Raw genomic sequence first — 288358 nt, 5'->3', positions numbered from 1 at the left:
TTAAAAGAAAAAAATCTCATTAATTCAGAGAGATGCCTGCTTAGCATAACCTGCTTAATTTCATCTATTGAGAGAGCCCTTGAAGTGTGGTTGTCATACAGCATACGAACCAATCCCAGTTTAAATAAAGTCAGTGAAAATGCCACAATTCCATTTTGAAGAAAAATTCTGTACCTAATCATTGTGTGGAAATAAAAATTAAAAAAAAAAAAAATCATAGGACTGAAAGGTTTCAAGGGGTAACTTAGTCCATGCCCCTGAGAAAAGCTGATCAAAAATACACAGAATGTCCCTAACAAATTTCAGTCTAATCAGTCTTAAAATCTCCAAATGAGAATTCCTCAGTGCTGCTGCATATATATAAATATATATATTTGGTTGCATATTGCAATACATAACTGATATCATTAAGAACAGTTTTGCAGTAGCTAACCGTAATCTCCTTTGTTTTAAATCCAATCAGTTTCTTCTTGTCATATCCCCAGAAAATTTGAAAACAACTGTTACAGTTTTCTTCCCAGAAGCTTTTCAACATTAGGAGGGAGTTACTGTGCTTTCCTTCCCGTTCTCTTTCGAGGCTGAGGAAGTCCAGCTCCTCCAACCTTTTCTCCCAATCTGTCTTTTTCAAGTCTGTTATCATTCTTCCTTTTCTCCTGGATAACAGGTCCTAGACATGAGTCCTAAATAGCACTAAGTAAGGCAAATCAATGATCTCTGCTATGTTTTGGGTGTGTCAGTCCTGTTAATACTACAGGGCACTTGATGCTTTGGTGGGACCACTGTACTGTGGAGGAAGAAACAAAGTTATCGCTTACTGCAGCTCACACATCTTCTGCAGCAGATCTGCTAACATGCTTGGGTAGCACTTCAAAAAGGAGGGGGTTTGAACAGCCTGTGCCATGTTGAATATATCTGGGTATTTTCTTTTTAATACTTTCAAAACCATTTCAAAACCTGTTTTAAATCTGTATGCTTACTCTCTTTTCAAAACTAATGAACACACAGGAAAAGATGACATGATCTATGTCTCATTAAGCTTTTCAACAAGTTATCTAGTTTTATTTCTACTTTTATATGTGTCAATCAATATCTTTAGATGCTTAGAAAGTTTCTAATATAGCCATTTTGGTCTTCTATGAGGATTTCCATATTTTTTCCACAATGGAATGATTTAACATCATACATGTATCGTATTTGTATTTTCTTTTTATTTTCTTTCTTTTTTTCAATTTACAAATTTTCCTGATTTGTTGTCCCTTTGGGTTGTCTTTCCATCTCTTCCTGTTTCTTCAGTTGCTGAAGTCTCTTTTTTTTTTTTTTTGTTGATGGCCTACTATTTCAGTTTTCTATTCTGGCTTCTTCCCATATTTGACTTTTTTATAGAAAGCAACACCCTCTGCCCACCCTGGCTGCTTGCAAAATCTTGTCAATAATTATTGTGTCAAAAGACCAGGAACAACAAAACCAAGTTCTTATTTCTCAAAGAACAGTCCTAGACTAATACGCCCCTCCCACCTATAAATCTACGTGTGGTTTTGCCCCAGATAATTTCTGTCCTAAATTTTTATTTTCTTTTATTTTCCAAATTCTATGTGGTTACAACAGTGTCTGCTAACAATGTGCATGTATTGTGTAGATGCTTCCAGTCATTTCTGGGAGTTTTGATGACCAGGTTGGAATAGCTGGAATTGTTGTGCAGGCTGGCAATTTGACTTGGAAGGCAGTTGGGACTCAAGAGGGAAGCAAAGGGGAAGATGACATAAAAAATGAGCGAAACCTGTGCCAGCAATCCTTGAATACTACTCCTGCCATCTATTCCTCTCCCTGTATCTCTGGCTAGATCCAGTGGCAAGCAAGGACCTTATCTGATGTTTCAAACCCTAACCAGCAGGTAAGGTGATGCATGAAGAAGGTCGGAATTAACATCAGAAAAAGCTGGACAAGGTCACGTCATCCAGAGCCAGCCAGAGCCTTGAGGTGACTCTGCCTAAGCAATTAATTTAAACCAAGCATGTTAGCAGCACCAGATGGCCTTTGAACAACAGGAAAAGGCTTTTACTGGAACACACACTGGAACATGGAACATTTCAAACCAGGGAAAGCTCAGGCTGAATCAGAATATGAATAGGAGAGGGATGCACTGAAAATATGGCTGTGCCTTTGTGAGATGGATCCTCACCTCCATGTTGTTCCTGGGCTGGAGGCTGAATGGCTGCGATGCAGCTGCTGATTAGTGCAACAAATGCTGCAGAGCTCTTACTCTGGGTCCTAAGGACAAGCCTTTCTTCTAATATACGATATCTGCATAGTTACTGTCTCCCTGCTCTGACTAGGACCCTTCCAGTCCCTGCCTCTGCATCTTCTGCTTGCTCTCTCTGCCTGCCTCATCCCTGATAGACTCTGTGTGTGTGGGGGGGGTGGTCCTCCACCAAAGGGAGCTTGGTTTCTTCCGGGAAAAGAGGAATCTCTCCTGTCTGTCAAGCCAAAGGTTAGATTTCCTCCATACTGCTCATGCATGGCATTTTGACAGAATGGATTCTGAGCAAATGCACTCCTCAGCTTAACTGAGTGTAGGACATGGAGCAGACACTGTCTATCCTGTCCAGCTCATAGCAAGACAGATGTTGGTGCACAGCTACGTACCAAGTAACCGATCAGTTAAAGAACTGATGTGTCACACTAACAAGTATTCCATTAGTGGCTGAAGTGGCACAGGTGTCTTACACGTCACCTGTGCAATGTTCCCAATCTCTCCTGCCCTCTGGCCTGTGTAAGGCGTTCCTTGTTCTCTGGACAGTTTTGCAGCACATTGGCTGGCCAGGAAGCATTCATGTGCTGTTTGGCCAGCTGGCTGCTGCCATCCCTTCATCAGTGGGTGCTCTAATTTAGTAACTACTATTGATTTTATGATGCCATTTGTCAAATATGACTGAAAGTGGCTAGTGGGCTCAAAAACTACTGAGAAGAAGGGAGTGACAGACAGCTCAACAGATGAATGGGCAGATGGATAGTAAGTGTGATTGCTTAAGCCTCCCTTTCATAGGAAGTCAATTTAAATAATATAGAGCAAGAAAAATGATTCCTTTTTCCCCCATCCAGAGATATTAATCAAAACAAACACCTATGAAAACCTCACTCTATTTTTTTTTTGTATTTTTCTGAAAAGTAACAAGGGAAAGATATTTCAAGCCAGAGTAGTTCATTAGTTTACAATGAAGTTGATGAGTTGCCTTTGAGTTGCATAAATTATACCTTTGCACTTGTATGATCACAGTCCAAACTACTGAGAAAACTGCCTTTCTTACCACTGAAGCCCTTGCCACTCTGCTTCTGCCTGGAGGAATTTCAGTTTAGCCTTGGCAGTGAGGCAGGGAGTAGATGGAGAGGGATGGATGAATGATCAGAAGTATCTGGAGAGAGGGTATAGAAATATAATTTAAATGAAAAACTCCAGATTCCTTGAAGGTTAAATGAAAATGTCTGTGACCTAACACAATGAGTTTGGTAGTCCAGCATGTAGGCAGCCTGACTGTATTCCTGATTAAGGTATTTGTACAGTGCCTAAATGCCAAAAGCAATAATTAAAATTCACATAAAGATTCTGGTCTTATCTAGCAGAAATGATTCACCAGCAGCTGTGGGACCTGTCAGAGAAGATTGATGGAGAACTTTCAAAGACCTGATGTGCCCTGAGCATTGTACAAAGGATAGACTAAGACCTTTCATCTGAGGAAAAGGGAAACACATTACATTTTGCCATTGATTTCAATTGAATGCTAAGTCTGTTTTGAACTCCAGGATTAAAAATATCTGCATTTATCAAAGATAAAGGTTTATCAGATAGAAAAACTGCTGTCCATTCAGCCTATATGCTTAATTCCACATCGCTTTCTTCTTTCCTCAAGTGAGTTATATGTACTACAGGGAAGTCAGTAAAGACAGAAAACTCTTTTGTTTCAGTATATCCTTCAGCAGCATGAGGTTAGGAACCCGCTGCTCAGCATCAGCTCTCAGCTTGGCAAAACACAGAATGTTGGTAACACTGACTACTCGCAACATCAAATCTATGGTATAACAATAATCATACAGAGAAGAGGTTGTAGCACTTGGCTTTTCTTTCACAGGAGCCCACGTGAATGAGTATAGGCTACTTATACCTGGGATCAAAGACAAGTGAAAATAGATCACGGTAATGTTATTGATTAAAGCTATCTATACACAGATCTTTCAGTGGCATTTTCTGTGTAAACTCCAGACATCAAAGGCACATGGAAGTGAGCTGGTACAAGCTCTATTTATATAGCTCTCCTAGGAAAAAATATACAACCCTACAGAAATCTTTGTTGGTAGGTAACTAAAACATAAGAGGGGAAATGAAAAAAAGGGTTACTCTTTAGGCTCTTAAAAAAAAAAAATCTCTGCTACTGTATCCTATTGCCTAAGGGAGCACTGGCCCAAGGCCATGCATGGGTCAACATTACTTCAAGACAACATTACGTCCTTTAAAGCTGCTCATAATTCTTTAGGAAAGAGAAATTTCTGTGTGGTTTGTGCAGACAACTAATATCAGCAGTACTTATTGCTAACAGATTAGTTTCTTCTTTGATCTCCACCTCTCTTTTATCATATTTCTTTCCATCTCCTTTCTTTAATTTTCCTTTACCATCACCTCTTCTAATTTCTCCAGGTCACTTGATTTATGGCATTCCAATAAATCTTTGCTGAAAGGAATAAACTGACAGTGCCTCACAGATTCCTGCTGCAGGTTGAAGGGCCTTCATTTTGCAAGTACAAAAGGAATGTTGCAGAAATACCATGCTGATGATGAAACATCACATTTTTACTAGTGTGACCCAGTTTGATGTCCTGAACTTTCAGAATGGTTACAGAAAGTACATAAAATTACTGCTTGTTAGCAGTGCAAAGTTTAAAATCTTCCATGGATTGGTCCTTGCTCATCTTCCACATCTCTCTTTGCTAGACCATTCCCTGTCACACTCCAGACTTGCCATGCTGCAGTGAGGCTGCCTTCCCTTGTAGCTCAGGCTGCACAGAGTGATCTCACTTAGCATCTCACTTGCCGTGAGGTCCCCAGCTGGCACTTGTGCCTCACTATTATCAATTTCTGAACATCTATTTTTTAAACTTGGGAAATCAGTCTGTGCAAGTTTATATATCAGATAAAATCACACTGTATTTCCCAGGTATTAATATATTTTCCTATTAGTTTTAAGAGACAAATCTGTTTGAACAGTCTGATGAAATGTACTTAGAAGGAGGCTTGAATGCAAAATTGAAACTGTAGGATAGTATTTTAAAGGAAAGAGAAAGAAGGTAATCTGAATGCAGGAGGAAAGGGTTTTAAAAGTAAGAACTGCTTACGCCAGGTAATTTGATACTAATGGCAATAAACCACAAGAAACAAACTCTTATGTTGCATTATTTTAAATTATAATGATGGGAGATAAAGAAAATGTGTATGTTGTTTGGATGAAGGATGAACAGTTCTGAAGAGACAATAACAGAATTTTGCTACATCATCACTTAATTTATTAGCACTTCTAGTTTATTCTTAAAGCATAAAAATAAAACAGTTACTTCTTTCCAGAAACCCACTACACACCTGATCTGGTCCTGGAAATTTGTGTCTGAATCCTATTTCTCTTCTGAAACCTCAGTCTTCCTTTTTTTCACACGATATTTCTAAGGAGGATCTAGGTTGGGAAATTTTGTCAAGCCACTATTTTCAGCTGTAGTATGGAGAAACTAAACCTACTACATCTAGTCTTGGCAAGTTCCAACTTCCAGCTCCTCTCTGAATGATATTGTTTGTTTAAAGTCAGTAATTGGCATTTGGGAAAGGAGGACGCAAAATCTCTTCCTTTTGTTTTAACCTTTCCTTTTGCAGAGAAAAGGTTATTGTGTAGGTGAGGTATTAGAGCTAAGGTGCAAATGGAACAGCATATACCTTGGGGCCCTCAACTGGTTTTAACTTCCTTTGTTATCCATTACCTCCACTTTCAAGATAGACATGCAAACTTTAGGATAAAAATCCATCATACTCCTCAAATTATGGTGCACTTGAATCCCCTCCAATCTCATGAACTCCCATAGAGTTTTCCTGTTTCTCTTTTTTAGATTTTGACCACTTACTATATATGTGTGTTCAGTGATTACAGTGTTTTGCTAAGAGTTTGACTAGAGGATGTGTAGGGATTTTATAGGAAGAGTGAAGGAGCTTAAAATTTTGTAACTTTCTAGAAGATCTGATTTTGATTTTGTTTTCATGGATTTGCAGAAAACCTTTGTATAACATGCAAAAAGACTGTCAAAGTTCTGTAATGCGGAGAAAGGAAAAATGCACTTTAATTGTGAAATGGGAGACACCACTAAACCCAATTTTCCTGTTAATTTTTTGTAATGCAGAGTTATAACATGATGCTGAGAGACAAGTTGGTGCAGCTAAATTTTGGGCCTAACTGATGCGAGTTTTTACCTTCAGCACTACAAATTATCTTGGGAATTATATCTCGTTGATTTTCATGTTTCTATTTCATGCATCTTTACATCCTGCAGCATTTTTGCTCATAAATTAAACACCAGAGTGGTGTTTGTTTAGCAATGGAAACATGATCAAGAGTAAATGATTTTTTTTGGGTGGACAAGCATTCAGAGGAAAGAGAAAAGACAGCTTCAGGCATAGCTGTAATCAAAAACCTGATTGTCTAGAAATGAGATAATTTTAAATGAAGCTCAGTTATCTGTGTTCATTGTGAATTATGCTACCCAGATCCTACTACCTCATAAGGCAATAGTACTTCTTAATCAACAGCGTTGTGAAAGGCAAGATGAAAACTTTATTGGCTCATATTTCTTTCAAAATATTAGCTCCAGCTAAAGGGATTCGGTCATATAGGCAACAGGGAAAGCTTGTGGATCCCTGTTGTGTCCTGCCTTAAGAAGTCACCAGTGTCTGGGCAACCTATGTGGAAATTGCTGCTGGTCAAGCTAGTAGTGCTTTCCATCCAAGTTCAGAGAAATTGTAATTATCCACTCTGGCCTAGGTGGTATAAAATCAGCTATGGACAAGGCTTCAGGTAATGAAACTGCTCTGTGTTGCATAGAATAAAAAAGTTATTTTGTCTCAAAGAGAACCTGTGTTGCATAGGTAGAGAAGTGGATGCCTGTGTTCTGCTTCTGGAAAAGCTATAAAAATAAATAGGTGTTACTTTAGTATATTATACTAACAAATCTCTAGAAGTGTGCAGCTGTCATAATTTTTCAGCTGTCTCAAGTTGGCATGGGTTGCTCAACGTTTATGAAGGTACATTTTGTCCCAGCTTGATGTGGAGGGTACTGCAGCTTCCCTGTGCCAAACCAAAAGTATGGGAAGTTTAAGTGCAGCAGAGCTGTCTCTGTCAGCCTCGTGTGTTTTTCAATCCAGCAGTGACTCCATGGAGTTATAACAGCGCTGAGAAACAAGCACCACCATTTCCTTAGGGCTGTCTTGCACCCCAACAAACCCCCGTGAGTTTGGTTTCTTTGACAGCCTCGGAGTGCTGTGGTCTGCCTGGGCCTGGATACCTGGCCAGACTTTTGGGTTGGTTTATTACCTTTACCACACTATATATCTATATATCTCTATCTATCTATCTATCTATCTATCTATCTATCTATCTATCTATCTATCTATCTAGCTTTGCTGAATTGAATGATAGCTGTTACGGTGATCCTTGCTGAATAGCAGAAATGTTTTTCACTGCATCAAGCAGCTGTAGAAATATGTCACTAAAGTAAGAGAAAAAACTATGAGCATAAAAAGTATAAACTGATAGTGACGGCCTTTATTATCCCTTCAGACACTAATGGCAATTTTATTAAACAGCTTCTTCAGTTGGCTGATCACATGAAGTAGAGCAATTAGGAGCTAGGTGAGATTCACTGCGCAAACAAAAATCTCAAGGAAATAATTTGTTTACTGTTTTCAGCATCTTTACAAAACATAATAATATTCTCAGTAGAGCTGAAATATGTAGTATGAGAACCAGAGTTGGGAAGAAGACAACTTCACACTATCCTGAACATGCATGTTGTTGTAACAGAAAAGTAGTCAAGCTAATTTTTTATTCTTAGGCATCTGTTCAAGCCTTGTGGTTGTCAAGAAAAAAATTGTAATCCAGGTGCGTGCACGCCCAAAGAGCACTGACAAGGAGAATGTCAAGTAGATATGAAAACAAACCTCCTAACAACCAGCTTCAATTTGTAGTAAACAAAATGCAGAGAAACAAAACCAGGAAGAGGTCTGAACTGCAGATGTGCTGCTCTGAGTAATGAGAATGGTGTTTTTCAGCAGTGCTTTAAACTTCCCTGCACCAAATTGTCCTATGAGTACTCACATGTCAAGATGAAGGAACAGCATCCAGGAGGAACTGTAAACAGCAGCAGGAGGTGACATGTACTTGAACCTGACAGGTTCATCCAGGTGTGCTGCAGCAGGCAGTGCTCATTCCCCCTATTTGCTGGCATCAGAGAGGCCATGGGTTTTTTTCACCCACCCCATTTGCATCAAGTCTGTATCAGTTTTAAGTTGTCTGAGGACCAGCTTTTTTGGTGACCTCAGTGACAGATCAATGCCGGTCACATTGGCATTTGTTCTTCACCTGTGCCTAGACATGAGTGAAATAAACTCCAGTGATGCTAATATGGAGAATGGGTTTTGCAGTGATTTGCAGAGAGGCTCTAAAAGAAAATGGCTTTGAAAGGGAGCAGAGGGAAATCCAGAATGAGGGTTAGTTTGGCAACGGGGGAAAACAGGCTTCTGTAATTAGTTCTAATGAATTATAATAAACATAGAACAATATCTCCCTAGCTTTACAAATTGAAGGAGTAATGAAATCTGGAATAAGCCACAGATGAAATTCTGTCTTAAATGCAATGGATTACTTATTTTGTGAAGGTTGAGCTATGTCAGACTGTGAAGCTGTCTTACTGACCAAGGAAATGGTCACTGAATGAGATAATACTAGCAAAAAGGGCAAGGAAATAATATTTCCTTTCAAAATATACTAGAAATAATATTTTGGTGAGTCCTATGTTAGTATCAAGTAAATAAGGAGAAATGATAATTATGAATAAAAAAACTAAAGAGCATGATATCCCGGAGGATATCAGCAGGATTTCCTTGGTAGAACTTTGTGCCTGGTTGACCTCTTTTAATTCTTTAGACAACTTGGCAAAATAATGAAAAATGGAGAATTAAGCTTTCAAAAATCCTTGGGCAAAGGCCTTCAGAAGAGGTTATTCAAGATACTAATGATGCATAAGGTGAGATGTGAATTTTTCCTGCTGGATTAAATACCTCTACTGAACTGTTGAAATATAAGGAAACATTAGGGGAATAACTTAGGCAATGGTTATGCAGTCAACACTAACCACAGGAGAAGCAACTTGTATCAGCTAAAGGAGATTTCTCCCTTCTTCTGCCATGATTGCATTGCATCCCTTTTACGCTGGGGAAACTGATTATTCCTATTGTGTAATTACTTGTGATACTTGCAATTATCATGCTTCCAATTTATCAAACTATAAGTACAGCTGTTTTTGTCTTAGGTAAAATTTGCCTGTCTAATCTGAGTTTCTTCATGCTGGTTATGTACCTGAGGCAACAGCATACTGGAAACTTGTTTTTTCTTCTGAGAGAAGATGAAAAAGATCTCCTTTCTCTCTTTTAATTTTTAACATCTTTTCTGTAAAGTTTTAGAGCCATATGGTTTGTCACCAGTAATTGCAACTTGGCTTGGTAGGGAGTTCTTTTTGGACCAGCATTGCTCAATTTTGGACAAATTATAGCCCTCTGAAGGTAAAGTTGTGAATACTAGTTGTTGCAGAGACTGGACTGTCTGGTGTTCTTATGATCTGACCCTTCTTCTCCCTTGGGCCATGTAGTGATGAGCTGCCTGTGCTGGAGCGAAAAAGTATATAGAGCTACTTTGACATGATTAACTTAAATAATCTTGTAAGACTGTAGTGCTACTGTGACAACTCTACTTTTATTTTTCTGGAGCACTGTAAATATATTAAATAAACCCAGTGTTTATACTGAATCTTAAGACACTCTCCTCTTATGATGAGTTGTCTATTTAATCTCACACTTTGTTTTCTGCCAGCTGGTCAAATTCTAAACAAATTCCAGCAAGTATTGATATTTCTCTTTTTTTGACATTCAGTTTTGGGTACTCTCCCACAAGAGAAACAAATTCCAAACTAAATCTCACTGAACCTCCACTTCAGAAAGTTTAATTGGGTTGCTTAGCTTGTAGCTTTAGGGTAGATACGTTTTAATTTTAAGGAAGCTTCTTTCACAAGTTTTTGGAAAAACTAATATAACTAATAAACCTTCTACACTGAATTTCTAGAAAATCATTAACCAGAAATTTGTTGCTGTTGATACTGAAGTATCAACATTCATAAGGTCCCCTCTCAGATGAGGTGAAGAAATACAAAAAAGCAAAGTGGTAGTAAGTCTTAAGGGTTGCTTCTACCCTAATATAAAGGCTATAACTCACACACATAAAATAATAGAAAAAAAATACATTAATGGCAAAGTAATCTGTAAGAAATGAATCAATCTTTTACAAGTCCAGAGGTTTTTGTTTGTTATTGTTGTGGGGAAATGCCCTCATGGATGCACTGTTACACAAATTAAAAGTAATTTTGATGACTTAAGAAGTTTGATTTTATTTTCTTACTTTTCTGTTCTACGTTTTTTTTTCTTCTAGCTTTTTTTCAAGCCATCAACAATACAAAAATGCAGAGTAATACACAAGAAAAGAAAAGACGTTGTGGAACCAATTTAGTTACACACGAATCGCAGGTGGCACCTGAGCTCTTCATCAAAGATCAACTCCTGGCATTGGTGGGACCTGTGCTGAGAGCAGCAATGGCCCAAGACACTTTTCACAGCATGGGGAAGGTGAGATGGAGAGAGTGGGGGTGGCATGTTCTCTTTGGGCAGGTTGGTGTGAGTGAGGGCTCTTTAATACCCCTCTAGAAAGCCATGATCCTAGAGGTGGGATCTGTGTTCACCCACCATGAGGGCGAAGCAAATCCAGGAGAGGCATTTTTCCCCTTTGGCAGCCTCTAATGAGGAGTGAGCCACCTGTGACTCAGCTAGGGGCCAGCTGCCTCCCTCGCAGCGGGGGCAGGTGGATTCCCTCTGAGAGTTGTGGCAGGTTTCTGTAAAAGTGTTTTTCATTTCCAGTGCTCACCTGAAGAGTTAATTAGGGACACAACCATTTTTCTTCTTTTGGTAGCACTTAATGATCCCCAAAATGCAAATAAAAGAGAGAGCTACAGCTGTTTAAAATATCCCTGCTTCTACGTTATTAAGTAAAAGGGGATGAACATAAGGGCATGAAGCCTCTGATTAAAAGCAGGTTTGTATGGTGTACATGACTCAAACTTCAACGCTGTTTGAGCTTGATGCTGGCTCAATTTTACCCTTGCCCACAAGGCTGAGTTTGTGTCTGAATGTTTCATACATCTGTGCTCTTTGAATCAAAGAGAGGATGCAAAATCTCTCTGATGTAAAGATTTTTAATGCTGGCATTTATCCTACTAACATAAAACTGTGTTAGTTGGGAAATATGGCACCACATGGTGCCATAGACTCAAGAAAGTGCGGATGAGTGAGGGATACTGTCTGGGACTGAGGACAAATGGAGCTAACTCGCTGCCTCATCTGTATTTGCTGCACATCATGTGAAACAAAGAATCAGACAAAGGAAAAAAAGGTATTTTTCTTTTTTGAACAGACCTTTTTCAAGTGTCTTTGTGGCTCCCACTCAATAATGACAGTAACATGGCTAGTGCCCTGGGCAGGAGGTGTAGTATTCCTGTTTAAAAAAGAGAAATGGAAACAGCAAGCTCAAGTGTTACAGGAGCTCGCCTTGGGCAACTGTGTTTTATAACTTGGTTTTGGATGCCTGTGTGCTATCAGACCAAAAACACTATAAATCTCATATTTTCCATCATTTTGGTATTTTTACTTACATAATATATATATATATAACTTTGTTAACAATAAAATAATATCCAATTCAGACAGGCAAGAAAGGTGAGAAAGGGAAATTTTGCCTTTAGCTAAACTATATATATATATACAGGCTGTGAGAAAAGGATGCCATGTTTTGTCTTCCTAAGGTTAATCTGACCAATAACATTAAAATTCCTTCTGGCATTCCAGGTTAACCTGGGAGAGTCAGGCCTTAAAAGACTTAGCTCCCAAAAAACAACTGCAAAAGGTGAATTTGGTTGAGAAATTAGGTGCTGGGAAACAATGGCTCCTCTCCAGGAGCTTCTTGGCCAGTCTGTCCTTTGGCTCCATTAGTATATATTTCCACTGCAAGAAGAGCACCTCCTGCTGCTGGGATTTATACAAACAGTTGTGGTACCCTTTCAAGGCTTTAATATGGTAACAAGAGTACAGTTCTTACTTGTTTTGGGTTTTTTTTGGTAGTGTATAGCAGTGAACCTTGTCTTGCCCGTGACCCTGAGCAACAGAGCTGGCGTGGGGAGTGTGTGCTGTGGTTGTCATCCATGTGTCTCACGTTGTTCTGGGTCACAGGCATGACAACGTGGTGGCTTGCAGCTGCTGTCCAGGAAAGTCTCAACTACCTGTCAGTATAGCTATATGTAATCTAGTTGACAGCTTTCTGTTGAAACTTGGATTTATGAAAAAAAGGCTGACAGGCACTTTTCTACACAGCTTTCTGTGTGGTTCCTGTGAACGCTCCAGAAGTGTTTGTTGGAATATGAAACGAGCGTGTTTTGACAGTGTCAAAGTCAATGTTAATGTTGTTGAAGCCTTTATTAAAAATAGAAGTTCCATGAGTCTGTACCTGCTGGTTAAGGCAGCTTCAAGAAAGGCAGTTCTTGGAGGGGTTTGTATGAGAGCTGGTTCCAGCAGCTGCTGGCATGGCTTGGCCAGGCAGTGACAGCTACTGTCCTGGTCAGTACTATCCTCATTCATCCAGGCAGCAGAGCCCCACGGCACAGTGCAGCACCCTATAGAAATGCTGGCTTGTACCTGAGCACATGGAGCAACTTTTGCATTGGCACATAGTGACGGGACAAGGGGGAACAATTTCAAAGTGGAGAGCTTTAGGTTTGATTTTAGGAAGACGTTCTTTACGGTAAGGATAGTGAGACACTGGAACAGGCTGCCCAGAGAAGTTGAGGATGCCTCATCCCTGCAAGTGTTCAAAGCCAGGTTGGATGATGTTTGAGCAACCTGGTCTAGGGAAGGTGTCTCTGCCCACATTAGGGGATTGGAACTAGATGATTTTTAAGGTCCCTTCCAACTCAAGCCTTTCTGTGATTCCAAGACATTGCAATCACGCTGATGGGGTTCTCCAAAGAGGGCTTCTGCCCAAGGCACTGCACTGCACGGCTGCAGCACAGTCACTTGGGCTGCTGTGGTCTTCCACCTTTTGACCTCAAGGGCTGCTGCATAGGGTGGACACATCTGTCTTAGCCCTCCTTTTAGAAGCATTTAGCTATGAATCACATTACAGTAGATAACTAAAGTCACTGTTGTTGAGCTGTGAATGACAAATTCTTAACAGCAAAATCTCTAAGTGAAAGTTTCAGCCAGTCATAGTAGGACCATTAAAAAGACGCTATTAGCTAGCATAAAAAGTCACTCTATAATATAAAGTAAATAATGAAATTATGGGTTCATAAAAACTCTGAAGAAACAAATACTTAAGCAGTCATTTGTTACAGTTTAACCACAGCCAGCAACCAAGCCTCGTGCAGCCTGTCTCTCACTCCACCACAAGTAGGACTGGGGAAAGAATCAAAGACAAAAGCTAGAAAATGTTTGGGTTGAGATAAAGACAGTTTCATAGGGAAAGCAAGTCATGCACAGAAGCAAAGCAAACCAAGGAATTAATGCACTGTTTCCCATGGGCATGCAGGCATTCAGACTGCATCATCAGGTCTCCATCATGGGTAACAGTTACTTTGGAAGACAAATGCCCTTTGGTCAGTTTGAGTCACCTGTCCTGATGGTGTCTCCTCTCAGCCTCCCAGCTTCCTTGCCAGCGTGACAGTATGAGGAGCAGAAAAGGCCTCAACCATGTGTAAGCAGTGCTCAGTAATAACAAAAACATCTCTGTATTATCAACACTGTGTTCAGCACAAATCCAAAACATAGTCCCATAGTAGTCACTGGGAAGAAAATTAATTCTACCCCAGCCAAAACAAGCACATTGTGTTATTCCCTGGAAGTTGTTTCCTTCTTATGCTGCTTCTATTCACAATACTATCATGTGCTCCTAAAAATTTTTTACTTGGTGGCGTAAATCTACAATTTTAGCACAAAGAAATAAAACAAAGAAAAATACATCCCTTGGTAGCCTGATATACAGAAAGGGATAAAAATCTGCTGTGGAGATTTGTTTCACTACTGGACTATTAATTCAAAGCCAGTCCATCCTGTACTTGTTCCTCTTAGTCTAGTTTCAAAACCCACTGAAATCCATGGCAAGGCAGGGAATGACCTCTGACAAGGCAAAGAGCACTTTGATGGTTCATTCAGAATTAATTTGATGGTCTTATTCATGATTTTGAATGACAAACATTAGGATTTCAGTGTGAGCTCTTATCTTGTGTTGTTTGACCAGAACCCACTGGACCATGACACGGGCAGGAGAGCTTTGTGGTGGGGAGCATGTGCTCTCTCTTCTGGGATTTCCTGATGACATGGGATTATTACCCCTTCACTAAACACTGTAGAAACCATAGAATTTCAGGGATATATATTGTTTTGTAGTGTGCCTGATCTCACACATCTGACAAGCATTAGCTCCAGTTCCTTGAAATGTTGTCAGTGCTCTTCCACCGTAGACCGACTGCTTACGGTGGCAGAGAGCTATGAGGACTGAAGGAGCTGCATGGAAGAAATTCCAACCTGTTTAGGAGTGACTCTGATGGGTGCAGAAGGTATAAGGCACAGGAGACTTCTCATGTCATTCAGGCCTTTTGCCATACCTGAAAACATCCCTATGTTTTATATGCTGTTTCAGTGAGGTCAGCAACTTTCATGACCTGGTTTGTTTGGTTTATGTTTGGAGACACTGTGGTCTTGCTTCTTGTCCATGCCTTTTCTCTGCTAGCTTAGCTCTGAGTTAAAACACACTATTGGGCTGCAGTGAATTTTTATAATTGCTTTGTGGGGATGAGGGTCATCCTTTCTGTCAAGAAGTATGATGTGGTGGGAAATCTGAATTTAGCTCACAAGGCATGACAGCCACTACCTCAGCACTGCTGATAAAGTGAGGCTGAGGCCAGGCAAAGAACTGATGGCTGCCTCAGCCTTGTCTGCAACATGTCCAAGAGGAAACACTGCTAAAAAAGCCTCTAGACAGGATGCAGCAGTAACAGCAGTCACCATAAAATATTATTGCATGAGCTGCTAAAACCCCTCTGATCTTGGCTGAACCTGAAATGCATGTCCTTGCTGCATCTGAGTCTTTGCTTGGTGTCAGATGTTCCTGCAGTCTGAGTTGATGAAGTTGCTTAGTCATATTAAGCGTACACTGAGCCTTACCTGCATGGCAGGATTTTGTGCAGCAGCAGACCTTTTCCTTTCTTACCCTCACTTAAGATGAACTATAACATAAGCAATTCAACTCACAAGAAATGCAGACTAAGAGTGCAAGGCAAAGTCCTATCTGACTGCACTCATATTTTTTAATACAGCAATTGAGAAAAAAAATCCTCACTGTAGTTATGTCCCAATCATCTTCTAACAATGGGTAGGATTGGGCTGCTCAAGACAGAGTGAAAGCAGCTAGTGGAGGACAAGAACCCTTACACAGTTAAGTTATCCCTTCCATCAAAATTCATCTCACGAGCATTAATGAATCAGGATATAACATTTTGCAGGCAAACAAAGACTTCAGCAGAGCTAAAAAAGGAAAATTTGAAGTTTCAGTCTTGGGGCATTTGGAGAGGCCAGTCTGGGCACTTATGTAAGAGAAGAAGATGATGAATATGTGAGCATAGAGAGCTTGCACTGAGTCCTTAAGCTTGTTCCAGGTTGTGACTTCAATGACCACTGCCTAAGTGGTATTTCTGGACATTTTCTACACATCAACCCTGCTGTAAGGGTTGGAGCTCAATGACTTTTCTCTCGTGGAGGAAGGAAATATGAACATGTCACAGCTGATATAGCAGCTACTCAAAAACTATTTTACCTCTGCTTTTGTAATTTTGGCACAGCCTTCTGCCAATTGATTCTTCCTTAAAGTTTAAAACACAGAAATTTCCTAAGAGGAGCGGATTGAAGAAACTGTGTAGCTTCACAGGCTGCATGAGCAGAAGGTGCATATGTGACCAAGGTTTCTGCTGAATCTGGTTGCCAGCAGGGAGACCATACCTGGTGACTCTCTTCAAGGCTTGCCATCATTTTTGACCCCACTGGGTCAGCTGTGACAGGCAGTCACACCAACAGCCCTCTGTGCTGGGTGTCAGGGACGAGGATCCTATGTGGGGAGTGTGAGAGTGATCATGCTGTCCAGCCCCTGTTCCTATGATGGGAGTTGTCATGGCTCTTCTCTGGCTTGCAGAGGTCTCACTTGGCTCAGAGTCTGAATGACACAAGAACATTTACTTCTTCTGTGGATCAGGAAGACCCTTGTTCAGGCATGGTCACTGTCACTGCCCGAGAAGCTGGTTTTACTCCTTACAACACATTGCTTGGTAGCTGGTTGGTTTGACTCTACTTTGCATGTGGATGCCCAGAGCTCCGTTTCCTGAGGGTGTCATACAGATACATGGTAGTCTCAGAAATCTTCCTCTGAATCAAAACCCCAAAGGCATTTCTTTAACAGATGGTCTCTGAGTCTCTAGGGGAATCTGTGTGGAAAGCAAGCTGAAGATCCTTTTAAGGAAAAATAAATCATGATCCCCCACTACACAGTATGGGCACAGTTAACTTATGTTTTGAGTACAATATCAGCACATCCTCACAACATGTGTCATGAATCCTGAGAATCTCTGCTGCAGATCCCAACATAATGATGCCAGCACCCTGCCCAAACCCCTCTGTAAGCATTGTGACACTCTGCAAGCACTTATATTGGCTGGGAAAACCTCACTGGTAGTGAGTAAAAGTCCACTGATACCCTACAACTTGTAGTTCACTGGATCATTGTGACATAATATTTCCCTTTCAGGAAAAAAATCTCTCAGGTAAAATAGTTTGCTCATCACTGGATTTATTCAGTTCAGCCACTTGAGCCTGAGGGTCTCATCACTGTCTTCATGTGAGGACCTCATTAGTGAGATCCTAAAGTTAACAAGCTTATTTGCTCCATTTCCACCCCTGCCCCAAGTTATTGTTTCTTATGTTTAGATTCACTTCTGAGTTCATGATCCTTTGTATCTGAAGTCACAGCATTGTATGAAAGTATCTCATTTTTTTAACAATCAAATTTCTTCTTTTTAGTTCAACAAATTGAATACCTTCATAAAAAACCCCCACAGCACCAAAAAATCCTCCCCAAGATGCCAGATCATGTTTTCATAATGATGGTGATTTAAACACACATTAGCATTCTGTGTTTTATTTTAATTACAGGTACGGCAGAAGAATAAAATATTTATACTTGTGTGCATTTCTTTCACTTCTGACAGCAGAGAGGATATAATGAGCTTTTCTGAGGCTGCAATAAGATTAATGTTTTTCAACATATGTTTATATACATATGGTGTGTATTTGACAAAATCTTGTTATTAAAGCGGTGGGAGATCCATTAAAGGATGACCCTGCTTGAGCAGGAATCCTGGACCAGATGGCTCATTGTGGTCCCTTTCAACCTTACACATTTTGTGACTCTGTGAAGAAAGTAGGAACAAGTATAGGTCTCAAGCATTTCTCAAGTTTGTGAATGGACACTCATGTCTGTGAAGGTGGACACTCATTGCCTAGCTCCAGAAAACCAAAATTTCTCAATCTTTTTCATTAAATCCAGTCATCTTGGACGACACTGCCATATAATTTCTCTTCTAAATGGAGAATATTTTATCCTCAAAATTCTGTCTAAATTCTTGTTTTCCTCTTCCTAACAGCCTCAGCATCTAGAGGCACAGCTAAATTTAATTGCCATTCAGTGCTGTGTCTCACTACTGCTGGTAAAGGAGAAAGATCCTTGAAATTTGAAGCTTCACCACATCATCTCCTTGATTACAAAGGAACTGATTCTCTTTGGCTCGAGTAGTACTAAGAATTACTAAAGAGTGACAACCATGCACCACAGAGTTGCCATTTAATCTGTGTACAGTTTCCTTATTCCATTTAGAATAAAGATCAAATTAGAGAGGAAGCTCTAAAAACTTTATATTAACTTGTTAAAACTACAATCTTGCACCAAATCCCCTGGAGTAAATACATATGGTTGCAATTATTTCATTTGAGCCCTGATGAATTACATTAAGTAGAGTTCATATTCTATTATTACAATGGCTATTATTTTTCATAAGACAATCAGACCCACTGAAATAACTTAAAACTGTATGGGCCTGACTGTGCTTTTACAACCACTGGTGCAATGGCTGTAACAGAAGTAATGGTGAAAGGGAGTGAAAATCAGTTTTGTGTGCTTACTGACAACCCTGCACATTTTCAAGAAAAAGCAAAAAGATTTTTCCATTTCAATAACTGATTACTTGCAGACTGATGACCTTTTTTCCATAGGGAAATCAAAGGCAGAATATAAAAAGGACAAAAATAATTCTGAACACTGAAAAAAGGCAAAGGCATAGTTTCTGAATTCTTCACCCGCTCAGATGAATTCCAACCTGATCTTCTGTTTCCTTTATCTTCTGCCTGTGTGGTTCTTTCTGAGTCCTGAACTGCCACTAGTGCTTAAATTAAAATTCCCATGTTGAAGGGAGTACAGGCTCTGAATCTTGATTAAAGCTGCTACCAGTCCATCTAAGGCTGTCTCCTGTAAAAAAATGATACAAATATTCACTGTGCCTTTGATGTGATCAGGTTAAAAACTACAATTCTGTCATTATTCAGATGAAGTGCCTTTCTAGTTCACTTGTGGCCCTTCTTCATTCACAAAAGTTATTTATTTTCTTCGCATGAATTATATTCTTCCATCCAATGACTGTAAAGTCTACCAGCTTTTTACAGACACAGAAGGTGGCAAGAGCCAAATGCACAAGGTTTTGCCCCAGACGCACTTTCTATTGCTAAATATACTTACTTAGGCCAATTTTATCTGTCCAGGGCCTTCCTTTCCAAGTTATGCTAATCCAAGGCTGCCAGACTTCTTGCTCTATTATTATTTTCTGAAATACAGAGTGCTTTCAGTTTCCTGGCTTCCTCAGCTCTGGAATTCATTGCCATCTGTCAAGTAGTCAAATGTGTATATTTTCAGCAGTAACATAAATAAATCAAAAAGCAAAGCAAAGGAAGAAAAAACCCAGAAATATGAAGCCCATTGTGGTGGGTAACTTCGGAGGCTCCTCAGAAGCAGTACATGGACCCCAGGAGTCCACCTACCACAAGCTGAAAACCACAAAGTAAGACAGAAATACCACTAACAAAGATGAATGAATTGACAAGAAAGACATAAAAAGGCAGATAACAGCAACATGGGAAACACCAGCCTTATTAGATTGAGTGGTCTTTAATTCAGTGGCTTTAATCCTACCTGTGCTGAGAGCTAAGATTTTCAGAAGACGCTATAAAATAAATCATAAGGGAATGTTGTTCAGGGGAGCTTTCCTGGAGCTCCTTATTTTATGCTCTGAAAATAAAAATGTTGCTCTCCATTATATTATTTGTTATTCTTTCACTGAAGCGTGTGTATACATCACCACGATGACCTGGGCCTTCTAAATCTTTTAGAAGGCTGCTGCGCTTGAGCTAACTAAAATCTTATGGTAAATGAGTTTGACAGTCCAGTCACGCATTTTAATGGGAGTGTTTCTTGGTGATATGTATACATTTATTACTTTTCACTTTAGGCAATGGTTTCATAATGTTATGTTGTGGGAAAAGAAAAAAATCTCAGTGGACGCCCAGTTTTGCTTTACATTGCATGTCAGGTTATGTATAAGAAATATTTTGAAATGCTATATTAAACACTTTCCATCTTTCACCTGCAGGTCGGGGATAGAGAAAACCTTGCTGAGAGAGATTTAGCCAGGATTCTGCTTTTTGGATTTAATTCAAGTTTTCCAATCAAAGCAGAATCTAGTATTTCTCATTATTTCCACGTTTTCCCAAATATCCCAGGAAAAATACAACAGATGTAGTAAAATAAACATCTCTTATATTCACCTTTGTATGACAATACTGAAATTTCAATGTTTATTGAAGTCATAAGACTTTCTCATCCTTAACACAAACTCTTGACTGTGATTACCACTGCACCAAATGCACTTGATTTGCTGAACAGGATAATAATTCATCCTTCACTTGCAATGTGGAAATTCAGGTGCCTGACTATTTAACAACTTCAGCTGAATAAAAAAACTTTCTGAAAGAGGAAACTAATTCATATTCAGTTTAATTTTTCTCAGTTATTGTCACTAAACATGCCATGAAGGGTTAAAAAAGAGATTAAAAGCATTAATTAAAATATGTTGCCATGTTTCAACACAATGAGTATTATAAAAGAAAAGATGTGTTTTCGTGCATTATCTCTGCCTTGAATAAGCATGTGCTTGGAAATAGCCAAATATGATTCACAGCTAGAGTAAAGTTCTAGTTAGTTTCTTTAACAGATCAAATTCTAGGCAAGAAGAATTTTGATACTTTTTATATTTTATCCATTCAAGTTCTATATCACACATAATCACACACAGTGTGATCTAACACAGTTTTAAATCAGAAAAGGGCCCACTGGCTTGAGTTCACACACGACTGATGTATATTTTGTTTGTTAAATGATAATTTCCGTGGCAATCAGTTAGAATAGGCATGAAAAACTCCTTTACTATTGGCATTACATGGTATTAAAACTGACCCTGAAAGCAGTAACAAAGAATGAGATGAGAGTTGGTCAGGATTTTTCCCTAGAAAGTGCTGATTCATCAAAAAAGGAGTGTTTAAAAAAGGCCACCTGTTTTGATAAACCTGCTGAGAACTGTGATCAGTTTAGTCCTGGGCCTGTCCAGGCTTCTCATTTCTGTGGCTCTGAAGTTACTTTGTGAGCATGACCATCTCAGGTCTGGCACCTCTGGAGTTTCCAGGGGTCTGGAGTGTCTCTGAAATCCAGATTCAGCTGCTCTTCAATGCTTGGCCCCTTACAGGGAACCTGGAGAATGCTGCATATCTAATTCTGCACTACTTTATAAGTAAAAGTTAGGAATGCACCTGCATCTGCTCTGGTAGGCTGCTAGAAAAAGTCTGTGAAAAAGTGACAGAGAAAAGAAGTCAGTAACTAGCAGACTGTAAAAGATTTATCCTGTCTCCAGGTAATAAGACCCTAGCTCAGCAGTGAACAGAATTTTGTCTTTGACTTCAGTCAGGGTTGAATACAATCCACACTGAACCAGAAGTCAAGTCAAGGTAGAGAAAACAGAGGTATGGTCTCAATCTTAAATCAGAATACACTTAGGTTTTTTGTCTCAGCAAGGCATCCTTCAAAGCAGATGGACATAACTGTGAAGGAATGGTGGTATGAGCTCCTCTGGTTTCCATGGGTTCTTTAAGCTTTGCTTGTCAGTGTTCTTCTGAGATACCTGAAAACTCACATAGAAAACTTTGCACTGGCAAAAATGTGAACATTTTCTTTAACAACTAGGGCTAGACACTGAAGAAAAAAAAAAAAAGAAGAAAAAAAAAGAGAAAAAAAATACCCAGAAAGAAAGAAGAAAATATCAAAAGCTGAGAAATCAAAACAAAATAACAGCTTGAGAGTGCTGCTGGTTTGTTATGCTGCCACAAAACAGATCAATCCATGCCTTGAAGTGAGCACCCATGCGTATATCCTTTTCAGCTGAGGTGTCTGCAAAACCTAAATAGATCTTCTTCTGCCACATTCTGTTATCATGAATCTCTAGCCTCTCTCTAGCAGTGTGTATCAGAAATATTTTTCAGGTCCTAGTCTTAATTGCCTGCAGTGCTAGCAGTCAGTTCACAAACACATGTTGTTCAACAGTTATGGAAGTCAGGCTGCACCACTAACTGGTAAAAACAGGTGTCAGGACTCCGAGAAGATGAAATATATCTACTGCTGAAAACACTTACAAAATATGCTCTGACAATAGAAGTCACAAGACTTATAACCTTCCAGTGCTTCTGTGGTCCTGCTATTATTATGTCATATGCACAGTGAACACCCAAGGGGAGAGAACATAATATTCACTGCGTGCTTGTTGAAGTGACAGGTGAAACACACACATCGTGGAACTGCTGGTGAATGTGATACCCAGTACGGTGCTATTCTGAAAACTAGCTTGATAGGAAGGGCTCAATCTTAACACTGCAAGTAGTACTACCATTTTGTTTATCTACAGAGGTGTGTCACCTGTGCTCTGAGCAGCAGAAATCTGCCAATTTCCTGATACCCAGTGGTCAGACCTCTGGTAACAATATGACACATCCAGCCTTGGGCATTTTACCTTGAAACTTCTGCTTTTGAACATGCCGTTTTTTGGTGAGTCTGGGACATAACCTAATCACTTTCTTCAAAAAATAAATGGAATGGGGTCTCAGACTTTTGTGTTACAGAGTGACGTATCTGTTCTTTGAATGCTCTCTGGGTTTTTTTTTCAGCATGCTCCTTAAAAGTGTGGAAACAAGTCAGTTTTCCAGTAAGAGCTGCAGGAATTACTATGCATTAGTTTGAGTTTCTATAATCTCTAGCTATCTTTTATACTTCATTGTTTATTGGATTCTCTCTTTTCACCAAAGAGTCTTCCTGGGAGCTTCTTGGGCCTAAGTATTGGCTTTATAATCCACAAGGATCCTCCAGAGTGGGCCTCCCAGCCTGTTTTACTTTGCATCTAGAGTTAAAGCAGGGCATCCTGATGTGACAGCATCCTGATGTGTTGATATGTGTAGAGCCCTGGGCCTTTCTGAGATCATTTGGTGTGTAAGGCAGGATTATAACTCCCTTGATTTTTATACTGCTTCAAGTACATAGTAATACCCATTGTAATCCTACTACTGGCTAAAAGGTAAACTTCTTAGGTAGGTATTTTTGAGACATGTCCCCTGAGTTCACTTTTTAAATCTCACTGTCATACTTCTGCAACAGCTAAAGCAGAGATCAGTTTTTTCTTGAATGCACTATAAAGACATGTTTCATAAACATTATGATGCTTATGCTAGGACAAAATACCGGAAAGAAGGTATTTCAAAGATCCCTGCTAAATATGACTGAAGCCCCACTGAAGAAGCCTTGCTGTATCAAAAAGCCTAGGTTCTCCTGCAGGTAACCACATTATTTGTCACGGTTAGTTAATATTGCCGAATATTGAATATTTTGCTTCTTGTTCTTAACAAAATTTCGATATTATAAATACAAAAGTCTAAAGGGACAGCAGTACCATTTTGATAATAGTACACGATTTTTTGAGATTTCTGACGATATTGATATTGGGAAAAGTGAAAGATTATTTTAGAGAAATTTTCCAGTTTTATTCTATTCAGAAGAGGAGAAAAGTGCTTGCCCTACAAGGCTGTCCATGTTATCCCCTAATCTTTGTCATTTTTCATGTTTTTAAAATGTATGTAGTTTTGATGAATCAATGCTATTGTTGGTATGCTCTCTTTACATTTTATGTAAAGCATAATCTCCTGCTTAAGATAAGATTCTGCTGCTACTTAGATCCACAGAAAGTTTTGATTTCTGTGACAGTTTTCCCTAGAACATTTTCTTATAATTTTGAAATAGCAAAATACTTTCAATGATGACATAAATGCTTATGTAGTGAGAAGAGTAAGTTACAGCTTTAAGTCTCAGGCTTTCTTTGTGTTTCTCTGCATACACACAGACATACACATGATTTAGATGGTGCAAATACGAAAAAGAAAGGCTAGTCCCTCTACTGGAATACAGAATGCCATTACAGAAGCTTAATGGCATTTTTTTTCCTTATACCAGTTTACTTCATGATCTGATGAATTCCTTTTTACTGCAAATGTTAGGTTGGAGTCCTCTTGAGCAAACGTTATTTCACAACATTTGAACCAGCACCTCGAGCAAGTAGAAATGGCATTTATACCAAGAAAACATAACTGAGAAAACTCTTTGAGAGTACAAACAAAGCTCTGAGGAATAATGACAGCTCCTCTCAGAAGTCTAAAAATGTCATGAGTTACAGCTGTTGTAAAATAAGGTACAGGCAAGGTGGGTTTGATCCTGGAACAAAGGTGAAAAGGAATTGATTGAAAGTGACACGAAAGAAATCCCTTAATGGGTTGGTTGGGATTTAATGTTATCCAAGAAATTTGTGACAATACTATTGAAAATCCATTAAGAGTCTGCTGTTATAATTTATGATCTATAAACAAGAAGGAGAGTTGAGAGACTTAATTAGAGCATAATAATGATAACATGGGTAACATCCTACAATTGATGTTGACATTGAAATTAATGCTTCAGACAAGGTATGCTATGCAAAAAGAAAATTTCCATCTTCTTAAATGTAGATGTACTAAAAAAAAAAATTAGGGAACTCTGTCCACAACTGATAACAAAACACTTTAAAACTCTGTACGGTGTTTGTTTGATAATGTTTTTATCTCCCATATATTTGTGTACCTTTAATCCTAGACTTGTTTCTTTGCTGACGGAATAGACATAAAGGCATTAAAGTCATAAAGAAAAAATGTATAAAAGTGTGACTAGAACTCTTGCTGAATGAGTCTTCTTATACATTTAAATTTATATACATGTTTAAATGCTTTGCTGGCTTCAAGCCACAAGGCAAGATAACATGGTAAGGAAACCAATCCATTCAAACTACTGGACTTGTTAATCATTCTTTTATGCAAAAATTTGTTGGCATCTAGTATAGGATTCACTCCACTCCTTTCAGGCTGCAGACACTGCTGAAGGAAACAATACACATCTTCAAACATTAGTTTGACATTGTAAAAGTTCACCTAGGCAAACTGGGAGCCAATTAGATACGTGGCAATAGACAGCAACATGAAGAGACAGACCGAACTGGGTGTTTCTGAAAAGAGCAAGCTTGATGCGTAGAATCTAAAAATGCCGTTTTTCATGACGGTGCTACAAGTGAGAAAAAACATATTCACAAAGCACATTTTTGTGCAAAAACAAATACATGAAAACTTGTCAAAGTCCAAGCTAAACTGGAAAAATCCTAATAAATGGAATGACCACTTATATTAAAACTGGTAACATATTGTAGCAGAATTCAAATCGTAACAGCAGATTCCTAACATTACAAAAATCAGTGTATGAGTCCAATCACAAAATGACTGCACAGCTTTGTGAGGTTCTGTTGCCTTGCAAATTTCCTCTGGACTGAGACTCTGTGCTTTGGGGGGTCAGCTACTCCCTCTCATTAAGAATGGCATTTTCTGAGATCTCCTTTCATTGTATACATCATTGTATGCACCATTAACAAACATAGTGAACAGCACTGGCCCCAGTTTTCATGTCTGAAGTATATTTCTACTCACCAGCCGCCGAACGTATGTTGCCCTTTTTGTACTTAATGATCTGGCCAAATTTGCAGCCCACCTAGCACTTTATGCAGCCCAAGATTATTTGGCTTCTTGCTCAGAAGGCTGTTGTTGGCATCAAAAGTGTTATGATATTTGAACCATATGACATGCACCACTTTCTCTGTGTCCACAGAGCCAGCCATTCCATTGTAGAAGGCAATGAGGCTGACCTACCATGATTTGCCTTGGGTAAACCCACCCTGACTATTTCTGATTACCTTTTTATCCTCTGTGTGTTTGTGGGGCTGCAGATAAGGGCTAATGAGTCTGCAGTTTTCTGGGTTCTCATTTTTCTTAAACATGTTATTGTTACCTTTTTTTCCAATCATCAGAGACCTCTCTCAATAGCCATTTTCTTCAGAGGTGGTAGACGGTGTACCAGTCACCTCTTTCAGAACCCTTGGTTGGATCCCACTTGGCTCCATGGATTTAAATACATTCAACTTCCTTACATGACCACTAGACGTTGCTGCCCACTATGGGCTGCCCCTCTGCTTCCTGACTGGACTGGTATATGAGACATTTGGGAGCAGGCTTTGGCTGTGAACATTTCTGCATCAGCCATCATGAGGTTGTTTATTTCCCATTTGTCAGTGGAACAATATCTCCTCCAACCTTTTGTTCTGAGCAGTCCCTTGAAATCTCTTCCTGCCACACAATAGATCCCTGCTTATTTTTATTTTAATCTGAGCACTGGCCTTTCTGATGTTGTCCTTTAGTGCTGGAGCAAGGCTTTTACATCCTCCTTTGTGCTTGTCCTCATTTCCACTTCTTGTGTGATTCTTTTTTGCATCTTGTTTCACAGAGGGGCTCTATACTCAGATAAATGGACCTGTCACTGAAATTCCCAGTAGTTCTGTCCAGGACAGTATTTGCCTGAGCTCTTAGTAAATGTCTTTATGAAATCATCCCAACTGGCCAAGGCACCTATCTCCTTCGCAGTTAATTTCCAGGAAATTCCATTTAGAATTTCTCTAACAAATTCAGTTTGCAAGTGCAGCCTCCTAATTCTGCAGATCTTATTTCCAGGCATTCTCTTGATCCTGATGTCAGTAATTTCATGGTCACTGCAACCCAAACTGTTGCCTACAGCCACGTCTACCATCTTTGTGAGTGAATAGCAGGTCAAATACAGCCTTAATACTGCTTGCTCTGATGGCACTTTTACTAAGAAATTCATAGAACAATAGGACTATCTAGGCTGGAAAAGACCTTTAAGCTTATCGAGTCCAACTGTAGATGCCCCTGATCTCAGATTGGATATTCCAGTGTTCAATAACAGGTTTAGACAAGCAAAAGTCAAGCCATTTGCAGAAAGACTAGTCTTTCAGAGTGGCTTTGGGTTCTGAGTCAGCAGGTGGTTACTGGGCACACCTGACAAGACTATCTACTCAGGTTTACTTAGTTTTTGTAACAAAAGATTCCTGTTTGCCATTGATGTAATTTCCCCATCAGCCCTCATGTCAGCAACCAAGTTATTGGACTCAGGGATACTTAATGTAATTAAATCAGAAGAGTATTTACTTTTCCCCTTGGGCAGTTGTGACTGCTATGAAGAGGAGGATGTGGAGAGGATTCTTGGTGTGGTATGTGCCTTTTGCTCCTTCTCTATCTGTTTGGCTGATGCCACATAATACAAAAGATAGACCTCTCTTTTAAATTTGTCTAAAAGACATGAAACTTGCAATTATGTGCCAGATAGGAAAGCTCTGCAACCTCTATGTCTGATCAAATGAAGCCACAGCTCAAACTTTGACTGGCCAACCACAGCTGAGTGATTAATGACAAAAGCAAAGAACCAAGTAACAGAGCTGAATTATTCTATTTAATGAACTTGGGATTTGCTCAAGTGTTACTGATGTCCTCTAGAAACTTCTTGGACAAAGAGTTTCAAATCTTTACTCTTTAAATTTAGTTGAAATTGGCCTTCCAGAGATATATCTTTCATGACACTTGTGATGTATTAGAGTGATAAGCATCTAAAGCAGCAAACCCTGATTGTAATTTTATTTCTTTTTTTAAGTTTGAAAAAGTCATTTTGGCATATCTGTGGGCAACAACACAATCCTGGGAGTCAGTGAGCCTGCTGATATTTCAAAATTCCTGCTGTCTTTGTTTACAGCCTTACTATTATATATTGTTAAGGTTGGGTGAGGTATTCAGACTGCATTCAATATGAGGAAAGATTTTGCATGACCAGGGGAGAATTAATCATAAAAACCCACACAGATAAAATAAGATGCCCTGGGAAAGCTTGAGGAAGGAAATAGTACAGAGGTTTCTGTAGCTTTATATTACTCTTTCTGTTTTCCAGTTTCTTAATCCTACTCTCAGAAGTGGCACAGAAAGAAAATATTAAAAATACTCAGGCATGGTTTGTGAGTTTTTGGAGGGATCTGAACAAAATGACTGTGCTGTGAAAATGAGCACAAGCTAGGTAACAGACAAAAAACTCAAACAAGGAAATGAAAAAAGGAAATTAATCAACTGGGGATATTAATACATCTGAGGTGAGAAATATCTTTACTGCAGGTTAATCAGGTGGGGGTTTGGGTGCCAAATTAAACAAGTGCCAGGAAACAGAGCATGCTGTGCAGGTCAAGTCTGCTGCTTTACCTGCTTTAATCAACCCTGTCTTCAAGCTAACCAATGCAGTCAGAGTACTCTCCCCTCATGGCCATAATTCTTAAGTGCTTCTGAAGCACCACGAGTTGTGCCTACCTACTGCTGTGCTGTACATTGCAAGATATCCTGTGGGAGGTTTGGGTTAGAAATGCTTTTCAAGGTGAAGGTTCCTGCTGGAGTATGTTTCAGGATACAGATCTATTTGGGAAGAACATACCAATTTTGACCGTTAGTGACAGAGAATTATCAAATCATTCTGGTAATTCACAGAATCACAAAATGGGTAGTTTGGAAGGGACCACATTGGGTCATCTGGTCCAACCTCCCTGCTCAAACAGGGTCATCCTAGAGCATATGGCAAGGATTGAATGCAGATGGTTCTTGATCATCTCCATTGAGGAAGACTCTGCAACCTCTGTGGACAATCTGTTTCAGTGTGTGGTCATCTGCACAGTAAAGAAGTTCTGTTTCATACCCAGGTGCATCAGTCAACTGTGCATCAGTGTCTGCCAGTTGCCTCTTGTCCTATTGCTTGGCGTCACCAAGAAGAGCCTGGCTCCATCCTCCTGACACCCTCCCTTCAGATACTTGCATACATTGATGAGGCTCCCTCTTGGTCATCTCTTCTTGAGGCTGAACAGGCCCCACTCTCTAGCCTTTCTTTGTAAGAGAGATGCTCAACTGCCTTAATCATCTTTGTAGCCCTCCACTGGACCCTCTCCAGGAGCTCCATGTCTTTCATACTGAGGGGCCCAGAACTGGACATAGCAGCCCAGATGTGGCCTCACTAGGGCTGAGCAGAGGGGCAGGATCATCTCCCTTGATGTCCTGGCAATGCTCTTCCTAATGCACCTCAGGATACCACTGGCCTTCTTGGCCACAAGTGCACACTGCTGGCTCATGGACAGCTTGTTGTTCACTAGGACCTGCAGATCTTTCTCTGCAGAGCTGGTTACCCCTCCAGCCTGTACTGGTGTCTGGTGCCATTCTTCCCCAGGTGCAGGACCCTTACCTTCACTGAATTTCAGAAGGTTCTTCTCTGCCCATCTCTCCAGCCTGCTGAGGTCCTTCTGAAGGGCTGCCCATCGCTCTGGGGTACTGGCCACTCCTCCCACCTTTCTACCACTGAGTAGGCACTCTATACCCTCATGGAAGTCATTGGTGAGTAAGTCAACCAAAACTGGGCCCAGTATTGAACCTTGAGGGACACCACTAGTGACAAGCCTCCAACTAGGCACTGTGCCATGGGTTATGACCCTCTGGGATCTGCCACTCGCCCAGTTCCCAGTCCACCCCACTGTCCACTCATCCAACCCAAACTTCTTGAGTTTGTCTACAAGAATGTTGTGAAACACAGTATCAAAAGCCTTGCTGAAGTCAAGGTAGACAATTTCCACTGGTCTCCCTTCATCCATCCAGGTATTGTAGAAGGCCATCAGGTTGGTCAAGCATTATTTGCTTTTAGTGAATCCGTGCTGACTACTCCCGATCACCTTCTTGTCATCCATTTTGATAGAGATGGTGTCCAGAATAAGGCACTCAATCACATTTCCAGGGATTGAGGTGAGGTTGACTGGCCAGTAATTCTCCTTCTTACCTTTTTTGAAGGGTGACATTTGCTTTCTTTCAGTCCTCAGACACCTCTCCTGATCTATGCAACATTTCAAAGATGATTGTGAGCGGCCTCTCTATGGTGTCTGCCAGTTCTCTCAGCACTAGTGGATGCATCAGTGTCAGTGTCAGAAAGTCTAAACTGGTAATGCCCAAAAATGTTGTTTTGCCTTTTTTCATTTGGACTTTGTTATGGCACAGTTTATGTCATGCTAACCATGCATCTCTGCGTGGTTTTTGTGAAATTCAGGACAATATCTAGAAACCTTGTCATCTAACTTGCTTTTGATGAGCTTGCACTGAACTATTTCAGAAACCAGGTTTCACAGTAGTGTTTGAATTGTCATTCTAAATTGACATGGAGAGGGACTTTTCAAGTATTGGGATCTCATGAAATGTCACTTCTTTTTTTCCATTAGGTCTCATTCTGACCTTCAGAAGGTGTGTAACTTTAGACTGAAAAAGTCCCAACTATTTTCTGTGAATCTTCTGAAATGAAGAAAGCCATTTTCTGTCAACTCTGCCCTTTCTCCAATGAACATAGCCCTCTAGATACTAGCATAAGCAGATGGCACAGGTAGAGTAAATTCTACAGAGTTCTTGTGTAAATGGTGTGCAGCTTGCAGGGATTGTCAGGTTTCTCTTTTTTTTTTTTTCACTTTTAAAGGTCATTTTTACCTGTCAAAAAATTTATGAAGGCATTGGAGAAGGTTCATCTGTGTGTACCTGCTTAGAAAGAAGATGGTGCATTATAATTATTATAATTACAATTATTGCAAAATAAATATTATATTGGTCTCCACTAGAGTTTAATTTAGAAACAGGACAAATGTGCCCATTGTTGTGAGCAAATTTTGTTATTGAAATTGTAATTTAGATTGGAAAGTTAGCACAGTGTCCACTCAAAGCAGTTCATCAGGGAGTTGCAGTTGCTTCCAGGTAACTTTTCTGTACCCTGTGAAGTGTACAGAGGTACACTTCAGAGAAGTGGTACAACCTTCAGGCAGGAAAACTCCAGTCAACTAACTTTAAAGCCTTTCTATCTGTAGAAATGATGGCAAAAGCTAGTCTTGCTCCACTATCTTGGTAATGTTTTGCTAGCTTATACCAGCTGAAGATTTATGTGTAACAAAGCACTTCAGTGCTGTCAAGCATTTCTCAGCAGTCACATTCCACATTAACCAATTCTCTGAATAAATGAAAATAGCCAAACCAAATAAATTTTATCTGTCAATGGAAGCATGAGAAAAGAGAAATACCTACGCACCTCAATGTTTGATATCTCCTCTTTTCTCAGGAAGCTAAAATAATTTATGATTTTCTTGCCTCATTTTATTCTCAGTCTTGAACCGTCTGACAGAGGAAGAACAGTGTAATATCAAACCAAATAAGAACAGCTAGAGGGTATTTATTTGTATAAAGGGACTAACAATCCCTTTTTTTTCTAAACAGAACAGGTTTAAGGTCAAGAATTGTAACAAGTCACTGCTACGCATCTGAATGAAAGTTCACATGGGGTTATTTTCAATCTCTTTTGTATTTTCTAACTTTTTTAAGGCACATGAAAGCCTAAGCAAAAAAAAAAAAACAAACAATCAACCAAACAAAAAAGGAGTGGAGGTGAGGAGGAAAGGATAGAAAAAAGGGCCTGTTCCTCTTTTTGACTTGAGCAAAACTATACTGATGTTATAGTTCACCAAAGAGGTCATGTTCTATAGCTGAAGCCAGGGAAGGATTGCTCAGAATGAAAATCACCAATAACAACTTCCTCCAAATCACAGCTAGCCATTATACCAAATGCCATCCTAGGAGGCACCAAAAACATGGAGAGCTCAACACATAACTAGCAATTACTTTCATCCTTCTCCCCTCATTTACTCTTGTAAGGGACTCATTAAGCTGAGGAATGACAACGTTTCTGTACTGAGCCTTTTGATTACTTTCCTTCCCAACCTGAATTTGTTTCTCATGACCTTTAGAGCTATCAATTTAGATTTTTCCGTTTAGTCATTTGGGCTTGTGCTTGATTGAAGCATCCTTCTAGGCGTGAATGTGCTAGTGCAGTGACCTGGTGTGGCCCCTACATTGGCAGATTCCATTTCAAAAATCTGACACTGTAGAAGTGTCTAATCCAAAACCCAGAACAGTCTTCTCATTCTGTGGGATATTTATTATCTTACTATGTGAAGTAGGAGGTTTAATAACTTTCTTCATGAAGAAAGTTTTCATCCTTCAAATGAATGTAACAGGGAGAAAGTATAAAAAGGTTCTTAGGCTTCAATATGAAAATATAAGTTTGTTGATTTGAAGGTAAAATGTCAGTGCCTTGTTAATTAAAACTCCCAGCAAAAATCTATCTTTTTTAATCTGGATATGTCTCTGAATGATTGAGCTCATGAATATTTTCTTTGCATCTCCTTCCCTTTCCCTCCCTTAAAGAAAATTAATATATTGCTATGTTACAGACCTCTTCCAGATTTCAAAAAAAGTAAATGGATTTCATTCATTTCCTTCCTGGACATTGACTTTAGCCTTTCTTTTATTTGGTTTGGATTATCTACTTCTGTCTTTATACAACATTGTATTCTTCAACATTCTTCAGCAAAAAATGAACCTGTGGCAAGACTAAAGTGTGATGATGAATTAGTGATGTCACTACTCTGTGATAATGTTAACCTAACAACTCATGATAATGTTGATCAATGACAGCCTCTTCCTATCACAGTATAAGCATTATTTTTGAAAGAAAGTGCACCCTTCCAAAATGTGGATGCTTGAAATCTATAGGTAATTTTTCTTTCATTGATAATTTTTCAGGATAATCTTTTGTCTACAAGAAGGTTACATTTATCACTTTTATATTTCATCAGCATGAAAAATATAGTCTTGCTTTTTTTTTCCTCAGAATTTGTTATTATGTTGATGTGGCCTTACCAAAAGGATTGAGATTTTTGAGCTGGTAAACATATTACAGTATTTTAAGAATGTTCTGAAAGTCTGAATTTGATAGTTTGTCTAATATTTAGAAATGCCATGGGACCTAATTCTATTTGAGATCTGAACAGTAGACAGATCAATAAATATATAGTCACATGTCTCTGATATTTCATTGTACTTGGTACCACAATAAATTGCAAAACACCATAAGAACAACTTTAAATATAACACACAAATTCAATGAAAGGCAGGTTGAATTTAAGCAAAACAAGACAGCTTACATTCTCAGGCAAAAGTTTAATGCAATATTCAGAAAGAAACAGTTTGAGCTGCTGCAGCCCACATGCACCTATAAACAGGTACAAATGCAAATACGGATGTGAATATTGCTTATTTATTATATATCTGAGAAAATGACAGAGAGTAGAGTCCCAGAAAATAATTTTGGAGTGGTAATTTAGCTCCAAGGAATGTGTTCCCTAATCTCCATACCCTCAGGCTGCTTGGGTTGCCTGTGGCTCCTGACTGCTAATTTCCAGCTGTAGTGTCAGGTTGTTTTTTTTTTAATTTTGTTTTTTCCCACACAAATTACCGGCCCTATCATTTTCTCTCAAGCTGAAATCACCAGCTAGCTCTACGTTGTTGTTTCATGCTCCATTTTGTTCCCTTTTAAAGCAGCTGATTGAATTCCATGCTTCAAAGTGCTCAGTGGGACATCTTAATTAAAGCAAGACAGTTTCAAGGAAGACCAATACCATTCAGTGGAACATCTTCCCCTCCCCTGTATTCTGAAACTTGTGCAGAAATCCAGATTCATTAAAGTCAAGAGCTTTTTCCTCTTTATTGGCCTGAGGTGAATTCAGAATTTTATCCGTAGTACTTAGTGCTGTCTACTGCTGCCAATTTCATCCCTTATTAACCAAGCACTGCTTATTCTGAAAAGAAGTCCTTTTGTAGCACAAATCACAGCTGAAATTGTAGAATATGATCAGCACCTATTCTCTTGGGTTGCTTTCTAGTCACATCCTAGTGACTGGCTGATAAACGAGATACTTTTTTCCTCCTGCCACATGGATGCTCCTCTGCAGCAAATGCTGCTCCCTGGAAAGAACAAATTCAGGTGCACACCTGAATCCAAACACAGCTTCAGGACACCAAGCAATTCTGCACTTGACAAAGAGACATCGCTGGTGCACTGATCCTTTTTCCCCATCACTCTTTATGCATTTTCATAGAATCATAGAATGTTTTGAGTTGGAAGAAACCTTAAAGGTCATCTAGTTCCAAACTCTGCCACAGGCAGTGAGGTCACTAGCCACTAGACCAAGCTGCTCAAAGTGCAATCCAACCTTGAAGACTTTCAGGGGTAAGGCATCCACAACTTCTCTGGGCAACTTGTTCCAGTGTTCTAGTACCCTCACATAAAAGCACTTCTTACTAAAATCTAATCTAAATCTGTCCTCTGTCAGGTTAATGTCATTTCTCCCTTGTCTTTCACTATCTGTCCTTGTAAACAGCCCCTCTCCAATTTCTTGTGCATACTTGTCATTCCAATTTTGTACTAATGATTCCTTGCACTAGATGGAGAAAAAGTCCTGGGAGCAAGTGTCTGAACCTACAGCAGTCTCCTTGGCTGCTCTCTACACTTAGGCCCCGAAATTCTGAAGGATGACCTAGCTTTTAAGAGAAAGTCTCTCCCAACCAGCGTAAACCAAGTTAGTAGGTATGATATACAAGGCACGCTCATGCAGATCTCATGCAAAAGCGTAAAGGAGGCAATACAGATGTGTCCAAACTAGTAGTAGCCAACTAAAGGACAGCAGTTTGATGAAAGCAAGTCTGTGCTTTTCATGAAAAAAAGCCTTCTTTAACAAACCTGCCACTGAAGTTATTTTTTGGTTGAAAATACAAGTTTAGTTCTCAAAATTAGTGTTCTTTCATAATAGATATCCTGCAAGGGATGTAGAATGATTCAAAATTAGTTTCAGAAGGAAAGGTAAGAATATGTATGAATATGTAACAATAGTAGTTAGGGCAATGATGCTTTTTTTACTCTACCTTTTTTTTTTTTTTTTTTATTTTAATAGAGAGTTATTTATTCTTTCCCTCACTTAGCAATATAACTATATGCTTATTCACAGACTACTTTGTCCTTTAGAAAAAAATTGTCTAATCTGGTAGTACTAACTCATTCAAAAGTATTCTAACATGGTGTGTGTATTTCTCACTGGGCCAGAAGGGCATGAGCAGTTAATCCAGTTTCAGACATAGTCATTGTTCATTCCTTAAAACACCTCACTAGTGATGCTTTTACTTTAGGTTTCTAACCTTGCTTTTTGCTTTGTTTTGGCTGGTGTTTTATTCACTGAAGCATCCCTCTTGTCAAACAGACAAGTATTCCTGATAAATGTGCTTCCAACGCAGTAAAGCTGAACACAGCTGTCTTGCACTACATATGCTATCGCTGTTTCTTGATGCGCGAGACCTGTAGGTGAAATATCTTTCATGCAACTCATCCATGCAAACACTGGCAGTCTGCTAACAAGGAAGACTTTCTCCTGATACATTTTAATACAGGCTATCAATGTCTTCCCACATCCCACTTCCCTTCTCCTAGATACAGCACTGCTTGCCAGGAAGTGTCCTTTGAAGATGAAGTGAATGTACTTATCAGAGCTCTCCCACTTTGTTTTCTTCCCTGTGTCAGAGAATGAACAAGCTGGAGGTTTTGGTCTGTTCTGCCTGGTGGCCTGTGCTGGGCTTGGATGTCGCAGCTTCACGAAAAATGAAAGGTCTGAGGAGCAGAGACCATAGGCTGAGGTTCCTGCAACACCAAAACAAGGCAAAATAGAGTCACAGAGATTAGAACTAAAAGAACTGTGTCTGAATGTCACCAAGAAGGCTGCGTATGGCATATAGGCAGAATTATCCAAGGTTCAAAACTTCCCCATAGAAGATCTGCTGAAGCTGAGACAGTAAGGAGATCACTGCTGGCTTTTTCACATAGTATGGCCTCAAAGGGTGCCCAAGGATTTTTGCTAAGCAATTGCCAACATCACTAGTCAAGCTGGTCAAAACCAGATGAGAATAAAATCCCCTAGCAATTAAAAAAAAAAAAAAAAGAAAAAAAAAAAGGCAGGATCCTGTTCATATCTAAAGTGATGAAGCTTTATATGGGGGATGAGGGTCTACTAAAAAAAATTTAAAGATTTAAAAATTCCTCTCAACCTAAAGGTTATCTCACAGCAGCTTCCAGTGTTAACTTAGGATGTGAATGTTGGATACCTTGATTGATGGCACTATCTGAGAAACAGAGAGCAAAGTTACGGCTGTTCAACCACACAGTCTAAAGTAAAGAATTACTGTCAGATGTAAGTATTACTAGAAGAGCACCTGGACATTGTTTAGCACCATAGTAATCTCAGCACATTATAAGCTTGGCCTTTTGATTTCCCTTCTGATTTCTCGCAGTAATTTGACTTCCTAGCACATAGAGTGAGGTGGGAGTCTAGAATGCCTGAAAGACTGATAGTGCTGTACAACTACACAGTACTTCGAATGGTATGAAATGAAGTAGCAAAATATCACTGCAAAAAGAAACTGGATGGTGATAATGCTCTCACAATAGCCAGGCTTAAGCACAGCATTTTTCATTAGCAACAGCTGTCTCACAGTGGCTGAGTTTAAAGATCATACTTTCATTTTGATTTTCTGAAAGACACTGCGCTCTTGTCACCTGTTGAAATGCTACTTGTAGGCGTTCATGACTGACAGAAATCCACAGAAACATGGTCTGGAAGAGTTGTGTATTTTTATTGTGTTTCCAAGCTGTTACCTTAACAGAGGTGGAGTGTATATTACAAACATCCTTCAGAACTGAAAACAAAATGCCAGTGCTGGGGTTTCAATTTCAACAGCTCTGTCAAATACAAGCACTTGTCAGTGGAAACCATGATGTCTACTCAAAAAGACCTAGCAGCTATCTGTATGTCTAGGCTGATATTAAAAAAGAGATTGAGAAGGCTAATAGCCCTCAGTTGCCTCTTTTTGCCGTGCCCTGCTGAAAGCCAGCACAGTAGGGAGCAGCAACTGCGTGAGAGGCCAGGACTAGCTGTTTTGGTGAACAAGCCTGTTTCAGCTCTGATGATACACTTGAAAGTCTCGTGCCATCTCGGACACTGTCAGGTGGCATGATCCCTCTATAGGGGACACACTGAGCTGGCATAGTTACATTATGAGAAATTGAATTTCCCACAATACAGAGGCCCTGAAACACTCTGCAAATTACTGCTGCGTACTCAACAGGTAGCCTCAACCCCAGTTAAATTTTCCATGGGGGCAGTTTGTATTGGGGAGCTATGGTCTTCATCACCCATCATCGTCGTCATCATCATAATCATATACATACATGAACATACATTCCCCTGCATTTGCAGCTGTGGAGAGAGGAGGAGTGCCAAAGCAACTTTCACAGACAGATGGGAAGAACATTATCAACCTTTCTTGTCAGACAGCTTGTAGTGTATAGCAGGTAAAGAGAGATTGACGTTCTTTCAGAAATTATGCAATGTGCAAAGTTGGTATTTTGATTGTCAAGATGTCTAAAGTCTGGGAAATTTCAATAACTACATGTTCATGTCAGCTTTGTACCTGTGAACTACCCTCAGGGTTTCATGAATCAAAGCAGAGAATTGTTTCTGCTTGTAGCTGCTTCTTTAAATCTCCAAGAAATGACATCCAGCAAACATTAGGAGCAGAAAAAATTTGTCTAGGGCAACCCTGACATTCCTTTTTCCTTAAAAGCACTGCCAGGGAATGGAGTTCAGAAGTGTTGTGTCAGCCTTGTGCTAGACCTCTGCAGAGGAGGTACTTTGTATTATTATTCTGTTTATGAGCCTCATTTTGTAGAGCAGCACAGTGTTGTGCTGTGTGCTGTTATAAGCACTTGACAAAAGCAAATTCCTGTCCCAAGAACTTAAATCTATAAACACAGTCCAAAACTCAGGCAAATCCAAAGCATCTCTTGTCTTACACTTTTTCCATAGGTTTGCTGAAAATAAATTAACTTGTACTGGTAGAGTCAGTATCTGTTTTAGTAAATGCCTTCCTTGACACCTGCTTTTAAACAGCCAGTATTTTGGCTGCAAAACTTAACAAAAATGATTGAATAATACTGTTATAATGAGAAAAAAAGTTGGTTGAATTCATGATTTCATATTGAGAATCATATTGAAATAATATATGACTTCATTATAATGAATCCATTATAAAAGTAGGAAAGGAGTGGGACTGTGAGGGACATTGGTGAAGAGAACTGGAATTTCTGTAGACTATAAACATCAGTTCTGGGTAAACTTCCTAAAAATGTTCTTCCTACTCCTGAAATACTCAATAAAAATAATGTTGCTGCAGACTGTGTTAACTTCAGTGCAATATTTTACTTTTACTGGTTTGATGAAGGAAGCAAAACAGTTGTATCAAAGTTTGTTACCACAGCAATGATTCTGAATGTATCTTTATTGTCCTTCAGTTCCTAAAAGAAAATCAAAGTGCTTTTCATTTACTGTACAGCACCAATGATAAACCTTTTGTTATCTTTTGCTACTTGTTATCTTTTGCTACTTGCCTTTCTGCAAGAACATATTTTATACACTTGGAGTCCTTGTTATAGAATTGTTCCTAAATAATCAACAGAAGGAGGTGTTTGAGGATCTGAGGAACTTTTACTGTGTGAATTTTACAAATGACAACACGTCCAGGGTATTTTTTGTCTAGCAGCATTAAACCCCAAAATGACAGCATTGTATCGCATAGTCATTAAATTATATGACCTCTTTAATTGAGCACTAATAGAAGCAGCATACTCTGCAACCTGGCAATGGGACATACCTCCAATTAGTCACTGGGTGTCAAGTGCAGTTACTACATAAAGAAAGGGAGGAGTACAGAATATCCTAGAAAATAGATTCATTGCAGGGGCATGTATTGTAAAGGGAATGTCCTACACGGTAAAATGAGCCACAGTCCCATGGCAATATGGTAGCTTGTTCCTTGACTTTTTTTAATCAGCCCACTATTTTCCTAGGAAATATGATCTCTCTTGAGAGCTATAAATATGAAGGATAAAAAAAGGATATTTTACAGAGCTGGATTGCCTTCAAGGTTTGCTTTTGATTAATGACATAATTGCATTCCTTCAAAGGATGTTATGTAAATAAGATTTGTTTTCTGACATGATGGAGTGGGGAAGGATTTAAATAATTTTAAAAGTCTTTGTCATTGTTGACTTTTTACTACTTTGACTTTGTGGAAAACGTCTGGTTGAAATCTTAGGAAGTACCTGGAGTAATCAATAGCAGTCAGGGACCTTGAAAAGTAATGAAGAAATCAACAAAATATCTAGCATTGAAATATGTAGAAAATGTTTGGATATACTCATGGGACTGGAGTCATTAAGAAGACATGGTGTCTTTCATAAGTCAGTCAGTCAATTATGTTCCTAGAGAAGTTTGACGCATTTTTTGCTCCAGTACATATGCAGTTAGAATACTTGAGGTTAGTTCTGCAACTTTCAAATTAAATTAACACTTGTTTAACATGCTGTAAATGGTGCTGAGTAAAAAACCACTCTTAATGCAACTGTTTTGTTAAAAGTTTGGGTATTCGTTTATGTGAATTTTTTATTATATGAAACAAACTTCTTATGCAAATTTTCAAAATAAATTCGTCCTCTTAGTGGAACTGTGAGGAAAAATATTTCATATATTGTCAACCTAATTTCCTAAGTTTTTTAATGTTTTGAATAAATGGAAGTGTGTTTGGTTTGAAAATTTTAATTCCACTCCAGTTAGAAATAAGTCCTTATTTTCAGCTTACTCCTTCTTTACCCCATTTTGCATCAATAGAAAAAAGAAAAGGAGAACCCACATTTTCTTTCTAATGTAAAAATTAAATTTGATTTTATGAGAAAAAACATTTTGTTCCATCATTTTGAATCATTCTATTGGTTGCTAGCACAGTTGGGTTTTATCCCCTGTTCAAGGCTTTTTATCAGTGACTTTAAGCGCATTTCTGCTTAATACATACAAGTTACCTTGTTGTCACGAGAAGAGTGGGAATAAGACACAAGACCAGCAGGGTTCTTGAACAGGGCTGCAAACCCTGCCCAAGCAACGCTCAAAGCTGATCTGCTTTATTCACAAAATGGAGGGATTTTATAGGGTAGGCTGGGGAAGGTGCTAGAAATTGGGAGGGATATGCAAAACCTGGATATGGGATAGGTGGAAGGCACATGAATAAACATTAGGGGATAGGGTAGTAACAATTACATAACAGGGGAGAACAAAGATTGGTTGTAACAGATTACATCGGTGTGAATTGTCCAATGAACATACTCCAGACAGTTCCAGGGAGCAAAGTCCACAGTGGTAACATGAGGCATCTCAAGATGGTGGCAGCAGCAACACAGTTCACACACAGAGGCATGCTCACTGTCTCTTTTGGCAAGAAAGTCCTTTCTCCATTGCAGCTATCTGCAACACCTTGTACTCCAAAAGATAAGGTTGTTGCACTGCCAATTTGCAATCATGTCCAGAATTTGCTTAAAATCTGGGGAAACGTGTTATTTACAGTAGCTGGATTGTTACTGACTTGGGACACTCCCTATAAACCTTCCCATTCCTTCATTGATGGCAAACAGTATTCCAGATGTAACAGAGAGGTTTGATGTTGATCTAGATGTTTCCATTTTTGGAAGTATTGTTGATGCCATAGACTTTCCAGTTGTTAGACCATAAAGATACACATTAAGAGGCTCAGTTGCCTCATGGTCTCACATGTAAATACAGAGTTCCACTTAATTCAATTTATCTCTAAACTGTAAGATTTAACTTGTATTTATGCTATGTATGTTACAAACACATTGCTAGATTTCTGGCATTATGCTTGATATTTTAACAGGGTAAAACATGTTTTTTTGTCTGTAACACAGGTATCACCTCATCTACTGTACCTCTAAAAGATCTCACCGAGAATGGCTTGATTCTCAATACTGTTGACCTGGTGTTGGATTAGTGTGAAATACTAGTTTTTCCTATAGTGTGAGACAAACTGAGAGACTAAAAGTGAACAATCTGTCTATTCTTCATAGTAGGTTAAGCACAGTATTGATTGTCGCCTTTTTCTTTATGTCACTGCCGTGCTTCCACATATATCTCTAAAATCCCAGGTGTGCAGGAGCAAACACGAATAATAAAAGCCAGGAATTAAACTCAGGGGGACTGGCCTCCCCCAGCATATATTGACAGAGCAAGACTTTTTGCTGCTCTATATGTCTGAGCGAACATTGATTTTGGTGCCTTACCTCCTGGAGGGCTCCTCTAGGCCACTGAGTAGAAGCCCTTGGTTTTACCAGCAGGGCTCTGTCCCTCAGTAACTTTGCTAATGAGCAATGACAGAAGAAGGAGCACAGCTTAGAGGAAGATGCTCTCGTTGGGACAAACCTCCTGGGTTTTATTTTTAAGGACAAATGTTGTCCTTTCGTGTTTGCTTATCTGCTTTCCAGAGCTCATATCAAAGGCTGAAAGGCAGGAGGTTTGATGTGGCTGTAGTGCAGCTAATCAAGTTAGGTTTGTGTTGGTCTCACTACAGCTCCTCGCTCCATCTCAGGGTGGACTGATAAGCTTGTAGAGAGTCTGCGTGGGAAACGAGGTGAGGCATCAGAAGTCAAGGTGATGATGTCAACATTTGGGTTTCCTGAATGTCCACACTCAGAGGAGCCAACCACACTAAAAAATAGAATACATATTTCCTAAGGTTGTGCCTCCTTTGTGACGGGTGGATGCAGGATTGTACACAGTTTTGCTTGCATATATGTTAAGTTCTCAATGACTTTTGAGACACCTCCCTGATAGATGTTTACTATTGGCTTTGTTTGGGAGGGATGCCACTGTGGGTGACAGGTTCTGTGTCATCGACAGATTGGAGACATCAGAGGGATATCAAAGAGAAGCACAGAGAGGGCAGGCCATGGAGCTGCAGGAATCCCACATTATTTTGTTGTGTGGGGGAAGGTCCCACGCTCATGGGTAGCAGACTAAACATACAACCTCCCACTCTGTGAAAAGGCAGAATTCCAGTTCCCAAAAGTGACTTTGCCAGCTGGCTTGAGGCAATGAGGAAAATGTGAAGGAATCTTGACTTTTCTTTGATGACTGAGGAAAATCCTAAAAGCAAATTACAATTTTGAACTAAGACCCCTCACTAGCAACAAACCAGAAATAACTTGCTTGTAAGAACAAAAAACACCCAACCACAATATCTAATTTGATCCATTTAGTTTGATAGTACTGAATTCAACAATCTATAGATACTGTAACTTATAGGAAAAGGAATCTACTAGACAGAAGCAAGCTATTAATCTATACTCTACATAGCAAGGTAATTGCAAAATAATTCAGTGAAGGATATTGAATGGGATAATGGAATATGAGCTGACAAAGGCAGAAATTAAAAGAAAAGCTTTCCTTTTCTCAAAAGAGAAAAGATAAGTTACAAAAGGTATTTTTATAAGCAATTAAAATCTTTCAGGTTCATGGGAGGGAAGAACAGGTGGCATAGGTCTGACAGTTCATGGTGTTTCAGAGTGCTGAATGAAAGTATTGACTGGCCAGGTGGTCTTTGCTAAATGTACATCTCAGTGTTTGAAGGCCCCACCAGCCACTGCTCTCAGGGCAATTTTTAACAGACCACTGATTGTACTGTTCAATTTTTCTGGAAGTTAGAGCATGATAAGGAATGTGATATACCCACTCAGTGCCATGTTCTTGGGCCCAGCAGTCTATGAGATTGTTTTAGAAATGAGTCCTATTGACTGACTCAGTTCTTTCTAGGAGGAGTTACTTTTCAAGGCCCAGGATACTGTTTCAGGTGGTGGCATGGGGCACAAGACATGTTTCCAGCCATGCAGTGGTTGCTTCTACCACTGTAAGTACATAGTGCTGGCCTTGGTGAGTTTGTGGGAGTGAGATGTAGTCAGTCAGGCAGTCTTCCTGATCCTTATATTTCAGCTGGTGTTCTCCCTTCCAAAAAGGCTTTGACCACTTGCCTTGCTAAGCTGCAGCACATATTTCACTTTCATGAAAAACCTGTGTGACAGTATCCATCTTCTCCGCTTGGGCAGCAATATCTTGCGCCATTGTGGCAGCCTAGATGGGTTTACTTCTATGCTGCCAGTTGCTGTTTCCATTGCTGCAACCAGCCCACAGGGCATTTGACATCCTTCATGAGTCAGTATAGAGACGGAGTATTGGCCATTTTTCTCATTCAGTAAAGACTAAAGCCATCTTGAGTACTTTCACCTCTGCAAACTGACTTGGTTCACGGTTCACCTTCTTCTTCAGCAGTTTCCATACAGCCAACTGCCATATCTGATGCTTTCCTACAACATGGCAGGACCTATTGGTAAACATGTGTCACCTCTTCCTCATGGCATTCTGAGTGATCACTTCCAGATCTCTGAATGACTAAGATTTCCTGTTCAAGCTGTGTAGAGCATGTGTTTTGCATTTTGCCCTGCCCAGAGTGGCCTGCACAAACTATCTCCTGTTTGATTTGTTCGTAGGCTTATCATTGCTCAAATTTATCAAAACCTCCTGTGTTTTGCATACATCACAGTACTAGAATTATAGAATCATAGAATCATAGGATTAACTGGGTTGGAAGAGACCTCTGAGATCATCAAGTCCAACCCTTGATCCAGCTCCACTGTGATTACTAGATCATGGCACTCAGTGCTACATCCAGCCTCATCTTAAAAACCTCCAGGGAGTCTGAATCCACCACCTCTCTGGGCAGGCCATTCCAATATTACTTGCAAATGCTTAATTCTGTGATGGAACATACAGCTATATATATATATATATATAAGTAGTAAATATGAAGGCAGTTATATTTGCTAGCAATGTTTTTTCTGTAACAGTCCAGAACCAGTATGTTTTTTTTCCTCTGGGGTAAACTACAACTGATGAATTTTTGTTAGGCATCTTAACTTTTCTCAAGAATATTTACATCAGTAATATCAGGTTCTGGTCTTGGTTCTTGCTTTATTTTATTGCCCATTATTTTATGGTGTGGTTTGTCTTTACAAGGAAATTTAAACACTGCTACCAAATTTTCATTGCTGGAATTTGTATTCTTACCTCCCCTGACACTCTTTCACCTTGCCCCTTGCTCTTTCTATAGTTTTCTTTTTTATTTTTGCTAACTGCTTCTATGACATGTTTTCCTTCCCTTGGTAGACACTCAGTTCCTTGTAACAACAACAAACTGTATAAGGTCAGATTTTGCTTGACCTCTGCCTTGCATTCACACATACCCAGCATAAATATTTTTCAGTGCCTCATTTAAAGTTTAGCTGATTGCATTCCAGCTTTTCTCTTTGAGCTTTTCTCATTCCAACTTTTCTCTTTCTCACCTTAACTTTGAGTATCACATTACCTGATGAGTATCAGTTATCTGATCCATTTCTAGCTGATGCTTAGTAAATGCCTCAGTGTTCATCCTCTGATCCCACTCCTTGGATCTAATTTGATTTTTTGTTTCCTTACAGGTGGGCTGCTAAAATTCTCTTCCTTGCTACTACTGGAATTGTAAAAAAACTTTCCTGTTTTACAGGTTTATTAACTTTTAATCTTTGTTTTCATAAAACCATTCTGTTTCCCAAAAATACATCTTTCCAGAAAATAAAGGCTTTATGCTGCTCATTTCTCAGTTTATTTCCAGGCCACATGCATGGGGCAAAGATATTCTGTTCACCTTCTGTACACTTTGCTTTAAAAGTACCTTTTGGTTCATGTTTTGTCTTTGTTTCACCACCTCTGTTTATTCATTTAAATCTTGCCCAGTTATGCTTTGCAGATTAGAAAATATTCATTGTTTTTAACATTAAAATTGGATTTTCCAAGTGTCCATAGGACTGGCAGGAAAGCAGGGTGCTTCTCTGTTATTATTTGACCTGCTCCCTCTTGTGTTAGCCTTGTGTTAGCCTTGTGCTTGTCTAATAAGACCATTAGGTTTTTGTGACATCTGCTGAGGAGAGTGTTGATTTAGGGCAGATGATTACTTTAGGAATAATTTTTCAGATAAATGGATTGGAACTGTAAATGATTAATGCTAGAGAACCTGTATTAAAAAAATTGCTTTAATTATTTGTAAGAGATATTCAGGATGCCCATTCAGCACCTGCTTTAATAGGTTCAGAAAGATTTTGCTAGGTTGATGGACAGCAAGGAACTATTTTACAGAACCATAAATCAGACATTCCTTGGGAATATATGCAAAATTAATATATTTTTATATTAATATATTTTTTCCAAACTTCTTGGATCAGATTGTTACACTAGAAGATTAAATGAAAATTTCCCTGAATGGAAAAACTAATTCATATCACACACTCTTTGTCCCTGTAGAGCATCTATCCTGGACAGAACAAACTGACACAAGTTTCTTTACCCAGAGGGTGTCTGGGTGCTGGAACAGGCTCCCCGGGAAAGGGTTCACAGCACCAACCCTGACTGAGTTCAGGGAGTGTTTGGATGATACTCTTGGGCACATGGTGTGAGTCTTGGGGATGGTCCCGTGCAGGGCTTAGGGTTGGACTTGATGATCTCTGTGGGTCCCTTCTAATTTGGCATGTTCTCTGATTCTATGAAAAAATCTTTACAGTAAGCTTTTCTGAACGAGGCTGGCCAGCAGGTTCAAAGTACTGTGTTATTTCAGAGCCTTTTGGGCTTGTGCCATTTTCTGTTTTTGGAATAGGCAAAGATTAGTTTTTGAGAATGTTGAAACCCATCACTGGGTTTCAACAACCTCCATCAGGTTATTTTTAATTTCTCTTCCTCACTCTAGCCTCAGTGGAATTATATAACCATATAATTATATATAACCAGGTTATATTGGTTGAAGATCGTGTCCTTGTAGTTTGACAGGATTTTGGTCATGAATCCTGGCTAACTGATGTTTTAAACTTAAGCTCCAAGTTAAAAGAAATGCCAAGACTGGGGACGGTATGATCATTACAGACAAATGAGCTCCATTTTCCTCTACTGGTGAATCAGCAGATGCTGAATGAGGCTGTGCTCTTCTTCTTAGATACTGGCATAAACCCTGCCACATGGTTCTACCTTGGAAATGTTACAGTTTCCCCCTTAAATCTGACTTCCTTTTTTCTATTCTTTGTTGCCTTTAAACTCATCTCTAACCTTTTCCCAAGGTGATTCCTGGCACTTGCATCTGCTTTTACCAGGGTGTACAGGCTGCTGTGAACACATGGGAGCACTGGTGCATGCTCTGACACCTGAAGAGCCTGCATGGGATGGGACACTTAGAGAAGCTCCCATTCACCCTGCATATGGTCTCTCCATCTGGGGAGCCATGGGTTGCTTCTCTCTGGCAGTAGCTAGGAGTGTTTGAGCACTGTGGCTGGTGCCAAGCTGTGGGTTCCAGAGTGCTGGAGATAGATAGTCAAAACTCAGCAGGACTACGCCATGAGCAACCTGGTCTGGATTTGCAGTTGGCTCTGGTCTCAGCAGGAGGATACTTTAGATGCCACCAGAAGTCCATTCCAGCTGCTTTCTTCCTTACTCTATCCCTTTCTCTCTCACTTTCTCTTGCTCCATAACTTATTTTCTGTTTCTTTCTTTCCAATAGAAACAAAACCTGCTATTTTTCCTTCAGGCACTGAAAAAATATTCAACTAATGGGCAAAATCATCACTTATTAAAGTCAACAGTCAAAGGTGTGCACTAACTCCAGCACCACTGGCCCCTGTTTACTGCTAATTCATTTGCAAAAGAGAACTGAGGTTTGAGTTGGTTTTTATTTTTTTTTTCATCCAAAGTCACACTTGTGACATTGCACTTCATGTTTATGAGAAAGCAGTGTTTTGGTACTAATGAGTAATTGGTAAAGGACAACTGGTATAATTAAACTATGAAAGGGACATAAAAATGCAGCCAAAGGACATTATTTATAGGTCACCCCTCATTTGTAAAAATGGTTGTTTTCAAGCAGAGATGTACAAAGACAAAATCCAATCATCCTACTAATAAATCTTTGCCATCTGACATTTGTGAATCTGCATTTCATCCTTTAGGTCTGAAATACGCTATTTTTCCAGTCAGCCTGTTAGCTTGACTTCTGAACAATTTACTTCATTCATTTAAATTATTTTTTCTGAGATGTTTTTGGTGCTATCTCTCAATGACTAGATTATTTTGTGTAGCAAAGCATTGGAATTTTTTTGGATTTCTGCAAACCTATTCAGTACACATCTAGACACCGCTCAGAATATTTCTCACACAAGTTATATACAGTTTTCCCCTAGAGAAAATGTAACAAGTGACTTTATTACATCAGTTCTTGATTTAATAACACCTAGACTCATTTTTTAAAAATAAGATTATTAATTTCTTGGGAAGTTTTATTGCCTCAAGTAAATTCATTAGATAGTCCTAGACAGGGTTTCATTTCTCAAAAGCCTCAAACTTTATTTTCTTTAATACTCTAATAAAAGGAAAAATATATTCCAAAGCAGCTTTGTAACAGACTAACAATTATTAAATACAATTTAACAGGAAAATGCACCCTGATTGGTCTGGTGACTATTTTTAAAGCATTATAGAAAATTTCATTTTAAGTAAATAACAGTGAAAGCTGATCACTGCATGTAGGTGTAGAAAGGTTATTACCTTTGACAAACAGATTAATGATGATAAAATCTGAGAGTGCCTCTCTCTTAAAGATAACAACTGTACATTTTGGATATGAAGTAATACATACATTTAATACACAATTCATGAAGATAAAGCCCCGCATCTGAGAAGAAATGCCATGAGAGAAGTCTTGCTGCTGTTGCTGGCCATAGGAGCACAAATAGATTCACCTTTTATTGGCAAGTGGTTGGAATCAAATTAACCTCTCCTGTCTTGGAGAGAAAACCTAAGCGCATCTGCCTGATCTGCCTGTCAGATGTTCCAAGGTGGCATTTCCTAGCAACTAGAAAATGCTAATCCATGATGTTGATTAAATTGTCTGTGCTAGGCTAGACCTCAAAACTGCCTTTTTATGCTTTGCATTTATTTCTCTATTAAGATGCAAAGGAAGGAGGTTATTGCTGCAGTTCACCATGGCATAAGTGTGTGGAGCACCATGAAAGTGGAATATAAGGAGGAAGAAGAGATTGCAAATGCGTTGAGAGCCAGATGAAAATCTAATATTGAAAGGAATGTTGGTGATAGAATCAGTTTCTTGAAGAATTTGTAGTTTTATAATCCAAGATGACTCACAATATTAATCTTCATTTCACTTATTTCTCTAGAAGTGTAGAGTAAGAAGCATCTTTCTAAACAAACTAATACTTAAAAAATACAATAAATACCGTGAAAACAGCCATCAGCAACTCAACATATAAATCAGTCAAAATCATCAAGCTGCACTAAAAATGTAAAAGTATTAAATGTTTTGCTCATTAGTTGTGACCATAATATGTGTTTCTTGAAAAGTACCCTCTAAAACATCCCTATGATTCCACTGTTGTTCCACAGTCTCATTCTTCCAAACTGAAATAACCCATTTCAGGTATTGGCATGTGTCATGGTTTGACCCCATCCAACAATGAAGCACCAGCTGGGGCAGTGCCACCTTCTCATCTCTGGGTCAAAGCCCAAGTCACTCTGTGAAAGGGTAGATGAGAAGGTCCAAGAGGGATGACAATGGCTGGGTAGGACTCAAAAGATTTAACAGTATGCTGGGGGTTGAAATGCTAACACGCATGGTCTTCCAAATGTGACCATATAAAGACCTGGTGAAGCTTACAAGTTGGACATTTCAAGACCCAATGAAGTCAACTTTTCAGTGAGGTTATCAACATTATACCAGGAGTTGAAAAACATCCATAAGAAAATATATTTTGTTTCTAAGGTTAGCATGCCTCCTGCTGCCTTTTCCTTCAGTGTGCTAATTTGACATTAGAATAACTTAGCTGTAGCTATGAGCTCTGACTGTAGCCATGAGTTGGAGGTCACAGAGAAAGGATTGTGTCATCTACTAGCAGTAGGAGCAGATAATCTCTCAAGAAACTACGATTCTGTTACATGAAAGTGTCTCTGATGATAACAGACTTAAAAAAAGGGGGAAGTATTTCTTCCTCTCAGCAATTATGACATTGGCAAGAGAAATATTTCCATGAGGCTTTGATAGGCTTTCATGGCTGTATTCTCTGGAGTGTGCAGCTGCTTTCATTTCATAAAGGAAATAACACAGCTGCTAGGGGGGAGGGAAGGAAGACTCTGTTCTTCAAGGAAAGGTAGAATTTGTCTCCTCCAGCCATCTTTTGAAATATTCTTAGATTAGAGACTGTTCGTTACACAAAAATAGATCAATCAATGTTTTCTTAAATAAAATCTTGGGTCAGTAACTTGGCAGAATTCAAGTATTGTTTTACTTCAGTGTGGGTGATGGATTCAGAAGTGTCCCCTTTTTATTTTAAGCACTTAGTGATTTCAGTCTCAAGATACAGGTAAATAATTTAAATTGTGTCATATATTTAGCAGAAATAATTATTCTGCTTCATCTTCATTTATATTCTAGCTGATCAGTCAATGGCTTAACTCCAGCAAATTCATACTAACATTGTCTTGGGCTCAGTTTTCTTTGGCTGTGTCACTCAGTTTTTGGAGTGGATCCTTTTTCTGGGAAATCCTGAGCGAGGTTAAGCAGTACAATGTGTAAAGCCTGTAAAAGGATTTCTTACACTGCTATGAGTATTTACATGTATATGTGGTTACTTGAGTCTGGTTGTTTATCAGTGCATGTCTATCAAGCCCTGGGATACACCACTAGTCACTAGCCTCCATCTATACTTCGTGCTGTTGTTTGCAAACCCCTGAGTTCAGCAGCTCAGCGAGTTTTTAGACCACCTCCCTCTCTACCCATCTGACCCATACTTCATCTAATTTCTATGTATATATTATGGGAGACAATGGCATGAGCCCTATCTCAAGATAAAAACATTTGCTTCTCTTCCCTAATCTACCAAGTCAATCACCTCTTCATGAAAGGATATGAGTTTGGTCAAGTGTGATTTCCCCTTTGTAAATCTGTGCTGCTTATTCCCAAGAACCTTCTTGTCCTTGGTATGTTTGGAAATGGCTTTCAGTATTATTTGGTTTACTGTTTTCCCAAATGCTGAGGTAAAGCAAACCGGCCTGTAGATCCTTGGATCTTTCTCTTTGCTCCTGAAAAAGGGATTGATGTTGTTTACTTCTAGTCCTCAAGAACTTGCCTAGATCACCATTCAAAGACAGTAGAGAATGGCCTCACAATGACATCAGTTAGCTCCCTCAGCACTCATGATGTGTCTCATCAGCTCCAATATGCTTGTGTACGTCCAGTTCACTTAAGTATTCCCTGAGATGATTCTCTTCCACTGAGGGTAAGTCTACCTTCTTTGGACTTTTCCACTAGTCTCAAGAGGCTGTGTTCCTGAAGGCTGGTCTTAATGAAGAGCAAGGTGAAAAGACATCGAGTACCTTGGCCTTGGTCCATTTTTTCCAGGGCCCTGTCCCATTCACCATCAAACTTACATTTTCTTTAATTTTCCTTTTGCTGGTGATAGACCTGTAGAAACCTTCCTTCTGCCCTTCATATTCCTTGCTGGATTTTACTCCAGAAGGAGTTTCCTTCTGAAGTTTAAATTGCCTTCAACTGTTCTTTGTTGTGAGTTTCAGCTTATCTTAGACTTTTCTTTTGCTTTAGCATTTTCATTTTTGTTGTCCTAATTAAAGATTTAAAAAGTAGTTACTTTAATTCACTTCACACTGCTGCTTGGCTTAAAGAAGTAAACTGCATGCGGTATTTCAAGATATGCTCTTACTGAACTCCTCTGAATGCCGAACTCATGACTATTTTATAACTGATAATGCTAGTATCTGAACCATGGGAAAACACCAGGGGCTTAACTGTGCTTGTGAGCACTCTGAACACTACTCTGTGTTCCTCATGATCTGAGCAGTATGCTTCTTTTATCACAGTAAAATGCCACCAGAACATTCCTTTCTATTTTGTTTGACCTTTCTATTTTTTTTTTTTCTTATAAGGTGATTTTATGTCACACATTCCATTTTTACTTTACATTAACCTTGCATCATTAACCTTGCATCCTCTGTGCATGTGAACATATTCATTCCACCGGGAACTGGATGCATGCATACAGTGATCCAGTGCATTGTCCAATGGAGGCAGCTGAGAATATTATCTCAAATTGCTTCTAAAAGAGAGGAGACATGCCCCTCTTCCACTGTTTTCTGCCTTAAAATGTGGGTTTTATGGTAAATTGTGAACTCCTACAACTGGAAGAGCCAAGTGGTGGTACAATGGAGGATGCAGAATGCAAACTATAGAACACTTGAATGTTCTGCCCACTGCCATGTGAGGCTGGGGAAAATTATAGACCTTACGGAAAAAAGATAAATGTGCTTTCAGGGCTCCTCGTGAAAGCAATACAGCTCAAAAAATACAAAGCCACAGGGCTGAAAGTACTTCACCCTTGGGTCTTCTGTGAAGGAGGTTTGCTGCTGAACTACAGAGAAGGAGCTGAAGTTTTCTTTATCCTGTTTCTCTCCCACATACCAGACTAAGTCCCAAAACCAAGCTCAGGGTGATGATTTTCCTTAAAGCATGGGCAATTATTATCATATTCACACACCATCAAGCTTTATAGCTCATTATATTCTGTGTTTAACTTTGTGTTCTTATTACAGATAAAGACTTGGTTCTTTGTAGTTCATGTGTTTCTGATGAACTTCTGAATACCTCTGTGATTTCTAAAATGCAGTGTAAGCTCCTACTGAAGTTCTGTGATACTGTGTAAGAGTGGAATTCAACCAAAGCACAAAGCACTGGAAACAGTGGAAGACAGTTTAATGAGACTCACTGGCACTGCCATCAAGATTAAAGTTTCATAACAATGATGGCTGATGTAATCAATCTTTAAATTCATTTTAACCCCAAAACCCTCCAACCTCGACATAAATCTTAACAAATAATTCTGTATTTTCAGAATAATTCTCAGAGGACCTAGAATCATCTACTTAAAATTCAATACAGCCACAAAATACGTATATTTATTAGTCCCATAACTAATCCAGTTTATATTAAATTCTCAAACAACAATTCACTCTCTGGATTTTTTTTTTTTTTAATATTGAACAAAACTAGGCTTGCATAAGCCAAACAAAATAGAAGTGATTTTTCTTCACATCTGAAACAAACATTAGTAAGCTATGAGATCCAGAGGAGTTTAAAGTTCTGTGAGCTTCACAAGCTCTTGGCATATTTGCAAGACACCTGGAGCCTCATGATAATTTTTATTTCATAAAGAAAATAGTAGGGACCAGATCTTCAAAAGTTAAATCAGTGGAGCTGTGTGGATGACTACTTGCTGCTATATTTTCAAGGAGCATCCAGTGAAATGGTCTTTTTCAATGTGTAAAGATTTAGTTCCACCAAGAGTTGAGAAACCCATATGAATTCTTTAGTCTGCTACAGTTTTTCTTCTCACAAAAAGAAAGCAACCCAAATGAGTGACCTGGTGTAAAAAAAATCTACTGGTAGTCTGAATGCACTGGATGTCACGATGGTGCCAGTGAAATACAATGATCTGCTTCAAGGTCGGCTCCTTTGACTTGGATTCAGGGAGATATTTGTTTCCTCTGAGTCTTGAAGCATAGTGTGCATTGTAAACACAGCTGTGGGCAGATGCCCATGCTTCAAGAGGCTGTGGTGGCTGGGAACTTCAGTGCCTCCCTGCCTCTACCTCCCTGCACTTCACACTGGCCCGAGGCTGTGCTGGTTTGAATTCTCCCTGCTGTCCTTCAGGCAGCCAGCTGGGCTGGCTTGCACAGCTGTGGAGATGGTCTCTGTCCTTTGCAGCATTTCCAACAAATGCTTGCTGATCTCTCCCCATCACGCATCTTGTCCAAGATCAACAGTTCCTCCCACATCTCTCCAGAGAAGCCGGACCTTCTGTTGCATATGCTTTTCCTTGCAAAGGGCCTTCAAACCACTCCAAGGGCCTGGAGAACATCTCACCCATACCCTCAGAGGGCTGCCTGTGGGATTCAGGGCCAGCTTAGTGGTCATGGCAGTGAGGGCAGCCCCTGGGTCCCACTGGTGATGTGGGAAGAAGCTCCCTGAGGTGCTGGGGGGGAACTACCACCAAGGCCTGCAGGAGTTGCTTCCACGTAAAGTAAGAGAGGGAGTGGACAGGCAGTGTCCCAAGTATGAGTTTGAGCTAACACTGCCATATATACATATCCCACATATTCCTGGTGATTTAGCTGTTTACAACGAGAGAAATGAATGTATAGCATGATGAGGACTGGAGCAAACAACCCTTTAAATACTCCACGGGACATTCAAGATGACACCTGTTTTGTTCTACAAAACAACCTCTCATAGAGAGAAGACGCAAGTCCCTAAGGAGTATGAGACAGAATCATCGAGACCATCCATGATCACACTGTTAAATTACTTTACTCATCTTACTCTCAGAGTGAAGCTAGTGAGAATACAAAGCAATACTAAAAAACAAGGTACAAAGCTGCCTTGTGAACTACCTTTGTAGAGTGTTCATCTCGTCTCTTTGTGCCAGCTAGAGATGGTCACCTAAAGGCTGTTCTAGGTTTCTCGAGGTGCTACTGAGAAGGGTTTTTCTGCCCCAAATTATTTCTCTTTTCTTTCATGGCATAGTGCCAGTGTCAAGGGTAAAAACTACAAAATAAGCCATGGAGGTGACCCTAAAGGAGGTTTCTGAAGTGAAGCAAGTCAAAGAGAATATCTGCAAGAAGCTGAGATTTCACTTACTTCGGCAGTGACATTCAGAACGTCAATACTTTCATGAAGATTCGCCTTGCATGGATAATTAATTCCTGGGAAGCTCCCTTCTACAAATGGCATATGTTCTGCCATCTTTGTCTGCAACCTTAATTACAGCAGCCCTAACTATTGGATGACTCTGGGCTGGGCTGAGCTTATGACATGGCTTTCCCAGTGAGCAGCTGTTCACTGAGTCATCAGTCTCCATGGGTCACTGCAAGCAAGAAAAGGAACACCACACAAACTTATAATCAGTTGCTGACACATATAAAGTGCATTGCTACTCCTGAATGAATACCTTTTATGCCACCAAGTTGGAAGTTAAAGGCAGAGGTGACTGTCAGGTTCATGAGAAAACACCCTTCCAAATATTTTGATCTGAAAGAGCAGGCTTTCCACACAGAAGTTATTTTAAACATGGGAAAGCATCTTTCCCTGCTATGTTTTTACTGTTTTCCAGCTTCTTGCAGTTAGGAAACACAATTTGTAGCACTGTAGAAAATCTCCCTTTTACTTACAAAATAAATATATGCCTCTCCCCCTCTTCATTTGTGGATTTATCATCTACAAATGAAACTAGTCCTTCATGAACACTCTTTGATTGCATAACTGGAAATTGTTCCATTGTCTGGATCTCATTCTATGTGGGAGATTGTTTGAATCTGTTTGGCAACTGGATCTTTTGCCACTGTTGGCTCTAACTACTATTGTGCACTAAACATACAAACAGAGGAAGAATGTTTAATCCCTGCTGACTCTGGCATTAAAAAGTTTCTTCAGGTCTTAGTTATTAGGATATTGTGTGAGTCCATACATAATTTAGAAAGTAGTCCTGCCAAAATATATTCCAAGAGTTTGGCTATTAGCTATATCCTCATTGCATGTGATTGTGTTTGAAAATCAGTGAAACAAATGAAGACAACCCAGAAAAAAGTGAAAACGAAATACTGAAGATAGAGTCAGCTTTTCTATTTCCACCTGTACTTCAGGAAAATGTGAGAGTAAGTCATCTGAACTGGAGAGAGTGCTTTGGTTGACATGCTGATTCACTTAAAAGGAGCATTTTGTATTCTCAAAACAATTACTTCAATATGCAACAAAGTCCTGTGGTGATGTTCTTCTAAAAAGTGTTTACAGTGAAATGGCTTTTTAATGTATTACAGTTAAAATTCTGCTGATGGACCAGACTTTTATCTTATTTTATTACTAACTGACACTTAGAAAATTCAATGGCAACTTTACAGCTTGATTCCTCTCTCCCTGACTGCTTGAAATGCAGCCATGTTTAAATGGGAAAGATTTTTTTTCACTCACTGAAATTGTCACAGAGTGGACCAAGTGATCAGGTGAAAGTGGGGTCTTGGGCAAAGCTGGGAACATTATGTTTAGGAAAGGGCAAGTAGTGGAGCTGGCACTAGGTTTAGCTTTTCCTTGGTGCGTATAGGATTCTATATCATATATATATATATCTCATAGGGCAAGTTGTGCCATGCATAATAAGAATGCAGAGTATGTTTCGATCATGAGCTGGATATCTACTTTTGATTCAAAAACTTCATTGCTTGTTGAAAGTAAGGTTCCTGTCATCCAAACTGACTGCAGTGAAAATGATACGGTTGTAGAAGCCTGAGTAATGGCTGCAGGGATTTTCTAATTTCCTGTCGGGGTATGACTTGGTAGTGGTGTTTTCACACATATTGCAATTTCTTTTTAAGTTTTGAAGGGTCAGAGAAGCAGCACACCATTTAGGAAGCTGTTGTCCAGGAAATCATCTCTGAAGCAATTTGTAACCATTTTTATGTATGTGTAATTAAATGATATTGATCATACTTACATTCTAAATACAAGCAGAAGAGAAAAAGTAGAAGTCTGGATTAGATGGGCTAAAGATACAAAGGTGTCAGAAAGTGTTCATACTGATGTGCAGTACTAAACACAACTGTCTCCAGGGTAAACCTTGCATGGCTCTTTACAGATTGACCGCAAAATCATCATTGCTGTGTTAAAAGATGTAGTGTAACATTGTCCTTAACCATAAAGTTTCCTGAAAGCACAGGACTCAAATCCTGCAGGGTGGGGGATAACTAGCTGCACCCTAAAAAGCTAGGGGGGATTCCCCCATGGTTTCCACACACTAAACTTTAAAATCCTGTTGTTAAATTTTTTTTTCTGCTTGGAATTTTCTGTGCAAGGTGCTCTATGACTGGTCTTGAATCAAATTTCATTAGGCTGACCTTTATTGTTGTGTTTTCAAGCAAGAGGAATAGCCAACATCCAAATAAAAACTTTAGCTGTAAACTGTGCCTGTAAGCACAGAAAGGGAATCTGGGAATGACATTTTGTTTGACAGAAACATCAGACTATGGTCTTCCCTTGCTGGCTCTCTGTTTTGAAATGGAGGCTGAGATGGCTGTAGAGGGTTTCCTAGACTGCTCGCCTGGTTTTGTGGTGCTGCTCAGAGTATGTCAAGTCCTCCTATCCTCCTAATGCGTTGCCACTCACCTGTGGCCTCAGCCAGACAGATGACCCAAGCTAGAAAAGCTTCCTGTGACTTTAATGGTGCAGCACATGAAAATCCTGTGTCTGAAGTGTTTTAACCCAGCTTCAGAAACAAAGCAGGAACAAAGGGCTGATGACAGGTAGCTGATAGTCATTGGCTTTGATTCATTTCTAGTGGAAGGACAGTTCAGTTGAATCACCTCTTGTATTTATCAGGAATTACTAAGAAAAACCTGTGTCTATAGATAGTGTTGTGTTTTGAATAATGATCTTCACTTTAAAAATTTGAATGAAAAACATGTTAATTTTTAATCAGATAAATTTAAATACTGTCTTAGAAGAGATAGACGAATGCCAGATCAATAACTTGATACCCAATTAAAAAATCCATGCTTTCCTAAAACACAAAATTTAGAGGAACAGAAAGAGATTTCTATTTTAGTGCACATAACGTAAGACAACATGAAAGGAAGATGAATGTGCCAAGTTCATGACAAGGTCTTTAATCATTAAGTAAATTTATGATAAAGAAAAGGAAACATAGATTAATTAAGAAAAGGATAAAGTCAGTGCAAATTTATAGGTATATGGGAAATGCAGAAGAATCCTGTACATCTGTGAATATCCAACTCACTAGTTTCCTTCCCACTGAATCTAGGGCATAAATACAGCTCAGAAAGCAGAGCTGTGAGCTCACTGTAACTGAAATCATTGTTATTTTATCAAAGACTGCAAGTTTTCAAGCCTCAAACTTTTCTCTCTTCTCGTTTTCTGTAGAGTGTTATTCAGAATAAACCAGCAAGTTCTTTAGTTTGTGATTAAAAAAATTCCATAGGCCATCTAGTGCTTTCTAGGGTGATATGTGTCAGATCTAATAATCACCTGGACCCTTTGTGATTTTTTTTTTAACTTTATTTTTTGAAATACCTTCTCTCCTCATAGTCTGTTTAAGGGCTTCTACCTCTAATTAATCTTTCTCTGTAAGCAATAGCAATTTATTACTTTTGAACCTGGTTATTTTTCCTTCCCTCTTCCAGAGTGGTGAGAGCTAGAACCCAAATTAAGTATTTTTACTCTGACAATAGGCATACACTTTTGAGGGCATCATGCATTTTGCTGAACTACAATTATGCTCAGTCTCAGCACATCCAGGTTCTTAAAAGGACCTGTCAATCTCAATCTTCTTTGAGATTTCTATTTCATTCAGCTGTGCATTCTTGTGGCCTTTTTTTCCTGCTTCTGTTAGGTTTTACTTTACCTTTCTCTATTAAAAAAACCACACCTTATATTGATAAGCTGAGATAGCTTCCTGTTGGGAATTTTCTAATGCTCCTGTTGCATGTTATTTGATTGTTAACATAACAGTTTTACCTTCATAATAAACCCTCTGTTTTTATTTTACAGATTCTTATTTTTTGAGAGCCAAAAAATTGCACAGGAAGACGAGTACATTATCAGTGTCTGCCAGTCATGATGACTTTCACTAATCTAATATGTTTTGGGAATTCTTTGAATTTCAAAGTCTTAATATTTTGAAATCAATCTTTCTTCTTAAATCAATTGACAGCGATGTAGAGGACCTCAGCATATCTGTAACATCTTTTCTTATTGTTTCTGAGTTTACTTGGTTGCAACTTTCCTTGACTTTATCTCCAAAACTTTATGAAAGTTAGCAAGCTAGATTGCTTATATATTCATCAACAGCTGCTGAGTTATGAAATTCGTATTTCAATGGCTGTTTAAAATGCTTAGGAAAAATAGAGAGTATCTGATTTGTAAACTCAATAACATGAGTGTTGTATCTGAAAACACAGAGGCAATTGATTAATGTGGTAAAGACAACAGAAGTTATTTTAATTTTTACAGCTTCTTCTTTTCGTCTGCATTGTGGTATTGGTTATTGTCTCTAAAAATAGAGTAATGATGTTAGGTATTCTTTCAGACTAATACATGAAGATTTAGGAGACTCTTTAACAATGTGGTAAAGTAAAATAGTAAAAATTAGATAAAATAATCTAAAATACCCTATTAAATACTCTGCAATCCACTGAGCATTTAACTTTTCTGTTGCATTACTGTGTATGCTTTAATCTTGGTTGCATTTTGGAAATGTAACAAGATAAAAAGAGCAAATAATCTGCATAACTATAGATTAAAGTCAAACTGTCTTTTATTCCCTATATTATTTTATAGATAATTCAGAAAAATATTTACTATGTTTATTATTTACTAAGAATAGGACCTAATGACTAATCACTGGGATTAACAATATGTATTATAAATCCATGATTACACAAAGCTTCATCTTTCTAGGCTCTAGTCCTGCATTATTAGAGCTCAACAGAAGCTTTTAGACTGTCTTTGTGACAACAAGATGAAACCTCGTGTGAACAGCCTACTTTCCAATATACAAAAACGGATTGCATTGCTCCTAACACTGAAAGACAGAAGTTGGACTATTCATTTAACAGTCTACTGGAAAACTGTAGCAATGACATTTCAATGTCATTTTAATTAAAAAAAGTTTTCGTTTCTATCCTAAGGTCCTTCTCACATGGTGTCTGAAGGAAAGAAATGTAATTTGTTGAACTATTGTTGAACAAACACCTAAAATAATGATGAAGAGTAACTTATGGCTCTTTTTGGAAAGAAACAGATCTTTGAGTTCCCTATATATACCTACTCCCTATGGCAGATATCTATAGGAACCCGCAGGTAAGTAAAATTGGGAACTTTAGCAATGGTAGCTTGGATGCAAAACCCTTAGCTTTTTCTTATTTTTTCTTATTGTCTTTCAAATATATGTTTTTTAAAGCATATATTCCTACGGGATCTTTATTTACAAATTATTTTGAAACCCCCGAAGTACTCTTAATTTCAAATACCAGTTACTGTGCTGTGCCTTTACTCTTATGAGGATAAAGATGATTAAAAGAACCTGCATGGCCTGTTGACTCTGACTTGATAAATGAGCCCTGTGTTATTTGACACTGATTTCTTAGTGGAACAAGGCTTCTAATTGCGTGATTTGTACCTGTGTCAAATAAAGGCAATGGGATTAAAAGAAACAAACATATCAAAGTCAGTTAGTTATTAATAGCTTCCACAACTCCAGATTGTTAATCAAAATCTCTTGAGAGTCTGTCTTATGGCTGCTTTAACTCCACTCTGGATGGAGTTTCTTCAGCCATTTTAGATACTCTGCCATTAGGCTGTCTCTCTAACAATTATTTCAACGTTTAACTCCGTGAGTTTCACAGCCATTCCTGTAATAATGACACTGTCACTAAAAATTATGTTAATCTAAATAAAGAGACTAGTCCCAGGCTTTGCAGTCAACACTTGATATGCAGAATTATCTTCTGTTTTCATTTGCTGTATATGCCTACATTTCATTACTTTGCAAATTGGGTTCTTATTTTAAACTATTCAAAAAAATGCTTTATCTGAGTTATTTTCAGCTTTTAAATGGTTCACTAAGGTCAGAGAGACATTATTACTTTGACTATTTGCTATTCCTCATTTGTTGCTTGTACTGAACAGTTGTTTACTTAAATGCTTTTCTGTTTTTTTTCTTCACCTGGCTGGATGACTCCAAGAATACAAATAATTTGTAAAATAGAAGTTAAACAATTTTAACAATAATAAAGATTTAGATAGGTTTCACAGTCAGTAATTCCCTTAACCCACTTATGAAAAACAGTTAAAAGGAGAAACAAATCACACGGGTGATGCCACCTTTTTTACTCATTCCTGATGTCCAGCCAGTATCTTATAGAAACTAGCTGGACTATAGTATTACTAGTACTGAGGCAAGCCTACATTTACAATTTAACACACAGTTTATAGCTTTTTCCAGTCAACATACCTTCCATCAGATTTAAGGAAAGCTATTCAAGGAAATATTTTAATATGTTATACAGTTAAGCTTATTCTTCTTTGTTTATTATAAACACATTTATCATATTGAAGGCATTTTATTAGCTCATGTAAACCATTGGATTCACAATCTTCAATAGAGCCATACAGGTGTGTATTTATATCAGCTGAATATCTTTTCAAAAATTTGCTCTTTTGAGTAAAAATCTGTTCTTTTCTTTTAAAGGGCATGTGGAAGAGCTTAGAAATCTTACAGGTCCTAAGAAAACCTCAAATCAAAATCAAACCAAGACCTCTCTGCATGATTGACTAATCCTACGAATGGCAGTGGAGAAGTTTTTGGGTCCTGGGAGCATCTGTGGCCAAATGTGATGCTGTAGACTTCTCTCACACCTTTGCTTACAGCAATGGGGCTCTTCAGTCATTCCAGTCTGACAGACCAAATATACTGAACATTTTTGTTTTATTATGGTTCTCTGGCTGTTCAACATTGCCTTCTATTTTGAGATTCTAGAAATAGGTATCTTAACATGGGTGATAGGAAAAATTCCTCCAAACAAGCCGTGTACCTTCTAAAAATAGATTTTTTTTTTTTAATTTGAGATAATCTTTGTGTAACTATGTCTAATTCTAGAATTATATTGCCTAATCTGGGGATTTTTTAAAAAAAATAAGAATCTCCATAGCACATAAAAGAACTTGTAAGGTAAATAGATAAATGTAGTTAAATTTATACTCTACCCGGCATGTCCTTTCAGTGCTCTGATTAATATAATAATTAGATTTGTTAAATACTCTCTAACTTAGGCTGTCTGCTTACTATACAAAGATAAGCCAAAGTATTTCTAATCTGAGCTGGAAAGATAGGATTATTGCCCTGGTTCTGCATGAAAGAAGAGGCAAATGAGTAATATTTGGGATTTTGAGCTCATTTCATGTGTAACTTTGTATGCTTGTTTATTAAAAGTAGGGGTTTTTAAGTGAGAAAGCAGATGTAGATATTCTGAACTACCTTATTTGTTGTGTCAAAACAGAAATAACTTCTGTTGATGCAAACAGATTTAGAGTGAAACATCTGTGTCTATATTGAAGGTGATTGGAGAAGTTTTATTTCATCTGTAGTGTTTTCACCTATACTGGTGTGGTTAAATATGTAGGATTTAACAATATGCTATAAAATATATAATGAGATGCTCTTGTCTGTGCAGAGGTATAGATAAGATCTGTGTCTATGCAAGGCCACGACTGCTATTTGGGATTTTCTACTCACATATAAAGCCCTTGAATGTTTCACATATTTAGAGTATTAGGAAATATACCTTTTTCTTCAAGTAAGGAGTTTTGACAACTCCTCAGTAAATAATCCAGCGTATTATGACTCACTATCATGGTCTTCACAATTCTTGAAAGCGTCAGATAAGCCTTTTTTTGTCCATTTTGCTGATCTCAATGACGATTTCAGCAAGTTAAAGGAAGGGAAGTAATAAAAACTGATACATAAATTCTTGGATGTTCTTCAGTTCTTGGGAAGTTTAGAGAAGCCTGTCCAGTGCTATCAGCTGTGGAAAAGGCTTATATAAACTTTTATTCTACTTTTACCTATTTGACAACATTGAAGGTGGATGTGACTCTTGCAATGACGATGCATCAGAAAATTCTGTTACAAAAGTAATAGCAATTACAGTAATATCAAATATCTAGTAATAGACTAGTGGCATTATAAAAATCCCAGGTTGTTCAGGAATGAGTGCTATGGCCACTGACTTTCTGCTCTGCTTTCCTTACCGCCTCATTATCCTCGAGATTCAGCTGTAGACTGGAAGCTTGCAGGCAGGAACACCTTGAAAATGACACTTTGGGAAGAATGCTAACTTGTACATGCACTCCTCCTCACCAGCTGTGTAATTCCTCACAAGGAATGGTTAAGATATTAATAGATTGCCGGTGATGCAGAAACAGACATCCCTGCCCAGACAGAGCAGGATGCAGAGCTGTGTGCATTGGTAAATGTTCCTGCCAAAGCCGCAGGGGATGCTGCTACCATCACAGGGGTAACCCTTTGCGGGCTTCAGGTCTGCATCCTCTGCAACCTCTGTCAGTAACCCTTGATGTAACAGCCTTGTCCTACCGCAAGGGCTTTATCTCCCTCATGACCAAGTGTCCAGGATCCAGCTGTGACATAGCACAAGTGTGTAACCTTCCCCTAGACTGCTGAGAAAGGGCATCCAGAAAGAGCTCTGACAAAGTTTGAACCCACGACAGTATAGATAGAAGATAAAAATTAGCATTTCAGGTAAAAATTAGGATTTCAGGTCAGGATTGTTAGCAATTCAAGGATTCAGAAGGGATGAAATGTGAAAAAGTATGAAATCTTAAAGAGTAAAAAAGAGGGAATCGTTAGGTAACTCAGTGTGCTGGCTTTTTGTTTGGATAGCTAATTTTCTTCATGGCAGCTAGTATAGGGCTATGGTTTGCATTTGTTCTGAAAACAGTGTTGATAATATGGAGATACTTTTGTTCCTCCTGAGCTGTGCTTGCACAGTGTCCAGACCTTTTCTGCTTCTCATAATGCCCTGCCAGTTAGCTGACTGGGGAACCACAAGAATTTGGGAGGGGACACAGCTGGGACAGCTGATCCCAATTGACCAAAGGAATATTCCATACCATACAGTGTCATGCTCAGCATATAAAGCTGTGGGAAGAGGAAGAAAGAGGGGGGACATTTGGAATTATGACATTTGTCTTCCCAAGTCACCATTACACATGATAGAGCCTGGCTTTCCTGGAGATGACTGAACACCTGACTGCCCATGGGAAGTGGTGAGTGAATTCCTTGTTTTGTTTTTCTTACGCACACAGCTTTTGCTTTCCCTGTTAAACTGTTTTTATCTCAACCCATGAGTTTTTTCAATTCTGATCTTTCAATTCTCTCCCTGGGGTAGGGGTGGGGGGTGTGGTGGTGGTGAGAGTGAATGGCTGTGTGTTGCTTAGTTGCTGGATGGGGTTAAACCACAGCAGTCAGCAATGCTGAGAATCTGTCCCCAAAAAGACCTCCAACAGTCTCCTTCATTAAATTAACCTCTTCTGCAACAGGGCTACCTAAGTCAGGAAACTGATTACGCCAGCTATCTCCTGCACTTTCAAACTGTCCCTGGGGCTTAGTGAATGCAGTGCCTGAAGTGGTGTTCAGCCTGTCCACCGGGGAATATGTCTGCACCAGAGTCAAAGGTAACGTGGTATTTCCAGCAGCATGGACCCTGCAGAGGGCTAGCAACCTGCAAACCTACTTGCTTTTCCAGGCAGGCTTCCTAGCCTTCACTTAGCTCCATGTAACACTACCCATACCAGGTCAGCTTGAAAATGAACAGCAGATATGGGGTAGCAGGGATGTTCACTGTGTGAACAAACCCAATGTGAACAAAGAGTTGGCTATAGTAAAGCATAATTTATTTAGAGCAAAAGTCTTCAAGAAGAAAAGGATTTAATAAATTGTCTGTAGCTGTGTGTAGGCTGTATAGCATATGTCTGTCTTCCATATGGTGATTCCACATGTTCTCAGTGGCCTAAAACACTTGTACAGCACCTGGGATGCAGGTAGCAGTCTCATACTCACCAGTAATTTCTGTCTTGTCTGGTATCAAGGAAAAGGTCTGTCTGCTGTATAGGACCCTTTTATAACCTTCCCTCCCCTCCAGGAGTGCGAGTCACTTCTGAGCTGCTGGGTGACACCAGCACTGCTCTCTGCAGTGACAAAACATCTGTGTCACAGCTTGGAAGCAGGCTGTTCTGATGCAAGTGCTCTTTTCCCTCCTGTTTATTTTGATGGCATTTATGTTATTGCCAAGGTGAAAGGAGTTATCCTCATTTATTTTTTTCTGGTTATCCCTTATTTAGCTAGTTAATATTTTTGCAGAATAGACTATTAACTTCTTATGCAGTAACGTCACTTCCCTGACTAGATTCCATCCGCTATTCATAAAATCATTGCACATCAATGTTATTAGATTATAAAACATCAGCTTCTTGTTCAACACCAGCACGTCCAGAGAAAGCTCTACCTGTCTACTGAGTATTGAGACAAATTCCTTCCTGTGAAATTTCACGTCTGTGGTTCATACTCCTAAACTGTCTGACATTTGCAAATCAAAAAGGGCAAAGAGGTCAAACCACGATCTGCAAAACACTCCAGATGCCTGTTCTATTTTCGGTAAGAGTCACAATTCAGCTGCCTGGTACGTTGCAGGAAAGCAAAAGACATACTCTTATATCACCTTGTTAGAAACCATCCTTTGGCTGGAATTCAGGAGTGAGCCTTTTGCATTGTTCTGTCCTATGAATTAAGAATGAAAGAGCAAATATAGGGGCTGCTACTGTAGTAAAACCTTTTTAGTCAGGACAGTACAGCAGTATACATGGAAAGCTGTTAAATTTGACTGCATGTGCCAAAATAGACTAAATCTAATGACATTATGGCTGGAACAAATTTAGGATCTTTGGAGATAAGGGAAGAAAGTGGGGAGTGAGAATGACTCTGAGTCATAGATGAGTCCTGATCTCGGAGGATGTGCACAGGCAGTACTTTCATTGATCTCAGCAGAGATCATCACTTGCATAACAACTTCCGAATCAGGCCCATTTTGAGTGCTGAGTCAGCCTAAGACTCTCAAACTGAGTTATTTTATCACACAGTTAGTTTGGAAAGAGTGGGAAGGTATTTTTGTTTGCTTGTAAACTTTGTGGCTTTTGATATTTCCCCCTATCTCCCCACCCTAACACTTAAAAGGTGATAATTAAAAAACAAATTGGCATAGAAATTAAGGTAGAAGAAGATGATTATTCTCTTAAGTCCATTTCTCAGTGTTTCTGGAGAATACAGAAGCCTCCTCACATTATAGGGGTGCTGATACTCCAAAGAGTGTTTCATGGTAAGAGTAATTTTCTAATGTTATCTGATCTTCTTTCCAATTTTTTTTTTCTTTCATCTTAAAATCTAAAAGGATGTGTATCTGTCTGAGAAAAGAAAATGATGTGGGCAAAAGTGCATATCCTTACAAAATCCTAACTCAGATCAACAAATACTTAAAGTTTCTCATAGCTTTATACATTTCCCATAGCACTTTGGCATGGTAGGAACCTGCATTATTTCCATATGTATATGTTGTCCTTGGTCCTTCATCCAGAAATCATCATGAGCTTCAGAGTTCACAGCTGTCAGAGCTTTATGTCTGTAGGTCCTTGTGTATGCTATGGCTTACACTCCACAAAGGTCTATACCTGAAAAGCTGATATCAAAAATAGGTATGATTAGCACAACTATGATGATGACTTGTGAGATTTATATATATATATATATAAAAGGAATGATGTTACTATTTTCTTTAAATGCTGCAGATTAAAATAAGAGTTTCATAATGTAGAGGTTTTTGTAATACTCTTCTGTAATAAGAAAATACACGTGATCCAGCAGTAAAATTCAGTTGGTTCTTTCACATCCATTAAAAAGGAGGGGGGTGTGTATTTTCCAAGCTTCCTTCATGAGTATTTAACAACAGATTGGATCATTAGGGTTTGCCACTTTCAAGCCATTGATCTGAATCAGATTTGTAACTGTGATACATTGTTAAATTTATAATGGACTGAAAGAGACACAGTTGTCCTAAAGGAAAAAAGCAGTGGGAAAAAAATGGCAAAGGCTGAATATTGATTAGGGGATTTGATATGCAATGCAAGAATAATTCTGATTTAAGAACAGTTTTTTAATGGAAGATCATTCCCATAAGCAAGAGATGGAACCGATGAATAAAGACATGCTTACTATGTGATGGAGCTCGTTAACCCTTAAAGGCAACCCACCTACGTCCTAAGGACCTCGCTGCCACCGTCCAAGCTCGCTTGGCCCCAGCAGATGAACCTTAGGATTAAAGGGTGGGCTCAGTTCCGCGCACACTGTGTCTCACCTAAAAAATCCAATGCGTAGGCTGGAAAGTGTAAAGACCTTCCCCGGATCTTCGCTCGCGAAGACTGGCCATTATATTACTATGTGAAATCAGCTGTCCAGTGTAGATAACATGCTTACAAAATCATTATGGTTGGATCCTGCTAATGCCTTAATTCCATGACAATTTCTATTACTGGCGAATTACTCTTATTTGTTTCTGATTTGTCACATTTTTCAAAATGGTTACAAGCTGGTTCCATGGAAAACACATAACAGCTGTTCCAACTCCTAGAGTGTAGAGATGGACAGGAACATAACATTTGCAGAGAAGTGGTTTTCTTTTTTTGAAAAATCTGACCCTTAAGACTGAAATATACTTGTAGTCATGTGATGTTGGCCACTAAGAAAGGATGAGAGGTCTTGCAATTTACTAAAATCGCCTGTCTCCTGAACTGCTTACATCTCAGCTAGGCTACGCATTTCTACCTGTAAGTCCGACCTAGGTTCACACATCCTTGCATGCATTCCTTTTTTGTCTGGATACGTATAATTTTGAGTGGATACCACTCAGAGCAGCCTGCTGCTCAAAGGTCAAAGCCTTCTACCACACATTTTGCATGGGTACAACTTTAATGTGGACACTGCAATATTTATGTTAAAAGTACTCTCTGGAAGTCAGCTGAAATAAATGATGAGTGAATTTAAACAATGGAAACATAACCATGACATGTTCTTGACAAGCCAGTAAGCACATTTTCTACAGGAATGAACCAAGAAAGTGTGAGTAGAAAGAGACCTCTACTGAAGTAGGTCACGCAACACTTGAATAAAATTCACAGAAAAATAAAATGAATTTTACAAGCAAGCAGTGAGTAATCATACAGAAAAAAATATTTTTTATTTCAAAAGTAAAATGAACAAATTTAGTATTTTGTCAGTTCTAAGCAAAGTCTTTCAGAAGAAAGAGGATTTTCTCCCTGAGATGCTTTTGCAGAAGTCTGTAATGATGACAAATTTTCCCATTTGTAGACCATAAGATTGACACTGGTATGAAGGGCCCTTCTGGTGCCAGACACAACCTTAATATACAACACTTGCTTGGCAACTCTAGAAGATACCAACTTATTTTGTTTCCCCTGATATAGGAAGGACATCTTTCCTTAACAGCTTCACTGCTTTTTTGGGGAAGGCAACCATATGTTGGCTCAGAGACAAATAGGATCCTCCCCATGGCATTTGTTTTCCTGAGCATCCAGGTCCTTAGAAATGTTATGTGAACTAAAATTACCCATTTCTATATGTAATTTAGCAGGTGTTGCTAAATGGTTTATTTTGATATTACCTGAATATCACTTCTCTTTTCCTCTCCTTTGGCACAGACACCATTAGAACAAATTTTACATAAATGCCCTCACCACCTCACCATGATGGGAGCTGATGAATTTCTCCGAGTGTCATCTGAAAGGCAAATCTGGCCTTATGAACCTATGCCTGGGTTATGATGAATCCTTAAATATATTAAGCGATTTAGGATGTTAATTTTTTTAAATCCTGCAAGTCTAATAATTCTTCCTTAGTAATTTTAGTGGTACCCTGAGCATTTGACAGGCATTTCCTTCATAACTGCTGATGAAGAGGACAAGTGGAAAAGGAAAAGTATGTGTTCAGATCTTTCCGTCTTCCCAAAGCTGAGAAACTCGCACGGGGAAGGAAGAAGTGCTTGAAAGAAGCAGAAGTACCAATGGCTGCATCAGAAAGAAAATCAGATAATTGTAATGCCAGAAAACAAGTAAATATGCTAGGTGTAGTTCAGGAGCAAATTGTCATACTAGGTGGATATTTCTAGGTTGTTCACCTGTTTCAGTGGCAAGATATTAATTTACAATGTTATAATACCTCTTTAGTAGAAAACAGTTGATAACGCTTGCAAACTCAGATTTTTGTTGTTCCTTATGACTACTCAGTTCCATTTCTACATTATGAAAAATCATCATTTATTATTTACTTTGTCTTGCAAAACAGGCATAGACCTCCAAAATCAAACTGCTTTTCTAAGATTCAAAAAGGGCGTTAGGAACTCATTTCAAGCTCATGGTGAAGCCAAGCACAGTTTACTCACAAGCTGACACAAAGCAGCTGAGTCTGACAATAGTGCAGTCACAGTGTGCTCTTAATGGCTTGCCTTAGTCATACAGCACCAACGTGTTTTTCTGTAATTATCACTAAGTCTGCTGTTACAAAACCAGTTCTATTCTGCTCTGTTCTAGCGCCTTGACTGCAATACATCTCTTCTTATATCACAAATATTCAAACGTAGAAAGTGACAACACAATTAATACTGGGTTACTGACACCCAGCCTGTTCATGCTGCACAATTTGAGTCTTCTAAATCTTCCAGCAATCATTCTGCAACTACTCAGATGGAAAATAAATCCCCCTTGATGCCATGTAAGAATTCACATGCATAGAAGCAAGTATCCTCATGGGTCACACTCACCATTGCAACTCACCCTTTTCTTAATCTTATAGTGCTACTTTTTACAAGTTCCACAGTTCTGAAGGTACAAGCAGTGTGCAGCCATCCTGAATTGCCAAGGAAGAGCATTGGTAAGAACATTATTGCTGTAGTTTCTTAAGAAGTACTGGTGCTCCTGCTTTTCCTTCCTACAGCAACAGACGACCCATATCCTCCGTCCAAGAGGAGGCAGCAGTACAGTCAAAGTGTTTGAGGACAGCTACAGTGGTCTACATCCATTCAGGAAGGCTAAGATACTTCCAACATATTCTGAGGGTTTTGGGGAGTGAGTGAGCTTAGACTTCCCTCTGAAAGCTTTCAGACAGCAGAGTTCAGTATTACCTTCACTTTTGCTGGTAACTGAAAGGGCAGGGATTGTTTCTTCCCCCTAAGGACAAATGGCAAGGAACAACATACATTTACAGGAATGAATCCTCTTCCCCACCTCCCTTGGTGTGATTTCACCCATACTGTTTTTTTTTGAACAGGCTCTGGATCTTGCCATATCCTGCAATGACAGGTTCAAATGTTTTACAGTCAAATACAAGGAAGCCTGGTTCATTCATACAAACACCAGCCTTCGGAGTCCATGAGAATCCCAGCAGAACAGCTGGGTTGGTGGGGTGGCAGAGATAATTTTGATATACCTTTGCAGACACAGTTGTGGCATAGATTTTGATGTGAGAATTGTTAAACTCCTCATGATTTTTCTTCAAGAGCTTGTGAAACTACAGGGTGGCACAGGAGCTTGGTCAATAAAGAAGGATGAAGAGAAAAGATAAAAAATATGTTGTCATCTTTGACTGCATTTCATGTGGACACAGGATCTGACTAGACAAAAAAAGAGTGAGCCTGCTCTTCTCAGGCAATCTTGTGAAAGACATTTGATCCAGAATTGCCAGCAAAATACCAAACCCTCACTCACAACAGGATAAAGCACACTGTAACAAGCTACAGCTTTGTAAAAGGCCTGGAAGGTCATAACTATGATGCATCACAGAAAGGTGGGACAATGTCTATCACAGCCAGTGTCACAGGTCCCTGCAACTGAAAATATTTATTTATGAAGTGGAAACCCCAGCTGACAAGAGCAAATGGATATTGCCTAGTGCCACTAGGAAAGACAAGAAAATGCCAGCTGTTTCTGTTATTTGGCTATTACTGCTTGCAAATCTGGCAATCAGTTCAGCCCTGACTATGTGGACCACCTTGGCACCTGGCAAAGGTTAATGTCATTAGAAACATGGGTTACATCTGTGGCTTACTATTTTGACTGTGGTTTTTCTCCACTGTCTCTAAGCAAAGTAAAGAAAAACAATAATCTAGAATTCTGATAAAATTAATGTAAAGTGCAAGAAGCAGCATAATTTAGCTCACCACTGTGGTGGGCTATCACATATGGTGTTTATGAGGACCCCAGAAGCATTGATAGAACTCCACTGGAAAATATTAACAGCAGATCACGCCATGGGTTTATTTTCCCTGTTCTGCTTCTTAGAGCAGTGATTTATCTTATCTGCAAGCAAACGATATAATGATGTGATGACAACTCTATAAATGTTTTCATTGGCTATTACTTAGCACCTGTGAAATTTCATATGTCTCTGACACCTCTAAGCTATTATTTTTTCAGAAATGAGTTAAAGGATGATTCCTAAAAGGGGAGAGATACCACTTATTTCTATGTAGACTTACTGTGCAGCTCCTGTATTCCAGATAAGGAATATTTGGAGATCCCTCTTGGCTCTCACAGTTTCACCTCAAAATCTCTGCAGGACTTGAAACCCAAGTCCATTCAACTTTGTTATGACACAGCAGCTCTCTTTAGTAGTCAGCTTTCATTTACCTCAGCAGGATTAAGTGAATCCATTATTTTCAGCTAACAGGCAGTGGCCCTCCTTGATCCTTTGTACATCTTCCCTTTTTTTTTCTTACAAAAAAAGAACTTGTACTTATCCATTTAAAATAAAAAGTCACGGAAAGGAGTTTGGGGTCACTGTTTGAAATAAACACATCAATATTTAGTTACAGGGAAATAAAAGTCAAACAGGAAAGCAGAAAAGTCCTATGTGTCACTGTTAAATGGTGAGATGGTGATTTCTGTCTGAAAGACTTGCTTGCCTTTCAACATGTAGGAGGCTTATAAATAAAGTTGCTCACCCGCGGTTTGCTCACTTTTGTTTGTTTCCATCCCTTGCAGATCACCCTGACTGTAAATCACGCTGCTCAGCCTCACTGCAGGATGCCTCCAAAGGGCAGCTCTGCCTCCCTGCCTTGCCCCCTGCTCCACTTGTTCCCCTATGACAGCACGAAGAATCCAGTGTCTGGGCAGCCAGCTAGGTTATATTGTTCATCTGGATGATAAAATAATGTTGGGGTCTTATAATTTTTTTTTTTTTTTTTTCAAATGTGGATTGAATTTTCATCTAGGCGAACTTTTGCAGAATGCCTAACACCAGAAGTGCACAGCCAGTTTTCTGGTTTGCTGTTCATTACCTCCACCTTGTCCAAAAACTTCAGCTGAGCTCAGATGTCTAAATGTTACATGCAAAGATCCCAGGGCCTTAGGCACATCTCCAAGCCTCCTTACACTCCCAGCTGTTAGAATCTTCCTCTCACAAAGATGATTACATTCATGCCTACGCTTTACTCCAGGACCTTAATGAAGATGAAATTCAGGCCCACAACCTCATGCGCTTTTACTGTAGGTATGACTATGCTGCACAGCATTGCCCCATGCAGAGACACCTGCAGAAGCCTTGAATAAACTAGCTCTGGTCTTGACACTAATGGTCAGCCTTGTGCTTCCCCCAGACTAATTAATCCTGCTACAAAGCAAGATTAATTGCCTCAGGCGCAGTGCCAGGCTGAAGCAGTTGTAATGCTTCTGTGTCCTGAGCTAACTCGCTGGTGTGACGCAGCGCTGTCTAGACATACCAGCCTGGACAAGGCTGGGTCTGGTACCTCTGCATGATGTAAACACTCAGTTCCCGTTAGCCAAAATACAGACCATTTCCGATGCAGTAAGCAGGTCACAAAATAAGATGAGACTGCTACATCAGCTACTTCCACACATGTGCATCCTCTCCCAGTGTAGATAGGATGACTGATGTTCCCTTGTGGCTATTTTTCCCTCAGGAGAAAAGATCAGGTTTCAGAATGAGCATTAAGAAACCTTTTTTTCTCTATTGCAGCTTAAGCTAAATGTCTGATTGTGGTTAGATTTTTGTTTCCATGCCAGAAAGACCACTGGAACCATTTGTCCACAGATGGAGTTAGGTGAGACTCTTTTTAAACACTGAATTTGTGCTGCTTGTGCCATTTATACTTTTCATTGCTGTTGTGCTTCTGTTGCAAAGGAGCTAGGTCCTAGGAAGACCTCTGGGAAAACTTCTACTTCAAACAGGGGCATGGGCACTCTGCTATGCTTTAGGAATAGAAAAGAAGAAAATTTAAGTTTTCCTCATAATGGTTCAAAGTGATTTAAGCCAAAATGGAGAACAGCAGGCCTCCAAACTGGTAGTGTTAATGAATATGTATTGCACTCAGATGAAGATTTGCGAGCATATGACATTTTTTGTAGAGGGTGCTGCCAAGCTCAAGTACCTAAAAAAGCACTGTTTTCATCAAGGGCTAGACTGGGGGCAAGTCAAGATCTTATTTCTTGTATAATTTACAAAGCCATCAAATCAAACCTACCACAGCTAAAAGACAGTAGGTAAATTTTGGAGTTTTTTGATTTTGTCATTGTTCTTCCAAATTTGACATGACAGCAAAAGCTGTATATCAGTTGTCTGACTGTTAGACAAAAAATGTACGTCTCATATCTAACTTCTCATCAGTGCTTTTATTATCCAAGGACAGCCAAAAGGACGTTTTGCATATAAAAATGTATGCATATGGGGGAGCCCTTCAGTGCCAGTTCATTCCTTCAGACACGTGGATGAAAAAGGACAACTACGTCTCTTTTGCTTCTCCTTGGTCAGCACTGTAGCTGTGATCTGTGGTCATGATCACAGAAATCTGACACGCCCTAGAGGGAAGAAGGTGTTTGAAGATACATTTCTAAGAGGATAGTTTAAAACATATCAGTGAGGCACTGGCTTCAAGGATATGCTGTGAAATTGCCCCAATCCTAGCTCAAAATTTAGATTTCATGGAGCCCACAAGTTGGAAGAGAAGACTCAGAGGTGACTGTGCCTTCAAAAGAATAGGTGTTGCTGCATTGCTAACATCAGTGTGCTGCCCTAGGGAGTTCTGAAAGAGGCTAGTTCTTCTTGTCTAGGACTTGAGAGTTTAGAGACTTAGATTTTCCTTCTCTGGGACATAAAAGACTAGCTCAAATGTTCTAGAAATAAGGAGTAATATAATGAGTTGAGCTTAGGAAGGGACAGAAAATCTCCAAGAATTTTCCTTCCTTCATCCGTTTGTTTCTTCATCGTTTCCTTCTGCCCTTCTAACATCCCACACACTCTTACATGTATACAGGTAATATCACCATGACAGGCCCAAACTAAGCATGAAAATTGACCTCTGTAATAAAGGTAAAAGAATATAAAAATAAATGTTTTTACCTTCAGCATGAATGAAATCTCCTAGGCTGTTTTATTTGCTTGTTGCTTGGATCAGCTGGCCCTGTACTAATAAGTATGTAGAAATAGTAATTTATCAGTAAAAATAATTTAACAGAGGTGTTGCTTGAGAGTGCTTTCTATGACTTGCTATGGAATCTGCTGATTATAAACGTTTTATGTATCTGAAGTGAGAGCTTTGTGTCATAAAATCCTCTTTGTCAATTTTTCTAATTGAGTTCTACAGATATAGGCTGTGAATAGAGAAAAAATTACCAAAAGCAGTGGGTCAAAGAGAGAGAGAGAGAAAATATGTGCTGGTGAGGCCACACCTTGAGTACTGTGTTCAGTTCTGGGCCCCTCAGTTCAGGAAGGATATTGAGGTGCTGGAGCAGGTCCAGAGAAGGGCAACCAGACTGGTGAAGGGACTTGAGCACAAGTCCTGTGAGGAGAGGCTGAAGGAGCTGGGGTTGTTTAGTCTGGAGAAGACCTCATCACTCTCTTCAACTACCTGAAAGGAGGCTGTAGCCAGGTGAGGGTCGGTCTCTTCTCCCAGGCAATCAGCAGTCGGACAAGAGGGCATGGGCTTAAGCTCTGCCAGGGGAGGTTTAGGTTGGATATTAGAAAGAAGTTCTTGACAGAGAGAGTGATCAGGCATTGCAATGGCCTGCCCAGAGAGGTGGTGGATTCACCGTCCCTGGAAGTTTTTAAGATGAGGCTGGATGTGGCACTGAATGCCATGATCTAGTAATCACAGTGGGGTTGGATCAAGGGTTGGACTTGATGATCTTGGAGGTCTCTTCCAATCCAGTTAATTCTATGATTCTATGATTCTATGATATATGCTGAGAGGTAATGTATCAAAGGCTACTAAGAGGTTGTGTGCTTTGCAGACTAGTTGTCTTGTTGGATTCATCAGAGCTGATAAACTCAGGAAACCACGAACAGTCCAGATCAGCACAAGGCCAGCACCACACACCACCATTAACAATGGCTTGTACAAATCCAGCTATATCCAAGAAGGATTTTACGTGCTCTACTTAGAGGGAAAATATGGGATTATACATATGCTGATGAAACAAGGGACCCCTTGAGGGATTTGCTGTCCCTTTGTTCTAAGTCCACAGCGGAGTTTGGCCCCTGTGCTGCTGCTCCAGCTGGGCAGCCGTGAGTGAGAGTGTGCCTGTGAACTACGCGAGGGAATAAGCACCATGGGAATAGCTTTCTGTTGTTAATGAAAACAGCAGCCGGATACTGTGTTGTTATTATTAACCTGATACAGCTTTATTATTTAAAGTTGTACTCATAAGTACTGATTGTGACGTTTGTTCCCCTTGGCCTGACCCCCTGTCAGAGAAAAGAGAACTTGCAAGACCTGTGCATTGGGACAAACCCTGTGAAACACCAGCTCAAGTACGGTAAGTAAAGAGAAAAGTCACAGAATGGTACATGTGCAACATCGAAAATACGTTTCTGCTCTTGAAGGACCTTTCTGCTCCTTTCTCTCAGGAAAATACCCTGAGCTCTTGAGCAATGTCATGACAGTCAATGTCAGGGACCTGAGCTGAAGAGATTACTTTCCTTCTTGGGGTTCAGGGTCTTCCCAGTTACCACAGCTCTACTCATACCGTTATGGATGAAAGAAGACAGAAGGTTTCCATATGCACAGACAATGCAGAAGATAATGCAGAAGAGTGAAAAATCTGAGCAAATGGGATGGTCATCAATGGTTCCCCCATTCTTTGTCCATGCACTTCAAACCCTGACATATACATGGATATATATGGTTCTGTGCAATAAGAAGGCTGTACTTTGGGCCAGTGTGACCAATGTGAGGTCAAACTGCTGTGTTCACAGGAAGGCTTGCAATGGCTGCAATGACTCTCAGACTCACCTTCTCTATCCTTTGGTGGCCAGCTCTGGCATTCAGCACTTACCCTTAGCTCCTGAAGGTACAACTCCTCAACAGCACTGTTCTCATCTTTCCCTTTATTCTGGTAAGACAGCAGCAGATCCCTATTTCCATTTCGTATTTATTACTTCTCACTTTAGGCAGCAGTGGTAACAACTGGACTATCTGAGAATGTTGGGGTGAGGGGGGAGGATAAACAAACCTCTTCCCAAACATGATTTTTTTGGGAGTGGTGGTAATTTAATTTTTTAAAAAATGTTGTATTAAAATGTACTCACTTTTTATTTTCCTATGGGTGATCACTTTCAATACATGGTGAACTTCTGTCAAGTAATCAAATAATTATGTACTTAGCAGACACCAGATTAATCTGTAACTTGTAAGATAGCATTTGAAAATGTGATAGTGGTTTGTGTCACTTATCTTGAACTATCCTCAGGTCCCAGGTGCCGGAATCATGACATTCAAAGGATGTTTTCCTGATGAAATGTGTTAATACTTTGCCATATGTAGCCACTAGTGATGAATTACTTTGGCATTCACTGTAAGAACATTAACTAAGATGAACCCATTTGGTGTTAATGTCAATGTAATATATAGCTCCCTGGGTAACCCCTTGGAGTTTAACATTCATTTAGAAAACACTTTTTCAAAAGAGTTTTGTGCTACACTTTTGTATTTTAGAATTAGCAGACAAGCCCTTTTGTGTTATATTTTTTGTTTCTGCCTAAATGCTGTGCTCATTGGCTAACCTGCTTTTCAGGACTGAAATCTCTGCACTTGAGGGAAAGCTTGGATGGCTGTCCTACAATATACTCAAAAATCACATGTATAGATGGGAATAATATCTCTGTTGAACTGCTACATACCTCACCTGGTTCATACATCCAAATATCTCTCTTCCATACTACTTATGCTTTTGCTTGTGTTACTGTCTTCTAAACTGGATTTTATACACCAAAACATATACAGATGTTTCTTTCTTTCTTGATTACGATCTAGTCCATGTTTTTTCATCTATGTCAGCCATTCTCTTTAGTCAAGTGAAAGAGTGTTATGTTATGTTTTATTTAATTTATGATTTGGAATGCATTTCTTGAAATGCTGGAAAAGCATCTCCCCATGCTCTCCTTTCCTGCCACCACTAGAAGTTTGGGTACAAACTGCCTGCAATAAATGGTCTTGCAGAGCTGTGCATGGTACATGGTATAGCTGATGCAGTAGTAACAAGTTGCTGTGTTTGTGTCACTGGAACACTGTGAGGGGATACTGCAGGGTTTTGTTTGTGCAAACCAAACACTCCCGGGCAGTTGAGGAACAAAGTTTCTATGCTGAAGTGTAAAACCTATTTAGATTATATGAATTCTTGTTGAACTCCAATAGCAACACAGCCATTCTTGTATAATTTTTTGTTTATGAAGATGTTTTGTTAGCCCAATTTTCTTAGCCTGATTTTAATCCATTCAGAGTGTTCTGTTTCCCATTAAATATCAGCTAGTGCTAAGTCAACTGCCCAATTTAATTTTAAAAAAAAGTTAATATGACAAGATTTATTTTCCATAAGCCATGTTGATTGATATTAATTATATCACCATCCATTAGTTCTCCTCAACTGATTGTTGCATTATTTAGGTAGTGATCAACATCAGAGTAGATCATCCTGTTTGTCCTTTTCAAAATGTTGTGATGTTTTCTTTCTTGCAGCTTTCTGGGACATCCACTGAGTTCCAGGACTCCTTGAAAGTTGACATTACTGGCCTAGAGAGCTTGAGCAGCATTTTAAAGAGAGGATTTCAAAGTAACTATGCCCACCTATTAATAAACTCTACAGAATATTGTAGTTTTACTACATATTTAACATTTTAATGTGTTACTATTGTAAAGGAATTTATTTCATCATCATGATCTGGGATGGTAAGTCATAACCTTTTCTCCCTACACATCCAAAAGAGAAATGTTTGCTGAACACTCCCATTTTTCTGCCTAATTATTGATTGCTTTTATAACTTTCTTCTACTAATGGACCTGTACTGTCTCCCAGGGGCAATGAGCTCAGCTGCCCCAAGTACTGCAATCTTAGATTTTTTTTTGTTTCTAAATATATTTGAAAGATCAAGAAAAAACAACTAGGAGCTGTCCCAAGTGTCCAAGATCTCTTCTAACTGGTCTTAATTATGAGAGTTAGCTAGGTCTTCATGTATTCATTGACTTCCCCAGTGAATTTTCTAGCTTCTAAATTACAGTATTATTAAAAACTTTTCCTTTAGTTCCACATTGTATATACATATATTTTCATGATTGCTTTCACTTTTTCTCTAAAGCAGGTTATTTCTTTTGCTTTCGCTTTCAACTGGTGTAACATGACCTCTAGATCCTGGACTTTAGACGATGAAAAGGACTTCTTTGAACATTAAATGAAACGTTCTTCAGATTTTTCCGACACGTTTAATTTTTGTTGTTGTTTACTTATTTTTACCAGCTGATTGGGCTTATAACTATTTTTATATTTCTAAACCCCATTGTTAAAGAACCAAGTCTATACTACTGCCTAACGTGTTATTCTCTTCATGATTTAATTGATGTCTCCACTGATTTAATCAGATCTCTTGTGAACTCTTTTTTCTCTGCCATAACAGGTCAACAAAATTGAATATAACTTCTCCTGAAGCTGAAGGTTTTCACCCAGAACCTTCAAGAAATCCAGGCAATATTTTCCTACCACCAGTGTGAGACCCTCTGTATATATCAAGTGGTAATTGTCTAAAACAACACAGGAATTTTCATTTTATGATGTACCAAGAAGTGCTCAAGTAATGTTTGACTAAGGGGATGAGCACAGGTCAGAGAGATGTGTCTATCACAGCGCTCTAAGGAAACAGCTACCCTAAAAACATACCTGTGGAGAAAGGTGAGGCAAAATGTGGAGGTGCCTGAAACTGTATGAGATGATGGGGCTGCTGTTTTGTATGAAGAGAAATGTTACTTCCCTTTACTATTTTAAAGTAAAGTTCCTTTGACAGACTCATTTTCATTTCATCTAAGACACATTTTTGCCAATTTCTCTTGAACAGTGATAGGGATTCCAAGTGTAGCATTAAGCACATGGTGTAAACACACTACAAAATATTTTCACAAATATTTTGTGTTCATTTTACTCCAAGCTTTGAGCAGGATTTTAATATCAAATGTTAAAATATTCAAAGGAAAAGATTCAGTTGGAAAATTTGTCATTCTGTTGGCTGGAGTACATAAAAATTACGACTGAATCAATGACTAGCAATTTATGAATAGCACAAATTCCAAACAAAACCTTGGAAAATAAATCCAAGACCACAAATTAGTTAAAAAGTAAACTCAATAATAATTTTTAGAGAGAGAGATGTGCATTAAGTTACTTCACTACTGAAGGACCAAATAAAGGAAATAATCCCACTAGTCCAAATAGAAAAAGAAGAACACTAAAAAGACCAATGTACATTATCTTTTCTTCTTTTCCACAGAATTCCCCAGCATAAGTTCATATATGAACATTATAAATGAACCCACAGAGGAAAAGATAGAGTCCAAAAGTAATATTCTTCCTCTACTTGGAGCAAGATAAAGTCTTCTTGTTGCATATAACATAACTTCATCTGGAAGATTAATTCACAAAGGTGTATTAATCCAAATTACTGTTGGTTAGATGTGCTGTCATTCGTAAATGTTATCTTTGATATAAAGACTATAGATATTATGAAGATCCCAACAGAGAAACAGGATGTCTACTTGGAATGACTATGAAGTATTTCCATTGAGATCTTGTTCTTTCAGTTTTCTTCACTTCAACTGTTCTCCAAAAACCATGACAGAGACTGGCAACAATCACTGGTCTTTGTCAGGACATCTGTACAGTAGGAAGAAGCTCAGACAAAGTCTGCTGAACTTGTTTCATGATGAACACAGCTGGCTATGAACTTGCACCTTCCTTGACATAGAAAAAGGACAGATTTTCAGTCAAAGACATTCTGCAGAAAAGCATGACCCAAGATTCTGCCCTGACAGAACTGGAGTGACAAGCTGGCAAGGCAATTTTACTTTTGTGTACAGGTGGCCAAACAGAATATGTATTTGCAAGACATTATTTATAGTTTGCATTTATTTTTATTCTATTCCTCTTTCTGGAGGTATAGATAATGGTGGTTAAGAGTGGCAAACTTTGCCATCAAAGAGATTGTCTGTGTCATTTTGCCCAAGATTTTGCTGAAGTGCTCTTTTGTATTTGGTAATTCTCAGAATTCATCTCAATCAATGTCTCTTTAATAAATACTAATTAGGATTATTTTGCTTGTTTTAGTCCTACAATGTCAATTTCACGGCTTTAGTTTTATTCTGACATCGTTTCAATCTAAGTCTCAGTCTTTGATCCAAATTCATAGAAGCTTTTAAAATGAAATTTCTTTCACTGAATGCTGGATCCACAGATACTTCAGGAGTTGTAGCAAAGTGCTGTCAACCATACAAAACAGGAATATTCTCAGAATTTAAGGTCCTTCCTGAGAATATTCAAATATGAAGATGACACTGTTCCTTCTTTGAAAACTGCTTTTTGCTTTATGAAAGCTGGAAATCACTTTCACCTTCTGCAATCTATGACATGACTGTTTTTCCATTTCTTGTTATAGCAGTAACTTTTTGCACAGCTCTTCACAGGAATGTGTTTGTAAGGCAGGATGGGATGGGGAGACTGATAAACTGGATGAATTTGTGGCTGGGGATTTGGAGACCATTTATGAAAAAGCACATGTAGGGTGCCTTCCAGAGTGAGAAAAGCCACAAACCCTGATATCATATTTAATATGAAAATACAGTCTGTCTTATCACACACTGTCAGAAATGCTGAGACAATCTATGGAGATGAGAGAGCTTGACAAAACCTGACTAGCTGTCAGAGAGGGTGTTTGTCAGCTGAGTTTCAAAGAGTTGTTTTACCTCAGAGTCTGGGTCACAGGTATTTTTCTGGGAAGCCTACACAGCAGCAGTGAGCAAATATGCCCTTTTCGTCTCTGCCTCCTGGGACCTATCATCAGATTTTTTATTTTTCTTTTTACCTCACTTCTCTACAATGCTGTAGTTCATTTCAGATCTCACTGAAAACTGCAGCGGCTTGTGTGAAGTGGCCATATGAAGGCATTTTTTTTACTGTTGTCTTCCAGGTTTCTCTGCTCCAGGTTCTTTTGAACTGGATTTCTCTGGGAAAAACTGGCTCCAGAACTGACTTTCTGCACATCCCTTTATGAGATAGAACCCTATTTAAAAAACCCCAACAAACCAAAACAAAAAAACCCCAAACTCTAACATTGTTAGTTGTTACTCCGTCAGCTGCTTTACTTCTTACTTTGCAAATTTCTGCGTTGCTGTTAGACATATATGTTTCAGGGTTACTGGTTGTATTTATTCAACAAATTCTTTAGTTCTACTCTATTCCCAAAATCTCTGTAATTTAAGCCCTGTCTGACATCTATTCAAACCAAAAGAGAGGGAAATCCTGAGGTGATTCAAATATCGACTTAGAGCAGTCACTGTTTTGCATGCAGTCAATACTGACCTTTTCTATTCAGAGAACTTAACAGGGAAAAGAATAGCTGTTTTTTCTATTACAGTTCTACTATTACAGTAATATACACAGAGTGTTCTTATGTACTTGGGCAGTTTTAGTGTGAAACAGGGGACCAGTGAGAGTTTTTCATCCTTACATCATCTAGAAATTATAAGATCTTAAGTTTCATGCCCAACTGTTTGATCCTTTTTGGGTAGATGGACCCTTGATGTTCAGAAATATTTTCTGTGGTGATTATAAATCATCCCACCCAAAAAACCTGTGTTAGATTGGATATTAACTTGCCTCACAACAGCAAGCTTGGCACTGGGTATGATGGCATCTGAAAATACATGTAATGGGAACCTTTTGCCTTCCAAGAGTTTTCCAAACTTAGGCTACTGAGTCACTAAATGATTTTCATGTTCCTTGTTTTCTTCCTCCCCCTTAGGCATGCTTAAACACCAAAGTTTAAGGACAGCTGTTGCAACCAAGAGTTATCACAACATAGAGAGATGCCAGCTAGTTAAAGAGCTTCCTCTTATCAAAAAGACTTTCTTGGCTACCTTTGGTCCATTCATGACATCTTTAAAGTTTCTGACATGTGATAAGTCATCCTATCAGGTAGAAAAAGCCATGCTGAAGTACTAAAAAGATTATAATACCTAAATGGCATGCTACTGTCCAAATTAACTATCCAAAATTCACTCTTCACAATCACTGGGAAAAAAAAATACTAAAACATATTTATGTTGTGATGGTCTAGATTTATCCCTGGTATGATTTTGCTGATATTAGGGAAAAAAGACTTATTTCCAGGTTAAATTCTTCTATGAAGTTACTTGAAGGATAAGTCTGGCTATAGACATCTACTGTTGTTTGTAATTAAATCATTATCAATGAAATGTCAATGAAGAAAAGACTGGACTGAGCTCTATAGAAGTAGGATATCAGTACTTGTGAAAGGAGAATGTTTGTATGAGAGAGCTCAAAATTTGCAGAAAGGTCAGTGTAAGTTTCTTCCTTGGAAGGAGAGGGCTCTACATCTCTGAGGTACAAAGCCTATGACAGTAGGTTGCCCCTGAAGATGTTGATGTACGTCCATCTTTTTGAAGAGGAGAAGACAACAAACACAACATAATCCTGTCAGGGACAAAATATTTTTGCTCATGATCCAGTCATACACTTAACTCTGAAAATAACTAGAGTAGCAGTTTAAAGGGGATCCAACGGGTGATGGATCTGACATGGAAATACCTAGCTTTTGCTTTCTACCTTGCATATTTTGGTAGACTTCAGAATCAAGGTAATGAATTGGACTACTCAGATGTATAAAATATTCATTTTTGCAGTTTTACATTTCCTTTTGAAAATGTTTTTGATTGTGCAGATTCTATTTGGAATTTTAAATCTTACATTTCAGAGACACTTTGGCTCATGCTGTCTCAATCTCAGCAGCTCTGTAAATAAAACTGCAGCCTACTGATGTTTAACACACTGAAGAAAGTATTCTAAAAACATTCTTGTATAACATCAAGTTAAAAATAAGCACCTACAAAATTACTTGTTGAAGCTACATCTATCATTTTCATTAAAAGTCTGCAGGCAGCATCATCTTGAATATATTTGCATAATTATAATGCAGTCAGTGGAATGTCAGGGTTTCAATACAGTTTATCTACTGGGCTACATCTAATGTAGAACAAATGCTTACTCTTTATTTGAGGTGCATCACAGAATGGAAACTGCAGGTTTTAATTCCCAGGGCGAGACAGTGAGGGAAGAGAAGGGTTGGAAAGGGAAGGGTTGGGAAGGTTGGGGAGGTTTGGAAAGGTTTGGGAAGGTTTGGGAAGGAAGGTTTGAGAAAGGAAGGTTTGGGCAAGGTAGGGAAGGGAAAGAAAAAAATAGCTTGCCAGTTCTAGGGTACTTTGAAAGTAGGGAGTGTGTTGCTGAGAGTGAAAATGACAAAGCTAAATGAGCATGTAGAGTACAGTTAAGAAGAAGCAATGCTGTCTGTTTCCAATGGTGGTATCTGAAAAACTACAGCTTTTGAAGACAGAAGTCAGACAGGTCTGGATTTGCTGTTAGATGGAATAATAGGACAGACAAACTAGCCGGCCTCTGGTCTGTAACATTTCAGTGCTCTCTTGTTGCTCAGGTGAAAACTACATCTCTGAGCTAGGGCAGAGACTTCTAAAGGAAGGACAAAGGCTAATTCACTCCTTTGCAGCAAAGGCATGGATTTACCCTGACATACCCTTTGTTAAAGGAACAGTGCATTTCTTGTGATGCTCAGACTCAATCCTCTCTGCAGGATACATGTATCTAACAAGCTCTCCCAAGAGATAAGGGCCAGTTCTGGGTTCTACTTGCAGAGTTTGGCTTTGTGAAAACACCCTATGCAAAAAATCTTTCACTATAAATTGCATTAAAAACACCCTGTTTTTCAAAACTGGTCCTCATGACTACTGCAAGAATAACAGGCCAGCAATACAATTTTCTATTTCTGTTTTTTCTCTAATACCTAATTTACTCTACTAGAACTGAACTAAGGTGCAGGACAGAGAAAGCGCAGACCACAGTACAGAGTGTTAACACAAGCCAGCTGCAGACCTGGGCAGCAGTTTCTTAATTGCTAATGATACAGGTATCACTGAAGAAATCAACATCTCTTAAAAAATAGAGGGTTTTGAGAACAGTATCTAAATCAAATGGTCAAGTAGAAACACCAGGTCATGGATATTACACCCTAATATTGAAGCAATCGAAGGAAGCTGCTTATGTGACAAAGGAGAACATTCAGTGTTAAGGTAGAACATTTCATTATTCTTCATCACCAGTGGAAAAATCCATTTCTTTCAAGACACAAAAGAACAATAATAGTACTATCAACGGTGTTAAGTCCTTCATCTTTTTTTCTTAGCTGTGTTTCAAAACAATATTTCTCTGTATAAGCTAAAAAATAAATTCAAAACTTGCCAAGAACTTTTAGCAAACAGAAGACATAGAAAAAAAAAGCAAGCTACACTCAACAATAATCCTCATTAAGAACACAGTTTACAAGAACAAAAGGGCACACAACTAAACTATTTTTAATTATTTGGTTATGTATCAGAGTAAGAATCCAGGTGATTAAAAAGAAGATTTAGAAATACAAACTGAGAAATGAGGAATAAAAGAGGAATTGTTGTTGACAGAAGCTTACTGGGAGGTTATGCAATGGGAATTAAAAATTTAATGTTTGTGGCTTGTTCCTAGAAGAGAATGGTAGAAATTTGGATGGATACTTTTTTCCTGTTTAAGAGATACCATTTTCTAGTTCAGAGTCCTGGAGGGTTTAGGACAGTAGATTCTAAAAAATTTTGGGTTGGCTTAAAGCAGTACATTTGTTACTGAGTTTTTGACCCTTCACTAGACATAAGTGATTGTGTGTAATGTGTAGGAAAAAAAAAATCTCTGTTTCATGGACTGCAACCCACAGGGCATCTGTTGATTACAACCACCCTTAAGCAGTAATTTTTGAATACAGCATGTTCTGTAGGCTGTATGAAATAACTAAATATTAGCTACAAGTTGGCAGATATTCTTTCTTGTAGGAAAAGAATTAATCACTCACCTAAAAATTAGCATTTGACTAAGTGCCAGAGATGATGATCATGTGGTTATATTTATTTTTTCCAAATAATTTGTGGTGCCCTCTACTTAAAAAGGAGTCAATAAAAAATATGCTAAATCACTGGCTGGAAAATTAAATGTGTTCCAAAGGTCCCATGGGAAGTGGCCAATGTCATTGTAAGGCTGCTTTGTATCACCTGTGAAAGGTCACAGCAACTGGGGAATCTCCCCATGAGGAAGGAAAATGTCATGCAACTCTTCAGGAAGAAAAGCTTGAAAGACTTGGGAATTACAGGCTGGTCAGCCTAATCTCAGTCTCTTGGAAGCATATAGAGCAAATCCCCCTGGAAATCATACCCACGCATATGAAGAAGAGGACTGGGAACAAGTGAGTGATTTGGAAAACCCAACATTGATTTACCTCGGGAAAAAAAATGCACAATCTTCCACTAGTGGTGGAATAACCCCATGCAACAGGACAGATATGGGGCAGAATGGCTAGAAAGCCTGGGAGTCCTAGTACTCAATAAGCTGGATACGAATCAGGAGCGTGGCTTTGCCATGACGAAGATAACCACATCTCAGTGTGAATTAGTGGGGATGCAGCTGACAGGTTGAAGCAAATGATCACTCCCCTCTGTTCAGCACCCACGATACCTCCCCGAAGTACTGCATCCATTGTTGGGTACCCTGGTAGGAAAGAACCTCATCTATTGAAGCAAGTACAATGGAGGAACATCTAGATGGTAAGGGGGCTGGAAAACAGGATGCATGAGGAAAGGTAGAGAGAAATGGGTTTATGCAATCCGAAGTGGATACATCTAAGGGTCTTGAACTACCCTTGTCTTCATCTACCTAATGTTGGAGTTTAAAGAAAATGGAGTAAAAGGACAAGAGGTAGCTGATACCGCTTGTGGGGTAGAAACTGCCAATTAGTTGTTAGAAAGAATGACACAATAAGCGTAGTCAAGCACTACAACTTGTAGCTCAGATAGGTTATGTAAAGTCTACCTTGAGTTATTTAAAGTTCAATTAGACAAGACTCTAGTCTGAAGCTGAATCTTACTTTAAAATTATCCCTGTTTTGAGTGGGGAGTTGAGCTGGGTGACCTCCAGAAGTCAGTTACAAAGTATGTGCTTGTATGATTATATCTCTTTGCATTTATTCAACTTGTGGCACAGTCAGTAACAGAATCAATTTTCAGTTTTAGTAGAAAAGGACTTTTTTCAGTCAGCACCTAAAATACTGACATTTCCTTTAAAAAAAAAAAAAATATTCAGTGCCCTGAGTAGATTTAAAAAACTAATAATCTAACTACTTCAAGGTCAAGAAACCCTTGGAGAGAGGAGCACGGAGAAGTGTGAGCATGAACCAACACCCAAGTAGGCTGGACTATGAAAGGGAGTATAAATCCCCAGATCCAGATTCTCCTCCAGATGGAGGATGGCAAATCTGAGGACTTTGAACCAGAAATTTGTCTCCAGCCTTGGGGAGTAGGACTGACATCCTGACAACTGACTGATTCAGAGACTGAGAACCCTCTTGGACTAATGTAAGCATGGGTTACTGTAACTGATTTTATTTCTGTGGAAAATTGTCTTTGAAACCATTGTAACTTTGTATGTAGAAGGTATGTGTGATTATAATTACAAGGAGCCCTTTAGGGAGATGTGGTTGTGGAGTGTTATGGTGTATGCTCCCCTGATGCATGTCCTTTCTGCAGCAGGAATTGTGCACTGTAAGGGTTCTTGATCCTTTTTCCAGCCGATGATCCCTTTCCAGATAATTTCATGCAGGCTGCACTTCCCTTCACGTCTTTTAATCCACACCATGGCTGCAGGGAAGTCTTGAGACCTCTTGCTCCTTATCTTTCTGGCCCTACTGAAGTTAGCTGTTCACAGCCAAAGAAGCAGCAAGATTTGCAAAGGAGCTTTTCCAAAGATTTCTTTTTCCAGTCCTTTTTACATTCATATCTGAGGTCAAAGTACTGAGTGGAGTCTACCAGTTCTGTGCATATCTTCAAAGAAATTAAACATCTGAAGAATTTGCTCTTCTAACCTTCATTTCAATTTTTAAACTTTTGATTGTCATTTTTCCTCAGTTTTTGGAACAAGTTTATGCAAGCTTACACCCTATCCTGGAGAAGTTCATATTTTTTTGCATTTTTTTTCTTAAAAATATGTCTGTTTTCCATCCTTTCTGAAGAGTCAGATAGGAACAGAGATCAAAACCAGAATGCTAGGGAAGACTATGAGAAAAAGAAGTAAATGTATAGTTATACCTTCCCAAGAAAAACTTCATACTGTGGTTTAGGGCTCCCTGAGGTGAAGATTATGTGTTTCTGTCTATTTCTACCTTACCCTGGTGTTAAACATCACTATCAAACAATAAGCCATTTCATTTCTACTGATGCAATATACCCTTAAAACCTGGGAATCTGATCATTCTAGCAGTGTCCACGAGCCCAAAATACAGTAAGATGCTTCTTTAAGCTGTGTAGGGCTATTTAAAACCTTGTGTACCAGGGTGATGTAGGGGAAAGATGTGCTTACTATTGCCTAACATAAACCAAAAGCATATGAGGCTGTACAAGATAGAGAGTAAAGTGCCTGACACGATTGTTTCTCCAGGAGATTTTCTTGAGAGCAACCAATCCAACAATGGCAACAAGATCTAATGAAAGGACAGGAAATAACTGTTAAGATTTTAAAAATAAAAAATATATATAATATCTGAAGTTGGAAGGAACCCATAAGGATCATCGAATCCAAAAATGTCTTTTGCCCTGACTTTCACAGTAGAAACTGAGCAATTTCATGATCCGGAGGTTCTCACCTCACACCTTGCAAGAAAAGTCCCCTTCAGTTTGATCTGTCAAATCCACTGCTTTCTGAGTCTCTTGAGTCGCTCACCACTACATCTCAGTTTAAAGGATCGTGCATCAAAAAAAAGAGACATTTGCATGGAAAATTGCACAAAGTAAAGCTTTAAGGATGCTTCAGAGCTTGCTGCATCTTTTAGAACTACTACTTAAACTTCAAAATAGGAATTAAAAACAAGCGCATTGAGCTTGTGTAGAATTTCTTTTTGCTGATATTAAGATTATACTGGCTGTGATGTGCTACCTGTGTAGGTTAACGTAGCAACATTTTTCACACTGAATCCAAGCTAGATAACTTGAACTGACTAGAAGAGACTTTCCATCACTGCTTCTTCCTTTGTGTTATTCTCAGTGACCGGTATTATCTTATTTCTTAAGTTGGAAGTTATAATGAACAGGATAATGTGTGGGGAAGTATTCTCATTTATTGAATGGTTTTTTTTAACTGAGGAGACCCCATTATAACTGACAAGAAGAGTGAAGATAAATCCCTGTAGATTGAAGAATATGCTGCTCTCGGTAGTTTTCAAGTATATCATGCAGTCATATAAGAGGTTTCTATTATCTCATAGAGTGCCAAACGGGGATTAAAGTCTGACACTGAAAACCCTCAGGGAAATGCTTCTACTGCAAAATAATGAATCTACTCATATCTGAATGTCTCCTGTCTCTACAGGAAAAAAAAGCATAGGACAAATCAATCCACCATTTAGAGTCAAATGATTGCTCCCTTCCCAACGTCAACCTGACCAATGTATCTAGTGTGATATAAAAGAGACCAAGTCAGTGATGTAATAAACCTTGCTATATCAGAAGATGCCAGGGAGTGTGCTTTAGGAACATGGGCCATGGATTTTCTGACATTCTTGTTTCACTGACATAAGCAGTGGAAGTCTTGAGTCCAGTCTTTTCAAGACGTTTTTTGCCTCCTGCACACACAAGTTGGCTCATTTCTGTTGCTGTCCCTGCAGAGCAGACATGAGAGAGCCCTGCAGGGTGCTGGGACTGCTGCACCCAGGGAGATGAGGTAATAGGATAGCTATTTTAATGACAGTTTGTAAAGGATTTACTGTACTGTTTACCATGTGCAGTGGTTCATACTGAATTTGTACATCCTTTACAGTCTTTAAATAACTGGTAATCCCACAATATGAATATGGTGTGTAATAAAATTCTCTAAATTCCCATTTTGAAAATAGAGTCAAGTTCATCAAAGGTTCAGTAGGAACCAGTTGTGCCCAAATGTAGAAATAGCTTTCCTCCTTTCCTTCTTTGCCCTCTAGACTACAGCAGGTAATTCAGGCCTGCAAGTGCAAACTAATAATGTGGCAGCAGCTAAAACATAGGAAACCTACCTCTGACTTTCAAACACAAGGAGACCTGGGACCATCAGGAGAGACTGGAGCAAGCATGATGAAAAGGTGCCATGGGACACACCCACCCTGCCAAGCTGCCCCTCTAATAACAATTATCCTGGTTGCTGGATACAGATCCAGTCATTTCTCTACCTATTTTCTGTTCCCAAATGTAGAACCAATGCTCATGTGTTGCTAGAGCCTTGAAACTACTGTGGCCTCTTGAACCAGAGCCCTTGCAAGAAAAGTGCTCTTGACCATGTTTCCAGAAGGAAAATGACAGGATGAGGAACTCTAAATCTAGTTGTGAGTTGGCATGTGACAGGTGTAGCTAAAGTATTGCCATATATTTTGAAGAATTATAGAATATCCAGAGTTAGAAGGGGCCCACAAGGATCATCAAAGTCCAGCTCCTGGCCCTGCACAGGAGAGCCCCAAGATTCACGTCATATGCCAGAAAGCATTGTCCTAACTCTTCTTGAACTCTGGCAGGTTTGATTCCGTGACCACTTCCCTGGGGAGCCTATTCCAGTGTCTGGCCACTCTCTGGGTGAAAAACCTTTTCCTAATATCCAATCTAAACCTCCCCTGACACAGCCTCATGCTGTCTGCTTGGGTCCTATCACTGGTTACCTCCTGTATGCTGCTATAATAGGTATAATAAAGACTTATATTACACCCCCCAAAAAAACAAACCTCGAGCAAGACCTAGGATGTGAAAGTTAGGAAATTTGGAATGAATATGTCCCTTGCCACCCAGACTTGGCCTTTTAGGTGAATGAATGAATACAGAGTTTATACAATAACATGTAATGATTCTTAGCCTCAAACCTCCTGAGTACCAACTTAACAAGCCTACCTGCAGTTCTTTTTTCTCACTGTTCATTTAGAGCACTGCAGGAAGCAAATGATTATGTAATTGAAGACTGTATCAGAATGCATATGCACAAGGTTGTAGATTAATGCAGACAGCATTAAATCTGACATTTCCTACCACTGGAATGCTTGACTTTGAAACCCTGCCTTTCCCTCACATTGATTAAGTCAGAGACTTTAATATAAAAATCTAAATGGAAAAAACCCAACTCTTAGCATTTGAAACTGATGATAATATCTAGGGTCAGGGCTTAGTTTTGTACTGGTTTGATACAACTAAGGAAGTAAATATGAGCAACAGAAATCAGAAGCCAGTGTCAGTTCATAAACGTCAGCACAGTAGTGCTTCCTGGAGGCTCACAGCTATCTGAATCGGGACTGTGCAAAGACTGGGGACAAGCTACTTGCCTTCCAACAGAAACTAAGATGTAAAATGGGAGAAAGTAATGTCCAGATCCCAGAGAAAACTAGAACTTGAAGGTAAAATATTAAATCATTCCCTTTACCTAACTTATTAAATATCTACTCAGTTTCTGCTCAGTGTGTCAGTCTCCAAGTTCAATATTATGCAGCCCATATTCAGAATTTTTTCCTCCAATTCCATCTCTTTAGAAAGGCCTAGGAACTCTAAAAAGGGTTTCTAGAACTCTATAAAGTGGGTTTGTGTTTTTTTATTATTTATTTTTTTTTTATTTGGGAAGTGTCTGAATCAGGATAAAATATTTTGTTTGCTGAAGGTATCTGAACTTAGATATCTGAGAAACAAAGCACACCACTCTGAATGACATCGCAGTTTGTTCTGCTTTGCCAAGGTGTGCTTTCTGATAAGAGTCATATTCATGACTAAATGATTTGTCATCCATTCTTTGTTGTAGTTTATCCATCAGTGAATGCTTTATGTCATTCATTTCACCCCATACAAAAGGAGTTGCTATTTTCAAACTCTGTCATGAATGACTTTTATTGTACTGTGAAATAAATACAGTAACTGAAAAGTAGTTGTCTTCATCATTCCCAGCCTTAAAGAGCTTAAACTTTTTATCTAGGTGTCTGTTCCTAAGATACAAAGGATCTGTTAACAGTTGAAAAATGGTCAAAAATTCCTTCTGGGTGAGCCTGAGCAGTATTATTGTATAGAGTATACCTCAGCGTTCCTGACTGTTTGAAGCTGAAAAAGTGAAACACCCCCTGTAATTCTAAAGAAAAGGATCAAACATTTTAGCCTTTAAAATAAAATGATAACTTTTAGCATGTATTGCTACATTGAAAAGAATATGAACTTGCTAACTAATAAAGCAAATATCTGTGTAGACGCTGCAGAGTTTTGCTCTGTTATAGTTACTGCTACCAGCAAGGAACAGTGATATGTTCTCAAAGGTTCAAACAATTTCACTGTAACTTACTTTTAAATATTCCTAAAGCAATCTCCTTGCTTTCTGGAAAATAATCAAGGACATGATAGATTATTCTGTCTTCAGCTGCACAGCAGCTAACAGTTGTGAGAAATATTTTCTTCTTTGTGTAGCTTGAAAAAATCCCCATTTCAAACAAGCCTTTAATTGTTTTCTCCGCTGAAAGAAGTTCTAGTACGCTTTCTGCAAACATAGGATTCTTTTATTCTATCAAGATGTACAATTTTAGCTACAGTGGAATGTTGGAAAACAATAGGATTTAATTTGCTCCTGTAAATGGTTTGTATAACACTATGGTACAATTTTGCTGTTTCAGAGGCAGCTAAGTCTAATTGTCTTCTGTATTTTCATAGTTCCATACCAGCAAAATGTTTTGAGCATTCTGCTTTTAGCAGCCAGAGTAGAGTTCTTTAATGAATTGTCCTGCTTTCATTCTGCTGTATATTTGACATTCAGCCATGAGTAAGTTTGAAAATGATACCAAGCTTCGAGCCATTATTGCTTTTTTTACTGATCCATGCTAATTGCATCCTGGAAAAAGCAAGAACCCTTTTTGTTTCAGGGTATGTCATACTTTATCAGAGCAATTTTAGCACACTTGCAGCCATTATTCTCATAGAACCCAAACTGCCAGCTAAAGTGCACAAATAATTGGCACACCTGAACTTAGATTATGAACAGACTCTCTCCTTTCTGCTTCCTGTAACTTGCAAAACCAATAAGTAATCTTAAGTATATGAAATTCATAGTTTTCTGATATCCAGAATATGAATATTTAGATTCCACCAGACGTGGACTTCTAGGTAACAGAAGCAGCCTGGTCAAAAGCATCAGCAGACATGTCTGAAAGATCTGATGATTATATTCTGCATTATAGCCAGACCTCCTGACTGAACTCTGTGTTTTGTACTGCATATTATTGCCTGAACGGATGAAAAGTTAGGATGTGTTAGGAGAGATACACCCTCAACAGACACTGGCCACAAACAGAGGTGCAAAGGAAAAAGGTTATGAAACTTAATTTCAAATTGTTTGAATTAAATTCAACAAAATCAAAATTCCAATGTTTAACAAAACAACAACAATATCAAGTGAACAAAAATTCACATAAATTGTTTCCCACCAGATAGTCAGGGAGCAGTAAAATCAGAACTTTCTGTGAATTTCTGTACTTTGTCTCAAAAAAATCATTTGACAGAAAAATCTGAATCAGCTCTTGTTAAAGGTTTGCAGGCACCAGAGTGCAGCATGTTAGAAACTGTCATTTCGTTAAAAAAAAAGATGAACCTGATAGATTTGCTCTACCTAAAATCCCCCAAATCTGCTTTATGGATCCTTTTGATCTGGTGGTGGCAGTGTGTGCCCGTGGCTGAAAGGAAGCGCCAAAGGAATATTCTGAATTACAGAGGGAGAACTGTACATTATTGGGAAGGATTCCTCTAAGCCACCAGGAAAAGGTTACTAAGAAACCCACTGGTCACTAACGTGATGGGAACGACTCTCGTACACTAAGCTAGAAAGAGACAAGAGGAAAAAGCCTCTCCTTTGGCAGAATATTCGCAGTCACACCTCACCTATTGCTTCTTGCCCTGCAAGGTGCCTTGCAGCAGCCTGTTTCTCTTAAATGATGAAAACCGGGATAATGAACTCCGCCTGAGGAAAACGCTGAAGGGGAGTTAATGAGGTTATCTGGCTTTACCCGGGATTATTAGGCACAGCCAGCCACGAGCACAGAGTTGGGAGTGCTGGGCTGCTGTGCAGCTTGGGGTGTGAGCAGAGACCCACTGGCTAAATTAGTTGGGAGGAATTTTCTGTCTGGGTGTTTCTGTGGAGTTTGTTTGTCTCTGAAGCCACTCGCCTGGGGTGACTCTGAGCCTGAGTGAGCAGCCCTAAAGGTCAGAGGGCTGGCAGAATCCACAAAAGGGGTTTTCTTCTCTTATTCTGAAAGGCAAGTATATCCTGTATCCTCAGGCTTTGAAAAATCAAACAGAAACAAACCCAAAACACAGGCACAAAAGACTGCTCTGTACATGAAGTAGGAGTGGCTCTAGCGGTTAGGGAGGAGGGATTGTGACCAAACTCATCCATTCTCTCTTATTACCCCGTCAGACCCTGCAATTCCTCCTCGGTGCTCAGCTCGTGCTGCCTGCAGGGTCCCACATGTGTGCCATGCAGGAATTGTCCCTGGGAGGGAGAGCAGCAGCCCTGGCCAAGGCTCAGGGAAGTTCGCAGTGCTTTTCCACCTACTCAGTGACTACATGTGTAGACGCCAGTTGCTTTCAGACCCCACGAGGTCAAGCTTACATTTAAAAAGGAAAGAAAAAACCCAAACTCTCAGAGTCATCAGTTCCTAGTTTTCGGAAGTCACGATTCAAGCCAGCAAAAGTGATGAGATTTGCCTGAGTCAGAAGTTGTTTTGAACTTGCCTCTTGTTCATTAGTTTAAAGTTTTGCTTCCATTGCTGCCACTACCCCTCCCTTTATTTTCTGGCTTCCAGGACTCTAAAACACATTTGATTCCACTGTACTTGCAAATTTATCATTACAAGAGAGGATCTAGGCTGCCACACATAGCTGGGTGTTGTTTTACTGTGTGGGGGTTTTTTTTCCTGAGATATAAATTGAAATTCTCTTATAGTCAGATATTTCGAGGAGCCTGTGCTTTAAGAAAAAAGACCAAATTGTGTGAGCTGCAAAAATAACACAAGATCTGGCAGCCACAGTATGTGCTAGGGGTTTTCTTTTTGATCTCTTAAAATAGGTGCCGTGGGAAAAACTTGCCTGGAAGGTTAGATGAACATCCCATAGGTTCTCACCAGTTTTGTATCCCTAGTTGGGCACTACTAGTGACTCAGCACTTGTATTACAGTCCTACCTGTGGCTCTGTAAAACTCCACAGATAGGCTTGTGGCATACAAGATTTCTGTGTGAAAACCAGTGTGTCTGAGCTGTTTTCAGTACTTGAAACAGCTTATGGCATGACTCAGAATTTGATCCAAATTCTAAAACCAGATTTTCCTTCTTATTTACTAAGTGGTATCATAGTGCTGGATCCTAAACAGTCACATAAAACTCTATCTCTGTTTGGTTAAGACTTATTCCTGACTAACAGGTAGATAGTGATATTCAATCTTGCCCTTAGGAAGCTTCCAAAATAATTTAGAAAAAAATATTTTAATTGATAATGTGAAATTTATATGCACAACAACTATATTCTTCCACATGGATTTTTGCAAGTTCAGATGTTCAGATTCTACAATATCTGAGAGGAAGAAATGCTGCATCCTTCTATGCCTATTCTTGTTTCTGTTCCATGTTAAAAAAATGCCTTTTTTTTTGTTTTCTCCCCAGTTATTTATTCACTTAATTGGATTCAAGAATTGGAGTCTTGCACAAGTTGTTAAGAATTGGAAGTGCTGATCTAAGGAAACACTCACTGTGTACTTTGAAAAGTTTTATCTCAATGTGAGCTCATGGTAATAAAACCATCTCCAAATAGAACAAGTTTTAATGAGCAAAACAAATCAGTTATCTTGGAACTTATGGAAAATTACTTATTACAAAGAAATAAATCAGTGAACATTTGAACATCCTGACTGCCAGGGAACATCTGCTCTTATAGGTGTCACCACAAAAATTGTTCAGTGCTGTTGAGGGGGCACTGAGAGTGTGTGTATATAAACAGGTAGAAAGTAAGCCCTGAAATGTGGGTGTAAAGATGAACTCAGAAACTGTTGATCTGAGCAACAGAGCACACCATGTACTGCTCCAGAGGATCTGCACTCATTTCCACCTTACCCATGTTCTCTGCAATCAGGGCAGCATTTACATACATTTACGTGGGTTTAGATGACACGTAAATGTATGCAAATCTGGAGGACCCCTGAAAAGATACAGTTAGTCTAAGTTAGTCGAAGCTGCATAACTCAAGTTGAAACCTGGTAAAACTGCCTCCTTACAAAAATATGTTAGTTTAACAAATAAGCATGCATTGGTCATTGGTACATTTCAGATGATATGAGGCTACATATTAGCTGTATTAGAAAAATTAGCAAATTTAAAAGTTTAAAATATCCTACAAAACTATTTTATAATGGGATACTAGGTACATTCTTTGCCACGCTCTACAAGCAAGAAAGTTAATCAGAGGTTTGACTTTCAAGTCATTATGTAACATGTAATTAAAGATCAAAATTGAAAAGGTAAGTAAACAAAAAGTAATTTTTCTTCTGTTTGATTTCCCTCTGATCTGTATCTCTGGAGTTATCTATGTATCCATAAGCCCATGTACAGACATTCTCAAAGGAAATACAGCAAGAGCAGCTATATTTTTCACCTCATAGTTTACCTTAATAGAAATTACCTTTTGCATGTAAGCAAATCTAAAGAAATACCAAACTAGAAATAGGTACCATTACTGCATTCATTGCCTTAGCCTTCAGCTCAAAAATCCATTTGGTCTGAATGAAAGGTAGCTCATTTCCATTATGATTTGTATACTGTTTCCTTACTTACTCTTTTTAATTATATGAAGTTAAATGCAAACCCTCAAAGATCCACCTGAAAACATAGATTGTCTCCAGGAAACAACAGCTAAACTTGTGGCTTACCATTTTATCAGCTCAGTATAGAGTTACTGCCTCCCTGGGGCAGGTACAGTGCTTGGTGGTACTTTGATATATATGTCAAGGTTTCTTCCAAGCTTGACATGTCCTGTTTTCCTTCTCAGAACAGCAGACCTTCAACCCTAGCACTCTTCTTGTTTTCTGCAGCAGTTTTCACCATCTGAACTGATCCTGGGGTGGTGGACTTGCACTGTTTCTCTTGAGGTGGTGAGAACAGTTTGTTGTTATGAGGTTTTGAGCAAGCATATTTACCCTCAATAACCAGACAAGAATATTCAAACCCAGCATGATTTCTTCCTCCTGAATGTCATAGTGGAACAATTTAGGTGTTGTACCATGAATCCTGAAGTGGAAGTCTGAGCCTGACTCTGAAGGTGAACCCAGCAGCACTCTAGGTAACACATCTGTGCGATTATATCAGGCAAGAGAATCAGAAGCATCTGAACTTTATAATGGTCATATGTTATATGTTATATATATGTTATGATGTTTGTATCATTAACTACCTAGCTTCAGAAAGAATTGGGGAAAAGAGAATATTTGGACGCTTTCCTAGGCTGTACAGGCTTCTTAAATGACTGAGAAATCTTGGTTGGCATGTCTGCTAAAACTTTGCTGGCTTCGAAACTGTCTGGGACAATGGAGGATTTGACTGTATGAGTTCAGGCTCACACAGAAAAAGTCCTTTCATTGTTGTAAGATTAAGATTTTATGCACTTTCTAGTATTTCACAATTGCTCATTTTCACCCATCAGTGAAGACATGTATGCAAAAAAATAAAATTTTTTTTACAGTCATACATAATTCATAGGCATGTAGTGACTCTGGCTCTTCTCTTATTTATAAATACCTTGACTATAGTGAAGTTACTCCAAGTTTGAAGTGGTATAAAAAGAGAAGAGGCCCAATATATATAAACTTATTTATTATTTATTAGCACATCATCAGGAGTTATTGATTTAGCTTGCTTCATGTCAATAACAATACTATTTTATAACTTGGAAAAGTAATAATCTTTTTGCTTTCATTTCCTTTGGCAGGAAAAGCAAAATTATTTCAGTGCCATTTCACATGACTAACACTTTCAGAAACACAAAGCAATGTAATAATAATTTGGGATGAGGGTATACCACAGAAAAGAAAACATACATTCTGCAGATAAATGTGATACATAGATTATATGCACAGAGAATAAAAAAAAAAAAAAGAAAGAAAGAAATTAAAAAAAGCTAATAATAATGTTTCTGCGTAATGCTCTCCCAAATTAAATTGCTCTGATCTGGTGTCTCTCATGAATCATTGTATCAGAAACCGCCACAGCTAAAACAAGAATCCTTTGCTATCCTCAATGTGAATTAAAAACAGCAACATGGCCTTTTATTCTTGAGGTTTACCATCAGCATCTGTTAAAGAAAAATAAGGATTTAAACATGAGAATACATCCCTGTGATTTTCAAATAGTATTTAAATTCTGCCTTGGACAAATTCAATATAGAATGTTGAAAATATATTCTACAAAGGCAGTGTTTCCGATCCATTTTGTTTGAGATAAAATCATTCACTTAATTTAGCATGATAAGAGTTAGAAATTGAAATGCTGACTGTTATCTAATTAAATTTTCAAAACTGGACTCTGAAATTCTTTTTTTCTGAGTCAGGCTGAAATATGTGTCTTGCACATATGTGCTCCTTAGAGGGTGGATATTGAGTTAAATGAAACATGTCCTGCATCCTACTATTTCTGGTGCTGTTTGGTCTCAGAGTTTCACTATGAGTGACATTTCGTGGCATTAAGACAGTTTAGATATGCAAAACTAAACTGTTGAAACTGGAGTAGATATATATTTCACCAGAGAATCCAGTGTTTTATCTTTGCAAAGCATAAAGACGTTGAAACATTTATAAATATTCTTGGCTCACCTACTTAATTTTATTACCAGAAATGAAACTTCTTGCTTTTTTTTTAAAGGCAAAACCACAGAGTTCAGTACTTTCCTTTGGCTTCAAATTGTGAAGCACATTACTAAAATTGCATGCTTTCTACAAATATCAAAACAAGCTTATTGAATTTATGCTGCCTTGCCTTAGTTTGTGTCTCTGGCCCTGGAGTGCATCTTGCAGTTTGCAGGTTTGATTCTCAGTGATCTGAAAGCGCTGGAAAGCCTCTGTTCGTTCTGAAGGTACTTGGGTTGGGCTCTGACTTCCTGATGGATCAGGATTTGGAAGCTTCCCTACTGTCTCAGGAATCATTCAGCAAAACTTTCATTTTTGGCTTTGGCCTGGAGTCAGAAAACTTTATCAAATAAGACTCCTGTATGGAATAAATCCTTGTTTCTTTTCAGGGATACGTGATAAGGCAGGCACGCAGCAGGCAGAGCTGGTTGCTGCACTGATAGACAAATATTCGTATCTCTTCAATTACACTATATATGTGTTAATTAAACAGCAAATATAAATTACTAGAAACATTTGTTGTATGGAGTTGACTGTAGAGACATATTGAATGACATGTTTTTCGGTTGCTATAAAATTAGGCTGCCAGTTTACAGCTGTGATTCTTCTCAAACAGATCTGATGAAAGGGACAGAAAACTGTTTCAACCCCCCTCACATCAGCACAGAAGGCACAGTCAGATTGATCCCACACAGTGAATATAATCAAAGAGGTAGAAAAGCCACAGTAATTTAAAATTATGGAATGTGAAAGTTTCTCACTGCCCTTCCAGTCAAGGCAACAGACTAAAGAGGTGACATGAGCCATCAGAAGGTTAAAATATTAGGGTTTTTTCTTACTAGGTGACAGCTGGCATAGAACACTGAGCAATCTAAGTGATATTCTGAAATCCTCTTGATTTTCTGATATGAGGGTACATGGAATTTGCTTTTTTTTTTTTTTTATGTTAACCTATTAATAAAAACAAATGTAACCTGGTGAATAAGAAAAGGCCAATACAGATAAAATCACTTATGTGACCACTCAGTTGCATTCTCAAAACAGATCCAGTCTAAAGATTTATTTTTTCATTGGAAACACACTAAAATTTTAATCAAAAGTTTCCACCATGCCCATCATCTGCAGAATTTATGCTCTGAGGACCACCAGGATTTTGGCTGATTCTGGCTCAGAGTTTTTGAGAGCTGGTCAGAAAGATGCTTATCTGAGCTCAACTCAGACAACTCAGCTCAAATTCCTTTAAACAGATGTGAAGCAACTGGCTCTAATGGGAGTTCAGGAGATCACCATACTGCAGTTTTCATCCAACTACCATACTGATCTATGTCTCAAAAGAACTGTGTAGTATCTTTGATAGTGTTACATCATTCTCCCTGATGGCATGAAAAAAAACTTTGAACTGACCAGCCACTATTTGATGAATGTTAATGTCTCTTAAAGTTTTGTCTTTTTTTTTTTTTTTTTCTCTGAGAGGAGAGGAACAACAATTCAGGTAGCTGATGCTGCCCTCAGTCCAAGGCCCTCTTTTCTGCTTGAGCTTGGCTTAGCTAAGCTGCTGCTGTTAAGTCTCTGTGGGTGAGAGGAGGAGTCTGCAGGCACAATTCCCTATGAACACAAAAAATTTGAAGGCAATTCAAAACTGACCTCTGTCCCCACTATCTGTGGAGCTCAGACTGCTTTGAATTGTGGTTTTTTCATAATGAAAGTATAATACATGATTCTCCAGAGAGTAAATGAAATGTTATATTAAAAATTGCCAAGTGACATCTGCAGGGTTTTTTTGGTTTTGTTTTTGTTTTTTTTTTTAAATAGAGGAAGAGGTTTTACCCTTAGTTTCCTTTGTTTCAACAAGATAGAAGAAAACCAAGTGAAATAATTTGTTGTGCTCTGTGATCCTTATCTACCGGAGGCACAAAGTTCTTCAATGAAACTTCTTCTGTGTTTGCAAAGCAGTGAATAAAAGGCAAAAAATTGCCATTCATAATTTATATTTTGCAGTTGGCAACAGATGGGATGAGAGCATTGAGATGACTGTGTTGTATTTAAAATTAACATTAGTCTCAAATAAGGTGCTTATTTTTGTGAGTCAATGTGTTTACATTCCTATCAAATATATAACCTGCTGTTGTCAATCAACACTCATTTTGATATACATTTATCTTATCTATGATGTGTGATATTCCAACAAATTTATTATTAACCTTAATATGTTCTTAATCACAACATTCAATTAGCAAATTCTATTACAGTCAAGACCTTTCCTTTTGAACCATTTGTTATTGTCATTTCCTAGTCGCATATTCACAGGAGCTGAAAATACCACATCCAGCACAGAGATGCATTAAAGATTTCAGGGCTGTCTAACCAGATTGGTTTTTTTTTGTTTGTTTGGTTGGTTTTTTGTTTGGTTTTTTGTTTGGTTTGGTTTTGGTTTTCGTTTGTTTTGGTTTTGGTTTTATTGTGTTTTGTTTTTAATAAATGCTTCTTAATAGACTCGTTTTACTTAAAATTTTGTGTGTCATGGATCACCTATTTGTGTCCAAGGCATCCTCTTCCAGAAATGCAATCCAGTCAAGCAACTTTTAATTTTTATGATTGCTAACAGCAGTTTCAAGATTACTTTGCAAAGAAGAAGATAAAACTTGTAATGAGTAATGAGAGATGTGAATGTCCTTTACGAGCTCAAAGCCTGGTTGCATTCATAAAGTGCCATTTGTCCTTCCATTGACCTCTGGAGCTTGGCAGGGCCATATCTCTCCGTGACTTGAAGGGATTTAGCTTTGATATTCAAAAGTTGTTCAACCTTTCTGATACCACCAGTAGTCTATGTATTCTGGTGACATAGCCAACCTCACCTCTGGATATTATTTACTGAATGAAAATTCATGCACACACAATCTGAAGATGGGAGACACTCCAATAAAAACTAGGATTTTTCAGTTTAAAACTCCCCTTTAGAATGTATCAACAGATTACTGAAAAAATTACTTAGCAGCAACAACAGCAAGATCCTCAGTGAAAATCTCTGCAGGGCTTTGTTTTTGTTTCATAGCGTCAATTTTTCTCTTTTATCCTCCCTGTTGCTGTGATCAACAGAGGGCAGTTGGGCTCCTTTCTATTTTCAGTTTCAATTAAAATTTCAAAACTGTGTTTGATTGAACTTTTGAACACACTGAAATGTGAAAGCGCCCCCGCTGTCGCTAAAATGGTCTGGAATGTGCTTCCTGGGCATGAACATTTCAAAGAGAAGATGCTGGTTACAAGCAGCTCCACCTCCGCTCTCTGTTCTGACATGCTTGTTAAAGTCTCAGGAGGGCCCATTTCTTTTATTTTTTTCCTCCTAGGTAAAGTCCAAATGGAGTGCTTTGATTTAAGATCATTGATAAGGAAAAAAAAAAAAAGTACATCCAAAGAACCAACAATTTAGGTAAGAGATATTGAACAAAGCAAAAAATAACAATCACAAAAGGTTGTGGGAGGACAGGGCTTCAGAGGGAAAAAGCTCAACATTCTAGCTAAAAGGAGGTGTGTTTTGAGGATACTATGGAATACCTGTAATGTAAATTTGAGCGTAGGTAGAGCCCTTCTCAAATCTTCTTTCTCAAAGCCTAGCCATAATGATGATGATGATGAAATTTGAGCATCTTCCTGAGAACTCTGTTTTGTGTTGGGGATGTGCAGGTAGAGTCCTATGGAATTCAACTTTTCTCCCAAGCTAAGCAGAGTTGTTTTTCTTACAGGGAAGATTTTGAACCCCTAATTTAGTGCAGTTTGGGATATTACATGTGACCTTCATCATTCTTAGTAAGGTCTTTCTTAAGTCTGTTCCTCATTAAGAGAGTGTATGGGCATATATATGTAATACTGTTTGTGAATACAAACATCTGGTATTGGTATTTTTCAAATCTATTTTCATTTGATCGGTATTTTTCAATTATATTTTCAATTTTATTGTGGAATTGTTTGTGTAGATCTATGTATACATTTCTTCATAAAATGCTATGGATGTAAAAAAGAAATAAAGGAGCAATGACCCAGAATTGTGACATGACCTCATGAGTGTTAGTCACAGCCTAGGAGGACCATCATGTTATGGTACCAAGAAGAAAAGTCATCTTTGGGTGATTCCTAAAACTCCTAAAATTCTGCTACATAATAACACTTCTTATCTTAACATATATGATTACAAATCAACAAATTGCTAAAATGTTTCTTGCTGACTTGGGGACTGTATGTGCATAAGAAATACTAGAACAAACTTTTGAATTGAGAGATTCAAAATAGTGGGGAAAGACAAATCAACATAACCAGTTAAAAAGCAGAATAGCCTTTATAAAAATGAGAATTGCTAAAATGGAGTGAACAGCATGTAACATATTTTCAAAAGTGCTCAGCTTCCTGAAGATGCCTAATACCTACAGTTCCTACTGGGATAAAAATATGATTTTATCACATCTGAAGGGTTCCAATAAATAACTAATTTATATAAAACTAAGATTGTCATAGTGATAGAAAATAATTGGGTAAACACTGGGGTAGTTGTTATAACTGATGACATAAACCCATGAAGAGCTCTGCTTAAAAGGCTGGCTGGTAATGACCACAACCAGTAGGCAACTGAAATCCTCCAACAGCAAGAAAGGACAGCATGTTCTTCACCCATCTATCCTCTTTAAGGAGCAGGAAACTGTCTTTAATCAGATTTTAAAAAAAAAATTAATTCAAATTTTTGCAATTCATTGCTTTTTTGGTGTTGCTTCCTCTGTGGTTACAATTACAACACGTTTTGTGTGGGCACGAGATGGATACCTCTATGCCTTTGCATTTACATACTGTGGACAATAGAAGTGCTTGAATGTTGTCTTATAGACAATATGCTAGCACTAAAATTGTATGTAAAGAAATGAAGGCAGGTGGCACCTGAAGAAAAGCAAAATCTAGCAAAAGCTCAGGTAGTCCAGAAATAAGTGTGGTGATACCTGACAAACTTAAACCAAGAGACTCCAAAAACTTCTCTTGATAGCAGGAATCTCAGAGTCATTCCTAAATTGTTGGGTCTGCCATGTTTCCAAAGGTAACCGAAGAGAAAGTACTTCAACAACAGAGAATTGGTGTGAGCGTTTCCCTTTTAGCAACCAGGGGTATCATGTTTGTTTTTTTTTTTATTTGGGGTTTTGTTTGTTCCCTACCCTCCAAGGGATCCAGCAGCTTCAGAACACCAGACATTCAAATATCACCTGAGTATATGTTGCTGGGAAACAACACGCTACTTCTCACTGCAGGCAGAGAGACCATTGGAGACAGATCCACAGAATGAAAAGTTGAACCTGCAGTGCCAGCAATAAAGTGCAATAATTCTTCACCCCGTCAAATGCATGGACTGGCACTTAAATGCAATTGCTGCAGGATAAAAAATATGTGCATCCTGCAAATCAGTTATCCAGGGAGCAACAAAACTGTGTTTTCACAGCACATTTAGCTGTACAACTCAAATGAGAATACTTACAGTGATTCTACAAGCAAGAAGAAAATAATGCTCAAGAGCTAGCAAAAAGATGACATAAATGAGGTGCAGATGACATTAATATAAATCTCAAACATTATTTTGGATTCAGTAAACTAATAATGCGTGCAGAGAGCTGTTAGCTGTTTTGTTAAAAAAGTTATACTTTATTGTCTGGTGATTCTCCTGACGACACCTTATTTAAATAGACATACCTGTTCTGAGTGGCTTTATTCAGGTTATCACTCTCATGGACTTAAAGGTGAAAGCCATTCTTTTATTATAATATTCTACTACACAGCTTGTTTTGTAAAACACGATTTTCTCACTTTTATAGCTCTAAAGGCCTCACTCAGTGTCCTTGGAGCACTAGCTGTTACTCACAGAGGCATTTTTCTTCTAGTATTTTCTTCAAGTATTTGAATCAGTAATTAAAAGATTTGTAAAAATAATATGTCAGCCCATTAGTGGGACTCTGAGGGAAGCCTGTGGCGGAGATAGTTGAATCTACCCCATGGTCTGCACAGGCTGTAATTTAGCGCAGCCCTATGCAAGCCCTCTGGTGGTCTAGTGGTAAAGGCGCCGCGCTATCACCGCGGAGACCCGGGTTCGATTCCCGGTCAGGGCCACTCCCGGGCAGGTGGGGCTCGTCAGCCCTTAAAGGCAACCCACCTACGTCCTAAGGACCTCGCTGCCACCGTCCAAGCTCGCTTGGCCCCGGCAGATGAACCTTAGGATTAAAGAGTGGGCTCAGTTCCGCGCACACTGTGTCTCACCTAAAAAATCCAATGCGCAGGCTGGAAGGTGTAAAAACCTTCCCCGGATCTTCGCTCGCGAAGACTGGCCATTATTATTATGCAAGCCCTCTTTTTGTTGAGTATAGGGGTGGAAAAATCTACCTGCAGTTTCCATGACATAAACACATCATCTAGAAGGGTCCATAAAACATTCAGCCAGCTCACCTTTGCACAGCAGAAGTTGCAAATATTTCCTAATGGGTCTAACCCATGTGCCTTTGTTTGCATGTATATATTGAATCACTCCTAACCTGAACGTTTCCTTTGATGTTTCAGTAAGTGTGTCAAGAGTTCAAGAATAATGTAAAGTAACACAAAAGAAGAAAAGTTTTTTATTGCATACAGAGCTACCTGGTTTCCCAGTAAAAAAAATTTAGAAAACTTCCTTCAGACTAAGGATGCAGCAATTCCTCAGAGAAGTTTCAAATCTACACATTTGATTTGTAGTCCCTGCATTATATTAGGAAAACTTGACACCCCTAATTCAAGAATTCTCTTTGAGAACAGACACTAATGAACAGAATTGCCAATCTTAACCCAGAAATATAAGCCCAAATTGTTAATTTAAATTTAAACAGTGTCAAAAGAAAAATATCCCAAGATCCAAATGTGGTTGAATTTCAATTTTTACCACAGCTCTTCCTTTGCTGTTGCAAAGATGCAATAAGTCTTATGATCACATCCAGTGCTGATGGCAGTCTGGACTAAGACCAGAGGCACCTGCCCTCTAATGGCTTCTGTTCAATGACAGAGCTGACATGATTGCACCAGAGCTTACATTGATATTCCACCATACTTTCTTTCAGGAAAAAGTAAATCCCAAAGCCTGTTCTGTTTCCTTTGGTTTGCCACTTATGACAACTTAGACTCCGACAACAGCTGCTACTGCTATTACATTTTATACTAGTTAATAATTTAAATACATTTTCAAATATTTTAATAAACATGCTAATTGGGCTGGTTTCTGATCTGCAGTGCCACATCTGGTTCAGCTTTCAATACAGTTCACAATTAGAGAGAAGATTTCTCTGCGTGCAAGGAGTGCTTTGGTCACATGTGGCTTTTTTTCCTAATGAGCTGTCAACAAGCTGTCAAACGCTGATACAAATTGGAGAGAGTAGACAGTGAAGGGTTGGTATAAAGCACAGGAATCAGGTCTGTAAAATGGACTCTTTCTCACAGCTCATACATGTGACTTTGTCTTCCTCAGGGGGCAGTTCTCATGCAGTCACCATTGTCAGTCCTCAATGTAGGACCTACTCCCATGATTAGAGTTTCCAGGGATTTGGCCTAGTATGAAGACAAAAATCTGTGGTGTTTCTGTGTGCCCATCTTCCATGTTTGTAGCATTTTTATATTTGTTTATATTTTTACCAAGAGTATTTGTGCTGATACAGAAGGGTTCGATGATAACATGGGGGTGGCTGCTCCCTAGCAGCATTACATGGTGCTCCATCAAGGCTCCTGCTTCGAAAGTCATTCTTCACAACAGATAAACTGGTGTAAGTAGCAACACTAATATTTACCAACAGAAGATTAGATCTGGTGTAAAAAACTATATCAGGTTTTTCTCGTGCCAACCGTCCAGGCTCCACTGTGCATGTCAAGCCCTTATTAGAGACTTGATTCTCCTAACTAGATAGACAGGCAGCAAGCAAATAAGGCAGCTTGGCCTGAATCCTCATGGACTACTGACTTAATACAGGAGAATATTAACTTCTGTGAATGCTAAAGACATTGACAGCTGTCACCTACCTTTCCTTCAGGGATACATCAACCCAGAGGCTAAGAAATCCAGTGTTTATAGGACATAACCCACTGTCAACATTACCACCTTTTTCTTGCTCTGCACTCCAGTCTCAGAGCAAATGGTTTTCTGCTTCTGGCACTGAGAGCAGAAAGTACATCTTCCCATCTGTTTGTACTGGCTCAAACAAGTAGTTTGAATGATTTTTCTTGGGGGGAAGGAAACCTAGCTAGCGTGTGGAACCCTACCTGAAGAATTTGGGTATTACTGGAAGGCCTGTTCAAAAGTATTTTGACAATATTCACTTGAGAATAGCATAAGGCTATAATACTGTACAACTGCCCTCCTTTTCCAGTACCATGTAGATGCATATTTATATATTTTCTCTTGCATAGGCTGTAATCCTAGAAGAATGAATGAACTGCATTGCTACATTTCATTTAGCTTTCTAATGAGCAGCTCTGACCTTTATCACAAACCCCCTCCCCACCACCAAACTCCATGTTAATAAAGAGCCGATGTGAATTTGAAAAAGGATCCAATTCCCCAAAGGTTGTTAAATAGCATGTTATAGCACTCACTGACTGATCTCCACAGGATAATTAATTCACAGATGAGAAATGTGTCTGCAGTTCATTTTTAGTGGACTGGGATTAAAAAAAAACGTACTACAACTAACCTTCAAGACAGTCGGTTTTGCGAAATGATTCACAGTGGAAAAAACTTTGTTCCAACTAACTAACAATATTCCCAGTGTGTGATCAGGCATTTTAATCACTGTCTGGTTTCAAATCACTTTGTCACACTCTACCGATGACTCATCACAGGTGTGCAGGACTGACCTGCTGGACTGAAACAATGTCAGTCCTTTGCAACTAGCAACAAACAAACATATGCTTAACAACTTTCTAAGGTACGGTTTGAAGAAAGATATGCTCATGTAGATGCAGTGGATTCAAGTACTGATATTGTGCTGACATGGTAGCAATTGCATATGGGAGTTTCATTTTATAGTAGCTTCTACTTCTAAAAGATGAGCTGTTGGTGAAACAAACATGGCACCAGAAGTTGCAGTTGGTGCTTTATTCATGAGTGACAGAAAAATAAGCTTTCCATACAGACTACGCCCAGTGAGAGTTTGAAAGCATCTCTCTCCATCTTACACACTATGGCAAAGGGAACACATCAGCATGGTTATGTTTATGACACATTTTATAAAAACCTGTATCATCTCCATATTCTGGAGGGCTATTTCATTGTATCTTCATGTGGTTTACAGTTGAGTTACTCTAGAAACTTCTTGCTTATAGCTATTTTAACCTCATCTCGGTACAATAGAAAATGATGAAGTAATTCAATGTATTTATTCTGCTATAGGATGAACATTTCTCATCGGTATGCACTCACTGCATACAGTAAATTCAAAAGAAATAGCTTATAAGCTTCCTGAAAGATGGCACAGTAACTGGAAGGAACTGAATTCCGGATAATGCAATATTGAAAAAAAAATTATCAAATTTGAAGCAGCATCACATGACCACAGAATAGTAACTATATCATTTTTATCTCAAACAAACCCCCTCAAAACCCAACAAAGATTTGAGACACTGAGTCTGCTACTCAGACTTTAGTATCATATAAAGCTTTTAAATACATTTTGAAATAAATAATTATGGAAGAAATGGAAGTAAAACAAAATAAAAAGGCTAAAAATAAGTCATAATTCTAAATTAATAAAAAATATTTAATTTGCTAAAAACTTGACTTGTAGTATATCTTAATTATCTGAACTTCAGTAAAACAGCTGATGTGGTATTGTGTGAAGAATTATTTGTGAAGACATAAGTTGTATAAGAAGGGTCGCAAAGCGAAGAGACAACAGGTAACATGGAGATATATTGTAACAGAGCTACAGGAACCCCTCTTATATCCATTACTGCTCTTCATAAAACCAGGCAAATTTCCTGATATATCATTTGTGAGGACCACACTTGAAAGTCACTAACAAAAGGAAAGAAAAACAGTATATCATATAAAAAGTCCTAAGTGGCTTTGAAGATTGAAATAAAGAAAATCCCACTGTAAAAAGAGCGAGACGAAGCACTGGAGATCTTATAAGAACTGCTAAGAGCTACACGTCCTCTATAGAAACAAAGTCGACTACAGAGGATGTCTTTGTGTTCCAGCTGCCCACAGCACAATAAGGAAATGGCTACAAGAAAGCAAAAAAAGCTTCTTACATGGAAGATTTCTAGCAAAGAAAGGCAGTGTCTTTGTCAGTCTTTAGGGCATCTACTAGAGATAGTCTGGAATACTCCTTGCATCCCTGCTTATCCCATTCAAGTCATGCCATAAATGGAGCAGACGAGAAAATGTGTCCAGGGGAACAGTGAGTGTATTTTATGAGAGATTTGAAAAACTGGGTTTCATTCTAGCCAGACGAAAGCTGAGAGACAATGTGATTGCATTCTATAAATTCACAGGGAGGGTAAACACTAGGGAAGAGCTGTTTAAACTAAAAGGCAATGTTGGCATAAGAACAAATGGGTATGATCTGACCATGAATAATTTTGATGGAAATTAAAGGAAGGTTTGTAACCACAAGAACACTGAAGTTCTCAAACAACATCCCAATCTCTCTGGGAGAAATCTTGTTTTAAGATGGTGTTTGACACATTTATGAAAAGAGCTATGTAATATGTAGGGGTAACCTGAGTTACTCAGTCCCTTTTGTCCCACATTTCCATATCCCTAGGGGTCTGTGTTTGAAAAAACGAGAGATATTTTTCTGACTCCTTGCCATGGCCTATAAAACACTGGTTTAAATAATGATAGGGTAAAAGTTACTGAGTTGCTTCTGCAACAGCTTCTGAGCAGTAAATTGAACGATGAATGCACTAAATAAACTCATTAAGTCGAAAAGATGAATGGAATTGCAGAGTACTATTTTCTGGAAAAATCTTCTTTGGTTGTTGCTGAGTCATTAGAACACACAGCAAGGAAACATAACTTGCTCAAAGTGTCAGTGCACATGTTATTTTAGATTTACCAGGAATATTTGCCTATGTGAAAATGCTTTTACACTGTAGACTTGGAAACAGAAGGAGCAGCCCTTGTAGCAACCTAATTCTTAGCTATCAGTTTGTGTACCTTTACTGCATGGAAAGCAATACAATAGTTTAATTAAATTTCTTAAGGTCAGTGAAATGTCATTGTTTTGACAATCAGCTGCGATCACATAAACCTCGGGGTCCAGATGGCTGGCTGTTTAATGGCAACACTGCATTGACAAATTCACCAATTAGATAGACATTAATATTACATCTTTTCAGATTCTGTGCACAGCTTGACCTCGCTGAAGTGGGCTGGTGTCTTGGTTAATCCCTTGTGCATGCTCACAGAATGTTATCGTGCTGTTATAGTGGGTTCATCCATCAAAACCGCCCCGGCTTCTCAGCATGCTGAACATTATTGAGTTTGTAAAAACAGATGTCATAACACAGTCCTGGCAGAATTGTGCTCTCTCGAGGGACAGCAAAAGAAACCACCCCCTCCACACATATGCACGCACAGACATATGCATGTACATGCTGGGGGCACTGGTGTGTTGTGCAAATTCTCCCCTTGCTACTTTGGGCCTGACAGGGAAGGGAAGACCCCTGATTTACGAGTATTCAGAGGCCTGCAGGTCTCAGTGCAGATAACTGCCCTTCTTGCCCATGGTGGTGTATTCCTTACACCAAATTTGCTTTTTTTCTTTAATGGCTCAGGATATACCATGTTGAGAATACAAAATCACAACCTGCATTAAACTGCAGTGGTGGTGTCTTGCATAGAGCAATTCCTCCGCATTTCAATGAGTTCCTGGGGATGGAACCCACTTTCCCCTTGACCAGCTCTATAGGCAGCTGTGCCTCCAGAAATGTCGGTATTCCAAGATCTGACAGTTTGACTGAAGCAGAGAAAGGGCCTATGAAACCTGCCGATCATCACTTGTTTAAAATTCCCCTCCCTCTCCTTATTTTTTTCATCCATGACTAAAAAGTCTGTTGTTGCAAACAGATTTCATTCACCGTCTTCCTCTGAGCAGTGGTGGCAACAATTTTAATACACCTACAGCAACACTTACAGCCTTTTCTTGACCAGAGCAACCTCAAGCAAGAGACAAGTTACCCCTAGTGTAGCTTTCCACCAGGCCATCTCTCACTTCTGTGCTTCTTCTATGAAACAACCCTTTTCAGTTTCCCACTTGGAATACATGTCCAGGGTACAAGAGTTATGGACAATAAGGAAGTTTTGAAGTGTGTGTAGATACTACAACCTCCTCAGTTATATGATGGTTAGTCTGTCCTATCTTCTGCATTAAAAATCATAGAATCATAGGATTAACTGGGTTGGAAGAGACCTCCGAGATCATCAAGTCCAACCCTTGATCCAACCCCACTGTGATTACTAGGTCATGGCACTCAGTGCCACATCCAGCCTCAGCTTAAAAACCTCCAGGGATGATGAATCCACCACCTCTTTGGGCAGGCCATTCCAATGCCTGATCACTCTCTCTATAAAGAGCTTCTTTCCAACCTAAACCTCCCCTGGTTCCAATCCAACCTAAACCTCCCCTGGCAGAGCTTAAGCCCATGCCCTCTTATCCTACTTATTGCTTGGGAAAAGAGACCGACACCCACCTGGCTACAACCTCCTCTCAGGGAGCTGTAGAGAGTGATGAGCTCACCCTTGAGCCTCCTCTTCTCCTGACTAAACAACCCCAGCTCCCTCAGCCTCTCCTCATAGGACTTGCGCTCAAGTCCCTTCACCAGCCTGGCTGCTCTTTTCTGGACCCGCTCCAGCACCTCAATATCCTTCCTGAACTGAGGGGCCCAGAACTGAACACAATACTCAAGGTGCAGCCTCACCAACACAGAGTACAGGGGAAGGATCACTTCCCTGCTCCTGCTGGCCACACTGTTCCTGATGCAGGCCAGGATGCCATTGGCCTTCTTGGCCACCTGGGCACACTGCTGGCTCATGTTCAGCCTCCTGTCAATCCAAACTCCCAGGTCCTTTTCCACCTCGCTGCTCTCCAGCCACTCTGTGCCCAGCCTGTTGCACTGCACTTGGCCTTGTTGAACTTCATTCCATTGGAGTCAGCCCAACTCTCCAGCCTATCCGGGTCCCTCTGCAGAGCCCTCCTGCCTTCCAGCAGGTCGACACTCCCTCCCAACTTGGTGTCATCTGCAAATTTGCTAGTGATGGACTCAATCCCCTCATCTAAATCATTGATAAAGATGTTAAACAGGACTGGGCCCAGCACTGATCCCTGGGGGACACCACTGGTGACCGGCCGCCAACTGGATGCAGCCCCGTTCACCAGCACTCTTTGGGCCCGGCCCTCCAGCCAGTTCTTAACCCAGCACAGAGTGCCCCTGTCCAAGCCGTGGGTTGCCAGCTTTTCCAGGAGTATGCTATGGGAGACAGGGTCAAAGACTTTGCTGAAGTCCAGATAGACACATCCACAGCCTTCCCCTCATCCACCAGGAGGGTCACATGATCATAAAAGGAGATCAGGCTGAGGGATACCACTGGATTTGGCAGCTTCTCAGAACTAAGTTTCTCAAGTTTCTCAGAACGTGATGTTAAGAGGCCCATAATTTGCATTTCTTTAAGTGATCTCCAATTGTCAAGGAGGCATCCTGTCAGGAATGCTAGGCTTCATGATGACCAAAAATACGTGCTCTATTAAATGACCAGAACATCAGGAGAAAGAATAATCCATTGATATTGTAAATACTGAAACTAACATCCCTCATTTGCGATGAAAGTGTGCACCTCAAGGTTATGCATACTATCAGAATAACTAATCTCCAAACAGCATTTAGCTATCAGATAAGTTTTCAGCCTTTTAGGCTCTTCTTATTCACCTAAGACTGTCCTTAACTGCTTTCTATCTCTGATGGTCAAAATTACTTTCTGGTAAATTGCCTGATATCACTGGCAGTGGGAAGAAAGACATTTTTCATTGAAAAAAATTAAAGGCATTTTCAGAAAAGACTACTCAACCATTATTTTGAAACAGTGAGTGACTTTTTATTCTATTGATAACCCAAGAGCAAACACAGATATTAAATATCACTTTCACAGTAGTGGAATTTTCCTTACAGAAGAGTAGAACTTCACTAATCTACATGTCAATTTAAATTTAGAGTAAATGTGAATTTAGATTAGTACTTACACATCTTTGGTAAATATACAGTTATGTATCTATACTTATTTATTTAGAAAAGGGAGACAGTAAAAAAAAAAACAAACATATAATAAGTTGTTTTGTTGATAAATACACAGTCCCATTAGCTGCACTAGTAATTGGCCACTTTCTTGCTAATCACAAAAATATTTGTAAATCTTGAAAAGCTTGTAATTATTTTTCTAATAATTTGTACTAGGACTGTGCTCTTCACTTAGCCTATTGTGATTTAAATGAACACTCAAAGGCTATGAAGAGTAAATGGGCTGAGTGAAGGATGTGAGAACAACTTCAATTTGCAGAAAGTATTCAGCAATGACTTTCACAAAGCACTGACTCATAGCTGGATTAAAAAGAAAAAAAAGGTGCTTAGTTCCTTTCAAAATTAATGAGATCCATGTGATTTTTTTTAGGAAGTCTTTTATAGTCTAGAAACTGATTTTTTTTCCTGATGTCACAGAAGATGACTGATACACTTAAACATGTTTTATGGTATAACTTTAATTTTAAAAAGCCTGAAAGGATCACAATGTCTTCACCAGGTAAGGCTGATTACATGCTTGTGCCTTCAAGTAGAAATATTGGAATGGGCTCTGTCTTTTTTACAGAAGAAAAGTATTATTTAACATCAAGGCATTGTTTAATGATAGATAACAATAAGTACTATAATGGTCTTGTATTTCAGGAAGAATTCAAAACCATAAAGTTAGTCCTGTGAATTTTTAATGTTTATAGAAAATGCCAAAGCAATTATGAGCAATCTATAACTTTAAAAGTTTTTGAGAGGATTACATAATTTTATTATGCTTCTTTTTATTTCTTGCACACAACAAGCTTAATTCTGGGTGGGGTCATAAAGTACATAAAAGAAAGACTTACAATAAAGGAGATACAATTTTAATTTTAAATTACCCATGAGTGCAGGCTTCCAGTGAGTTTACAGCCAAAACAGAATGCAAAAAACTTGCAGCATAGAAAACTGCAAATAGAAAGATCAAATCTTACTCTTTTAGATGGACATGTAAGCTCTGTAAAAAAACCCAAACAAACCACAAACAACAAACCAAAACAAGAACCAAAAAACAAACCTCAAAATACCAGAGTTAGCTGCTTCATTACAAACCCCACCATTCTACTGCCGCTGTAGCCTACAGGAAGGTATCTGAGTGTGTAGTTGAACCTCTCTTATAATGGTCAGTGGTGAAATTGGATGTAAGGGCAGTTTTCCACCATGTCATGGCAGCCTTATAAGGATTTAAACACTTGTTTACCTCCTAGGCAATGAATCACCATGTCTTCTAAAGCTGGTGTTTCTTGGGACCCTCTTCAGGCCAGGTTGTAAGGGGTTGGTCACAACTTTGTCCATCCTTTAATTGCGGTAGATTATTTTTGGCTGTGCCCTTTTTGGTTTGCAAGTATAGCTTCAAATGCCACTTTCCACTATGAGCATGGATTGCAGCAGTGCCATAACTAAACAGGCTTAAAAGGCTCACTCCAAGGCCATGAGGCTCTGAGATACAGTCTCCTTTCCAAACTATGAAGTCATGACTTATATTGCCATCAAGGAGGAAAATACCATAGATATTTCCTTTTGTGTTGTTAAGATGGAGAATGCAAATATCCCAGTTGTATATTCTCAAATCATATCTTGTCATGTTAGAAATACCTCTATTTATAAATAAGTGGTTAATGGAAACTTTTATACGAAAAAGGAGCATAAAAAGAGAATTATTGTCTCTGCGTAGGATAGCTCAGCACAAGAAAACAGTCAGACCTATCTCATTTCGGATTTGACTCTGTTCTTCTCTTCTACCAACCTCCTGGAGCTGCAGCTTCTCTGTAGGAAAGAGGAGGAAGGAAGAAAGAATGAGGTAGCAGGATCGGAACAAAGAGTTATTTACTTAGAGGGTAGTGAGGCACTTGAACCAAACCATTCTATGATTCAGTGAATCTAGGATATTTATTCAGTCACTGGACAGTGAAACCATGAAACTCATTGTTACAAGAGTGTTGTGCAGGCACTTTGAAAGCAATTAGTTAAATTAATGGAAGAAAAATTCATCAGTGGCAAAACCCACAAGTTCAAACCCTTGATCACTAAAACACAGATTAAGACAAAATTAAATAATACCTTGGGGAAAATGTCAGTATGCCCTTGTCTTCATCATATGTTCTTCATATGGCATGTGCTGCAGGTGGTGGGCAGAGGATAAAGGCTGGAAGGAGCTCTGACCTCACATGGTCACTTTCACATTGGCAAGAATGTGTAGGGTCTGTCACAGGGTTCATGAAGGAGATGAGGACTTTGGAAGTACATAAAAAAGGCACAGGACAAGAAGAAATAAGTTCACTGCTCTTACTCTGAGTAATTCACTCATTTCAGCTGTCTCATATCTCAAATTCTGTCCACACAGAAGCTCAGCTTCTGAATACATCCTCTCATGCTGTTTCTGGTTTTCTGTTTCGACCATGAAGTGAGTTACAGACTAGAAAAACTTTTTATCTGTTAAGGAGGCAAAACCTTGAAACAGGCTCCCTGCAAGAGGCCAAACCTCCTGCCCTGGGAATTTTTAAACCAGGTCAGAAAAATTTCTTTCAGGGAGGAACTGAGCACATTTTGTCCTGTAATGAAGCGACTGAGTAGCCTCCTACATTTCACTGTACTTGCTTTGCCCCAGAGCCCATGTTTCTTTTTAAGTCCACAATTTTTTAGGATAATGCTGCCCCTTCTCTTTTTTTCTAATCAGCCCTGTGTCTTCTCACTTGCTGGGAGAGGCTGAAGAAATTGATGTAATCCATAGCCTCTACACTGCACCATTTTATACACAGTTTAAAGGGAGTGCAGTTCCCTGTAAGTTATTCTTAGATTTCAACACATTATTGTCCTTTTGTTTGATATACAAGTTCATAAAAGAAAGGCAATTAATTTAGCTAGATCCAGTCATAACTCCTCGGAGTTTCAGAGATAATTTTGTCAAGGATAAGTAAAGATGCCTCACATCATGCTCTGCTGCATTCAGAGTGCAGCACTTTGAGTGCTACCTGCTTTTGTGAGGTTCCTTACCTCACAGGAACCCCATTGGAAGAGAGATGCAAATTCTGTGTTCCCCTCAGCAGTCATGCAAAGAAGCACTTAGGGCTTTCTCTGTCTGCTTACAACCAGGGAGGCTTGGTTCCCTTAAAGAATAGCTGCAAAAGCCAAATCCCTTTGTTACGAGAAGAGAAGCCTTTGCTGGAGTTTATGGCTGAAGCCAAACAGATGCTATGCATCCCTGATTTGGGGGCAAAGTTCTGCAAATAAGGGACCAGGCTTTCACTTACACAACCAAGAGCAAGTAAGTAAACAAATACAGCCCCATCACTGAACAGCCCCCATAAAGGTCAAGCTGTTCTTGGCTGTTTTGTTTTACTCTAGGAGGGCAGTCTATTGCTGTTTCAAGGTGTGATGATATTCTTCTCAGAAAACATCCTGTCTCCCTGGGAAACAAGTTCAAATGTAGTCCTTGGAACTGCTGATGCAAATACCTCACTGCTATCAAAGTTACTCTCTCAAAATATATTTTTGCCTGTGTATGAAGTTCTTTCACCCTACTAGGTCCTTAAAGAACAGAAGCCCTTTCAAGTATTTGTCTCATAGCCCCAAATTCACCCATTATAAACATAACTCTGACATTTTTTTTTCTACAAACAAACTTAAGTACTTGTTTAAACACTTATCAATGGATATGTCTCTCTCATTTCTTCTCACTTCTTATACAGGCAACACTTTCTGTGTATTTCACTAATGTTGCTAGAATATAGTTGAAAATAAACATCATAAAACCACCACATAATTTGTCCTATTTATGCAAATAGTTCTTCCCTATATTTCATATTCATAACCTTAACACATTATGGTATGCAGTCTTATTCTTTCAAAAAGCAAAATTTCTGTATTTGAAGAGAGATTATCTTCCCTATATCCATGTTTGTAGCTATTTCTGTACATTTTCCAGTTTGGATTCATCTTTTCTGAGCAGAATAATGACTTTTCCCTGGAAAATCAGATACTGGTCATGGCAGAGCTGGAACGTTTACTTAAATGAAAAACTTATTTGTTCCATGGTGAATATTATGATTTTCTGTGTCACTTGATATCTAGTGATTCAAAAAGAAAGTCATTATTAGAGTATTAAGCAAAATTAAAGAAGATTCTGTTAATCAAGCAAAATAACTGCCAGGAAAACAGTTGATTTTGTATACTCAGGTTACAACAGCCTGGGTTTTCATAGGTTTTAAAAATAAAATGTAACTGCTACAATTATATAGATGGTGGCCAAATGCAGACTAGACTAAGGCTTTCCCTTCTACTGCCTGTGAAGGAATTATTGGTCTGCCTTCCCTAGATAAGATATAATCTTGATTTACAGATCGAGTGCACCAGCTAATTTATTGTCTACTAGAATGCTCCTGGCTCAAATGTTCGTGGAAGACCATGGGTGAAAACCTGGGTATCCAGAGAGGATGTATATGCAGTTGTGCTGAGTTTAGAAGTAGAGCAGAAAGACACTGAGGGAGAAAAAATATTTCTCTTTTTCTCCCATAGTTACAGAAATCCTTCTGAAAGTGAGAAACATAAGTTACTCTCCTGCAACTAACCTCCCTGGGTGTGGGGAGGTGGAGCTCACCTACCTTTCTCTAGCAATGTTTTTAGATGCTGGAAGATCCTTGCCCAGAGTTTTCTTTCTTCTGGTCTAAGCGAACCCATACCTTGTAGCTTTTTCTTGTGGGCTATTTAGAACCAGTCACAGAATGCCCATTGCTCATCTCCAGTTTATGAAGCTCTCCATCTTGTGCAACAGGTTAGTTCCATAGCCCTCTTTTTCAGGCATTGATACTGCACAGGCAGGAGAGTTTATTTCAGTCTTTTTTGGTGGCTAGATTTTTTTTCTGTGACTTCACTTCACTGATTGTGGTTATTCTGAGACAATGGTATCTTGCCTGTCACAAGGAGGTGATCAAGCATGTCCATATGTGAAAACTGGTTCTTCCCTTGAAAAAGTTTTCAAACTGCGAGGTAACTGGAACAATAGTGGTGTTCCTTTCAAAAAGAGATGTGCAGATTAGCCCAAAGGACCTCCAAATAGCCTGGTCGTCCACTCCTCAGGAGGTTTGCTCAGTGTCAAGAAATAAGTTTGGTGGGCTTTCTGAAGCAGAAGTTATGCATTTCTCTTCAATAGATTTTTCTCCCATGAATTCGTCTAGATGCTGTTTGACTGTGGATGAATGCGGACATCCCACATGCCTGGTAGCGGTAAGTCCAACAGTGTGATAGCATGATACATTGATGAAGACCTTCTTTCATTTTGAAGCTGCTTTCTGAGCATATCCTTCAACCCTCTTTAGTTCTGCAGTTTTAAGGTGTTATGTGACACAGTGAACAACCATTCTGCCCCTCCTTCCACCATGTGTGATGTAATTACACAGGCTTTAATCATAGACATTATATCCTGACTGAAGAGTCACTGTTTAGTCCTTTCCTGAAACTTTTCAGCATTTTTACCATTCTTATGGCCTTTCTCTTTGTTGTTCTGGGTTGTTATGTACCTTTTTTTTTTGAGGCTAAACAGGAGGGATTATGCCTCTGATTTGGCACTCAGCCAGAAAAAGTAAAGCCTGCTGACAGTACTATTTCTGTACTTTACCTGCTGATTTTTTAATAGAAAATATGTCACTGGAGCTACCACATACCGAATTTTGCCTGGATCAGAACTGCATCTCTGTATTTCACATACGAGGTCCAGGGAAGAGATGGCTGGTATGCAAACTTAATAGAAGAAATTTTGCTTGTACCACAATAGGAAAGGTTTACTATGGAAAAATTAGATTTGCAGAACAACAACAAACCTTTACCTCCATTTGGGAATCTCACTAAGATCCATATTAACTAAAAAACTAAGCATGTCTGGTTTTGCCAGCTATCTCTTCCTCAAAAGTGCCATGATTTAGTAACTTGCAGAAAGTTCCAATGTCACAAATGTTCCATACAAATCTTTACAGAACAAGATTGGTTATATATCACTTTATATCACTTTTATATATATCACCATGGTATGGTCCATGAAGATTTTAGAAGTAAACTGAAAGAAAGCCTTTATAAGTCACTTATTTTGACTGTAGTAAAACTTCATCAGTATAGTTGAAGTAGATATGATGCAAATCTCCAAATAATTATTTTAATAATTTAATTTTAGAAATCATATAATTAGATGAAAATACTTTTAAGAGAATTGATACAAGAAAAATATTTCACATTAACTTTGTTAATGTTTGGGTTGCTGTTACCTGATATGTGTGTAACATCTCCTCTTTGACAGATGGGTTTTTAAGATATCAGTAAAACCAGCTTGTACTTACCATAAAATCTCACACCCCAGGAAAGGTAATAAGCAAGTCCCCAAATGGTTATAATCTCCTAGCAGATACCTGAGTGTGAATAGCATGGAATTAACACCAACAGACTTCCCTTTAAAGGCAACGTTTGAATATTTGGTCTATATACAGCAATTAATTAATTAAGAGAAACGGTGTATAACAGACATCAGTGCATTGCTCAGAACCAAGAAAAAATGAGGAAAAGCACGTGCCATCATGAAAACAGATAGTCCTACAAAGGACATAAGGTTGGTTAAGGCTGGTTCCCCATTTTGAAGACTGACAGGCTCTGAGTATAAGGCCAAAGGGTTACAGACACAGTAGTGAAGTGGCTAAACTGAGAGAAATATTTCACAACGTTCCCTAAAAAATAATTAGAGTCTCTTCACAGAAACAATGTGCAACAGAACAAAGTGGGACTTCATACATTGATTGTGGCATCAGTAGAGCAAAATGATCACAACACTGTGATGCAGTGGCAGAAATCAGCTCAGAAGGGTCAGCAAGCATGGAGTGAGGGCACAGTGGCTGTGAGGGAAGGAGGTTGGAGGGAGGATGAAGAGATGCCTAAGTTTGCTGGGGATGCAAAGACCGTGACCACAAAGTCAGGGCAGAGCCAGTACCACCAAGGCTTGGCTTCTGGCTTTACGAGATTCAGAATCCCTGGATGATGTGAGACAAATTGGATTGGCACAGTGGTCCATAGGTGACACTGTCACAACAGTGATGACCCTTGGTGCAGAGACATTTTCGTCCCCTTGATGTCCCAGGCAAAGCAAAACACAGATTATCTTTTTTTTTGGGTAGATTTATTAAAGAAATGAGTCAGAGCTAAGTACCATTGTACCACATGGCTTATTTGTCTTGTCTTTTGTAGAGAAAAGAATGTTTTCATGTTACCTTTTTGTTAATTAAGCTTTAGCGGTTTGAATTTTTCTCTGCATTTCAATCTGATGGGATTTCATGTCACTGTTTGCTGCAAGGCCTGCTTGCTTAGTGGGTTCTGGGGGAGAAAGGGAGCTGAAGATGACTGATATTTATACCAGGAATGGAATATTGCTTAGCTTAATTTTTAATGTACTCATTATTTTTCAGTGGGAAGCAGCTGCTGCTTTTCTTTTTATTTGATTGCATTTTTAAGTTCAGGAAAGGTACCTGAAGTTAGATTTGGCCTCATTTGGCTATAAATCTGAAAAAAAAATACAGTACAGAATGAAATATTAATTACAATGACCATTTCATTGATGATTCACAATTAAATAATCAATTGTTAGTTCTTTCATACAGACCTTAAACCAAATGATGTGAACAAGAGATATGGTCTATCTCTATTAATTACTACAGGAGCTGTGGTGGAAAAGGGTGGGACACAAGAATATATGTCCTATTCTTGGCACCTGTTAGCATGCCACTCCATCTCATAAAAGGGCTGAAAAATGTTGCCAGGAGTGGTCAGACTAAATCTTATTTAATTCTTACTGTTTCTGTATCTGTAAGAATAGCAGAAATAGAAATGAAGCTTCTGTAAAAAAGTAGACCTACCATACACCATCCAAATTTTAGAATTAATATTATTATTATTGTTGTTGTTTTGCTTGTTGTTATTGTATTTTGTCACAGACTTTAATTTTTAAAGTTTGATTTGGAGTTTTAGTGTCCATATGAATAGGATGTGAAGGAAATCTATAAAGATTTTGTAAAAGCAAAATGTTAATAATGCTTAATTAAAAATTAAAAAAAATAACTTAAAACTAATTAAAAAATTAAATGAGATCTTAACTTTGCCCTTGTCATCTAATACACACATTACTTACAGAACAGTAGACTTACTGAATTCAGGAGGATGCTATGAAATGACGATGTTCATAGAAAATAAACAAATCACAGCACTGGACCCTAATTCCATTTTCAAAGCTTTCTTTCCACCCCTCCCCCCCCTCCCCCAGTTACGAATATTTCAGATATTTTGAGATTTTATAAAATTGAGATTTAACCTGTAAGTTAAATATGCCCATCTGAATTATTACATACTGACTGTATGGCTTGCGCAGGAATGTTTGCATTTACAGACGCAAACTCTGGAACCCTCCCTCTCCCTACCAAGCCATTTCTGTCTTTCAGCTATACCTGTTTATACCCAGTTGCATATAGCTATATGCACATATATGTTTATGAATGTATATGTGCATACTGGTAGTTCAAGTATAAAGGAAAAAGCTTATGGCTAATGTAGGTTAAAAAAATAGTAAAGCAAAGTGAATATAAAAAGAAACAGGTAGAATGAGTGCTTGAGGAGAGAAAATATCTGAATGGTGGCAGGAGGAGTAAACTTATTAGGAAAATGCTGGAAGCTTGCTGTTTGGAACAGTCAAAGTGGGGGTTGTGGTGGCTAGAAGTTTACACAGTGAGTGGATTGTGACACATACCTCTGCAGTGTCAAAAGAGGGGAAGGGATGAGCAAAAAGCCTTTCACTCCAATAGCTATTCCCATATGCCTTTCTAAAGACACAGTCAGAAATGCTTTTTAAAACCTGGCTCATATTTTTAACATTTCTGTAGATTAGATGCCTAAGAATACATCCTGATTTATAAGACAATAACTGAGGAGAAAATTAAGTCAGGTAAAATAGGCTTAAAAGATTTTCTTTTCAGGCAATATAATCTGGCAATACAGAAAGGTGTTCCCAGCAGGTGCTAGCACATGAAGATAAACTTATGGAGCAATATACTTTTTCTTTTCTCCTTGGTGTGTTTAAGGACTGACTTCAACAGATGAGAGTTTCCAGGTAATAATTACAAAGCTAAAACTGAGTTAAGTGTATTCTTTCAGCTTACCTCATTTTTGTGCAGAATGGTGCTCATCCATGACTTCACATTTTAAGCTGGTGCTTGCTTGGTCATAAGCAAACACTCTGAAGGGCTTTGGGATGACAAAGCTGGTATCTTCTATTCCCTTCATCCCTCGCGTAACCACTTGCTTGATTTCCCCAAGTATGAAATGATGTTGATGCAAACGTGTTGAGCCTTATTTGTTATTATGTATTTCATGGTTATTATTCCAAAGACCATTTTCTTCATAGTGATCAGTGTCAGCAAAAGGGTGGCAGCCTGTCCCCCAGTAACGAGAGCATGTGTCTCTGGACAAAACCCTTTGTGCTGATTTTGAACAGAGTTGAGTTAATTTTCTTCCCAGTGGCTAGTATATACTTTGGATTTGTGCAGAACACAGGGTTGATAATATAAAGATGTTTTTGTTATTGCTGAGCAGGGCTGACAAAGAGCCAAGGCCTTTTCTGCTTTTTATACTGCCACACTGGCAAGGAGGCTGGGTATGCATGGGAGGCTGGGAGGAGACCCAGCTGGGACAGCAGACCCCAGTTGACCAAAGGGATATTCCAAAGGGATATGACATCATGCTCAGCATATAAAATGGAGGAAGAAGGAACAATGTTGAGGATGTTTGGAATGATGGCATTTTCTTCCCAAGTTACACATGATGGGGTCCTCCTCTCCTGGAGATGGCTGAACACCTGTCTGCCCATGGGAAGCAGTGAATTCATTCCTTGTTTTGCTTTGTTTGCACATGCAGCCTTTGATTTCCCTATTAAACTGTCTTTATTTCAACCCACAAGTTTTCCAGCTATTACCCTTCCAATTCTCTCCCTGATCCTCCTGGTGTGGGAGTAAGTGAGCAGCTGTGTGGAGCTTGGTTGCTGGCTGAGGTTGAAACACAACACCCTGACAGAACCATCAAAGCCAGCTGTTCATGGTCCCCAGGATGCTCTCCTGGGACAGCTTTTTTAAACATTGAAAATATATACATCTACTTCCTGTAATAATTATTATAATATTAATATTAATCATCATCATAATCAGTATTTTATAATAAGAGTAATTGCAAAATACTCCAACGAATTGGCTTCAAATAGGCTATTGAATATATAAAGTGAAATCATCCATAATGAGAGGACATCACCCATTACAGCACCAGCTCTAGGCACCAGCCTCTGAGATCACTTGCTTTGCTGTGTTTTGTTGAGGGTTGCTTACTGACCCTCAACCCTTTTACTGAAACAAACAAGTGTTTGAAACAAATCCTTGGCGGAGGTTTTTTTTCACAGACCAGTTTCTATACTAAAAAAGGTCTTTACAAAATAATGTTAATCACAAACCCACAGTTTTTAATGAACAGAAACAGGAAATAAAATGTCAATAATTATTTCAGGGATCCCTGGCTGCTAGATTTGATTTAAATATTCATATTTTTAATTAAAAAAATAATAATCTTCAAATCTTCTAGAGAGAAACAATAACTGTTTCCATATCTTAGCCTTCCTGTTTTCTTAACTGGATTACCAAGAGAGTGGCCATATTGGTGAAAACAGAAAACTGACTGTTAAGCCTATTGACCCTGATTGCTTCTTTTTGAAGCAAAAAGAAATCTTAGGCATTTATAGAATAAATTTTCTCCTTATCATAGCACGAATTCACTGTTTTCTTCCTAAGGAAAATGCTGGGATGCAACTGAATTATGAATTGCATGCTCAGATAGAGGGCTAGTTAATGTCATGTTTCAGAAGACCTACTGAAGACTTTATGTCATTTTCCCTTATTTGCACATTAGTGTCATAGTTTGTTTTATTGAAATAAGTTATACTAATTAATTGTTTCCCCAGATAGAAGTGACAAAGGCATTCAGCAAGATTATGAATTGCTGAACAACTTTTTCTGCACTAAAGCAAAGTAAATGTCACTTCCAAATGCCTTGATGCCCATTCATCAATTTAACTTGTTCTTTGCTAACTCTTCCTAACCCATTAAAAATTTTAGTTTTGAGACAATCACAAAACAGTTTCATTGAACATTTTACAGACCTGTGGGGGAAGGAGGATCTTAAATCAAACCCCTCAAATCCTACTGTTTTCTCTGAAGAACTTTGCAGTTGAGGGAATTCCAAAATCTAATTATACCAAAATCCAGATGATATATTACATAGGCAGACATATTCTACACATAGAAATCAAAAATTACAGATTATATATAAATTATAGATTAAGATAAAATATAGACACAGGATTCCCAAGCATCCTTCCTATGCTTATCCCCACCCAGGCATTTCTCTCCCTTATCTCTCAGGTGAATTTTTCCTGCCAAATGCACCAGATAGCAGGTGTGCTCAGGTCCGTTGCTCCAAAAAATCCTTTTGCTGAACATGTAGATGAGAGGAAAGCTGGCCTTGAGTACGGCATACTGAAAGATTTTTTGTGACAAAAGCCAACAAAAAGCTTTGATGAAAGCAGGAAGAAAACAGATGTGGGACAAAGTAGCTGGATCCTCCATTTCTCCAAGGAATTTATGCAGTGGGCCTCTGCATGAAGTGTTCAGTCTCAGTTTTCAGCTGTGGTGCCCTGACCATGCTGCTGAAACGTTTTCCTCTGTGTCTTCCTTCCACTATGCTCTCTACAACCTCTCTTCTCCATATTCATCCCTATTTCAGCAATCTCAGACCTACTTGCTTTTGGAAAGTAGGCCCTAGTGATAGATATGCATTAAGGCCTGTCATCTTCATGTTGTCCTATGAAGGAGGGTAGCAGATGTATTGAAGAAAACATACAGTTTATGTATGCAGTCATATAGGCAGACCCATGCATGCACTAGGGTTTCAGGAGTAGCATCTAGCTTGAGAATATTGATCCTTGAACTTTCTTCTGAATCCCAACCAAACCAGGGACAAGCACCATCCTCCCCACTCCCCGCAAACCCCACCACCTTCCCCTGAAACAAGGGTTAAATTACATTCTTCTATTTAGGATCTGTTGTCTTAGAGGGATTCCTGCTAAAACCCAGGCTTGTGAGTGCGCTCCTTTGGAGCACTGCAACACCATGTCGGACCATCCCCTGTATCTCACTATGCTGAGGAATTAGGTGCCACAGGGGGCTATGTTCACACCACATGTCAAGCTCAAGTCAATACCGCACCCCTTTTCCTCTGTTATTTCCTTCCATGGCTTAACACAGTGAGGAAACCTTTGTAAGCAGCCAGAGAGGGACTGAAGTGCCCTGCAATTCAATTATATGACTGGCATGGCATTTGTTGACAGGTTTGGCTATGCACAGTCACAAAGTAATTTTCAATGCATCTGCGCTCTAGGGACACTTTCCCTAAAACCATCAATGTATAGGAAAAACTTGTTTCTCTGCAGCAATGGATACAACACAGTAGGAGGAATCATGCTGTGAAGAGAACATCTCTGTCCATAACTGCCTGTGGCGTATGTTCTGTACGGAAATAGGAATAAAAAATACAGGGGAGGTGCTTTGTGTTTCGGTGTTGAAATGTAATGTAGTTTCTAAAAATTGCCACAGTCGTGGGGGAGATGCCTGCTATCTGTATATCTATCTATCTATCTATCTTTCTATCTATCTTTCTATCTATCTATCTATCTATCTATCTATAAGGAGGACAGAGAGAAAAAAACCAGCAAACTTTGTTTAGGAGGTTGACGGCTCATTTAACTGTAACCATGTTACTGGAACTCATAAAGCAAAATACAGTAGAAGCAAGCACTTGAAAAGACTCCACTGCACAAGTTGTATATGTTATGCATGTTTGTACATAGACTTTTTCGTGATTTACTGGAACAAATGTAGGACTATGTTTAATTCCTAAAATGTATCACAGGTGTTGTAAGTGTAGATGTTAACAAAGACATAAGTGCAGTATCTTATACTACTTTTAGGTGAGCTACCAGATATTTCAAATTTTAAATGCTACCCTTGGAAAAAACCATTTCCTTTATTGTAGCGTCAGGAAGGGTTAAATTACCACTGGATTATCCTACAATTCAGATCACTCTTTAGATTTTGCATTTATGTTTTGGCTTTATTGATTTTTCACATGGTTGCCACTAGAGCTTGCTACAATGCAATCAGATAGACTTGAATATATTCATTTCAAGTCACTGAGTAATGTAGATTTCAAATTTCCATCCCTGTACCTCGTAATCTCCAAATTAAAAGAAGGATTTTAATGTGTAGGAAAGGTAAATTTCAAAATGGCCATCAGATAATTATAAGGCTGTTGTTAGGTGTTTCTCAGTATTTACTTTGAGAATCCTATTAGTCTGGACTTATGAGACAAGCTGAGAGAGACTTAGACAGAATCATATTCCATCATATTATGTCACTCTGTTAAAATCCAATTATTTCATGAAATAAGGCATTTTTAGCTGGGCTTTGATTTTAAAAGATCAGGGACAAAGTTTCAATAATGTCAAAATAACTGATTTTGACATTTTAATGAAAGCTTTTCAGTTTTTCCTTGGTGAAAACTGTTTTCATTTTAAAATCCTGCTTTGTTTTATGGCAAGGTTACATTTTTAAGTAGAACAGTGAAATAAAATTGTTTCAATTACTAGAAAAGCATATTTTTTTCTGTCCCACCTCTCTTGGGATTTCTTTTCAGATGTAATTCTAGAAAGTTCAGTTTCCTTTCCAACTGGAACTCAACTATATTTCAAAATCTATGAATTATTAGCAAACTGAAGGATTCTGTCATTCACACAACTCTTCCTGGGATAAAATTTGTTAAGTCAGTAAACAAAAGTGGGAGAAAAATCAGATTATTTTCTCACCAAAACTGAGCATTTGCATTCCAAATCTCAATGAAACGGTGTCTTAAAGTTACATTTGTGAAATCAAAGATAGGAAAAAATTATTATAACAGTCTTCTGTGAATGCATAATATTTTGGGTACTCCATCTTCCATTCATTTGTTCACTCTTGTTTTCAGTGCTCTAACCTATGGATCATTCGGTCAGATGGTCATTTCAGGTCTTGATACAGCCTAATGACTAAAGCCAAGGTAATTCTTTCCTACTATCCTCCCTTGTGGGTATGAAATCACACCCCCAGCTCACATCTGTTCGAGTAGCTTTTGAAGGAATCTTAAGGCCAGGGGAAAGTTAAAACGGAACCTTGTTCCAAAGCAGAACATGGTGGAACTTGATGCTGGCTCCTGTTTTGAAGATAGCAGTATGAAAATGTGAAAAAAGGTGAAACAGATGAAAATGACAGTGAAACTGCAGAGTAATTTTTCTTCATTAAGTGAACTGCTACAACGTTAGAGGAACTGACCTAGTCGAAATCAGGGGAGAATAAATTTGCAAAAGCTCCACACACAAAGGAGGACTGTGTCCAGGGATGTTGGGGGGGAGCTGGAGGACTTAATTACACGGGAGTACTTTCCTCTGTTTTCTCTTGTATATGCTTTTCCTGGCTTTCATTGCACTATTCTATTCAGCATGGTACATAGACTTAATGTTTTCTTTAATTATTATTCATAGTGCAGAATAAACAAACAAATTCCTGGTTTGTTTGCCTGTGCTTTTGTGGTACTTTGCAGTCATGATGAGCTTCCCTTCAAGCAGAGGGTTGTGGCAGCAGGGCCTTCCCCAGGCAATACAGAATTATGCTGGTTTCCATTGCGTGTTCCTTCAAAAGTTCTTCCATGCTCTGCCGTTCCCAAGAACCTTTTTTTTTCTAATCTTAATATTTTCTACATATCTCCTTACCACTCAAAAGTTCTCTCAAAAGCAATTAAATCTTTTTTTTTTTTTTCTTTCTTAGATTCCACTAGATCTGGGGTGACTTTCTTTTGAAATAGGAGCTTCTAGTCTAGGAAAATTACCTGTTTTATCCTTTTTATACCATTAGTTCAATCTTTCTCCATGCTTTTTTCACTGCTTCTCTTGCCTTTCTGGTCATTGACCCTTATGTGGTATTGACTTGAGGTTCTACTCATGTACAGGGTTTCTTCTTCTTCTTCTTCTGATCCTTTGTTGAGATGATAATGTAAAATAGGCCAGATAGCCCATTTCTACTCTGCAGAAAACACAGTCAATTGCCTTTCAGTATTTTGGCTATTTTATGAATTTATTTGCAATATTTTACAGCACTATTTCAACAGAAATATAATTAACCTGAGAGTGTTAATAGGAAGAATGCATTATTTGATAGTAGCAGGAAGGAGAACATTTTCCTCCAAAATGTTGGCTCTCCCAATGCTTATGTTTGGATGTCCTGTCCTACTCTGGACATCACCTTCATGTATGTCTTAAAGCACTTTGAAAAGGGTGACATTAGATGCATGCATCAGCAACGAAGTACTTTTTTTATAGCCATCAGACCCAAAATGACACAATGTTACCTTTTTCTTTTTTTTAAGCATTTCCAAATCAGTTACTCTATGTGCTATTTGTGATCCAGCAAGGAAGTACAGAAAAAGAGATACCAACTAGAGTTGTCGATGAATGTATTTAGCATTACTTAAAAATAACTGTTTCCTTTGCATGTTCTTATTTTTGTGACTTACAGGCTTATAAAAGGAAATAGGGCTAGAAAAACATGATACGTGAGTGAAAGAATCTCTCTTCTGATTCAGGCAATGCAGAATGATCAAAATGCTGGACTATATTTACAAGACTTCTTCACTTAGATCATATAAAATAGTCCACAGTCCTCATGAATATGTCATCCTATCTCTGTACATGCAAGGCTGAATACAGGAAGAACTAAATGGATCACCTCATATGATTTTTTTTTTTACCATACTTACTGTGGAGGATAGATAGCATATGACAGTACGCTAGCAAGCGAGTTGGAGTTCAGGCAAATGCTCTTTACAAGGGAGAAACTCATTTTTAATTAGTCCTATGGAAATAAAAGACCACTTAGAGAGGGGGCCATTGGATTTTAGAGTACTGTGCATTAAATGAAAGACTCACAAAATGTTTTTTACTGAGACTGAAATGCATTAATCCATCGATTTTTACTTTGATCAGTAAAAATCAATGGCACCACTGCTCTGTTTTCTGTATACACATTCTGGCCACATCTGATTTCATCCATTTCATTAATGCAGAAGGTTTTTTATGTGATATTTCAGTATTTCTGAGATTCAGCTCATATTTTGGGGGAACTTATAATGAATTTTATGCTGTAGAATGTTGTCAATGGAAATGGACTGCAACACAATTGGGTCACAAAACAGGATCTTTCTTGCTCCCTCTGACGGTTTCCATTCTCTACTGAAAGAAGTCATCCTCAGAGAAGAGTTAACTCTATGCTCCCTGACCTTCCCAGAGGATCTTTCTCTCTTTGTATTTCAGTGTGCCATCTGTGGAACTAATTTTGGTTATGCAAGGGTGTTCCACTAAGATTATTCTGGACCTCTGCTTCATGGTATAGGATGCAATCTGATCTGTAAAAAAAACAGGACATGGCTGATTCATAAAATTTCATTTGCATGTGGAACCAAACTGTTTGGTGACAGATGAGAGCTATATTTAAATTGTGATATTTCAATGTCTTATCATGCTTGGGGAGTTTTTTTTGTGTTGTTTTTTTTTTTTTCTTTTAATGTCTAGGGTTTTTTTGTTTTAAAGTATTCTTGCATAGAAATATAGAGGCATTAAGAAATTATATTTTTTTTCATACTGTTATAATAAAAGTTAGGTTGATCCAGTGCAAATTTTGTCTTTGATTTTTTGTTCCTATTCAGTATGAATTCTTTTTAAAATTTCAAAATGATTCATTATGCTGAAAACTATTTTCTTACCAGTTCCAGCATCAAATTTATGCTATGCATATCAACTGTAATTCATGTATATTTTCTGGTTTTTCATAATTATTATTTGAAAATTCAGTAATAAGCCAACATGTGCTCTTTCCCCTCCCCCCATTATTTCCTCTTTCATTTAATGAAAAACAAGTTTGGTTTTTTTTCCCTAAAATTCTACCAGGTTGATGTCTTCTCTTTAGTCTATCCTATGGTTGTATCTACTATTTCAGTCTGTGGGCTCCATCACCTCCCTTTTTCCAGTATTAAGCCTGGTAATGAACTACCAAATTTATTCCCCTCCCCTAATAATGTAGAATAAATATAGACAGAATTCTGGTGTTTTGGGGCAACCTTCACTTCACTGGGTGTTCCCAGATTGCTTCCTTTACTTCTACTAACTGAGAAAACTGTGCAATTTTCCTTACAAATTTAAAGGAATATAACAAAAGTAGGATAAGTTTTCATCTTGGTATTCAGTATGAATAACATGAAACTGCTCTGTCCAGGAAGCAAGAGTGTGTCTTAATTCATCCCACATATTTTTCATCTGGAAAAGAGTAAGTCATTGCAGCCTTTTGACAATGTAGCTCAGTAGTCCTTATTGAAGGACTGACTGTTTCTTGTGCATGTTCTTTTTGTTGTTTTTTGTTTTCTCTTTTTTTTTTTTCCCCCCCTGAGGAAATAGGAAGTTCCTGAAAGAGAAGGACTAACAGCTTTAATTCATGAGAACTAAATAGAAGGATATCTGCAAACTTTCACAACACTGCTCCACTGTGCAGTCTTCTGTCCTTACAGAATTTCTGTTCTAATTGCATCTAATTTTGGCATAATATTTTGCAGTATTAGGACATAGCGTGACACACATGCATGCTCTGTTGGCTTATTGATGTCCATCTTCAGCATTTCCTAACATAATGTCTCTTGGCTACAGAACAGTCTCACAGATTCAGAATAAAAATAATCAACCTTGAGAAGCATGGGTGTAGCAGCGTGATTTTTTTATGACACTTCTTTCATTTTTGTATAATTTTATAATCTTTCCTGAGCAATATAATAAAATTCCAACACCTCGCCATGTAATATGGACTGAATAAACGATGAAGAATAGAAAATGTGAGGAAAACATCCCATACCGATGTAGACCATTGTGATGGTTTTGTCTGGGGTAGAGTTAATTTTTTTCTCAGTGACTAGTGTGGGACTATGTTTTAGATTTGTGCTGAACACAGATTTGTGCTGATAATATAGAGATGTTTTTGTTATTGCTGAGCAGACCTTACACAGAGCCAAGGCCTTTTCTGCTTTTCATACAGCCACAGTGGCAAGAAGTTGGGGATGCATGAAAAAGGAAAAAGAGGCATGGGTGGAGTGATGGTGTTTGTCTTCCCAAGTAACTATTCCACTTAAAAAGGGCCCTGCTCTCCTGGAGATGACTGAACACCTGCTGCCCATGGTAAGCAGTGAATTAATGCCTTTCTTTTGTTTGTGTATGTGTCTTTTGCTTTCCCTGTAAAACTGTAGTTGCCTCAATCCATGAGTTTTCTAGCTTTTATCCTTCTGATTCTTTCCCTGGTCCTGCGGGTGGAGAAGTGAGCAATTGACTGTGTGGACCTAGGCTGCTGGCTGGGGTTAAACCATGACAGCTATCCTCATTTCTTGCACAGCTTGTAGTCTTCTTTTTCCATTTTTACAGGGCATAAAGTATTAATGAATTCTGGGCTTGTGAAGCTGGATGAATTCCCACAAATTTTTTTAGAAAAAAAAAAATTGTTTAATGGATCTGGAGGTAGACAAAGGGAAAAATGGGAGCAGGGAAAGGGGATAAGCACCCATAAATCTAATGACTTTAAGGATGTTAGCAATATTGTTGCTGAAAAACACTTTCAAGTGTAGGTAAGATGTTGCTGATTTCTACATAAAACCCCAAAACCGTTCCTATATATTCTCCTATACTGTCCCAATTTACGTCTCAAAAGGGCTGTTGATGGATGCAACGCTGAGTATAAAGTTCCAAATTGTCTATTTTTGGATGGGTTTTCCTTTGTATTTAAAACTTTGCATTTTCCAGAAGAATGGCACAATATTTTACTTTTTGCTTTGATACAGTGGCAGTGGGGCAACTTCTCCATCTGCTGCAACTTCTTTACTGCCTTTCCAGAGCAGCAGCCCTGCATCTGGAAAGGCATCCTTCTTGGTGATGAAGCTGCTGAAGTTTGAAGGAGTTACCCTTTTCCTGCTGCCATCTCATGACCCTCTCCCTCCTTCTGCCACCTGAGGCCTGGTTGAGTGTTTGATACTGCTTACTAATTAGGCTTCACTGCACTTAGGTTCATTTCCCTTTGTTTCTCTGCCTTTTTTGTGCCTTTATTTATGTTCTCTAAGATTTGCACAGGAGGCATCCCCCTCACTGTGTATGTTACAATCAATCGTTCACTTCCCAAACAATTGCAGAATAACTTATTTCACTCAAAATTACAAATCTGATCTCTTTGGCTCTCTTCTGTCTCTGCCTCAGAAGATATAGCAGAGTATCATCTGCTCTTAGATTTGCATGTGCTTCCTAACGATTTGAATTGACCCTGATGATATTAGATTGTATGTTCACTAAAGCAGGGTTTTGGTTTTCCTGACTGAGTTTTGAATAGGGTGGTTGGAGATCACATGTAGTTGAAGTTGTGGACTTTTTGATCCTGAAGTTTCAGGTTGTTTCTTTCCTCCTAGGGTTTTTTGTAGAGGTCTGGGAAACAGAATCTCAAGATTGTCCTGGCAAACACATTTAGGATACAGTAATGTGAAAGTGCACTGCAAGCCCAGAATCCTAAATCAGGAAATGAGTACAACCTTCTGACTCTGAACAATTTGGATAGCTCAATATGACACAGGAGTTATATTTTAAATAAGATTTTGGTGGTAATATGCTCCCACAAAAGATATTTTTTTTTATCCCTACTGGAAAGAAGAAAAATTACAGCATTAGTCAGATTCTACAGACTTTTATATTCAAAGTTCATTATTCTTTGGGGAAGGCAAAGACTTGTGAATGATTTTTGATTAGTCTCATTTATAATTTTTGCATTTGATGTCACTGATGCTAAACCAGCAGCTTTGAATCTTTAGCATGACACACACATTTGCAAATAATAAAATAAAATAAAAACAGACAAAAGGAATGTACCACTGAAAGGGGGGAAAGCACTATTGCTAATGTCACATAGAGAAAGTGATTGAGAGACCACACATATTTTTCCATCACAGATCAGATCATGCTGCTTCTGCTCAATGGATGTTATACCCCTATGTGGAAAGGCAAATAATCTTAAAAGCCTTGTCTGACACGTCTGCCAGAGATCTGGAAATGAGATTGCTTTATATCTCATTTTAAAATCTAAATCTTTTAATGAGCATTTTATCTGAATTTTAACTAAAAGCATTCGAGTATACATTCAGGCAGGAAGATCTGGTTTTTGTTTGTTCTTCCACTAGTATTTTTCTCATATTTGCTGTCCAGTAGATCTTTAAGGATTGCTTGGGAGGTTAGCAGATAAGAATAAGAGTCTGCCTATTAGAGCCAGAAGGGCATCTGGAATGTCATGTAAACCAAAGTCTTAGAAATAACTTTTCCTGCCACTTGACAACTTCTTCAGGAGAAAAAAATTGTAATTACTTACTTCAAATTTGACTTTTATGTTGTAGATTTTTACACTATTAGAAGTACATTGTGGTAGCTTTACGAAAATTAGCCTATAATATGCAGGAAGAGGATAACTAAGATAACTTTGATTACTCTGGGGCCTTTTAAAAACAAATGGCATTTTATCAGCACAAAACATGAGTGCACCACAGAGAAAGTAGTATCTGGACAGTGTTTATTGAAAAGAATAGAAAAAGACCTGTGATTAAGATGCACTTGTACTATAAAATCTATTATGGACTTGACTGCTCAAATAAGGCTGCAGTCCATGACAATTGTCAGTTCTTTTAAAAAACTTTCTGGAGGCTATGCAGATCAGCCAAAGTTTTTCCCTGAAAGTGTGCTGGATAGTAGGTACTGATCCTACATATGAAGTCTTGAGCCTATTTCAAAGCCACTCTGATCAATACATTGGGTCTCTAAGTCTCTAAATCTTCAAAGACATGGATTGTGGTTCCTGACCACTTCCAGTGAACATAATAAGCCATCAAAAAACTGGTGGATTCATGGAACAAGGACTTCTGAGGTGCCCCTAGCTGAAAAGGCAGCTCTAGGGTTTCACGTCAGATTGTCATACATCAGTTTACTCTGTGGATTTGTCCTGGTTTCAGCTGAGATAGAGTTAATTTTCTTCCTAGTAGCTGGTACAGTGCTGTGTTTTGGATTTAGTATAAGAATAATGTTAATAATGCACTGCTAAGTAGTGCTTACTCTTAAGTCTAGGACCCTTCAGTTCCCCATGCTCTGCCATTGAGGAGATGTACAAGAGGCAGGGAGGTAACCTAGCCAGGACAGCTGACCAGAACTTGCCAAAGGGATATTCTGTATCACTGAACCTCGTGTTCAGTACTGAATCTGGGGAGTTGGCCAGGAGCTGCTGATTGCTCCTTGGGGATGGGCTGGGTATTAGTCAGCAGGTGCTGAGGGATTGTATTCTGCATCACTTGTTTCTCCTGGGGTTTATTCCTCTTTCCTCTCTCCCCTCTTCATTACAATTATTATTATTACTGTCATAATAATATTTTATTTTATTTCAATCATTAAACTGCTCTGATGTCAACCCATGAGTTTTACTTTTTTTCCAATTGTTCTCCAAAGCAGGCAGGAGGAATAGGGGAGTGAATGAGCCACTGCCTGGGACTTGCTTGCCGGTTGATATTAAACCATGACAAGATTATACAGTGCTGTGTGGCTTTTCCAGCAACAGCATGGGAAATCCCTAGCACCACTGGAAAGTACAATGGAAACCTTTTTCACTTGGTGCAGATCAGGCCATATTCTATGGATTGACCTCAAGCTCTCTGGGACAAAGCTCTTTGCGCTTCACTGTCCTTCCAGTATGTCAGGGAGCATCGTAGCCCACTAATACAGTCACTTAAAAAGCAGCTATCTCATTCCTACTGTAGGCAATTAGCTGGGAAAGGTGACATGGAAGGACAAGATGCAATAACTTTAATGAAAACTTTCCCAGCCAGAAGTGATCATTATGGTAATCTATTCTGAACTTCTGTAAAGAACAGGACACAGTATTTAATTCAGAGAATCCTTCAGTAAGACCGATGCTTAACAACAGCTTCAACAAAATGTCAAGATTTAGAATTTCTTAAGGATATTCAACCCTCTAAGTTCTGAATAAGCACATGTAAGATCCTCAAAGTGTGTTGTTATATTTTAGCAACAGATTTTCCTTTTATGTTCTAATTGAAGCTGGCATATGCTGCTGGCATTTTGAATAGCATTGCCTTCCATATCATCCAAGTTGGACACAGGAAAATGCCATTCTCTTCCTTCTCATTTCAGTCAGATTTGAGATTTTTTTTCTTTGATAGATAATAAATAATGTGCATATATTTAATAAGAATTATGTCCTGAATAGGTGCAGAAAATAGCTAATTAAAACAATCCTTTTCCTATTCTCAGTAGTCAAGTCAGTGCTCACCCACATGAGGTCCAAAGGAAAGCAGGGGTGGACATTTATGTTTCTGACAGCATGTTAGAATACCATGTTAATGTAAAGTCTGGAGAAAGTGAAAATATAATACATGTTATTTCCATGGCTTTTATGATATTGACTTTTGAAAAGGCAAGTTTCACTGATAATTCTTTTATTTACATTCAAGACACTTGTTTTACACTCTCACTTGACAAACAAGATTCTTTGTCGTGGTTTGGATCTTTCCATTCCCTGAGTCATGACTGCCTTCAATATCAGGAAGAATTGTTTTGAATTGAAGTTAACACTGAAGTCATTTGTCTTTACAAATATAAAAGTTCCTTTCTTCTTATTACATAAAGTATCTGCCCAGAGAGCATTTGCTATTTGGGTTTTATGGATAGGATACCACATATGTGCAATTAATTGGCTGCTTTTGTAAAAAGAAGACTATTTAATCATAAAGGCAAAAGGCTTTTGTTCTCTGCAGAGAGCAAGTCATGTTAAATGAAGCAACTCTTTCCCTTACCATGTCATACTGGCTTAAGATTTGTCTTTTCTTATTAATAGAATAGTAATTAAGGTGACAAATTTTGAATTTTAGTATTATCCAAGAGAGGATAATACTGTACTGTGTCACACAAAATTTGCTCTGTCTTATACATGTCATTCTCATTCTCATCCAGACTTTTATGACTTGCCCTTTCCCAGATCTCTCAAATTACCTACACCACAGTTTATCTCCTGTTCACCTCTCTGTTCTTGTTACCACTCTAATTCTAAATCTATGCACATAAGTAGATATATTCTGTTGTCTCACAGCACTCTATTGCCCTTTCAATGCTTAGCTTTCTTTTTTTTCTACTTTGTTGGCCTTGAACATCTTCCTTCTTCACACTGACTTTATGACCTTATGGTCTTTTAAGTTCTTCTCTTTAAATACAACTTTTTTTTTTTTTCTGATTTGCTGTTTAACTTCTGGGTTTCTTCTGAAATCTTATTGTACAGTTTTTACTGGTGAAATCCTTGTAAAATTAGTTCCTATTCTACACATTTTAAATGTTGTGTTTAGGCATTTTATTTACATCATAGGATGAACTAGACTCTCAGAACAGGTGCATGAATGCTTACTCCTCAGAAAATCATGAACCTAAACAGTACAACCTCATGTTCACAAGTGCTAAGCCATCTGCAACTTACTCTGCTCTCAGTAACAGTACTGGGCTTCAGATGTTGGGCTTTGGTATTTACACACTGAAGACAAAGATTCAACTCACTGACATTCATCTAAAAATCATGTGTCCAGATGAATCCAGTCATTTAACCTTCATCTGTGACATTAAAGACAGAAAATGACTACTTCATCCTAAAATGTATGGTAACTGAAGGAAATAGTGTCTTCGTTCCTCTAATGAATGAAAAGTCTTCAAATCAGAAGATGTGGGTGTTAAGCTGAAATGAGCTATTTTTTTACTATTTAGCAAAACTAGGTGAAAGGAACTGAATTGCTGGAGCTGAAAAAAAGAAAAAGAAAAAGAAACATTTCACTTAATTATAACTATTAACCTAGGCTGATTTGGATGATTTGTTTTGTCTTTGTCAGAATTTCTTCTAGTCTACCAGGGCATATCCAAATCAATATTAATGCCAATACTTCAGCTACCATTTATCACCTTCTCTGTGCAAAACAAATATTCTTACTAAATTAACAGAATGGTTTCATAATTTGAATGGTTTTTTATCCATTCCATGAATCTTACAATCTTTCAAGGCTCCATGAATCTTATACCCAGTCAGTAGTGCAAGGATAAAAGCAGATTTTCATAGAAAAAAAATTATTCTTAGCATCACCTCTGCCTCATTGAAGAGTTCAATATTGTCCTTTTCTATAGCTTGAGCATTCTTGAATGTTCATAAAGAAATCTTCTGTGCAAAAATCCATGACAGACCTTGCAAAGCAGAATGTGTATGTGAAAGTGGGCCCAGTTTATTTCACATAGCAGTTATTGAAATCCTGTTCAACATACATGGTCGTGTCAATTTTTGAAAAAAACCCAACCAGCCATAGGCTTTTCTGTTATATGTTAGTGAAGGATAATTTAAGCACAAAAATTTTTATATGGCAGGTTATTTGAACATTAAGAGCCATTAGTGAAATCTGTTTTTCAAGGGTTAAATTCAGGGAGTGTTCTGTATTGTTTTCCACGTACTCCTTCTGGAGTTGCGACTTTGCTTCTGAGAAGGCTGCATTTGAAATGCATGAGAGACAGATGTAATACCTTCCATACTATAGGTAATCCTGATAAACAGGCTTCTCATCCTGATAGATACATAGATAAACAGAATAAGAAGGTAAGGTGATAGCTTTGGATCATAATAGCTTCTTTTTATCTTAAAAAAAACAAACAACAATTACAATATTTGATGCTCATAACTTCAGTAGTTTATAGTGGAAATACAAGACAACCACTAAATTTAAGGAGAAGGTAGTATACTCAGAGATACAATGCAAAAGATAAACCATCTTTAAAGATTCTCAGTATTTTGAGGAGAGAAGCTGCCATTTAACTCTGATTGCTAGAAACAATGGAGAGAAATCTGTACTTCTATTCACCTGACTAGGAGTATTTAATATTTAAAAGTTGTGTGGCCAGAGATGGGGATACTGGGACAATTAAAATCTTTCAGTCCCCTTCACTGACAAGGACTAATTTTGCACGTAACCCAGTAAGCGGTTACCAGCCACGGTAAATCAATAATGCCTGTGCCCCCCAGTGCCCATCAAGGTTTGAATGGCAAAGTTTGAGGGAGTCCCACAGTACCCTGTAGCTCAGCACTGACCTGAGTTCTGAGGTTGTGCGAGAAAGCTGGGTTTGAAGTTGCTCTTGAGGGGGGCAGACTCAGGGTCCAGAGGTGCACTTGGCAAGACGATGCATTCCTGTATTTAACACCTCAGTCTCGAAACATCAAAAACTCTTAATGGAAAAGTAAATAACCCCCCTGTTTTACCCAGCTCTGTGTGGCTCCCTTGATGCAGTTGAAGTAAATGGATAGAAGAAGAATGCTGAAGGACTGGGGTTTCTGTTAAGAACGTGTAAGAAAGAGTAAAAAGATAGTTAGAAGGAATAACTCCTCCTCAGAGAAAAAAATAGGCCATGTTGTATGTAGAGTCATCACGGGTTATTTTGCCTTGGTCTGAAACAGTAGGAACTCTGGGAATGGATTTTTGAAGTTTCCCAACTTCTGGGGATCTGTCTAGGACACAAAATACTTCAGATAAAGAAATGTTGCATTTGATAGCATATACTCTATGGTACTCAGCAGAACAGCTATTTTGGCCAAGAGCCTCAACTCTGAAGATTAAATAATGCTGATCACCTCTCCAGAGTGATTTGACAATTTATCTTAGTTAATTGGGCTTCAGTTAAGGTTGAGGGATTTAGCTTGGCCTATGGCCCATCTGAATCAGAGGAGCCAACAAAATATCATTTAAAAATAAATGTACAGACTCCAATTTAGTTTTTGTGGAGGTCACACATGATTTGTTTTGACTTAGCTTTAGTTTCTCATAATTTTGCTCTAAAAAGTGATGTAACAATAATATTCAAAGTTTCACTGAGAAACTTTTAAAAGAGACATCTACACATTCTCTGTTAGTTTTGGAGGATGATTTTAATATTTGGAAATATTTTTAATAAATAAAATAGTACTTTATCCCTTGTTCCAAAGGTATTTCAAAGGAAATGTTATATGTTTGAGTAGTTTTTAAAGATCTTTCTACATAAATATATCCTTGAACATATGCTTTAATCCAAACCCTCTTTCCTTCCCTCTTCTTTACGATACTCCTTCCAGTGTTTCACAACATAAACAATAAAAACAGAAGTGAAAACTAATTCTCTTTACTGCTCCCTTTGTTTCTTTCTTTGTCTCTGAGCAAATTATGAAACTCTTGTCAATATGTAGACTAATGCTTTCCAAGATGATCTGCATAATATCACATATTATAGAGGGTTTACAGCTAAGAGTTTGATGACAGAGGTGAAAGACGATCTGAAGGAATTTTGGAGCAATGACAGTGATTATAATTAAGTAGTTTGGGAAGGACTTTGTTTGGGAAAATATGTGTAACCTAATGACAGGTCAATCTTTGCCTGTGAAAATTGTTTTGCAATAGAAAATGGATTTTGGAGATGACATGAATCTGTGCTTCCTGCAGGAAATTACAGCTTTGCCCTGTGGGACTTGTACTGCACCTTTGCAGCTTTGTCCAGACTCCTCTACCAGACTTCATATCCTCTTGAGGTATTATCAGGTTCCACCTGTTGCCACAGTAGTGTTGCAGCAGAGGTATCATGGGCCAAAAGAAAAATCATAATTTTCCTAGTCAATGTAAAAACCTCTCAAAACTCAGGATAAGAGTGTACTTCTGCAACACTAATCTGAGACACTTTTGGCCTTCTGCTGAGAAAAGCTGACTGTCCTCGAATTACAGCGTGTCCAACTGGACCACTCATTGCTCAAAAGCTCTGAAAAGCCAAGCTCTTCCAGATATGACCTGTAGAAAAAGAGAGGAAGAAGCTTAAGGTTAGATATTTAAAGATAAAAGTACTTAAAGTGTTCTTATCATTAACTTTCAAACTGTGCATTGACTTTCAAATTCATGCCGAGATAAACGGTTTTATTTTCAGAGCTCTGTCTTTGCCCTCTACTACAGCTACTTTTTTAGACCTCTATTAAGATCCTAAGGGTAGATTTAAGACTCCAGATTATTCTCCTCTTTATGGTATCAGGTTGTTATATTAATTGCAAGATGTAGAGCTGAAAAGGTACATCACATCTTTGGAACAGGGGTGCAAATGCTATTTCCAGAGGGGGTTTAAATAATTTTTAAAGATTGATTGTGAGAGATTATATTGTATGAACCTAGGTGGTTTTCTACATATCCATCAGAGGAAGAAGTCAAATATACAGATTGGAAAAACAAATATGCTTTCTCTGAGGAGTTAAAAGAGATTTAGAGAGTGAAGCATGATGAATTCATGTTTTCCTGCTGCAGCTAAAATCCTCACTGCTCTTGGCTTCCTAGCAACAGTGCCTTCCTAACTCATGACTGGAGATATTATAGGCAGAAATCAGTCTATCATTCATCATATAATTGTTCAATCTATTGGCACTCCTTAGAAGAACTGTTCTGTACCTTTTAGCAAAGATATGCAATGGTAGTAGTGAGTACCAACATCACGCAAACAATTCAGAAAATGACATTTTTGGTTGTGATTGGTCTATCTTGTCCTGTTTTCTCTTTATCCCTCCCTCAGAATATCTGCAATGATTCAGAAACCATGAATGTTGACACGCAACCCTCCTCTTAAGGGCAAAATGCAAAAGGAAAAACCCTCTTCCAGTGCACTGCTGCCCTCCTCATCTTCTTAAGACACTTCATTGTATCACCCCGCCTCCCCCCCCATTAATGTAGGACTATTTGCTCTCACCTTCACACACAGTACCTCAGAATCCCATTTTCCTCTCCCCACCCCCACCACATCTTAATGACTAATACCCTCTCTCTCTATCCAAATTTCCCCACGCAGGCAAACAATTATGGTTGGGTTTCCAGAATAACTCTTCAGGTGCGGATTTGGTTGGAGGAAACTCTATTTCTCCCTGTTATGACCTGCCCCTGAAGGTGAGGATATCTGAGGTGATTGTTAATAAACCTCTTTGGGTGGATTAGAGTGAAATGACACCAGTGTTTATATATATATACGTGTGTGTGTGTGTGTGTGTGTAGGGTTTGTTTTAGAACTGCTTAGTTACAATGAAAAGGAGGCATGTAGCCATTTTGGTTATTATCTGTCGAATTATAGCAATATAAAAGTATAAAAAGATAACTTGAGGAAATGTACAAGGAAAAGCAAGAAGGAGAAAGGACACAAGTAGAAAGATAGTAGGTAGGAAAGATATCACCACCTGTGGATCCAGCGATGGGACTTGATTATTGCAATTTTGATGCCCATTTGTCGAAATGATGGCCACAGTCTTGATCCGTCAAACGTGGGGGAAGCCCATGAAACACAGAGTTCAACATGTTAATATACATTCAGGTTTATATGGGACACCCAGGTACTTCCCTGGGGAGAGGGGGGATGTTTTACACTGTCTGGTGTAACACTGTGGACCTGTAGCAACACTGAGGACCACACGCAGTCCTCCGGTGAAAGGCCCCAGAAATGAGTCTGGTGGCACTTCAGAGGTCTTTGATGGCTTATGACCCCTCCTAAGACATGACAGCTGCCTCTCACATCAGTGTCAGCATGGTTGAGCCAGTTATGCACCATCAGAAGGGATGAATGCCTTCAGGCCTCTATGTGAATGTCCTGATAGCTCCTCGCAGAGGGATTTGGTGGGGAGGAGATTTACAACTGAGCCAGTTGTGTAAGGGTGGACATTGCAATGATAAAAGACACTATCCTTCCTCTGCAGGGTCTGCTTCTTATTGGCCTTTTCCCTTTTCTGGCTTAAAAATCCCAGTTTGTAACCTCTAGTGGTGGGAGTGCACCCACTTTGCACATGGGCTGTTAACTTGCAAGCAAAGCTTTTGAAAATGGCCAATTGTTTGAGTCATATTAACAATTAACACTTCAAATGCTCACACTCCTACCCCTGCTTCATTTTACTTTTGACTTTACTGATACAATACTGAATACTCCCATGATCCCAGATGTCTGGAATATTGGCTTCTCTCTGATTTGTGAGTGCAGGAAGGTGATTTAGGATGTTTTCTTCTCTCTCTCATCAGCTTCACAGCTGCCCTCTCCACTGTTCCTCTAGTCTGATTGGGGGGAAATCAGCAGTTATCTTTTTATTTTAAAGATATTTTTTAACTTCTAACTAGATTAGTTCATTGAGGTGGATCTTAAGAGGAAGGAATCTAGTACATTGGACTGATGAGATGATGATTAACTTGATCACAGGGATGCTGTCCTAAACTGTATGTTCGTACAAGCTTGGGTTGGCCACTGCTATGTTGTTCCGTCCATTTTTTAACATGAAAGCAAAAAATTATTTTTGTTAAATTCATTTTACTTTCCATGGATCAAATTCTAAGTCAGCCTAACCTTGCATCCAGCTTCTTTGTCCACCCCATCTGCCCTTGAGAGTTCTTATCTTTAATGTGTTCTTTCTTTAGATTGTAAGATCTTCAAGTCAAGGATCTTTTCTGATATGTTTTTGCTTCTCCATACAAAAATGTTCATATTTATAAAAAGTTGTCTTTGTTACCTTTCAGATTTATGCACAATTCAGATAGCTCACACAGCTGAACAAAGAAAAAAAACAAAAAGCAAACAAAAAACCAAACCAACCAAACAAAGAAAAAACCAAACCAACAAACAAACAAAAAAACCAAGAAGAAACAAAAACCCCACCAAGAAACAAAGAGATTTGAAGATATAAGACAGACGTTTTTCTTCTTGTGGAAGTTACCAGCATATGATTTAGTTTACAAAAGCCTGTTCTGACTCTGAGAAGGGGCAAATCCCCTTGGCTGATGTTGGGGATATTAGGGATACATTTGAAAGTGGTCAAGCAAAGAAAAACGTAGGTGTAGCTTAACATCTTCTCAGGGAAGCGGTTTTAGAATACTAATTCTGCAAGTTACTTTACTCTGTTATCAGTTCCGTTCTCACAACGAGGAGTGGTAAGGGCATATCCACTCTGGAGCATTTAAGCTCCATGTAATCAATCCTTTTAAGATCTATACATCAGGCTATATAGGAGTAAAATGGTCAGATGTTTGATAACATATTTGTGTAAGATGGGTACTTTTAGCTTTGTTTAGCACTTCTAGAAGAATTTTAAAGTTCCTGGGTTTTTATTTTTCAAACTACATGCCAGATAACTTAACAACACAACATACACGCTGTGAAGTCATCCATGACTTCAACTGAATTTGTCATCTATATTCAATGTTCATGCTTCAATTTTGTGTACTTTTAAGTATTCTGTCTTCAAGCAGAGGACACAGTTCAGCTGCTTATGCATAACTCTTGCAGATAAATCTCTCCCTTTAATATCTTTTGAAAAAAACCTGTTATCTGCTGGAATGATTGGAGAAGGTCTGGAAGATGGGTATCACTATTTAACCTGCAAACACCAAAGAAACAGGGTTTAATGCTAAATGGCAGGAGTTGCTGTCAGATTATAGCATCCAGAGTGTAGTTTGGAGGCAAATCATGTAATCTAACGTCAACAGGGCTTGGACTAGAGCAACTTGATTGACTGTTTCTATGAGATATGTTTTTTTGTCTTTCAAGATACTGTGTTCATGAGGTTTTATTACTTTAAATAAAAATTCTGATTTTTAAAAGTCATTATGGGGAGTCTCCGTTCATGGATGTTAAATAGTTTGCTATGCAAGTAGGATCTTACTGGAGCTATGGAGACAGCTTATGGTAAGAAGGGTTCCTTAGCAGGAGTTAATACCCCATATGTAGTTCCTGAATGAATAATAATCCCAAATGCTGAATAAATACCCTCCAGTTTATGTCTCAGCTTCTCTATGCTATTCTGAAACTGTCCATGATGTTGCAGCTTTCATGCCAGGATTCTAATGGAAGTTAAAACCTTTTTTCTTTAGCAAACAGAATCCTGTTAGTATGAATGAAGGTCTAGAATCATTCATTACTTTTGCTTTTCTTTATTTTAGAGAGAGATTTATGACCTTGTTTTCTTCTTTGTTTTTTTTTCTTCTTTTTCTGAGTCATAAAGCTGTATGTATAAAAGAGTAAACCCCTCAAAATGTCAAAAAAGTTTTCTCAAGCCATCAGTCAGAGCAAATGTACAGCAAATTCAATTTCTTACAATGCAACAATGTCAAAACAGAAGTGAGTTTATTTATAATTTAAATACACTACATGAATTTAAAGTTCCAACAAATAAAATAATTGTTATTTTCATTAAAGTAGCAGTGAAAAAAGTCCAAATATTTAATCCTAAGTCTGGATAGCATGTGATGCTCTAGCAAGAAATGAAAACAACTTATCTAGCTGCAAAGATTACTATCTATTGCAAAGATGACCTCTACAAGGTGATCTGGGAAAATATGAAACAACATAGGGATGAAAAAATGGTCAAAATTTCAAATCATAACACTTCTGGAACTTTTGGTAACTCCGGAGCAATATTTTGAAGGGATTTTTAAATACCTTTTAAACTGCCTACTTTGATACTAATATGGTAGCTTCTTGATCAAAGCAGTATTTTAAGATAAATGTAGTAACTGGTTGCTATTGTATTAGGACCTGGGTGCAGCAATGGTACTACAGTGGTAATGGTACTGTAATCAAATAAAGAAATGGTCCAACATTCCCTCATTCATTTCTGCTTTTTATCTTCATACCTGAAATTTTCCACATCTTTCCAGATTTTTTTTTTTCTCCCAAACCATCTTCAGGATTTCCCTTAGCTCTGCCTTTTCCCCACTCCAAAGCAACTTTGCTGTGTCTGGGATAATGATTACAAACACGATCAGAGCTATGAAATGGCATCTTTACTGGAAACATTTTAATGTAATAGGGCTCTTCAGCCTAAATGACAGTTGTTTGAGGGAAGATATTACAAGTTTATACACTTTTCTGACTTTTTAAGGGGCAAGAGGAGAAAAGATTTTCAAAGTAACTGAAGGAAGGTACCTATATATCACTGCATGTAACTAAGTTGTGGAATGTCTTACTAAGACATGTCGCCCATGCCAAAACTTCATGTGGATTCAACAACCACCTGGAAGAATAAAGAAAACATAAAAACAACAACAAAAACCCCAGCCATTTAGGCTTATTAGACAGTAAAGTAATACCTGGCTGATGTCTTCACAAGGCTAGTCTCTTTTACGGATCAGTAGAGAGGGCAAATGTAGAAAGGCAAATGTTGCCCTTGTCTTCAAAACAGACCAAAAGATGATGCAGTGTAGTAAAAACTCATCAGTCTCAATTTGTTTTCTTGGAATACATGGAACAAGCCTTCCTGAAACACAGTTCTGGTGAGAACAAGAAGGTTACTGTGATGTCAGCATGGATTTACTAATGGTAAATCATATTTGACCAGCATGATTGACTTCTGTGATGAAATAACTGGACAAGGAAAGAAGAGCAATTGTTATTTCCTTTTATTTTAGCAAAATTTTAGATAATGTCTCCCACAATATTCTCAGATACAATTTGAAACATTATGATCTAGAAAGATGGAAACTACTGGCTGGATTTTTCAGCCTTAAAGGGCGGTGCTTATGTCCTGGGTTACACAAAAAATTCTGGTGTCCAGTTTTGGTTTTTTTTCTCCAAATATGCCTTTTTGGATTTTTGGTGTTTTGCCTTCTTTAAAGAGACTGAACTGCTACTGATTATTGACTCAAATATTTGGCCACCTGCAGTGACCGCCCAGGTGCTGCAAGAGATTGGACCTTTGGTGCTCATGGCTCAGTCAGCAGTGCTTTGCTTAACATTGTGCAGAGCAGTCATCCAGGCCAGGGGCTGAAGGCATGCCCTTGAGGCACCTCAGGCTACAAACTGGGTGTTAAAGAAGGTAAGGAAAGAGGCAAATCCCCCTAGGTGTTTCTTTTTCCTTACACAGATTACTCAGCTGTGATAACTCCCTGGAACATTTACACCTAGCCTGAAAGTATTCATCTCTTGTTGAGGAACCATAATAGGCCATAATGGACTCAGCTGCACTGACAGAGACAGCTGCAACATCTTAGGAGGTGTCAAATACTTCCCGAAGTATCCTGTGTCTCACAGTATTACATCACCCAGTGTAAAACTCCCTTCCCCACTGGAGGTGCTGGAGGTATTCCCACCTGAACCTGAACTTGAGCCTGTGTACCTCTGAGTCGCAGGGCTTCCCTCACCACCTGGGGCTTCCACCACCACCTTCACAGACCTGAACTATAACCACAACTTTGACCAACGAGCATCAAAACTGAAACAACCGACTCTCTTCGCTGGATCGAATGGGCATCTTGTGGGTCCTTCCAGTTGCCTTGGGGGTCCACAGCCCTGCTCTAAATGCCTGTACCAGCACCACAGCCTCACTCCAGCACCACACAAGTGTCTGCCAGTATTGAATCCCAACTATCTGCCGTTTCCTACCAGCGCTGACTCTCCTCCTGCCAGGTTTTCGGAGTATGGCAGAGGCTAACCACAGGAAAGGGTGGCCACCTTGTCTTCGTTTCTTGGCCACATGTGTTTTTTTGGGGGGGGGGGGCTGGCTGCCATCCCAATTTGGTCCAGTGGGTGTGGCTTGGGAAGTTTCTCCTCATCGGTTGGTTTAATCCAGTTTTATCAGTAATGATTTTAGCATTCTTCTTGCTAAAGAGTTATTTTTTAACTTATATCCCAATGTATTTGGTTTCTCTGCTGTATTGGAGAAACTGGGGGTATCGAATCCAAGGGAGGTGACTTCTGTCCAAGGTCTCCACTCCCCCAAATTGTCTCAAACCAAGACAGTTTACTAGGTTGTGCTCTATCAGGCAGCAGGTAACAAGATGACCTTGTCCTGTCTAACAACCTTACCAATATCCTGAAGGAGGTAACAAAGGGTACTCTTGCCAAGTTTCCAGATAGCACCAACACTGGGTGGTCATCTGATAACAGTGAAGAGGCAGGGCTGACTTCCAGGGGAACCCAGACAGGATGCAGGAATGCAATAGCAGAAATCTCATGAAAGTACTGAGAACAAGTGCAAAGCCCTGTATGTGGGAAAGAAGTGCCCCAGGTGAAGAGACAGGCTGGATACTGGCTACACAAGGAGCTACTCTGCAGAAAGGGCCCTGGTGTTTGTGGAGAACGGTGGAACAGAAGCCCCAGCAGCCTGGCAAGGTTATTACAGCTTCTTGGGCTTCATTAATAGGATCTCAGCTAGAAGATCAAAGGGAGTGAGTTTGGCCTTTGCTTGGCATTTGTTAAACTGCACCAAGATTTGGGCCGCCAAGTATGGGAAAGATATCAGTAAACCGGAGCAAGTTCAGTGGAGGGACACCAGTTCAGTCAGGGCTTGAGCAGTTGCTCTGTAAGGGGAGGCTGTGGTACCAGGTCTGGCTTAGCCTGGAGGCAAGGTGGCTTTGGAGGCACCCAACAACAGCCCTTGGTTCCTGCAGCGAAGTTATGGAGAAGATGGAGCTGGGGTCCCCACAGTGGTGTGAGGATGAGACACTACAGGCACAAGCTGAAACAAGATAAACAACTGGATATTCAACTGGATAAACAAATTTAATAAATAACTGGATAAGAGGAATGCCATTTTCAACAGTTATAATAATTTTGATTGGTTCTCTTCTTTCTTAATTAAATTCAGACAAGACTTTTAGGAAGGTCAATTGTCACCAGTATTAATAAACTCAAATCATCATATTTGCAATATTGCAGTTAGCTGAATCTGTGCCTCTGTGCTGTGACAGAACTATAGTTCATCCTAGCACTAGGCAGTCTAAAAATCTGAGAAAAAAAAATGGACTAGAGTTCCGTCATTAATCAAATGGGTTTGGAAACTATGCTGCCCAGATCTGGACTCTCTTCATCTGACCCGCTGTCTGTAAATCTGCTATCTACCTCAAAACCTCTGTTTTAGAAATAGCTCAAGTAAATCATACACGCTGTGGCCACAGAAAACCTGCAAAACTCTTTCTAATCATATATTTGAAGGTAAGCTTTAATTTAAAAAGGATCAAGTTTAACACATGTACTAAAAAGGAAGTGATTAAGTTGAGAGTAATAAAAGCTAAGGTCTAACATGTTCAGAATAAATGTTTTTTCTTTCCTAGCAGAGTACTACTCTTGTTTTGTTTATTTATAAGTCTGCAGTACATAAATCTTTTCAAATATTTCCAAAACTGAAATTATTCATAATTTGGGAATTAGAAGATTAAAATGAAGTTATGAGATAAGACCTCCCCCAAAACAAAAGAGAAGAACAAAAACATGAAAAACTCATAGACTGGAAGAAGAATAGATGTAGCAAAAGTGATTTGGAGACTGACAGCACAAACTTAAGTGTTTTTATAAAAAGCATTAGAAATGTCAGCTGACAGAAGGAACTTATTGTTTGAAAGGAATTTAATAGCCATACCATCCTAAATCAGTGTTATTCCCTTCTAGGTAGTGACATCAGATGTCTTATCACATACTCCACTTTACTGAATCCAGAAGGGCATTTTCGTATTCACCACACGGCACTCTTGGGGTGTGCAGGGGATGAAGAAGAGGTAGGAAAATTCACTACTTGAATTGAACTTCTCTGAATTTAACCATGTAAAAACCAACCTATGATGCAAACTCTTTACTCATACAGTAGTATTGCAAAGACCAGAGAAAAATTTCAGCTGCGCTGTTTAGTATCTGGTAGGTTACCATCTTCAGACCATTTACATTCACAGTGTTTGTGTCCATCAAAGGAGGTTGACCCACCTATATGAACTGCTTCTCATCATGGGAGACTTGCAGAAATTAAAGGATATGGGAAAACCAGTGGTAAATGTCACGGAGTAGCAGTTTTCTAACTCAGACAGTGCAAGGAAAATCACCGTGTCTGGCTAGGATGCTGGCCAGTGAATTCTATTCAGCAATCTTTTCACTGAACTGAGTGAATAAGGTCAGGGAATCTTAGACAGCTTTAGAAGTTACTCATGCCACAAATCTTGGAAGAGCTGTCCAGAGCTTAGAAAAGTGGAGGATTTTATCCTTATTCAGATTCAGATGCTGTGAAAGACCAATGTGGGTGTCCTGTTTCTGAATCAAGGTCAGCCTGTGAATTCTTCTCCTTTACATTTTTTGCTCTACATTTTCCTTCTCCAGGCAGAGGGAGATGACAGTAGATCATCTTTGGCAAATATACATATACAGGGCTTGTAATTAGAAGAAAACTTCTGAAGTCAAGATTGCTTCAAACCTCTCAAGCATTTTATGAGGTACTTAAAATGAGATTACAGTAATCATCATCAATATACCATTTTAATCTCTAAGAAAAATGGTCATGTTGTCAGATTGATAACTATTCCAGTTGTTTAAGACTACTCAGATTTAAATATATCCTTAGGAGCCACAAGCTCTTGCATATTTAAAAGCAGGTCTTCTTTTCCAAGGAAACATCATTATTGTCACTTACAATAAAGCATTGATGGCCATTTGCAATATTTCTTATCCTCAAGTATCATGATAATGACAGCATAATTTTTTACTGATGAGCAATAAGGAGTGGTACAAAAATTTTAATTTGATTGAAATGAAAGATTTTTGGGAGAAACTAAACACCACTAAATTTCTGCCTAGAAAATGGGGGTAGATATGTGGAGTTGGAAATTTGTACTCTTTTCCCCCCTTCATTTAATCTCTATCTTTTAATATTACTCCCATTACATATTACTAATGGGATTACAGATGTTCCAGGCAAAATCGGGAGCTGATCGTGCTAGGGATTATATGAACACCCGGGAAAGTTGGTTACAGCCACAGACATGTTGATACAGAGGTCAGCTGTATCCTAGGAAAGGGTCTGAGTTCAGCAGTTGGTTCTTGAGGGGGTTGCATGACTGTGATTTTTCTGCATGGCAAGAACACAACCATCTGCTGATGAATCTGTCTTTCCTGAAGTGAAGATATATCCCTTGAGGACAGATTGCATACAAGGTTGTGAAACTAATAAATGCTATATATGAGTCCAAGTAGATGGATAAAAAGGAGAAGGTTTTGACTGAGACGAAGCCTCATGGAAAGGTTTAAGCTTAAATAGACCCACTAGTGAAACACTGCCTTTGGGTATTGAGCATCTCAGATGAAGTTTCACAAGAAACTTCCTAATGACTCTGTGTGAAAGCTGCTTGAAAGGCCACAATTACAATCTCATTCGCTGCTCCCACTCTGCTGAAGGAAGAGGAAGCTCTGCGTTTGCTGTACTTGGCAAGAGTCAAGCGTAACTTGCTCTCAGTTGATTTATCAGCTTGATGTATCAAATTTGAAATGACACGGTGTAGTCTTGATGCTGTTCCAATTAAACACCATCAAGCACTTGACCCAGCTCCCCTTCAGCAATCCTGATGGGCTGCCTTAGATCCAGGGTGCTCTTTCCTTTGTCAGAGGAATGTTGTCTTGCACTACAAAGTGCAAATGCCTTTGTGACTCTACCATTCTATGTCCAGTGCTCCTTACTCCTTTGTGCACCCTGGCTGCCAGCCAAAAAGAGATTTCCTTAGATTGAAAAATCCATCTTGTGCCTGCTGGATTCACCAGCTCCATGGCTTCCTTGTACTATTAGAGTGGCACAGAGGCCTCTAAAGCTGGAAAAAAACTGGCCTTGAATCTCCAAACAAAAAAGTAGGATTTTTTTTGCTGTTGTTTTGTTTTAACAGATGGTGATAAAAGTCAGAACTTGCCCACTGACAATCGTCTATTTTTATCAGAAAGGAACTTTTGAGGATCAGATAATTTCAGAAAGAGTATATTTCAAAACAACTGTGAAAGTAACTCCTGGTGTCGTGGTATCAGAGAAGAAATGGCAGCCAAGGATGCCAAGCTCTTCTCTTTTTAGCATAGGACTATGCCAATCCCAATTCAGCCATGGTCTGGATGAGTGGCTGTATGACTGGATGTGCTACCACACCTGCCAGTGCCATAGCTATGTGATCACCTGGCATTCGTGCTAATTCTTTACCTATTCTTGAAGCTCCCCTGTAGAATGATTTCAAATGAGCACAACAAATGCTTCAGTTTACACTGTTAACAGGCAGGTGTTTTTCAAGCAATTTCCCACAAGTGTCTTTGTCACATTGTGGATTAATTATCCATACAGTCACTTGTGTCATAGGGCATATCCCAAGTCTCAAATGGAACCTATTTCCATCAGTGGCTTGAGTGATCAGCAGGTTCACAAAACTAACTAAAGTTCTATAGTTTGAAATATGTGGCTATCCTATCACTTCCAAGTTTTCTTGTTTTGTCCACTCATATGCAAATTCTGACTAGAAACTAAAACACACTGAAATCATATGGGAGAAAAGCTGATTGCACCATGCCTGTACCTCCAGGGAAACCAAGAAGACTCTACAGAAAGGAAGGGAAAGGAAGGAGTACTGTGATTCCAACTCAAGTCTGTAGACTTCACAAACTGGTATTACTTAAGAGTTTTTGATATCTAAATACAAACGCAAGAAGAGAAAAAAACCCCTGTAAATAGTTGATTTGTATAGACTGGACTGGATTTGTATATTCCTGGACATCCAGGCTTCTTGTACAAGTACAAATTACAATATCTGGAGTATACATAAAACCAATTCCTACGGTAGGACCAAAAACCTGGTCCTTTTCTGGTCCTGCAAGAAGGTAGGAAAGTTGTTTAGCCAGAAGAGTTTTACTAAGCCAGATTCCATTTAGGCAAACAGAAGCTAAGAAACCCATATGGTGGTTCTTTGCATGGGATTACCTTCCTAGTTTTCAGTAATTTATGTCTCGAAGCACTTTCTGAGCTGGAAGTAAACCCTTTGTGCCCAAGGTAGAGGTGATACCTCTTTTGTCCATACACTCTTGGTAAGTGTGTCATCACATGCGTACTGCCTCTGTATCCTAAACAAGCTTGGAGGTTGTTTGGTGTTCTGGAAAAGATAAATAATTAGGCTAAATGTAGAATTTTGTTTTGCTTTTTATAATTTAAGGCTGAAGGGGTGGCTACTCCCCAAAGGGTATACTTTGTGAGCTGAATAAAACTATTTCTGGGAGAAAAAAACCTGTACATTGAAAGACTCCAGTGTGCTCTAATATCTGTGCATGGTGTGAGAGGTGGCACCTTGTAGCAGATCTGAAGGAGCATTCTGGAATTTATTTTTCCATTCTTGCCTTTCAACACTGCCAAAAGTTCATCTAAAGTCATTACTTTATGGAGAATGATGAGATTAGATGAGAGGTAAAGGACTATATTATATCTGAAGGAATGTTCTGGCATTTTCTATTTCCATTCTTACCTTTCAACACTGCAAAGTGTTCTTTCAATGTTATTCGTCTGCCAAGGACATGCTCAAACCTTGCTGGAGAGGTACTGTTCATCAGTTTGCACTATTCTATTGAGCCTTATATGGTACAAGGAATCTTGTGCTGATTCCCTTCCTCTTCTACAAGACAGAGGTTCTCCTTTTTTTACTGTTGATGGACTTTTCAAGTATAATTTTCTTGTTTACCTAAAACATGGATGTGTTGCTTGACACATATAGTGGCCACAACTACTTTTTGTCAGTTACGTGTTCCTTCTTATTTAGTTTTGCTTTTTCTTTGTTTTCCTGAATTCTCTTTATACAATGAGCTGCTTTATGAACTAGTTCTCACTGGACACTGGTTTAAAACGCCAGTTTAAATCTTGAAACAATGGAACTTGAAATAGAATTAAGTTTGGTTTCCCTGTATGTCGAGTCTTTGCTACATCAGATTCTTCCTAGGCCTTTTGTATTATGTCTGGCCAAGATTTTCCAGTATGGCACTCACAGTGCTGTGTTTTGCACTGTTAGCTTGAAAGATGTTGATAACACACCAGTGTTTTGTATAGTGCTGACCAGTGCTGAAACAGCATCTTCCCAGCATTCCTTCTCATCAGTAGGCTAGGCGTAGGCAAGATCCTGGGAGAGAACATAACTAGGCCAGCTAATCCAAATTAGCCAAAGGGATATTCCATACCATATGATGTCAGATCAGATATAAAAAGCTAAGAAAGGAGGAGGAAGGGGGGGCCTTTGTTATTTACGGTGTTTGCCTTGCAGAATAACCATTTCCTGTTCTGAAGCCCTGCTTCCTAGGAGGTGGTCAGGCAACACTTGCTAATGGGATTTTCTTTTTGTTTGTGCATGCGCAAACTTTCACTTTTGCTTTAGAGAACTGCCTTATCTCAACCTATGGTTTGTTTTCCTTCTTATTTTCCCTCTCCTGTGCAGCTGGGGAAGGGGGAGTGATAGAGTGGCTTGGTAGGCACTGTGTCCAGCCAAGGTCAAACCACCACAGCTCTCTGGTCAAGCAGTTGAGAAAGGGGAAGTTTTGTCGTGACTTTAAGTGAGAAATTCTAAATGTTCAGTTTTGTTAATAAGTCATTTATAGTTTATAAGTCATAGTTTATAATGTTCAATGGTTATTGTTATTTATTAAAAAAAAATTGACATAACATACAAAATATTCAGTTGAAAGCTCTAAATACAAACCTGATTGACTTCCAGTGAGTTATCCCAAAGAGATGGAGGCAGAGAAAAGTAAAAAAAATATTACATAATTTTTTCTTGTATTTACTGATGTCTATCCAGCAGCTTTAGAGTAAGACTGAAATTATAATCAACTTCATAATGTATATTTCAGAAGGTTTCTTGTGAGCCTTGGCACAGAAGACCAATGTACAGAAATCTGATGTAATTTTTTTATTGAATCCAGCACCAAGTCTTCTCATGTAATTAAGTGGGAAATATTGCAATGCTTATACCATATTCTGTCTTAAATCTTACTGATTCAAAGCTCTCAGAGCTAGTCTTGTTAGACCTGCTTTCACAACTTATTAATGTCATTCAAAAATAATAAGCATATTGAATTTACACTATAAAATGTGAATTAAGTAGAAGTAGGCAGGAGTTCTAATATCAGTGCAACTCCTTTGTCATCAGACACATTGCCTTCATTCTCTTTTCATACGGGCTATAGAAGTGATTTATAAAGCAATACAATAACAATGGAGGAAGAACTGGACATCGTGGGTACCTCCAATCCTCAGTGTTTCATACAGCCATCATCTCTAAATTCTGCAATACAATGGAAGTACTCTCTTGTGCAAAAGTGCTTACAGAACATCCATAATGAAAGTGTGTAGACATGGAAACTAAAGAAGAAAATAATTATTAGACTGTTTCTCAAAGTGACATTCAGATATTAGTTATTTCTTCATGTGATTTTGCAGTATAGCTTTGAGACATCAGAAAACTAAGTTGAGCAACATCATCCCTGTCAGAAAACAAAGAAACAAGCAGATTTCATTTATAGACTCATATGCGAAAGAGAAGTTCAGAAAAAGAAATGAACACCTTTGATCTCAATAGTCAGGTAAAGTCAGTTGACCTGTAGCAGGAATAGATCCCAACTAATAAGAACTGTAGTAATTCATATTATATATTAGAATGGAATATTTTTCCACTCTCTAAAAGGAAAGGGAAAGAATAAAGTATCTTTTGGAAGCTAATTCAGTTTACTGTAGTCTACTGAAAAATTATAGGGGAAGAAGAGAACAAATGCTCAAATGCATGAAGTGTGACAAATTAATAGAATTTATAGAAGCTTCTTATGTGCATGCATCAGCCTAGATGGAGGGATCTTCAGATGTTAACTTCTGTTCATGTTTGGCTCCAGTGAGCCACCAACACGGATGGAAGCAAGTCAGAGCTCGCAGTGTTCCCAAGCTGAGAAAAAAACTTCCTCAGCAGACTAGCTGTTTCCACAGTAGCCCATCACTTCACAGTCCAGTCTCTTTATGTTGCAGAAATGAAGCCCAAGGGTAAGCAAAAAGGGAGAGGAATGAAGCTTGTGGTGGGAACGCTGGCATTTGTACCTTAGGGTGTGTTTAACACCTTCATTCTTCTCTCCACTGCAAAGTGTTAGCTGCTAATTTTACAAGGCTACCCTAATGCAGAGGCAATGTGAGAGAACACCAGGCTGACAATTATGTCTGCAGCTTTGGTATGTATTACTTTCATTTAATTCTGCATTTTACTGTTCCCTGGAGTTGGTTCTTTGCCTACTCATTTACAGTCTGCCTTCTTTTCTTCTTCCTTTTTTCTGTTTCTCCATCCTCCTCGCATTTCTTTCTTAGATTTCCGTTACCTCCCCTATAGTTCTTACACTTTTTGCCCACTTTTGATATTTTTTTTCCTCTTTCTTTGAAAACAACCTCCTTTTGTTAGTACATTGAGTCTCCAGCCTCTCTCATATCGAATTCCTACTGCTACCCCTTTGTACCTTATCTAAGAGGGAAATAACATCACCACCACCACAGGCTTTGAAGAGAAATTATCACAATGCACTGCATTTAGACAAACTCAGATTTGATTGAACAGTAACTTTACATGTAATTCAGCTACTAACTTACAATAACATGACTCAGAAGAGAAAATCATGTGGTAAAACATTACATTAAATGGGAAATGATTCAGTGAAAACATTATTCAGAGTAGGCAATTACTGAGTGAAGATATTATCTGCAGCAGACAATTACTCAGTAAAAATATTATACAGTGCAGGCAAATATTCAAGCAAACATTTGACAAGGACAGCAATTATTCAATAAACAATCATAATTGCACCCAATGGAGCACACTTGCCATGAATAGTGCAAATAATTAGCCGACTCAAAGGATGTTACTGTGACTGCCCAAATTTTAGCTAATTTACATGGTAGTTAAGCTCTACAGGACGATCAGAATCTGTCAGTGAGGGACAACTTGTTTTTCCGTTTGTTTCTTCAGTTCTAGGAAGTAATATCACAGTTCTATCAGCTTTAATGAAGAAGCAAGTGTAGTTTCATCCATTTTCTGGAGTTAGTTAGTTATCCTTTTCCAAGAATGGCATTACTCACATGATTCCCTTTTTCAATTGCTTCTTCTGTCACACTTTCAATCCTGTGCTTTCCATTTCACTTCCTTAATAGCTCTAGGAACTGTTTGGTTTTTTTTCCCCACAGTTAGTTTATTTTTCAAATTTCTCCAGTTTTCTCTTTTTAAAGAACAAATTAATTTCTGTTTCTTGTTGCCTAAAGACTTGTCACATGAATTTCATTTCTATTTGTAGTAAAGTTCCAACTCCTGCTCTCCTTCAGTGTCTCCCAGCAGGAGACAGCTCTTATTCTCCTTTAGTCCAGAACTATCCTTTCTCCTTTTGCTTCCCTAACTAGATAATTGTTCTTGTTCTGCTGTCCATCTTACACAACTCTGTTTCCTCTTTCAGAGATTCTCAAACTGCATCTCACCTGTTTCTTTTTGACTTAACCCAGACATTCATTGTTTGCTTTCACCAGCATCCATTGTAATTTCGCAGAATCATTTTTTATTTGAAAATCTTAACATCTGTTATTGCTGTGAATGTATAGTTTTGTATCTCTTGTCTTGCTTCATTGACTAATGACAGGCTTTTTAAGCAAACCATCTGATTGAATTGTGGATTATTCTGTGGCTGAGTTATTTTAGTCCATGAAGATGCTAATTCCTTTCAGCACAGTTTGGTTTTCTAAGTATCTGCATTTAGACATATGTATCAAAAATGACTCATCCAAAAAAAAAGAAGTAACAAGAGAGTTGGGATATTGTATCTAGAGTAGCAACATTAGTATAATTACACTGACTTCTGTATTGTAGATTAGGATAAACAATACCAGAATCAGGGTTCCCCAATGTAACTGCATCACTAAACAAGTATAAGTATTTTGATCTTATTTTTAAGGAGAGATTGGTCACAGCACCCCAAAGCTATTACAATATTGCAACAGCAAGGCCAGTAGAATTTCAGTATAACTTGGTAAAGTGACAAACTACCCTGAAAAAAAGCACTTGTATTCATGCAGAAGGTGCCTGCACGGGGATTTACATCACCATAGCTACGTGATATACTTTTCCCACTAGAATTCTGCAGGACAATTTCCCTATGAAGATAGTCTTCAAATGCTGTAACATTAGAAGCACCATGGGAGCGGTCCTCAAAGTGATAAAAATTCTTCCCTCATTAAAATTTAAAACCATTAAAGTCTCAGGGAAATTTGTGCATTGGAACTGGACATTTTTCAGTTGAATACACTGAGTATTTTCTATTTGTTTCTCTCTGAGTTTGAAGTCACCAAAGTCTTAGCCAAGAAAGGGCAAAAATTTCTCTTCGCATTTGTATTTGATTATAATTAGAAATTGAACTATTTTTAATCAAGAATAATTTACCATTTTGTTAATTACCTTACATACATTTCCAGTCTTAAAATGGTGGAAATAACAGATAACAACCAAAGTCATCCTACATCTCCCTTACTCCTTCTATCATTCTACTTTCAGCCCAGCTTTCCCAAACACTTGCTTGAACCCTTTAACTTCAATAAGCTGGGAAGATTTCTATGCCTGATTTCTTGCTGCAAATCAGGACCAAATTAATTTAAGAAAAAGAAAACACTTACCAAAAATGATGAGATAAGTTAAATGAAACCAAAGTAAAATGCAGAATCTATACTTTGTTCACTCTACACCAACAACAAACAAGGTTTCAAGAAATTAATTGCCTGAATCTCTCTTCCTCTCTCACGTCAAATTTTCTTGGAATTGCTTATATTACTACTTATCTGGGATCCTTTTTGAGCTAATTTGTTACAAGTCTTTAGTCACATAACTCAACCGACTTTAATACATTTACAACGCTGTAAAGTAAGAATCAATCCTAAAAATCAATCCTAAAAATTTTCATAAGCTACATCTGCACTGATGATTTTCTGGCTCTATTCTAACTGGGAGGAACAACGGAAAATTTGTTAAAAAACCTCACTAGTTTTTGTGTCAAGTAAACCGGAAGCTCTGAGTCACTTCTTTCAATGAGAATCATTCACACCCCATTAGACAGACACTAGTTGTAGAATTTGAATCTGATCCCTGATTCACTGCCCCCATTCACTGGCAAGTGATGTCTTTTTTTTTTTTTTTTCCCCCTTTGGGAAACAAACATAATTTTAAACCTTCAGGAGACTGGAATAATGTGAAAATGATAATAAAATATAGTTGCTCAATCTTATATTACTTCTCAGTTGATGATTCACAATAAAATATCTCAAAATGTAATCCAGAAGAGAAATGACTTGTCCAGTGCTACAAGCTAAGCTTTCACTAAACCGCCTACAAATATGTGCTGATCTCACTTGGGAAGTATAGATTATAGGCATTATGAGATGGTTCTTCACACTTAAAGCAGTTGCTGCTTGTCTGATTACATTCTCACTCTTTTTTTTTTTGTGCCAGTGGCTTATCATTAAGTATCTGTGGGTACGTCTTGGGTATGCTGAGGTCATAAATGTGCGTTTGGGATAAACCTGCCTGTGTCGAAGCACTAGACAGAAACCCACAATAAGAATCTGTCAGCTTTCTTATTTGTTGTTTTCTGTGTCTGCCTCAAAGTTCCCCTGTTTTCTCACTACCATGCCAATCTTTATTGCTTTTTCTTTACTCATACTTGCATGAGTGACAATTGCTGTCTACAGTTGTTATTGTCCTTTCAGTGTGTCTGTCCTGTCCTTGTAATAGTCTGACTCTGTTTCAGTCGTGTTATAGTTTGCAGTCTTTCCCCTTAAATGGCAAATGCCTGCAGTACTCACATTGCATCACTGACCTTCCCTCCTGGTACAAAAACTTGTTATTTAAGAAATCCAAGAATTTGTACAACAGAGAAAAGGAGAATATGGAGTAAGAATGTGTGCTGACATTTCAACTCCTCTGAGCTTTCCTGCAAACTCTGATGATAACAAACACCTGCAGTTCTCCAGCAGGCTGATCTTTCTCTTCTCTTCATTGGTAACTAGGGAATGCCTTTGGCACCCGTGGGCTGACACCCCCTACAATCTAGATATAACATTACTGGCTTCTGTGAAGCCCAGTTAAAGCAGCCACCAGCCCTCAACAGTGTTTAAAACTACAGTCAGAACCTAAGAGACAGGCAAATTGGCTTTGGAACTCATTGCAGAGAGCTCTCCCCCAAAATGGAGAATTTGGCCATGATAGTCTCTCTCATGCTATGGTCCCAGGTGTAACGAATGGACCATGATACTGCCCCAGTCTGTCTTCTCTTTGGCTATCACAAATGCAGAGCAGCGTCAGGATCACAGAGAACCTGGCGAGGGACTGAGGTGCCACTTACAATCAGGATGGAGAGGCTTGGCCCATTACCACTAGCATGAATCATTGACTTCCCTTTAAAATCAAGACTTTCCTTTCGGTGCTAATACTTAAGCAATTATCATCACATGCCAACAGCTCAAGATCTTTTTCCCTTCAGATTCTTCCCTGCAAGATTCAAATGTTTTACTGTGTATAGGTAGAAAAACCATCTCAGGTTGCATGTATGTTGCTGGTCAAAACACTTAAGGTTTCTGGTCAAAAATGTCAGCTTGCCTTCCTTGAAAAAAGAGACAGAAAAATCAATAAAGTGTGGTATTTCATTTTATCCAGGATAATGGGAAAGTAAATTAGTCAATAATGGGATCTTGTAGGTAAGTCGTTCTAACTCTGTTTGTTTCACACAATCTTTTGGGATAAATGTGCTTAATATCTTTATGTGGAATGCCTACAATTTGTTATAATTTTATACTCTTTTCTCTCTGAGGGCAACTGAATCTTGGCAATGCTTTGGAAATGGGATTAGAAGAGAGGCTTGAAAGGTTTAAAAGTCTTTTTCACAGTAAAACAGTGTAAAACTGTCAGCAGAGTAAATTTCTTTAAAGGAATTTCCCTAGATTTTTACTGCTGTAAATGAAAAGTATAGTCCAATGAATGAGAGCTTGGAGTTTGGCTTGATGTGGGTAATCTATAATCTTACAGAAGTTGGCAAATATGAACTGTTCTCAGTAAGCAAATGTTTTCACAATTGAAGAGATGCATGTGTCACAGGAGATAATTCTTCACAAGAACAAGAAGACTTTTATTGCTCATTTCCATCTAACTTGCACAAAATGTTTCAAAAACATCTTGCTAGAAAATGTAAATATGTAAAAACACAGTTTAAATATTGTATGTTAGTTTTGCCTTAACTTGGTGAGATGCTTGTTGGTAGCACAGCTGATAAAATGTATAATAGTTTTTTCTAAAAAATGAAGCATGAAGTGGTAAACATCTCTGTAAGTGATAATGCAAACAAGACACATAATTCTGTATTTGACAATTCGTGCAAGCAGAGTTGAGTCACATAGGGTTCTGTTCAGCTGTAGAGCATACTCCCACCTCTCTCAAACAAAAAAGCTGCAGAAGTTCAAAGGACAGTTTCACTGTGTTATTCCATTCAAAAAAAGGAGAAAAAAAAAAAAAGAAAATATATTGTAATACATCCTTTTACTCTCCTGTTCATGACTAAACCAAATTCAACAGTGTCAAAAACCCTCTTGCAGAAACTGCTGCTTAGCACTTGGGGTAGCTGTGTGGTTGAATGCAAAAAAAGCCAAAAAGCTACAGTGGTGTTGGAACTAGAGAGTACTCCAACAAAAGACAGGTTACAGCAGGTAGTTTTTACTCTGAACTCTGATTTTCCCAAGGACGTGTTGTACGTCAACACCTAAACCGTGGTGACCTGAGTTTGTTTCTTTTCATTGTGACAGTGAAGTCCCTCACGTGCCCAGAAGCTGGTGAAATGACCCTTAAAAGTGGCTTTACTGCTGAAAAAGTCAATGTTATGAAAGGCTGAGGAAAATTTACTTTGTAAGAATGGCTTCACAAGAAACCTTACTTTGTTTATTTTCCAAATAGTTACTTGCAGTTGCAGCCAGCCATCTTAAACTGTATCTCTTTGGCATGACAACAAACTCCATTGCCCTGTAGCATTCCCTCTGGTAACACCCACACCTTTTTTCTCTATTGGCTTCTCTGGATTGTAGGACGCAGCGGGATTGAGACTCATATTCCTGTCTCTTTTATCTAGTTTGCTATCCTGCTAGTATTGACACACAACATTGTATTTTCATAGTTAGGACCATGAATCAAATTTACATGTTTGGGGGTGAAGCCAATAAGTAAGAATATTTATGACACCACAAATACTATCTTAATTATATTTCCAGTTCTTTGGTCAGGAACTGGTCTCACCTTTGTTCTGTGACGCCTAGCTTGATTACACATGTTTGCATGGATATACCCTTGTGTTTTGTGGATTCTGACTTTGCCAAGATCCTGACCTTGTTGCAGAAATATAAGTAACCTGTCAAGCATCTCTATGATATATCTATCCATAGAGCAAAGAAAATAACACAGTGGTCAAAGCCTAAATTAATTTAAATCTCCATGTCTAAAATATCATCCATACTCTGCAGGATTCTGTTGCTAATAATCAAGAATGTTTAACTGTGCTTAGCTTCAGATGAGAATTATTTGACTTTCACTTCAGAAAGGAAGCTTCTCAGGCCTCAGACCTCTAGTGGGTAGTACTGGTACACTGACTCATCCAAAAACTCTCCCCAGTTCTAATGAAAAAAATCATCTGAGCTGTGTAACTGTTTAAATTCAGTAGAAGGTCTACAGAGTACCTTACATAATACAATTTGTAAATAATTGGATATTTCATTCAGTTTTCATTCAGGATGAATATGCTTCCTTTCTTGATTGCTGCTGGCAACCCAGGATTTAAATTTTTTCTACAAGATTATTTTTGAGACAAAATAATACCACTTCATAATATGCTGGAATAATTCTGAGAAAAGGTATGAGACTGGGTGTATAATGTGATTAGGTACAGGTAGAATAGGGTAAAATATCATCTCAAATAAAATAAAAGAAAATTCAAAAAATCTCTTAAAGCCATTTTACATGTATTTTAAATAACTTTGTGCTATCACATTTTATCTAAAACTATTAAGGAAAAGAAAATGTGCTCAATTTGAATGAAAATTAAATATCTCAAAACTGAAAAATTCCCTACTGGCTCCATACAAGACTTCGAACAGTTAATTACATTCTTTTAAACACTTTTTCAATTCAGCAGATTTTGGCAGTGTGTGGAATAGTCCCTGTCTTCTTTAATTACCTATCACAGAGGAAAGATGTAAGTAACATAAATAGTCTCGTTAGGACTTCAAATAAGAAATAAACATTTCCCTTGCAATAAGAAAGTTAGAGGAAGTTTCACTGTGAGGCACAGGGAAAGAGGGGGTAGTTCTAAAACAGTAGTCAAAGTAATTCTAAAACGTCTGTCAAAGAACCTGCTTTTTTACTATGAGGAAGAAATTATTCTCTTGCACTTTTTAATAAGGTCAGATGTCAGATGACATAACTCGAATACCTTTGGAGTCTCAAATAAAGACGGTTACAGCCATGTAGGTTCTCAAGCAGGAAACTCCCTAGTCAACATCTCTATTCTTTCCTTGTTTGTTTGTTTGTTTTTAAGTGTAAATTCGCTGAAGTTGTATTAAAACATTCCCTTGGTGTCTGCTTAGTCTGCTGTAGAGTTTATCACGTAAGAAATAGACAAAGGCTTCGGCAGTTTATGATGGTTGTTTGCTTATTAGTTCGATGTCTATGGTTTCTGTGTCCTTGAGTGTTCCCTTCAACCGTCATAGAGTAGCAGAGAGATTACCGATGAACTGGAGAACTGTGGGATATATGAGTTATTTTTGGCCACTCACACATCTCACCAGGCTAAAAGTGGTGAGAACAGATGACCAAAACTTTATCAGGACTTGAATCATGCATTTCAGAGCATTTACATTATTTTCAGTGCTCTCATCACCTCATTAGCTTTTCTGGTTTTAGCAGGTAACATTTAATTTATCTCCAATTTTAATCTACTAGTGTTAAACAATAAAGCAATCTTAAAAACTTTGTTTTCATGAGCACTAGGCTAAAATAATTCCTGTGAGTCCCTTTTTTTCGAGTAGGAGCTTAGGGCTAAAAACCTTGGAAACTAAAATCTTGCATGGAGATACGAGTCAGAGATCCTTCTGATGTGTGTTAGCTGAGTTTTTCTTGGTCCCACTACTCTGTAAGCAGGAGGATTGTTCCATTTTCTGTTCTGTTCCTTGACTCCTCACTCTAAATCAAAGTCAACTTTCAATTCAAATGCAGAATAAAATTGTTCAACTATGATTATTTTCAATAAAGTTAAATTTCTAAGCTTTTAATGCTAAGAGAAATGCTACCTTGAAATCTATGTGATTGTAGTAAAATTAATAGGTTGAGAAAAATATTTGTTTTAAATTTTCTTTAATTTCTACATAAAATTAAAATGAAGACATTACCTAGGGTGATCTAAGTGATTTTGTTGTATAACATTGTTTAAAACCTTATCAGCTGCCTCTACAGTAGTTTCCATGATGAAAAACTTCTAGTAAGCTTTCACTGAGATGCACATTAAAACATCCTAAAATTAACCCAGCTTGTCAGCTGTTATCCACAAGAAGAGCATTCTCATTAAGGAAAGTAGAATATCAGTTTTAGGGAAATAAATTGGCTTCTGACATCAAAAGATACAGATACATCTCAATTTGTGTCAATATGTGCTTTCATCAGAACATACTAAATAGCTCATGTTATGCAAAACATTTAAATCTAATGAGTGATTCATATTAAGGGATAAAAGCTTCCCTTTTGTTTTCTTCTTTAACATCTTTAGTTTTCCACTATCTTCTGTGGTGCAGAGATAATCATATGGTTTTCCCACCTCAGAACACCAAGGAACTGAAAGGATCTCAGTGTGTTAGAATCATCAAATCATTGAATCAGAGAATATCCTGAGTGTTGGAAGGGCCCCACAAGGATGATTGAAGTCCAACTCCCAGGCCTGCACAGGACAGCTCCAAGAATCACATCATGTGACTGAGAGCATTGTCCAAATGATTCTTGAACTCAGGCAGGCTTGGTGCTGTGACCAATCCCTTAATCAATTAGCCTTGCAATGTCACTAAGTACAGATCTTTAGGACTGCTCTAGGGGTTCTCTACTTTCTATCAGAATGATGTAAAATATAGACCTTTGTGCATATAAATTTTATACAGAGATTGAAGCTTGACATAAAAGAACTAAAGAGAAGGTAATTTCAGCATATTCAGCCCCTCCACCATGACCAAGAGACCGTAAGGAGTGTGAGAGGCACTACACGAGCACTAACCACCTGCTGGTTAAATCCCTGATGGATTTTTCACAACCTATTACAATAGTGGCATGCTTTAGGGTTGAAGAATGAAGATCACATGAAGGTATGAAGGACTTTCATTATACAAATGACGCTTGACTTAGATGATAGATTACTTAGGCCAAGTAAAGATGCAATCTTATTAAAGCTGCCACAGGTGGGGAGATCTCTTCTGAGAGATACTGAATATGAACATATTGTGCAACTGCTTTGTGAAATATTTTTGGCAAAATATCAGTAGCAGAATCTTAATAGTGAGTGTGAAAAAAACAATATTGAGAAATACCTGTAGATTTAAAAAATATGTTAACTGAACTAAAAGTCAATGGAATGGGACTGATATGAAAACTCATAGTGCAGGCTGCAGCAGCAGCGCTCTGGAGATAATTACTCCAAAAGCTTGGAGTAACAGTATTCAGGTTTCCTTTAACTTTCTTAGAGTATTTGTGTTTTGGGGTAGCCTGAATTTTGTGTGGAAACTGTTCTTTTTGCAATCCTGTAGTAGTGACGTTTTTCTGCTGATCTTGAAACCTTCCTGGGATAAAGCAGACTGATCAGGAGGCTTTCCTACAGCTTTTCTTCCACTCAGGAGTGTCTTTCTGCAGTGTATTTTTGCTGATTCATTATGCTATGGTTCACAGCATGGTATTCTCTAAGATATCATGCATTGGGTTAATTTCAGATGCTTTCCAGGACCACACCAGCCATAAACACACATTCTGTCCCTGAGACAAGACAAGATATTGCCCAACCATTAACCCAGCACTGCTCAGTCCACTGATAAACCATGTCCCCCAGTGTCACCTCCATCAGCCGTTTAAACACGTTCAGGGAAAGTTGCTCAACCACTTCCCTGGGCAGCCTGTTCCAATGCCCGACCACCCTTTCTGTGAAAAACTTTTCCTTAATATCCAGTCTAAACCTCCTTTGGTGCATTTCCTCTGGTCCTGTCAGTTGTTACTTGGGGGAAGAGACCACAACATCCTTTCAGGTAGTTGTAGAGGTCCCCACTCTGCCTCCTTTTCTCAATGCTAAACAATCCGAGCTCCCACAGCTGCTCACCATTAGATTTGTGCTCTAGACCCTTCACCATCTCTGTTGCACTTCTCTGGACACACTCCAGCACTTCAATGTCTTTTTTGTACTGAGAGACCCAAAACTGAACACAGGATTTGAGATACGACCTCACCAATGCTGAGTACAGTGGGAAAACACTGGAGAAGGAGGGAAGGAGGGCATCGATCCTGCTACCTCTTGCCAAGTGAGTGCCCGACCATTTGAGTTATTCTCCCCATTCTTAACACAAGACTTTTTGGCTGCTGACAACGTGCAAACAAATGTTAGTCGTGTTGTTTATGTTCACAGTTGTTATCTTGTCCAGGTACAACCATGATACTAAGATGATTGCAGATACTTCATTCTGTGTGACAGAATTAAGTGCCTATGGTCCCTTAAAAGAACTTTGTATTTAATTGCAAAGGCGAAGACTGGCCATTATTATTTATTTATTATGTTATTATTGAAAATAAAATGCACTCTGAATGACCCACAACACTTGATCAGTGTAAGGATCCCACAGCTGTCCATATTTGCCCTTCAGAATGAAACTCCTGAGGAGTCTGCCTTCTTCACAGGAAGGTTATAATAGCTCATAAAGCATGTTGGTCAAGTGTCAGCCTATTTTATAGTCACTTGATGGCTCCTGTCATATTATGTAATATTGTGTCTCCACAAGGTGGTAGAAGTGGGTAATTAATTCCACAGCATGTAACATTCATAGTTTGATTGCTTTCGCTTTTAATCTGGTAATGAAAAGATACCTTAGTCCTTTATTTTATACTTTTTTTTTTTCTAACAATGGCCAATTTTCTTATAAATCTCTTGGTAATAACCAGCATTTCATTCATCTCGTCATATTTTGTTGTAAACAGTTTTTCATTTAATTAATCTCATCACTGTCTCCTCATCTCCCTTTAATGTTGACTTTTCTAGGATTCTTTTATTTGCAGTTCAATTGTACTGTTAAAGCATGATAACTAATGGCTTGAAGCCAAGGTCAAATGGCTTGGAATGGATGAATCAAACTCTTTATGGATAGATCTTAAATGAAATACTGAGTGGTGAAACCATGGAAAAGGAGACCAGGTCAAAATTTTCAACAGAACTGACTCATTCTATAATGTCCACTTCAGAATATTCCATGCCGTTGCAAACTGTCACAGTAAAATAGTAGAAGAAAAATACTTCTTGTTGTTTCCTCTGTGTTGTTGAGATTTCAATGGGTGTCTGAATTCTGTCTAGTGGGAGGACATCTTTCACTCCATGTGTCCTAGCTTCCTCACTTATGAGCTTTATCATTATTCTCTATAAATGCATAGACTCTATTTTTGTAAGTCATCACCATATATTTGCAGTCTTTTTAGATAAACTTTTTATATAAATAGGATCTAATTAAATTCAAAGAAAACACTTATGTGGATGGCAGTGTTACATTTGTAGTTTCAAGTCTTTTCTCACATCAATATTACTCCATTTTAACTCACTTATTTTCTTTGGAGTTAGGATTTATATGCTTGAGAAGGGAGGAATACAGTATCTTTTTATGGATTAAATATTAATTTTTTAACTGCATATCAAATCTGGGTATTTAATTTAAGGGCTTGCCATCAAGTCAAGCTTTTTTATTATTTGGCTTCTAAATTTAGATTTTTGTTATAGATCTAAAGGTTTTAAATAAATGGGCCAAATTAGGACTATCAATTTACAGTTGTGGAAAATTCAAGTCATTGTGCACTTCTCCTTCAAAGAAATATGAAAACAGATTGCCAGTATTCTTGAAGCTTTAAGAAAATAATAGAAAAAGTAAAAAAACCCGCTGTTTCCCTTTCTAATCAGGTGCTCGTAAGCAAAAGTTACAAGTATATACAGCTTTGTCAAACAAAAAATGAAGATTTGAAGTCTAGCACACCTGCCAGATTCTAAGCATTGTCTCAGCTCTTTTTCACACAAACCATCTCAGAAATCTTGAATGAAGAAAGTATCAATTCAGAAGAATAACTTTGCACATGTCTTAGGCCCTCTTCAAATGACAAAGAAAAACATTTAAGCCAGAATAGAATGCATTTCTGTAGTGAAGATGCCAGTGGAATGAATGAGCATTTAATTACGCAAGTTCTGTTTATCTAATTTTTAAAACATCATTCCTAAATGTTCAGACTCTTGCAAAAGGTCCTGTTGAATAGTGTTACTGGTGCTGTGTGGGTCACAGATTCTCATTTTTCTGTCTATCTGGTCTATGTCTTGAATTAATGTATGAGTTTAGGAAATGGGAATGGAAACTTCTGCAAATTCTTCTACCCTTCAGCCATAATCAGTGTCTGAGATACTTTCTTTGATACTGTAAACTTTACCAGAGATTTGTACATGACAGGTCAATTTTTAGAACCTAGACCATCTATCTTAATCAAGGCTCTAAGATTTATTCAAATAAAAGTACAGCATAAATGCAAGGCTATTCCATAGGTAGCTTAAACAATATTAAAAAATCACTCTAAATTCCAGGTGAGTAATGCACCTTGACTCATAACGACGAAAAAATAATTTCATCTTGGAGACCGTAAGGAAAGGAAGATCACAAACTGCCTAGTTATAAATAGCAGGGAAGAATTAGAAGCATCTGTCTTGACTACTGCAGGTATAGACTCCTAACAGTAACATTTACAAAGACAATTAAATACTGTTCATTTGCAGTAAGGGATTTAATTAGTATTTCTTACCATGACTGAAGAAGTAGTTTGTCCAGTCTAGTGATCTTGTTTTAACTTTTAGAAAATTTACAAACTGAATAATGAGGGGACTGTACAGAAAAGTAATCAATTTAGTCCCACAGAGACGTTTTTAAGTTACTGTGTGGGCAAGAACAGGAGGACTGAAACTGGTCTTTGCGTAGCTGATGGAATAAAATAAGTATTTCCTAATGGCAGCAATATGACAATCCAGTGGTAGTATCATCTGAAAACTTAGATTCAACTACATCTGTGTTGTGTTTTGGTCTTCAAAAGTGTATATAAATTTTCATAGCCTTCATCAGTCCCACAGTCTAAAACTTCAGTCACAATGCTCCTGTAGAGTGCTTTATTAAAAAAGTCTACTCAGGTTGGATAGATTAGTATTCTGATTTTGGCTGGGACAGAGTTCATTTTCTTCTTAGTAGCTGGTGCAGTGCTGTGTTTTGGATTTAAGTGCAAGAATAATGTTGATAACACAGGAGTGTTTTAGCTGTTGTTATGTACTGTTTGCCTGAAGTCAAAGACTTTTCAGTGTCTCATGCTCTGCCAGTGAGGAGCTGCATAAAAAGCCATGAGAAAGTATAGCCAGGGCAGGTGACTCGAACTGCCTAAAGGGATTTTTCATACCACAGAATGCTGTGCCTGGTATATAAGCTGAGAGAGTTATTTGGAAGAGGGTTGATCCCTGTTAGGAGATGGGCTGGATATTGGTCAGTGGGTGGTGAGCAATTGTGTTGTGCATCACTTGCTTCTTTTGAGTTCTGTTATTCTCTCTCCCTCTCCTCACAATTACAATTATTATTATTAATACTAGCAAATTCATTGTTATAATGATAATATTTTGTTTCAATTATTAAATTGTTCTTATTTCAACCAACAAGGATTACCTTTTCCTTCTGATTGTCCTCCCCAGTGGGGCAGGGTGAGGGAGTGAGTAAGCAGCTGCGTGGTACTTAATTGCCAGCTGGGGTTAAGCCACAGCAATTACTTAGGGCACATAGTTTTGAAGAATGTTTGTTCTTGTGGAAGAAAAATGTCCTTAATTTCCAACTCTATTCTTATGGGATGTTTAGCAGCTTTTTATCCGAGTTATATTAAACTATGGCTAATTTTCCCTACTAAAGAACTATCACCAAATGAAATAATCTCATCACTAAAAGCAGTTTTGATGAGCTTTTATGAACATCAGGCATGAACCTCCTCCATCAGTGTCATATCAATATGTTTGCTAACACACTGCTCTGAAGGTGGTGTATTTTTTGACCACAGAAACTGTAAAAATTGAAAAAAGTATTCTCTATATCAAAGGCAATATGAGATTATGAAACTGGAGGCATATAAGTACAAAAAGTTAACAAGAACTTACATATCTTAAATATTTTCCTTTTTTAATGGCTTAAAAAGGAAGGAGGAAGTACTAGAGAATCTCATATTAAAAAACCAAAACATAAACCAGCCACAATTTTAGTGGTTGTTCAATGCACTCAGATGGAGTTTTGCAGAGGTTCAGGTATGTTTTGCAGAGGCTGTTTTGAGCTCTTGGCTTTTGCACATGCTCAGTGTGCATTGGTGTCTGAGATTCCTCCCAGTCTGAACACTGACAGTCCTGCAGTGTATTGTGTATATAATGGAGGAAGAAGCTGGCTGCTAGAGAATTCAATTTATCTCCCTTAACTTTGTTATAGTGCTTGCTATAATGATGTTTTCTCACTTGAATGCTGTTGGAGAAAACAAACAAGTAAGTAAAATGCTTGGGTGTCTCAGACCTGTGCAGCCAAACTAGACTTCCAGGAAAATAGCATAAACTCCGGTGGAGATGGGAGAGTGCAGCACCTATTTCATGGCAGCAGCAATTTTTCTGATTGCAGAATTATTACCAGTCTTTGAAGCTCAAAATTTTTCTAGGGGGAAAAAGCAGGCCTTTACAGTTACAAAGTACTAATTTTATTGATAATTAACCTTAAAAAAATTAACTTTAAAAAGCTTATAGTTTTTTCACAACAATTCTAAGAATTGTCACCTGCCACCAGTGATGGCCCTTGCTGAAGGCCGTTAGGAAGTGGTATTAATTACTGGCCGAAGTAAATCATCTCCGTGCTTTTAAGAACATTCCCTTCAATGTATGAAGAAACCAAGTCATTCACACGGACTCAATGTGAAGATATTCTTACACTGAAATGTCACCTAATAATTTAAATACGTGTGATAACATTTCATTTGCTACAGTGGATCAAAAGCACCTGCATTTGGTCAATGGTTAATTGGTCAGCCTTACACACAGGAAAGAATCTCACATCTTAAAGTAAGCTATAGTGAGCTGTTTGAGTTCACCACAATACCAAAGAATAATACTGAAAATGTCACCGTTTTCTTTATTTTCTGCCCTTTAAAAATCTATTCTGACACATTGAAAGCTATATGGTAGGTGAATACAATGAGCTATTCAATCTTTTTTTTTACTACAGTATCATAAGTCTGGGAAAAAAAACCCTGAGAAATCTAATTGAAATTGTCACTGGTTTTATTGAAGAGCAAAATTTTCTTGTTTTCTGCTGTCTAATAACAGTTTGCATGACTCCGTATTTTCGATAAATTGTGGGCTGCAAAGAAAAACTCAGATGAAGACTGAATTTTTTTCCTAAGAGGAAGTACTGGAGCCAAAACTGAGCAAAACTTTTCTTTACATTGCATATTTGCAATTCACCAGGAAAAATGTCTTTTGCATTTCAACTGGAAACAGTAATTTTTTTCAGGCTTTTCCTCTTCCAAAACTTTGGTTACTCTCTTAAATTCTTTAAGAAGGGCTTAAATTTTGCTGTAGCATTCACTGTGAGTCATTCAAAGTAGGTCTATTTTTTTTTTGTTTGAGGTTTCTGGTATCTGTATATGATACTACACCCAGTTTCAACTGTGAATATACTTTCTCTGGAAAGAATGTGCAATGTAATACTAACAATTTTTAGTTGGAATCATAGAATCATAGAATACCCATAAGGATCCTCAAAGTCCAACTCCTGGCTCTGCACAAGACAACCCCAAGAGTCATACCCTGTGCCTGAAAGCGATGTTCAAATGTTTCTTGAACTCTGTCAGGCTTGGTGCTGTGACCACTTCCACAGGAGCCTGTTCCAGTGCCCAACCACCCTTAATACACTATCTTAATTGTCATGTAGCCTAATACATGCTTTATACCTGATATAATTATCATACTGCCTAACAGCCTAATGTTAATTAGGTTATTGTAACTTCCAGGATTAAAATTACATTTTAAAAAGGATAAAGGAACTGATAGTCCTCCTGCATGCTGTGGAGGAAGTGAAGGTGAGAACTCACTTCTGCAACACTTTTCTGAAACCAGAGCCTTAACACTAAATGTCCTTCTTTTGAGGCACTTTGCCTGATCTAACCATCTTCTCTGGCTTCAAAACCCTCTCTCTGCCTTACAGATGGCTCAAGAATCCTTAGCCTCGCACACAGCTGAAAATCCCTCTTGCTTTCAACCCAGAGAAACAGCTGTTAGAGTAAATTAGGCCTAGTTGAAAGTGTTAGGATATGGACTTTAATTATCCCCATAGGACAGGAGAGTAACAACAGAGTATGATTTCAAGCCTAAGTTATATGCTAATGATTGTGAAAGTTGTTACTGTGTCAGCCACTGTGGAAGTTGGGGAGGTGCTGAGCACCTTTGAATTTGAGCAAGACAATGAAGAATAGAGCATTCTCTATGACTGACATTGCCCAGGGTTGCATGGGGAGAGAACCAGGGACCCTCAACACTGCACCAAGACTGTGCCTGACATAACAGGACCCACTGTCCATTAATACTCCTACAAAAAAGGCCAGTCATTTAATTAATAAAATTACATGTACTTGTAAATAAAAAGTTTTTGTATCAAGCACAGTTAATATCCACATTTCCACTTGGTGTTGACTGTAATGGAATACCAACCACATGAATTGCAGATAACTAATATGTGGATAGATGGACACTGGGCTCTTGGATGTGAGGTTATGGCAAGACCTTGCTCCAGGGATGGGGTTGGCACGGCACAGGTTGCATGCCTTGCAGCCTTTGCCCAAGGTCAGGATGATGGGAGTGAGGTCATGCTATTCACTAACCTCCAAAGGCGGAGGTGTGTGTTGATGCGAATATGTGCGTGTACAAAACTTTGTAAAATGTTCAAGTGTAAAGGCAGAAGAAATCTCTGGTCCTTCAATGAAAGGATGAATGAGACCCTGCTGGCATAGTGTTTGACCTGATGGCATGTTGTGATTTGTCAGGGAGTATACGAAGGTGAAGAGGGAGACGCCTGGAGAATTGGGAGACCAATAGGAAAAGGGTTCAACATGTGAGGGAATGGGGAAATAAGTCTTAAAGTGAGGCTGTGCCTTTGTTGGAAGAAGTATGGAAACTGGATGAAGAGGAGGATGCTCTGGGAACCAGTGCACACACTAGTGGGCAGGTAAGAGAAGCTCTGAGGACTTCCCAGAAGGACAGGGATATATAGAACAGGAAAATGCTGAGCAGAGAAGTGTGGGAGGTGCCTTGTCAAAAGGCAGGACAGCTGCACTGCTAATCAAAAGGGTTGAGATCTTGGTCTCTAAGATCATGGTAGCAGGGGCTTCCCATTGGGATCTGGAGCATGGAAACAAGAGACATCTGGTCTTTTCCAGAGTCTCAGTGTTCCAGTGGGTGCACATTCCCAGGTGTAGCCAGTTGTGGGAGCCACAGTAAGCATGTGCAAAATCAAAGTTGTGTGGACGTGCAAGTAACAATAAGCCTGTCAACAAGTGAAACAAGTTGTAGCACACCAGCGACACTGGGCCCTATGGGAGATGGTGGTGGAGTACAAAGTATCCTGCAGGTCCCTGCTGGAATCTGATGCCAATCACTGGGATTTTGAAGCCACAGATATTGGGGATGAGAAGCTAGCCACACAGTCCGAAAGAAAGAGATCTGCAACACCTGTGCTGGAGTCCATGAAGCAACTGAAATACCAGGAACAGAACAGCAGCTTTAGTTAGTGCCCCAACCGCCAATAGTACACTGGATGTCCATATCAGCTCCTGGATGCCAGCCCACTTCTGTGTGGGAATGGATTAAACAATGGAAAAAACGCAGATGGAAATATTTGGGGAACCCATCTGGGCCACCAAGGTCAAAAAAAGACATCATGACATACCAAATCTGTTTAGCTGTGCTTGGAGGACTGCTATGTGCTACATGTAGTGCCAGCATATGCCATCCACCCACAAACACTTCTGCTACCATGACTCTCACAACAGACTGCTGGAAAATGAGTGTTTGTGTGTGGGGGAGATTTGCAGTAGGGCAGGTGTACAAAAACACGTGTATAACAACCTACGGGCAAGGCATAGATGGCAAGCAGTGTCTTCCACAAAAGACCTAATCTTGACTCTAGTACACAACAGCACTGAGAATGATAAACAGGTTACAAGTAACGAGGCAATTGACTGTGTGAATAATGTCACATTTGTAATGAGTAATTTAGTGGTATTAACAATCAGTTCATATATTAAGATCTGGAGAATGTCTCAATATGTATACATAATTTCACAAATGGCAATGAATGAAACTAAGCTGTATGGACATTTATGAGCATGTCTACATAACAAAAAGGGGGCTGTGTAGCAGTTAGGTCCAGTTGTCAATACTATTGACATATGGACTTTAGTTAACTGAACAGGATAAGGGAGCAACTTAGTTTTAAGAATAGAAATGTGTAAGCAAACCTAATGTGTGTTGTGTAATCTTTGAGACAAGCATATTGTGGGCACCAAGCAAGCTGACAGCCATTACTGGACACTGTATGAATTTCAATGAGATAACCAAGGATTTGTTTTTGTCTACCAAATCTAACAACTGATGATCACCAGGTTATCATCAAGAGAGGACCCAAAGAACTCCAAACCTGAATAAGGTATGTGCATGGCATGTCAAACAACTTCTCTCCTGGACAATGTTATCCAACCTGCAGAGCAGACAAGTCCAGTAATTTGTAAAATTGCATTTATTTTTAATCAAGTTGGTTTTGTATCCAGTTGCAGTTAGATAGGACATTATCATTTATTTTTAATCCCCAAAAGAGGACTCCACATTTCCCAGTACATGGTTGCACCTGCTCACCAACACATCAAACATTCAACCTCTTACTTCAGACCTATCAGGGTTATGTTTGTATCTCTTCAAAGGTAATTATTGTCTGTACATATTATGATTTTGGTAGCAGTTGTCATTGTATGTTAGGATAGCTAGCAAAACTGGCAGGCAAATATAGGCTCTTCACATTATTGCCTGTTAGAACTTTCTCATCCTCTATTTCATTCTTTTTTTTAGGTTACCCTGATATGAGATCCTTCCCGCAGTGCCAAATCCCTTCCCTACCTCTACAGCTCTAAATTTCACTGTCTTTGCAAGCCTTGCCCAAATCTCCATGTCCAAATCTTTCTGATTTGACTTGCCCAGCCACAGAAGAGCTTCAAGTTCTCCACATTTCTGCAGCCCTTCAGTCCCCACCCTCATTCCTCACAATGTGGCCCTTCTTTGACACGGTTCCTATATGGCTGTTCTTGTTCATTCTATTCAAAAATCCCTGCTGCCAAGCCCCTCCATTCTCCCAGGCTGACTACATCTCTTTTGCTTTGCTGCTGCAGCCTACTGACACTCCATCATTCTAACTGCGAAGCTCCAATAACTAATCAATCCAAGGTTAGGGGTGAAATCTGGAATTCTTTATTGAACACACACTTCACAATATTTTGGTCCGACAGGTGGGGCATGTTAATGAGGAGGATGGGTTATGCTAATGAAGGGATGGATTATGCTAACCAGAGGATTACTCAATTCTCGGGTGCAGTTATACAAACTGGTTAATATTTTCCTGTAGGGAGAAATTGCAAGGGGAGAAAGAACGAAGAGGTTTCTACACGTCTTGCAACATCACCAAAAAGCCTTTCCATGTCTTGCTGAAGGAGACAGGACAATCAACATAGCTAAATGTTGATGGGTCTTGTGAGGAGGCTTTTGCCTCTCAGAGCAAAGAATTTTAGCTCCTGCTGTCCGTGGCTTGCTCTTTGAATCCTGTCAATTCTCCTTCTGCTGATAGCTGAGTTTTGGGTTCCAACACTAACTTCCTATAGGCTCTAAAAGTGGATCCAGATCTGACTGCTATTTTGAAACCTAAATATAAGTAGGCACCCCATAATCCAAATCTATCCACATCTACTCTATTGTCTGGAAAAGATGACTTTGCTGAAGGAGAAGAAATAAAACCCAAAATATTAAAAAGGGAAAAGTAAGTCAAACAGTATACACAGTAGGCCTATATTTTCACAGTAGCAGTTGAAGCATTGCTTTGTCTTCTGGCTTTAGAAGAAACACAGTACTTACAAAATTACTATGGTATGCCTGTTCTGGAGGAAAAGAGGACAAGAAAAAGACTGTGCCCTCCATGAAACTGTGGCTAGAAGGAATGAAGTTTGCATTTTAATAGATAGCACTGAGGAATAGTGTGAGTTCCTTTTTGTTCACTGTGAATACTTCTAAGTTTAAGGTTGCAGTTCACATGTGCTCAAACAGGGGTAAGAAAAATCAATAACAGAGTTTCTTTGGGCTCCTTTCCCTCAAAGAATAAAGGGAAAAAATGAATTGTATGAAAAGCTGGTCTTTGAAAGAGCTGTGTTGCTTTCACAAGGACTAGAAACTTTTGACCTACATGTTACCCTGACCTATTGGTGATAGGTGCTCAGGAACAGGGAAAATTGATCTTTTAACTCAGAGTTTTTCTGAACAGGGGACTTGAAAAGGGGGTATGGTAATTAAGTCCCCATAGAGCTGCTTTCATTAACTATAACTGATAATTTTTATTGAGAATTTGGCAGGAAATGCCTACTTAAAGAATGAATATCACTTACTCAATGACACGCAGAAGTACAAGTAGATTTGTCAAAGCAGTATTTTATTCCAGGACAATTGAGTCATCCACCACATAGCCAATATATTTTCTAAGAGTTACGCAAGTGGCCTTGAAAAAAAATGGAATATCTAGGCCTTATGCATCTCAATGAAGGAAGCAGATTGTCATAACAACTTTGAAAATGCCATTCTTTCAGTCACAATTAATTTTAGCCCAGCCCAGGCACTTCACAGAACTGAAAATCAGAAATTCAACAATAAAACTGAAGGCGATTGCTGAAAGGTGCAGGTTATGAACTCTTCCCACTTCTAGCTTTTGAATGCGTGCTGCAGCAGTCCTCACTCTGGGCATGAAAGAACAAAAACCAGAGAAGACAGAAAAATGAAGTCCATGAAAAAATCTTGTTCTTTGTACATTGTGGAGAATTCGAATAGTGCGTCTTCAAACATAAGCTGTCTGTGTTACAAGGAGGGCCTCAACTAATTAACAACAATTAATAGATTTAAAGCACGTACTCGAGTGCTTTGCTGAATTGAAGCCTAAATAATGGTAATAAAATAATCCTGTGTATGAACTCTTTTTGAGTGAGCAATTTCTTTTGTATCACTCAGAGACTTCATTTTCATCACAGTAAATAGTGCTTGGGATGCATGTAGCTCTCCCTAAGCATCTAGGGCAGAGAGACCAGTCTGCAGCCCAAAGACCTGACACACTAACACTTCCTCCACTTTTAAAAATTGACAAACTCAGAGGAGACCTTTTCTGATGAAGTGCAGATCAGCATGGATTTCTTTACATGGAAAATTTATTTAATGTATATGTGTTATGTACAAAGCAGGCAACCTGCATGATTACAAACACATCAGAAATTCCTTTGTATTTTTTTTTATTTTTGTTTCTGCTTTTCCTTCTTTATCATCTACTGTTTGATTGTCTTTCTCTTGCCCATATCATCTTGGCCTAGAGCTAAGGGGAAATAGGAGATTCTGCCAAGAATTTCTTAATGTAAAATCCCCTTTCCATATTGGCAAGACTCTAAGCAAATCAGTTTTTCTCAGCTGGAGTGTTATCTGCTTTGGCTGAGAAGTGAGTTTTGAAAAAAAACACAGTGTGAAAAAATACCACTCTTTGTTTCATCCAGGCTGGTATCATATGTCATATGTATTGCTAGTATTTATTTAGCTGGACTGAGCGCAGTTTGTTTCAATTTGATCTCTTTGACTTTTCACTTTGCTTCTCCAGGAGTCCTTTTTTCTCTCCTCTTCATCATGCTTCATCCTGTGTGAATGGCCTTTCAGCATTTGTCGATATCATGATCTACCCTGTTTTTGTTTTTGTTCTTACAGGCTCAAAAAGGCAAAATGAAACATGGGAAAGGAGAAACACTCTTTGTACCTGACTTGCAGAAAGGCACATCTTGAATGTTTCTTTTTTTTTAATTTTCAATAATATTGCTAGATTGAAAGAACATTATTCTTTCTGAGTAATAAACTCTCTGCTTATTACAGAATAGATTTCATCAGAAGATCACAAAATACCTTTCAAACCAAATTAACATCATTACCTTATTTTCATAAAACCCTGATTATTGAAAAGATTTATCTGCAGTGACTCGGCAGGTCTGAGGAACTGTTACTCAGACCAAGATATTTTTGAAAGAGCAGTCTGACCATTATAGCTAAGAATATTAATTCTTTAAAAGATGTTTCAGAGGTTTTTCTTTTTGAAAATTACTCTCAATTTCCTATCATCACTGAAAGGTCTTTGCAGTTCAAGTGAAAGATGAGGGCAGACTTATTGTAACATGGACAAGCCCACCACAGATTAGAGCAAATACAAACTCTGCAGAAAGATGAGGGGGGTTGTAGTAAAAGGAGTGTGGAGAAGATTCCTGTTGCTAAATAGGGTCTTATCATGCTTATCTTCAAGCAGATATTCTGTCTCTTTGAGGTCATCTAAAAATGATGCATGATCCTTTCATTTGGCTGTATCACAAGTGGACTTCAGGTAGTGTTTGCCACCACTTTTTTGTGTGTTTTGTGCACTTATATCCAATGTGCAGTTCTAGCTGAATTGTTCCTTCATGATAAAAGTTAACCTTTGCATTAAAATACGTGTTCTGGTATGAAAATACATTATTTTGTAGCAACTCATTGCTAATAATTACTGCTCAAGTAGTCATGTAATGTAAGAGAAGAGAAAATAAGTAATGAAAAAGGATAGCAGATCATATAATAATTTGCTCCCATTTGTACTTGTATCAAGTAATTGAATGAATTGACTCTTGATTTCACAGGTAAACAGTGTCTTTCACAGGTAAACAGTATTTTTTGTCACATCATCTTCCTGCAGGGCAATTGATAGTTGTACAAAGCAGGTATTTTTGCATAGGTGGGTATTAATATCTTTACATCTGCAACAAGAAATTTAGAGGCTTGTGTCCTCTGATTTAGGAAGTGGACCTTAAAAGACTTATATCTGTTAATCATGAAACCCTGTGAAACACTTTAAGTGAAAGATGGCAGACCTGCACACAGTTCTATTCACTTAAAACATGAGCTTAGTTCAATGTATAAATATGGGATTTTCTGTTAATAAGCTGTTGAAGACAATCAGGTAACAGACTGTTTTAAGGATGCCCTAGGCTCATAAGGTGTTTCATTTCAATATCTTCTCATTTACAGCAAAAACTCAGGGACACAACTAACACTGAAACTTTACTCTTTCTCCTCCCCTTCCCCTCGTGTATGGAAATATTCTCCTTATATTTCAAGGCAAATAAAACAATTGCTGCCCCACTCCTGCACTTCAGTGATCTCGGATTCACAGAGAAGACTTAGAGAACTACCAAATAATGTGTGCTATTTTCTTCTGAATGACTTCCTTAAAACTGAAATATAAAGCGCCTCTCCAAGGAATGACTTTGTAATATAACGTTTTATTCCATATGCCAAATACATTTGTTTTATTTTAATGCTGAATACCTATGGAAACTATTCTTCTAGCTGTGACACACTGAAATGTACATGTCTTAGAGGCTTGCTACAAGACCTCTGTCAGCAACATTTTGCAAAAATACAGTATTCAGAAAAATATGACAAAATATTGCAATGAATCTATTAGACTGTCTCTGATAACAGTCTGCTGATTGTTATAGTCATGCAAGTTTTCACATAGCAGCCCATCAGTGCATGCACTGTACATACATATTTGTATAAATTAAATTGCATGTATATACATATATACTAAAAAAAATACAGACTGCAGTTTCTAGAGACTTGTCTCCTGGCTTGTAGATAATAATAAACATGATTGACTCCTGCAGAATGTAACCTTAAACAGAGTGGATTGAAGTCTCCTGTCTATTTATACTTAATATCAGAGTTTTGGGGTTTGGTTTTCTTGAAATGAAGCCCTTCAAACCTTTAGGGTATAAAAAATTAGAATGATATACGGTTGCTGTATAACATGTTCCCACAAAGATAATCACAATGAGATTATTAAAAATGTATTTAATGTTGATTCCTTCATAGTAGTTTCAAAAACTATCAGATTATAAGCAGAGAATATGCAGAAAAAGTATTACTGAATTTCAAGTATATCTTTATGTGTAGAGTAGAAGTACAGCAATCTGTCTTTCTTAAACTAGGATTTCCCAAATCTAATGAAATATTTCTTTGCCATTCTGTCTATTCTAGGATGACAAGAAAACAGTGATCCATTGAAACTGCACAGGTAAAACATGGGGAAAATTCTAGAAATCTTAATGCAGAAAGTGTACTCCCATATGTCAGTGGCTGTCTTACATCAGTGAAATCAAGTAGAGGGAAAGACTGCAGTTTCTTCCTAATTCCATAGCAACAGAAGACCAGACATAGTTAAGCTCTACCATCAACTATATATTCAGTTTTGTAAGACACTTAAAAACTCTTAAGTTAACTTCTTTAAGAAACTTTTAAGCTAATTTCCTTGGGAAAGATTATGTTGGATGGTCTCAAAGGCTTAAAAATTCTTTCCATGAAGAAGAAATTATTTCTGTTCCCTGTTGAAATTTGTGGCTATAAAATAAATGAGATTTCATCTCATAGCTATAACAGTCTGAAAAATGTTTCTGGAATGGTGTGAGATCCAATCACTTCTGGCTACGTGTGGGTAACTGATATTGACAGGAAGGAGTTTTTTGCATGCAGACGGAGGGGGAAATAAACACGGGACATGTAACTGGCATCACACTGCAAGCAAAATAGGTATTGATACCAAGCTGGAAGTTCAAAGGGGATTTCTATACAGTTATAGGCAATTTACATTCCCATAGAGCTGAAATGAGAAATACTCCTTATTTAACTCTTATACACACCTTAGAAGGAGGAATAGATCTTTTCTTGCAGTAATAGAGTTGAAGTTCAAGGTTATTTCCCTATATTAAGAATGCATTCATGTATCATAGCTAATATGCTTAGAAATATTTCAGAAATGCTTGAAACACATCAAACATATCAAAGCATTTTTTCCTGTGAGACTGTATTTCTATACAGGGCTATGAACAGCTCTGCATTTTGTGCTACCGTGCAAAGAAGAAACCACCAAGAGTCTCTTCTCTGAACAAAATTACTTTACACTGTGGTCACTCTGATTCCTTTTACTTTGATAAAAACTCCAGTGTGTGTGGATATGAAACACAATAACAAAAGCACACAGGGTTGAAAAGCTATTAGAAAGAGAGCATGAATTCAGGCTAAGTGCCAACCTTGAAATGATGGGGTTATTATAAATCATATCCTTGAAATACCAAGGAGAGGAGAGGAGAGAAGCCTCACGTGTCCTTACATTTAGTCAGAAGAGGGCTAGTTGTGAGCAGTTGTTCTCATCTACTATCCTATTCCACAGAATTTGAATACACACACAGACACACTCCTACATGAAAGAGCAAATGTAAAGAACAAAACTCTAGGACATAGTGGTATTAAAGCATTTCAGGGGTATGAGATAGTTTATGGAGTCTCTGTGGCATCTCATCATCTGTAATGATATCCTAGAGTTTTAGATTTATTTCATATATGTTAGAGGCACGTCTGTCATATAAAATATGAAAGATTTTATTTTTCTATTGACTTTTATTCCCACTCTTTTCCATAAACAAATTTATTTTTTGATTGCAAAGTCTCAGGACTTCTTAGGTTGTGCCCTTGATGGTCTGGACTGGAATTTTTTGGAACTCAGAAATTACATAATTGCGTGGAGTGGCAAAATTAGCCAATGATGCATTGCTGGTGCACCCTACAGAATGACTCTGCCATAACAGCCTTTTCGAAACTCAGCATCAGCATTCACCACTTGCCTCTCATTTCTCTTTTTCTTAAATAAAAAACTGATTACAGTATTACTCTGACCTTGGTCAAGACAAAAATTCTTTGGGGGGGTGAGGGAAGAAGGAGAATAAACAAATTAGTCAAATTCTATTCTAACCAGACCAACCAATTTTTTTTCCTAAAAAAAACCAATGAAAAAAAATTCCTGTGTGGGATTTTTTCTATCTTCTCTTTAAGCTGTTGGAGGACCTTATACCCTCTTCTTACAAGACTTCTCAATATTCTAATGCATTAAAAAGTTCTCTGCTTTTGCACAGTTTCCCCTGTTGCAGTCTTTAGATCACAAAGATAGAGACAAAATGTATTATGTATCTCTTTAAATCCTTTTTAAGGTTAGTTGAGCACAGAACTTCTTATCTGAGATATTCTCCTATATTCTCCTCAGGGTTTAGTTCCACATATACTTTCTTTCAATCAGCTTCTTTAATCATGGCAACAAAGTCTTATTTTAAGTCTGGTTTCTTCTAAACAGAGCCCAAATGTGTTCCAAAATTTCTATTCACAAAAGATGGTAATTTACAATAATGTTTAACTGTTTAAAAGGATGTACTTTTCAACAAATAGTTCTCCTATTGTCTTTCAGTTTAGATTTATATTGTTTTATCAAAATAGTGAGATTACAGAAAGAGTGCAACTGCAAAACAGAATGGGGAGAAAAAAAATGCCATTGATTAGAAAATTCAGTTTTGGAGGAGAGGATTATCTCACAAGAAAGTATTAGTCCTAAGAAAGGGACTGTAACTACAAACTGTCATGATAATGTGTATTTTTAATTATATCAGTAATGTTGAAAGATTATCAGATAATGAAGAGAGATATCAAAGACATCAGTATTACTTGAAATGCAGGCTAAATATTTAATGTAAATGTTGAAAAATCGATGTAAAAGTAAAATTTCCTAAGATAAGCAAAGCATGTTAAATAGATCTGAATGACAGAGTTTGGTTAACTCCCTAATTGGAAGAACACACAAGTGAAACTAACCACATAAGTCACAGAATAAATGAAGGAAAGGCTGCTACAGAGATTAAAGATTTATACAGCTGTTTCATCCATCTGGTGTTTAACCAAGCAAAGGCTGGTGGAGAACATATGACTCGGATGCCTATATTGCAGGATAACTGACTGATTAAATGAATTTGTACATCCATCAAAGACCAGAAGACTTAAAATTAGACTTACCAAAAAAAGCCACACAAAACATTTTGAGTGCACAGAGAGTTTGTACAAGAGTAGTCACTGATTTTAAAAGCAGTTTAGGAAGATCACAGAACAAGATACCAGGGTCAGTTTTGACACTGTAGCAGGTAAGTGCTTAATTATTGGAAGCTATAAGCTTTAATACATTGCCCAAAATATTACATGACTTTTCAAATGCAAAACTAAAGCACGCAGTGGTGAGTTATACTTACAAATATGAAGCCAAAGAGAAAATTTCCTATGAATTTTGTTCAACTGAAGAAAAAAATCAACTGATGTTAGCACCACCACTTGTGAAATCAGCTCTGCAATCTGCTATGCTGAGCACCCTAAATCTCAAGAAAAGCTGTTGACTTAATTGAGATGCTTTTCATTTGCCCAAAACATTTAGAAGAAAATCAGTTTTTCACTTCTAAACTTTTCACTGAAAGCCCTGGTGACATGTACAGAGTAGATCAGCAACTGGTAGTTCACTGTTTCAAAGTGGGTATTTTTGCTTTAATCCCATCTCATCCCCAGCAGAGCATAAAAAATACTGGAAACAGAAACATTCAGTCTAACTTCACACAGTAGTGAAAATGCTTTCATTAAGCTAAAACATCACATACATAAATGCATTCGAGATGTTTATTGCTTGCATTTCTCTCCCATACCTTTACTAATGAGGAACTTTGCACATTGAAACATCATCATGACGCAGTGACTGAAATAATAGGCAGAACCATCTTGATGAGCATGGTGAAAGGTAAAGCCTTGGGAGGATCAAGCATGTTGGATATCCTCATAACAGACCTGTCTAGGTTTGTCATGATAGAAGATGCAGTAGAGGATTGTACTTAAGTACCCCAAAAAAAAAAAAAATTTCTTTGGTTTTCTCTCGAATATCAGTAAATGTTCCCCCTATCTGTCACCCACAGCTATACTGCAGCAAAGAACACTCCAAACAATATATATTTGAGAGAACACTATGGCTTGGGTTTTTCCCAGATGCTTTCTCTTTACCTTTTCCTAATAACCATTTTACTGGATTTGTCACAATTTTAGCATTACACAATACAATGAGGCAGGAGATTTTAAATGTGCTACATGCGATACTACATGCAGTATTCACTAAATTAACCATGGACCTTGCTATGTTGGGCTATATAAAACACTGAGTGTGTAAAGCATGTCACCCTGTAGAAGTTCTACAGCTCAGCTTATGTACAGGCCACTTTCAATAGTTGAATTATGCTTGCTTTTACAAGACTCCCAGAGTGCACATCCTGCAATAATATAGGGCAAAAGCCCTCCTTTTATTTCAGGCAAGTTCACTTTGTAAAATATACAGGTCATATGCATGTAGCTACCTCCGGGCTGTGTGAACTGGGGTCATCTTCCTTTACTTAGACACTGACAGAATGGCCATTTAAGCCCATCAATCACGTTATGGTCAATAAGAAGACACAGGGAACTCAGGAAAGTGACCTATCTTGCAGGTACCCAGTCTAGTCTGAGATAAATAGTACTTTTGAAATAGTTATTTCTTTCTGATGATGTGGAAAAAAGTGTTGGAAGGGTGGCTAGCTCTCACTTAGTCTAAGACTTCTATATATCTGTTGTAGGCTCCTTTGCCTTTTTCATGGTTGTATTCACCTGCCACCTAACACTAAAGGTGTTGGTCTGTTTCTTTTACCATCATTTCTTTGCGTACAGTCAGCACAAAGTCAGTGCACCTTAAAATTGCATCTCAGCCCTCAAAAAGGTCTTGAAAGGAATTGGGTTTGGCTGGCACCTGTCAAGAACTATTCCACCTGTGGGACATGATGTACAGAGTAGTCTCGCTCAGGCTTCTGTCTGCCTGGTATTAAACTCTCACACAGGTCGTTGCATGACGATGGAGAGCAGCAGAGAAAGCTGTGTACAGCCACTCACAAAACAGGTTCCTGGTTGTCAGACATGGAGAGTGTTGAAAATGCCCCATGGACTTCTGAAGAGTATGGACACAATTTTTACTTCTCTTGTGGAGAAAAGGTTGCTGCTGACTAGGTGACACATCATGGAGCAAAGTTGATGGATGAACAGTGCTGACAACAAGGAAGCCTTGAAGAGGAAATGGGAGATACTTATGTGGACATTTCATCCTTCCTCTTTTGTTTTGAAAGGCCTTGATTTTTTTAACAACAAGCAAAAGGAGTAATATGGATAGGGACTTATAGTATTTCAAAGATCAAAAAGCAAAGTGAATTTGCAAGTGAAAAAACCAAAACTATATGGAGTAAACTGGTTATAAAGCTTTGGGAATTAATAGTTTCATTTGCAATACTTCTCTGTGTATTCCTTTCCACTGTTCTGCTTTGTTTCACAAGACAAGTATCAACATCTACCATTGGCATCATCGACTTCAGACACTTGTGCTGCAGTTTGATGATACTTTTTTTCTGACAAGACAGATAGCACCCTTTCTGCAGAATATATGGAAACTGCTCTATAGAGAGGACTTTGAGATAAACAGGAAAAGATATTAAGAATACAGGGTGCAAAAGATACATCTGTATACAAATATACATATAAAAGTCAGATAGTTATTGATTTTTCGAAAGTATAGGAAAGCTGCTCTACAGAGATGTTTTTTTAATAAGCAGAGGTAAACCATATAATGCATGGTTTAATTTGGGGAAGTTTTTAACCAGCTTTTGAAATGAAGGAGATACAAGTAAAATTATAAAGATGGGTATGATCCTTTTGTTCTCCCCTATGGTTGATAAGAAGGCAGTAAGTCACACTTCAAATGACCTGGATTTTAGAATTCCTGATGTGGATGTGTTGAGAAAATTATGGTGAAAATGGTCAGTTCGAGGAAAGTGCAAACTGCAGTTGGAGAGAATGTGGAGGATATTGCAGGCTTGGTTTTGAGCAGGTATGTCTTTCTTTCCTGAAGATAGCTTTGGGACACAACACTTTTACAGCAGTCTTTAAGTATTTTCAATGATGAAGTAATATGAGCAAAACTCTCAGCAAGATCAAGAGCTATCAAGAGAATGATTTCATGGCACTGATGACCAATCCCACCAGAGACCACCATCTCACACACAACACCTGCCTCTTGCTTTCTAAAAAATTTGCCCAGCTGTTATCAGTGTGTCTTTTCTCCCAGGACAAGAATGCAAAATAAGGGCACTGGGGAAAACTGGTTTATTCTTTCTATCCATTACCGTTAGAATTAATCAAGGATGGAAAGTTTTAAAGGTATTCTTTCTCTTTCCCACTGGATTCAAACAGTCAGAGGAAAATTAAACAAAAGGAGGAAGATGATGAATCAGCCTCAGAATATGAATAATTTGGGGACCAAGGAGCTCCAGACAAAAGAAAACACAATTCTCATTTTCACAGTTCATCTTTCATTTTTGAATACTCATCATCACCTACTGCCAAAATGCCAAGATTAAAATCTGTTTCTCCATTTGTCATCTCTTATTTCCAGTGAGTTCAAAGAGATCACTGGTCCCAGACTGAACGTACATTACTCTCAAAGCATGCAAAACAACATGAGTTTGCAGAGAAGATCAGCATGAAGGCATTTATGAAATCATATATTTCTGATAGTAAAGAGTAAGGAAGGAGAGAAAGAGGTATCCTTTTCTCATGGTCTTATAAAGTGTCTTCTTGCTGTTTTATTTGTTCTGGAATCCTTTCTTTCTCAGTTTCATCTCTTTCCCTCTTTCTATCATAAATACAAAAATGTATTTTGACTGCAAAGAGTAAGTAAGTAGTGTTGGTCTGACATCTATGATGTCTCAATGTCCCACAGGTCATCTTTTCCCTGGCTTCACACTTGTGATAAGAGCTATATTGCCTATTGAGTTTGCAAGGTCACCTGCTCACTCTGTGTTTTTACCAACAAATCCAGCCTCCCACAGCATCCAGGTTCTCTGGACATTCTGTGTTCTGTGCTGTAGTAATCATAGAATCACAGAATCAACTGGGTTGGAAAAGACCTCTGAGATCATCAAGTCCAACCCTTGATCCAACACCGTCATGGTTACTAGACCATGGCACTCAGTGCCACATCCAGTCTCAGCTTAAGAACCACCAGGGACGGTGAATCTGCCACCTCCCTGGGCAGCCCATTCCAATGTCTGATTACTCCCTCTGTAAAGAATTTCTCCCTAATATCTAACCTAAACCTTCCTGGCAGAGCTTAAGACTTGTCCTACTGCTGGTTGCCTGGGAGAAGAGACCAGTACCCCCTTGGCTACAACCTCCTTTCAGGTAGTTGTAGAGAGTGATGAGGTCACCCTGAGCCTCCTCTTCTCCAGGCTAAATAACACCAGCTCCCTCAGCCTCTCCTCACAGGACTTTTGCTCAAGTCCCTTCACCAGCCTTGTTACTCCTCTCTGGACCTGCTCCAGCACCTCAATGTCCTTCCTGAACTGAGGGGCCCAGAACTGGACAAAGTACTCGAGGTGTGGCCTTACCAGTGCTGAGTACAGGGGAAGGATCACTTCCCTGATCCTGCTGGCCACACTGTTCCTGATGCAGGCCAGGATGCCATTGGCCTTCTTGGCCACCTGGGCACTCTGCTGGCTCATGTTCAGCCTCCTGTCAATTCAGCACCCCAGATCCCTTTCCACCTGGCTGCTCTCCAGCCACTTTGTGCCCAGTCTGTAGCTCTGCAGGGGGTTGTTGTGGCCAAAGTGAAGGACCCGGCACTTGGCCTTGTTGAACCTCATCCCGTTGGAATCAGCCCAACTCTCCAGCCTATGCAGGTCTCTCTGCAGAGCCCTCCTGCCTTCTGGCAGGTCGACACTCCCTCCCAACTTGGTGTTGTCTGCAAATTTGCTGATGATGGACTCAATCCCCTCCTCTAAATCATCAATAAAGATGTTAAACAGGACTGGGCCCAGCACTGATCCCTGGGGGACACCACTGGTGACCGGCCGCCAGCTGGATCAGCCCCGTTCACCAGCACTCTCTGGGCCCGGCCCTCCAGCCAGTTCCTGACCCAGCACAGAGTGCCCCTGTCCAAGCCATGGGTTACCAGTTTTTCCAGGAGTATGCTGTGGGAGATGGTGTCAAAGGCTTTGCTGAAGTCCAGATAGACACATCCAGAGCCTTCCCCTCATCCACCAGGTGGGTCACCTGATCATAAAAGGATATCAGGTTGATCAGACAGGACCTGCCCTTCCTAAACCTGTGCTGGCTGGGTCTGATTCCTTGTCCATCCTGTAGGTGCTGTGTGATTGCACTCAGGATGATCTGCTCCATAACCTTACCAGGCACTGAGGTCAGGCTGACAGGCCTGTAGTTTCCTGGGTCCTCCTTGAAGACCTTTTTGTGGATTGGCGTGACATTTGCCAACTTCCAATCATCTAAGACCTCCCCAGTGAGCCAAGACTGTTGGTAAACGATGGAGAGCGGCTTGGCAAGCTCTTCTGCCATCTCCCTCATCACCCTAGGATGGATCCCATCTGGTCCCATAGACTTATGGGGATCCAAGGGACTCATCAGGCCGCTAACTCTTTCCTCCTGTATTACAGGGAAGCTATTCAGATTCCTGTCTCTGTCTACCAGCTCCAGAGGTCATTTGTCCTGAGGATAACCTGTCTTACAGTTGAAAACTGAGGCAAAGAAGGTGTTAAGTACCTCAGCATTTTTGTCATCTTTGGTGACTATGTTCCTCCCCATGTCCAACAAGGAATGGAGGTTTTCCTTGCCCCTCCTTTTGCTATTGATGTATTCAGCACGCTTGTAGCAAGCATGGGTAGAGCCCTTCTCAAATCTTCGTTCGCGAAGCCCAGCCATGATGATGATGATTTGTAGAAGTACTTCTTGTTATCCCTAACAGAAGTGGCTAGATTGGGTTCAAATTGTGCCTTTATCTCTCTAATTTTCTTTCTACGTGACCTAAGTATATTCCTAAACTTTTCATGAGTAACCAGCCCTTTTTTCCATAGTCAGTAAGCTCTCTCTTTCCCCCTAATTTCCTTCAAAATCTCTCTGTTCAGCCAGGTTGGCCGTCTTCCCTGCTGGCTCGCCTTTCTGCACACTGGGACAGCCTGCTCTAATGCGTTCAAGACTTGGCTCTTGAAGCATGTCCATCCCTCCTGGACCCCTTTGTTTTCAAGGGTAGTTTCCCAGGGTACACTCTGAACTAGTCTTCTGAGTAGGCTGAAATCTGCCCTCTGGAAGTCCAGGGTAGAAGTTTTATTGATGGCCCTCCTTGCATTCCTGAATATTGCAAACTCTATTATTTCATGGTCACTGTGCCCCAGATGGCCTCCGACCACCACATCTCCCACCAGCCTCTCTCTGTTTGTGAACAGCGGGTCTAGTGGGGCCCCACCCCTGGAAGGCTCATTTACCAGCTGAAGCAGGAAATTATCCTCTATACACTCCAGGAATCTCCTAGACTGCCTCTTCTCTGCTGTGTTGAGTTTCCAGCAGACATCTGGCAGGTTTAAGTCACCCACAGGAACAAGGGCTGGTGATTTTGAGACATCTACCAGCTGTTTGTAGAATAATTCATCCCCTTCATCATCCTGGTTGGGTGGTCTGTAACAGACTCCCACCAGGATATCAGCCTTGCTGGCCTTCCCCTGATTCTGATCCACAGGCACTCAACCTTATTGTTACTGATTTCAAGTTCTACAGAGTCAAGAGACTCTCTAACATATAGAGCCACTCCTCCACCTCTCCTACCTTGCCTATCCCTTCTGAGGAGCTTGTAGCCATCCATGGCAGCACTCCAGTCATGCGAGTCATCCCACCACGTTTCCATGATGGCAACTACATCACAGCTTTCCTGCTGCACGATGGCTTCCAGCTCCTCTTGCTTGTTTCCCAAACTGCGTGCATTGATGTACAGGCACTTCAGCTGGGCTGCTGATTTAACTTCTAACTCTGGCTTTCCCCCTTCAGCTCATCTCTGGAGAGCCTGGATTCAATCCCTTCCCCCTTCAAACCTAGTTTAAAGCCCTCCTGATCAGCCCCGACAACTTATGGGCTATAGTCCTTTAGCCCTTGCTAGATAGATGAAGCCCATCTGACTCTAGCAGGCTACGTACCATAGAATTTGCCCCATGGTTGAAAAAACCCAAAATTCTGCTAGTGGCACCAATACTTTAGCTGCTTATTGATAAGATGGGTTTTCCTACACCTCTCCTTCATTCATCCCTGCTACTGCAGGAATTGAGGAGAACAGGAATTGACCCAGTGCCTTGAAGTCCTTTTTAATTGCCCTGGTACCTTTGTCATTAATGTCATTATTGCCAGCCTGGACCATAAGAAGTGGATAATAATCAGAGGGCTGGATTAGCTCAGGGAGTCTCTTACTAATATCCCTCACCCGGGCCCTGTGAAGGCAGCAGACTTCCCTGTGGGATGAGTCCAGTCAGCATATAGGGCCTTCAGTTCCCCTCAGAAGGGAGTTGCCTACTACAATTACCCTTCTTTTTTCCTTGTAGCTGTGGCTGTAATCCGTATGGTAGACGGGATGCAACCAGGAGACCCTCCAGACAGATCCTCTTTTTGACTGCACTCTGCCTGACTCTGGGTTCAGGGCCTCAAACCTGTTCTTTAAGGGCACCTGGGGAGGTGATGGGGGTGAGGAGGGGATCCTTTTACCTCTTCGATCAGGGACCTGTTTCCATTCCCCCCCATCTACTTGGTTTGCTCCATCTGCCTGATGGCAGGAGGGCCAGGGCTTCATCGTCTCCTGCTGGACTTCTCTTGGAGTCGAAAGGGTATGACTCCACCAGTCTATTTCCCTTTCACTCTCCCTAATACTTCTGAACCTCTTCACTTCTTCCTTGAGCTCTGCCACTAAGCACTACCTTTCTTTTAGAAGATCTCAGAAAATCTTGACCCTCTATATAATATCTACATAGAGAAACTTATATGATGGGTTTGTTGATCTAAATATCAGTTACTTGACACCATAAGGAGCAGAGACTTTTGCATCCAACTGGCATACAAAAGCCCAGCAGCCCAAAACTATTGCATATGGGCTGACCAGTGGCATGGGAGGAGAAGGAGGAAGGTGAATAGAGCACTGATGCCTGGCAGAATGGGGGCTGTGCTGTCAGCACTCTCTCAGTCTCAGTGTGAGCAAACAGAGAAATCAGAAAAATAAAATAAGAGGTATCCACAGTTTCTTTGGCCAGCTCTACCACCTCAACTTCATTGCCTCTTTCCCAAGTGGCTTGCTGGTTCTAAAACCCCTCAGTCCTGGTGGTAAACTATTTTGGACAGATGAATCCAGGCCTCGTAACTGGAGCTCCAGCAAGTCCCTGGAGTTTGTCCATCCAGTTGTAACCTATGAGATCTCCCCATTCAGATCCCCTTACCCTGGAACTGGCATGGCACTGAAAGCATGGATCTGAGACCATGCCCCATAAACTCGACTGGGATTGTCAGTGTGAAGCCACATTCAACACTACCAAAACATTGCTGTCAATGTACGCACTTTCACAGAATCACAGAATCATAGAATATGTTGAGCTTGAGGGGACTTTAAGATCATCTTGTTTCAATCCCTGCTGCCAACAGCAAGGACACCTCCCACTAGACCAGGTTTCTCACAGCTCCATCCAACCTGACCTTGAACTTTCAAGGATAAGTCATCCACAGCTTCTCTGGACAACCTGTTCCAGTGTCTCAACACCCTTACAGTAAGTAATTTCTTCCCAATATCTAATCTAAACCCACTCTCTTTCAGCTTAAAGCCATCAACCCTCATCCTATCACTACATGTCCTTTTTAAATGTCCCTCTCCAGCTCTCCTGTAGGCCCTCATTTTGTATTGAAAGGTTGCTGGAAAGTTTCCTCGAAGCCTTCTCTTTTCAAAGCTGAATGACCCCAACTCTCTCATTCTGTCCCCATAGAAGAGGTGCTCCATCCCTTCCATCATCATCATACCAAAGTCTGTTTAATATTGAACTTATGTCTTGAAATTCTGACTCATCAGTGAGTCTTTATAGGAAAGGGTATGTGTATCTTAAATTATATTAATGGCTGCATCATGTTTATTGTTTGAAGCATAATTACCTAAGCATACCCATGTGTATTCAGGGCAGATTCTAAGTATAAATATATATTCTAAATGTGTAAGTATAAATGTAGGAGGGCACATAGACTAATATTATCTTAAATATGGCAGATGTATACGTGTGTTCACATATGCATATTTATGTGCACAATACAAAGTAGACTAATGCTTCCTACCTACTCTAAGGATAGCTTTTGATATATATAATCACAACAGAAATACTTATAACAGAGTAAAAATCCAATGGCTTTCAGATTAATGGAATTGTTGCTAGAAATGTTTATAGTCCTGTAACAATATTTTTGATTTATTGTACTCTTGTACCTGTAAAAACAAAAGGAAAAGGGTAAATTTTATTATATGTAATGAATTTCAACCTATATACCAAGTTACACTGCAACTTTACTGTAATTCTGTGTGGCTGAAAAAAGCCAGTATTTTATTTTTATTTCAAAAGATACCAACTACTATTATGTAAAATGCATTAAAAAAAAGAGCAACCATTTCTGCTTATTTATTTTGTTTTTCTTTAAAAAGATTCTTTCCAGCCAAGAAAGTATTCTAACAATAAAAATATGAATAAAATGCAAGTAATTTCAAAATGGGTTGAGACTCTGGAGAACAGAAAAAAAAATGTTTATAATTAAAGACTACGTCATAATGCCTCTGAAAAGAACTGATTGAAACATTTTTCATGTGATTTTATTGTGCTGAGGCCAAAACAGTTACAGAAGTAAAAGAGTTGAAATGTGTGTTTCTAGCAGGAACATTTTTTGATCCAGCTTCTCAACTCACAAATAACCAGAGGAAGCGACTAGCTCACACTTTTAGTGCTGCAGTCATTATAATTTGAGGCTTTAGCTTCACTCTGTCCATTTCAGAGAGAACTATAAGGAGATGCTTAGCCCTAAAGGAAGGAGGAAAGGGCTCCCAGGCAGGATCATTAAGAATTAACTTGACACCCTAATCACTTTGAAAACTCACAAGACAAAAGGGTTTCAAGTTTCATGAGTATTTTCCAAATGTTTTTGAAGTACATGTTTGGATTTTGGGATAGTCCAGCAAAATCCTGCCTCCATAAAAGCGCTAAAGAAGTTCAACACTGGAATGAAAAGAGGACTTGGAAAACCAAGTGTTGTCATGGAACAACATTATTCAAGATAATCTGATAATCACAACTCTCTTGTAATGAAGCATATTCTTTCACTCCCTCCATTTGTTTACTTATCAGTAAGTGTTATGCTGAAATCTGTATCGTCGTTCTTGAGTTTCAACAGGATTGCTGACTTTCCGTGAAATTCAATGTCCTTATTTTTTAGGGTTTTTTCTGGATTTTTTTTATATGGAAGGAACAAAGTAGGAATTCCTGATTCAGATAAGGAATAAGTGCTTAATTGTCCTTGTCTAGGAAATATTGCAACACTGCTCTTTGAAACTGTCACAGGGTACCTCAGGTACATTCTTAATAAGAGGATCAAACCTATCTACCCAAGTCTGAGCCCTTTCCTGAATCCCTCTTGGTAGGCCAGCCTGGCTAACTCTGTGGTGTAGCACCATGTAGAGTTGCTGCTGGAAACCCATGTAGGGTCTACCCCTGGTTATGTGTCAATGATGTCTGTGGATTACTGGGTCTTAGCAAAAATCGGGCTAAGTGCTGCGGTGACACAGTTCTTTTGCCTGGTGAACCAGAGGTATAAGTACGTCAGAAATAGGTATATGTATGGTCAGTGTTCATTCATTGCCTCGTAATATCTCATGGAAGAGAAGCAGCTCCAAATGTGCATGGTTGGATTATTCATATTAGAATGCAGTCAAGAAAAAAAAGCACTTGACTCATAGCCCAGAATCCCAGTGGGATTTCCCAAGGCAGGAAGGGCATCTCAAAGCAATGTGGAGACCTCTAAGAACAAACATCCAGGACATGTGGGAAGACAGCTACTGTGCCATGATATAAGAATTTCTTATACTTCTGAGCAACCTCAGCTGGAGATAGAAACTGTTACAAAAATCAATGAATACATGCCCCACAAAACTGACAATATAAATGAATAGCAGGAGGAAAACCCTTTCTTTTTGTTACCTGTTCATAAGTAACAAACAAAATAAAAGAACTTGAAAGAATAACTAAATACAGAAGCTTCAAGCCCCTTACATAGACCTAAGAACAAAATACATCTGCTATTTATCTCAGTCAAGAACTCTAAAGACAGTAACAGCTGTTGTGGAGAAACTCTCCCACGTTTAAAAAAATGGTGTTTACATCAGGAAAACAAGCATTTTCTCTTGGGTTTATAACCAGACACTCCATACAGGGCTTTGTGAGAAAACAGAAGACCATCCCACACAGTGAAGACGTAGGAATGCATTTTGTGGTCTTATTTACCAAAGCATTTCAGACCCATCTTACCTAAAGAAGAAATTTTGTAAACCCATAAACCCAGGGAAAGAGAAATGAATCACAGGATGGCAGGAAGAATATATGATCTAGCAACCTACCTACCGAGGGCAAGGGACTTTTTCTGCACACAATGAGAATCGCACACCATGGACTCAATGGCAAGACTAAAAAATTGAAGATAGGATCTCCTGTGTGCCCATGTTCCACAGCTTCAATCCAGTACGCAGCTTAGGAAGCAAGTGAGTAATAACACCTCCCTTGGACAGCTTGTTGCTGCTTTGTGATCAGCGGAAGCACTAGAAAAAGATGGAATATCTTGAGCACCGTAAATGGACAAGCTAATGTCCCTAGAGATCACAAAGTCAAATCACATTTCAGCTGATATTGATCTGGGGGGGATGACCCTGTTAGAGGAGGATCATCAGTAGAAATTAAAGAAATTGCTTTGCAGAAAAACTTGACAGGTAGCCCAATTTTTAGGATTAAATGTTGGGTTATTGTTAGTGATTCATCAAAGACTGTTCCAAGTTAGAAGCACTACTTTTCATATTAACTGTCATAATATTGAAGAAGGAGGGGACAGAGGTCAGAAGTGCATACATCAGACATTTTTCTGCATGTAGAATACCAAGAAGCTTCCAGAGAGCTAAAACAAAACAGCTGAGACCTGGAAATCCGACTGAGACACGTATGTAGACGAAAGCAAAGTCGGCAAGCAGGAGAGCAAAAATGTAATTACCTATACTTTCCAAAGCTCTCAAGTGGATCCTATCTGGGACTGCTGGCTTTTAAAGGCAGAAGCAGAGACCTGAGGGAGATTGCTTTGCCTTACAACATACTATATTCAAAGAAGGTGCTGGCTCAAAAGCAAACAGTATCAGCCCAGGGGTGAAGGCAGGCCAGGTGCAGAATCAAATCTTGGTCATTTAGAAGAGTACAGTTGAACAGGACATCAACCAGCTTGTTTGTCAGGAGAGGGAACACCATGTCTTCATGTCCAGAGCTCCTTTGCACTTTGCATTTCTCTGGACACTGCCTAGCACAATTAAATAATGGTGAATATGTGCTGGTTTGTGGCTCAGACAGACATTTATCTCTCCCTGTCTAATGTATTTAGGAATGTCTGATCTATCAGAACATCTTGGTAGAGAATTTACGCTAAGGGTTGTGTAATACTGTACAAAGAAACTTCATACTCCCTCATTTAATTATTTCTATCTCTGTCTCCTATCTTTCTCTCTCTCTCTTTTCCTCTGCTGTCATCCTCCCTTTTCTTTCTTCATTTCTCATTCATGAAAGTGCCATTTTATTACTGGAAAGGCATTTTAAGGCACTAAATGGTGACCTGAAAACAGCAATGTTAGAAAAGTCCTGCATGAGCAGCGGAGCCTTCAGTCACAAAAGGCTGCTCCCTCTGGGTTTCAGCTTGGTCTCCTGAGACCTCTCCTCTTGACTCTGTCATGTCATTATCTCTTTGGAGCAGTTTCTCTCTGACAGACCTTTTAGGCAAGGGACAGGATTTTTAATTGCATTCTGAAATGAAGGATGCAGACCCACACTGTATCTGTCTCTTTGTTCAACAGGAAGGCAGCTATAATCTGGATTTTCTGTGCAGCTCTCGTGCCCTTGCAGACCCTGCTTGCATAAAAACTTAACAGCAGATTTTGCTTGATCATGAGGGCTCATAGGCACTGCTGTTGTAGATTTTATACTATTTGTAGTTGCCTTATTTGGCTGGGAAAGTATGTATTAAATGCCTCTACTAATTACCGCAAGACAGTTGCAGCAGCTGATTTGTCAAACCTATGCAAACACTGTAGCCAGATAAAAATTAAATGTGTCTGAAAGTCATTTAATTTTGAGAGACAAAGTAATATAAAAATTTAATTTATTACCTTTTAACCGTTAATGTCAATCATACTGGTAATAGATTCTTTCAAATCAATCTTTAGAGAAGGAGAAGGGTTATTTTTAATGTATTTCTTTAGCTTCCTGACAAATTGAAAGGCTTCCTGAAAGATTTTGCCACACAGTATGCTGGCTGCACTACTAATTAAAAGCTTGTAGTTTCTAAATTAACTTGTGAGTACCTACAGTGATGGAAATTGCCTCCTTAACAGTATTATTTACTGACAAAGCAGGTGATGACCTGCTTGTATCTCCAGAACAAGTTCATTAGTTTGTCCTAATGCCTACTGCAGATAAACACTCTGATATTTCATTATCATACTGCCTACAGAAGAACGAGCTGCTAAAAAAAAAATAAGGAAAAAAAAGAAAAAAATAAAGAAAAGGAAAAAAAAAAAGCCACAGATTTCCATCTAACAGGCTTCTAGTATGGCCAGTGTGACTCATTCTTGGTCAATAGATGCATACCTGACAGCTACCATTAATAACTATTAAAGTACTGTTTGAGCTCCAGGGCAAGACATGCTTCAATGTTCTAAAAATAAGTTATTATCATTCTGCAAGAGTAATAGTTTAGGCAGCAGTGGTTTCAACCCTCTTGGTCTGACTCTTCAAACTGACATCATTTAATCTAAATGTTCTGTCCTGCCAGGTCTCCTTTTGGGTACGCAGTATGATGAAAGAGCTCAATAATACAAATGTTTCTATAGAAAGTATTGGCCATCTACAAGTGGCTGTTTCATACATTACCTGCTGAGAAGACAAACATAAATCCTAAACCAGCAAACTTATCAACACACCTCATGCTACCAAAAGACTGGATGACAACACTAGTACACTGGAAAACTAAGCTTCACCACTAAATTGAAAGGAGATGAATTTACCTTTTTCTGAATGCTGCTGCATCCTCTGGTAAACGGAAATTATTTTAGAGAAATTTCAAAACAATGTTTGAGGATCTTATTCAAGTTTGTTTTTGGTTTCGCTGGAATTTACAAATATAGATTGATGACTAAGACTCTAAAAGACCTTCCCACATCGTGTCCTTGGTTTGGTTTATGTAAGCTGATGCTGAATACTATTTCTTTATAACTGATCTAATTTTAGGGACAGCCAAACTTCCAGTTTACAATCAATTTCAATGGCCATGTCTATGTACAGAGAATTTGGCTTGGGATCTTTTTGGTCTAATGCATTTAGGACACATTTATTTGCCAAATGATACTGACTCTTTCCATGATTCTGTTTAAAGTAAGTTTTTGTATTAGATGGCAAGAAGATGAGGTTTCACAGTGTTCTTTTCTGTCTTTAATATGAATGCCTTTCTCAGACATTGAATTTTTGTCTATTTCTAGAGAGGGATTTTTTTGTGTCAATCCCCATGTTAAAATATTTGAACAATGAGCAATGGACAGTGCAGGAAATTAACCCAGTTCACATCACTTCTAGTCATGATTAAAACATTTCTTCCTGAGTTGAAAAAAAAGGGAGATATTGGGAAGTATTTTGTATAAATTGTCTTCATCAATAACCACTCTAGTGAGATTTTGAAGGCTCGACTAGCAAAACTATTTTCAAAGCCATTAACCTAAGTAACATAGTTTGCTACTGATTATGTAACTGGAAGAATCTTATGACTTCTTGGCGTAATGCTGCCTCAGACACCAAATTATCCGCCTTTATTTAGCTTGTTTCCTCCTTCTGTTATTTCCATTTTGGTGATTAAGATTTGCCTACACAGCACTCTGTAATGCTGTGTCATCACACCTGAAGGAGGTCAGCTCTGCAAGCACAAGATTCTCCGGGGTCTTGTGAATTGCTTCTAAACTACTGGAAAGAGGTTCTGTTTGCAGAATTCTAACTCTTCTCCTTGCTTCTGCTCAGTGTCTTGCATTTGTTGAATTATCACAGTCTTCCATGAGTCTCCAGATCACAACTTAAGAAATTCTGGGGCTTTAAGTCTTAGAATACATCTAAACCAAAATACAGGCAGCTGTACTTTGAGGTGCTGCATGGAGATTCAGCCACACAGGTGTCTAGATCAGGGAATCAGTGTTGAAGCTTCTTCTAACTTGTTTGCTGGGCTCTTATGACAGAGAGAAGATGTCGTGAACTGGGGTCTGATTTCAGCCTAGTCACACCTAGCATGTGTATCTGAATTTAGGGGGTTAAATAACTCTTCAGACAGCTCACTAATGTCCAGAGGTGTCCTGTTGTCTCTTATGGTGATACCTTCATGTAGCGTAATGAAGGAAGAAGCTTACATACATACACACTGTGTAGTAAATGACCACAGTGAAAATGTCAGAATGCCAGTCTGCCACTTGTTCATCCAAGGTTCAGAAATCTATGTCTTTAACAATTTTCAGCTGGTTGGGCTGGATTTTTTGGTTACTTTTTGTTGTTGTTGTTTGGATTTTGCTTGTTTGTTTTGTTTCTTTCCTGGGTTTTATTGTTATTGGGTTGAATTTGGTTTGGGTTTTTAAATTTTTTTTTTTAAATTTATTTTTTTTTTTTTAAGTTTTAGCCCGGCATTCTTTCTTCTGTCTGAGATATGCATGAGTTCTTTTCAAGACAAACTATTTGGAAATGCTGATCAGAGATCTCTGTTTTGCTGCTGAGGTCTGATTTTCAGCTGGGTCTGTGCCACTCCCTGCAGTAAAGCATTTGCCCTCCATAACCAGAGAGTTCTGTGGAGAAGCCATGGAGAATGAGAATCATCAGCATATCTCTATATACTGTACTGCTCACAAGGGAAGTTTGTAAGTTATGGTTTTATTATTTTCTGTGGTCTAACATGACATGAGAACAAAGGTGGACTATTCTTCTTGTCTCATGTGTGCAGGATGATATTGCCATCTTTATTACTCTGGAACTTCGGGGATTGAAGCTATTTGGAATATAAGAAGAAGCAACAAGTGACTCTTTAATTAATCCCTGGTTATCACAACAGCTGATAGAAATGGAAGGAACATTATGTTCTCACACATAAGAAGAAAACAAAAAAATCTTTTAGCTCCTGCATACCTTGGAGACTAAAGAAGAGTTAAAACCACTGTGAAATGACTGCAATGAAAGAAAGCTCTGATTGTCTCCAGTGCTGATTTACAGCCTTTGCAAGACTCTAATCAAGAATGAAATTAACAGTGCAACAATAAGACAATGTTCTTTGTTTTTTTTTGAACACACGTGCTCACTAGGGTGCATGTTATCTGTGAGCACAAAACAGACAGAAAACACTGCTCAGCTATTCAGGCCACACATGCGGCAAACAGTAGTTCAACTAGCTCTCATTAGAGATACTCTTGCCATTTCCACCTTTGCCTTTTCAAGATCAGAACTACTAAGGAAGTACACTGGAGCTTTGATTCTGGGTATGGGTTTATAAAGCATCATGTTAAAATTTTAAGATAAAATGAGGTACTCACATGTTTGAGGTTAAAGTATGTATGGTACGAATTAATGTGGGTGTATTCCTTTGAATTTTATTTATTTCTAATTAGATTACTCATCTGTATGCTTTTTCTTATACACATGAGTCTACCTAAGGCTTATGTTTAATGGGAAGAAACATCAACCTCATTGTATGGGAGGAAATTGAACAAGGACTGTAAAACACAGTTCTCATTGTATCCTTATTTGCCCCTCTGTCTCACTAAATAACTCACCAACAGCAAAATGTATTATACCACACTTCCAAGATCTGCTTGTGAGAGAAGGTGACAAAGTGACAGTGGCAGAGCACAGAGGGCTGGCAAGGAGCAGAAGGAAAGAGGAATTTCTTTGCAGGATAGTGCTCTAGGATTGTGCAGATAAGGAGGCAAGAGAATCCGAAGCTTTTGAAGTTTTAACAGGCTCAACTTTCAGTTTTGTCCAAGAGAAACATATGAAAGCATTTTTCTCTAGCTAAAAACCAAAGGCAGCATTTTGAAATTATAAACATTGTACTGGGAAATATTAATACAAAAAATATTTTCTTTTAAGTCTTCATCCTGTTACATTATTGATGCAATGATTAAGTTAGTTTCTCCATTAAAAAAAAAAAAAAGAAAAAAGAAAAAGAAAAGAAACCTCTGTTCCTACACAGTTGAAAAGAAAATGGTAATGGATACTAAGAAAAGTTAAAATGATCAGAAATACAGAGGATCTGTCTGAGGGCAACTACTAAGAATAGATAAATAAAGTGGGGAATAACAGTATTTCCATTGATGCCAACTTTATGAGCTTCATTTAATAACAGAAACCTTAGAGAGGCTTGAAGAGAAATCTTTAGGGTTCCAACTGTAACTGACTGTATCGTGTTCCATTACAGGACACTATTGGGTAAATAGTACAAAGAAAAGAGAAGCCATTTAAAATTGATTTTTTTTAACTAACTGAAAACCCAGGCTTGTAAGGACACGAATTCTATCATCAGTAAAGGTAGTTTAGCAGACCACTGCTTCCAGAATAAGACAGTGTCCCACCAGGGAACAGAGTAGTGATAAGCAGTTCCTTTCTTGTATTTTTTTTTAAGTGCCCATATTGATATATCTGGAAATCTGGATCTGTTCTTAGCATAGTCCCCTTGAAATCCTATAATTTCACTATACAGGATGCAGAATAAAAATAACCAAAGTTCAGATGCCAAAAAATTTCAGTCTCAGAAATCTTTAAATAAAAGAACTGTCTTCTTTATTTGAAAATTTTATTTCTTTTATGAAGTTAAAACCCCTTTCAATTTAAAAATTATATCACTGCAAAATGAATAAGCACTCTTTATGAAAAGTACTTTCACAGTATTTTTCAATAAATCACCATGTCAGTCTCTCTCAGTCCTGACTCAGCCCAGTCTGTTTCCAGCCCTTTGGTTGCTTTCAGCCACACTTGGCAGCACGAAGGAAGTAAAGACAATCACCTCTCTGGAATCAAGGTGAGGCCTTGGTGAGGACTCTCCCAGCCAGAAAGTTCACTTTGTTAGGCACCAACAGTTCATGTGAAACAAAAGTATTTATAGAAGTCCTGAATATTGAAAAAGGGTTTGTGTAAGGCCTGGGAGCTTCTGGATAAGGCTGTGAAGACAGGCTGTCTCTACACTGCAGGATATGGGAGTACAGGTGACTTGCAAATGTTCTGAGCTCTATCCTGGCTGCCCAGTGGTGTGAGAAATGGCACGTATGCCAGTGTCTGCTGTGCCATTAGCTTCCAGCTGGAGATGATTAGGGATGAGCCACAGATCTTTAATTGCACTGCCTAAGAAAGATCTGTATCTTCAAGACTTGTGGGCAGTGTGAACTGCTTCTTGAGGCACATTCTTTGCATTCTCCTTTTCAATATTTTAATACACCAGCTTCTCTGTAGACCAAAATGGAGTGAATGGCTTCCAGAGACAACAATAATATCTTTCCCTTTAATTAACTGCTTAGGAGGTACATCATGCTCAACAAAGATCAAGTACTATTTGAGTCACATTTATATTAACCCTTCATCATAATGGGAATTGAGATTGCTTATTGCCTTGATGTCCATATTTTTATGGTTCTTCAGTCCTGGTGTCTTGTGGAAGTCAGGCAGGTCTGTACACTTAGTAGAATATTGACCACTTTTCCAAAGGACATGGCTTTTCAGACTCTGTGCTCTTCACCCAGCCAAACCACCCAGGTCCTGTTAGTGAAGTGGGAAGTAACTTTCTTGGGCAGTGACAGAGGGATGCCTCAAGTATGTTCAACAGTTGCAGCAGTGACTGGTTTGGCATTTGTTTGTTTCGTGCTAACTCAAAAATAAAGAAAGTATTGTTGCATGTCAGGTATATGCAGCCTTTCCAAAAGAGCAGTCTTAATACTGAACTTTCCAAATTAAGTAGGAAGGCTTCAAGTTGGCATGAAGACTGACTCATACTGCATGCAAACAGGAAACAACAGGATGCTGGTCCCTAAGAAACTGTCTCAAAATATCAGTTCAAATAAACAGCCAGACTAGGCAGTAGTGTCTAAAATTTCATTATGTAATCTTATTTTTTTAACAATTTTAAGCAACAAACAGATGGACTAAGCAGTAGGTCATTACCTTAGTGAAAAATTAACTTCTGTTATTTGCAAAATCCAAAGTCTGAAAAATGTTCACTTTTCTGGTCCCAGAATGTTCTAGAAAAGTTCTAAAGATAACTTGACATTTACTGTTATATTTAAATCTGACAGGGTTTGGATTTTGAAATCGATCACAGTAAGAACCATATAAAGAAGTAAATTATTATCAAAAGAATCTTGCTTCCCCATCCCCCCCACCCCCCTGTCCTGTGTAGATGACAGTACAGTATAAAAAAACCAAACAGCTGGAAGACTTTATTTTTAGCTATGTAATTGAAAAATATTTACATTAATGTATTTCCATCAGGTGAACTCTGGCAGGAAAATCACTAACTGGGTGCCATTCCAAGACAAACAAGCACTTGCTCATAGTTCTTGCCCATAAAATACCTCCTTTCACTTCTCACCAAGGAAGAGGCATATTTCATCAGAGACTACCTAACATCGGAGTAAAGTCCTAATGGAGACCACACAACACCTAGAAAATGTATGCTAGATTACACAGAACATTTCTCTGATACAAAAATAAAGTGCTTGAAAATCTGCAAGTGAACAGTTAAGGAAGAGAGTAATTTCATTCATGTCATATATTTTTCTTCTCCCATGGCAAGCGAATTGCCATGAGATTATTGGCAAAGTATCCTTTGAATAAGAAATTGATTTTATAGCCTTGTTAGCTTGACCTTTACATGTATTTTTGCAATTTTTATTGGAGGCTGCACTAAGGTTCGGCAGTTTATGTAAATGGTATTGGGGTTAATGATTCATGAAGGATTATACGGCACTGAAGACTTGGCTGGATCTTTTAATGGTTCATCTCTAGGCTTTCTATTGTTTGCAATACCAAAATGCCACATTTCAGAGGAGGCTGAAAGAAACTTCATCAGGTTTCTGTTAAAGTAACTACATATCTTTTAACATATGTTCAGTGTTTTTTTAAAACATATCCTTTAAATGAATAGTAAATGATATTTGTAATAAGGACAAGATGATCAGTTGATGTAAATAAGTATTTCTTAGCTGCTCTGAGATCAGAGAGGTTTTTTTTTTTTCTCTCTGAAATCCTTTCTTCAATATGTTATGAATTTTCTGTACTACCAATTCAGTTACAAAATTCTTACACAAGTATAGTGGTTTAGGTCATAGCTCTGTGTTAACCCAGCCTTCTGTCCCCAGTATGTGGCCATACGTGCTCCTGTTTCAATTGCTCTGTAACGTTCCATTTATTTCCCCTTTTCCAAATTCACATGCACCGAGAAAGTTGGGGGATGAATTAGAGCAGCTGGCTTAATACAATGAGTTCCACTCAAAAGGCACTACTTAAACTGACCACCAAGATTCATTGCCATTGTTAATACAGATTAAATCTGACCCTGAGATGGTGTTAGTCAAAAGGATGTGGCGCTAACTAGGAAAAACGGCTAGCTTTCTCAGTCAATATAAGTTATTTCCAACCAAAGAAGAAGCATGAAGTGATACAACAAAGACAGAGAATTTGGCAAACATGACAGCAGATTACATTGGCAGGGGTAAAAGCATGGTAATGGACAAGGGGACTAGTAATTCATGGTACTCATATTTGTTAGTGGTGTGTAAATTAACTGTGACTGTACAGGACAAAGACTTAGGCATGACTATGGACAGCTTAGTGAAATCATCTGCTACAAATTAAAGGACTTCTTGGGTTTCTTTCAGAGAAAGGTACAAGATTGCAGGAGCTGTTTATGAAATGGTTACTTAGGTGTACTTTGTACATTGGGGTATTGCTGGTTTAATCACCTCAGAGTCTCATCTGACATATAGTGTAGGCATGTGAGGAAATGTGTGGAGGGAGAAGGAGCTCAGGGTATAGCTGTCTGCAGTAAGATTTACAGTCAGTTGGAGCTTTTACCAGCTTGTTTCTTCCCACTGGCAGTTCCAGATCCCACAGCTCGACTAAGTCTTTCACAGTGTCATTGTGGTGCTAACGTCTGTGAGAATTTGTGACTGTATTGGAACAATCATGCTAGCTTCCCATCACAGTAGATCTTGACATCAGGAGGAAATATTGGTAGCTAAAGTCAGAAGCAAAGCTACATCAACATCTGTGACAAACAATGAGTCACAGTTGTCTTGCAATATTTCTAGTATAACGTGAAATAATAAAAAAACAATACTGTTCATGCTGTCACTCAAAAGTACCTTCTGGATACTTTTCCAGTATGAGGAGATATTTGTATGAAGGTCTAAGAAGCAGAGGTGCAAATCTGTCGTTCACTGACACCCTTTATCTCAAATTGCCTCTTCACACCACACATCTGTTATAATTTTGGGAAGTCACTGTCTGTCACGCATTCCCAAAAAAGGAAAACAAGGATACATTTTTCAAAAGGTTTGTTTGGGTGCAGCAGACAAAGGGCCTAACAGAGACCTAACAGCAGTCCCCGATTCTACTCTAATCTGGGCAAGTAAAAATCCATGTGTGGTAGCCTTTAACTGTGTTGAGAATAGGGCTGCAAGAGTAGCCTCATTCTCCGGCAAATCAAATTTGGTGTCTTTCACCAGCACCTTCCCAACCAGTGACTCTTTCAGAGGGGGTGAGAACAGAGGAGGCACAATCCCTCTTCTACCAACTTTATGCTGAGCTTCGATAATTCAGAACAAGCACTTGCTTTGACTATGGAATCTGCCTCTGAAAAGTCCCAGCAGTGTAAAGCAAAGTGCAACATTTCAGTAACTGTTGTGTTTCATCCTGCCTTCATAATTCTTGGTTATTCCACACAGGTAAACTTTAATTTAGAATAGCTATAATTTTTGTAATTACAAGGATGTGGTTAAATTACTTTTAATTTCTGAAAACTGCAAAACAAGAAGATTCAATTATAATAGCAACTTAGTAAAATGATTCTGTTTTACCATGTTGCAGTGACAACTTACCAAATTACATGTGTTTGTACATTTGTTAAAGTATGAATAAAATCAAACCTGAGTCAGGTATTCCCTACAGATTATTCATTGGGAGGCTATAAGAAAGAAAAATTCCCAAGCAATTCATGCAAGTGGAATAGAAATAAATAGTTAGTTTTGCAGTCTTTCTCTCCTTCTTCCATTTCTCTGGTTTTACAAAAGGGGATATTGAAATGTTATCAATTATATAACTTATTTAACTTGACCTTCAGATAGCAAAAACAATTGAATTTTTTAAATAAAACTATATCTACCACTACAAAGCTTATTTTTATTTAATGAAATTTAGGCTGTATGTTAGCTAATATTACAATAGAGATAATATTAGAATTCCTAGAACTTGAATTTGAGAGATGCTGATATGGCTTGGATCTTGCCAGAAACAACTGCAAAGAGATTACCTGCAAAGGTGTGCACAGGTTGATCATCTGTTGTATCAGGTGGCCAGGTTTCAGGAAATAGTTGAAAGACCACATGGTATTAGAGGGGTTGAGATGGAGATGGATAAGTGGTATCAAAACCATGCTCCTGTGGAAGAAACCACAGAAACCGAGGCACCTTAAACCCTGGTAGCTTACAAGAGCAGGACAGTGCCAGGGTGTGCAGAGATGCAGTTAGAAAAGCAAAAGCTCAGCTTGAACTGGTCAGAAGGGTCAAAAACCACAAGAAAGGGTTCTTCCAGTACATAAACAGTAGATAAAAACTGAAGGAAAATATTGACCTGCTTTTAAATAGGAGAGGTGAATTAGTCACCGATAATGCTGAAAAGGCAGAGGTTCTCAGCACTTTCCTCACCTTTATCTTTACCAGCACTGTTGGGTCTCCAGCCTTGGGAAAAAAATCCAGGTAGATGCAAACACTGACCCACTACTCATGAAGGAAGAGTTGGTGTGGGAACAGTTACAGAAGCTTGACCACCACAAATCAATGGGCCCTGACAATGTCCACCTGAGGGTATTTGGAGAGCTGGCTGGTGTTTCTGCAAGGCCACAGTCCATAATCTTTGAGAAATTGTAGAGATCACTGGACATCCCAGAAGATTAGAAATAAGGCTGATGTTGTCTCCATCTACTGGAAGGGCTTAAATGACAATCCAGGCAATTACAGACCCATCGGTCTTACTTCACTTCCTGGGAAATGTATGGAACAAAGTCAGATAAAGCATGTGACTGTGAAAAACCAGCACGAATTCACCAAGGGTAAATGGTGTTTGACAAACCTGATTACCTTCTATGACAATGCAACCTGCCTTGTTGATGTGGGGTATGCAGCGGATCTTGTCTGCTTGGCTTTCTCCAAGGCTTTTGATACAATTTCCCACAGCCTCCTCCTGGAGTAACTGATGTGTAATGGTCCGGACATGGTGGGGAACTGGCTGACAGATGGCACTCAGAGGGGAGTGGTAAACAGCTCCTTGTAAAACTGGCTGCCCTGTCACAAGTGTGGTCCCCCAACGACTGGGCCTAATTCTGTTTAACACCTTCATAACTGATCTTCATGATGGGTGCTGGGCCGTGTTGTCTAGATTGTGCTTTTGCCTGGAAAGGTTGGAACAGATGATCCTAGAGGTCCCTTTCCAACATGGTACTTGATTGTGCCTTCCCAACACCTAACAGTTCTTTGGTACTAGCCAAGGGAAATGTCCCTATTTGCCTGTCTGACATTGACTATTCCCTCCTAAGCCCAAGTGCCAAAGTACCAGAAAATTCTAATTTTCCTTCCTGTTGTGGGGAAAACAAAAAAAAAAAAAAAGGGGGAATAAAGAAAATGTAGTAGATCAGAATGGTTGTGTCAGACTGATTTTCTTCCATGTACTTGTTCAGAATTTCACATAATACCTAAGATTTTTGAAAGGTATCCAGAAGGGTGCGGAAGGCAAGAATAATTCTGTAGACTTTTTTTAAGTTTCAAAATTGTTCCTTCTCAAAATAAAGATGAAGCATACTATTCTGAAGAAAATTATGTAAACCAGGAAGATATAACAGGGTTCTTTTTCATTGGGGAATATTTTAACATTTTCAAAACATGTTATTTTATCTGATGTAAAATGTTGTTAAAATATCTTTACAGTATACAATAACTTATAAATAAAAAATTGTCCTATCACAAAAAAAAGAACAAAGCTCCTATTTAAAAATGTAATTAAACAGGATGAATAGCAACTGCAAAAGATATTTCAAAACACAGGAGTCATACAGGAGCCAGCTGTACCACTTACAGAAAGCTTTTATAGGGTTTCTGTGCATTCTGAGGTTAAAACAAGTACTTACTAGAATTTCCCAAATAATTGTGAAAGAGGATGCTGGCAACTTTGACCTTCAGGCATTCAAGTTTACAAGATCACATGAAACCCAAGACCCTCTGCTCAAAAGATCATGTTCTCAACTTCATCTTTCACTTGCCAGCTCCAGAGCTATTGTCTCTTTCCCTTGACTCAGATGTTCAACCATATCCCTTGTGAGGGCCCCATGAGCACAGCTCTGAGAACTGGAGATTTTGGTGGTGAAAATATTTCAGGGGTCCATAATGATATCCCTGTTGGATGAGGTTAACAGGTAAGAGTAGATAGGCTCTGGAAGCATGCATTTGGGCTTGCTGGATGAGCAGAGAGCAAGGGACCAGACTTGTGAGTTTCTAAACATTAAAGCCTTGGCTCAAACATATGCAACACTTGTTTGAGTTATCACATACAGGCAACTACGCTAAGGGAAGGTCTGATACACCACATCACTGACAACCCCACAAGAAAGGTCTCCCCTTCTTAGCCAGGCTGGATGAAATACAAGCATCTTTACCACGGTGCTATGCACAGAATATGTTAATTTACTTCAACCTGAGAAAATGAAACATTATTAAATCTAATAAATATTGGGTGTAGGCTGCATATGAAAATACAGATTGTTCTGGATATTGTTCAGATTCATAACTCTTAGGCAATTAAACAGAGATTGTTTCCCTTGATAATAATGCTACACTGATCTGCTGCTATATATATATGCTAAATGTCTAGGGGCAGGAGACACTTCAATCACTGTGCTGATACCAGATTTTTTTGGTTTCAATTATTGGCACATTCAGAAAACAAGAAGTTCTAAAAAAAGAGAAATCCATGGAACTCTGCCAAAGTTATGTTACTGGATTTGATTCCTCCTGATTATGATTAGGAATTGAAATTAATATTCATACTGTATTTGCTTCTCCAACTTTTCACATCTAATGCATTTTAAATCAGCCATGCTGGCATCCTCTGTGTAATTTGGTTGCATAAATGGCCAGGATTCTCCAGCTGACTTAGTCATGCAAAGCATAGTCTCTTTGGAGAGACAATGTTTTTCTCTTCCACTGGCAGAGCAAAGTTGTCCATCTCTTCTGGGATGTGAGTGTGACTGGTAATGGAAAGCGGTAGTTAATTTGAAACTCTCACTCAGAAAGCCCAAGATGTTAAGACATCTTCGTATTTTTTGCTTAGCTCAGATGGCTTACAAGAAGCACATTCTCAATGATATATATTTAAAAAAATAAACTGCTTGAGACAACTTGTTAGAAATTTTAATACAAGTTGAAAGTAAGACATAAATTAATGTAAAAGATTTTCTGAAATCACAGAATCATTATGATTGGAAGGAAAATCTTGATATCATCTGGTGCAACCTTCTGTTAAAGCAGAGTTAGAGTAGGTTGCCCAGGACCATGTCCAGGCAGCTTTAGAGCATCTCCAAAATGGAAACTCCACAACCTCTCTGAGCTAACTCTTTTAGTGTTTGACCACTTCAGCAACGAAAAAAGTGCTTTCTTGTGTTCAGATGTAATTTCTCTTTTTTAATTATTATTTTTTCTTTGTACTGGTCTTGGTTTTATTGGTAATGTGTGCCAGGAGGCAGGACCTCCAATGCAAATTGAAACCCCTCTCTCTGAATTACGAAATTTTGAAATTGTGAGATGTTCGAGTGAAGTATAAAAAGGAATAACAGTTTTACTAAAGACGGAGAACAAAACAGAACAAAACAACAACCAAAAACTACCAGAGAAAATGTCACCTAAGACTACTCCTTCAGTTCTGTGTCGCTGAGACGGTGTGGGTCCAGCTGGTGCCACATGGCGGTGAGGTGGTGGTGGCCGAAAGGCAGAGGCCGTGGTGGTAGTAGGAGTGCAGCAACTGGCAACCCCCTCTTGGCTGCAGGAACCAAAAAAAAATATTCCCATCCCACCAGCTGTTTTTTATTCCCCTTAAACTCTTATGGTATCTTCCGTGAGAACCTCCATCTTCTCTCTCTGCTCCCCATCCAGCCATTCGAGAGGGGAAAGAGGGGAGGTTTTTACCGTGATCTCCAAACCCACGTGATGACAAGGAAAAGTTCAACAAGAAAATCTAAACCTGTCACTGGGCACAAGTGAGAAAAGTTTGGCTCTCTCATCTTCGTTCCCTCCCGTCAGGTATTTAGACATGTCGATGACATCCACTTGAGCCTTCAGTTCTCCAGATTGAAAAGCCCCAGCTCCCTTAACCTTATCTAAAAGATGTTCTGGTGAGCTAGAACTGGACCCTGCACTTCAGGTGCATGTCATCAGTGCTGAGTAGAGGGGAAGGACCACATCCCTCCATGGTCTGATGACTCTTCTCCTAATGTGTTGCAGGATGCTGCTGGCTGTCTTTGCCATGAAGGCACACTGCTGGCCCATAGTCACCTTTACTGTATATTAATGTCACTATGGCTTGCCATTCCATTCACTGTTTCCATAGTGTAATAGACGGCCTGGTTTTACTGAAAAGGATATAGAGATATTGAACATCTTTTTTTAAGGTAGAAGTGAGGTTTAAGTGAAAGAAAGCAACGTATCACTCACCTAACCTAAATTTTTTGTTCTCTCATTTAGACAAAAACCACTCAGGTTTCCTTTAGGTAAGGAGTGTTTTGAAAGTGTAACATTCAATGCTTTGAAATGACAAACCAGAAAACATACTATAGCTGATAATAATACTGAAATCTTTCTTAGAACTTAAAAAGCATGCTCATAGTTTAAAAATAACATCTCTAGGAAATAATAGAAAAGAAGTATCAGAAGTATAATAGCTATTAAACTCTTACTTTTATATTCATTATTTATGAAATTAAATAGTTAGGGTTTATCTTGAGAAAACAGTAATTGTGGCCTGCCATTAAATTCCTTCCTAACTCTGCCTTTGTTTTGTTTCCTAGACAAAGTTAGGGAGTCTCACACAAGCACCTACAATAATCTGATGAAGGTTATAAAGCATGCAGTGGGAAAAGTCCTCCGAATCTATGGCTTGAAAATGTGCAACATATAAGAATTAGTTTTACAATCCAGTGGTCCTCAGAACGTAGATCTTCTCAGTAACCACAAGGCTTCCCCTGTTTCTCTCTCAGAGCCCTGATTAAGAAGCACTTGTGATAGCCCTCCCTTTTTCACTGTGAATCACATTAAAATACTATACTAAAGACAAATGTCAAATTCATATGAAGATGCTGAACTTGGGAGAACAGTGGAGCACAGTGTCGTTAACTGGGACAAACAACTCTGAAGTTATGGTGTTGGCATCTCTGACATTTCTCATTGATAATTTGGGAAGTTTCTTAATTAATGTGAAAATATAAAATTAGAGAGAAGATAACATTCATATTCTAATCAGGTAATCAGTCTCTTCTTCACAGAGACTTTTAAACAGTAAAAGTTCACAAGCATGAGCATTATATAAATTAGGTGTACATAAGAATCCCAAGTAAAATGTGAAGCTAACCACAAACCCAATTCATTAGAACTTTTCCACACATATATACTTGAAGGTCAGCCTGGTATCGATGTGAGACTGGGAAAAATGCTCAAACACCATAGTCACAAACCTTTGAGAACAAATATTTCCAGTCAGGAACCTGCTTCTCAGGTTTTGATAGTAAGGGTCCAAAAAGTAACGTGAATTACTTTCTCTTCATGAATCACCATCAAAATAAGACAATTCTTTTTCTCTGTTCAGTGTTCACCTCCCTGTCCTTGTCTACTTTTAGCTGAATGAAAGAATCTAGGCTTTCAATTCATACACAGGACATGCTTCCTTGAGAGAAAGAAAATGAAGTGAAAAGAATAGAAGAAGAGAGAAAGAAATTACAAATGAGGACCATTTGCAGCCCAACCTAGATTTTTGTGAAGGAGAGAGTACATTGGCTGCATGTTATCTGAAATACTCTCTGACACCTTAATATAACAGATGCTACACATGCTTCATCCATGGAGTAGACCTACCAGTCATATCTACTAATCCACTTTAGAAAAATTCTCTACCAGCTGGGAAGCATTAACATATGTTCATTACTTTCAGATGGTGTCTTATTGAAGTTCACTGGTCAGTTTGCTTCTAATTCAGCAATGAGGTTTTTTGAGGAGGGATGATGAAAACATGTGCAATATTCTGCAAAGTGGCTTTGCTCAGATATCAGTAGTCTTCAATGTGTATCAGAAACCTGCAATCAAGAGTTGTTTCCACAGCCATAAGATGTAAACCTGAAGACACTAAAATACTTTGTACTGTGACATCTGACTCCAGCATCAACAGATTAATTGTTCCCAAAGTACTCTCTCATTCCCCGGTTAGTAAGGTAATTGAGAACATTCAGCAGACAGTATTTATTGTTACGATGTCTCCCACTAAATATTCTATTATGACAGCAGACTTTTGCAGAAAACACAGCAATGCAACAACTAAATTACATGACACTGAAAAGGAAAAAAGTCCTTTTTTACCTGCTTTGTTTGACTTCCTATTGATAATTGTATAAAATTATGTATAAAGGTGATCAAGCATAGGACTAATCTTACATATAACTACAGATTCACAGTGAACATCTTGATTCAGCACATGTTTTCATCTCATTTACTTTCTTCTTTTGTTTCTTCCATTCCTTGGTCTGATTCCTGCAGAACTGTGTCCTGTCCTATGAAGTCTTAGATCCTCTCATTTGGATTGAATCACATGTAGAATCTTCAGGTTAGTAAAATGTAGGATCTTGTCTTCCCCCCTCTCTGCCTCTGTGGAGACAGAAAGATAGACAAATAAACTCAGAAGACACCTTTCCATTACTCAATTCATGGGTTTAGATTCATTGCTTAGTTTTCACCATCACCCATGAAAAGGCGTGATGGTCCCTGACTCCTTTCCTTCCGCTAGTGGAAAAGCAGGCTCCAGCACTTGTTACTTCCAAATTGGACTGAGATAACACAAGGGACCAACAACAGCCATTGCAACAGATAACCATTCCCTTCAGCATTCAGCCACAGGAATAACCCATGTTCATAGATTCCTAGGTTTGGTGAACTGAAACTTTTGATGCTGCAGGTTTCAGTGTCTTTCTTGCTGGACTGGATGATGGTGATGTTACTCTGAGTGGTTATTGCATTGAGCCGGCTATAATCCAGAAAGTGTGGAGGAGAAGGGTGTGAAGTTTGTCCTAATATATAGTAAAGTTTGAAAAGCTGATGCAAAGAATGGCTTTTAATTTGCAAAAGCAAGGGCATTCTTCTTTTTAAAATAAACCAGTTCATAGTAAATGATCCTGTCAGAAGTGTCTACCACAGTGTGACAGGGATCCCTAAACTAGCTCTGAACAAACTGGTGAAGCTCTAAGGACAAATCAGAGCTGAACAGATATATTAGTCTGGAGCCAAAGAAGAAGAATTGTGGTAGTGTGGCATAGAGTCCAAGTGCTTATTAAGTCCTGTTTCTACATCTCTCTTGCCTAATGTTAGCTTAGGCATTTCAGTACACAATGTGTGTTTATCCTTCAGGGAATTTCTGCCCTACTGGGGGCACGTGTACGAGTCATTCCTTTCTGTTCAGTACAACTGGGCTGGCAGGAAGCTGAACTACAATTATGAGTTTTGTTAGCTGGTTCAATGATATTATTTTCAAATTATTTTCCCTAAGGCACATATTTCTGTATTGCCTGCTGAAACCTTATCCTTGGTCCTGAGTAGTCTCCCAAGGTGCCATGGGTTCAGTCTGATGCCATCTTGCAAGACAAGCATCAATAAGACTATAATGAGCACATGGACATGCTCTTAGATCAAAGCCCTACTAATGATAGGGGGAACTTTTTCTTTTCATTTGACCGAGTTTTGATCAAGCTTTTAGCATTGTCAAAAGCTTTAAGCTATTTCACTCGAAAAAATGTTTTGAAAATATGTTAGGCATAGTCAATAAACATACAGATAATATAATAAATAAAAATTGGTTGTTGTAAACCAATACTGGGATTCAAACAGCTAAACTTTATGAAAATAGTATAATGGTGAATAAATCGTTCACTGACAAGTGTAATTTGAGGGAAGAAAAATGCTTGTAGCTTTTCTTTCATCTCAAGGGAATGGCTATTACCAGAGTTCTCCATTATCACTACTATATTTTATTAAATAAATTACTTTTAAATTGTTATAGTATCATATAGATCATATCTTAACAATTCTGAAAGTCAACAGATTATTCATAGAATAAGATATCTCTCACTAGGAACGTGTATGGTAGAAGCTGTCTGTCCTGAGTTCTTGCCTGTGCTCTCTCTTTATCAGCTGAATAGTTAATTTGTTTCCTATCATGGGAAGAATTAATTAAATAAAAAAAAAAAAAAAAGAAAAAGGAAAGGAAGTACAGCCTCAAAAACACTTATAACAAAAAAACAGCAAAAAACATTGCCATATATTTCTGTCTGCTATTACACTGAGCATATATTATCTGTGGACTGTGACTTGGACAGAGTGTGCATTCACAATGTTAAAGGGAAGCAGAAAATCTCACACCTTCTTTGTGACCATCTGGATATGAACAGGGTGCTAAAGGGGAAGCAGATTTTATGGATCTTTGAAATACATCTCCTACAAAATCCCAAAATCCACAAACCAGAAGCAGGAGGAATGCTGATGGAGAGTGGATGAGGAGATTGGGGTGGTCCTGGGCTTTGCCCCTCACAAATGCACCAAGACAGCTGGGCTTGTTGAAGGGATTTATAATTTACTTTTGGGATAGACTAGTCAAACAGCTAGATGCTTCTCACATACAAAGAAAGACATCTGCTGAAAAGGTTTCTGGCTGAAGTGTGTTGCACTTCATCCCATGATCAGGACTAAACCTGTACAAACACCAATATAATATTAGAGTTACTATCACCTAATTTGTATCACCGTGACACCATTGATTTTCACTGGAAGTATACTGGCTATACATCAGCTGAAGAACTGGCTTGCAAATTGAATTTCTTTGCTGAGGCAGTAACTACTTAGGGACAGGTTTCAAGTCAACAAATGTGCAGAAGTATGTGGAATTTGATAAAAGTTTTATCAGCTCCTGAGACTGAAAGACATCATTGTAGGCAACAATTTAATGAAGGACAGTGCTGCATGAAAGGTGTACTGTTCTTATGAGCATCAGGTAATAAACTTTTTTTTTTTCTTTTTTAAATCTGAAAACTGGCAACTCCTTAGAAATGGTGTGATTCTTATGGAGGACATGTTTAGCCACCTTTGGAACATGTACAAAGCTTTTGGGGAAAAAAAGTTTCATATCTCAGGCTGCCCCTGATTCTGTTTGACTATAGCAATTACTTTGCTGAAAACATTCTCTCAGAGAAGTTGCATTTCCTTCACAGGGACATCTAGGAACCACTTTTGCTGTACAATAGAACAACTGACACAAAAAATTCCCTCTATTAAAACACCTTCCTACTTTTTTCGTTATTGCTACTTGCACTGGGACATAGTCAAATTTTATCAAGATAAATTGGAAGAATCCCACTGATCTTGGTGCCCTTTGAATCAGATCTGTTAGGACTGGCTCAGTTCCACTTGACAATTTTTTCCCCATTATGCTCGTGAAGTTTTGCTCCAGCATTCCTAGTCTCTCCTTGAACACTTCGATCCTTGCCTTTTGGGTATTCTGTTCACCCACTCCAGCAGTGTGTCTTTTTAATATGACCTTTTTTCAGCTTCAGTTTTCTCTTGAGTGTTGCAGATGGAACAGGGTACCACAGCTAGATGACGTATAGAGTCCCTGTTGATTCCAGATTGCTTACAGATTTCTGCTAGGTCCTGCGGTTTGCTTCATGAATCATGCCAGTCTCATCTTCGCTACTATGAAAGAGCTCTGTGCCCTGCTGATGCCTTATGAATAAAAGCAAAACCAAGGTCTAGAGAATGGATTGGATATGGTAAAAGAATATGACCTGCAGAAAAGATAATTTTAGATATAATCCAGAATCAATTCACTGTAAGAAAAGATTTTTATTGGTTTCAATGAATGCTGAATCATATCCCTGTGTAATTTTAAGATACTCTAATATAGTTTCTTGCAGGCATGCTGAAACCTATTTTAGAAGTGAACTTTTTTCAAAGATCTATGAAACTTCAGCTGGAACTGATAAGGAAGCAGACAGGTCAAGCATAGCATTCTTGGGTTTTCTCCTCACAGCAGTGTTTTGTGGGGTGACATCATCCTGGTTTGCTAAGGTGGATTTTTCTGAAGCAAAGGCAAAAGATAGGGAAGTAAGAGAAAAGCATACCTAAATGTAAGAGTGGCTATCTTAGGTCAGTCTTAGACTAGTCTAGACTAGAGACTGGCAGTGGAGGAATAGAAGAATAGCAAACATATTGTTTCTGTAATCCTTTCAGCTTCAGATATTTGCTGACTGAGATGCTTCTTGATCCAGGGTTTGGTTTTGTATCTTTGCAATCAACTGAAAAAAAAGGAAGAAAAAAGGTGACAGGGAGAGTGACATAATAGCAAAGGAATACCAGAATAAAAGTCTGACAATTCAGATGGTGCTCAGGAAACAAAGCTATGACGACCTTATTTCCCTATTCTCACCTGACCAAAGCAGAACACTTTTAGGGTTCAAAAAATAAAGTCCCAAAAGTGGTGCTCATAAGTCCTTCCAGACTAGCCTTGTTGAAGAGGTGTGATCCTCTGAATATGCAGAAACCTTTTCTTATGTTATAACTGATGTCCCTCTCTACTTCTTTTTATTCTCAGCCTTTGACCCCGTGTTGGTTTTGGCTGGGGTATAGTTAATTTTTTTACATTGGCTAGTATGGGGGCAAAGTTTTGTATTTGTGATGAACACAGTTGACAATATACAGAATTTTTTGTTAATTCCTAGCAGAGCTTTCACAACATCCAAGCCTTTTCTGCTTCTTGTACTGCCCCACATTGAGGATGCTGTGGGTGAACAAGAAGCTGGGATATTACATTACATCCCTGACTACAGGATATTACATTTTCCCAGAAGCATCACTAGCCTGGCTTAGGACCTCAGCTGTGTCCTTCACTTACAGACCTCACCTCTGCAGGCTTTTGCTGCCAACCCTTGTCAGTGATGCCCAATACTCCATGTGACATCCCAATATTATTAAATAATATTGTTTATAGTTTTGGTTTAGGCTATACCTAAATGCAACACTCTTTTGAAGAGGAGTTGAAGGCAAACAGCATGGATGTCTTCACAACTATGCTGTCTTAGCTTTTCCTAAACTTACATCTCCAGCACAGAGGGATGCAGGGGGACCTCTGCCATGAGAATCCACATTGCTTCTGCAGCAGTTGGTGGTAGTTCTTCTCTAGGGGGTGCTCTGACTAGACAATGTACCTTCAGGAAGTGAAACATAGCACAATATATAAACCTTATAGCTGGATATGGGGAAACGACAACGCTACAGTCTGCACTATGGCATAGCCTGGGCCAGAATTTTCCTCCATTTGGGGTTCTTGAAGCTCATCCATATCGTAACTTAGCCTTAGCATATAGTGTGGATGTATGGCAGTTGCCAGCACAAGCAGAAATGATGGTGTGCATGTGCCCAGGTGCAGCACAGAGGAGATGCACAGAGGGACTGAGTGCACGAGTGTGGCTACAAGCTTTTGCAAAGGGGTGGTTTTTACCTTGTGTGTCTATTACCATTGTCTTGTTTTAATGTCAATATGTTCAGGAAGTGAGACCTCTAATGAGATGAACTCTCCCTTTTATTTCTCTTCCTCCAGTATAGATATGGTAAAAAATTACAAGGAGTCTGAATGAAGAAGGAAAATTAACCCAGTTTTACTAAAACCAGAAAGAAACAAAAACCAAGAAACAATAGCAGAAAATATTACTTAGCTACCCTCCCTGGCTATAACAAAACCTGGAAGGATATTTCGTCCAAAGGAGAGTCCTATGCCACTGAGATGGTATCGTGGGTTCTGGTGTAGCAAACTGTGTGCAGTGACAACGGTGGGGCCGGGATGACCCGGCACAGTGCTGGGTCAGCCAGGCTGTCTCAGGCCAGGTTGTCTCAGGCCAGGTTGTCTCAGGCCATGCAGTGGCAGCGTTTTGTGCAGCTCCAGGAAAGGGGGATGCCGAGTCTGTTGGAGGTGGCTGGTCATGGTGGGATGGCTCATCTCGGGCTGGGGCGCTTTGTCTGCTGTGAAAAAACAGCTGCAGCTAAGATGGAAAATACTGCAGGTGCGGCAGGGAAATCTCTGGGAAAAGGCTCCAAATATCCATGGTGCTCCAGTGAGCAAAAACCAGGTCCCAAAGAGAGACAGTTCCAGTGCATGCCTGCTTTTATCTCCTGTCTCCTGAGTTCCCGGGATGCTTCACTTTAGGAACCCAGCTTTTCAGCAGGTCCTGAAATGCTGGGGACAGTCTTCCCCTGATCCAGGTCAGATGGGGTTGGGGGGCAGTCCCCCATGCTCTGAATTATGTGGTGGCATGAAAAAAGTCACTAAAAATCTTTACCATTTTACTGAAACTGCAACAAGTATAAAGTCTTTTCTCTTATGTTCTAAGTAAAGACTGAATTTTATCTTGACTGTGCTAAAATTACACTTTACATATGAAGCTGTGTACTGTAAAGTTTCATTAAAATGCGTGCAGATATGCATTCACTAGATGAACGGTAAAGTTTTCCTCTGAAACATGAAGTAGGATTTCCCCTGAGTCAGATTTACACAAAGAAATAGGGTGTTTATTTCTGCCATTTTTTTTCTCCTTAAAAATTTTCCTTTTGGTAAGAAAAGCACTTGTCAAACCCTCACTCCTGTCAAAAAGGTAGTCAGTTCTCTTATTTCCAGAAAAGCAACAATATCTGTGAAACATCAGGTAATTAGCAGCTTACAACCTACTTTGGAATTTGACACAAATGAGAAAACCCTGAAATTAAAACAAAACAAAACAAAACAAAAAAACCCTAAAAAAATAACCCTTTATAACCGCTTGTTATCATGAACAGAACTTTAGTTTTCCTCTATGGCATTTGTATATTAACCAAAAACCACAACAGAAAAAACAGTGAATTTTTATGTATTTATATGATACTTTTGCAGGAAGCAAATCAAGCTATGAAAGCCATGATATGAGTGTGGATTGAAAGGAAGTAGCACAGAAGGGTGACATTTATTAATTTACAGATGGTATTACTCTAGCTGCCTGAAACCATAGTGATCTGGTAACAGACATGGAACTCCAAATGCCTGAAGCAACCCCAGATGTCACAACATACACTCCAGGGAATATAATTTAATAATAATTTATAAGGCAAGTATAACACTTGTGAAATATGTCATTCAGCACCATCACTGTGCACATTCCCTGGTGAGTAATTTAAGAACATATAATATTTCAGAGCTTTGAATCAGGAGGGAGATGATAATTAGATTCGTACTTTAAATCAGGTATATGAAGGGGAAAGTTAATCAACTCAAAAAGATAATTTAGCAGATTTGGATTCTCTAATGACACTTCTAATTAGAATTAGGGCATAATTTGGGACACATATAAAGTTGCTAATTATTATGAAAATATTTTCAAACATGCTGCAGGCTAGAAGGTGAAAAAAGTTTATGCAAATCTTGACAATAAAACCTGTCAGATGCTCCATGGCTTGGTATAAATATCTTTTCTGAGCAACTATGGGCTTCCTGTTAAAAACTGTGATTGGAAAATTTTCATGTGGGGCACCTGGTTCCTAAAATAAATGACCATGGTTACTGAAGAGGTTTATGGGATTTTCTGAGAAGGAATCCATTTTCTTGCTAATTGTGGGATTCTGGTTGTGATGCCTGTAGTTTGTTAATCATCAGGATTCACAGATCTTTTCTTAGCAATAAGGGGGAGGCAGAAACATCTTCCATTCCCAATGCCATTTGGTGTACTCCAAGCCAGTGAAGTAGAACTCAGACTCCATGGGAAAGAACCGTGTGACTCCAGCATTTAAATACTATCTTTATACATTTAAGAAAACTCCTAAAGGGTCGACAATATTTTCAAAGTGAATAATCCAACCACTAGACTGAAGTATGCACCCTACAGCACATGTCTCAACTTCTCCTAGGGAGTAGATTTGTTTGGTGAGTTAAATAATAGACTGAGAAAAATGCCTCAAGAAATGCTGAAAAAAGGGCTTGATCTAAACCTGTGACAGAGATTGCCCATGTCAATCCCAAATGTTGCCTCACACTGTAGTAACAGCAGTGACTTGGCATTGTGCTTCTGTCTCTCAAGGGCTTTCAGACTTCCAGATCTTCATCAGACAGTATAGTATTAAAAACTTATGTACTTGTTCAAGCACGTGAAGGATCTGCTGCTTTTGACTTTAAAATGCTTTGAATAGCCCTCTCTCAGATCTATCTCACTTTACTTTAGACATCTAAAAGTTAGATCAACTAAGCCATCTCATAGACTCCCTCTGAAATCAATGGAGAAAGCTGACAATCTTCAGAGGACAATTTATTCTTCTGTTCTAGGCACTAAGGACATGAGTCACATTGCTAAAGGTGCTTGCCTTTCACCATTGACTACAGGGAAAGTCAAGATGTTTAACTTTTCATCAGTTAGTGAGATAAATTCCACCCACAGTGTCTGTATTAGGCGTTTTGATTTAAAGACAACTTACACAATGTGTGATGTTGCTTAAGTTACAGAGACGGAAAGGTTTTTACTGTACATCATTAAATCTCATCTGTAGATTCTTCATTTGTATCTAAGAAAAAAAGGAAGTTTAACAAAATGGTACGCCAAAATGTGCGTTTTTGCCAAACACACAGCAGTAGTTTTTCAAGGGCATTGTTATAAAATTGAACGATTGCACCATCATTCAGTGATGTACTGGTGGAAAAGCTAAATGCCATTCTTTTTGCCATGAGTTTTATATTCATGAATCAGTGTTGAAGATGAGGGTCAAGGTAGTCTCCTTACTCTTTGAAAAGTTATATTAGTGACAAGTACCAGAAGAGTGTCCCATTGTATAGCAGGTACATTACAGAGAGAAGATAGGATTGTATTCATTCCAATCTAATTTCATAAACAGACTTTCTTGAAAAACCTTCAATACACTTCAAGTGCTACTGAACTGAATAACCATCGGTAACCATAAACTTCTAGAAAAACAGAAAATCCAGCTAGACAAAAGACTAAGTCCAAATCTCAAGAAACATGAAACTGTCTCCTGAATTAAAAATCTGTTGTCTTAACTTAATCATGTAGAAATACCAGTGCACCATCCTCATGCTTATGTATCAAAAGTATCAAAATTATTTCTTGCAGAATGAGATTTTCATAATTTGCTTCATATGCTCTAGGCCTTCAGACTAGGTACGTCCTTTCATAAACACAGTGTTTTCCAAGATCTTATTCCTTACTCTACTTTAACGTAGCTCCGTTCTTTTACCTAGGTCGTAGATCCAGGTACAGTTCCCTTCCATACCTAAAGCTGTTTTTGAGAAAAAGGAAAACCTCTGCTGGCACAGTATTTCAAAAGATTTTCCCTAACATGCAGGATAGCTATTATAAGAAAAAGGCATGGCCATGGCCTTTTGCTATCCCAATGCGCCCTTCTCCAGACAAAAGAAATAGACAAATAAATCAGGGATATTCTGTATACTGGGAAAATCTCTGCCAGACATGTAAACTAATTTTGTATCTGCTAAGTGAAATATTGTTCATCTGAGCAGTGAATGAAAATCTAAACCTAAAATTTTGTCATGCCATTGTTTTAACAATTAGATTAGGTAGGGGAGATGCAAGCGGTAAAACACAGTTTGCATCAGTGTCATTAGGGAAATAGATTGACACACAGGCAAAGAGAACTGTCTCTGTGAGGTTTTTGAGATAGATCCCTTACAGAGGAGTGGAGCAGTCTAGACTGAAATATTTAGTCTTTTAATTTGAAGATTGAAAGAACATTTAATGCTTATTGTGGTTTGCCTTATAATGGATAAACTACTTTGCCATTAGGGTTATGTTTTATGTAAGAAAAACTCTTTGATACCCTCCTAACTACTAAAGTGGGAAGCCCATTTGTTATTGTCATAATTTAGTTCTGTTCTTTGCATCTGAGTGCTGAAGATATTGATGGTTTGTTTGAAGGGGAGAAACCACAAGGTTGATTACATAAGAGTGGAAAATATTCAAAATAAAAGTATTTAGAGTTTAGTTTGACAAGTTTAGATTTTTAGGACTATTTACTTCTAATCTCAAGGTAATGATAATTTAGTAGAATAATCTATACTGTTAGAATAATTTGCTTCCTTCACATCTTTCTAAACTTTTTTTGTGCTAAAATTTCAAATCAATAGGATATGTAGATTTTATCAGAGTAACTTAACTACACAATAGCAGAGAGCTTTAGAGATGATTTCTTCATAATTATTTATAGGTTCATTATAAAAATGAACACAAAGCTGGTTTCAAATATCTATTTTGCAAATAAAAATCATAAAGTAGATTTTTTGGAGACAAAAATCACCTAATATCTCCTTTTATGAAATCTAATCACTACCAGACTCCTCAAGATTATTTGCTCATGTTTCCTTACAATATCAAGTCTCTTATAAGAAATAATTTGTTACTCAAATATCTGATGCTTTTAGCTGAAAAGCATGCTTGTTTTGTTTTCATGCATAAGCATTTATTTTGAAGAATCATAAGCAGAACCACTGTAAAATAATAACTCAGAATATGTATATATATAGATATTTACATATACAGTGTATCATTAAATGATACCTACCAGGAAACTGCACTATCTAAAGCATCGATGCTTTAGATATCATGGCTTTAAATCAAATAAATCCTATTAAATGTACTGCCAATGCATGTTTAATTTACTTGCATCCAAAAGATATCCCATGTGTACGCCACAAGGCTGCTCAGCAATCTGAAGAAAAACCACTGAAGGAGGGAGATTAATTCCTAGAACTGCACTTCTGACTGAATGCAGGTCCCAGTTGCAGATGATAATGTGGGTAGCCTCTACATGCCTAATACAAAGTCTTTCAGCTTCAACATATGTTTGATTTTAAGCTGAAATTTAAGGATTTGAGGAAACCAAGGCCACTCTTCAGTCTCATTTATTTTATCCCACTCCCCTTCTCCCCAAGCAGAGCAATGGCACCTCTAAAATTTAAGGACAAATGTAAAGCTACAACCTTTTTCCCATTCTTCTGCTACAGATACTAGCATTTGGGACTGGTACTGTACTGGGAAAACGACTAGGATTTCAGCACTGGACTAGAAAGTGATTTAAATATCCTTTGCAGAACGTCTCCACAATCACTTCTGATATAATATTTTATTTATCTCAGTCACAAGATTTATCTGAGCAAAAAATTAGGCCAAAGCTAGTTCTTTGTTTAACTCTTACTGTAATATGTGTCTTTTAATCCACAGATCATGTTTACATTTTATTTTCTGGATGCTATTTAATTAAATTATGCATAACGTTATTGTCTCCTGACTCTTTTATAGATAGCTGATTTACTTCATAAGACAAACAGGTTTGCCTCAGTACTGATTTCTCATCTTTTCTCTACTGAAGAATCTCTTTATTGTCAAAAAGGGAGAAACATAAATCCCTGAGATATGAGTGCAATTAGTCTTGTTAACTGCTGTTTTAGCCAGTGTCTTTATTAGCAGCATGTCTCCTGCTGGATACTCTCTGAACTCAAGGACTCTGGTATCTGAACGCTGATCTGCTGCTTTCATCACAAGGATTTTGTGCTCAGTTTGTATGTCCTCTTTTGTTTGGTTTATGTCTAAATGGTCACCCTCAGGGAAAGCAAAAAAATACTCCCAAACACTCAAGAATAAGCCTGCAAAATGTCCTTACAAATTGCACTCACAAATTCTCAGTTTACAGGATCAGAAGTTTTCATTCATCCAACAATATTTAGTTCCAGAAAATGTTCAGTACAGGTGGGTTTTCTTAAACTCTGGACAGCCACAATCTGCAGTGTTAGTTTCATTCTTTTGCTCTTTCTGAAATATACATACAGTTTATCATTATTTATTCCTGTACTCAAGGAAAAATTCTGCATCATATATCTACAATACACAAAATACAGTAGTAAAGAGGACTAAATACACTCCTAATGTTTAGAAGAATCATGCCTTAGGTACAATGCCATTCCAGGGACTTGAAGTCACACAGAAATCAGCAATAAATACTAGATGAGAAGACGCTGATTTGTTTCCTGTTGTTCAGTGATATTGGTTCCAGGTATTTAGTCCCCAACAAGCTTTCACTGGCTGTTGTCTTCTGTGAGAAAAGATAACACTAAGTTACTTGTGCAGAAGGATTTAATAAAAAAAAAAAAAAAGAAAAGAAAGAAGAAAAAATAAAGAGTACATTTGGAATGGCTTCCTAATTGCTTTTCCCTAAAGACATTTGCATTGTTTTGTCTTCACAAAACTAAGATCAGTGGCAAAATTAAGAGAAGGAAAGACATATCTAATCCTTCTGTGTGTTCCTTGCTTAGGCTTTGAATCAGATCTATAAATGAAAACCAAAACTGAACTTCCACCAAAAATAGGAGACTAATAAAAAGGAAATCACAAGTTCTTCAGTAACCAGTTGTTACCAAAGTTGTAAATCTAACTGGTGAGCGACATTAACTACAAGTCTACCTTCTAAAACAGTCAGTAGAGTCCACCGCAGCAGAAAAAGCAACCTTAGAAAGAAGTCCTTACACATATATATATCATCTCTAATGCTGAACACCAAGGCATGTTCCAGCACACTTATTTGTAAAGTAGGAGGTTCCCAAGTTCAAAGCTAACCTTCCACAACTTTACTCATTTAAATGTGTGGAAAAGTAGAATCCTATTAGAGTGGTATTAAATATTTATGGGTACTTTCAAAGATCCAGAATTTTTAGTTGAGGCAAACACATGACTCACTTCTTTGCTTGAGTTTTCTTTAATATTTTTCTGCTGCTTTGGAATTATCACATAGTACAACATTTTACAGACAATCTCTCTGCATTCCTAGGAAAAAATATACATAATATTCACAGGAAACATTAGTAACATGAAAATATTTATGTCTTGATCTATTTTACTTCAATTCATTGAAAGATGTTGCTGATGTTTCTGGAAAATCTTAGCAGCATTTCCTTCTTCGCATCTTTCTGACAACAGCTGAGTCAATGGTCATAAACTTTGATAAGACACAATCTAAGTGATGTGATTTCTCCATGACATTTATTTTAGCTTTGAAAGAGCATTTCTTCAGAAAGTTAGAGTTGCCCCTCCTGACTTGGCAGTATAGCCAAGAAGGCTTCTACACAGAGCTAAGAAATCTAAGTATTTCTGAAATACTGGGGGATCTTGCCAATTTTTACCCCCTGACTCTGTCATAGACAGATTCAAAAAAAAAAAAACCAAACCAGAAACTTTTCCTTTCTCACTAGAATCATTCGTTTATTTGTCTAGTTTAACAGTTCACAACACAAAAAATTTTCTACAAAGCAGAATAACATACATATACATATGTGTGCATACACATATACATATAGACACAAAATTCTGGCTGTGTGTGTATGACTTTAAATATACATTTAATTTTTTTCATTAATGATATACAATCAGCGACAAGAAACATACTTCTAAAATAGTGAAGAGTGAATTGTAATGCTTCAGATATAATAAAATCCATCCAGAGGGACTATCTACTATCTAACAAATAGATACTGAAAATCCCTTCTATATGGAACACTTGCCTAAATTTGTTCCAGGGCTTAACTGTCATTTAGATTAGAAATGCATCTTATTTTACATAAGCCCATTGCTTCTTATTCTGTTCCCCATGCAAAATGAAGAATGGGTTGTTTCCCTTTTTGCAGCAGCCATTTATAGGCTATTGTATGTTCTACTGTAGTCTTATTCTGAACTGTATAAGATTTTTGAGTCTTTTGCTTTAGAAACTCATAATATTTTAGCTCATTCTCTTTTGGAGTATCTCCACAACATCATGATTATCTTGAATGACAGTGCTGAAAATCAGACAGAGATAAAGTTGAGCCATGATCTTTATGCAAGGATTCGAATATCCAATATGTCTCACTTCTGTTTACACATATATTGTATTTACGATTTTATTTCAATCATCCTTTGGGTTCCCTTTCTCCTATTCTGCCATTCTCCTTCCGCTGAGGTTCTGGCTAAGGTCCCTGGAGCTGCACTAGACCCAGAATAGGAGTTATGAGAAAGTAGAAACTGCCCAAACATAACAGGAGGCCTTGAAGGTCATTGCTACACACTAACAATAATGTTTTTCCTTCCAGGGATACAATCATTTAGTATTTATTTGAGCTTTTTTCAAGCTTGATTTGTGTTACCAAAATGATGCTGAAGAGCTGAATTATACTGAAAAGTTAAATCACCTTTCTCTATCTATTAACACATACCCATGAACATGAATGAAATATCACCCTAAAAAAATTTTCATATATCATAAAGAAAATAATTCTATTAACTTGTTTGTATTTCTCAGAAAATAGTTGAAGCCAACATCATTGTGAGTAGCCAGTTTTTGAAATGCAGCTTAACTTTTCTTCTTGAGTCTCTGAGTCACTTTCTTTGTAAAGCACCTGCAGACATTTCATCTTGTGTTAAACTACAAACTATTTTCTGCAGTTCAACAGGGAACTTCTTTAGTTTCTTCATTTGCTTCTACAATTAGGCTAAATTTGGATGATTCATGATGTTAAATGATCCTCAAGGTCATGCTTCCAAATTCTTCAATAGTACCTCATTAAGTGCAAACCAAAAAAAATGCAACAGTTATTACATATAAACGATCTTAAGATGTGCAGGACACATCTCAGCTGAAAAGTGGTCCTGGCAAGACATCTCAATCCCCTCAGTTTGTACGTAACACACTAAGAGAGACTTTTTACCTACAAACAAAAAATTAAGAGCACACAGGAGACAGCAGAGGAGTCAAAAAAGAGTTGCAGACAGCTGGTTTTGCATCCTCCATTTTTGGATAAGCTGCTGGGTTGGAATCCTGTTTATATTACCTGCCTCTGCGTAAGATTCTATCAAAACTAAAAGTAATACTGCAAATCTGCAATGAAGTGCAACATGTCAGAAGACTCAGTGGTTGGCTGCGCTGCTGCAGAGGAGTGGAAGCTGCTTTTAATGGTATGTGACCAGAGGGACGAAAAATGTTTCTGTGCTCCAGAACGTCCCTGTAGTATTGCTACCTCCTCTGTTTTTGTTGAGGTGATTGAGGGCTCGGTTTAACACAGGTGAAGAACTCTTTCTAGAGTCTGCAGCATCTCTTCCCTCGGGATCTCTTCATCTGGCAGTGACAAACCAAAGCAGAAGAAGGAGCAGAGACTCTTTGACCACATCTCTGCGAACATACCCATATCACTCTTTTTCTTTTCACAGTTTGGAAGACAAAACATTGTCAATCTTTATGGTCATGCCCCACTTTCCTGCAAACTCAGCTTTACCTCCTTTCAAAATGTGGTCTGCATACTTTCCAGGGCTTGTTATTGTGTTTGTAATATGATGGCAGTAACTATAAACATGCATTTTTTTACTCACCATCACAGACACAACCTGCATCCACTGGAACACAAAAAAGCTTTGTCGTTGATTTGTTACAATATGTGTTACAGTACTTGAAAGAAAAAAATGAAAAAGTTTTTCTTCAAGATATTCAGTAGCTCTTTCACTTACCTTTTAGTTTGTTAAGCAGGTGGCTTGAAATAAAGATGCAGTAGATTCCTCCCTCTTGGCATTACAAAAGAAAAGAAAAGAAATTCAGAAAATACCAGTGGCAGAATGTTATCCTGATTTTAAATTTGCTCCCTTGGCCCAATATGAAGACTAAAATTTTCCTCTCTTGGTAGTTGAGTACCATTGCAATGCGTCATATAAAGCAAAGAAGTAAATACTTGGTTAGTCCACACACGCTGACCACTGTGCTGACATGGGAGGCTGTCACTTGCATTTCATTGTACTTTCCAATAAACCAAATTACTCTACCCTACTAGTGATAGCAGTGTCCTCAATGGCACTCTTTTATAACTATCCACACAACTGAAATTTGTGTGCACTTTTCAATTATGGAAATGTACTTTTCTTGACTTGGCAAATGTAAACTGATCTTGCTGTTACCCATTCAGAACATGGCTGGAAATGGCACCTTCACAATCCACTCCACTGGCCATGCTTTCTCCTACTTTCTTCCATTCTCCTACTTGTCAGGGATATTTCCTTCTGATCCCTGCTGCCATGTGGGTCTTGTCAGCTAAAAGCAACTGATGTAGAAAAGGAAGCAAAGGGTCTTTAAAGTCAGTTAGCAATAGAAACTTGTCAACCATATCTATGCATTCTTCTTTGCTTTTAAACATCTCTTTACAACTGCTTTCCCAGGTAGGACCTCTTTGCTCTTTGTTTGCACAGATACCAGCTCTGTGATGGGGCTCCTATATGTTCTGGGACACTCTGCTCCCCACATGACAGCTGTCACTACCAGCCAACAGTGAACTGGAAGGAAGCAAAGGCTGCACCAGGGAATTGCAGTGCCACTCACTCAGGTTTTGTGTGCATGATTCACTAGGGATGTATGAGCTTTTCCACGGTTACTTTTAAAAGGTTATATAATTAACTCAGAAACTTTTTATGGGGACATGTGGTTCTAACCAGGAAGCAATTTTTTTCCCCCATTGAAATTTTTCTTTTAGCGTATATTTTAAAAGACATAAAAGTAAGATCAATTACTATGCTATATTGGCTTTAGACACATTTTTCAGATTTCTAATGGCTTTAATTTAAAAATGACTTGTCTTTGGTGAGTGATTAATCAATTATATTTGAAAATTAAATCTGTCAAGATAATGAAGTTCAAAATTAACTACTGAATATAAAGAATACTACTGTAAGCAATTTTCATAATTTTAAAAATTCTGGATAGTAGTGTAATTACAGAGTACAATCTATGTTCCAAGGGAGCTATTTTCCTTAAATAAAAGAAAAATATTTAGAAATTTTGTACATAGTCAAACCACCAGCCCAAAATAGTCTGATTAATAACACTGTTGTGGATTAATTCTTGGAAGGAAGATAGGCCACACAACCCAACAAACTCACTTGTCAGCAGTGAGATGGGGGAGAGAATCTGAAGGGTAAAAGTGAGAAAATTTATGGGTTGAGATAAGAATAGCTTAATAGGTAAAGTAAAAGCCATGCACAAGCAAAGCAAAATAAGGAATTCCTTCACTACTCCCCATGGCAGCCAGATATTCAGTCCTTTTCAGGAAAGTCAGTCTCCATCCACATTAACAGTGCCTTGGGAAGACAAACTCCATCACTCTGTATTTCCCCCCTTCCTTCCTCTTTCTCCCAGCTTCTGTTGCTGACTATGGTATCACATGGCACAGGATACCCCTCTAGTCAGTTGGAGTCAGCTGTCCCAGCTGTGTTCCCTCCCAACCTCTTGTGCACCCACACCCTGCTCACTGGTGGGATGGAGTGAGAAAGAGAGAAAACCTTGATCTGTTTAGGCACTGCTCAGCAACAGCTAAAACATCAACACTGTTTCCGTCACAAATCCAAAATATAACTCCATACATAAGCTACTATAAATAAAATTGTCCCAACCAAAAGCAGTAATAACACTAAAAAGTATTTGTAAAAGCTGAATAAAAATAAAAGGAGAATGTGGTAAAAGGGAGTCTGATGACTAAGAATTTTCTGTTCTTCTTCTTGTTAGGGATATTTCCTAGTGTATTCCATTGTTATGTGGAGTCTATTATCTATAAGCGCTTGGATGCATGAAAGGCTTTTTTATGTCTAGCAACAGAAAGCAAGTCACTCGTGATTTGTATGTGCATCTCTCTCCCCTTAGAGTAAATCAGAGTGAGGGAGGTAATTAACAAAAAACTTCTAGAAGACTTGCCAAGGCTGTCTACACCCAATACTATGGTGGATATTGAGTCTAACTGGATCACAAAATCACAGAATCAACTAGGTTGGAAAAGACCTCTGAGATCATCAGATCCAACCTTTAACCTAACACCACTTTGTCGGCTAGACCATGGCACTAAGTGCCACATCCAGTCTCTTCCTAAATACCACCAGGGACAGTGACTCTACCACCTCCTTGGGCAGCCCAATCACCCTATCTGTAAAGAACTTCTTCCCAATGTCTAACCTAAACATCCCCTGGTAGAGCTTAAGACTTGTCCTGCTTGTCTTACTGCTGGTTACCTGGGAGAAGACCGATACCTGCCTCACTATTATCTCCTTTCAGGTAGTTGTAGAAAGTGATGAGGTCTCGCCTGAGCCTCCTTTTCTCCAGGCCAAACAATTCCAACTCTCTCAGGGTCTCCTCATAGGACTTGGGCTCCACTCCCTTCACCACCCTCTTTGCTTTACCCTTCTTTGGACCTACTCCAACACCTCAATATCCTTCCTAAATTGAGGGGACCACAATTGGACACAGTACTCAAGGTGTGGCCTCACCAGTGCCGAGTAGAGGGGAAGAATCACTGCTCTGGTCTTGTTGGCCACTCTATTTTTTGATACAGGCTGGGATGCCATTGGCCTTCTTGGCCACCTGGGCACACTGCTGGCTCGTGTTCAACTTCCTGTCAATCCAGACTCCCGGGTCCCTTTCTGCCTGGCTGCTCTCCAGCAACTCTGTCCCTGACCTGTAGCACTGCAGGGGGTTGTTGTGGCCAAAGTGCAGAATCTGGTACTATTTTTATGAAAGTGCTTTAGTTCTCAGATTAATTTCAACTTGTTATCTTCTTTATATAACTTAAAAAATAGAAATACATATTTCCTAGTGTATTTTTCTATCTCCATTTAATGTGCCACAGTTTTATTGATTTGCTTCCTGATCTTTGCTATTATCAATCTTACCCAATCTTACCCAAAGCGACAGAACCCAGTGAAGAGTAATACTGTTGGATGTCTATGTGTCTTAAAAGAGGATAGATCTAGAGCTAACAGCTCTCATTTTCCCATTATTTACTAGGTTGAGATGAACATCTCAGATACAGACACCTCCATTTCAGCAATTAAAATTGGGTCAGGAGAATTGGCAGATCTTAATAAAGCCTAATATGTTTCTGATTTGAATCTTTCCTATCCAGACAGAAAGAGGAACCAAGGGACAATTATCTCAGAGTGTCTTTAAAGTTATTGTTTTGATGTGGGATAAGAGAATCTGATGATCTTTTTCTTACATGCAGACTTAGGAAACCACAAACAGAGGAACATATTTACTTAGCTTGTTTTGAGTGAAAAGAAGGAACCATTTATTTCTAAACAGTTGCTACGGAAATCAAGGGTAGGCTCATTAACTTTAGCTTAATCTACAAATCACACTGACAGTCAGTATCCCACAGACAAACACTTCCCCACTACAGTGGCAAATTGGTAAATAATCACCTCTCCATACTCCTTTCATTTGCTACTCTACTCTCTATTTTGGGTAAGGATAAAGATAAACTGGCTACTTCGCAGCAGAAAAGGATTGTATTATCAGAACTAACTGGAAGGAGCACAGCTTTTGATACATAAGGAAGAAATTTGAAAGGGTTTTTTTGTCTGTCTGGATAGTTACTGCGACTCAGGATGTAATAAACAGTATCAGCATAAGGGTGACTAACTGATGATGTTTTTCAATGTAAGTTACAGAACAATGCAGTATTCCTTCTGTAATTTTAAAATGAAATCATTTTCTTGTTGAAGTCAACGGAAGTCATACACTTATCATTTTGCTCAGAAATCTTGTTCTTCTGAGTCATCTAGTAAGATTGCTAAGTATTTCATATAATGAATTATTTTTTCAAAGGCGAAACATATACTTGACAAGTATATATTTCAATATATTTTAGTGATAAATATTTATAGATATTTATAAAGATTGTACATTATCTGCCACATTTTTCAAGATATTCAAGAATGTGTATCTCACTATCTTACAAATACATTACCATATGTGTTATTTCTGCAAGTATCCAGATGCTCTTCCTGCAGAATAACAAGTAGATTCATTAGAAAATTCTTCTTTTTAATAACTGATTCCTTTTCATTCAGTTATCTAATTCTTTATATATGTCATCCTCCCGTGTTACCTGTTGACTTGATATGGCAATTGAAGCTTTGGAAAATTCTTAAACTTGGAAGTGCATGCATTTTTTTGAATATAAAAATGTATTTATCTTTGTGGAACTTAGGTGTCTAACACCCTATATGACCCAATATATATATAGTGAAGTATGAAACAGGGCCATTATTATAACAGCAGGTATGTCTGGAATTACTGATGCTGAAAAATTTACAAACCAGATTCTATTTTAAATCTCAGGCTTTCACTCGCTCAGAACCATCTGAAAAATATTTTTATCTGGATGGAGAGCAAAGGTTAGATACCTATTCATAAAACTTTGTTTTAACAAGATTTTATTCAAGGGTATTCTATATAGGTCTTTGGCACTCAAGATACATCCTAATGAACTATTCTCCTCTCATCGGAGCAGAATTTATGAAGATTATGTCAAACATCCTTTGGCAACTGTCAGAAAAATCCAAAGAGAGTTTCAGTTTTGTAGTACTCCAAGTACTGCGTGTAATACTTTGTATTGTAAGAAGTTTATGTGATCATCTAGTAGTCAAGGTAGTACAGGTATTCAGAGTAGTCTGGATACAATACAACTGTCATTTTATCTGTGCACCCCAGAATTTCAGAAGACCCCACCACATTTGCCCTAAATTGAAACAACTTTTGGTCCACAATATTTCAGAGAAGAGTTTGGTTATATTCTGAAATATTTCTTTTTCTTCCAGTTAAGTTTTCCACGCTCAGTCAATTCAGAATAGAATATTACTAATGTAGTCCATATTCTGAAGTGCAGTCTGTACTACAGAATCAAGGATGGAAACATGCAGGAAAACAAGAGAAAGATTACAGAAATCCATTCCAAAAGGTGGATCATGACTTTTATTGGTGTGGATGTTATGAAGAGAAATCTCCCTGAAATATTTAATTTTCCTACTCAGGCATCTAATTGAACTTTTGCCATATAATGAACCCTCTGACAGTCAACATATGAATCATCCTGGTAATGAATCCAAATCTGCTTGCTATGAGGCAGAATGAGGGGACAGATGAAAACGCGCAGTGACCGTTCAAAGCCTCGAGATGTTTCTAGGCAGTGCCTCTAATGAACCATGCTAGGGTTTACCCATCTCCTACCTCTGAAGAACCTGTGGAACCCATGGGCTCCCTCATACCTCACCTTCACCTCTAATGGCCAAAGCAAATGGAGACTATGATTATCATTTACCCCCTCAGACTCACATGTGTCCTAATGAAAGGGGTGAAAAGGATGTGGAATCCATGGACATGCTCGTCCCCTCCTCAAACCTACACTGTGCTGTGTGCTTGTTCCTTTATTGGTTCAATCACTGTCTTCACACTCCTTTGATTAAGGGTCTAATCTACTCTGTTTCTAAAGCGAGTTTCTTAGTCTTGCCCAGTCAGTGGGCTATTGAGATAGACTATTTCAAGAACCTGTGTTTGTTCATTTAATGTAGAAAGTTCATTTAACGTAGAAGAAACATTTTCTTCTGGTTGTAATAAGGATCTGTTAAGAAGGTGGATGGTGATGCTTTTGTTATTAGCTTTCAGTTAATCATGGACCATATAATGAGGTTTAAAGATGTAATATCTAAAGTGTCTGGAGAAAACCTGTCTTGTCTCACAGTTACCAGGAGAGGGAAAAAGTCATCAGTTCCAATTAGACCACAGGAAGCATATGTGCTATAAAGCACAAATGGATGCATTGAATTCTTCAGGGATGTGCAAATAATTTGATGTTCAGTTCAAAAAGAAGTGACAGTAAACAGATGGTTGTCTTCTGTTTTTTAGTAGGCACAGGCATTTCAGGTTGAAATACCTCTTACCTGAGTTTCAACACGATGGTTATTAAATGGGGACAGTGCAAACTTAACTTTTACTTGTTTTGGTTCATAGGCACACAAAACCAGAAAGAATTTCCATTTCTTGTCCTAGGTGTCTTCTGACTAATTCCAAGCATGCTAGCGTATAGCAGATCAGTCCTTTCAGAGAGTAATCAGTAAGTAGATTACTGATACTCAGAGGAAGACGTGATAACTCAGCAGGAAAAATATCTTCTCCCATCAAAATGCTCTCCACTTCATCATTGTTGGGGGGAGGAGTGGGGAAAGAAGGTTTGAAAAAAAAGTTCATGTCTACAACTTTCAGTGAGGATATTTAGAGTATAATGTTGGGTGCCAGGATATATTTCAGACAGTCTACTTCTAGCTGTGTGTAGGTCTAGGATATGATTACAGATATTGCTGAAATGGGATAACAGCAATTACCAATAGTCAAAATATCAATCTGTAAAACAATCTATAGCAGTAGTGCACACTTTTTGTGTGCATTACCTTCATATTCTGAAGTGGGTCATTTTGTCAGATTTCTTTTCAAACTACTTGTGTCACCCTGAGGATAATTGCAAAGGAATAAATTCATCTGCAATGTTTTCTTGTGATCTATCTATAATAAATATAATAATAATAATGGCCAGTCTTCGCGAGCGAAGATCCGGGGAAGGTCTTTCCACCTTCCAGCCTGCGCATTGGATTTTTTAGGTGTGACACAGTGTGCGCGGAACTGAGCCCACCCTTTAATCCTAAGGTTCATCTGCTGGGGCCAAGCGAGCTTGGACGGTGGCAGCGAGGTCCTTAGGACGTAGATGGGTTGCCTTTAAGGGATAACGAGCTCCATCTGCCCGGGGAGTGTCCCTGACAGGGAATCGAACCCAGGCCTCGGCAGTGACCGTGCCGCGCCCTTAACCACTAGACCACCAGGGGCTCCCGATCTATCTATATTATATATTATTTTGACACATACATAGCTACATATATTTTTGCATATATTAATACATAACAATGCAATATATTGTCCAATGCCTTGATAGTTTGGAAGCTATAGAATAATCTGTGCTCACGTTATGTGGATCAAGAGCTGGATACACTATCTGGTGCCAGGCTTTCCAGCCGTGGAACAGGAACCTCTCCTAAAAGCTTATTTCTAGATTGATACAAGATTCAAAAAAATCTAATAGAGTTGCTGTGCTGTTCAGGATTATAGAATAAAGATGTGGCAACAAAAACAGGAGTTCTGTTGTTTCTGAATACTTCACACCAAACAAGAGCAGAGATATACCCTAAATGTATTTACTAAAGAAGCAAAATGATCATTGAAACATCTTTCTGCTTAACTCTTTTGATATCATCACTTCATACTTCTCTTTTATTCCCATTATACTTGTCTCTTCACCTTTTGTACCGTCTGGCAGAATTAATAGTAAGCACCTTGAGGAAGGAACAGGGTTTTTAAATTATATTTCTCAAAAACTGCTCATGTATTTCAGTTCTGAGTTGATATTCCTAGGTTCTATCGTAACACTTTATAATGACAACATTTATCAATGAATTGATGCAAAGGTGACCTATTTAAAGCAAATATTTCTCTAGCACATATTCACTCTGGGAGTTTGTCCCTTTGTATCTCTTTGCTGTTTCCCTAGCCTGAATTCCGTATTCTACATGTTATCTTTTGACTGAAGCATTTAAGATTAAGGAAAAAAAAATTACTACATTACTTGGCTTCTTTTTTTCCTAAAAAAATTATGTTTGTAGAAAGCCACATAAGAGATTCCAACACTTATTTAGCTAGGAATAGAGATGGGCACATAAATATTTTTCCTGTACTGTATAATTAACTTTCAAGTAGCCTGCTATGCATATTCCCATTGTTATGTTATTTTATTCAAAATGTTCATATTATTTTATCAATGATATAACTCGCATTTCCAAGATTTTTTAGAATGCAACTTGCAGTGGACTTGGTACTGTTAGGTTTACAGTTGGATTTCATGATTTTGAAGGGTTTTTTCAAGATAAGTGATTCTGTGATTTTATCATGTCTTGAAGTTATTAAAACTTTTCCAATTTTTTGTTCTAATGACATGCTGGTAGCCGAGGTTAGGACATTACTCCCACAGATACCTGTGTTGTTAACTGAACTTTTCTAGGCTTTTATTAAGTGGGTCAAACATTCACTTAGTTTAAAAACAACTAACTGGTGTGAACAGAAATTACTGGATTTTGAGTCAAATCCAGTTTGTTCTTGATTCAAGTCCATCCAATAATCCATTTGATTAATTCTCAGAAATTTTCCTAGTCAATAGGCTGTTATGTTCTCGACTTCTTACTGGGAATTAAACCGTTTCTTTAAAAGTCTAAACTTCATGCTTGGAAAAACGTGTTCATGAAATTATGCTGGGCAGAGCCAGATTAAAATGAAATATCTTCTGGTCAGTTTAGAGTTCCTCTAACTAACATTGACCAAAGGATGGAAACAGGATTCCTTAACTGTCCTTGGATATGATACTTTGTCAAATTAAGAACTGAAATAATTAGAAAATACTTTCTACAATAGCAGTATTAATTTAAACAAAAGGGAAATGAAAAAATTATCTTCTGATTTGGTATATAAATTAAAGATATATAAATTAAAGTTTGTGGTTTTAGTAGAGTTTTTCCTGTGTAAACACTACACATGAGAGTTATCTTCCTATAGGAAACTGTGAGCATCCATGTCAAGAATCTGAGAACTTGAACAGCAGAACACCTGGTTTGTTTGTTTGGTTTTTCGATGTTGTTGTTCACAGAAGCTCTAGTTTTAGAGAAATACAGAATTTTCAAACTCTACATGCAGTAGGACACAGACAGAGAAAATCCTTTGCCTCGAGGATGTTAAAGTGGGGAAGCCAGAAAATACCTTTCACATCCTTTCTTATATATCTTCTTTCCCTTCCACCCCCCTCTCCTCTCTCCTCATCTGCTCCATCTGAACTTGCCTCCTGGTCTCAGGGATAACTTTCTAATATTTACTCACAAGGGAGGGTGTTTTTAAAGTAATATCCTTCCACACAGACAATGTGCACCTCATATGATCCATCCTACTTTAAAAGTACCATTCCCCGATAATGAATGAATTAACCTGGGCTTGCAAAGAACCAACACAACACTGGGGGCAGAAATAGGGAACATTTGAGATAAAAGGTCTAATACAGGAGCAGAATACATGAGCAGGGAAATTATTATAATGCTGGTGATGTTATAGTAAAATGCCTGTGATTGCTTATACTGGGCTAGAGTTTTGTGCTCAGGTGTCTAATCCACTCTACTATTGAGTTCCTTTTTTTACTTATAAAAGGTAACAAGAAATTATGGTGTTCAATAGTCTGAATTTTACTGCTTTGATTAAAATGACTGAATAGAAACAGAATATGAGGGTCTATGAGTGACTAAGGTGAGTTTGTCCTAAGTGTTTTGCACCTCAGGAATCAAGCAAGGTGAACCATAGAAAGATTGGTAAATAAAAATTCCTTCATAACACTGAAAGTTTCCATGAAAACACAGGGTGATATATCTCTGAGGCAATCACCTGAGACACTAACATAAGAACAAGATCACTATGATACAGATCTTGGTAGGTCTTGTTTATGATACCTTCCTTTTTGCTGGAATTCACTGTATGAATTATCCTCTTTTCAGGTGGAAGACAGGAAACATAGAAGGTTTGTGCCAGGTTGCTATTACACTCTAAAATTTAGCAGGTGCTCACCTATTCTTCACTGTCAGCAAAAGGAATACTATGGCCAATGAATTAGCATGAAAAAAATTATGGAAATAAAACAGTAAAAAAAATCTCTGGTCAGTATTAGTGATCTACTTTTCTTTTTCTTAATTAATTTGCATATTCGTGATGGAAATGTGATGCTGCTAACCAGTCTGCTTGACCATAACATTCCCTCAATACTTTTATTTATTTTTCTATTTTTAATCTTGATGCTCTTGATAACTGTGTAACATCCAACTCATTAAACTGGCTGAGATATGAAGAGTCCCTACAGTCTCAGCTTCTGAAACTGTGAAATAGGTCAAGTATTACAATAAATGCCGTGTCTAGATGAAATAATAGACATAAAAAAATTAATGTACATCCAAACTATGTTGATACAAGGTTTCTGATAGTCTCTAATTAACCAGAGCATTCGTACACATGCTCTTGAAGTAATCTTCTCAAGGTGCTAATTAATAAGCACAAACCTCCTCTGACATATGGTAGAAGCTTTTAAAAAAATATGTTTCTAGCCTCCCATGAGACTTGAGCATTATACAGTTATGTGGCCAATTGGTCTTACCCAAAAAAGACAATATGTGAAAGTGTTTTTCCATTTCATTATCAACAGATAGTTAGCAAAATCTGGGTTAGATTCTGATATCCTTACTTGTGTAGAGTAACATAAACATATAGTTTATGCTATGAGTGAAAGAAACCATTTTGAATTCAGGCAAAACCACTGTTGGATAAAAGTGTCCCCCCTTGTCAGAGTTAGAACATCACATTCTGATTGATATTTACTAAGTTTGAGATAATGACAGCTTGCTTTTGCTGCTCTGAACATGTTTATAAACACAGGCTCACAGTTGGCTGATGTACTGAATGAACAGACTCCACTCAGAAACACTGGACTCCATTCCAGTACCTGTTTCACCAACTGATGGCAAGAGGGAAGGTGAGTGGGATTTTGCAATATTCACACCGAGCCTTCAGTAGAGGGACATACCTGCAGTGCCTGGGCTGAGAAGGATGCAAACCTTGCATTATGTACCACCTCAGTGGGTTCAAGTGGAGCCCGCCGGAACGGCACCAAATAATTTCCCACATCAACAGTGAAATACCAGAGGGGTCTCCCCAACAACTCACTGGTACTTTAAAGGGTGAGAATGCCACAAGCACGGCTCCTATGATGTATGTGTGCAGGGGAAAGCTCTGCTGTACTTACTAGGTGCAGTCACAGTGCTGCCTAGATAACTCATCCCCTGGCAGAACCTGATCTGTGGGGTAGAAAGTGTGCCTCGGCTTTGTCTACATTGGCTTTTGCTTCAAGAGTAATAATAAAAATAACAACAATCCACCATTAATAACAATAGAAAATAGTAAAAATCACCATTCACATAAAATTATCTGCACTGAATCAGACCAAAGGTCCATTTTACACTCATGCTGTCTTCTGACACTCATCTATGCATATGATTGGAGCTGTATAATCACAAGGACACATGCAGTAGATGTAAAGTTCACTAGGAGCTACTCCAGCTTATTCCAGCTGGGAACTGCCCCACTATTGCTAAACCACCCACTGCAGACCTCCATGCTCCCTACGTGAAATGTCACTTCCTGCTGAGTGTGCTATTTACATCTGGATGTAAACACGCAATTTAATATTGCATACAAAATTCAGTGAAAGGCAACATCCAGAACTTAAAACATTTCTGACAAGTAGGCAGCCTTTTATATTTTTTTCCCACAAAACTTTTAACTTTGCTCTGTTTAGTTAGAGGATATGATGGTTGTGTAATAGACTTTGCCTTTAAAGCAAGAAGGAGCTTTGTCTTATACTCAGTTTACATGCAAGTGTAAGATGTTGAATATCAAACAAGTTTTTTACAGACTTCAAATGTCAAATCCCTGCTCACCAGCAAGCATTACCATTGGTTTTCCAGGAGTTACTGATGGGATCCAGTGAACATCAATAAGCGTAGTGTCAGCCAAGAGTATTTTTGCTTTAGTAAAGTGCAGGGCAGCACCACACACAAAGCTGTCTAGCACATTACTACTGGCAGAAACGTCACTTAAGGATTCACAAGGAAATACTTGCTCAAACAACTGAAGTAATGTCTTAGATATCATAAGAAGCTGTCATAGTACTGACATTCATTCTTACGTATGACCATGAATATTTTATGATCAAGCAAATTGAATCCTGTCTTAAGTAATTATTCTGAGCTCTTTACTACTAAAATCTTTTTTTGCATCAAGGCTGTGTTTTCTGTATTGTTTTGGTACAGAATATACTAAATATTTTTAAATCAGCCAAATCAAACCAAATATAGCATGTACTCAACTAAACTATTTGGCATTGTTGAGACAAAGTAGTAATTGTGTGGAATTAATATAATGAATTGTTGTCACTAACTATTAAAGCAGTCACAAACAAATTTTCCAGCAATTCTTTCATGATTAGGAAAAAAATGCCAAGTTTGAAAACAAGAAAAAAATTAATTATTCATGAAAGCTTCATAAAAGTTAACTCAAGCACCACTCCCACCCCCACCCCATAATTCAAACATACATTTGTCCTCATCTCACCTCTGAATCATCTGTTCAATCTGCCCTTTCTCCATCATGCTGTGCTGAACTCATTGCTTCAGTCATATGAAAGAGAGAGCTGGGACACCGAAATGTCTTTGTGCAATACCCTGATCTGCTCCCATTCAGAAACAGTAAAAACAAAAATGATGTAAAAGGATGTCAGCCTCCCCATTATATATAGAGTTGATTTCCTTTCTGTGAGCTTGGCTTACAAATAAGTATCTAAGACTCAATATTTGGAATGAGAAAATATATTTTTAATCTAATACTGCAGGGTGTTAATTCAACTAACAGCCTAATATTCTGTATGTTCTTCATGTTATGCTTGCTTTTGAATAACAGGTGAACTGGAGTCTCTGCACACACAGTATCTAACCAGGTGGTCCTGTTATGCACCTCCAGCATTTTCACAGTCCTTTATAAACAGATACTTCACATTGTTGCAAGCTCCCAACGAGCACCAGTAGAACACTGTGGGAGGCAGACAGTGCTTGGGAGAAAGGCATGGGAGTGTCTCCCAGCATGGATGTTTCTCGGGCCATTTAGCAGCTATCCTATAGGTAAAATAGATTTAAAAAACACTGTCACACCAATTATGAATATATCCCAAACCCAAATATGCAAACCCAGTTTGCATTTCTCCTTCGTAACTATGGACATGACAAAGGTCTAATTATTCATTTCAAGTAACTCCCAGGAACTGGAAGAGAGTGGTTCATCCTCCCAGTTAGGGTTCTAATGATTTTGACATTAACTTGGATTCATTAATTTTCTTCTAGTATTTTACATTCTTTACTTCTAGATAATTGTTCCTCAGGACAATTATGGAAAACAACACAGCTTGGACCCCCAAAGTAGTGAAAACTCAACATTTTAAATTAAATCCACACCAACTGAGAGGCCTCAGCTCCTTGAAAATTAAAATCACAGTTTCTTCTTTCATGTTGTTTTTATCAAATCAGCATTTAGGGATTGAAACAAAATTGAGCACATTTTGTATTACTGTATTTGACTGAGGATGGAATTGCAAACAGCTGAATCAAGACCTTCCAAACTGGGCAAGCACTTCCAAATTTGATAATTTCTCTTAAAAGTAAGATTTTTAAAAATTTTATTTTAGTTGATTAATTCCTATTCATGCCACATGTTGGCATTTCATAATGCTCAGGAAACCTCTAGGGCACAAAAGCAAGTGAGATGGATGGGCTTATGGAATCTGTATTATGGCTATTAATAAATGTTAGTGGAAAAATCAGAAGTATAATTATAAATGGTTTTCTTTTTTACTATCACATTCTATAAAGAACAAGTCCTTTTATATAGCAAAGTTCCATCCAGATGGAGAATTTTATGTTAATAACGATTCATGAGGCAGAAAGATTTAAAAATTTGCTATGAAGATTAAATGATAGTACTAAGAAACAATTGTTTATGTTAGTTTGTTTTTATGGTTTCACACTGACTCCAATGCAGGTAATTTCAGCGTACTGTGTCAAAAAAACTAAAACAATGATGAACCTTTATATTTTCTACAGCACATGGTGCAATTCCTGGGGCCATCCAGGGCCAGGAGTTGGACTTCAATTAACCTTGTGGGTCCTTTCCAGCTCAGGATGTTCTTTGATTCTGTGAATCTATAATTTCCAAGACAGTATTAGAACCTCAGTGTTATCAAACTTATTAGCTTTTTTTCTCTTCATCACTATAAATAGAAGTAAAGTACCTGCACAAATATGTCTGGCGTGGTGCATTTTTATTTTTCTGAGCTCAACAGCTTGCTGCAAGATATACATTATCACAGAAACACATTATTGCATCCATTCCACCAACCAAAACTCCTGAATGCATATTACCAGGGACATGGGACATGGTTTCTATTCATAGTTTTGTTATGTGGAGAATTGTTGGATAAAAACAAGTAACAGTTTATGATAAAGACATGATTATGGGCCAATAAAGAAGAAAACCACTACCACCAAAACCAATAGAAAAATATGGAATTCAGAATTGATGTCAAATTTAAAAGAGTTCCATATGTTTTAGAGAATATATGTTTACAGGCAAAGTAACTGTAATGGTTTAGTTTAAGACACGGGTACAAGCAGATCTTATGGAGTCTATGGACAAAAAAGAAAGAAAAGAAAAAACTGAATTTTTCCTAAAGGTATTTCAAAATATTTGTTCCATGGCATTCCAGAATGCTTTGATACGGTGTTTAAGAGTAGGTGTGCATAAAAATTTCAGTGCATCATTAGATCTTTGATTATCACACTGTTTACTGCAGTCCTACATGACAGTGCCTCTTTGCTAAATCAGAGTTATCTTTATGTCCTGTGTGGGATAGCTGGCCCACCTTTTAAAACTTAAAAATTATCACCGAAAAAAGATTCAATAATGAGAAAAAAGGAATGCTGTGTGCCAGTCCACTTGAGAGAGGGAGCAATGCAGACTTGCAGGGCCTAACTGACCCTACTGCAGATTGTCCCTGTGAAGGAAGAAGCCTGGGGTCAGAGGACAAGTGTGTAGGGCACAGTGGGGAAAGCAGCTAATATTGCTTGAATGTGAAAAGTGCTGTAAGTTACTCTTCAATATTTGTTGATAGCAATGCTGTAAATGTGGACTTCCAGTTGCCATGGATACAAGCAGACTTTAATACAGACTGGTAACAAAAAAGTGCCCTCCAGTTGTTTGTTGCCTGTTTCACATGTTCCCCACTTTTCATAATGATTTATTCCAATTGCTTAGCGCTTCTCACAGAAATATTCATCACCTTCTGGGGCTCAGTTTTTCATTCTTCTTTCGCTTCCACTAATAATTCAGGACATTGACGAACTGGAACCATTAGTAATGTTTTAACTTTTTTTTTGCCTACAGCAATTGCCTAGATGTGAACAGGTTAACTATGCATAAAATCTGGAGATTATTAAGACAGGATTTCAGCCATAACAAGACATACAACAATATTTTTGTGACTTTTTTTTCCATTTTATTCCCTTTATATAAATATTTTAATTAATCATTAGCAAATTAAGCTCCTCATCTTTTTTTTCAGAATTTTTTTCCAGCCTTAGTGCCTACTGCAGAGCACAAAGCCAAGACTGTAAACTAAAGTGAGAGCTGTCTTAACTATTTCCAACTCATAAAATTTAAAAAGTGCAAAAACATAACCTAGGAGAAGTAATTGAAAGTTTGATTATTCCCAGAGCTGTTGTAATGATCTACCATATATACCATTATTAAGGAAAGTACCACAAGGTCTGTATCATAATGCTAAGCAAATAGAAAGGATTTTCCACTACAATGGAGAAGTGGATTTTGAGCCCTGACTTGATTCCTGGACTGAACATTTCCCCTGAACTGCAGAAATCCGGTGGCTCTAGGGTTGCTCTCTGTGCACTGGCATGGTTTGAAATAGAAAAGCATGGCCTGATGGTCAAGATTCAAATTTTTAGTGAGCCTTTTACTATACTGAGTGACTAAGGCTACAGAAACCATCCAGGCAATATCAGGTCAGCTTCAAGCCATGGTCACCTTAAATGACCAAACTGTCTTCATATGAATGTACCACGTCCCAGGAGAGACTGACTGGTAAGGTAGTTCCTCACTGTTCCTCCAGATGCAACACAGCTTTGTCAAAAAGAGGCTTCTGGCACTGAGAGAGTCAGGGAGAGTTATTTGATGTCCTCGATGTGTTATCATGTGTATATTCACTGACAACCCTTCAGTATCACTCAGGATGCAATCTACTATCCTTGATTGTCTCTCAACCTCAGTAGCTGAACATCTGTCCGCTGGGGAGAATAGAATTTTTAAAGTTAATCTGTATTTGCACAAGCTCTACAGAAGCTATTTATCAAACTTATTAGATGTTTGAACTGCTTAGGCTGTCATATGGGTTTTATTTTTCTTTAATTATAAGCAATATAGCAAGTAACTTCTTTAGCAGACAGAAGTCCCCTCTGTATTATTATGGTTTTATGATTGATAGATACAATAGTAAGCCTTGGGTTTTGATAGTGTCCTACATTTTTTAAACACTTAACACCACAGCATGTTCTTGTTTTCATGAAACACAGTCTTTCCTGCTCAGTTCTTTCGTGTCACTATTTCAATCACAGATAATCCTTGCTTGAATGGAAGAGCGTGTTATGATAAAGCTATCACACTCATTGGAAGGGATCACAGGAGAATTACTGTTCCCCATGGGCCTCTGGCAGAAGTTTGAGGGGAACCAGCATATCGCTTTTTGGTGGGAAACATGAGGAGCTCTGTTCACTGGGACATGCATTGTACTTGCTAGTGTCTGTGATAAAACAGTGGCACCAGTCCATAATGGGAAGAGGATTTTCACCCAGACTTTTGAGGAATAAATGATCACAATAGGGGGTAACATGAAGAAAATCCTTCCAGTCATATGTGAAAACACATTGATGGAGGGAAAGCAGTAGTTTTTCTGTTTGTGCTCACTCAGTATAAGCTTACACACCTGTAATTAGTCACTGGTGCCTTTTGCACAGATCTGGGTGGTCATGCAGTGTGCTGGATTCCTTTTTCATTTTCTTCTCATCCTATTCTCCACTCGACATAGTCTCAATTTCCTTGCCAAATAAATTTCCTTAATGTCATCAATTATACAAGGTTTTGTGACTGTTCTGGCAAGTTTTCTGCCATGATCTGAATTGCAAAGGAAATTATTATTATTAGTTTATTATTATTATTATTACCCTTGAAAAGAGAATTGGCTTTAGTATTGCCAGGGCTGGCTGCAAATGTGAATTTCAGGAAACTTACAGTATTCCTATGAAATCTCAGCCAGATTTTAAAGCTACTATCATAGTAGGGAGTGATGTCAATATTTCTGACTGTCCTGTCCAAGGAATGAGTTTCATTACTGGAGCAGTTGGCAACAGGCAGGCAAATGATTGACATCTGCATGATACCCTGTATTGCAAAAATCAAATCTCCTGTTTGCTATATAGCTTTTTGAGGTAGCTCCAGAAAAATAAACAGGTTTTCCAGGAATCCTCTGTTTCTCATTCTGTATGACTGCTGCCTCAAATACCTTTCTTAGTCTATTTTTCGAAGTCAGTACTTAGCACCTTCTACACATTTTTTGAAATCTTGACCAAAGCAGTCTTTGACTGAACCAATTAGGCAGTATGCTATTAGTGCATGAAGACATGTATTCTCAGTTTTTCAGACCAGGTCCCAAAGTATAAAGAACATGAAAATAAGTAATTCATAGTACCTTTTGTAAGAGCTGTGTGATTAAGGAGGCTGTACTCACTTTTGTCCGAACTTTGACAAAACGCCAGTGTCTACCCAATCCTGTCTTACCAGAGGGTAGGAATTATTGAGACATTCTTAGAAGGCAGGTAGAATAACAAGTTTTCTGGAGCAAAGCTGAGTTGAGAAGTTGCTGCCTCAATTCTCCAGTACATACTGGTAAACCAAAGGCTGCTGTCCCTCAATGAAGGATGTGCATTTACCAAAGCTGTGTGAAATTATCATAGGATGCATGTGAATTTACCAGGGAGCATGTTACATACTTGCAAGTTCACATTCCATTCAACTTCTTGATTATCGTAGCTGGACCCACACAAAAATTTAATACTGCTTTCCCAAGGAAAGCGATCATCAGTGTGATGCTGTCCCTGTACTTCATATGAGCTGACCTTTAAAATAACAACTAGAAATTAAAACCCACTCCTTATAAATACAACTCACACTTCAAGAAGGAAATGAGCTGAAGCAATTTATACTTATGGCAGAAGGTGACATACGTGTTCCTGCTACAGGATTTCAAAAATATTTCAGATAAATATGAGTGGCCTTTTTGTATCATTTCCCTGCATATTTTTCCTTTCTAGGTGTTAATCAGCACACTTTTACCTGAACAAGGAACAGCAGAGTGCAAAGGTACAGGCATGGGAACAGCTAAAAATAAAAAAAAAAAAAGAAGAAAAAAAGAACAATGTTTAGTAACAGAAACATTGAAGAAATTGCAGCTGTAGCCAGGTAGAGAAACATCAGATTTTACAAGAATTTGAAGTGGGTTTTTTTTTTTTGGCTGCTGTATGTTTGAAAAGCTGGGAAAAAGAGAATAGTTCAGATGAGGGAAGGCTGAAAGGCAATGTCAGGAATAGTGAATAAAATAAAATTACTTAGCCTAAGTTTTGTACAGTATGAACACTTACCTTAACAACTTTCATTTTCAGTCAATCTTAAATCTTAAATAAAAGCCCCAGAATGCTAATACAATGATTTTCTCTTCATCATGAATAATAAACAGAATAATTTAAGATTCAGATATCTCAAGTTTGCAAATTAGTTCTCATAGTGAGTCAGAAGGCAGTGACCAAAGCAAATTTATCATGTGAACTGATGCAAGAATGTGGTAAATCCTTCACAATGCTCATAAATCACTGGGATTACAGCTGTGCCTATTTCCCTGAACTTTTGTTCTTTCAAGTAATTTGATTCATCTCAGTCACCCTGCAGCTACTGCATCAGTAAAAAGTACCTGAAACTTCAGGTTTTCTTCTACTGTCTCTGTGCATTGGAGCTACATAAATAGATATACATATGTACATGGAGACTGATTACAGAACCCCCACTGCTCATCACTCAGTCACTTGGTATTTCCAAGTTTAGAAAACCACTGGCCAAAAAAAAGAAAACGTCATGATCAAAAATTGGAAATCCCTCTTCAGTGCTGTCACCAAGTTATTCACATACAGAAAAATTGAGTTTGTGTCCTCACAAACATCACTGGTCACTAATGAACAGCCCAAGCTTGAGGAAGACCCATGCAAGTTTAATCTTATCCCAACTTTTTCCCTGTGATTGTTCATTTGTGAGCAAGAAATTCAATGTTCCAGACAAACAGAACATAGTAGGGGTATGGATGAAGAGAGGTATTTAAGGGTTTGAAAGAAGGGAGAAGGAATTCATTCTGGGGTCAATTTGCCAAGTCTGAAAGTGTGCAATCTAAAACGTATATTTTGTGTCAAAGTAGATATTCTAGACGAAGTTTTCCAAAGCAGATGAACATTTTGAACATATAAAACAGAAAGAAAACTCAAAGTGTGACAGTTCAAAAATTAGTATATTTACTGTTCTTTGAATTTGGATTTCAATATTTTGTTGAGGTTTATCTTCTAACAAGTGACTAGGGAGGAAGGGAGATTTTTTTTCAAATACCACTGCTTCCACTGTTATTAATAATGATGATTTTTTTGATGTAGGTAATGACTATGGAAACTTTTGTCACAAATATTGCTGTGGGAGAAAAAAAAAGTACTGAGCTTTCTCTTTGGTTTTGAAATCTGAGCCCAAACTGTAACTTTCCTTTTCTTTCTCCTGTATTATTCCCTTCAGACCTCATACCAGAAAAGATAGAGAAATCAAGACAAAGAAAAGAAGGAAGGAAGGAATTAAGAGTGGTAAAAGAAACCACCAGCCATCCAATCTGAAAAATGAAGTAATTTGAAATGGAAGGTTTTTTACTTGAGATTTCTGGTTAAAAAGAAGGAAATTTACAAGTCTCCCCTTCTTCCACTTTCCAGACTAAGCCCCTCATTTGTATCACAAGTATTTTTTCTTGCTTTTCTTAACCCTGTGCACACTCAAATCTTCAGATATTAATCACAAACTTTTTCATTAAAACATGTAATCACAATAGGATGTCTTTGATATTCATCCATGATCAGTGGAGCCAGCATGAGTCTTTTCAACGATTTCAATGAGCCATCCATCAAAGCCCATTTTTAACTAGAAACCACTTGCACTCATCCACTTTGTGATAAAAATTAAGTTATATCTTAATAATGTTATGAATAAAATAGATTACAAAATCCTGCCGAGGCAGTCTGTCAGTTTTAGAGATCCTTTGATGGCTACATTAGTTACACCTTTGCTCCTGATCTGACAGCATGCTTCAATAGGCATGGGTTATCCACACCGAGTGCAAGTAACCCAAGGTAAGGCCTTAAGTCTTTGGAAAAATCCATATGAGAACAGCACTCCCCAAAGCTAAAACGAATAAATCAAACATTTTTTTAATAGTCTTGAGATACACTTGAGAACTGAATTTGTTAATTCTCAAAAAATCAATTCCAAAGCCTTTATTAAAAATGCATCTGCTTTAATTAGTTATGTAACTTCTTCATTATATCCCTGTGTATCCGAACAACATGAAAGGAATGAGAGCAAGGAGCGCAAGGAATAATAAGAGGTGCTGGGACCACAATACACTTTTGAATAATTTGGCAGGTCTCTTTGCTTGATAATGACAAACACAGGAACAGACATTATCCAGCCAGCTGCAGCAATATGGCAAGTTACTTTATGAAGGTAAGTTTGATGTGAGCAAAATCGTAGCAATAACCAGTATTATTTTAACCCGCTAGTCCAAGAACAAGGAAATGCTTTAAGTGAGTTCATCTTTTTACATTTTTGTCAAATGATCACTGCTTTCAGGAAGGATTTTCAAAAAAAAGCCTCTACCCCGCTTAACTAAAAACAGCGTACACACGACTTCCTCCTTCAGTAGGGTTTCTTATATGCTCCATTTTTCTTGTGTTTTTTCCCCTCTTTTTTTGTTTCTGTTTATATGTTTGGGTGTTCTTTGTTTGTTTGTGGTGGGTTTTTTTGCTTTTTCCCATGGAAAGGAAGGAACAATCAAGCCCTGAGTACCATAAATGAAAGACAAACACATGATCTTGGGACATGGGGGGGATCTATTTTCATTGTTCTTTTTCACAGTAATGCTGTTGTGCCCCTGTGCCCTGCGTTTCCCACTGAAGGAAAGTGTAGCAGGGTACAACTGACTTTAGAACAAGGATGAAACTGGGATTATGTTGTCAGCTATGAGAAGTGGAATGGATAGCCCACACTGGAGGAGTAAGCATAGTCATGGCAGGAGTGGAGGGAAGTGACACCAGTCTCTATCACCTATAATTGTCAGTTAGCCAAACTGTGAGTGACACAGGGAATCACTGCCTGCTTATATTCTTTGTGTCTACCAGATGGGTAATGAATACGTAGCAGATTTGCCACTGGTCACAGTCCCAACATACTTAGCTCTGCTCAGTCTTTAAAAATAATAATACTAATATTCATAGTTTCATCCTTTCTAATGATGACTTTTGAGTTGCATAGTAATAAGCAATGCTCGTGATCCTGAAAATAACAAGTCTCTGCCCATAAGAGAGCTTCTGTGTGACTAATTGATTTTCTACTCAGTGTCCCAATCAAAATGTGAAGGAAAACAAAATTTGGAGAAATCTTTTGTGTTTTGTTTTCATACCACTGGTGTTTTGTTCTGATTTTATGGGTTTTTTTAATTTTATTAATAATCTTAAAGAAAGTAGCTAACTTCAAATTGGAAAAATATATTTTCTGTGAAAAGCCACAAGACATTATGGTGTACATTTTGAAACAAAACACTCATAGGAAGTTTTTCTTCTTCTGAACCAAAACTTCATGGTAGTTTTGAGCCAACTTTATAAAATTGTAAAATTATCCTAGATCTGCCTTTTCTTTTTTTTTTTTTTTTTTTTTTTTTTTTTTTTGTTTGTTTGCTTTGCTTTGCTTTTGTAAACTTGAAGTTCATTTAAATGTTTCACGCAGCTGCAACTCTAGTTTAATTTCCCAGAATCAGAAGAGGAAACGTAAATGTGCATAGGTTATCATCTAATCAGTTTTAGAAATGGACCTTTCTGTGTAAGGTCCTTGTTTCCTACTGCTGGCAGCTGGCAAAAGTGAGTTACACACAAATAATAATGTGTCAATAAGGAGGAAATATGACTGTCTGTACCTGGGATTTTATATACAGTGAGGAAACTGGGAGAATAAGCTCTTTTTTCAGATATATTATAATTGTTACACAGAGTTTTTTAAATATATGTCAAGAAAATTTTGAGGCAGACATATCAGGGTTTAGTTGGTAATTGAAAGTATTGTTTAAGACCAATTCCACTTGTCAACACTCTCAACCCAGTAAAAGCATGGTATTGAAAACATCTCCACAAAAAAAGTACATAGGATAGATTGTAATAGATTGCAGGGCTTTCAGCTTAGTCTAAATAAGGCAGTAGAATTTAGGCAATATTTTTCATTCAAGTCAGATATTTTTCAAGCTTATTGAAGGCAGAAATTACTTAAAATTCTTCTTAAAAATCTGAAGGGGGTCTCCCACTCAGAAATTTCAGATGACAGTACTATTTTTCTTAAATCTCCCAGGCCCTTTTTAATAGCTTACTTTCACTCTCAAAGAAAAATAGCTCTTTCTGGCTAGAGTTACTCTTCACATTTCTGATAAATTGCAAACTGATTTGGCAATTACTCTGAATTAAAGATAGACATGTCAAACAGATCACTTAGAAGTTGATCAAGAGCAAGTTAAAGTGTCAGGATGTAAAATAGAATTAATTAAAACTAGGAAATGGCTGTAGATTTTTTTCACATGAATAATTGTGATTCTGACTAAACAAAGACAAAAGCCACAGTACATCAAATAGTTTATATCTCCATTTTTTAAACAATACTCTGCTATTTAGAGGGCTCTGAGTACTTTTAAAACAAATGACTTTGTACACCAATTCCATGTTGTGTGTCCCTCCTCATACATCCTCACTTACCTTGAAAATGCTCTGAAGTCCTCCAACAGGACTGGTAATATATCAAATGTGGGAGCTAAGACGCCATCCCTGTAGGATCTATGAAAGCTCACAGTTGTTCACTTGACATAACAGCTTACTGAAGGCTCTGGCAGCTGCTTTTAGATTGGCTTAGGGCATTTTGTTGTCCTGGGCTGAGGTCTGAAAGTTGCCACCTTGATACTGTGTTTTTATTAGCACTCTTGGAAGCTGAGTATCAACAGGTTACAGAAACTTAATTATTCTTTCTAAGCCAAAGCTGGTCCCCATGGAGACCCTTTTGCTGCAACAGCTTTGGCAACACACCTTAGCTGGATGAACAGAGCTAACAGAGCTCTCAGTCAACTACTTTGTGCAAGATCTGTATTCAGATAAAGTAATTGTTTTGAATAGTTGCATATATAAATGTATAGATGAACACAAACATATGTATGTATTAATCATATTAATATAATACAATTAAATATTTAGGCATTTTTTATGGGCTCAGGTGTAAGGATTATGTCTTGGCAATTAATCTATACCACATTCATAATAATTTTGATTGTAATTTAGAATACTCTACACTGTGTTAGAAAAGGGAGAAAAATTGGAAGGAAACAGAGAGTCATCACCATTGAGAAACTATGGTTAACCCCTGTTGGTACTTGCTTTCAAGTTGTTGGTTACTGAAGGAAAATGCTGACCCTTATTTCAAGACCACTGCTATATTGTAATTAAGCACAAAGACAGTTTTGGTAGGCTTCTTTCCAGACAAAGCCTCTCAGAACTTTTTCTATTAAGGATAAGCACTTTCAAACAGAGCAATTGCAAATGGTTTTCTCAGGATGGCATTCTGACATGAAAGCCACATCATTCCCATGAAGCATAAACTTAGCTGATCCTTCAGAACGTAGTGAGTGATGGAAAAGAAGCAAAAATAAAAGCAAAAATGCATAGAATGAAAATAGGATTTGCCATTCATTTGCATAGAAGGGATGTTCCCAATCCATGAGCCAACAGAATTTTAACTGAAAACTCAACCATTTAAAGGACACACTAAAAAAATTTACAAACATTTGGTTTGGATAAAACTTTCATAACTTAAAAGTTATGGACAATCTTTCACTTATTTCTGCAAACACCCATTGAACCACATTTCTCTGTGGAATATTTTGAATAATAATATCAGCATTAACTTGTACAAGAATTGGTACCTGTTTGTCTGGTTCTCCTGCTGACCCTTTTAGGACAGACTCAGGGAGCAACAATACCTTGATTTAGGTGACAAAGCCCCCTAATTAAGACTGAGCTGCCTCGTTCCACCATCTGTAACAGAGACATGGTGAGCAGTCCAAAGCATAAAATAAGTTCTTGGAGTATTCACATAGTAGTTTATAGTATGAATGAATATGATGTAATATCACTGAAACTGCAGAAGAATAACAAGAGTTTGAAACTTCACATATGTATCCTGCAGAAAAAGAAAAGCTACCAATGCTCCAGAAGTTGCCTTCATGAAATCAGTAATTTTTTGTACCATCATAGCACTTTCTAGTCAGAAGTAGAGTGTAATGCTTTTCACCATGGCAAACTACCACTTTGTAAGTCAGTTTATCGTGCTTCTAATAGTGTTGTATTTGATTTATAATATTTGTCTAGCATAAGTAAATCTGGCAGAAGGCAATTAAAATAAAGTTCCCCAAGTTTGCAAGGGTTTCCAGCCTAGAGAAAGCTTAATTAAAGTCAATCATGGGAAAAAGCACTTAGCCCTGCAGCCCTCCACATTTGTCAGACATCTGAATCATGGGAAAGGTTAATTAGAGTCAAATGAGGAAAAAGTAAACACTAAAAGTGCTTTCTGGGGTTCATTAAATTTAAATAAGTCAAAATATGTAATATTCTACTTTGTAACAGTGATCCACACACATCTCGGTCTGCTTTTTTACAATCACACATCTTACAAACACTGGATTAACACACTCGGAAAGCCTGACTCTTAGTTACACCAGGCCTCCATGGCTCCATTTTGACAGTGAAAAGGAAGCAGATGAAATTTTTGTGCCCCATTACATCGACAAAAGAGAGTAAAGCAACTTGTGTATACATATTCATTTTAAAAGGAGAATGTTGTTTATAGGCTTTTTATTATTTCTTAGTTCCCCTTCTCTGTATCTCTGTCATCTGGGGGATGAAACAGAGGAAATAAACTTTAGGAATCCTACTATGATACTCTAAAGAAAACCTCGTAAGTCCAGGCCTCGGATCAACAAAAAATCCCAACAATTAATACCTGATGATTCAGTCAAACAACCAAGAAATAAGTGGATCCTTCTGAGTGAAGGACATGAGTACTTGTAATCGGTCTCCTTGGCTGCACAAACCTTTGGAGAGCAGAAGACCCTGTTTCCTTACAAAATAAAACCCAAGTGAGACAGGAAATCTCAGTTACCCTGTTCTTGAAGGAGGAAGTAGGGTATAGAATTGAGAGTACAAGTAAAAAAAATATTTTTGTTTTGCAACATATAACTCCTCATTTGATTCTTTATCTATAGTGCTCACAGTGATTATAAATCAGATTATAAACCATCATTAAGGCAAAAGAAGACAAGTCTCTCTAACACAGGTCCAAGTATGACCCATTTTTATAGAATTTGGCAGACCCACAGATAACAAGCACTACAGAAAAGAAAGGAGAAGAGAAGGGAGGCTGCCCTTCATCTAGTAGAGGATCTCAGCCTCTTTGGCCTATTCTAGAGGGATTTGTTATGCTTCTATGCCATCAGCATAGGGCTGCCATCTGCGTAGTACAAGGTCCTGTAGGTTTGGTCTCACAGATTATAAAGCCAGAAAGGTCCACTGCTATCTGCTCCTTTGTAGTGCAGTGGGAACCAGAACGCATTATCATTGCATCTTATGTGGTACACTGACAGTAGCTGATAAAATATTCTGAATCCCAGCATGGGCAAATACAGCCTTCTATTAATTCATAGCTGGTTACTACATCCAGCTACAGTAACAACAACAAGAAAGGTGTAGACAGATGAAGAGATGATTAAAACAAAGAGCCAAAAATGTGATCAGAGAATTTGAAAATCAACCTTGTTGAGATCACAATATTGTTGAAGCAGTTTGTTTTATTCTGTGCCTTAAACAATAAGTTGAGATGCTCGATGAATCTGGTTGTGATACAAGATGCAAATGCTGGACAAAAGACCTTTTGCAGCATTGCTGTAATTGGTATTGCAAGAATCAGTGTTTAGCAGTAGAAATCAGAAAAAGTCAACTCCTTATTAAGGTGGAAATGGTTATCAGTGAACAGATTTGAGTAGTATAGGCTATATTTTTAAAAGAGGCACTTTTTATGCAATCTCACAGAAACATTTTTTGCTTCATGACAGTCTGCCTGCACAGTTCTTTCTAATTATCAATAAATTCACATTTCATGCTCTTCTTTATGAACTAAGAAATCTTATCCCATTTCTGTATCTTCATTTCTTTTTTATGACTTGATTTCAGGATACTTTCTATTATCTCAAAACTCTCATAATACTTAAGCTTTAACCTAATTATGTTAATCAGACCTTAAGAGTTTCAATTAACTGCTTACAGGGGGTCAGTAAAAAACTTCCTACTGTTTTTGTTTGTTTGTTTTCTCATCTTCCTCTGAAGCATCAGTGGTTGGCAACATAAAAATAGAGCATTTAGTCCACTATTCTGAAGAAAATTTTTGTCATTGGTGTGTCTGCTCACATACTCACATCTGACCAGTTGGACAGCACTTTCTCTCCTTGTCGTGGTGATTGGAGCATAACGTTAATTTAGTACTTTTCTTGGCCTTCTGGTGCACCAGAAGGTATCACTTATCTGTTGGAGTCATCTTGGTTTAATTTGTCTGATCATTTCTTAGAATCATAACATCGTAGAATGGTTTGGGTTGGAAGGGACCTTAAGGGTCATCTAGTTCCAACTCTTCTGCCACAGGTTCACTAGATCAGGTTTCTCAGAGCCCCATCCAGCCTGGTCTTGAACACTTCCAGGGATGGGGCATCCACAGCTTCTCTGGACAACTTGTTCCAGTGTTTCATTACCCACTGAGTAAAGAATTTCTTCCTAACATCTAATCTAAACCTCCTCTCTTTCAGTTTAAAATCACTACCCCTTGTCAAGTTACTATCCACCCATATAAAAAGTCCCTCTCCCTCCTTTTGATAAGCCACTCAAGGCCACAATGAGGTCTCCCTAAAGTCTTCTCTTCCCCAGGCTGAATAACTCTCTTAGCCTGCCTTCATAGGAGAGGTGCTCCATCCCTCTGACAATTCTGTGGCCCTTATCTGGACTTGCTCTAACAGGTCCATGTCTTTCTTGTGCTGACAACCCAGACCTAGATGCAGTACTCCAGGTGGGTCTCACAAGGGAGAACAGAGGGGGAGAATCAACTCCCTTGACCTACTGGCCACACTGCTTTTGATGCAGCCCAGGATGCAGTTGACTTTCTGAGTTGCAAGCACAGGCTATTGACTCCTGTCCAGTTTTGCATCCACAAGAACCCCCAAAATCCTTCTCCACAGGGCTGCTCTCAATGAGCTCTTCTCCCAGTCTAGATTCATGTCTGGGATTGCCCCAACACAGGTACAACACCTTGCACTTGGCCTTGCTGAAATTCATGAAGGTTCTCCTGGGCCCTCCTGATGACACACCTTCAGGTGTGTCAACTGCACCACTCAGCTTTCTTCCCATTGCAGATGCATTTGTCATAAATTGGACTCATCTATTTACTATTTGTAACACAAACCTTATGAAGACTGAATTAATCTGGCTTAGTAAAAGGCTTGGGGCTTCAGTTAAGGAAGCTGGTCAACTCGAATATCTTCTGAATACATAGATCAAACAATCTGAGTTAATTGCAACTGCTGGTCCTAAATTCAGCGTATACCTCCAACTTTCTTCCTTGCCTATGCAAATTGAACATCTCTCACCACTATAAAGCATAGCTTTCAGCCCTTTGTTTATTCTTACAGCTTTTATCTAAGTGTTCTGCAACTTTTTAACAGCACTGTTGAATCGTTGACATCAAATTTGGCACAGTATCTTTATAATGTTTTCACTGCTATCTGTAACAGCAAGTTAATGTCTTTGCTGGTAGTTTACAGTTTAAGTGCTACTGAGAAAAAATATTCCACTAAGCATTTTCCAAGAGGCAGATGCCATGAGGGGAAAGGTTCATACAGCCTTCAGTGGGGAGAAAAGCACAGTTCATTATCTGCTCTAAGCCAATGCCCGAAAATGCCTGATATGGAGAAATAATAAACTCGAAGGAAAAAAAACCCAGAAAAAACTCAGAGTAAAGACCTACCTGGTAGGAACAGTCTTATCAATGAGAAACCAGGGAACAAGAGTGTGTTTAACACAGAGGGAAAATCTTTGTTATTTGCATATTAATTAAAGCACCAGGTAAAGTCTGGTAAACAAGATGGTTACAATGAAAGACCTCGTAAAAAGGGACCAGAACCAAGAGATTTTGGGTAATGTGTCAATCCATGGAGTCAAAGTAGAATGCCAAATCTGAAATGCAGTGCACTGGAAGTTATGGATATGTGATAAGTGACAGATGACAATGTTCTGGTAAGACTTGTCATGGTTACACAGTGATTCAGCAATGGTAAAACTGAGCAAGCAGCCCAAAGAAAGGATCTTCTTATGTTTGACAGGTTTCAGTCTGCAACCAAACTTAACAGAAGATGAATATTATCACAATTCTGAGTAGTTCTGAAAGTAAACTGAATGAAGGAAAGGGGATGGTATAACATGATAATTCACTTGGTTGATAGCTAAATTCCTGGTTTCCCAAAGTTCTACAAGACTTGAAGCTGTCCAGAAATGTGAAGGACAATAAAAAGAATTTTATCAAATATCTTAATGGCTGTAGGCAGTAGAGAAATATCAGCCTGTTACAGAATGAGGGTGGTCAAGTCACAAGGCAGAGGTGTTGAATGCTTTCTTTGCCTATGTCTTCAACACAGATGACCAAGGGGCCTGATGGGATTCAACCAAAAATCCACAATGAGCTGCTGATGTCGTCACAAAAGCTCTCAATGATTTTTAAGTGGTGTTGAGAATCTAGAGAGGTCCCAGTTGACTGGGAGCTGGTGAATGTTGACCAGATTTTCAAGATGAGCAAGAAGGAGGACTGCAGTGTCACTCTCACTTCAGTGCCTGGTAAAGTTATGGAGTGGTTATTCTGGGAGGTATTGAAAAACACCTGAAAGGCAATGTTGTCACTGGTAACAGCCAGCACAGTTTCAAGAGAGGAAAGTCCTCTTTATCCAACCTGATCTCCTTTTATGACAAGGTAACCTGCCTAGTTGATCAAGGGAAGCAATTGATGTAATCTTTTCAGATATCAGAAAGCTTTCACTCCTGTCTCTCACAGGACCCTTCTGGACAAAATGTCCTGCATACAGTTGGATAAACACATCATGCAGTTGGTGAGCAATTGGCTCACAGGTCAAGCACAGCAGGTAACAGTGAATGGGGTAACATCAGACTGGTGACCTGTCACTAGTGGGGTTCCACAGGGCTCCATCTTAGACCCTGTGCTCTTCAACATCTTCATAAATGATCTGGATGCAGGACTGGAAGGGATACTAAGCAAGTTTACAGATGACGCAAAACTGGGAGGAGCTGTTGACTCCCTCAAAGGCAGAGAGATGCTGCAGAGAGACCTTGACAAATTAGAGGGCTGGGCAATCACCAACCATATGAAGTTCGACAAGGGCAAGTGTTGGATTCTGCACCTGGGATGGGGCAACCCTGGATGTTTGTACAGACTGGGGAATGAGATGCTGGAAAGTAGTGCTGCATAAGGGGACCTGAGGGTCCTGGTCAACAGCAAGTTGAATATGAGTCAGCAGTGCCCTGGCATCCAGAAGGGCCAGCCGTGTCCTGGGGTGCATCAGGCAAAGCATCACCAGGTGGTCAAGGGAGGGGATTGTCCCACTCTGCTCTGCACTGAGCGCAGCCTCACCTTGAATCCTGTGTGCAGTTTTTGGTACTGCAATATAAGACAGATCATAGCATAATAAAGATATTAAGGTATTGGAGAGTGTCCAAAGGAGGGCAATGAAAATGGTGAAGGACTTTGAGGGAAAGCCATATGAGGAGTGGCTGAGGTCACTTGCTCTTGTTCAGCCTGGAGAAGAGGAGACTGAGAGGAGACCTCATAGGCATCTACAACTTCCTCTTGAGGGGAAAAGGAGGGGCAGACACTGATCTCGTCATTGTGGTGACCAGTGACAGAACCTGAGGGAATGGTCTGAAGTTGTGTTAGGGAAGGTTTAGGTTGGAAGTTAGAAAAGCGTTCTTCACTCAGAGAGTGGTTGGGCACTGGAACAGGCTCCCTAGGGAAATGGTCACAGTACTAATCTGTGTTCAGAATTCAAGAAGCATCTGGACAATACTCTCCACCACATGGTGTGAATCTTGGGAATTGTCCTGTGCAGGGGCAGCAGCTGGACTCGATGATCCTTGTGAGTCTCTTCCAACTTGACATATTCTGTGAATCTGTGAAAATTTGATAAATCAGTTTCTTCTGAGCAGCCTAATTCCTGCAGAATCTCTGAAATTCTGCAACCAAATTACTTCCAGTCTTTCTGAAGAAATGTACTTCTGTGCTCTGGGACATTTTCATTCCTGTGAGCAGTACTTCCAGAAAATGCTGGCATCAGAAAGAATACAACACCCTTTATGGTGCTTTGGTTCTGCAGCAGTGGGTGTTTACAGACACCTAACTCCAGTCGTTAATTTGGCTTTCTGCTAAAAGCCTGCTGAGCTGGAATTACATTCCAAACATCTTGATTGTTTGCAATATTGTACAGCAATATAACAATATCTTGACAGAATAATAAAAAGCCAGCTGTACTTGCCAGCATAAAGAAGAGCATGACACTGTCCAGAAGACACAGGGAGTCCAGGATCTCCCAAGCTGATGCCATATCTGTAACATTCACTTGTTTGTGTAACTTTGGGAAGACAAACTACTCTCTCTGTCTTTCAATTGCATTCACCTGAGGCAATTCACACCAGAGAAAACTGGCACACTCCAGCACTATCCCAGTGTATTGTGTTAAGTAAGAAAGTTTGAGATAACGTCTTTTATTTCCTCCTTCCCTGTCCTTGTATGGTCTTCACTGCCGTCAAACAGCAGGACTGGTAGTATGTTAAGAGAAGAGAATACTTTACTTGTTGTGCTGCTACTACAGACAGAAATGAGGAGGGACAGATGGAACATATTATATTGAGTTTGCATATCTGTGTAATGTCAGGTATTGAAATCAACAGGGAGCTTGTTCCATGGTTGTAAACATGGCTCTTTGAACTTTCTTTGGCAGTACTTGTTCCTGAGAGTGAAGTATGACCATGCCCTGCAGCACTTCAGATCTTGATCTCATTCCACTGCCAGATAAACTCATCAGAACTACCTTTGTGTGCCTGTGCTCCAGCCCACCACCATGTTTGTGGAATGTCTCAGTGCATCTGTTCACATATGGAATACAAAGTGCAGGTCCAGAACTACAGAGAAGCAGAATTAAAACATGAAGGTCTTGCTGACCTAATGATTCCACTTATGCTAAGGCAACCCCTACAGTTAGTGAACATAGAAACTGGACAGACTTGCCAAGATCTTTTCAGACTAACTGTATTTAACAGGTGCAGTCTTTCTTCATGAAGTATGTCATCTGAATAGTCCTCCCTGGCAATGGCAAAATACCATCAAAAAGTACTTATTTTATTCTACAAACCTATTTGCAATTAAAACATTCAGCAAAAGACAGCATGCCTTCAGGTATCTTTCTTCCATCTATTTTTCTTTGCCAGTGATTACTAAAGCCAAAGAAATACTTTTTCCATTTGAATTCAGAGTAGTAATAAATGTGATAAAGTATTTTAAAAGATTTGGATATCAAGCAACAATGCAATGATCTTAGTGCCTGAATTCTTTCTAACCACTCCAAAATGTGCTACCCTAGTAGCTTTCAAGGATTAAATAAGAGAACAGTACTGTTTGTATGTACATAGATATAAATGCATCATTAATTACATAAACTTCTGGCTGAAAAATTAATACTGTCTTCTCTCTGAAATCAATTATATATAAACAAGGTAACAAGTAAATGTTTGTTATAGCAGACTAGGGATTCTGGTGCATTATAAATCATAAAAAGCAAAGACTTAGAAGTTTCTTTCCAACTAGATGTTTCAATATTCACTCAGAGTTTAATGGCCAGTCTTCGCGAGCGAAGATCCGGGGAAGGTCTTTCCACCTTCCAGCCTGCGCATTGGATTTTTTAGGTGAGACAGAGTGTGCGCGGAACTGAGCCCACCCTTTAATCCTAAGGTTCATCTGCCGGGGCCAAGCGAGCTTGGACGGTGGCAGCGAGGTCCTCAGGACGTAGGTGGGTTGCCTTTAAGGCTAACGAGCCCCACCTGCCCGGGAGTGGCCCTGACCGGGAATTGAACCCGGGTCTCCGCGGCGATAGCGCGGCGCCTTTACCACTAGACCACCAGGGGCTCCTCACTCAGAGTACAATTAAGAAAATACATCAGGAGCAGAAAATTCAACAATATGCTTTCTTGGATGTGGCACTTTATTTTATGTGCTTAGGCACCTATTTCCTCAAGAAAAGAAAATATATATTCCTAACAGATAAATAATGAAGGAGATTGTAGTGTTGCACCAGTTCTTGAAAGGAAAATTACTAAGAATTTTAAGGAAGTCTGTGATAAATCATCTGGTTGTATGGCTCTTCTTTCCTATTGTTTTCATCTTTTAATTACATTAAATTATAACTGTGTCAATCAAGACAGACAAACCAGGCTGGTATAGACCAGCTTAAATGCAAAGTATTCTGTAACCTTACATCCTTTTAAAAGCAATTACGGCATTTGCTACAGGAATACCTTCAACACTAAGATACATTTTTAAAAGTTTTTCTTTTACCACCAGTGTAGTACCAACAGTGAAGAATTTGTGTGATACAAACATTCCACAGCCCATTATCACTGGAAGCAAAGGTCATGGACAGATTTTGAAAGGTTTCACAGAACAAAAAGATTGAGCTGCTAACTATTGAGTAAACAGGGTTTCATGAGATTTCACGATTTATTTCCGTAGTCCCATGGATGTCATTTGCACTGGAAAATTATACCTGAAATGTACCTTCCTTTTAGTCTGTCTGTGCACTGTTCTGAAGACTTATTTATTTAAGATAACATATTGTGGTAGTTTTAAATTAGAACCACCACACATATTTAAAATTAAAAAAATAAATTAAACTGATGGGCTTATTAAAATACAAATACTATCTTCATAAGAGTCTCTGCTTCATGAAAATTCCATGCCTTCACATATCAGCCCTAAGAGTATCTATGCCTTTGCTGGTGGCTGGTTTCCCTTAGGGTGGTACCATTCCCAGGAACCCTACTCTCCTCTTTCACACAGAATGATTCTACTGAGGCTGATACCAGGAAGTACTTTGTTGTGATTCCATATCTAGTAGCCATGCATAAGAAAAAAAAAACCTGCTGCACAAACAATTTGTGTCCAAACTCTAAATTAAGCAGTAGTAAGCTTTTAACAGGCCAGGTTGAAGAAAAGCCAAGCTCTCCATTATCTGCTAGCTGGACTGTTTCTTCATTTGTCACAGTATCAAGGCTGTGAACCACACAGTAGCAAAGATCTGAATGTCACCTCTGCCAGTGTTTTACTCTGCAAGCTCTCCAAACATTGAAAAGAAAACATAGAGTTGCCTTACAAGGGCAAAGTGAAGAAAAAAATTATGCTTGTGCAGACTCTTGGATTCTTGTTGAAACAAACCCTGCAGCTCTGGGCCCAGTCCCAGATACAAGTCTCAGGAAAAGCTTTCTTGGAAGAAATCCTCTAGAACAGCTGCTGTCCCTGACAGATGTGCCAGTGCCAACACAGCAACCAGAGAGCCAGTTTCCATAGTGATTGCAAACTTTGTTCATGTTCTTCCTTCTTCAGTGGCGATAAGCAGGCACTGACTTGCTCGGCATCAATGCAATGTGCATATAAGTCTTTTACAAGTAGCAGTCTATGGATATAGGCACAGGAGATAAACTGACACCTGTGACACACCTCATCTCTGTCTAGTCTCCTCAGAGAAGAAAAAAAAAATATTTTCTCTTATCTCTTTCTCAATGCACTGCTATTTTAAGAGCCATACTATTACTAGCTTTTTTCTTATTTCAGGCTTGCAATGACACCCAACACTTTCAAAAGCTGCTAAATTAGGTGACATTAATGTTAAGTGTCATAAACAGCAGCAACAGAAAAAATGTGTTGAAAATCTAAATACCATTGTACATTAAGATAATAATATCACAGTTAATCAAAAGATGTTACTGCAATATCTTGCAAGCTACTGCAAGACATTAAATTATTTATTCCCTGTGTGTGGTTAGTCCAATTCACGTTTATTTTTCTGTAACACTCACTAAATGTTATCAGTTTTGGCTTGATCTTTAAGATTTGGTATCTCCCCTCTCTCTATGCTTAATCTCCCTTCCCCTTTCTTCTCTTTCTCTTTAATATATGTGCACTGGTTATGTGTATGCTGCTTCAATGACCTGTACCAAATTAGCTGAGTCAGTGTCATGCATATCAACAGGATTATTTGGAGTTGAAAGAATGATCCACAGTGAAAACTTTTCTCACCCTGGGTTAGAACACAGGTATTAGAATGCAAAACTATAAAACATGGTAAGTGATGCTAGGAGATGCCAAAATATAGATGATACAAATAATAATGGAGATTGTTTATTTGCAAATTTTTTATAATCTGAAACTAAAAACACTTGTGGCATTGCCTAATTCTACTTGAATTGATAGAAGACATGGATGGCTTTCTATTGCTTGAGTGTTTAAGGATAATTTGTCGATTTAATCATCAGCTTTGTTTTGAAGAGAATCACAGTATCTTGTATTTTGGTCCTGTTGATCTGTGTTTAGTATACAGCTGTATCAAAATCCTTTAGGTTTTTATTCAGTTTACGTTCCAGAGAAAGTCTTTTGAGTTTCAGGAGACAGATTTTCTGATCTGATGTTTGAGGTGTGAAATATGGAAAAATCAAGAACTTCAGCTGTTCCCAGGATACATGTGTGTAAGATGATATGCAGGCGATTACTGCACATCAGCAGCATCTGCAGGGTTTCTCTGTTGGTGTTTGGAAGGAAAATAGCTGCTCACAGTGTCAACATCTCCTCCAAAGTCCACTCTCAGATGCAAACACAAAAGGGTCTCTCATAGTTACATCTCTCAAATTTTCCTACTTCCTGGGGTTGACCAGCAGGTAACCAAAATATGCACAGGAAACCCCACAGAAAGCCAGCTGGGGACTCCAGTGAGATGATTTGATGACTCTGGAGAGTTTCAGCATGTTGTTCTTGAGAGTTCACTTTCCAGTTTCCTACCTGGGCAGATGGTGAATTTGATTTTGACAGCCACTAAGTGCATTGAGGAAGAAGATACCAAAAGGGATTGTATGTCAACAAAGTTAGAAAGAAGCTGAGAAAAGTGTTGATGGCCACAAACCGTAGACACCTCAATTTCCTTTAACCCTGCTTCTAATGTCTAGTTCAGGTACAGATATTTGCACTTGCAAAATGCAAAGTTCTGCTGCAAGTTGGGAAATCACTCACTGGAAGTAAAAGGCGAAGAAGAAAAATGGTTCTATGGGTGATAAAATAACTCTGAGCTATGCTCAGTGACTCTGAACCTCTCCCCTCCCCGCCCCCAAACTTGAAGTCTTAGAGTGTGAGGTAAATGACTTCCAGATCAATAGAGAAGGATTAATGCTTTAGTGTAAATTTTTGGAAAACCTCATTTATGGCAGACATTATTCATCTTCAAGAAACATTTTCTCCGTCTGGAACAGGTGCATGGAGAGTCTGTGAAGATAGGAGGGAGAATAAAAAAACCTATCGTACACAAGAGAATAGAAGTGCTTAACTTTTTTCACTCAACAAAATGAAGACTGAGGGGAGATACTATAGCAGTCTATAAATATTTCAGGAGGTAAATATTAAGGAAAGAGAGGAGATCAGTGTTAACACAAATTCATATGACTGCAAATTTGCTATGAATTTTAGACTGGAATACCAAAAGACTGTAAAAAGCAAAGGATAAATCAGAAATTATGTATTGGCTGATCTGTGAAATTTTTTTTTCTTAAATTAAAAGATTATACCAGGCTCTGTGACAGCTTTCAGTGTCATTATGTGAGAGAGCCCTGCTGCTATACAAGATTTTCCTTTCCAGTCCTACAAAAAGCAGATTTTGACCCTTTAGGAGTGCCTCTAGTTTCAAGCTGCTGAAAGAAGTGTGTTCACTTGAAATTAAATTCAGATTAAAAATCAGTTATCTTGCTCAGAATTAAATTTCATTAAGGATTTGTTCACAGGAATTACCACCCTATGTAATTACCATTACCAACGTCTAGACTTGCAACCCTATATAATAAAGCATCTTCTAAGCTGTAATCAAGTGGAGTAGGAGTTCTCTTGAGTTCAACCTTTAATTACATAATCACATGTTTTGGTTCACAGACTAGTGTTATTTTGGTTCAACTGTCATCCCTTCCAGTACATTGTTTCTTCAGAGTATCTCTTTTATTTTTCTTATTGTAATAAACAAAATAATGATGTATTATATAAATGTATCACCAGCATGGCAAAGAAGACATTGACTTATTCGTAGCATCCACAGCTGCCTTGTATAAAAATCACTCAGCATAACTGGAAACTGCCTTTTGCAGTAAAGACCAATATTGTCCTAAGCTTTAGCTCAGCTGATATTTACTGTGTTGGCTGATGTTAATGGCAAAGTCAAGAATAAATTAATCAGTGGAGCTCTTTTACCAATTCATTGCACAACAACTTATTCAATTTCATTAATGATTTACTTAATCACTTGGGGACTTTCCTTTTTATAATAGTGGTATAAAAAAGCGAAACCTAAAAATTAATTCATAAAGATATTTACAAATTTTTCAGCCTATACCGATTTAAAAAAAAAAAAAAAACCAACAACAAAGCCAAACAAACAAATCCACCCCAAAACAAATAATCAGAAACCCCCGTTTAAATCTACAATCTGAGCCTGACTTACCCCTCTCAAACTTTGCAATTCAGCTAGGAAAACCATGAAACTGCCTTGAGATCTGACTTATGCCGAAATAATAGTCTAAATACAACACGACCTTTTAAATATTTCAACAAAAGGGAGACAAGCAGACGAGATGAAGGCCAGGCTGCTGAAGTGGAGCTGCAATGAGTCTTTTCTCTGTCCTGCACCATGCAGGATGTACAGGCAACTTGCTCTGCACCCCAGCACTGGGCTCCCAGGCACAGCACTGCCCCTCGCAGCCGGGGCTGTGGGTTTGCCAAGACATCCCCATCTCACCTTCCTGCACCACCTGCTCCTATGCTTCCAGTCCCACATGGGCAGGTTCATTTTGGTCTATAGAGTCACTCTGTGCCTGTTCCCTGGGAGGCACCTGGAAGCACAGTGGTGGAAAACATCCTCAGGGTAGTAATATCCTCATTTCAGCAACTGGAAAAGTCCTTCCTCATCCTCAGACTGTCTGCTAGCTTGCTCATAGAACAGCTTTTAACAACATAAATGAGTTGCACTTTTTATTTTAAAAGCACGTTGAGATTCTGACACTGCAGGAGTCCAGGAGTGAGCCATAGCATTTATACAGTTGAAAAATTTATCTGTCCAAAGTACATGCATATCCAGTACATATCCAAAGATATTGCCAGATGGTACTGTGAGGTAGATGTATTAATGCAAACTGTGGGGGGCTATTTTGCAGCACACTTACACTCTAGAAATGGGTGTTAGGCATGTAAATGTATAGGTTAGGTGGCATACGAACACTGAAGAATTCCTTTTACATGTAAAACTGCCTGTACAGCTCAGCTTCCTCAGGCTTGCAAAAGCTGTTACAAAAACCAGGGCAGACAAGTGCCATAGCCTGTATTTAATCCACATACTGACAATTCCTCAGTCTCAGTGAAATAAGACTTTGCAAAAATTTTTGCAAATGGGGATATAGGGGTACTGAGAAGAAGATGCAGTTTTCCTTGAAGGTTGGGACTTCCGTGTTGTTATTGAGAAGCTTTGAACTGTAAACTGAAAATGAATAGATTCGTATTCCTCAAATTTGTCATATTGTACCCAGAAATATTTCAGTCTGTAAATTTTTCCACTTCAGATGTAGAAGCAGAATATCACAGTACTATTGCTAGGTATAATATCACATGTATAAAGATGAAATGTTGTACATCAATATTTAGTCATTAAAAATATACAACGTATAAAAATAGTAACACATGACAAAAATTAGAAGCTTAAAAGGCAAATGGAAATTAAAAATAAGCACAAGATTAAACTGTCATTGTTTCATAGGAATTGGATCAGAAGCCAGGAAGACTGGTAGCATCATCTAGACTTGAGTAAAAAAGTGAAATAGAGAGAAGACTTTCCAAGCATACATTTGCCTCTAAAAGCACTACTAAAGGAATACTTCATTACTGGTTTTAGAGGCAATAATTATACATCCGAGTGTCATTTAGGAATAAGGTTTTGGTGAAAGAAAACCAACATTGAAATAATTTATGACAATATCTTCAGTCATCATAGAGGAATATGGAATAATGTCAACTATCCAGAGCTATATTGTTATTAGATGTGGGATTTCAAACAAAAGAGTTAATTTGCTCTGACAATGCCTGCTCTTTTTCTCCCCACTTTTTCTGTGATAAAAAACCTCACCCTAAATCAAGAGATTTGTACCTTTACCACAAGCCTTGTCTGCTCCTTAGGATCACAGTAGAGAACTCTTATTTCATCCCCTAATGCAGACTCAACAGCCTCTTTGTCAGGGTTGCCAAATTCTCAGTAATCATCCTCTCAGCTACTTCCAGCCTCATAATGGTGGAAGAGGTCGCTTTACAATCACAAGTTAGGAAAAAAAACCTGGCAGTATAGTACTGGCATGCAAAGGCTCAGTGTGCAATCGGGTCACTGCTCACTTTTGCAAAAGAGTAATAATGCATGTAATTATATGGTAGCAAGCATCTGCATCCCACTTCAATCTGGAGACAGGAAGGAGCTGAAGAGGTGGGAGCAGAGGGCAGAGGGAAAGTGTCCTGCTTTTTGTGGCTTGAGGCGGGCTTAATTAATCCCAACCTGCAATGAACAAACGTTGACTGTAACAACAGCCTGTTGCCCTCCCAAAAAGTAGCTTTAAGCAGGCAACTTTGCCTGGTCACTGCCTAAGATGTAGCAGATGAATGGAGCTCTGAGATGGTAAAAAAGTAAACAGCTTGTTGAAGGAAAAACAGAAGATAGATACTCTCCAAAAGAAACAGATCATATTCATGAGTTCCAACATTTTCTGGATCAAAATCCCAAATTTGGCAGATTCTTATTTTCTGCTATACATGCCTCTTAAAGCATCATAAAAATTCCTATGTGGAAGTTCTAGTAAAACAAAATAGATGTTCTGCATTGCTGTTGGCTTTTCCTTTGTATTTTCCTATTTCCTTCCATATGCAGCCTCACACTTTCAGAAGTTATTTTAAATATTTATTATCATGATTATTGTTGTTTACTTAAACTTTCAAAAGGACAAACAGTCATGAATTTCTAACACTTATATGGCAAAAATGTAAATTTTCCCAGTGTTGAATATCATACCAGTAACCTCTGCCGTGACTACCATGCCATCCTTTTCTGGAAAGACAAGTTATCATGCAGAAAGGCATGATAACTCTTGTAGAGTGAATAAAGACAGGACATGCTTGTGATAATGTAATACTCGACTCCTTTTCTTTGAAAATCCCTCGGGAAGTTCGCATGTAAATAGCAGGAAGAAACTGTATTGTCTGTTCTTGAAATGGGACTCTTAACTAGGATATTTGCTGCCAGAACAATGGTTAAACAAGTGTTTGTAAAGTCAACAGCTAAAAAATGTCAGACTTCTACAATATAATTTTGAAAGGTTGGGAGACATTTGTGAAATGTTCTTTAAAATTTATATGTTGCTCAGAGGACTGCAGAGTAAGAAGAGAACATAAATAGTTTAAAAGAAGACTTCTGGTCCTCTAAGAGGTGAGACAGAAGTATTTTATTTATTCCTCAGGAAAAAAAACTCTGTAACTATGATGAATGCCAGATGAGACAGCACGTTTCAAGGAGTCAAGAGTCTGACAGGACAGGAAAAATTAATCTAGGCTTTTTACAGCACTAGAGCCCTCATTCTCCAATGACTGGAAAGACACTCAGGCTTGTAAACCAAATGACATTTTTTTACATGGCATTCACGTTCACCAAAGCATTGGAAAACCAGGTCCTTCGCTAATAACCCTACAGTTTAATGCAAGTTTTCCGGAGAATACAAGCTTTTGCAGTAAATTAGCAAAGGTGTTTTAGTTCACTATGCTGTTGCTGAGTGGTTTTTCTCACCCCCTCTGTACTGCCTCTCCCAGCTTTTACCAGGCAGGCCACTGTCTTCCCAAGGAAGAGTACTGAAAAATCCACATCTTTTTCTTTTCCCCAAGAAGTGTACAAGAGAACATAAGGGGATCAACTTCAGTGATGGGTATAATGACACCATCACTCCTCATCCTCTCTTCAAAGTCTGTCACAATTTAGGTTACCTACTACCATGTTTATGCCACCTGTATTTTGCACTGTAAATAGACTGAAAGCTCTGAATTATTTCACATAAATCTCTACATCTTATCATCATATCTCATATTAAAATTTATGAGTGGAGCCAAGCAGGATGAACAGACTCCTCACAGAAATACATTAATTTACGTGAGGGAAAGAAATAGCATCATATTATCGTTAATATATTACATTTATGTATTGATAGTGCCTAAAACATGATCAAACTGAATTTCATAATAAAGACCACTGAATAAATTCACAATATCTGAGAGCCACAATCAGTCTAGCAAGCAAATTTTATCTCTCACTTGGTACAAATAAAGGGAAAATAAAGTTGCAAAAATCCCCAGAAATTGGAAGTAAAAGAATCCAAGAATAACATAGGAATCTTAAAAAGCTTATTATTGTATATATTCAACCTGATCTCAGTACGAGAGTGTTTTGAGATACTGATAAACTATTCACATTGTACAATTTAAGTTTTTGATTTCCTAGGGGAGTAAAGTTGTATGATGCTCTGTTGTGTGTATCTTACTCCATACAGAGATAATTTCTACAGGAGATCATTAGTTTGGCATAAACTTTATTATAGATGCACCTAAAGCACTTTAAAATCCTTCATGCTTGAAAGATTGAGTTGAATGGGCCTGGAAATTTAAACCCTTTTATATGCTTCCCTAAGGCCTCTAACTCTTCTTAAATCAAGACTTTCTTTCCTTTATTTTCAAGCCACTCAAACTTCATTTTCCCACTTACCACTTCAATCTATATAAATATCATGTATTTGTCTTTTGATCTTCTCTATTCAGAGAAAGGTAGAGAGCCCTTGGGACTTACAGGATCATTATGTTTCCTTTTGCTTGGAGAGAGATTTCATGAAAACCTTTAATTTCTGCCTTGTAAGGTAGGAAGAAATGTTCTTCACCACCAAGATTTAATTTGCAGTATTGTGGTCATCCTTAAAAGTACAAACTCTATCACCACAACTTATAACTAGTAATACTTCCAGACTGCTGTTTAAAGGTCTCCAGCTCTCTTTTTCTCACAAACAAAACTCCATCTCAGAAAAGAGACCTGCTAAACCAAAGATCTTTTTTCTTGGTTTTGAGTCCCACTTGTCTCTATATTTTCTTCACCAAAGTGTGTGTAGGGCACTGATTGATGTAAAATTCCCTTCAAATTACTTAGTTTGTGTCACAAATCTTTTTAAAAAAAGCAACAAAAAAACCCAGATGGAGCATACCTATGAAGTAGACGTTTTAATTTTCACGATGTCATAGGAAAGAGTTAGTTTAATGAGTGAGGTATTGCACTTAAAGTTAATCCTTTAATCCTCTGAAGTCTGAAATAGCAAAGGTTTCCCCTCTCTACTTCACAACTGTCTTTCTGAAGTGCTTATCTTCATGATTTTTTCTTGATGATTTTGATATATATATTTTGCAAAAAATCTTATCTACCTTTGCAAGCACACAGTCTTGTTTTGTCTAAATTATTCCAAACTTTTAATGCATGTAAATTGAAATATGAGGTATCTGGCATTAGGCCTCTGCCACCAGAAAATGTCAGGCTGCATAAGAGAGGCTGGCATTGTTAATAGCTGGAGATATTGGAGCAATAAAGACTCTGGACCAGTTCACGCCAACATAAATTACTGGTTGCACTTATTAAAATGTTAATTTGTTGTTTAATGGTAGCTTTAAGTGATAATTTATATACTTCAGTATCTTATTAAAAGTTAATGCATGCATGCTATGGTTATTAATTTATGCATTACCAGAGACAAAATGTAAGAAAATAAATTCAGGTAAATGTATGTGGGTGTCAACCTTAACCATACTAGTATCTCTCCATTCAGTCTCAGTCTGCCAGAAGCTGAGAGTGCAAAATAGGAATTAATTGAAAGATCTCAAGGTAATATTCCTTTTCAAATATCTTCATCAAAATAGTTTTGATGCCTTAAATTGAACAAAATCAAACCATTTTCCTGGAGGATTAGGAAGTACTCTTTCCAAAGACAGAAGTAGAGATGTAACACTGCTGCAAAGAGGGAGAATTCCCTTTGGGAAGTATCTGGCACATAGACCTATCTGACGTGATGAGTCCCCATCTGTTAGGATGCTAGTGATGAAGAGGTAGTCAGGGAACTGTGGTGAATCCATTGGCAAGTTACCCAGGAGAGTCCAAAGTCCTGTGATTAATGGTGCTGAATGCATTTTTCCAAAAGCTGGGAGAAAGGAAGAGAATTGCAAGATAGCACAATTTGCCCTTAACTCGACATTCATAAAATAGGAATAGAACAAGAATAAAGACAGAAAAACTGGAAGTTTCCGCTCAGGTGGGTAAGCAAATGAAGTTTAAGTTCAACAATGGAAATTGATATATGGGAGTGTAATTAATGTCTCCTAGCTCCAGCATCTACCTGGGAACTCAAGAATATTGTTAAATGAAAGACTTTGGAGGAAGTGGGAAGAAGGTGATGGCAACTTAATGACGACTACATCTATCATAATCAAGAGCCATTGGCATCTGCATCCCCCAGATGCCAATAACCTCCAGAACAAATAATACCAAGGCAGTAGTCTTGTTGCTTCTTCTCCCTAACCTAAAGTCAAATGTGAAAGACAACATCACAGCAACCAGTTCGTAAAGAACTTTGCTAGTGATTTTCCTGGGATATCCTTAATTTTCTGCTCAGATTTGCGCACAGTTGCACCAAGGCTCCAGCTGCCCATCACAGCTGTGCAGGCATAGTGGTGGTGGCCTCGTCCCTGCTGCTGTGCACCCTGCCAGAGCACTGGGCAGGTGCTGGCAGCTGTGGGCAGCTCATCAACCAGAAATGAAAATGGGAAGGGATGCATTCTCTTCCAAAACCAAGGAATCACAAATTTTTCTCATTACAGTGCCATAGAAACTGCCCCAACCAAAAGCTGATAAACTGAAAGTGCAACTGATTTATCTTATGTCCATCGTACTGTATCATCCTCCTCTGCTTAGGTACTTGGGTCTGTTTCTTATACAAACATATGTACCTTGCTTACAGAAACACTTTTTGCAGAAAGTTTGTGATGTAAAAGGGAATCGATGCAGGTAGTGACAACATGGCCTTATTAGATTTTATAATCTGGGAGGGTTTAAAGCAGCAGTAAATGTTTTCCCTACCTGTGTTTTGGGGAAGCTATATTTTATATAGATTTTCAGTTAATCTTGAACTGACAAACATTAAAATATGGATCTCAAGGCACTAATCTTTCAAAAATAAGAAAGCTGTATTATACCATTCATGAAACAGCACAACACAGTGTGAACTTTTTACAAATTATGTCATGCAACCCAGGAAACTCATGATACTGTAAAACCCAGTTCAACATCCTCAACAATAGGAAAGAGTATCTGCACTGACATAGCAATTTATTTCAGTTTAATGTATAATTAACTGTTGAGTAAAAAATATTAAATGTAATTTGACAGAGTAAAAAATCGTATGCATGAAAATCAATTTAATTTAACTTTTCTGTATTACCCTTTTGTCATTAGAATTGTAAGAAGTTGGGATTCATGATTCATATATTTATTGTGACTAAAGCTCCATGAAATTGTTTCAATTGATTTGAACACTTAATCTGCTGCTTAGTTTACATCTGTGATAGGAATGCTTTTACCTAGTTGTCTTTGACAATGGTAAAAAAAAAAAAAAAAGGAAGCAAAGAAAATGGAGTTTGAGAGATTTCAAAGACCAGACTGTATTTTCAAAATCTTAATAATGAGAAGAACAAAAAGAACCCTTTTCACTTTTAGGAGGTCCCCCTTTTTTTTTTTTTTTTTAATAGAAGCAAATTCTCCCCTTGAAGCTTCATTGCTTATATTTAAAAAGGAGAAATAAAGTAGATACTTTGGAAGCCCCCAAAAAAGTAAGTTAGACTGTCTGAACTCTGAACTTCTGCCTATTTCCTGAAGGGAAGGGTTTTTATACATCTTTGCTCCTGTCTATCTTTGTATATCTGTGGGTTTGTCATGCTATATCTCTCAAAGGTAGGGAACTTAAAACAATATTCCTCTTGACATCATCTGTGGAATCATCTCTGTTAGGAGAAGCAATCCAGTAAGAACAGTAGTCCATGATAATTTTATTAATACTCAGTTCTTGAACTTTACACAGTATTTCTGGTTCTCTATATTTTACACATTGGTCTGTGTTGTTTGGGGACCATCGGAAATCTTTTTGTTGCTGTTTATTTTCTACTTTTGCACTTGTGTATCTGTCTTAGCTATAGAATAAATAAATAAATATATAAATAATGCCATCATTTGTCTAGTCATCTCGACAACGTACTCTAAGATGAATGGTTTTAGTGAAATGAAGCTGTCTCATTAACTTTTTCCATCTTTCAAACTAATTCCGAAAGCTAAATATGAGCCCCACTGCTCAAGAACTCTCTGATTTGTGTCTCTGAGTCCATAAGACAACAAATGAATTAGTGTAAAATATAAATATTGAGAATTACAGGAGTCACTTTAGCCATTAGAAAAACAAACATTTTTGAAACAGCATACATTTTTGATACACTTTTGATATTCACAGCATAAAAGGCTTGACTTCTCATCCTTCTGCTGCTAATATCTTTGGTACCTTCTGAGAAACAGCTTCCTAAGCAGAGTGAGACACTTGGAGAAATGTGAGGTATTGCCTCAAAATGCAATGTTCTTTAATTCTTTTTCCTTTACTGATTAAAGCCAAAATATTAAACCTTACCTCCTTCCTCCCCCTTCTCCCAACCACAAGCCCCCCCGCCCTCCCTCGCCGCACTGGCACAAAAAAGCCAACCAAACTCCCAAAAGAAAAAGCCCAGAAAAGCAGGCAAAAGCCATTCATGATATGATTGGGTTAGGTATCCTAGTTAAATTGTTTGCTCTGTAAGGGAATTGTCCTTCCTTGAGGTAATTAGGTCCCAAGTTGATTCATTCTATTCTCTTCTACAGAATGTATTGCGTTATTGCTGCTTGGAAGACAGGAAAGCCTTACACAGTGGACACATTTCTCTAAGAAATGAATAGGCTTGTATTTTTCTGGATGGAGCTGATGAAGAGAGCTTGCAGTGGCAGCACCAGAAAGTGCATTATAGCTCAGAAACTGGTAAGATGTAACAGCCCTACCCTCATTAGGAGGAACTCTGATTATGTGCCTTTATTTTTTACTATACAAGTAATGTCTTTCCATCAGAACAGGAAAGAATGACATAACGCAGAAACAAAATGAGACACCTACTCAAGAAGGAGTCTCCACATGCTCCTTAGATGGGGATGGTTCTTCATAACCAACTTCAGTACACCAGTGTGGCTGCTTTGACCTCAGTGGGGCATAGGCCTTGAGCCTGTGGCAGTGATGCATGCTTCAGAGGAAGGAGAGAGGTCTGACATACCCTTCTGCCTACATTCCTTTTGACTAGCTGAAAGCAGCCCCTAATCAGGATGTAGGTTGCACTTAAGGAGCACTGAACTCTTGATGAGGAAGAGGCAGAGGGCCTGACAGGTGGTCTGAGTCACACTGCTTTTCCATGATGTAGACGCCTAAGTATGTGCTCTGGTGATGAACAGGCAGGGGAACAGATGAGTCAATGAAAATGAGGTTTCTTTTTTCTCTTTTAGTCAAAAAGGATGTTAAGGTCAGGAAACACTTTACAGTTCTAGTGTAAATTCACCTCATACTTCTTTACACAGCTTACTGTAGTGATTAATGTCTGTATAGATAAAAGTCTGATAACTCCTGTTGTGTGAAAGGAATGGAAGAGACATCTTCCTGTGGGAGCCTGGATCCTCCAACCATCCTGATCAGAGCAGAGACATAGAAAGGCTGGTCTCTTTAGAAAGGTAGACCTCCCAAGACACATGGAGACATATTAGAATTATAGAATCATTTAGGTTGGAAAAGGCCTCTGAGATCATCGAGTCCAACCATTAACCCAGCTCAGCCAAGTCTACCACTAAACCATGTCTCTAAGCACCACATCTGTATGTCTTTTAAATACCTCTGAGGGTGACTTAACCACTCTCCTGGGCAGCCTGTTCCAGTGCTTGAAAACCCTTACTGTGAACAAATTTTTCCTAACACCCTGTCTAAAACTCCACTGGTGCAACCTGAGGCCATTTCCTCTGGTCTTACCACTTGTTACTTGGTAGAAGATGCTGACCCCCACCTTGCCACAACCTCCTTTCAGGTAGAGAACAGCCTCCTTTTCTCCAGGCGAAACAACCCCAGTTCCTTCAGCTGCTCCTCATAAGACTTGTGCTCCAGACCATTCACCAGCTCCATTGTCTTCTCTGGACATGCTCCTGCATATCAGTGTCTGTCTCGTGTTAAGGGGCCCAAAACCGGACACAAGATTTAAGGTGTGGCCTTATCAGTGCAGAGTACAAGGGAACAGTCACTACCCTGGTCCTGCTGGCCACACTATTTCTGATCCAGGCCAAGATGCCACTGGCTTTCTTGGCCACCTGGGCACACTGATAGCTCAGTTGGTGGCTGACCAGCACTTCCAGGGGCTTTTCTGCTGGAAGGCTTTCCAGACATTCATCCCGTAGCCTGTAGTGCTGCATAAGATTGTTGTGACCCATGTGCAAAACCCATGTGCATTCTGTCTTGCTGAACCTCATCCCATTTGCCTTGGCCCATCGATTCAGTCTGTCCAGATCCTTCTGTAGAGCCTTCCTGCCCTCCAGCAGATCTACAGTCCTGCCCAGCTTGGTGTCATCTGCAAAATGACTGAGGTTGCACTCAGCCACCTTGTGCAGGGTGCACACACTGATAAAGGTATTGAACAGGACTGGCCCCAACACTGAGCACCAGGGACACAACTTGTGACCAGCCACCAGCTGGATGTAACTCCGTTCACTAACACTCTCTGGGCTTGACCATCCTGTCAGTTTTTTACCCACTTAAGAGTACACTTGCACAAGCCATGAGTAGTCATTTTCTCTTGGAGAATGCTGTGGGAAATAGTGTCAAAGCCTTCACTGAATTCCAAGTAGACAATATCCACAGTCTTCCTCTCATTCTCTAAACAACTCCCCTTCACTTTGTGAAGTAGGAGATGAGTTTGGCCAAGCAGGATCTGCTTTCAACAAACCCATGCTGGCTGATACTGATCCCCTGGTTGTCCTATACTTGCCACATGATGGCACTCAAGATGATCTTCACGATACCTTTCCCAGCACTGAGGTCACACTGACAGACCTGTAGTTCCCTGAATCCTACTTCCAGCCCTTCTTGTAGTTGTGCATCCAATTTTCAAAGGTCCAGTCAAATGGGTCCTGCCTGATGAGTCTGGACTGCTCGCAGAAAATGACTCACTGAGCACGTGTCTGCTCCCTCAGTACCCTTGAATGGATCCCATCTGGCTCTATAGACTTGTGAGTGTCTAAGTGGTGTAGCAAGTTGATGACCATTTCCCCTAGAATGTGGGGTCTTCATTCTGGTCCTCATCCATTTCTTAAAGCTTAGGGGGCTGAGTGCCTGGAGAAAACTGGTCTTGCTGTTAAAGAGTAAGGCAAAGAAGGAATTAAGAAATTTGGCCTTTTTCTCATCCTTTTTTTCCCTGTGTTTTCCCACACATCCAATAAAGGATGGAGATTCTCCTCAGCCCTCCTTTTGGTCCTAATGCATCTACAGGAAAAAAAAATTGTCTTTTACTGCAGTTCTTGTTTAATCGTGTGAGAAAAAAAATCAATAAACGTATAAAGCTCCCGGACGAAATGTGAATAACCCATGATTTTCTATCTTAAAGGTAGTATAAGAGTAGTGGTGGCTAACATTCTTCTGCAAGCAGCTTTGCACAGTAGGTCATGTTGCTCAGTAAAACCCATTAGATTACTTTTGACTAATATGCTGGAAGCGAAACAAGACACAGCTTTGCAATCAGTTCAGAGAACCATATATTTTAGTTCATCTGTGTCACTTTTACAGAGAGGTTGGGTAGCTTTTCATCATTTTGTCCCATAAGTCAAGTCAGCTTCCAGGTTCTATTCATACACTTTTCTACCTCCTGTCCCTTACATAATTATTTATTGGCACAAAAGGGTGTACTCTTAGATTGGTCAGGGAACAATTGAGTTTTCCTCCTAAGAAATTCTAAGTACACAGGGAGAATAGGTAATCGTTAGAGAGCAAACTGACTTTCACTAAGGTGAATTAGATGTGATATATATGCAGATTCACCAAACAGAGTGATATAAATGTCAAGTTGTCTGTTCACACCAGTGAGAAAAAACAAGACCAAGAAAAATCCTCAGGTAAAGCTCATTAGAAGCTTTACATGACATATGCTGCTATGCCTTCTAGGTGAAGAAGTTTGCAAATTAAATAAAACAAGCCTAAAACCTGTATGGAGAACTTTATTATTTTCTTTCTGTACCTATTTAGACACTTGAGAACTCTGCCTTACTTGGTGCTTAAAAAATTTAATGATTTTGTTTTTCCCTTTCTTCCAGTCTTTTGAGACTGTTTCAAAAGACCTTTTGCATGATAAGACCCTGTGGAAAAATATTCTCCAAGGAGTCTGGGCAAGTTCCTGGTGCTAATTATAACTGTGGGCCTTACTGCTCCTGTGGAGGGGCACACATGAATTGGCAGCCCTTGGTGAGGGCTCTCTTCCTATGCTCTGCAAAGTCAAACTGCAGCAGTCAGAGAATGAATCACGTCTAACATTCACAAGTCCAGGAACAGAAATTACTGCAACAAATATCTGTTAATATGCAAATGAGGCCTCTCTTGCTTCAAGCATCATCCTGTAATTACTCAGCTGTTTCTCAAGTGTGATTTATTGAATCAGCCATTTATGAAGATGGAGTGGCATAACCTAATTTACTTGTGTAGCTTCATTAATGGTTAAGGAGTAGAAATATGCCTCATGTCACTATTCACAAATGGTATTTGTTAGCACTAGAAGTTGATATGGGTCATGTCATTGGTCTTTGCAATTTCACTTACCATGTTTTGGAATCAACAACTCAACAAGCTTGTTTCTCAAATGTTTCCTGCAGCATTCCCACTTGTGTCTTGAGCATTTAGTGTAAAGACAAGCTCTGAGAAAACAGTAACAGCTGGTGCTAAGCAAAAATTAAATGGTTATATTAATTGAGTAATACCAATATTTTGCAATTCATGAAGAACTGACTGCATTCCTTTCTATTGTGCCACTGCTGAATACAAAGTTAAATGAAAACTGTATGCATTGTAGAGGATGAAACAACATATGTAACCATCAAATTAACTGTCTACTGTAATTTCATTCATGACTAATAATATTCTGGGAATCTGCTAAAGAGAGTAACTGATAATGTTAATCACAAAAAGAGGCATAATATATACAGCTTTAATTCTGTTCTTTCAGTTGCTTTGTACTGCTGAATATCTCAGCTGTGGTGGGGAATGCAAAACTCATTTAAATGGAAAAATCATATTCTACAAACATATACTTTTTTATATCACAGAGGTTTTTGTATTTTCATGAGATTGTTCTGTGCATGAATCCTTTTTCATCACTTCAGCATTCTCATCTCTGCTCCAGATGTCAGTAAAAATTATTTTTCCACAATTTCTCAATTTACCTTTTCTTCAATTCCTTTGTAAGTTAATTTTGGCAATATTGTTTTGATTTTTTTGTAGTGAGGGTTAGGCAAATCTGTCTGTAAATGAAACTCCTCAGGCAAGGTGAAGAATGGTCTCAGAGTATTCTCTTGTGGTATTGATGAACTCTTTATACAGCAAAGTCAGATCTTCTAAAGGAAATCTATGGGTATGTCATCGTGGTTTTTTATCCAAAATTTTTGGAGCAGAAGTGTTCATGTGTGTCTGGGAGTGATAGGGCACAGCCAGAAGCAGCAACTCCCCTAAACTTTAGGGAATTTGTCATTGCAAAACCTACACACACAGAATTCAGTTCTAAAGAGCAAATTTCTTCATGATTTCCCCCATCAATTACTTCTTCATTCCAAGAACTTGGTCTTTGATTCATATGAGATCAGCTATAGCATCAAAGGTTATGCAACAGAAAAAAAAAAAGGTGGTGGAATCTAGCTTAATTTAATTAGAAACATTTAAAATATATTTTAAGAAGGTATTAGGAAAAGTGACCATGGTAATTAAACATTCTTTTTGCTAAAGACACCATGAAGTTTTAAAAAAATACTTGAAATCCAGAAAACTAGGTAGCAACCAGCATTTCAGACCTTGGATCAGGGGAATGATTATTCCTTCCTTTCTGGTAAAGTTTTTTAAAACCTCTGACTTTGTACTGGCAGTAGAAACACTCATTATTGCATATGACAAAGAACTCTTTTTTCAAAACATCTTGTTAAATCACCAGCTGAGTTTGGTACTAAGTTTTAGTCTGTGGGAATAATGACAGCAAACTACTCAGCCATGTGCAGTGGGTGCTATCCCCTTATGAAAGGTCAGGGAAAGATTACAGGATGCCAGTTAACAACACACATCTGAAGCAATGACCCTTACTGAACCATCAAAATTGCAATGGTCTGTTGACAGTTGTGCTTTGTTTTCTAAACCAGGCACTGGCACTCAGGTTTTTAGCATGACTCAAGAATAGTATGAGATGGCATCAGAAAGACGTCTTGTGTTTTTTTAATTCTTGTTGCAATTATTGTCCAAGGAGAAAATGGGCTTTGCTGACATCTTAAACGTTAATTGTTCTGGTTTTCATGAAGGGTGACTGAAAAATGCATTTGCTCGGAAATTGTTTTTCCTGAGAAAGACTTTTTCCTTGATCAGACTGAACGTGGTCGTCTGGCAACCACAACTATAGGTATCTTTTCATTACTTGATGCTTTGTAGAAGCACTGAAGTACTTTTATTGTCAGCGCTGAGGAAGGTGGGAAGTACAAGAGAAACTGAGTTGTGCTGTGGGAGGTGGGCAACTGTCTAATGGGCCACACAGTCTCAGGGATATATGAAGAGGTGATTTGAGACTGAAACAGAGATTTGAAATCCCCCAAAATGTTTTTAAAAACCTACTATCCCCTCTTTTTCCCCTCCAGTTTCCTATTACTCCTCTGAGCATTTTCTTCTGTCCTTTCCTGACGACTAGGACAGTGGTAGATCAGATCTTGGATATCAAGGGAAGCAGATTTGTAGCAGGCTCCTTGGTCTCATACATCTCACCGTCTTCTTACTCGTTGCACATGTGACACTTTACCAAATTACAGTGCCAGGGAGGGCAAAAGAGCTGGTCAACCTGAGCTTGATTCAAACGAAAAAACTATACCAGACCAGTTCCTGAAAGTAGAGAGGTGCCAGTTGAGCCTTTGGAATTCCTTTAATGATGGGTCAGTGAGCAGGAGAGGGTTGGCAACAAGTGAGGTTGTACTTTTTCAGTCTTTTCTCATTCCAGTTGCCTCAACAATCTGATCTTTTTGGGTACTTGTGCCAACACCTAAGGGACTTGCTTTTAGGTGAAAACAGTCAGAGAGCAAAATAGTGCTGGAATCTCCAACTCCAGTATCCTCTGCTTAGTTAACCTCCTTCTCCCATCCACCAGAAAAGTGGGATCCACCAGCACCCACATGTGCAAATGCCTGGACCCTGCTCCAGCACAGCCAGGGAGAAGGAAACACCACCGACAGCAAGGACAGGGCTCAAGATACTGCTTCAGCCATCCTCCTGGACTGCTGCTTGAGCAGCCCTAGAATCTGTAGGACAACAAGCATAGAGCTAACATTGTTATGTTATTATGCACAGCATCGGCAACTAATAATTTTGTCATCCTACATTACAATGGGCAATTCAGATTGTGATATTCCTAGAATTCCTACAATACCGTTACCTGTTATGATGCTGTCTCTAGCTTTGGCACTGGCTTGCCTGGGGAAAATTACACAATCTTTATGCTTCATTTTCCTTCATCAGGAAGCTAATATAATTGCAGAATTACATTACATTACAGAGCTATGGGGACATAATATGTCAAATCTTGAAGCAGAACACCTGCCTCTGAGCAGAATAGTGCTGCCTATAGTAAACTCTATCTCTTAGTGTTTACTGCCTTGATCAAACATCCTGCCCCTCCCATGTAGCTTCTCTGATACAGGAAGCACAAAGCCGGCTTGGGTGTCTCTGTACTACAGTCATCAGACCTTCAACAGTTTTCATAGAATCACAGAATATTCTGATCTGGAAGGGACCCAAAAGGATCATCAAGTCCAACTCTGAAGTGAATGGCCCATACAGGGATTGAACCTGTGACCTTGGCATTATTAGAATCATGCTCTAACCAGCTGAGCTAATCTTGATTCACAAGTAGATCAAATTGAGTGTTGGTTGCTGCAGAGGAGATGGAGGGGCACTAAGAGTCACAGGACTATGCTCATGAATGTGAGAAGGCACCCAGATCTGCAATTATCTCTTGCAAGGTCAGTATACTCAAATAAAACCACACAAACCCCACAGCAGAGTTATGTTACAATCAAAAAATGGCTTTATTGAAGATAAACAGATAACAACTAACCTATGACCATAGGATATTGATGTCCATTATAACACCAGGTCAACAGAGTTTCTGCTTGTGTTATAGCCTCTCCTTTAAACCTCCATCTCAGCTCTCTCACAAACTAAACGACTGCTAGCCCAAATGTGCTACCTGTACCTAAATAGAAAGATAGTAGGTTCTTCATGTTCCCTTCACACTTGAGTGAGATGTCAAATTTCCCTAAGGTACCTTATAAGAATGTCAAGGGTAAAATGATGGGCAATACTAATTTTACCATAAAATAAAGCCACTGCTTCAATTGCATAGAATGGCTCTAAATGTCCTATATGTAAAGTCTCTGCCTCCCAGTCTTCTACAAAATGCAGCAGATGTACCACCAGTATGAGTGCAGCTATCTCTTTAGGAAACCAGTAGTAAAAGAATTTAGCTCCCACCATTATATCTGGGGGCTGCTCATCCTTATGAAGTCATCTGAATTGTTCTCTGGCTGCCCTAAGGAATACGGCAGTAGCTTGAGACTGCTTCAAATATACAAAAAGCTGTTTTTTAACAGCTGAGAAGTTTACTTTGAAGAGTACTCTGTTTTCATGGATGCAGCTCTGATTTTGGTCACACCTAGTAAAAATCTAAAGGCACTTCAGTGGTGTTACTCTAAGGATATTTTATTTCCTTGCAACTAAGAAGTGTCTTCTTTTTGTGTTCTGTTCACTCAGATATCTCATATCCTATTATCCTGCTATCAGTAGGCAGGAAAATTTAGTAAAGGAGAAGAACAACTATGAATTCATCATTCCTGAGAGAAACACTTTTAATTTTATTTTAGTTAGTATTCAGTTTTGTCATGGGATAAATGTCCTACACAGATGGACGCTATGATACTGTATAGATCTGGAAAAATCCATGGTAAAGAGAGCTCTTGAATCCTCCAAATTAGCCTCAAATATTTGGCCTGTCACAAATGACAAATTAAAAAAATAGAGGGTAATACAACATCCACCTAATGAGAACCCTAGAGTAGTGAATACGACCAATTTAAACCAAGGGGTCAATGGCAGTCACAGCTTTAATAATTTCTAGAGACATTTAATATCACACAGAGATAGAAGACATCTTCAGGAACTTGCCTGTTATCATTAAAAAATGCAAACCACAAAACAAAAAACCAAAACAAAAAAAAAATTCCCAAACCAGTGAAAGTAAAAGAAAAAACCAACTTTCCTCAGCAACAAAGAATAACACATTACACTTCTAAAACTAATACAATGGGGTAATTTGACAACTTCAGAATCAACACACATGAAAGAGGGCCAAAATTATAATCTAAAATATAAAATAGGGGAGATTGTAACTCTTAGATAACCTCAGAAATGATTCTCTGTCTTTCCAAGGTCAGCTTCAAGGAATGAAAGCGGAACACAGAAAAGAGAAAGCAGAATACAAAAATCTTTCGTGCATCCCACACCTTGTACATCCCTCACAGGTATGTGAAGTATCTGGAAGATGTTACAACTTTGAATCAACATCTTGTAATTCTATCAAGCTGAATCCTAAGCAATGAAATAGAGAAGATCAAGTTCTCAGCATTTAAGATTCAACATTTCAAATCCATTGTCAAATCCAGAATTAATCTTATGTTATTAATTACTATATAAGTGGTTATCACAAGATGCTAAATACATAAGTAAAAGAAACTGGAATCAAATATTTGACAACCATTGATGGATGCTTTCTTGTTTTACCCATTCTCTTTTGTCTCATTATCATATTTCAAACTGTATAAATTTTTGATTGCTGCAATATAAATAAAACATAGTTTTATGCCAGTAATAATTCTAGTGCTGACTTCAAGTTCCCCCTTCAGAGACCTAGTACTGTCTCTGAAAGATAATAGCAAGTTGTAGAAGTTGAAATCTTCAATTTTAGTCTCACTTGAACATAAGCTTTAAAACAAGGAGTGGGTTTAAAGAAAAAAACTTCTATGTGTCTCCTTAAATATCCAAGTACTCCCTTTGGCTAATTTCAAACTTGACTTCTTGGAATGAAGTAGCAAAGGTGATGTGCCTTCCAATTTTTTATAAAGTTTTGACAGTCTACTATCTCCAGGTGAATATATTTCATGAAAACAAAGCCCTGAGTTATTATTCATTGAGTACAAATAGTTTATATGAAATTAACAAAAAATCGCCCTATTTTGTGCAGGTTTTTTCCCCCCTATTTTCTTGTTCTGTTGAAAGATGGTCCCTAAATCAACAGTCTTTAACATATTTCCTGTCTTCATTAGCTCTCTTTAGAGTTTTTACAGTGTATTAAATTCTTTTGGAGCAATAAATTTAAATTAAATATTTGCTTGAGACAAAATTGACTTCCTGCTTTCTGGAGGGAGAAAATATAAGTTTATAGTTTGAACTAACCTGAGATTTTTTTACTTTTGTTAATCAAACTGATTGCATTGTTTCCTGCAGAGTTAAACTGAGTCAGTCCACCTGAGCTTTGCACTCACAAAAGAGCCTCTCTATTTGTGTGAATCACAGAAGCAGTGACGTAAAGGAATTTTTTTTTTCATTATACGCAGTTTTCAGAATATCCTGTTGTGAGAACATTTTGAGCTGTTTAAAACAAAATCATAATTTAGTCTCAGTTCTTCCACTGTTAAAAAATGGTCAAAGAAATATTATACAGTTACTTAAAAACTAACTCTAACACAGTTCCCTTTCTTTGCCAGATGACCCACAATTAAAGCAAATATTTAAAACTAGAATTCATTATTTCAAGATTAATTTGTTAAAGAACAAGTATTTTTTTTCAAATTAAAATATTTTAATTAGAACAATATTAGAAATCAGTCCTTTACCAATTAAATTTTTAAACTCACTGCTCTTCATTCAAGAATGAAGAGGTTTTGACCTTTAAGAAAGTAACTTACATGTTTCTACATTTTTAATACACAACCTTAAGCAGCTGAAATTAAAGCTTGTTGATGTTTCTTACCACTATTGAGGGCACTTCAGGAATCCTCCTTCTGTTAATCTAGACTTACTGCAATTTTTACTTGAGCAGCTGAGGATATTTAGAATATTAAGTACATCTCCAGTTATATAACATTGTAAATATGAGTTAGTCATATTTGACAAAAAGCTATTATTCATCTTTTATATTTGACAGGAACAGGATTGTTATCAGAGAGGAATGAATTAAATGTATTTTCTCTATATCTAGTATTAAAAAGAGTGCCATGGTTCTTTTTTATTGTAGCCATAGTTCCTTCTGAAGCTTATCCAAAAAATGGTTAAAATTTAAGTTTGTCCTGGTTGTCCTGATGTTTGAAGCAAAGCACCATGTTTGCATTTTTCAAAATAACCATACTATTTGTCCTATTATTTCTGTATGCTTATTTCAAGTACACTCAATCATTTGCTTTCGAAGGTCCTCCATAGTCTTCCTAGAAGATACCTCCTTTTCCCAGTTCCCTCAATTTCATAAAAGAATGGTTGCCTGTCAGTATAAGATTCTGAAGAGTGAGTTAGAGATAAAAGCAGAACTGAAAATTAAATATGTTCCCATAACACAGAAAAGTTCCTTTGAGTCCAAAACCTCCCTTTGAGAGATGCAGTTACTGCTCATTGCAGCCTAAATAGGAAGATATTACCTGTAAACCTCTTATAAAAAACGACAGTAAAAAAAGTTACAAATGTGCAAAATCACCATGTTTCTCCTCTTTCTCTTTAACCAAGCAAGCTCTTCTTCCTCTGCAACCCAAAAGTAACCCTGGTTCCTCAGAAGAGGGACCTTTCCTGGCAGGGTTGTGGGAGGAGCTTGCAGAGGGTAGAGGGTTGTGACCACCTCAACCTGCACAAATCAAAAAACTTTTCCAGGTTTATCTAGAATGAGCCTTAGGTGGGATCACAGCTCCCATCCCTTCCTCAGGCAAAGGGAAAAAGGAGAAGGGAGGCCAAAACCTGTCTGGGGCTTGCTTCAGCAAAAAAGATGCGGAGGTGTTTAGTACAGGCATCAGCCCCATAAGCCCAGATGTGAAAGTATGGTCTGAAAGCATCCCTTCTTTCTCTCTTTTTCTCTCTTCCTCACATACAGTACATGTGTTTGCAAGTAAGACCCTAAGAGGTGACAGACTGTGCACAGGCACTTACAATAATCATTGAGGGAACTTACTCATTCACACAGCCTGATCATGGGTCATAAAAATATCACTTTTATATTTCCTACCTCTTAAACAACTTTAGTCAGGGTCTAGCCCTGTTCCTTCAATGTTGAAACATTAATTAAATGAGACTTTTTACTAGATGTGTCATCACTGCTGATCACAAAACCTGAAAAAGTTATTAAAGTTAAAAGTGTATTTAATTTTTAAGTATTTCCGTATTTTTCCTTTTTTTTTTTTCTTTTCCAAGTGTCTCATATTTTAAAAGTGCATTTCATTACTTAAATCTGTTATGACCATTTAAACCTCTTGATATATATGGAACATTTTATCTGAACATCCGAACATTTTATCCGTATTTCTGTAATAAATGATAAAAATTATTTGAACTATAATTCTATTTAAAGAGTTGAGTTTGTTGTAAAGAGATGTTTTAAATGGTAGCCTCTGTCATCATATGGAACAAATACAGTCTACATACTTTAAAGACAAAACCCAAATTGATACTTTTGCTCACAATTTTACAGGAAGAAAGTCCAGTCTTTTTCATTTTTATGTATAGGTTTTCATGTTTACTGTGCAAGAAGTACAAGCATCTGAACAGATAAAGAGGTTCTCTGAAAGGAAGTTTCATTAAAACAGAAAAGGGAAATTATTGATAATTGTAACCAAAAGCCCCACTCTTCACACCTTTCCCCTGTAACTGTGGTCTATGCTCTAATGGTTTTTTCCAGTGCTATTCTCTTTGTTGAGCTAGTACTGAGTGTCAAAGGGGAACTGGTATAACTTTTGCTATATAAAAAGAGGGCACCAGACTTACATAATACTCTTCTCTCTCCCCCACAGTGTATCATGAAGGATGTAAGATGTGTGAGAAGCGAAGAGCCTGAAGCATCCTTTATGTAAAATTAATTGAAGAGAAGGCCAGTAAAGACAAAACCCTGCCATTACCTACTAGTAAAAAATTCAGATATTAACAATTTAGAGCAAGTGATTACATCAAGAACTTCATAATTATCCTGTGCTAAATAAATAATCTTTTCATCTCCCCATGCAATATGGCACCAGTACATATTGCAGCAAATTATAAAACATATGATTGCAGGAGAAAACCTTAATACAAGTGAAGGGTGGATTTCTTGATGTTGCAATATCAATGTGCTTATGAATTACAGCACAGACACACATTGGTATAAAGCCCACAAATTCTCCTTCAGTGTTCATTCCTGACGTCTCTCACCTTGCTTTTCCCCCTGCTGAGTTCTTTCATGTTCAGTCTGGGTAAGCCTCTGTTTTTTAGGCAGTCACACACAGAGATGGTGGGATTGCTGTTTGCTTTGGGCTAGAGAAGACTGCACTGGACACAGGTATTTGGTAGTTGCAGTATTCTGTTCCTATTCCTGCTATTAACCCTATAACCTTGTTTTTCACCAGACATGGTTCTTAACCTGTGTGTTTCTTCCTGTGAGATCATCTGTTTTGCTGAAAACTAGGATCAGGGGTGAATTGAGGTAGTTGGGGCCTGACAAACTACTATCAATCTCAGCTGCACCCCTATGGTTCAAATGGCAATACTGGACCACCCTTTCTACAATTAACATCCTTCCCAGATTCAAGTGATACCTCCTAAGTCAATCTCCTAATTATTCCTGTTTCAATCTTCCTTCACAAGCTCATTGCACTTCAACACTCACACAAAGGTTTTACAAAAGTTCTTCTGTGAAAATTTAAAATCTGTTCTCCACGAATGTCTGGTCATAATTCTTCCCTTTCATCCATCATTCATTTATTCATATATTGATTACACATTTAGTCACGACACTCATATATCTAGAGTAAATGCTCGTAGTTATCAAGGTTTTCTCCCATTAGAGAAATTTATTTTAGAATTTAAGTGAATATTTAAAGTCAAGCATCACAGGAACCACTGGTATCTAGTGACAACTTTGCAGATATGGAGGTGTTTTCTTCTCAGTGTGGGGATACTTTAGTTTTGTGGATGTTAATTGCTAAAATGATAATAATGATGATTAGCAGTGGTTGAGATGTGAATCTACAGTCAATGAAATATGTGGTTTTAACTTAAAGCATAAGAATAATTTGCATATTCTCATCTAGTTTATAAAATGTATGAGAATAGAATAACTAAAGTAACTTGCAAGTGCAAACAAAAATAATAGTACATAACTATCCTTTCTGTACAAATTATAGTTAAAAAAGCAAAGTACTTTACAAAATTAATGTCAGAATATGTAAGGTTTCTAACTTCCCTCCCGTGCATAGGTGAAGAAACTGATCACCAAAATAAGTCAGAAAATTTTACATAAAGTTTTTTTATCATAGGCACACAATTTGGAGACCAAAATAACATCTCCTGACTTCAGGTGATGAACTTCAGACCTCTTTTATAAGGAAGACATCTGAGTAGGACAGTGGAATGAATAAAGCTTTCCCTTTTTAAAAGATCATTGCTTTTTACACAAATACTTATTAAGTCATTATGTGAATTCTTTTTTTAGGTTTTTTTTTTCTTTGTAAGGAGTCGGCATTCTTCTGTTTTGAAATGCAGTGACAAGATAATTGTAAATCTTAAGCCTGAAATAGAAAGCTGAATGTGAACCCAGCATTAAATCAGTGTGTATCCTAGACTGCTAACAAGCTCTATAGCATCATGATAAGTTAGATGAAACATGCAATATCTAATTCATCACTGCAGTACTTAAAATAAATATGCCTTTAATTTTAAACTCTTTGTAGCAAACACATAATCTGACAAATAATGCTACAAAATTTTATCTCCTGGGAAGATATAGATTTCAGACAAAGCTCTCAAAGAAAATCCATGTATTAAAACATATTTTGTACAAAACACATTGACCGTATAACTGAAGAAAAGAGAAAAAAATCCTCTTGTGCTTGGTGATGTTATTTCTGAATACCAGGAACCTGACAAAGGACCAAACCTTGGGTTTCTTGTATGTTTAGGGCCTCAGTGAAGTCAATGGGATTGTTCATGCACCCTTGAGCTCTATGCAAAATTCTAATTTGTGCAAATTGCAGAATTCATGTTTATGGTTTTGTCTCTGTGTTCATTTATTACTAACTGAAATTGTTATGTTTTATAGCAAGACATGAAACATCTGTTTGTGTGCCATTAATGTCCTTTCATAGATGAATAAATTTATCTGCATGAATAGTAAAATGGCACACAGAACAAAACAAGTAATGAGATGTCATGAATAACTGCATTTTAGTTTCTTCATTTTTACTGAGGTATCTTACAATAATGCACAGATCTTTTCTACTGTTATCTGGCTTTTGGAATGAAGACACAATTCTGTTTTATGACTTTCTGGTGCTCCTTACTTTATGTGTTTGAAATTATCCCAGTTTGCTTCTCAGGATTCAATGAAACAATGCAGTTAAGAGAAAGGAGATGCAATAGAGGTCTCCTTAGGGGAACACAGTGAGGGAGGATTCGTTGACGGATTTTTTTTTGCCTGGCTTTATTCAGGCTGACAGGAGACCCTAGGATCAAAGGCAATACTAAATATTAATAAATGTAGAATCCTCAGAAAAGCAGGTGAGAGGAACTGATTGTCAGCAGCTGAAGACAGAAGGGAGCTCAGAAGGAAGTTGAAGACACGGACACTACAGTAGACAGTAACTTCGTTTGCAAGCCCAGATAAAAAAAGCAAACATAGATGATAGGAGTGGGCAAAAATTTACAAATAAGAGGAGAAATTAGGACAGTTGTGAATATACAACCTTTTTTATCATCTTGTTATGTGTAAAATGTATTTTTGACTGAATAAAAGTTAAACGAATACTATGACAATTGTGTGAATGAATATATTTGAATGCATAAAGCAAAACTGCATTTGGAAAAAGCCAGGGAAACACAGATAATACAGATTCAAATCAAGGCTTGTCCTACAGTCTGGATAAGGAAACCAGAGGTGAATCTGGAGGAAGTACATCTTACCATAAAGGAAAAGTTTATAATAAAGATATGCTTATAAAAACCTAGATAAGGATAAAAATATATAAAGCCTCCATCAGAGAGAAAAAGACAGAATTGAAGAATCTGAGCTCCCAAAAGTTGCAGAAAAGCAGAAACTAAAATAAGGAAAAGAGATTGGTTAGTAAGTAAACCTAGCAGCTGAAAACAGCAACCAGTGGTAGGTGGCCCTGCTTGAGCAGGGAGGTTGGATTAGATGACCTCCAGAGAACCCTTTCAGCTTCAGCCGTTCTGTAATTCTGTGATATTACCAGCGTAACACTTAGTGTAAGGATTCAAACCTCTAATCTCAAAACCCTTCCACATTTGGAAACATAAGAAGGAATCTGAACACCACAGTGCCTCACAATGCAGAGGTTGCTGGGGAAAGCAAGTTGTATCTGGGGTCAGAAGCGGGAATGACAGCTTCATTTTATTGTGCAACACCTCCACAAGGCCTTTACAATCAGCTTTAGTGTCTTTACTTTGGTTGACACTACAGTACACCCTAAAATCTTGCACAATATAAGGAGGTATTTAACATGGATTAGTCGAAATGTGATGACCTTATAACAGTTGAAACGTGTGTTTGTCAAACATAAGAATCAGAGCAAGTTAGATTCAAAACCAGATTATTCTTTGCAGAATGGAGAGCAGTGTCCTGGCAGTGCCCCTGGAAACATGGTCCCAGGTGCACATGGCAGGTGCACTCCCAGGTGCAACTGCATTCATTGGCAATGGTAACTACGTGCTTTATTTCACTTTTTGGCCA

Source organism: Myiozetetes cayanensis, unplaced genomic scaffold (assembly GCF_022539395.1).
Source record: "Myiozetetes cayanensis isolate MyiCay16 unplaced genomic scaffold, myiCay2020 scf1, whole genome shotgun sequence".
In the NCBI taxonomy this organism is placed as follows: Eukaryota; Metazoa; Chordata; class Aves; order Passeriformes; family Tyrannidae; genus Myiozetetes; species Myiozetetes cayanensis.
The sequence above is the reverse complement of the archived record's forward strand: the minus strand, read 5'-3'. Positions refer to the sequence as shown.